Source organism: Phyllostomus discolor, chromosome 14, assembly GCF_004126475.2.
Source record: "Phyllostomus discolor isolate MPI-MPIP mPhyDis1 chromosome 14, mPhyDis1.pri.v3, whole genome shotgun sequence".
NCBI classification, from domain to species: Eukaryota; Metazoa; Chordata; class Mammalia; order Chiroptera; family Phyllostomidae; genus Phyllostomus; species Phyllostomus discolor.
Window position 1 is genome coordinate 41200987 of NC_040916.2, and position 285418 is coordinate 41486404.

The following is a 285418-nucleotide window of genomic DNA, read 5'->3' on the forward strand; positions in this document are numbered from 1 at the left end:
TCATTTATTAGGCTGAGACTTCTTAGAAGAGTGTCGCGCTGGCGTTTCTTCCCCCTAAAAGGGGGAAATGATTCTAGAATTTAACAGTAACCATCAAAATAGCTCATCGGGTAAATCAAGTGACCTTTCAACATCTTTTTTTGGCTCCATAGCTGGATCTGGGAAGGCTAACCACGTGTCCCTGTTGGATCAGCTGCCATCACCTTTATGGGCAAAATCTTCATTGATATGGGCAGATTCCATAGTGCGCCTTCTATCGAGATTTACACAGGTCCCTCAAAACCCCTTCCTGGAACCAGTCAACACCCCATAAGGGAAGAAGCCATTCAAGACACAAAGTCCACAACAGAGTAGGACTCAGGGCCCCGTTGTCCCTTGCGCTCACCCCAGTGACGCTCCTGTCCAGGACCCCCCAGCAATAATCAGTGGTGCTACCCCGTGGCGCCCGGCTGCTCCCAGCCCTCTCACACTGCTAGCATCCCTCCCCACTGAGAGCGCGCTATTTACTGTGATTGGCGTGTGCAGTGCATTCTTTAGCAGTCCCGCTGATGAAGCTAATCAATATGTTTTTGCCTTTACTTCCGAAGGAAAACAATTCATCTAGACAGTAACGCCTCGGGGTTTTACTGAGAACCCTTCCTACTTCTCACAAATCTGAAGGGTGATCTGGATGATGCAATGTCCCACAGGGGTCCGACTTTGTTACATGTGGAAGACTTGCTTTTTTTTTACTGTTCCTCCCACATCTCCTCACAAGAACACAGGACCCACTTGCTAAAGCTTTCAGCCTTAAGGGATATAAAATCACCCCAGAAAAACTGTGGTTTGTGCAACCCCCAAGTTCAATATTTAAGGCAACTGATATCAGAACAAGGTCTGCACCTGGGTTCAGATAGGGTTTATACAGTGTCCTAAGTTTCTCCCAACTCAAAACTAAGTACCAACTGTGAGATTTTCAGGGGCCAATTGGTCACTGACAAAATTGGCTTCCAAATCTCTCCCTTATGGCCAAACCTCTGTGTGTTTTACTAAAGAACAATAACTCTGACCCAATTTCATGGGAAGAACTTTGCTTTTTAAAGCCTTAAAGGAGACTTCCATAAGCCCACCCGTCCCCAGGTATCCCAATGACCAGGTTCTTGTTTTGTACATGAAAAGGGACAGCAGGTCCTTGGGGTGCTCACCCAAAAACTTGGGGGCCACCACCGACCCTTAGGGTATTATAGCCAGCCACTGAACTCCATGGCACGGAGTGTCCCCTTTGCCTTGGAGCCATCACTGCCGCTGCCCCTCTGGCTAAGGCTGCTGAGGACATCGTTTGGGGTCCCCTTTAACTGTCACTGTGCCATGCGCAGTAGGAGCCTCCTGAATTCTCATCACTCCGGACATTTTCTGGTTGGCTGCCGCACATCTACGAAACCCTTCTGTGGCTGCTCATCACATAACTCTTTCACAGTGTGATAACGTGAGCCCTGCCCCTCTTCTGTCCTGTTCCTGACGACGCCCCGTAGGACGGGTGACACGGACAGATTGCCTCCTGCCCCCGCCCCACGATCTGCCAGAAACTCCTCTGAGGAACAACACTGCTCACGGTTTGTGGATGGCTCTTACGTAAAGGGTGACAATGATAGGGATGGGGCTGCATCTGCAATACCAACACCCTCGGGGGTAACCGAAGTGGTCCTTCTGCCATTGGGCCTGCCCCTTCGCCAGGGCCAAGCTGCTGACATTTATCCTGATGGTGGAGGTGCTTTTGCAGCGGCTCAGGGTTTCAGAACGTGGTGGAAACACCGTGGCTTCTCCTACCTCCGGTGGAAATAACATTTAAAATGGTCAGTGTGTACAGGAATTATTGGATACTATATTTTTACCTGCTGCTTGAACCCTCTGGAAACTAAGGGAGCTCACCTTCCTGACACTTCCGCAGGGAAGGCCACCCTCGGAGGAGCCAACGGCAGCCACACCTTTGTCACGGTCAAAGGGATCGTTCCCAAATGATAACTTAGAAAAACTGTCACAATTGGCCTCAGAAAAGGAAAAACAAGATGGGAAATCCGATAATTATTGGTTTGATAAAAACAAGAAAGCTTTGGTTCAGGCCAAATAACAACTCAGTCTTACTGAAGACCCTAAAAACATCGCTGCTAACTGCTAAACGTGCACTCAACCATTGGTCCCTGGACAGAAGGGCGGCGTCTGTGAGTCCGTGTCTGTGGGGAAGTGTTAACGAGGCTGCCGGAAGCACCCACCTCACTCATCCCACTCGTCCAAAGCACAACCCAGGGGAACGTGTTCACGCTGCTCCAGACCCTTCAAACTGCCGAAGGGACCATTCGAGCTTTAGCGAATGGGTTTCATACAGTTTCCCCCAACTTGGGGATGTAAATCTGCTTTAGTCCTGGTCTATATGCGTTCTCACTGGACTGAAACTTTCCCTTGTGGACAGGCCGCTGTCTCTTCTGTGGCTGAAGTCCTTTCGGAAAAGATTATCCCTTCCTCGAGAACACCTCTCAAACTGGACCGTGACCGGGGAACCCATTCTGCCACTCAGGTGTTCTGACAGGTCTATGCGGTTTGGCCGGTTTTACACTTTCATTGCACTTACCGTCCTTAATCCTCAGGGTTAGCCAAAGGCACTGAAGGCATTACTAAGACTCAGCTGGGAAATTCCGTAGAAATCCAACATATACCTGGGCCACAAACACTGCCACGGGTCCTTCTAAATCTCACGTCCACGCCCTCTGGCACTCATAAACTCTCCCCTTGTGGACAGTCACGGGGCCCCAGACGCACCTGGCCCTGCGTCCTGATCCGCAGCTCATTAAAGATGTACTTCAGTATCGCAAAGGCCTCCTTGTTTCTGTCAAAATTAACCACATTCTGGTAGAGCAATCTTTTCACAGTGTACTACTCCATGAAGGTGAAGACCTTAAGCAAAACACTTTGCAACCTGGAGACTTCATCTTCTGGAAAGTACAGCTCCTGAAAGACCCCTCAACCTCGCCAGAAAGGCCCTATCGCATGCTGCTAACCAACCCTCACCGCCAGACTCCAGGGGACAGGCTCCTGGACTCACACGACACGAGGGAAGAAAGCAGCTCACCCTGACTGGGCCTGCACACCATCTGGTGACCCGTGAAGACTCCCGTAAACTAAAGCAGATGACACTTAGTGAGACACCTTTCCCCAGATGTTCAGACCAGGCCCATCAGAAGGTTTAAAATCCACAGAAGTCTCTCTTTCTCCTACACTGTAACTGACTAGGTTCTCATCCAAATTCATAGTCTCGGAATTTGCAAACTGTGGGCTATGTTCTTGGGGCAACAACACTTTTGATTTGCTTCATGTTTTATTCCTGCATTGTCTTCCCAAATCAGGTACTCCTTTCAGACCTGAGTGTACCTTTGCTAAGGTACATGCTCTACATGGGAAACGCCCCGCAGAGCTCCCGCCCACCCCTCTTGTTACTCGAATGCGACCACAATAGACTTCCAACCTGAGCACTTTCCCTTCAGAGAGGCACGCAACACCCAGAAAAGGTCCTTCCTGGTGGCAGGGAGGGACAAAAGGTCACTGAACCCAGAAACACCAGACTCTTGATCATCAGTGCGTTTGGAGAAAGATCTTGATCAAAAGGGGGAAACGTAAAATAAATAAACAGAAACCTCATTTTAAAAGGAGCTGAGAGGCTGGAAGGGAGAACTCGTATGCATATGTCACTCAACACACACTACTGACCCCGCCAGGAAAAGACTAGCTTGCACCTGCAACAAGGGGTGATACCGCCTGACTACCTCAGCAGGAGGAAGAAATAATTCCTCCTTGCCATGAACAGCTCAGCCAATGGGAGACTGCCATGACTCAGCCAATGAGAAGCCTCTATACTTCAAACTTTTGGTTTCTTCCAAAGAGTTCTTGGTTTACGTCAGCCCCTCCAAAGTCCATAAAAGAGCATTCCTTTCCTTTGTTTCTCTGGTTTTGGGTGTGGTTTGGCGTGAGATGACAGGTCCCAAATTGCAGTCCTTTGTTCTTCTTGAATAAACCCATTTTGCTGGAGAACTACCTGGCTGTCTATTTGTTTAAGGTCAACACACTCTGTTTAATTTTAAATTTAAGAACTTTAATTAAGTAGCACAGGAGATAAGAAAGCCTCTAGTTTTTCCTGGCTGGAAAACGTGACTGACCGTCATATTGGGGGATTTACAAACTGGGTTAGTCTCGCTAAACCTCCCTACCACACGCTGTGAAGGTGCAGCCGGAAGGTGGGCTGTAAGTCACATCATTTTACCCAGGCTGGACGGTCCACTTGCCCAGGAGACTGCCAGGCCTTTGTATTCTTGACCAACCAGTCCAGGCCTTCCAGGCAGTCTCTCTGCCCACCTTGAAGCTTCAGAAAAGAGAGATGGCCGAGGTCAGTGCCGCATGGCTTCCTCACATGGGAGAGCCTGGGGAAAGCGAAGCCAGCAAAGCTCCTTATGCCATAGGCAAGATGGTTTCTGCAACTGGTGACACTGGCAGTAACGTTTTCCAGGAAGCCGATCTAAGTCGGTGGTGGCCAAAGCTTGGGGAGCGCTGGCTGCCCAGAAGCAGAGCGCTCCGAGGGCGTGGCCAAGGCTACTGCCTGGAGGTGCCGGTCTGGCAGCTGGAGGCTATTAAAACGTGGCACGGGCCCGAACGAGCCCCTCGGGCGGGGAGTTCGGTTCCAGGAACAGGGACTCAAGACTGTTCAGAGGAATCCTGACTCAGACGCAGGAAGCCATTTTTAAAAACTTATTTATTGAAGTAACAGACTTCTTAAAATGCATCCACAATTCCACCCTCCCCCTCAAGCCAATTCACTGTTTTCATTTTTCCATGTTCTCCTCCATAGCTAATGCAATTTTTATTGCCCTTTTAGTCATGCCTAGATTTCTCTTGTCTCCTCCCCACTTCTAAAGGCAGCACTACTTAAATTATTGTCATTTTCAGTTTTCTGGGATTAGTGGGAGAAGGGCAAGTTTCCTTCATTCTCTGTGTCTCTTGGCTCACCACACCCCCAAACACGCCCCCCCCCCCATAATTGCCTCCCTCCCTCCAAGTGCCCTCCTTTCTGTTGGTGCATTTCACTAACTCACTCGAGGTTATTGCCCACGTTGATGGGGAAGACCCTAGCGAGGAACAGAAATGTGCTCTTTTAGCCTCATGCCCATTTTCACCTGCGTTCTGCCTATAGCATCACCTGTTGCAGAGGGATGGATGGAGGCAGCTGAGCTCCCAGATCCCAGCGTGGGCCATGCTGTCCTGTGGTCAGCATCGCCCTCTTGCTTTCCCTGCTCCCGAGTTCTCCTCCTCTCCACTGAAAACTGCTCTCAGAAACATCACTTACATTAAGTGACTCGAGAAAGGGTTCCCTAAAGGATTTCTAGTGCGTGTGTGCCATCATGATGCATTCCATTTTTTATGACATTCAAAGTCTTAAAATTGTGACTCTGGCATTCCCAGCAGGGACAGGGTAAGAGTCAGGGACTTCAGTCCTTTCCTACACCTCTCAGCTCGCACCATGAGGGTTCTTGCACAAACAGGACCGTGACGCAGGACTCGGGGCTTTCCCCAGAAACTTCTGTTTCCCATCTCCCGTCTCACGGACTCTGATCTGAAAACACCCTTCAGCCCAGGTGGCTCTCAGGATCCTCTGGCTGCCTGTTTCAGCCTTGCTGCACACCCGGGCCTCTTGCACATCTGAACCTAACTCTAATTCCCGGGTGCTCGCTCGCTCCGGTTTTCTGTTCAGGTGTTCCTTCCTATGAGTAGGTCAGCTGGCATGAGTTAGCAGGAAATACGCAAACCTTTCCCCCAGAAGTGGGCGGTGAGGATGCCGGTCACAGGCTGGAACCTACTCTCCAGCCACTAAGTCTGGGCTTGCGTTTGGTGTTGTGGGTCTCTGTCTGGAAAGGTACGTTTATTAATTGCTAGGTTTTCTCCTTTTTAGTGGATGTGACTATGGCCTAAATAAGTTCAGGGGCTTGAAAACTGGTATTAGGAAGATGAAAATAATAGTGCATCTTGAAGTCAGAGAGGCCTGTGATTGCATCCTGACAGTGCCACACATTAAACTTTATAAAGTTGAAAAATGTGCTGTTTTTTCAGCCTCAAGTTCTGTATCTGTAAAGGGTTTACTCTAACCACCTCCTAGGTTTGCTCTGACGTTAAGTGAGATAATACATGTACAACTCTTAGCACACTGCTTAGGTCACACACAGTCCTTTACAATTTTATTTTGAAAGTTACTCATTAACGACAACCGAGAATGTACTATTTTATTAGTATACTGATTTGTGTTCACTGGTATAAATTAGTATACACTTGATGCCAAATAACAAAAACCCCAACCTAAATGGCTTAAAAATTAAGAAAAAAATTTTTTACATAACAATTAGTCTCCAAGGAGGGGAGGGGCGCCCAAGGCTGATAATTTCCGTGGATCAACAATGTCACCAAGGACCTTGTGATTGTCATTGTCCAGCCCCACCGTTCCTGTCACATTGGCCTTGTCTGCCGGCCAGCCCTCTTCCTATCTATAACTTGGCTCCCACACAGCCATCATCACGACCAAGGACAACGGCATCCAAGAAAGAAGACACCATGTGGGCATGTGGGCTAAAATTTTTTTTAAGATAAAAGAGACTTTTCCATTTCTGGCTATGAAACTGTAATTTATATTGGAATTGCCTTCCTGCCAATAAAGAACTACAGAACTGAACAAAATACATATATTTTAAAAAACCTGTTTTCCACTATGTAGACAGGCGGTGCAGAGAAGGGGGGCAGGGAGATAACCCCGACAATTGTCCCAGCTGTCTCCCTGGAGACATTTCTGGATCCCGGAGCAGGAGGGGACCAAAGCGGAGCAGGGCAGCTCCCTGAGCTCCCGAGACAGAGAGCGGAGCCTGAGGATGTGGACATCGGGAGCGGGAAGTACAGGAGAGACAAAAGCTACACAGAGAAAGATCACCAGCAATCTGTTCAAGAGGAACCTTTGAGCCTTCGGTTGAACATTAAGCTGCAGGCAGTGAGGGTGGCACCGCACAAGGCCGGGCGGTCAAACAGCTCTGGACGCTGCGCAATCCCCAGTGTCCGCACAGGAGCCACGGCTGTTTGTGTCGGAGCCAGCTGGGGTGGAGCGCCTTCTCGGGACACCTGGGCAGTATTCAGTAGGGACGCCCAGGGTCATGCCTTAGTGGAAAGGCTAAACTAACCCAAGAGTAAAGGCTACTGCTTTAACACATGTCTTTAAAAAATCATCAGAAGAATCAAGCTGCTTTTATTATTTATATAAATATGTCTCATGCAGTATTTAGACATGCTTATACTGAAAAACTGCTCATTGTTTGAGGTTCAAAATTGACTGTGTGTTCTGCACTTTTATTAGCTAAGTGTGGCCGCCCCAGAGAAAAGCACCGTAGTTACAGGAGAGACCAATACAAGGGGAAGCCGGCAAAGGGGACACGGAAACTCCAGGGCGCCTCTGCACTCTTCTGGAGGTCTCAGATCACTTCAAAATAGGCTTAGGCGTAGTTTAAAAAAGATTTTTAATGACAAGAGAACATTAAATGGGGAAGAAGCAGAAAACAGAGCAGTGTATTCATTGTGATATCATCTATGTATCTTTCAACAATGAAATGTATCCTGAAAGGGTAAAAAACAGTAAAAGGAAATAAATAAATGTTAAGGGTGGTTATTGGTAGATAATTACATTTTATGTTGTTTTTTTCTTTGTTATACTTTTCAGATTCCCAAGTTTTATTTAATAAGCACACACCGCCTCTAACAATAAACAATTTTAAAATAGTTTTTAAAAAATGAAGCTGATCTGTAGGTAAGCTAACTGCCTGACCGTACCAAGCCTACCACCTGTTAAAGGAAGACAACGAACATAAATAAATAAGTCAAATAGAGGAAGACAAAAAATCCGGGTACTCAGCAATGTAATCACCCCAGTGCCTCACATCCAATAGTTAGTGAATACATGGGGAAAGCAGAGAAACACGACTCTTAACCAGAAGAAAATTCAGTGACCAGAAACAGACTTAACAGTGTCACTCGTGGTGAAATTTTAAAAGAGGAATTCAAACAGCTATTATAAATATACCCAAGAATTCAAACAAAACATGGAGACAATGAAAACTACCAAAATAATGGAATGGAACTTCTAGAACTGAGAATACAGTATCTGACATGACAAATCCACTGGCTGGGCTGACCAGCATAATCAACACAGCAGAGGAAAAAACCAATAAACTTGAAGACAGCAATGAAAGTATCCAAACTGAAGCACAAACAGAAAAATAATTTTCAAACAACGGGCAGAGCCACAGTGACCTATGGAATCGTGCCAAGTGATTAACATATGTATAATTGGAATTCAGAAAGACAAAAAGGGTAGTGGGGCAAAAACTATATTTGAAGAAATAGTGGCCAAAATATTTTTAAATTCATTGAAAACTAAAAACTATGGATCTTAAAATTTCAATAAACCCCAGATAAGATAGACACAAAGTAAATCACAGCAAAACACATAATAAAATTGCTGAAACCAGTGATAAAGTTGAAATCTGAAAAGTAATCAGAAAAAGAGATACATTATACACAAGAAAACAAAGAAAAGAGTAATAACTGCCTTCTTGTCAAAAACCCTGCAAGCCAGGAGACAATGAAAATGACATTTTTAAAGTACTGGAAGAAAAAGAAACGTTAACACCCTAGAATTCCATATCCAGGGGAAATAGTACCCTTCAAAAATGAAGGGTACAAAATAAATACATTTTTAGGCAAACAAAAGCAGAAGTATGTTACAAGAAATGTTAAGTAAGTTTTTTAAGTGGAAGGAAAATAATACCAGATGGAAATTGGGAACCACACATAAAAATGAAAAGCTCCAAAACTGTAGAATAAGAAAAAAAGAGAAATTTTTTCTTATTCTAAAATTTCTTGAAAAGGTAATTATTTCAAGAAAAAAGAACTCTAACGTAATGTGAGATTTGTGGTGCACACAGAAGAAAAGTAACGAAAACAACAGCACCGAGAAGAAGAAGGGGACATAGGAGTAAAGTGTTTCGGGCTCCGAAGCTCACACGGAGTAACCACGACAAGTTAGAGACACGGACTGTAAACGCAGAAACCACCTTTAAAAATAGCAGCAAACAGAGCTAAAAGTCAAGAGAAGAGATAAAACGGAATGCTAAAAAACAAAACTCAGTCCAGATAAAGGTAGAAAAGGAAAAGAACTGACGAGACAAACCAAACCAATGGCAGAACCATAGCCTCTCAGTCACAAGGCAGAGATTCTTGGGATAAGGAAGCAAAACCCAGCTATGTACATACTGTCTGTCTACTACCATTGCCCTTTAAATATACAGTCACAGACAGGTAAAGGTTAAAAATGAAGAGAGGTGTACCATGGAAAAATGAACCTGGAAAAAATATCTGCAAAACATATATCTGGTAAAGGGTTGGTATTCAAAAAATACAATGAACTTATAACTCATTAACAAGAAGAAAAACAACTCGAAAACGAGCAAAATAGAGGTGACCCTTGGACAACATAGGTTTGAATTGCATGGGTCCATATGCAGGCTTTTGCCAATAAACACTGTAAGCGTATTTTAATTTCCTTATGATTTTCTTAATAACACTTTCTTTTCTCTAGCTTTATTTTAAGGACACAGTATATAGCATGCAAACTATTGTTAGGCCATTGTTTATGTAATCAGTGAGGCATGCAGTCAACGGGAGGCTATCAGTAGTTGAGTTTCTGAGGAGTCAAAAGTTATAGGTGGATTTTTAACTGCAGGTGAGTTGGCACCCCTAACCCCGCGCTGTTCAACAGTCAACTGTATCTGAATGACACTTCACCAAAGAAGATATACAGACAGCGAGTAAGCACATAAGCATGCACTCCACATACATGGTCACTAGGAAAATGCAAATTAAAACCACAGGGAGAGTCTACTACAGACCCGCAGAAGAGCTTACACTAAAAACGTCTGAGAAGACCAAGTGTTGACACAGGCGTAGAGGAACTGAAACTGTCACGTGCCAAGTAATGTATTCCAAGACGTTCCTTTGGAATACAGGGTTGGCGGTGTCCTATAAACTAAGGCATAACCCCAACGTATGACCCCACTAATAGACTTCCAGGTAAGAGAAATGAAAACGTGCCCACATGAACACTTTCTTGAAAATGTGCATGTACCTTTATTCATAACAGACAAAAACTGGAATGAACCCAAATGTGTACCAGCCGGGGAACAGGTAAATAAATTGTGTTGTATCTGTGTAACGGAATACCGGTCAGCGATAACAGGAACGAACTGCTGATACGTGCAAGAACATGCAGGCCCCTCGACACACAGTGCTGTGTGACAGAAGCCAGACATACGAAACCATGTTTGTATGAATCAGTTTATACGGAATTTTAGGAAAGACCAAAACTCTAGTGACAGACAGTGCAGATCAGTGGTTGCCAAGGACTGGGGTGGAGGGAGGTCCCCACCCTGCAAAGGTGCTCAGGGACCTTTGGGTGAAACGGAATGTCCTTTATCCTGATTGTGGTGATGATTGTATGATGGTCAAGATTTGCAAAAACACATCAAACTGTATACTTCAATGGGCGAATTGTCTTTTATATGTAAATGATACCTCAGTAAAGCTTAAAAACAAAAAATAAGAAGAAACAAAAACAGGAAAAAGGTAATCATAAGAAAGCTGGAGTGGTTATAGTAATATAAGAAAGAGAAGATCTTTCCAAGAACCTCTCCCAGAAGACTTCCCCTCACATCTCATTGGCCAGAATTCCTCACATGCTCATGCTGGAACCAATCACTGACAGGGAATATTTGAGTCCAGAGTTTTAGAGAGCTCCCACTGCAGAGCAGTCAGGTACTACTCATTGCAGGGCGGGGGCAGGATGGAACCAGCTCCCCACCCCACTTGCGAGGCACATGGCTCAGGAGAGGTGGTGGCGTCCTCACCAGCAGTGAGGGTCTGTTGTGAGGGTGGCTGTAGCAGCTGTCCAAGGACGGACCCACATTTCGGTGACCTGACACCATCAAAGCTCACTTTGCCCCAGCACAACAGACCAGTGCAGGCATGCCTGGTTGGAGGCAGCTTTCCTCCTGGCTGAGATTGGGGACTACTGTCTCTTCCTCATCTCAGGGCTCTGTCATCTTAGGCCTCTGCTTCCACCTAGCAGACAGGGGAAGAGAGTCTGAAGAAGTCACAGAACTGCATCCTAACCTGCTCCCCTCGGAATTATACATGTCATTTCTGCTTGCACTCCCTGGCCTGACCTTGTCATGCAGCCGCATCTAGATGGAACTCCACACCGTGGAGCGGGACACACTGTGGGAGGCTGCTGGCCCGCCTCTCTCAACACCCACATTTTGCCTGCTGCAGTAGACGGGTGGACACTCGCGGTTGAGTGACAAACCAGTGGCTTCTGCCACAGAAATGTGTTATTTACCCTTTCTCAGTTACTCCTGAAACAGCGCTTTGCCGTCAGTATTATTATTGTCCCCCTTTTACAAACGTGGACAGTGAGACCCAGAGAGGTGAACTGACATGCACCGGCCAGGTCAGATGGCTTTTGTTAAGTGGCAGAGCATGACTGTTTGTTTACACGCCGTGACTAGTGACTAATATGAGTTTTCAAACCTTTATTCTAAATGGCCTGAAGACAAATGTCACCACTTCTTTCCTCCTCATCTGACTTTCGGAGCTTCTGGCTCAAGGGAGTGTCAGAAGGGAAACTGAGAGAGGGCCACACGGATGAGGAGCCCCGCCTGCCTTCCACTCACCCACCCAGTTCTCTGCTGTCACGGGGCCGTGGGCCATGGAAACCCTCCCCCAGCCCTCCTTTCGGGAGTGATGTTGACCCACGTCTGGGCAAATACGAAAAGTTTGGTATGAGTATGTCTGTTCAAATAAGCCCTAAGCCTCTCGTTTTGCAGGAGTGAGCAGTTCCCATGACTCACATGACACCTTCCCCCCAAAACAGATAGTTTCCCTGGGTTTTTCTATGTTATGTTGCCATGCAGTGAGGAGTGGCGATTTTTTTTTCTTCTTGGTTTCACCACAATCTTTGGCCATCCCTGGCATTCTGTTACCACACAGGTGCCCGAGGCTGCGGCAGGAGGGCAGTCTAGAGCGAGGGAGGGTGCCGAGCACAAGGGTGGGCCCAACGAGGGTGTTTCCACTTTATTAAGATGATAGCACCACCCATACCTTGTGTTTTAGTTAAAAACACCTCCCCCCAACACACATACACTTTCCCTATAGCTGCCACTGTCAGATGAATAGGTCGGACACGAGAATGCTCAGTTCATTTGGATTCAAAACCCCTGGTATGTTGCCAGAAGATGTGTTTATGGGGGTGAATTTCTTCTCCTAGAAGAGAGAGTCTCATTCAAGCCATTCACCCCTTTAATCAGAGCTCAGGAACTTTCCAAGTTAATTTTTTAAAGCAATTTTCGGCTGGAAATTCAGCTCGGAGGTGGTCATACCCTCCATTTGCAGTGCGAATAATTCACATTATAACTCCAGCTGGCTCCCTTGTCTGCACTTTACATACTTTGTGAAATCATTTTAATATTCTACAATCACTTTAATATACTGGGTAATCTTTGACAAGTTACTGAGGCTTTCTGGTCCTTAGATGCCTCGTTTGTAAAATGAAGGGGTTGGACAAGGTAAGTGGCTTTAAATTATTTTTTCCCAAATAAAATTTTACATGGTGTTCCATTAGATAAGAGAGATGAAGCTACACTAGTTGAACCTGGAGCATTCATTGAACAGACCTACTTGTCAAGTGCTGCACTGGATGCTGGGACACGCAGCGGAGTGGACCGCAGCCTCTACTATCGCTCTGGTTGGGGTACAGTCATAGCTAGAGACACACCAGGGCATTTGGGGGACACCAGCCTGAGGCAAGAGGGAGGGCTCTCAGAGGAGCAGCTATAGCAGGCGGCTACATGCTACATGCGTCTCCCTGAAGCTATGGAGGACAGTCCCATGCAGGCGGCCAGTGGCCCGCCTCACACACCCACCTGCCTGCATCAGAACTCTAGACTAGGACAGGTGCACCCCAGAGGTTTGGAGCGCCTTCCACACAGGGGGCCCAGGTGGTGCCCACTTGGTAACACATGCTCTATCTACTTTCTCCTGTTTCCTGACTTGCTCCCCTTACCCGCTCTATACTGCTCTCTCAGATCACTTTCCAAATCACGACTCACACCCAAGTCAGTGTGTCGGGTCTGCTTTTAGGGCAACCTAACCCAGAGGAGTGGCCACCGGAAGAAACATGAGAGGCATTGCAGAGGAGGGCCACGGCAGCAGTAAACGCTCAGATGTGAGAAACAGCAGAGTACAGGGAACGCTCTTTTCAGGGCTGGCTGGACCACCATCCCATCTGAGCCACTGACTGACTACACAGCTTCCGGGGTAGATTGTCATCCACGCGCCCAGGATGCTCTCAGACCACTGCGACCCTCCAGCCACCGTGAGCTCAGAGAAAGCACGTGGAGTCTGATGTTTGCTCACCGGTGCAGACAGAGGACAAGTACACTGGGGGGAGGGGAGGTGGAGGCCTGCCGCTCTAGGAAACAATGTCCTTCCTCAGGAGCTCCTGTGACTGACAGGTCTCAGTGCCCTCTGTCATCGGACAGGGCCTTGAGTTCAAGGGCAGCTGACACAGCCTAATCACATTCTAGCCTTTCCCTGGAAGCAGGCTTCCTTGTGATTATTACCTCATTGTATTTAATCTGCAAATGAGGAGTTAGAATTTAAATGTCTCTTGAAGGGCAGGAGGTGTGGGATAGAGTTTTACAGCAGGGAGGAGAGGAAACCGGCTCCTACATTGTGCAGCTGCGTGAACGCAATAAAAGAAATGAAAATGAAAAGAGTGAAATGAGCGAAAGGGAAATTAATAGTGGCAAGGTGAGGAGGAGCTGGCGTGAGGTTATTCAAAATCCCTGCTTTAAGTCCTACTCATTTGCTGGAGGGCGAGCCGCAGATTGGACCATAAGCTCTCTAATCACTGTCATGAAAAGAAGGACCCTGGCAGTTATGACATTCACGGAGTCCAGAGGTAAAAAAGAAATGAGTCGCTGAGGAAAAGAGCAACTATCTGTAGTACTGAGACCAGAGTGTAACTTCTCCGTGAGTCCTGAGTAGGGAGGCTGCTGCCTGACGTAACGAGGCCATAAACCTGTCCTCCCGGGAAACACCGTGACAAAGTGCGTGGAGCTGCTTCTGCAGACACCCCTCAGTGCAGACTGATGGCATCACGGCAAAACGCAATTTCGTAAAAGCAACTATATGGGGTGCCGACACGATATAGCCAGATATCGAGCTTACTGATGGCCTACTTAATTCATAATTCTGGGGTAGATCTTAGGGCATCCAGGAGAGAGTACAGACTGCATTTGCCTCAGGCCATCTTCCACGAATATGGTTTCTCTTAGCTGAGCTTTTAAGAATATTGAGAAGCAATAACTTTGAAGTCATCACCTGAATGGTGTCTGTTCCCAGTGGCTGATTAAGCACAAAACCACCTGCTCTGTCCGTCAACCGGCCCACCTGGGGCAGGGCAGACATCCCCCTGTGACTATGCAGGGGCCACGGCTGGACAGATCACAGTGGCTCAGAAGTGGAACTGCAGGGCGTTGGTGGCAGGGAGCCCAAGACTCTTGCAGAAAGTAACTTTGCCCTCTCCCTAACTCAGAGCAATGAGAGGGTGATCTAGCCCCTTCAAGTTTTAAGCCATAAAGTGTGGACACAACAATTTTAGCAAAAAAAAAAAAAAAAGCATTAAAGCAGGGGGCACAAACCTGCTTTCTCCATGAGGGAGGAAAGCCACCCAGTAAAGCACAGCAGTCCCCGCTATCCGCAGGGAAGACGGCCCGAGACGACCAGTGGAAGACTGAAACCGCGTATAGTACCAAACTCTATGCATACTGTTTTTTTCCTGTATACACACACAATGATAAAGCTTAATTTATAAGTTAGGCGCAGTAATACACAGCAAAAACTAATAAAATGGAACAATCATAACAACGTACGGAAATAAAAGTTGTGTGAATGTGGTCTCTCTCCCAAAATGTCTTACTCTACGGTACTCACCCCTCTTGGGCTGCTGCGAGATGCTACCACGTTGAGGCGATGAGATCCAACGAAGCGATGACGAGGGGCTGCGAGGTGGCGTTAGGCTACTATAAAAGGTTACGTGGACACAAGCACCGGATTTGGCAAGTCCGATGACCGACGTGGCTACTAAGTAACAGACGCGCGGGGAGCGTCTGCAGAGTGAAGACAATTCACATCTCGCAGGACGGAGCGGACATCGCGAGATTTCATCGTGCTACTCAGAACCGCGCTCGATTTCAAATTTATGACTTGTTTATTTCTGGAATTTTCAGTTGATATTTTCAGACTGTGGTCGATCATGGGTAACTGAGACCTCGAGATGTGGAACCCTGGATAGGGGGCACTACTGTACCCATGACGGGGCTGGCTGGCAAAATGCCACTCCCCAAGCACCTCCCAGGATTGACGAATTCCACACTGTATCCCCTGTGCTCTATGATTTGCTAATGGGGATATGAGCTACAAAGTGGATAAAAAGGAGTGATGTCCACCAAAAATGATGGCTTGTTTTAGAATAATGAATCTGAGTCTTCTCCAGTAGAGAGTATGTAGGTAGCAGGAGTAATCCTAGTTTTTCAAAGTAAAGCTGGAGTCATGCGAGCTTGCTCTGTTCTCTAACACTGTGAGACACACATCCAGCCCAGCCCGAAGGGGTGCAAATTCAATAAGAAGGAGGAGCCGAAGAAACAAAGATTTAACTTCAGAAGAGAGACTAGAAAAGAGTTGCTGGACTTAGATAAATCGTCTTGAGCCTGGGAAGGACTTCCTACAGGTCACCTGGTGTAGGGCCCACCCAATGCAGGGATTCCCCTCCAGCTGTCCAGCTGTGCAGGCATTTAATCTCTGGCTGAATGCTCTTCAGAGGCCAGAGGACGCCACTATCATTGAGCGAACTCCACTCAGAAAAACTAGGCCGAATCTGTCTCCTGGCAATTTTTACCCAGCAACACAAAACAACACCTGAAGCAAGTCCATCCTGAAGATCACCGCTCAGAGGCCCCTGTTATCTTCTCTGAGTCATGAATAACCTATTTCCATGTAAGGTTAACTCCTCCCTGAATAATCAGATAGCTTTAGCGAGGAAAAACATGGGATGCCCTAGTTCAATTTGAGTTTCAGATCAACAAAGAGTCCTTTTTTAGTAGAAGTATGCTCCATGTAATATTTGGGACATATTTATGCTAACAAAGGATACCTTGCTTATCTGAAATTCAAATTTGACTGGGCATCTTGTATTTCTAGCAATTCTCCCTTGGATGCATTTTAGTTTGCTTTTTAAAAATATACATATATTTTATTGATTATGCTATTATAGTTATCCCATTTCCCCCTATTATTCCCCTCCACCCTGCAAACCACCTCCTACCCACATGCCCCCCTTAGTTCATGTCCATGGGTCATACACATAAGTTCTTTGGCTTCTACATTTCCTATGGTATTCTTAACCTCCCCCTGTCTATCTTCCACCTACCATCTGTGCTACTTATTCTCTGTACCTTTTCCCCCTCTCTCTCCCTTCCACTCCCCCGCTGATAACCCTCCATGTGATCTCCATTTCTGTGGTTCTGTTCCTGTTCTAGTTGTTTGCTTAGTTTGCTTTTGTTTTAGGTGTGGTTGTTAATAACTGTGAGTTTCCTGTCATTTTACTGTTCATATTTTTCTTCTTTTTTTAGATAAGTCCCTTTAACATTTCACATAATAAGGGGTTGGTGATGATAAACTCCTTCAACTTGACCTTATCTGAGAAGCACTGTATCTGCCCTTCCATTCTAAATGAAAGCTTTGCTGGATAGAGTCATCTTGGATGTAGGTCCTTGCCTTTCATGACTTGGAATACTTCTTTCCAGCCTCTTCTTGCCTGCAATATTTCTTTTGAGAAATCAGCTGACAGTCTTATGGGAACTCCTTTGTAGGTAACTGTCTCCTTTTCTCTTGCTGTTTCTAGGATTCTCTCCTTCTCTTTACTCTTAGCTAATGTAATTATGATGTGCTTGGTGTGTTCCTCCTTGGACCCAACTTCTTTGGGGCTCTCTGAGCTTCCTGGACTTCCTGGAAGTCTATTTCCTTTACCAGATTGGGGAAGTTCTTCATTACTTGTTCAAATAAGTTTTCAATTTCTTGCTTCCTCTCCTTCTTCTAGCACCCCTGTGATTTGGATGTTGGAATGTTTAAAGATGTCCTGGAGGTTCCTAAGCCTCTCCTCATTTTTTTGAATTCTTGTTTCTTCATTCAGTTGTGGTTGAATCTTTTTCTTCCTTCTGCTCCATATCGTTGATTTGAATTCTGGTTTCCTTTCCATCACTGTTGGTTCCTTGTACATTTTCCTTTATTTCACTTAGCCTAGCCTTCATTTTTCCCTCTAATTTGAGGCTATATTCAACCAATTCTGGGAGCATCCTGATTACTGGTGTTTTGAACTATGTATCAGATAGGTTGGCTATCTCTTAGTCACTTTGTTGTATTTTTTTTCTGGAGCTTTGATTGTTCGTTCATTTGGGTCATTTTTTTTTTTTTTGTCTTGGTGCGCCTGTTATGTAGTGAGGGGTGGAGCCTTAGCTGTTCACCAGGGCGAGGCAACCACATCACTGCATTGTGATGCTGTATGTGGGGAAGGGGTCTGAGAGGTAACAATGTCACCTGCCCTGCTGTCTGCCAGTTTTCAGTCACTTCCCCTGCCACTCACAATCAAATTGGGCCCTTCTGGTGCTGATTCCTGGGTGGGTGGGCTTGCGTATGTTCTAGGACCCTGTGGGTCTCTCCAGTGAACTCTCCTGTGAGGCTGGGAGTTTCTCCTGCTGCCTCAACCCCCACAGGTGTTTTCAGTCAGAGGTTTGAGGCTTTATTCCCTGTGCTGGAGCCCTGGGTTTTGTGGTCTGTCCTGCTTCCCAGTTGTTCCTCCTGGTTTATCTGCACGCGAATGTGGGACCACTGGGTCCACCTGCCACCACCTCACCGAGTCTGCCAGCCACCACCTTGCCGTGAGTCCTCTCTGCCTGGCTGCCTGTCTCCGCCCCTCGTACCGGTCTGGATGAATGTTTCTTCTTTAACTCCTTGGTTGTCAGGCTTCCATACAGTTCAATTTTATGTCAGTTCTGGTTGTTTTATTTTTAAATTTGTTGTTGTCCTTCTTTTGGTTGTGCGAGGAGGCACAGTGTGTCTACCTATGCTTCCATCTTGGCTGGAAGTCTTTTTTTTTTTTTTTGAGAGAAACATCACATGTACCCCAATCAGGAATCGAACCCACAAACTTTTGGTGTAAAGGATGACACTCCCACCAACTGAACACCTGGCCATGACACACATGTTTTTAAATGCAGTGCCTAGAACTTAAGACAATATTTCAGTTGAGCCCAGAAGTAGAGTTTAAGTGGGTGAAAAAGGCTACAAGGGGAATGAAGGACATTGCCCACACCTTCCCCATCCCCACCCCTGCTTCTGTCTGAAGACTAGGATAAAATGCCTTCACAGAGGCCATAAAGCCCCCTCCCCAGCTCGGTGTCAAGGCACAAGGTCAGTCCAGGTTGGGCACCTTTGGGTACCACCAAGGTTAGCAGCTCTGGTCTTAGTAAAGAATCTCCTCCGACATCTCAAAGTCCCTCGGGCTGTTTCTAACTTGCTGTGGCAACACTTCTTTTCATAATCAACTCTGCAGTCTCTATTCATTGTGGGAGGTTATTTTCAGCCCAGTGGATAGCATATTTGCAAAATATTATGCACACAATGGCCTGTGCCTCTCCTGTCTACTTACCTCCCTTTGAATTTCCTTCTCTCCTCTGGCATCGGTGTTTTGGATTCCTTCGCAGCATTCCAGCTCTTCTGCTACATAAAGCGAGAATGTAAGCCTGTACACTGTTAACACAGTAACACCTCACTTTTGGCTTTTACCATCCCATTCCAATTTCTTAGTTTCTCCTCACACTCTTCCACGCCGCCATCCCTGCAGGAGTAATCGCTGGGGGTGGATGCTCAGGGACACGTCTGGCCTGGCTAAGGTGGAAGCGGGCACAGTCATAGTCATCTACAGACACTTTCTCCACTATTCTCTCATTTCAGCCTTTTAAGGCCAGAGGTCACAGAGCACAGCCCAAGCTTAACCCATTCCAAACAGATGAGACCCCTTGCTGCCAGCCGAGCATTCCACAACTTCCCCCAAGGCCTCAGCAGCACTGAATGGCTCTTACTCATCAGGAAACGAAGGCTTCCTCTCCCCACCCCTCCCTTTTTAACTCTTAATTCCGTGCTCCAATTCTATGATTACATCTTAAACTTCTGATAAGTAATCCTTTGCTTAACTTCAGTAGGGGAAACGTACACCTGGAAACAGAAGGAGAACTATTTTAATGAAAATAAGTGGTGGAATGAAGTATTGCCAGGAAACACCCCCCCCCCCCCCTTCCCTGCCACTCGCTGAAGCAGGGTCAGTCAGGGTTGTCTGGAGACCATGGGTGGCGGGTGGGGGTGGGGGAGTAGCGAGGACTCCGAATCTGGGTGAGTCCCTGCAGCCATTCATTCAGTGGGGCCTTTTCCATTTCCATTCTCTACTTTAAATAATAAGGTGATTCCACTGATCTCAGCAGGGAGACCTGTTAGGAGTGTGAGGGTGAGGACCTTTGCGCGCTTTTCAGCAGCAGTGCCTACAGACACACATGCCCGAGAGAGACAGTGATGGCTGGCTGCTGTGGCCAGACCTGAGAGTCACAGTGAGGTGGCGGAGGAAGCCCCTGGCCCGTCTGGCCTCCTCAGGGACAGGCGTGGGCAGGAATTGCTGGCGAATGAGTCTTCCTGCCCTAGGCAAGCCCGTCCACTAGGCAAGGCAAGGACAACTGATGGGGACAAAAGCCTTACCTGTAAAGGAGGTTACTCATTCTAGCTTATAAATATCTTTCATAATAAAAGCATCATCAGATTACAGAGCCATGAACCAACACATTGTGCTGGGCTGCTGAGGGTGCTGTTTCTCTAGCTGGAAATGCACTTCATCCTTTGGTGGTCGGGGCTGTCCACAGGGTGTGGAGTTATGACCCACTGTCTGCAATTACTAATTTATGCTCATTCTCTGCTACAAAAACGGCTGTCTTGGGCCAACTCTCGTGACACAGGTGACTGCCCACCACCAGCGGGCTACCCACTTCAGGCCTCCTTCTACTTACCCTGCCTCAACAGCCTCATTTACTCTTTCTATCTCGACCATTAGCAACCGGCATTTCCATGACTGTAAGATGCACCATCAGTTTAACAATATCCAGGGATGGGAAGGGGAGGGGAGAATCGCTCTCATACTGCATATACGACATCTATTGTCAGCTCACAGCTCCGCCTCACAGCCAAAGACCTCCTGATCCTCTGAGATTCACCTTACAGTCCTTCCCTGTTCACATCTTTTCCCAGCACTGGCCACTCCCTTGTGTCACAACTTGCACATGCCGTCACCTAGTACAGTCATGATGTCCAGGCTGTAAGCACCTCAAGGGCAGAAACTGTCGTATTTGTCTCTGTTCCCAGGGTCTAGCCCAGTGTCCGCCATTCATTCACTCTATAAAGGTTGACTGGAGACCTACCATGTGCCAGGCACACTCCCAGACTTGCACTTGTTTGTTAAATGGAAGAGTTTTTAGCAAACACCAGCTCCGCAGTGACATGGGATACAGAACAAGAGCGTGTGACCGTCCCTTCAGCCCTCCCCTGATTAGGCGGGGACAGGAGCGGTGTGCACGCTGTGCCGCCTCAGTGAGCTCAGGCCGCTGGAACAAACACCAGAGACCAAGCAGCTCAGGCGACAGACACTTAGTTCTCACAGCTCTGGAGGCTGGGAAGTCCAAGATCAAGGTGCCAGCAGATCCTGTTCCTGGTGAGGGCCCTCTGCCTTGCTGTGTCCTACAGGGCAGAGGAGAGATCACCTCTCTCTGTCTCTCTTTACAACGGCACCAATCCGGGTCCTGAGGGCTCCATCCTCAGGACCGAATCACAGCCAGCCCCCCCCCCCCCATGCCCAGGTCCCCATCTCCAAACACCACTGGGGATTCAGGCTTTGGTATACGAATTTGGGGAGGGACACAAACACTCACTTCACAGCACGTCCTGAGAGAAATGTGATTAAGCCCCGAAGTGTGTGGCTCAGACATTCAGTGCTGTGGGTCGTTAAGAAAAGAAAAGATCTGAGGGGCCCGGCCTTACTCTTCTTTGCAGCTCCAGCATCTCCCAAGGACAAACATGAGGCATGAATTTAGGGTTGATTGAATTAAACTTCCCAAAGAGATTCTAGAGGATTCTGTGGGGCGGGAAGTGGCAAAGAATGGCCGGGTGAGCGCACAGCACGAAGAAAGGCTTGGTGTCAGGAATGAATTAAAAATTTGTATTACGTTGGGATATAGATAACACAGAATCTACCATTTTAACCAGTTTAAGTGTCCCGTCCAGTGGCACAAAGTACAGCCCCATTGTTTTGCCACGGGCACTGACTTTCTAAGGATCTGTCTCATACACGCGTCGCACACACCTGGCTGACCACACACGTTAGTGGGAGAAATGGTGCGTCCGGGGGAAAGCAGGGCTCTCCTCCCCACCTGGGCAGTCCCCCCACTGAAGTCCATGCTTTGCTTTGCGTGCATTAACCAGAGGCTGTGGTGTGGAAGGGTGGGGCTCCAGGGCTGCCCCCTGTGTCTTTGAATCACCCTTGTGAAGTTTTAAACAATGGACACTAATCCCCCCCCACCACCACTGAGCCTTTTGTATTCAAATCAACAGCAGAAAGCCCTATTGTGGGGGAAGAAAGAATCTTGACTGGCAACCAGTCGTGTCTACTTAAAGCACCAAATGTAGTCTCAGGAGGACATCCCCTATGACGTACTGCCGCTATGAATACACTTGGATGTTGTCTTGCTTTGTTTTAGTTTTTCGATGAGTGTGTTTGTGGCAAGTATTCTACTTAGTGCCAAGGCACCCCAGAGAGGGAAGGGGGTGGGCCAGGGAAGGCGAGGCCCACCCAGAGGCAGGGCAGTCAGTACAGCCTGTGATACCTGGGGCCTGGCCTTGTCAACTTCGCTGCCAGCCCTGGGGCAAGTCACCTGAACATGTAAGCCCTCGGGACCCTGCAGAGGTTGGAATCCACGGCTCTTAAAGTCCTTCCACCTCCGTCCTATCTGAATAATTTTTAACAAGGGTCTATCTGCTCATCAGTGGGGAGCTCACCGTGGGACCAGCGGGTGAACGTGCGGGCAGTTTGCTGAAGGAACAGTGGACAGGCGTGGGTGACTCCACAGTGGTGGAACGCAGGGTGTCCCGGAAAGGAGCTCAAGTGATGGGATTTCCAGACAAGTCTTCCCACGGCCAACTTTTAAAGGTCGGAGGAAAGTTTGTCGTGGGGCAGGGGCCGGAGAGGAGTGCCTGGTGGGCTCCGCCGTCTCCTCCCCTTTAAGCGGGGCGGCCCGGGCTCCCTCCGTTACCTGGAGCAGGGAGGGGCTTGGGAAAGTTTGTGTTTGTTGCTGGCAAAACGCCCGATGGGAGGCGCGGGCGGGCAGGCAGGCGCTGCGGTTCTTCCCTTTTGCTTTCGGGAAGCGGCTGGGGCTGCACGCTCAGCACGGCGGGGCGGCTCTGGCGCCCAGCTCCCGGTGCCCGGAGGGCCGGAGGAGGGCGGGAAGGAGGTAGGCGGGGGGCGGGAGTGAGGGGCGCACGTACGCCCAGCGCCTGGATAGCTCGGCTGGCGGGGAGAGCGGAGCAGGCGCGAGGCCCAGGCGGAGGAGCGCTGACTCCGGAGCAGCCCGAGCAGCCGGAGCTGGAGGAGGAGGAGGAGGCGAGGCGGCGGGGAAGGAGGAGGAGGCGGAGAGTCGCTCCCGCCCAGCGAGCATGGGGTGCCTGGCGCCCAAGCCACTGCTGCTGGCGCTACTGTCGCTGGGTGAGTGTGCGCAGGGCTCGGCGGGGCACGGCAGGACCGGCGGGGCCCGGGGGCGCTCGGCGGGGCCCGGGGGCGCTCGGCGGGGCGCGGCTGTGGCGCGCGGCCTGGGGCTCCGAGGGGGCCGGAGCCGCTCCTGGGAGATCCGGTGGGGTAGGCGGGCTGCGTACCCTGGCAGAGAGCGGTCGGGGGCCACCGGGAGCCAGGCGCGAACCCGGCCCGGCCGCACGCGGGGCGTCAATCCCCCGCTCCACTAGGCCGAGCCTCGCCCCCCACACGTGCGAGGGGAGTGGCTCAGGACCGGTTGCCCCCAGCCCTCCCTACCTGTTGGCCCCCGGTAGCTCAGCTCACCTTGAACTCCTGGCTCGGAAGGTGCCAGCGGTCCCTGGCCAGTGTCCTCAGCTTGGCGGCGGCGGTAATAGGTGCCTTTGATCTGCCCAGCCCTGGCTGAGACCGGCTGACTCGCTCCTCACACACAACCCGGGCTAAGTCGCCTTTCTAGGGAAGCGGGAGAATGCACCAACTTCCTTCCATGAAGGTCTCGGGGTGGCCCAGAGCGCGAGAGCACGAATCCGTGTGCGAGTCCTCTGTCCTGTTCGCTGTGGCTAGAGCTGCTGCCTCCGGCTTATGCTTTATTTCTTCTTGAAGGTGCCTCCCTCCATATTTACACAAAGACCTAGGAGCCTTGGCTCCTCCAACTTTTCCTACCTGTTACTTTTCCTTCCTTCAGTGTGTCCCTGCCTTCCCCCCTCCCCGGACCCTGGTGCATCGGGATAATTTGGCCCAGCACCCTCCCCCCAGCCGAAGGAATCTTTGGTGGGTTTTTTCTTCTCCGTGTTCCTTTTATTCCACACACACAGACACCGTCTTCACATACACATACGGTTATATTAAGTGGTAATATAACCACAGGAACCATGGTGCCTGGGGCTGACCCTTAAACGCTGTGGGATTCTTGGACCCTTTCGGTCTCTGTCAACCAGAACAGAAGGAATCCTCGGACCCCGCCGTGGGTTTCCTTCCAAGCCCCTTGAGAAGACACATCAGAGCCTTCTGTGGAGCGCGGGGAGTGTGGTGTCTGTCCCCGCCAGGCCCCAGCTGCACACAGGGTAAATGACTGCTTTGCACTTACGGTCAGAGGGTCCCAGTGGAGGCCTCCACAGCCACTCCCGCCCCGCTGGCACCGGGGCTCACTGGGCCCGTCCCCCCCCTCCCCCAACTCCTGCTGCGGGGCCAGCCTTTCTAGCTGCTACTGTTTTCTTCCTTCATCCCCCAGGGGGTTTCTTTGGAACTCACTCCCCAGGAGAGCTTATCCGGCCACATTGCTTCAGCTGCAACCACGTGCAGGAAGCTGCCAGCTCTTTCACTTAGTTCTGTGGCGTTTCTTCTGTGTCCTGGGGTCCTAGCGCCTTTATTCTTTCCCTTTCCTCTGGGACCCGTGTAAGATCGATGTGCGTCCCCAACTGCTGGCGGCCAGTGTTTGCGTAGGTCGTGCACTGCGCAACTCCAGAGTAGCTGTTCACTTTACAGTCCGTGTGAGAACGACGCCCCCTAGAGTTGTGCAGGTTGCAACCTGCGGACCAGTTCAGGTGTTGGGAGCAGGTGCAAGTCTCAAAAACGAATGTCCTTGAGCAACTCTGACAAGGGAGACAAAGGGAGAGGAGAGGGGCGGAAGACAGGCTGGCGAAAGCAAGAACAGAAGTGGGGAAGGGAAGGGAAGGGAACTCTCGGTCGTGTACCAGTGGACCCTGCGGCCCTGACTGGGCATCTCATGTTAACTACCCACAGGGAATGTCTGTGGTGTCACCAGCCAGTGCCTCTCCTCCTAACGGTTTCTTGAACTTGAACATGGATAACTCTGCCCCTCACTCGGTGTGGCTTTAATCTGACCTCTGGGATGCCCTCCCCGTAACACTCTAGCACTGTCCTGATTCCCGAAACTCAATATGTTGATAAGCAAGCTCATCTTCCCTCTTGTATTGCAACTTGGGCATAATCTCACTGTCACTGTCTTTGACCTCCGCGTCCACCCTGTCCCTCAATTCTGTGGCTCCTTCTACAGGGCAGACTCCAGCTTCTTGCTGCTCTTCCTCTCCCTCTAGCTAGTCCTCCGGCCCAGGTTCTGACGCTTCTTCACGCGGTTAGCTTGGTCAACGTTTCCTTCAGCTCCCGTTCTAAGTTTATTATTTTCCTGCAGGGTGAGTTTGGGGAGGAGCATTCTTCGCGTGTTGGTTCTTTATGATTTTCTTACAAGGACACACAGCCCGTGTGTTCCCTCCCCTCCCGTCTTCCCTTGGATTTAGACACTTCGTTCTAAATAGCCTGTTTGCTCTCCTCTGCCTAGAATATTTGTGAACTTTCTGGCGCTATTATTTCTCTTGGCCTTGGAATGCCCCTCCTGCTTCTCTGTTGTTGCCCATGTTTTTCCTTTTCCCCAGAACTCACTGCCTCCGGGAAGCAGGAGGCAGTGAGTTTTGCCTAACTCACTGCCAGTTAGGCAAACTGGGTCTAACTGTCACCATCGCATCGGAGTCCACTCAGCCTCACTCACAGGGCGAGTGTGTGCTCTCAGTGCCTGAGTCTGACTTACCTCGCTTACCCATTCAGTACAGTCAGCCCAGCACTTCTCGAGTGTGCAGCAGACTCCGCGAGAGCGTCCAGACAGATGCCGCACGCAGTGGTTGGTGGAGGTGGGCACACGGGGAGTAAGACGGCTAACTAACTGAGGGGCGGAATGGAAGACCTACAGAGAAACTGAGTGCTGGCAGGAAGCAAGGAAGAGCGTGATTCATTTTGACCTGGGATGGGGGTCGGTGTTGCTACAGAGGTAGAATTTGGGCTGAGCCTTGAGGACAATAAGAATTGTGAAAGAAGGGATGGAGGGGCATTCCAGGCTCCGGGGAAAGGCATCAAGTGTGGATGAGTGGCTCCTTCAGAAGGGGCATGGAAGGCCCGCGTGACAGGAGGCAGGAGGGGGGTGGGTAATGGCAGAGCAAGCTGGGAAAGAGGGCTTGGGGTGGATGCGGAAGGCTTCTGGTGCTGCGTTGAGGAGTCTGGACCACGAGGGGCGGGTTTGTTGGCCTTGTGGGCGCTGCCAGGCAGCCTGTGCACTTCCCATCATCACACTTCCTTAGGTCACTCTGTGTCGTTGTCTGTTCTTGGCCGAAATCCCTGCTCTGATTGTAGCACCCACGTCAGGGACCGTGCTGGTCTTGTTCACTGTGGTATCCCTGTTACTAATGGGGTGCCTGGTGTACAGTCAGTGTGCAATAAAAGTATACTCTGAACACGTGTGTATATCCCTTTATCTGTGGGTAATGGGCAGCCATTGAAAGTGCGCACAATGTGGCACTTGGAGGAGGCAAGTCCTCGCTAGTATGAAGCATGAATTAGAGAGTGGAAGGTATGGAGATTGTGGAGAGAGATTAAGATATTTTTCATTTGCCCTGGCTGTTGTGGGTCAGTGGATTGAGTGCCGGCCTGTGAACTGAAAGGTCGCCGGTTCAACTCCCAGTCAGGGCACATGCCGGGGTTGTGGGCCAGGTCCCCAGTAGGGGGCGTGTGGGAGGCAACCGATTAATGCTTTCTCTTACACAATGGTGTTTCTCTCCCTCTCTTTCTCCCTCTCTTCCCCTCTCTCTAAAAGTAAATAAATAAAATCTTTTTTAAAAGATATTTTTAATGTGTCTTTTAAAAAGTATTTGCAAATCCACTGAAGTAGTTTTTTTAATTTTTAATCCTGACCTGAGGACATGCTAGTTGATTTTAGAGAGAGGGGAAGGAAGGGAGAGAGAGAAAGAAACATCTATCTGTTGCGTCTCATATGTGCCCTGACCAGGAATTGAACCTGTGACCTTTAGGTTTATGGGACACTTCTCCAATGGACTGAGCCACACCAGCCAGGGCTGAAGTAGTTTTTAAATGACAAAAGTATTCCATCTATATTTTAAAATTCCTGTGCCAGAAAAGACTATTCCATTTACCAGGCAGGCCCTACTGCTCTGACAAACAGACTGAAAGCACAGGGGTTCCGACCGTAGGGTGTCTTTCCCGACACTCCCAGGGGATGTTTCAGATGAAAAGTGTGGGTGGGACCCCCTGCCTCCCACAGCTGTTCTGACTCCCAGGCCGATGGCAGCTCCGTTGTCTTCAGCCCATGGTGTTTCTAAGGTCACTTTGGTTGTCACTGTCGCCTTTCCAGCCCCGTAAAGGGTGAAGGAGCACGTATGGAGGCTTCGCGGCCAAGCCTGGAGGTGGCACACATCATGTCTGCACACTTTCCATCCCCCGGAATGCGGTCCGTGCCACGCTAGCTGCAAGGGAAGCTGAGAAATGCAGAGAACCCCGGCAGCCGAGTGCCAGCCGCCATAGAAGATGAGACTAGCAGGTCTGGAGGGCAGCTAGCAGTCTCTGAGTCAGTTATAAAGGACATAAGGGGGAAAACAAAGGGCCCGCCCCCCCACCACCCAAGCACCGCACTTATGTTTAGCGTATGTGTGTCTGTCTGCTGGGTATTTGGCTTGTTCTTTCTCGGAGCTCCTGTGCAGGGCTCTGCACCTAGAAGGCACAGAATGAAAATAGCAGCTATTCCACAGGGCGTGCAGATCGAGTGCCAGGCTTTCACACGTCCTATCTTACTTAATCCTCACAACAAGGCTTGGAGGAAGGTACCGTTATCTTCTCCCTGTTACAGGTGAGGAAACTGACGCCCAGAGCAGTCCAGGAACTTGCTCGGTGTCACCCCAGAACTCCATACTGCCTCTTCTGCTAGGGAAAAGTTGGCTTGTGGTCGCTGTAACCTGATGCTGTGTATTACTTGAGGTTCATTTAGTCGAAAAAGCAAAAGTGGTTTGAAAGCAAAAGTGTGGTTAAAAATAAGAGGGTTTGGGGTGAGCGCAGTTCAAGCACGATTCCTGCAGCCTCTTGGCAGGTCATCACACCTTCTCTGAGAACAGGGACTGAAATGCAGCTTCCTCCAGAGAGCCCTGAGGAAGCAGGGAGCCCGGCAGGAGGAGCCCCCCGCGAATTCACCCAGCCTGAGAGCCTTTGGAGTGCTGTGGCCTTCAGAGATTCCCTGGCACTCATTTGAGCCTTGTTAACAGAAGTGCTGTATCTGCCAAGCTGATTAATGCCTGCCCTGGCTATAATTATTCTTATTAGCCTGCTGAATAGGAACTCTCGTTGTCAGTGCTCATTCCTTACCAGGCAGTTGGGCTGGTCGGCATTTATATGGCTATTTTGTTTTAGTGACGGGTGCTGAGCGAGTTTTAACCCGGGAGACCGAACGTGCATTTTCATCTTGGCACTGCGTCTGGCAGTTAAATAAGGTGTGTGCTTGTCTGTCAGTGTGTGACTGCATCTCACTTTATCAAATGAAGTTGGGAGGGAGCTGTCAGGGCTGTTCACAGCCATTCGGTTTAATTGCATCGGTTTCTTAAAGGCAGGATAGCAAGGCCGTTGGACTGTCTGCTTTGGGAAAATAACTTGAACTGGCAAAAATTCTTCATAATTTATCTTCTGGAAAAGGCCAAGTGCTGCAGTTGGCACAGTCGGTGGCTCTTTAGATCTTGGAAGATCTCCCCCCGCTGTGGTCTTCGCGAAGCAACAGAACGAGGCCCGGTAGTGACGGCTGCCCGGGACCGGCGGTGCGAGTTCCAGTAGACTGGAGATAATGGCGCCGTGTGCGCATTTGAGTTCTTCAAAGGCTGATTTTGCCAATATTCCCTAAGTGTTTTGTGCGAGATTATGGAGTCACTAAGCAGCCTGATTCAAGTTTAAGCATGATGTGCTGGGACCTTAATTGCGTCCTGCCTCGCACCTTTATAGGCAGCTGGAATGCGAAAGCATTTGCATCACTCGGGGTGTTTCAGAGGAATGCAGAAACGCTCTTTGGTGAGTGTCGCTCAGGCTGGGATGCGTCTGGCTCAGAGCGGTGCTTAAGGGTTCAGGGCACATTTCAGAACGGAGGCAGATGGGTTACCTCTCAGGCCTTAAAAGGGACACCAGACCAAGAAAGAACATCCTGATAGCGGCCCTTCCTTTTGTTATTTAGAGCTGGACTGCTCCAGAACTTGCCGGCTTTTGCACCTTGGTAAGGGACCCACGTGGGTTTCAGGTGGCTTGTGTTTGTGTTGTGCCACCCATTGCCCTCAGCCCTCAGCCCCCAGAACCGACAGGTCAGCATCACCCCTAAGCCAGAAGCTGTGTTTACCCTGAGAGCCATACAGACGGGATCACTTCCTGTGTGGGCTGTGATTTGATGGAGGTTGGCAGTTAGCTCCCCTACCTGGCAAACCGTGGCCCTTTAGCCCCAACCTGGCCTTGACATGAGCTGTTGGAGGATGCACATTGAGAAGCGTGGGGACGTGAAGAGGGGCGCATTTACTCGTTCAGCAAACACTGAGAGAGCTCCTGCTGACCCAGGCCCGGCATTGCTCTGAGAGCTGGGGATTCTGCTGTGAACAGAGCTGACTTAGATCTGCCCTCTAAGGATGGGGCAGGATTCACCAGACCTGTGGTTGATGTTACCAGAAAATGTAGCCACCTGGGTGATTGAGGTGAGGGTCAAGGGCAAGTTCTTGAGAATGCCTGTTGAGGGACAGGAAATGGAAGGAAGGGTTGCCAGAAGGAATGGTCAGAGGATGGCAAAAGAACCAGGACTGCCCCATCACCTCTAGCCAGGCAGAGATGAGTGGATTGGTCAAGTGCAGCTGAAAAGCCACAGAGGTAAAGACAAAGGGTAGCCTTGGACTTGGCGACCCTTAAGAGCCGGGAAGTGGGAGGTGGAGGGAGAACGTGCTGTCTCAGGGCTCGCAGCCTTTGCAGCCCTATGAGTGGCCGCAGAATCCCCAGATGTGCCAGTTAGAGGTTGTTTATAAGTTCCCTTTTATTCTCTGCACAAATAGAATGTTTCCCTGTGTTCCAAAGGATGTCTACTTCCGTGCCGACTGGTGGAGTTAACCTCCCGGATAGCTCTTTCAGGCCTTCAGTTGTTAATTGGAATTTCTAGCACAGGGACTTTGTGGCATTTTAATAGCACATGTTTCTCCCATCTTCATCAGCTAAGAAGATTTTGATAGTTTGTATTACAAATAAACCGTTACATGTTGTGTATCTAAACTGTTTTTGCTCTTGAAAACCACTCATGCAGAGGAAGAACAGTGCTAAGGCTCCGGAGTCAGCCCTCTGTTTGAGTCCTGCCCTCTCTCAGAGGAACTGGATTCTTAACCTCTCTGCACCTTGGTTCCTTCATCTGTAAAGTGGGACTAATACCTCTCCTGCAGGTTTGTAATGAAGATTAAAAAATAATACAGCATCCTGGCCTGGTAGCTCAATTGGTTAGAGCATCACCCTCATATGCCAAAGTTGCGGGTTTAATCCCTGACCAGGGCAGGTACAACCTTTATTTATGCAACCAATGAATGCATAAATAAATGGAACAACAAATTGATGTCTCTCTCTCTATAGCCATAAAAATGCAAACATTAAACTCTATGTTTGTAAATCCCTAGAACATCGTTACTCACAGTGAGGTTAGGGACCAGCAGTAGCAGCAGCAGCTGGGGGAACCCCGGGGCCCAGTCCAATCTGGTGACTCAGAATCGGCGCTGTAAGCGGATCCCCAGTGGACTCCTGGTCTGGGAGAGTGCTTGACACACAGGTTGTTTGGTGGCCTGGGTGAACGCTGAGGCCACGGTCAGAGTCAGCGAGAGGAGTGTGGGGTGGGCTCCGTGGGAATGTGGCAGGTGCTCCATTAGCCATCAGGATGGGTCAGCGTCGGTCTGGAGTGGAGGCAGTCAGCCTGGTTTCCTGAGTTTACCCCGTTTGGCAGCCCAGTGGCACACGGCACGATCTCTCCGTGCACCGTGAGGGGAAGATGCAGGATGCAGGATGCAGGAATCGGCGGGAGCTCCACCACAGGGACAGCTGGCCAGGGAGTCCACATGGGGCAGGCGGATGAGTGAGGCTGGAAGGGCTGGTAAACGGCAGCAAGTTTGAGGGACCAGAGGATGGGGGTGAAAAAGCAGATTCAGAGGCACAAGGGTGTGGGTGGGCCTGGAGGGGAGGAGGTGGGTGCTGAAAGAAGTACCTGCTTCCAGAGCCTCGGAAGTGGACACTGGAGGGGCAGTAGGCTGAGCGCGCAGTCGCCAAAATAACGTGTACCCATAGTTTTCACCTCTCATGTAATTTCGGCCAGTTTATCGCGAATATCCAACTGGGTTGGGCCTGGATGGATTAGGAGACAGTGGTGTGACTTTTTAGAAGCGTTAGTCCCAGGTGGTGTTGGGGGAAAAGTGTGACTAAGGTAAGCTGCGGTTTGGGGACAGGTGTGCTGAGGGGGAACCAGTGTGAGGATTCTATCCTGAGAAACTCCTTCCTCCCTTTAGCACTTATGGTACGCCATGCACTGCACTTTTCATCCATTTACTTCTTTGGTAGGTGCCATTGTCCCCATTTGGTAGATGTGGAGACTGAGTCACAGAGAGGTGAAGGGACCTGCCCAAGGTCATACAGTCAGTGGCAGAGGGATTTAAACCCAGATGGCGGGGTCCAGCATCCGGGCTCATAACCACCGTGCCCTGTTCCACCTCTGTTCTCGTCTAGCTATTCAGAGTCAAACATATGTTTGAAAACACAGAAAGGAATTGATACAATTAGCCAAAATGTGAGAACATTTGTTTCCTTGTCTTCGAAAACACGAGACTTGGATTCTGGCCCTGGGGCTTCTACTCACTAGTTCTGCGACCTTGGACAAGTTGCAGAATGCCTTTTAGCCTCTGTAACGTCAGGGGCTGGGGCTAGCTGATCCCGAAGGCCCCCCTTCCGTCTCCGGAACTCTTTGAGTCCACGCTGACCCCTGCTGTTGGCCATATGGGCTGCTGGGTCCAGCCCTGGCTCCCCGCCCACCTTCCCCAGCCTGCCTCCGGTCTGCAGCCTGTGCTGCTTATCTCTCTCACCTGCCTGGCACCTCTCCACAACAGGGTGGCGGGGGCCTCGCAAGGCTCTGGGAATTGTTTGTCATTCTGTCACTGTGTCAGCAACTGCTTCCTCCTTCCAGCCCATTCCCTGCGCTGTGAAACTGGCATCTGCCTTTCCCCATGTTCTCTAGGTTATGGGGGTGCCACTGTCAGAGAGAATTCTGGGAAAGGTCACAGAAATGATGGAACCATTAAGATGTTTCTACAAGACAGACGGTTTCTAATTCCTGATTTTTTTTGTGGCAGGTTTTTGTAAGCTGGGGTTGAGTAATCAAGGCTGAGCCCTCTGGAACGTGACTTGTGCTTTCTTCCACACGGGGCCCTCAGGTCTGGGGCAGAGCCTGGCAGAGGTTACACCCCACAAGCTCTCGCTTTCCTGATACCCGCCCCTCCCACCCCCCACCCCCCGCCCCCCCACCAGACTACAGGGAGACCGCACAGACAGCTTCACATGCATCCAAACGGCTCCTGAAGGTAGGAGAGCTGGAATTCAGACATCTCCCATCAGGAGTCCTGATTGGCTAAGAACTGTGCTCCTAGGGTTTGGGGACTTCCTTCATTTTCATTCTCTTAGTCTGAGCGGGGAAGTTTCAAAATGACGTTGGAGGCAATGCCAGCTGAAAGGATCCAACCCGGGAAACTGCAGTCCTGCCAGGAGCCTGTGTTTCTGACCTCAGCCTTCTTTGCACCCTGGCCACTTGGAGGGGCGGCCGCTCCGCTCACCCAGTCTTGGGGCTGTGGCTGCTTTCTGGGCTTAGCTGGGAACCCTCTAGCAGTGAGTTCCCGGCTGCCTTTGAAGTGGCTTGCTGTCGCTTGCCATCCCGGAGGTGAAGGGGCTGCCAGTGCTTCCTGAATGCAACTGCCCCTCTCGGCTCCTAGGACAAGAACCAAGTGCGAGCCCGATTGGTGTCTGTCCAACATTGTGCTGCTTTGCTTGTGCTGCAAAGACGAGTCAAAAAAAACAAAACAAAACAAAACAGCTTTGGCATAGCTATTCATTTTCCCATTTTCTGAAGCCTGGCACGTCCAGGGTTTTCTTATTTATTAGAAGGCATTGTAGTCCGTCATCTTGGAGAAACCCACACAGACAGTTTCGAGCGAAGGCCGCGGAGCCTGGCGCGGAGCCTGGCGCATGGTGGGCGGGGTCACGGTGGGCGGGGTCACGGTGGGCGGGGTCACGTTGCTCCAAGTCGCCAACTCTTGCCCAGCTATTACCCTGGGCTGCAGTACAAGACACTCCTATTTTTCCTTGTGCCCCTTTTTTTTTTCTTTTTATTTGTTTACTTTTGAAAATAGTTATTTATTGATCTTTAGGAAGAGAGAGGGAGAGAAACATCGATTTGTTGTTCTGCTGGTACGTTCATTGCTGGTTCCCGTGTGTGCCCAGACGGGGGATCGGACCTGCGACCTTGGCGCATCGCAGCGATGCTCTAACCCACTGAGTTACCCCCCCCCCCCCAGGGCTGGTGGTTGTATTTTTTAGAACTCGAGCATCATTTGAGGGGTATTTGCCATGTCCCCGACACTGTGGGAGACTACAGAGGAGTTAGGAGACGGAATCCAGCATGGAAGCTGAACCAGTCACACTGAACAGCAGAGAGGATCGCTGGTGCTTTTTAAGCATCTGAGCGGATGCATTTTTAGATCGCTGTGCATATGGGACTGTCAGCGTCACGTGGGTACACCGGAGGCCTGGAGCTGTTGCTACGGGAAGCCTTCCTGGAGCAGGTGGGACTGGGAAGTGGTTTGCGCCGGGAGCAGGAAAAGCATTTCAGGTATGAAAGTGACCGGCACCATTTCTCAGAGGTTGGAGCCGGCCGCTGTGCGGGGGTTGGCGTCCCCTGTGGGGATTAGCCGACCTGAGCTGGAGCAGTCTGACCTCAGGAGCGGTGGATGTTACGCCCACGGGGAGAGGCTGGCAGGAGGGAGCATGAGAGCAAAGCCGCCCTGGAAGGTGCCGCCGGGCCCACGGAGCAGCTGAGAGCCCTCGCGCGCCGGGCTGCCGAGGGCTGCCGGGGCTGACAGGAAGCGCGCCTGCTAAATTAAGGCGATACGTCAGGCCATAATCCTATTTTTGGTTGTTTCTTACAAGGAAAATGGCTCCTACAACAATTACTAATATTCCCCTTAGGTCGTTTATCAGAACATTTTGTCTGAGGACTATCACCTGGTAAGAGACACAGATGAATTTTAGAGGGGGAATGGGGGCTTTTAGATGGTTTTCTATGGAAACAAGCTTTCTGCAATTATGTGGTCTATTCATCAGAGTCCCACTTTAATAACAATTTATCCCACAAACAAGTTTCCTCTGAAGCAACGGGACGAGTCCCGGAAAGCTCCGTGCGGTGCCTGGCTGGCGAGTGTCTGTTCCCGCACCTCACGGTGTTAAGCTGCCCAGTTGCCTCTCAGGGTTAGTGTGCAACAGAGTCAGTGTGCAGCGGGGTGTGAGCGGGCCCTAAGGAAGCGGCAAGCCTGCTGATCCGTCCAGAGTGGGGGGCCCAGGAAAGGCATGCGGACCTCAGAGCAAGAGCTGCGAAAACCGAGCACAGACACAACTCCTGATGACTCTGCAGGCTTTCCCGAGTAGCCCTCACCACGCAGCCGTAGAAACGATCGGACGGTCCATGCCCAGGTTGCCCCTCTTTTGTTTGTATATTTTCTCTGAACGATTTCCATCTGGAACTCAGTCAAGCCTCACTTCCTGGGAGAGCGGGGGACACGTTTTGGCCCCGGGGCTACTGCCTGTAGCCTGGACCAGCCTGTGTTGGCTCCTCTGTCGTGGGTCTCAGCAAGCCACCTGTCTTCAGAGAACAGCTGCTGTTGGTCTTTCTCACCCCTCAGGGCTGAGAAAGCAGGGCCATGTCTGTTTTTATCTCTGTGCCTAGGGAATCAAGTCTTTGAATGACTGAACTAATCTATTTTTTAGAAAACACCTGTATAGCCCTGGCTGGTGTGGCTCAGTGGATTGAGCACTGGCCTATGAACCAAAGGATCGCTGGTTCAATTCCTAGTCAGGGCACATGACTGGGTTGCTGGCCAGGTCCCCAGTAGGTACAATGTGTGTGAGAGGCAACCACACATTGATGTTTCTCTCCGTCTCTTTTTCCTTCCCTTTCCCTGTCTAAAAATAAATAAATAAAATAGTTAAAAGAAAGAAAACACCTGTATATATATCTCATATGTACACATATAACGTATATAATATATGACATACATGAAATCCACATATAGTCTGTTTGTGGACCTTGAGTCATCCAGGGGGCAGAGGTCAATGGTGTGTCCTCACTATCTTTGGTATGTGTGCCTACCATCTGTCCTTAGTATTTCTCAAAGAGTTGCTTGTGACTTCATTGCCAAGGCCAAGATTTGCGGGGTAGGTAGGTGAAAATGGAGTCTGCCATGAAAAGGGGGGTGAGACGGTCTCCATTCTTCCTCAGCCTCTTCCTCGGCAGCTTGTGTGGAACATAAACGACTCGTGGTTCTCTTCATTGTCTCTGCTCTCCCTCCACCCCTTCCTCCCTTTGTGCAGTTGACTCGGCCCCTCCCACCCCAGACTGGCATCTGCTCCCCTGCTGGGCCTCGCTGGGCTGTCCACAGGGTGGAGAAGCAGACTCCTTCAGTGCCAGTGTGAGCTCCGAAGGCCTCGTGGCTGGGGTCGTCCAGACCTCAGCCCGCTTGCTTGTCCTCACCGTTGCAGCAGCTGCCACTGTGGCGGCGTCTGGGGCCCCTGTGCCTCCTCTTCCTGCCTACCTATTTCACAGCCACTGTTCATGTTCTGTGCTGTGCCAGACATTATTCCGGAGCTCTGGGCCCCCATGGACAGTCCCTCGACTGCCGTGGATGCCACTTGCAATGCGGAGATGGGACATATACACAGGAGGAGAGGTGGCGTTGCAGAAGTCTCCAAGGACTGTTGGAAGAAAGTGCTGGAAGTTTAGAGAACAGGGAGGACGTTCTGGGCTAGTTAGGGGGAGGGGCTCTTGCAGAAGAGGCGGGACAACTGGCATAACCCTCTGTGCCTATGTGTGTCACCACCCAGATGCCCTCTCCACCTGTGTATCCATTGTAGGTTTTAGTGGCCTGTCTGGATTGGGAAGCTTTTGGAAGGATCCAAAGCACCCAGGTCGTTGGCTGCTCCAGCCCCAAAGAAGAGTGATAATAAGGTAATGAAACTGATGGGGCAAAATCTGGGGCTTGGAGTGTTGAGTTTGCGTCACTCCCTGGGTACCGAGAACAGGTCTCTGTCTGATGCGTGTTTTTCTCGCCGTGTGCTTGTTCTTCGTTTCCTGTGATGAGCTGAGCAAAGAGGTTGTTTGTTTTTTTTTTTTTTGAGAAATCATTGATGAGGGGCCATTTCTGATATAAACAAGATTAATTACGCCTGTTATAACCCACCGAGATGGTGATCCGGAGATCAGTTCCGGCTCTAAAGCTCCAGTCTGCAGAAGCTCACGCAGTCATGACATCACCAGACAGGTCGCTGGGCTGGGAGTGTGATCATGAGCAGGGAGCCATCAGCCCCTTCACGGGGCTCACAGTCCAAGAGGGTGGGGCTTATAGTCCAGGAGGGCGGCAGCCAAGCTCAGGGGGCGGGGCAGCCAGGCCCAGCTGACCCTCAGCAGGCTCGTGGTGAACCAGGCCTGGGGCTGGAGACTGAGCCTGGCAGAGGATGGGGAAAGGCTTCTGCAAGGAGGATCCATGTGAGCTCATTAGTCTTTTATTTTCTAAATTCTCACCCAAGGATATATTTATTGATCTTAGAGAGAGAGGGAGAGGGAGAGAGAGAAACATCGATGTGAGAGAAGCATTGATTGGTTGCCTCTCATAAGCACTTCAATTGGGGATCGAACCCACAACCTAGGTATGTGTCCTGACTGGGGATCGAACCCACAGGTGTTTAGTGTACAAGATGATGTTTCAACCAACTGATGATGGTCCAACCAACTGAGCCACCTGCCAGGGCATGAGCTCATTAAGCCTTGATGATCAGTAGGTGTTTGTCTGGCAGAGACAGGTGGATTATTTGTTCCAGGCAAGGGAAGAGCTTAGGCAAAGAAACACACCTGTTTATACGAGTGTGCTGCTCTTGCATAAAGAAAACTTTCTTTCTTACGGCTGGAGTAGGGGGTGGAGTTGTAGGGTCCTCAGAGGGAAAGGGGGGACTGGAGAGAAAGTCCTGAGACTGTGAAGAGCCTTGAATGTCACCTGAAGGAACCTAAGCCTGATGTTCTAGATGAACTCGTCTGTTTTTTCTGGTTCGGGCATCCCTAGAGTGCTCTAAGTTCCTCGTGCCCTTTATTTACTTGACACTTTGAAAGGTTTTCATTGTTGGAGGACTCCTCTCCTCCCAGCTTTTCTGGGAGGCTGCCACACGGTCCCATCCTCCTCGACTCTGATGCTTGGCTGGGAGTTGGCTCATCGACTCACCTGCTGATGCGGTTCTGCACACAGTAGGTGTGCCATAAAGAACTGCTGAGTGAAGGAATGCAGTCTCAGGCTGATGGAGTTAAAGTCTTTTTCTGTTCAAGCCAAACCACCACATTGCGCCCCTTACGGAACCGCAGCATTGAAGCTGGGCGTCGACCTGTACCCCACTTGTGGGCCCTAGCAGCGGGTCTGTGAATGTCAAGGGCAGGCTTAAGGGGTTGTTGCGGGGGAGGGATGAGCAAGGCAAAGGAAGTGGACATGAGAAACAGTAAAATAGGGGAGACCAAGTAGGGAGTGTAGGAGAATTTCACCAACAGTTATCTCAGGTGCCTTTCCTGCAAGTTTAAACCCTCCATAAACCCCCCATTCTCTTTAAAATAGAGGCTAAAAGAGAGGACCAGGTGTTCGCAGAGAACTTGGCAGACTGTGTTGGCCAGTTCCAACGTGGAGAGGATTGCAAGTGGCTGAGGAGCGAGGAATGCTGGGCAGTGCTTGGGCCTCCAGCAGCTGTTAACGTTGTCGAATGCTCTAAAATAATCCTTGTGGATGGATCTTGCCTCAGCCTTTTCTGTCTCTGATCCCTACACAGAGTTGTTTAAATCATTTCATGTTTATTGAGTGATTGGGTTACTCTTCAGTACGGAATATCTCGAAGTGTTTTTGCATCTTTTTGTTGTTCGTGGGTCACCTGACTTCTCGGAACCTCAGTTTCCTTATTTAAACCCTTTGGGTTGAGTAGTTATTCATGTGAGCAGTGTTTGCAAACTGTAGAGCAGTGCTATAAATAAATGTAAGGTGGTTTTTGTCAATTACTGAGCCTTGAAGGGCAAGGCTGCCTGTTCAATACTTGGCTTATGGTGTCGGTTCGGGCTCCATCGGGGAAGCAGAGCCATGATGAATATCGTGGAGTGGGCGTTTATTAGAGGCATTAGACTTCACACAGTTGTGGGAGGAGCTGGGGAAGTGAAGGCCTGAACAGGAGGGGAGGGTCGGGGATCCGACCGGCAGCCAGCCCTCGTAAGGCAACCGGGCGGGGTGGACGCATTGGAGCTGGTGGAGGAATCTGGGACCGAGGCGGAGTGGTACTGCTGCAAAGGAAGAAGGCGAGCACAGGAGCAGGTGGGAGGACCATCGTCCCTCTTCACAGCTACCACTTCGCCAGCCCAGCATCTGGTGGTCTCGGGGCATGCTGGTCAGTGAGGTCAGCAGTTGGGAGAAAGGGCAGAAAGAATGAGGACCAACTAGTGCCCACTAACACCTGTGCATCTGCCTCACCACCTTTCACTGTGACAGCACCCAGAGCGTGATAGATGCCGCTTTCTTTCCACTTCCCAAATCTCAGACGCGCTTCAATTCTGTCCGACTGTAACCCAGTGCTGCACAGGGAAGAGGATTCTGGGAAATGTAGTTCCAATGTAGTGAAGTGGGCACGTGCCAAACTCTACCCTTTCCTAGTGTAGAGTTAAAGATTTTGCGTGGCTTGGTCTCCCAGGGTCTCTCAAAGGCCCGAGAACTGAAGGCGATGTCGTGGTTATAGGATCTAGAGCTTCACTGCTTGGAAGTCTGGTTAGCTGATGATCCACTCTTGAAGTGACTTGCCCTGTGTGCCTCAGTTGCTGGTGGCATCTGATCTCCTGGCTTCCTTCCCTGTCTGTAATGCCAGAGGGGACGGCTGTCTCAGCAGCTAAAGCTGAGGAAAGTCACATTGACCATAAAGAGTCTGTCGCTTTGCGGGGCTACAAAGTCTCCTGTCCCAAATTCTTGTTTGACCAGGGAGACATCAATACTTACTCCTCCTCACCCGGTGTGCAGGCTAAAAGATTTCCGGATGCGAATGACAGCCGACTAGAGCCAGGACTGTCATGCGAAAGTTAAGTGAGAACAAGGTTCATCCCTCTGCTCCCCCCGTGGTCTGTAAGTCCCAGCCGCCCCTGGGCTCATGTTTCTGCAGCCAGCTGGGGCCAGCAAGGACCTAGGCCACCTTCTGTGGTCACCTTGGGCCTTGGGAAAATAGTACACCTGGACCTGGTCATGCCTGAGTTCTGTCACCTTTTTGACTGTCACCTCTGGTATCTCCCTCTGCGACCACACTCTCTTCCCTTTACGACTTCCAGTTCCCTTGCGTCTGTGGAAGCTACTCCCCATCCTCACTGTGATGCCCTGATCTTTTTTTATTTGCCTTTTATTTTATTAAAAAATAATTGTTATTTTAAAATTACAGTTCATATTTAATGTTATTTTGTATGAGTGTCAGGTGTACAGCATGGTGGTTAGACAGTCAAATATTTTGCGATGTGTTCCCCCCCCATATTTCCAGCGCCCACCTGGCACCGACATGGTTATCACAGTGTTACTGACTGTGTCGCCTATGCTGTACCCTGCGTCCCCATGACTGTTCTGTAGCTGCCAATCTGTACTTCTCGATCCCTCCTCCTTTTCACCCAGCCGCCAGCCCCTCTCCCTCTGGCAACCAGCAGACTGTTAATGTCCTTGATCTTGAACATTCCTTTTCTCCAGTTCACTAGGCCACTCCCCTGGCTCTTATCCAGGGCAGACGCTGGTGGTCGGCAGTTCAGCAGTGAGCTTGTTAACATCCTTGGACCCCCTGCCGTATTTCTTCGCCAGTCTTCCTGCTGTGGTTGAGTAGTGCACACCAAGCACAGTCTCTGAGCTCAAGCCTTGTCATTTTGCGGGGGAAAAAGTCTCAAAACCCGCTCACTCGCGTGTCCCACAAAGTCAGGGTGTCCGTGCTGCACCCGACCCCTCCTGTGAGTCCAGACAGCGCTCGTTTCCTGTTGTGGTCATTGTAACGCCTGTTCTGCGCCGTCCCCAGCGTCTCCAGGACCTGGACCCCTCTCTGCTCCTTTACTGAGGCAAGGGAGACCAGGCTAAGGCTTCTCAAGCCTTTTTGTCTCGAAACTTCTATATTTTTACCCACCCTTTTCTCCTAAATTCTGGGAAAGGTAAGGCCTCTATCTTTGGCTCTTTTCCTCTGTTTGTGTGCATTACTCCCTGCTTATGTGAGCCCGTGCAGCCTGTGGCTCTAATACCATCCACGTGCTGATGATGACCTTCAGTGAATGTCTTTGCTCGGATCTCCCCTGTGCTCCACACACAGGTGTCTGCTGCTTCCCCCACCGCACCCCGCGCTCTTGTCTAACTGGCATCTCACTCTCAGAGCCTTCAGAAGCAAACTCGAGCTTTGCCCAACACAAATTCGCTTCCTCACCTCAGTGAATGGCTTCTCCGTGCACCCGGGTGCTCCTGCCAGAGCCTCGATCATCCCAATTCTTCTCTCCCTCGCTCTCCGCATTCAAATGGCATTCTGCCTTTTCATTTTATAATCGAGATGTGTCTGGAATCCAGCCACTCCTGAGTCTCACTGCCACCACAGTCCGGGCTGGTGTTCATCATCTTTTACTCGGTCTACTGTAGCGTTCGCCATACTGGTGTCCTTGCTTTCTGACTGGCCCTGCGTGGTTCATCTTTCACACAGCAGCCAGGGCGAACCGACACAGGTAAAGCAGCCCCTATCATCGTCCAGGTCATGAGCTTTCCCGGTCCACCAGAATCCAAGGCCCCGCCCCTCCTTTATTATAGTCCAGTCACACTGATGTCTGTCTGTCCACCGAACATACCAAGCTGTCTGTCCGGAGCATTCTTGCCCCAGAGTCAGCCCCTGCCTCCTCCTGTTCTGGTCCGAATTCAAACGTGACCTTGCCAGAGTGATCCTTCTCTTCACTGTGGTCTTTCCTGACCACCCGGGCTAAAGGCAGCCCAACCCCCCACCAGGTCACTACATATTAGCGTATATTACCTTGAGAGCCGTTGTCAGCCCTCTGGGTTTGTCTCCTCGCCCTCCTTTCTGGAACACACGCTTCCTGTGAGCGGGGACTCCTACTTGCACGTGCCCAGAGCTTCGCAGGAACTGACTGGCTGACTCTCCAGGACAAACTTCCCGCCGGTGCCCTTCCTCTCCTCTTGTCTGCTTTGGGGTCTTTTTCACGGTGCTGCCCTCTCCTCCTTGCATCTTTGATGGTTGCCGGTCTCCTGGCTCTTTCTCTCCAAATTCCACGCCACAGCACTTCTCTGAGTCACCGGTTCAGTCGTCTTTCCTCAGCACCATCCACCTTGACTCTCTTGCAGGGTTGACGCTGTTCACTTTCTCTTCGTGAAACCGTGTGCTAGGAGTCCGCTCTAGCTATTGCGCAGGATGCAGGCCTGGGTCCTGCCTTAGGAGCTTGCAGCCTGCCAGGAGCAAGTGGAGGGCGTGTCTTCAAGTAAACCAGCTGGTGTGCATGTGCAACCCTCCCTCCTCAAAACGCTTTCATCCCTTGGCTGCCGGGACGGAAGACTTTTCTGGTGATCTTTCTGAGTGGCCAGTATTTCTTTTTTCTTTGCTAATGTCCTTTTCTTCTGCCCGTGTCTTAAATATAGGTAATCACTATGGTCTTTGTCCCTTTCCTGCTTCTCTGGACTCAGTCCCTCTGAGACTGCACCGACCTCTACATCTTTACCTGTAGACAGATCTCCTCTTCACCCCCGTCCCTCCAGGCACACGGTTGCACCTTCATCTCAGGGTCAGGTATCTTCTGGGGGCTGCCCTTCCCACTGCCCCATGGACCCTTCACCTTGGCTGACTCACGGACTGCCTTTCCCCGCTGTTTCCTGCCATCTCTCAGCTGCCCTTTGACCGTCTGTCAGCTGCCCCTGCCAGCGTGCCTGTCGGGGCTGCTGCCTTTCTGCTCCCGGCGTTGCCCTCAGCACGGCTCCGTTGTCCCCTTGTAGGGGACTCCGGACCGAGCTGTCCTGTGTCTGCTGCAGCCTCCCTACCACTCCCCACAGCCCCCTCCGAGGTCCTTGCTTCTGTTCTGCCTTTTAACTCCAGTCACCTTCCTCCTCAGTGACCCCGTCCAGCCTCTCCCCCGCACCCACACCATTTTTCAGAGGCCGAGTTCAAGTGCTGACAATGCTTCGACCTCTTCACTGGCCTTTTTGGATGGACACACCCTCACCGTTGAACTCTGTGGCACTTGTTAGTACCTCTCTTTGGTTATTTATGTCCTGCCTCCTATTACAACCTTTATGTATACCCTCTGATCCTGAACACATCACACATGAAGTCCCCTGAAAGAAGATCCAGAGGCTGACTTACCTTTCTCCTCTGAGGGGGTGGCATTGTGTCTGTCGAGCGTATCAGTGAGGTCTTAGCTGAACCTCTCTGAAAAGCGAGGAGGAGGCCTGCTCCAGTAGAGCCCCTTTGCGTTCAGATGGGGCTTTGAAGCACGGCCACGTGCGGCTTCATGGCACACCCCCTGCTGGCTGTGACTCGCTCGGTGCACGCTGCTGCGTGTTCACCACTCGGGCCGTCTCGGTGAAAAGCCGCACATTCCCCTCCTGCCGGGCCTCTCAGCCGCAGGCATGAAGAGACAAAGGTTTTGCATTTGTTGGTTCAGGTATGCCAGCAAAGGCTCCATAAAAATTTACAAGTTCGACCTCTGTGTTCACTTCCAGCTCACGTGTGGGCTGGGAACTCCCTGTGGCAATCCACAGGTCTCCGGTCTCTCTCAAAGGCACTTTGTAAGGTCTCAGGAAGGGGGACTTCGGTGCGCGTCCTTTTGTAAAGCAAACTAAAACACCATATTTTAGTGCGCGTCTTGTTTCGGTATTTCGGCTCTACTTGTGCCCTGGGTTCAAAAGTGCCAAGACTTCCAAATGGCTCCGATTGGGAAGTCAGGCTGTTTGCTTCTAGGCAGCTCAGCGAGATGATAAAATCTGAGCAGTAATTGAAACGATCGCAAAAATCCTTTGCTGTACTCTGCGGGTCTTGATTTAGAATAATGCTGATGATAACCCAAGAAATAAAATCTGTTTCCCTTGGATATCATGAGGGCAGGAGAGGGAAGAGAAATTCAGTTTAGTTTTGTTAATATTTTTAGACAGAGGGGAAGGGAGGGTTTAGAAAGAGAGGGAGAGAAACATCAATGTGTGGTTGCCTGTCATGTGCCCCCCCACTGGGGACCTGGCCCATAACCGAGGCTTGTGCCCTGACTGGGAATCAAACACGTGACCCTTTGGTTCTCAGGCTGATGCTCAATCCACTGAGCCACACCAGCCGGGGCTGGTTTAGTCTTTATTAGCTGGTCTCTCTTAATGAGTCCTAACAGTTGCCAATCCCTGAACTAAACATTGCAGGGATACATTACCTTGAAAGACCAGGCCTGACTTTTCCTGCCCACACCCATCCATTCTGCTTGACAAAGGTGAAGGCATTTAATTATTTTCTTAAGTGTTTCAGAGGTGGGCCACTGTTAATCTGGAAACAGTGCCCTCGTGATTACTAATTGCCCAAGATGCTGTGATTACTAATTACCTGAGCTGCTGAAAAGTCAGAGCAATGGGCTCCCAAAAGCCCTTCCTACAGGATTTTGCAAGTTCCCTTCATCTTTTTTGAATTTGAAAGTGTGAGATGTTAGAGTTGCTATCACTTAAAATAACAGAGGTAGCGTGTCAGAAAAACTGTTGAAGAACCTGGGAGATATTTTTAACAATCCCATTTCTCTGTTTCTCTCATCTGTCTATTTCATCTTGAGAATATGTATTGCTCCTCTTAGTGAAGCATGTCTTTTACTTTCCCGCCTACCTGGTTGACATTGCCCTTGGAGAATTTGAAGTATTTTATAGGGAATTTCAAGCTTTCTCCCTCCTACTCAGAACAAAGACAAAATCAATGGAAGGTGGGAATATCAACAGCACAGCTGGAGGCGAACCAGCCGCCTAGCTGGCTGGCCTTGCGGGTGGAGACCGCCAGGTGGAGATGGCCAGATAAACCCAGGTTTGAGGCCCTCCCCCAGGAGCTGTTAGGACCCATCAGCAAATTCATTGACTTCTCTGAGTATCAGTTTCCTCGGGTTCAGTCCTCTGTCTCCTCAGTTCTGTGATAGGATGGCAGTGTCCACCTTATGGTTCTGTTCTGCATATTAATTAAGATGATTTATGAATAGTTTCTACCTCAGTGCATGGCATATAACGTAGATGCAGTATATTATTAGTTCAGTCTTAATTGGTGAGAGATACTCAGTGATGAATCCAAGTGAACTCATGACAAAATCAAATACTTGAGAACTGCTTATATGATTTGAGCTGAAATTTGATTAATCAAGTGTTTTTTTATTATTCCCCTCTGCCCTCCATTGGTTTATTTGTTATGCATTCTTTCACCGTTGTGGTTATTCAAGAGATTAGAACATACATTGTGGACTTTTACTGTCTACCAGTGGCCCTCTTATCACTGCAGGACAATGCAAAGCCCCCAAACAATTAAGCCCTATTTACTCCCCTCTTTCCCTCACTGTTTGTGCTGTTGATGTCGTACATTTTAATTGTGCATATATTTTAAATTCCAGAAGACATCGCTGACACTGTAGTAGAGTGTCAGTGTTTGGCAGACTAACCCCGTAGTCACCCTTTCCTTTGCTCTCGATGCCTGTCTGCCTTCCTGTGATTCCGTCTGGCATCAGCTTCTTTCTAGTTGAAGAACCTCCTTTAATATTTACCTTCATTATTTCCGTAGTATTTCTTTTCATTGTTGAAAGATGGTTGAAAGCATCTTTATTTTACCTTTTTTTTTCCAAGGATTCTTTTCAGTGTAGACTTTTAGGTTGGCTGTTTCCATTCATTGCTTTCAAGATGCCATCCCATTGCCTTATGAGCTTCCCTTCTGTTGGAAGTCCGCTGTCGGTGTTCCGCCGCTTCTTTCCCCACCCGCAGCGGTTCTGCTGTGAGGTGCCTGGGTGTGGTTTGCTCTGAGTTTATACTGCTTAGGGTGCACAGTGCTCCTCAAATCTTGGGCATGCCATCTCTTGTTGGTTTAAGAAATCCCTTAGCCAGTATGTCTTTAAAAATTAACTCTGCCTAATTCTACCACAGTCTTTCTCCTCCTGGGACTCTGTAATGCATGTTTGAGCTCTTTTACTGTCTCTCGTGTCTTTTAGCTTCTTTTCTGTATTTTTCATCCTTTTTTACACACTGGGCTTCAGTTGGGATAAGTTATACTGTCTTCCTTTCTGATGCACCTAATCTGCTATCAAATCCATTTATTGAGCTCTTAATTTCAGATATTATATCTTTTAGTTTTAGAATTTCAGTTTGATTATCCCAATAGATTTTAGGTAAGAGGTGAAATCCCGCTGTCTATTTCTCTAGTAACTAATTGTGGTTGAAGTTCGTGTATGACAGCACCAGTGTCCGGATCACTGTGGATCTGTTTGTGTTGTCTGGTTTTTCCTCCAGTTTTCAGTCCCTTGGTCCTGTCATTTGGAATGTCTGCTAAGTTATGACTGAACACTGAAAAGTTATGGAGGCTCCGTAAGCTATTTTCTTCTTCCCGAGATCTACTTTTTTTAGTTTTGCTGGCAGGCGTGGAGAGTAAGAGAGGTGAGACTATAATCCAACGAGGAATTGAGATGCTTTGAGACTGGATTTTGGTATTGATGAGAGCTAGTTGTCTTTGGACTTTGCTCTTACTCCAAGGGCATTGCCCTTGCAGGGTTGTAATGGAAAGTCTGGGGTGTTTACTATGTACAGCCTACCTTCCTTGGTGAACTTTACTGTATATAATCTACCTTCCTCTGTGTCCTCAGTACTGTGAGATTGCTGAAAACTTTGCTTAACCTTTTAGCTTCTTTGTAGTTACTTTGTGCTGAGTTTCTCAGCACTCACAGCCCCCCTCCCCAGCACACCCAAGCAGCCTTCATGACGTCAGTCTCCTTGACAGGAAAAGCAACGTGGAATGTCGGCTGCTACTCTGCTGCCGCCTTCTCTCCTAGGATCTTGGCTCTTCAAATTACGACTTTCTAATGGACCTGAACTTCAGTCGCTGCCTTCCTGGCCAGGAGCTCTGAGCCACTAACTTTACTGAGTCTCTGCTTTGCGCCTGCTAAAGTCGGCAAATGCCCCAAGAGAAAGGGCAGTGGGCGTTGCCAGGTCCGCCCTGGGGTCTTTCTGGGATCTCAGCCCCTCGACCCTGGATTGCTCGGTGGTGTGTTCAGTGCTCTGTCTCTTGTCATCTGTCCGTCTTTTGTGGCTGTTCTCCGGGCAGAACCTGATCTGACATGAGCTGCTCTGTCCTGGCAGAAAGTGACAACCCCCTAGAAGGGGCAATCTCGGTTCTTGGTCTTTTGAAATGTGTACCCTACTGACCCTCTTCCTCCACAAAAAGTATTTGAGGTAATTTATAGTGAAATACACATATACATGCAATAAAAACCTTAAAATAAGGGTTAAAAAAATCAAAAGCACAAGAACGGCAGAGAAGGAAGAGGAAGGTGTAGAGACAGGCAGGACATTGAAAGGAAACTTAAACTGCGGTGGTTTCCATGGCTGACCGTGATACTTAGTACAGGGCTTCCCTGATGCTGAGGTACAAGAGGACACGTGAATTTCATGTGTGTTCGGGAAAACAGGACTTGGCAGTTGGGATAGAGCAAAGATGAAATTAGCAGTAGCACCTGTATTCGTTTTTTTTGTTTTGTTTTGTTTCGTCTTTTGGCTGTTTTGGTTTTGTTTTTGTAGACTGAGACAAAAACTTTTTCAACCGACGTTTTGGAGGCAATGGAGGGTTCTGAGAGGGTCCGGTCTAATCAGGGCGTTACACGCGCTGGGCCGCTTAGTGACTGGGATCGCTGATGGTCTGGCATCGAAGCCTTAATACCGCCGCACAGTCAGATATTAAAATGCCCGTATTGCCCTGGCCGGGTAGTTCAGTTGGTTAGAGTGTCGTCCGGCTATGTCAAGGTTGTGGGTTCAATCCCAATCAGGGCACATACAAGACTCGACCAATGAATGCATAAATAAGTGGAACAAATTGACATTTCCTTCTCTCCTCCTCTCTCCTTTCTTTCCTCTCTGAAATCAATAAAAATTTTTTAATGCCCTTATTTTGTCTTGAGTATCGAAGGTACTCTGGGGGCTCTGGGGCTCTGGTTTAAGTGGTAAGAGATGCTTATATATTGCTTGTCCTTTGGTCCATCAACAGATATTTTTTATGGCACTTAATTCTAAGGGAATTTTGTCATATGGATTTTTGTGTCGTTGAACAACACAGTGGTGTCCTCAGTATTACTTTTAAAGGTGATGAAAAATTGCTTTTCATATGATGGTTCCTCATGTTGACACTTGAAAACAAATTAAACCATCATTTTAAATCAATATCAGTAAAGACTCTTAATTTGAAATGCTGGTGGAGTTTAGAAAACCAGAGGAAATTTTTATTTTTCCCCCTCAGTTATCAACTGTTACAAGAGATTTTGACAAAAACTGGCAATATGTGGCTGTGCAGATATGTTTTCGGTTTGAAAGGAGCCATATGCTTTATTTTTTATCATTTATATTTATTTTAAAATATTATTAGCTGTTATTTAACACTATTAAAGGAACTCTGTGCTAAATACCAGATTGCTTGTGGTAAGTTGAAGTTCTCTCACCAAAATGTAAAATCTTGATTTGCATGACTGAGGGGACAGCTCAGTTCTGCATGCGAGACGCAGCCTGGGTTTGCATCTTTTCAGATTAGAACCCGATCTTTCAGGCATCGGCTCCCATCTGCTCTGCTCTCCCAGCGGCACTGTGACACAGCCAGTTGGAGGTACTCCGCGGGTCCGGTTGGACCATGGCGGCAGGAGTGCCTAAGTGACCCAGGGAGAGGGGCAGGCTTTACAGAGGAAGCGGTGCTGGCGCTGCTTCTTGCACGAGGCTGAGAGATGGCCGGGAGGGCATTCCGGCCGCAGGAGGCACAGAGGCAGAGGTGGTGGGCCACGAGAGAGTATGGTGTCTACAGAAAATGAAGGGTCCTGGCTTCTCCACAGTTCACATCCCACACGGCTCCCTGTGACCCCCGCACAGGGGCCTGGGCTAGGGGCTCCCCAGCATGGACTTCCAGAATGAGATCCGTACCTCCTTCTCATCCTGGGACTCGGAAGCCTTGGACTGCCCTCCACCACTTTGGCCATCACCGTGTCTTCTCTGGGGTCTCCAGGGTCATCACTGGTTTTCTTGGAGTGTAAGCATTCCGAGGTGAAGGGGTGGTCGGAGAGGAAGCAGGAGTGCTAGCCATGGGCCAGCCACTCGTGATCTGGTGTGTCTCTTATCCAGTGGCTCAGCCAGCAAACATTTATTGAACAACTACCATGTACCAGGCTGTGTGTGTGTGTGTGTGTGTGTGTGTTGTGTGTACATGAACAAAACAGCCCCAAAATCACCACTCATATGGAACTTACACTCTAGTGGGAGGAGACAGACAATAAATAGCAGTGAAAACATACAAATGTACATGAAGTGTGTTAGTGGTAAGTGAGAAGAAGAAACTGGGCAGGACTGAGAACGGGGGTGGGGGTGACTGTATGGGGGTTAGGAAAGGCCTCGCTACGAAGGTGACGTTGGGAGAAAGGTCTGAAGCCGGTGAAGGAGCCGGGGTGAGCGCGAGGGCTCCGGACGGAGGAGATGTGCAGACGCCCCGAGGCTGCAGCAGGCCTGGCCTGTTCTAGGAACCGTAGGAAGAAAGCATAGGTGACATATGGTGGACAGAGCCAGAGGGAGAGGAGAGGGAGGCTCGAGGAAGGCCAGGTGTTGTGAGTGAGGTCTTGATGGCCTCCCAGAGGACTTCTGGCTTTTCTCTGAGGGAAGTGGGGAACGATTGGAGGGTGTTGAGCAGAATAACAACATCATACAACTGAAGCTATGAAAAGGTCGATTTTTAAGACCAGAGGTCGAGAGTAGAAACCAGGATGCCAGTCGGGAGGTGGTTGCTGTAATCCGGGTGGAGGGGACGGTGGCTTGAAGCAGGGTGATCACAGGGGGGCCCCTGGAAGACAGACTGTGTCCCGTGGGGGATAAGGAGCCAGGAAGGACTTTGGGCCAGGAAATGAACATGAGGTGTGTGTTAAAGAGATGATATTCGCGATCCTGTGGGAGCAGGATCGGAGCGACAAGGAGCTGGATCAGTTTCTGAAAACTATAATCGCAAGAATAAAGATGGAGACCCTAGCTGGGGCCCCTGTGGGCAATTGTCAACCCTTCTTTTTTTTTAAAGATTTTATTTATTTATGTTTAGAGAGACGGGGAGAGAGGGAGGGAAACATCACTGTGTGAGAGAAACGTCAGTCTGTTGCTTCCTGACGTTCACACCCCAACTGGGACCGAATCCACAACTCAGGCATGTGCCCTGACAGGGAATGGAACCGGTGACTTTTCGCTTTGGGGGACGATACCCAACCAACCCAGACACACCAGGGCAACCCTGGTCAACTTCTTACATGGGATAGGAATGGACAAGATTTGTACATTTGGAAACTCGTGTGCAAACCTTGGCAAGGAAGCAAAGTCAGCAGCAGTGATCAGGTTTATTCTAGAGGCGGCCTGCAAAGCCCACAGCCGCCCAAACTCACCAGGCGCCAGGCGCGGTCACAGGCGCTCCGTAGCTCTGACCTTCGTGGGCAGCGCGGTGGCTGTCATCTCAGTTTCTCAGGTGGGGAAACGTGGGCGCGAGGAAGTTAGGCTCGAGGCTCTGCTGCCTCTTAAAGATCGTCACTCTGGCAGTTCCTTCTGAAAGGTTTCTTAGGGAGATTCTGAATCGTCTGGTCGTCTCTGACATTGCGTTGGAAAAGAGACCTTCCCTTTCCTTTGTGAGCTGTGGTGGTGATGGCTTCGCTGCTGGGTAGGCATGAGTTCAAGGCTCTGAGTTGCCAGTGACAGAAATTAGGTTAAGGAACATAAGTGAGAGTGAAAGGAACTGCAAGAAATGGAAATGTCCAGAGGAAGAGAGGTGTGTGTGTGTGTGTGTGTGTGTGCGCGCGCACACATGTGCGTGCCTGTGTGGGTCTGGGGAGGGTGCAATGATTTAGAACACGTGGCCATGTCCAGTGATGCAGACGACGTCGTCAGGTCACTAGGCACGTGCTGTCTCCTCGCTGGTTGCTGGCCGGGGTCACTCCTACGGTAGGTGGTGCCCCACCTTGTCAGGAGGGCCGCCCACTTGCAGCTTCAGCTCAGGTCATCTTTGTGGGACCCTGTTCCTGGAGGAGGTGACAGTGTCCCCCTGAGGAGCTTCAACAAAGAGGAGGCAGGAGAATTCTGACTCACCTGGCCTCAGCTCCATGGTCCTTCCTGGGGGCGGCCGGAACAGGGCCAGCCCCATCTGAGGGACACATAAGGCATGCCGGGCAGCAGCCGTGGAGAAGCGTTTGCAGGAAGTTCCTGGTGCAAGGCCACAGGCATCACCGTCTAGGCACACCCTTGGGGGGAGGGAGCAGCGTGCTCCCGCCTTCTCCAGGGTTGGCGGCACTATTCTCCATGGGAAGAGATGTGACCCTTGAGTTGCCAGCCCCGGTCACTTTATTTTTAGGGAGCCCCCCATCTCAGAGGGCCACTAACCCCATTGCTCTTCCTCAGATGTGAATGTTTCCTTTTTTCCAGCTCAAAGTAAATGATAAGGGGTGGAAAAAAACAAGAGATGACTTTAAAAAAGAATTTCTCAACTTTTTTTGTTTACCTTGACACAAATTAAGATAAAAGGTGACTTCATACTGTGGGATGCACACCCCTTTGTTTACCTAACACAACGTAATGAAACACGAGTTATTTCTTACTTAGTGTAAGAGACTCTAATATTTTCTGTCCTGCTTAATTTCATTAAAACGCACATGCGTGCTCATCACAGCCATTATAAATTCCTTTTACAGCCCACTGAACAGTGGCAACTAGAGTTGGGAAAACACAAATTGATCCATTGAAAAACAAGAAGAATTGTGTATCAGATTTGCCAGGGCAGCTGTAACAAAGCCGCACAACCTGGGTGGCTGGAACCACAGGAGTTTGTTGCTCTGCAGACGAGCGGTCGGTCGAGGCGTTGTCAGGCTCGGTGCCTCCTGGGGGCTGTGAGTGAGGATCTGCTCCATGCCTGTCCCGGGCTGCTGGGGGGCTGGCTGGCAATCTTGGGTGTTCCTTGGCTTGTGGATGTATCCCCTTCTCTCTGCCTTTATCTTCACACATGTCTCTGTGCATACATGGCTTTGTCCAAATTTCCCCTTTTTAAGGGCGCCAGTCATTAGATTAGGGCCCCACTCAACTCGAGCAGGACCTCGTCACGACAATGAATTACGTCTGCAGCGACCCTGTTTTGAAATAAGGTCCCCTTCTGAGGTACTGGGAGCTGGGACTTCAACATAGGAATTTCAGGAGGAAAAAGAGACATGATTCAACCCATAACAAATGATAAAAATACAAAATTGGAAATAAATAATGGAAGTTCTTATTATGTGGCGGACTCTCAGCTACATGTTTAATTTCATGAGCTCACTGAACCCTTCTTGCCCCATTTAATAGTTGGAAGGCAAGGCTGAGAGGTCTCTCAGACTTGAACTTGGGCCTCCTTGATTTCAGAGCCCATGCTTTTTCCTGTGTACCTTATGCATAGACCATCAAGAAGGAGCCATGCAAGTGCAAGTTCACTTGGTCTGGGTTGCGATGCTAAACACAGGTGGTAAACGCACTATGGAATTGTGCCAGAGTTCATTGCAATGAAGATGTCTTTGGGGTCACACAGGAATGCCAGCGAACTCTTGGCTTTGTGCACGGTCTTGTCCCCGTGAGTGGCTGCATTCCTAGCAACGCCCAGCCCAGCAACCGGCCGGACCACGCACTCTCTCCCTTTGCATTTTCCTACCCTCGCTCTGAATTTTGATCAGGGTGAAGAGTAGGGAGAAGGAAATGAGCCAGAAAATAGAAAATTAATACTTGGTAGAGTCATCACATTTTAAAATTTGTAGACAATGTGGGATAATCGGAGTTAAATCATGTTATCAGCAGGCTGCTGTGGGATTGAAAACTTGGCGTCCATCAATGTAAATCAGGTCCCAGGAGCCCCCGGGAGTGGTGGTCTCTGGGGACGAGGGCTGGTGCAGAGCGGGCAGAAGTGTAAATACTTGATTAGCTGTGTCCTTTTCTTTCCCACAATAGCTAAACTGCTTCTCCATCCCATAGACTGGTAATGGTATGTCAAATAGTAACGGGAGGGAAGAAGCAATTCGGGTTTATGGTTAGCCCACTTTAAATACTTACCTTCCTCCCCGTCAATCCTAGGAAACTGTTGAGTGAGAGGTGCTCATTTCAGGGGTGTCCTGGACGGGTCTGGAGACGACCCCCTTCTGCACAGACACGGATGGGGCACCATCTCCCCCAGCTGTTCAGATGTCACATTTCCGCCACATGCCTGCACACGGGAGCACCCACGGGTTTGCTGCGTTTACACGGGGAACACTGGGCCTGATTCAAGAGCCGCCTTTCCTCTCTTGTCATTGCAGCTCTTTGTCAAGGGCGCGTGGTGAGAGTGCCCGCCGGGAGCCTGGTGCGGGTGGTGGGCACCGAGCTGGTCATCCCCTGCAACGTCAGCGACTACGACGGCCCCAGCGAGCAAAACTTTGACTGGAGCTTCTCGGCTTCGGGGAGCAGCTATGTGGAGCTGGCCAGCACCTGGGAGGTGGGCTTCCCAGCCCAGCTGTACCGGGAGCGCCTTCAGCGGGGCGAGATCCTCTTGAGGCGGACCGCCAACGACGCCGTGGAGCTCCACATAAAGAACGTCCAGGCCTCGGACCAAGGCCAGTACAAGTGTTCCACCCCCAGCACGGACGCCACCGTCCAGGGCAACTATGAGGATACAGTGCAGGTGAAAGGTACATCCTCATGGGGCGGGCGGGTCGCCATGCCAGGGGCCAGACTTCCTTGTGCCACTTGGCTGTGGGTGACTTTGTCAGGAAACGACACTTGCTGAGATCTCGCTTCCCCCTCTAATGGAGTAACAGCGTCTTACCTGATTATAGGCAGAGGGCGGGCCAGGCGGCCTCCGAGGGGCCTTTCTCTGCACCACAGTCCCGAGCCGTCCCCGGGCTGGTGAGCTGGAGGCAGCAGGGGGCGGTGGTGGGGAGCCCAGCTCCGAGGAGGCAGGTGGCCTGCACTCCGTGAGCGCAGTTCCTGGCTCTCCCACGGGTCAGCTGTGTGGCCGTGGGCACGTGGCATCAGCCTCTGCCGCTGTAACAGTGCCTTTCTTGGAGCCGGGGAGTGAGGACGAGGGAGACAGCCTCAGGATGGTGCCAGAGTCAGCGGTCAGTGGAGGTCATGAGGGTAACGTTTGGCTCTGTGGGAATAGCACACAGTTCGAGCTCATATCCTTCCGTGTGCCCTTCATCACTGGAGCACCTGTTAGAGCGATGGGGTCCCTGCCAGCTGGTGATGGGCGCCACAGGCTCATCGGCCTGGCCGTGCAAGTCGTCACACCCTGGAGAGTGGCACGGTTTTGGTTTTGGTTTTCTCTCACTTTCCAAGTCCTGTCGGATTTACTTGCACATTCAGTTCTCCGAATTCAGCGAAGAAGACAGGGCAGGATATCTCCTTAATTTACACATGAGGAAATGGGAGAGTAGAGGTTAATTACTTTCTGAAAATCACATAGCTACTTTAGTAAATGAGCAAGAACAAACCATTTTAATTTGGGGCTAGCCAAATAGAAACATTATTGTTGTTATTTTTTTTTATAATTAGTTATATACCCTGCCTTGTTTCCAGAAGAATGGACGTCAGGGCAGTGTGTTTAATAATCCAGAAAGTAGAAGATGCACAAGGTGACATAAAGGTGGGGTTGATTCCCGTGTAGCACCTACCACCTCTCAGACGCTGTTCCCCATCTGACTCGGGGGGCACATGCCAGTCCTGTCCGTTTATGTAGGTATTAAAACATCAAGTCCACCTCTTCCATTACCTCTTCTTATTCCTACAGAACATCCTCAATATGTTTCTTAGGAGGAAGGGTCCCATAAGACATCCTTGCATCGCAGTCACCTAACACGTTGCTTTTATAATCAGCACACACGGGCTACACCTCCGTTAGGTCAGGTGCCCCTGGTTTCCCCTTGTAAGTGAGAGCAGGTGGGTGGCCCACAGGAGAGGCTGGCAGGCAGCCCAGGTGGGGGAAGCCTCTGGCGGCTGCCATACACGGCCCAGAATCTGTCTGGCCCTCAGCTTCGTGGGTCCTGAACCTGGTTATTCGTGCCCTGAGGCATGACTGGCCCTGAGTCGTGCTGGCTGGAATCTCACATGATACGGATACTAGCAGGTCATCATATTCGTTTTGTAGTAGAGATGGGTCTTTCTAGATGTGTAAGTTTTCCCCCGTTTTCCTAAGCAGTCCCCTTTTCAAAGAGACCAGAGTAGTTTCTGAGTGTGGGATGGTGGGAGAAATCAAAGAGGTGACGAATCGGGCCGTTCTGGCATTCTCTTAGCCAGCTCAGGGGCAAGCCTGAGTGATCGTCCCGCCCCTGGGAAGACACCCCCCCTCTGGCTGCCTGCCTATCACTTCCCTTCCAAAATAGCACTCACAGCCCCGCTAGTGTAGCTCAGTGGCTTGAGTGTTGAACTGTGAAGCAAAAGGTCGTCAGTTCAATTCCCAGTCAGAGTGCATGCCTGGGTTGCAGGCCAGGTCCCCAGTTGGGGGCGTGACAGAGGCAACCACACATGGATGTTTCTCTCCCTTTATTCCTCCCTCCCTTTCTCTCTCTCTCTCTAAAAATAAATAAAATCTTTAAAAAAATAGCACTCCCCAAAGTTCCTTTATCTCTGGCCCTGTTTTTCTAGATTCTGTAGAAGAGCCCAGCCCTCCCCAGATGGCAGGGAGAGAACAGAGGGCTGAGGCTCCCAATTCCCCTGACGGGTTCTCCACGCTGCTCACTGCAGCCAGTTTGGGCGGTTCCCGGGCTGCAAGGCTCAGGCAGCTCGAGCCGAGCTTCTCTCTGGGTACCACACCGTGATAACTCCCGGAAGGTCCTGCAGGTCCCCTGCTCCCACCCTGGGTCCTGATGGAGGGGTGCCTGACCGCCAGAGCCGGTAGTTGTGTCGTGTTCACTGAGTGCCAACCGTCCTGAGCACGTCCCTGTGTAACTCGTTGAATCTGCCAGCTCCCTGAGACGGGTCCACTCGTGATCCCTTTCCTGAGATGAGGAAACTGAGGCACAGTGGGGAGAGGGCGGCTTCAGGGCGGCAGACGCAGATCCCCAAGGCCCGACTCCCCAAAGGGAGTTTTCACCCCAGTTCTACCAGGGGGTCTTATTAGGCCCTCTTTCTTTTTTATTTTTTTTTTAATTTTCAAGTCAGAAAGTCCATTGAGATTATAGATGAATCGAAATGGGGAAAAGTACCCATCTGTGCTTGAGAACAGGGGAGGGGAGGAGGAAGTTGCCCTCGGTCGTAGCCTGGCGCGTGGCTTAGGGCCAGAGAGGGCGCTGGTGCTTGCTGGGGCGGGGGCTCAGGTGCCCCGCTGAGGGTCTGTCTCCCCTGCAGTGTTGTCCGACGCCCTGCACGTGGCCGCCAGCTCGCCGTCCTCCCCGGGCCAGGGCCCGAGTCTGCACCTGGGCGAGCCCTTCGAGCTGCGCTGCACAGCCACCACCGCGTCCCCGCTGCACACCCACCTGGCGCTGCTGTGGGAGCTGCGGCACGGCCCCACCTGGCAGAGTGTCCTCGGCCTGACCCACGAGGGTCGGCTGCGTCCGGGCCCCAGCTACGAGCAGCGCTACCACGGCGGGGACGTGCGCCTGGACACCGTGGGCAGCGACGGCTTCCGCCTCTCCGTGTCCCGGGCCCTGGCCACCGACCAGGGCACCTACAGGTGCGTCGTCAGCGAGTGGATCGAAGAGCAGGGCAACTGGCAAGAAATCCAAGAAAAAGCCGTGGACGTGGCCACCGTGCTGATCCAGCCGACAGGTGAGCTTCTGGAAACCGGATATTTTAGATTTTATCTTGTTTTCTGACCAGGGTGGTGTAAGAACTGGGTGGGAGGCCCAGCCCTTTCTGAGAAGATTTCTGCTTCTCTCATGAGGCCTGGTGTTGGGGGTGGGGAGGGAGGAAGGTGGCTGGTAGCTGGGGAAGGTAGATCGTTTCGTGCTTTACGCCTGTGGTTTTGCTTCTCAGCCACTGCTCATCTGGGTTCGTGCCCCCTGGGAACCTGCAGGTTACCTGTGATACTAAGACAATGTTTTGACTGAAAGACAAGTCCCTTTGAGTGCCAGAGTGAGGCCTGGCCTGGTGTCCAGAGGGGCTTTGGGGTGGAGCCACCCCAGCCAGCTCCCTGGCTTGGCTTTACCCTGTTTGGTGTTTCCTGAATCTCCGGATCCACCATTCCCCTCCTCTACTGGGGATGTGTGGCTCACCCAGCTCAGCCTCTAGTCCAACTTGACCCTCTGGGCCTCCCCCTGGGGTCCCCTCAGATGCTCTATCTCCTTCCAGGTGAGTTCTCCAGGGCGGGGCCTCTTCTTGTTTCCTCTGCGACCACCCCAGAGAGCACCCATCCAGCCCTGAGGGCGCCAGGCCAGCTGTCCTTTGTCCTGTCTGCTAGGAGCCAGCTCCAAAAACAAAGCAGGGAACAAAAACCCCAAAACACATCTTTCTAATCCAATTAGAGAAGTACTTAAGATAATACAAAATGCATTTTAGAAAACCCATAAAAATAAGAAAAACAAATAAGAAAGAAAAGCACTCCGGTACTGATTCCATGTCCCACAGCTTCAACAAAGAACCTGCCAGATGACCAGCTGTGTCCTGGGCCCTGGGGTCGGGGTTGCTGGGAGCATTCCCAGGGCCCACGGCCCCACGGCACATGGGCTTTGGCAGAGACAAAGTGTGAGGAGACCACCCCAGCCTGATGTGGTTGCAGTGGATGGGTGGATGGATGTGCTTGGTTTTCTGGGAGTCCAACATCTTCAGGTCTCAGAGTTCTTTACTGCCGGAGCAGCTGCCCGCCGGCTGTGAACTGGGAAGACCTTGGCCAGACTCACTTCCTGAGCATAAACACAAGTGTGTGGTCATTCCGTCGCTCAGATGGGAAGGAAAGCGGCAAACGGTCCACACGGGAGTGTGTGTCCTCTGCAGGCTGCAGCGTCCTGAGCGTCACACCCTGCGTGTCCACCACCGCACGGGAGCTGGGTTTGGTAAAAGCAGGACGGAGGTTCTCAGCGACCGTGGCCGTCACTGTGGTGGGAGGTGCACTTGCCAAGGAGGGGCCGCCCATCGTGGTCAGCCCTGGTTCCACTGGCCGCAGGAATCGCGTCCTAGATGGACTCGGGCCACCTTCCTGTTCAGAAGTGACCTGCCTGGGATCTGTCTTAAGAAACCTCGGCTATTCAGCCTGCATCAAACAACTGTTTTCACAGGCAGAAGGGTTAAGATTTGCAGCAGGTTTTCTTGTCATGCAGGAATTTCAGTGGCAAAGGTGTTTTTTATTTCAAACAAGCCACAGAACCCGTGATACCTCGTTACAGGACTTGCGCCCTCTGAACTGTTGGGCAGGTCCTAGCATTTGGCTCTCACCTGGGCCTGGGCGTTGATAACCTTTTTGCGTCGAGAGCTTCTTTGACGGTCCCTCGAAGCCCACAGACCCTCCCCAGAATTAACATGTGTTAAAGCATAAAAGACATTCATAGGGTGGTAAAGAAAATCAAATGTATCGAAGTAGTTATCAAAACATTTTTAGGACAAATTTGTTACAGAACCACGTTGTGCTTCTTCGGTGCTTTTTTAAATAATGGGATATAGTGCCGGGCCGAACAACGACTGGGGTTTCCGCGGGGCGACGACGAATGTGAGTGATACTGGAACGTGTCTGCAACAATTGCAATGCGATGTAAAAACATCCATGACTTCTCTTGTGGCAAAATCCCAGGGACAGATAATACTACACTGGTTTGTTGCTTAAGCCTCATGATGAGAGGAGATGTGGTATTTCAGGTTGAGATTAGTAAAAATAAAGACAATTTTTTTTTCATCCATCCTGGATTCTCCTCGTGGAGCTCAGGTTGCTCCTCCTCTTGTCGACCCCTGTGTCACTCTCCACAGCTGGTCCCTGGATAGTCTTAGTGCCTTGTTGGGACAAACAGCGCAAAGCCACTGAAACCATGGGGCTGTGTTACCCGTGTGACGGTATTCACACACCGCCCCACCCCTTACGAGTGGTCTGGTAGATGCAGATTTCGGCGTCTGTTACGGATTTGATTAAGTGTAGTAGGAGAAAGCCTGACCGTGCCGTAGGCTCGGCCTGAGGTCCTTGCTTGCATTACGAGGGTTTAGAACTTCTTTTGTTCCTTAGCCGGCTCTTTCCGGTTTCCCACATGTGACTCCCCCAGTCCAGTGATGTGGCAATGCGGTTAGTGGTGTGACAAGATACTCAGCCGCTTGCTGAGATCATTACAAAGAGAACTCTCCAGTTGAAAGACATTTCTGCCACTGACCCCTACACCTAAGAAGACTCCGTTCACTCCTCACGGACAGTCTGCAGTTGTGTGTGGACCATGTCTTCACTCACCTGGCTCCCTCCTGAGCCACCTCTGCCTCTGGCAGCTGGTGACCAGCACACAGGCCTATGGCAGTCGTCCGGGGTCTCCGGCCACGGTCGTGGCACGTGGGACGGTTTCACCTGCAGCACGGGCTCAGGGCAACGGTTTCCATCCTGACCCCTCTCAAAAGACACCCTCAGGTGACTTTTCACCCCTTTAAAGGGTCACCCTCAGGAGGAGGGTACTTTGGAGGGCAGGCGGAGGTGAGAAATTAAAAAATTTAAGTTCCTTTTTCTAATGACTACGCCCACCTCATTTTCTGTCTTCCTCAAGGTGCGTCTCGAACTTGACCGGAGACACTTGTTTGAAGTGTCATCAGGCTTTAGAAATATTCACGAGAAAGCGGTTTACTGCAGGGGTCCGGGCTTTGGAGCTAGTCTTCTCTGAGTCAGGCGCCGGCCTCTGTCCCTGAGCCTCCCCCAACACCACGGTCCAGGCTGGACGCCGGGCTCTGTCCTGGAGCCTCCCCCACACCGCGGTCCAGGCTGGGCGGCTCTTGCCAGGACAGCAGGACGGCGTCATCTGAGCAGCTTTTCCCACAGCATCACCACGAGCTGACTGTTTTTCTACTCTGATTACAGATGTTCGGCTTCTTTTTAAAAGCCCCCTAAATAAAGTAAAAGGTCTCCATGTAAAACGCTGTGACAGGGGAATGCTGAAACCAGATCTGCCTCGAGACGGTGGCACCAAGTCCCTGGCGCTTCCTCTAAATATAGTCTCCTTCTAACCGTCCACATAATGAGGGAGGCTGCGGCGTGGACAACCCCACAGTCATCGTTTTGGTTTGAAACTACGTGCTTCGCGCTTGACACTAGGGTGGTGTGCGTAATGGAGTGAATGATGCTCTATGTACACCGCATTTTGAAGATTTGACTCATAAGGTGTATGGTCTGGTTTCAATTTCTCGGTCCTTCTGTTAGGATTTCCCCCTTTTTTAACCCAAAAGATGGTTTCACCCTCACCTCCTACCCTCCATCCTCCAACCCCCACGCCCAGGCCCCATCTCATGATTTGTACCAGTCAGAACTGAACTGTGCTTTCTCTGTAAAGTCACCCCTGTCTGGTCATGCTCGTGGAGAAAGCCCTGATTTTCTTTATGAACGTATGAAACGGACGTTCAGCAGACTTCTCTTCAAACAGCAGTGTATCAGTTAGAAGCAGAGTTCCCGGAGGCAGGCAGCCTGGATTTGAACTCCAGCTCCCTGTGGCCTGGGGCAGGTTACGTAAGTTCTCGGTGCTTCGGTTTCCTCATCAGGAACGTGGAGGTAATAATAGTGCCTGCCTCCTAGGGTTGTTTTGTACATTACTGTTTATAAAACACTCAGAACAGTGCCTGGCATATAGTAAGTATATACAAGTTTATATGAGTTCAAAGGAAATGCGGTATGGTTCACGAATTTATTTAATAAATATTCCTCAGGCATTTACAACTATACAAAGCCTTCTTTTTTTATTTTATTTATTTACTTTTAGAGACAGGGGAAGGGAAGGAGAGAGAAGGAGAGAAACATCAATGTGTGGTTGCCTCTCATGTGCCTCCCCACTGGGGACCTGGCCTGCAACCTAGGTGTGTGCCCTGACTGGGAATCGAACCAGTGACCCTATGGTTCACAGCCCACACTCAATCCACTGAGCTATACCAGCCAGGGCTGTACAAAACCTTCTAACTTTAATGCCATAAATGAGAATGGAAAAGGAGGTGATCTGGAGGCAGGAGGAAGGGACAAACGCTATCCGGATCATCAAGGTGTATTTGTTTTTTATTTTCAAGTTCTGCGAGTGGTCGTGGGCAGGAACGTGTCTGTGGCCGAAGGGAAGGAGCTGGACCTGACCTGCAACATCACAACCGACCGAGCGGATGACGTCCGGCCTGAGGTGACGTGGTACTTCAGCAGGACGCCTGGCAGCACGGTGCCCGGCCCCCACGTGCTGGCCCGGCTGGACCGAGATTCCCTGGTGCACGGCTCTCCTCACGTCGCTCTGAGTCACGTGGATGCACGCTCCTACCGTTTACTGGTTCGAGATGTGAGCAAAGAGAACTCTGGCTACTACTTCTGCCACGTGGCGCTCTGGGCACCAGGACACAACAGGAGCTGGCACAAGGTGGCGGAAGCCATGTCTTCCCCGGCTGGCGTGGATGTGACCTGGCTGGGTGAGTGGTTCGGAGGGCGGCTCTCAGGTCCTCGGGCGCAGCCCTTCCTCGGGGCAGTCAGGGGTCATCAGGGCATGGCGCAGTGCACGCTATTTTGGCGTTCTTGGTGTTGGGACGAGCATACTTTAGCCTGGATGGGTCCCAGGCTGGGGGTGAAAGCAAAACTGGCCAAACAGAATCTGGCAGGCGAGGGCAATGCTTAGATAATGTGGCCTCAGTTGTCTCAATACCCTCATTTACGGGGATAGAGTTTCCTTTTGTTGTCGAGATTTGCAGGGTCCAGCCCTGCTGAATGGCTCTTTGAGACACACGGCTGTGCTGGGGTCCGCCGTCATTCCTCCTTCCCTTTCCAGACTCCTAGGTGCTCTCCGGCGGGAGCTGCTGCTTCCAGAGCCCAGTGCGGGGAGAGAGAATTCCTGCAGTCGCTGGAACACGCTGTTTGCACCGAAAGCTCTAGAATCCTCAAATGACTTTATTTGCAGATACCAGTTAAATGGAAGGGCCCTCCTGCTTGTCCAGCTGGCCTGGTGGGCTCTCGCCCAGGTGTGATTCACGCTGGAGGAACCGTGTGGCTGTCAGCTGTCAGTCACCTTGCCACTCGTTTATAACAACTTGTCACAGAAGTGACGATCATTGCCGTGTCTTTTCTTTTCACCGTTGCTGCCTCCCCCACCTCTAATTGTCCCAAATGCATGTCCTGCGAGACTGACTGGTTTCCTGGTTTCCGTTACTGTCTTGTAATTCATTACAAGTACACCCAGGCAGGATGGAGTCAAGGGGTGTGTGCTGTGCTTCCCACCTCCGTTATCACAGGGATGGAGACAGGCCTGCCGGTCAAACTCTGCCCTGGCCTGAGCGTGAGCTCTCTGCTGCCCCGAGGCTGTCCTGAGCCCCGCTGGAGGCATTCAGCATGGCTCTGACGATTGGGGGTTAGACATCTTTAAAGGCCAGGAAATCATTTCCTCCCTCATCTGATGCTAAACACCCTCCTGCCGTGACCCCCAGCTCACACTTGGCCCTTCCTTCTCTCTGCGTTGACATCCTCTCATGGGTCAGTGGGTCTGTGTCTCCCTGAGAAGCCTTTGTTTGGCAAAGATGCGGCGTTCACAGGCGGGGACAGAGGGGCCAGGGCGAAGATGAGCAGTAAGAGAGGGAGCGGAGGGTGCATCCAGTTCAGAGGGAAGCCAGGCAGGGCGTTCGTCATCCCTGGTAGCAAAGTGCGTCTTTGATGTCGGAAAAGTGAAAGGAACGGGGCTTATCTGGCTTTTATTCTTGCCGTCTGAACCCCGAGCAAGAGGCTCGCTCTGAAGTACTGAACTGGAACAATGTTGGCCCAGCCAGAACTCTCCTTAGCAACCTGCAAAATAAAACAGATGTTGTCAGCACTGAGAGATGTTTCATCTCTGGAGCTGAATTTGTCTCTCAGTGCTGATGCTCGGAGCGTTGGGTGGTGCTGTCAGATCTCTCGCTGCCACTCCCGCCCCTCCCCCTCCAGCTCCGGATCACAGCTCCAGAGGCTTTTTCAGAAAGTGCGGCCTTCTCTCCAATTTGAGAGCCTCTTTTATAAGTACTCTTGTGTTGGTTCAGGCACGGGGGGCGGGGTGTGCAGGGACTGGCAGAGAACTGGAGGGGAGCCGTGGGAGGGAATGGACTCTCTTAAGCGGAAGGGATTTGTTGGTGTCTGTGTTCTCCAAAGTGGGAAGGAATAAAGAGACTGAGCCGTGGGAAAAGGTTCGGTGACCACCCTAAGGATCCAGTTTGTTGTTCTGCAAAGTGCCGGCACCACTGTTGCAAAAGTCACCCGTGTGCGTTTCCCTGGCTGGGGCCGAGGTGCACAGGACCCCACACCTTGCCTGATGCTTCATATGTAACGGGCACTCAGTACACGTTGGCTGGCTGGGTAGGTAAACCGGCACCAGACACGTGGGCAGTGCTGCAATGGGTGCACAGGAAACCAGGAATTGCGGAGAAAGCATAGAGGTCCGAGTCAGACTATTCAGGGGCAGTGGCACCGGAGGAAACCTAAGTGGGTGAAAGTGGTGTAAACCGACGGCATCCTACTCCTCTCTCCCTCGGAAATCTCCTCCTCCCCGCGCCGGTGACTCACCCCTGACAGGTGCTCGGACGCTCGCCCGGAGGCAAGTCCGGCGTGAGGTCAGCAGCGGGCTTTCTTTCTCCGGCCTCCCCAGCTGGACCGTCTGCCCAGAAACCCGTGGGCCCGGCCTGACGTGTGGTTCTCTCTAGACATGCACCGTGTCCGTCCGTGTACGGATGCGGGCGCCACACCATGTGCCGCTGGGGGCCTGGCAGGGGTGACTGACTGAGAGGCGCCCCCAAGGGACAGGGAGACGTGGCCTGCGAAGTGCTCTCTTGAACGTGGGTCACCTTATGTTGTGTGACTATGGGATGTTGTCACAGAGAGTTCTTAAGAAAGTTGGTTTCCTCTTCAGGTGTTACACAAAACTCCCAATTTTGCTAATTAACATATTAAAAATAATAATAACGAGTATTTATTGAACACTTGCAGTGTGCCAGGCACCAGGCTAAGGGCTTTACATGCATTAAACAGTTAATCCCCACGGCCAGCCTTGTTAGCGAGGCGCTGCCCTCCCGCCACCTGGAATCCACTGGGTTTTACTGGGCTTACGATTTTGAGGGTCAGGAATTAGGAAGGACTCAAGGGCTTCACCTCTGATGCACATGGGACGCCGGGGTGGCTCGGTCTGGGGAGCCCCTTCCAGACGGCTTTCTCATGCACGTGTCACCATGCTGTCTGTCCTCACGCGGTGTCTCATCCTCTGAGAAACCCAAGCCATGTGGGTTTCTCAGAGCACACACAGTCTTCTCAGGGGGTCCCCTGCTTATAGGGTGGCTGGCTTCCCGGAGGCAGGAAGTGGGAGTGCCCAGCCAGTGAAAAGCTGTCCCCAGGACTGACACAGTGTTGCCTCCACTGTTTCCTGTTGGTCAAAGTGACCACAGAGGAGGCTCGAGTTCAAGGAGGTAGAGAGAGACACCCCGTCTCTTAATGGGAGAGTGGCAAGGTCCCACCGTAAAAGGGCATGTGGCATGTAAATATTGCTGCAGTCATCTTTGGGAAATAGAATCTGTAACAGTGGTTAAGGCCTGGTTTATTTCAGAAGAAACGTCTAAGACGGCTTAGACTGATGGCCCGGGGCACGTCTATTCCAAGGGTTGTCACCTTAAGTGGAGTCTGTCTCAAATATTGTTACCTTACGTGGAAACCTCTTCCGCTTTGGAAATCAGCTTCACTCCGGACGTGCAGGGGTATCCAACCGTGGCCTGCGAGCCACAGGCAGCCCAGGATGGCTGTGAGTGTGACCCAACACAAAATCATAAATTTACTTTAAACCCTTTTTTTTTGCTTGTTTTTGTTAGTGTTTGTATGTTGAATGTGTGGCCCAAGACAACAATTCTTCTTCCAGTGTGGCCTGGAGACGCCCAAAGGTTGGACACCCCTGCAGAGCATAGAGCCCTCTAACAGCTGGGCCATTCCTGTCCTTATTCGTCTGGGGTTGGTGCTCGGGGAGGATGGGGCATGAAGTGGACTGGGACCCTCTTACGTTCTACTGTGCGGACCAGACAGAGATCCAGGCATTGGCGTGAGTGGCTCTGGCAAGTCCAAGAGCACTGGTAGCAGCTGGGAGGACCACGATGGTTGTTTTTAGAGGGTAAGAAAAAGCCTCTTTTCCTTAGGGCTTATGTCCTACTTTTGAAGGGGAAAAATAAGATTTAAGTTGGCTTGCAAAATGAATCGCAGTCCAAAGCAGGAGACATAAAAATAAAATCAAAATCAAGGGATAGATAGTACAAGCTGGGCTACTGTGTTCGAACACTGGATTTGCCTCTGAAGTTTTAAAGGGTTAGGCAAAAAGAAACGTGATTATACAGTTCTCTGGTGAAGGAAAACAAACTCAGAGAGACAAACTTTTTCTTGGCACGGGATTTATCGTGTGCTTTTTTATTTAAGGGGCCTTGGATAACATAATGGATAGTGCTTTCAGCTGTTCTTTTACAGAAGAACAGGGATTGTTTAAATGGATGTTTCTTATATCCACTCTCTGTAAGAGCTGAGGGCATAAATCTAAAGTGTGTGAAGGAGTTTCTGTAAGGAGCTGAGTTACTGTGGAGGACAAGCATTGCTTTGTGTCCATCCAATTCCGTATATGACTGAAACTATAGAGGACCTGGAGGAATAGCGGGTTGATCTGCATGGCACACCATCTCTCGCTGCTGTCAGATGTCTTCAATGAGCCTTTGGCACGAGCTGGGTACTAATCAGTTCGTGGCTGAGCTCTCTGCCCGAAGTACCAGACTTCCGTGGTGTTAATTGGAGAGGCTTCCACGGGCTTCGGATATAAGAGCAGGAGGAAGCGGAGTCGAGTTCTGCTGTTGGGGCTTAAGCACCTGATTTGCATTCTTCCCCACCAGAGGACCGTCCCCTCTTCCAGCAGTGTGCCAGCGAGGAAGGTAATTATTTTTCTTTAAAAGGAGCTGTTAATCTGCTAAGTACTTGGTAGAGACTGCAAAGCTCTGTGCCATCTAGAGGAGACGAGAGTTAGAGCTGCAGACTTTTACGGGCACCTATTATTTATTAGCTGTCTGTCCAGGATTGCCTCTGACGGCCGAAGAACAGGAGGGTGAGCGTTGGCATCCTGCTTCCCCACCTGCTGGGCGGGCTATCGTGGGCGTGTCACTGAAGGTGTCTAAGCTTTGGTTCTCTTGGTTTCTGTGTGGCCACCCTTCGAGACCAGGCAGGTCCATGGTATTTGCACGGACGGAAAAATATTCACGGAGCCGTTGGGATGTCTGGCATGCCTTTATTCACGGGTGGGCGAGCCACGCACGCTGCAAGCTGCGTGTCTATCTGCATGTCTCATGTCGTGGCCCCTGCGCCCCAGCGTGGCACCCAGTGTGACACCGGTCCCCTTGTGTGTCTCTCTCTTATCATCATCACTCCCAGCAGGGAGTCCCTACCTGTTTTAAGTACTAGAGGGGAACAAAGCCGGAAAACTGCCAAGCCCTTACATAGCATACCAGTTCTGCACATGCAAGCCCACTTCATGTTATGGGGACAGTTTATTGGACCCAGTCTCAAGGCTGTGAGAACACTGGTTATCAGGCCCCTCCAGGGCTATGGGAACCCTGCTCCCCTTAGTTACCCAGACACCTGGGCGAGGAAGCCAGGCTGCCTCCACTTACCCTACAGTTTCCTTCGCTAATGCGTGACAAAGTGCTAAGCACAGTGCCTGGAACTTAAGTGCTCAATACATATTCATGGTGGTGGTGATGATTTATTGGGGTTTGGGGGACACAATGTGTCACATACTTTTCCCCACCAAGGTCTTAACCAAGTAAGACATAGGGACCTGTCTCGGGGCATGGAGGAACCGGGAATGTGTGTGTTGGGGAAGCACCCCTCCCAAGAAGAGGGGGTTGAGCTGACCACACCCAGCCCCGTTCCTGCCTCCACCCCCAAATCGGGTAGCTCACTCTCCCCTCTCTGGGCAGAGAGGCCTGAGGATGAACAGAGGAAAACTGCATGAGCGTTACTTTGTGTGGGGGCATTAACTGTCCCTTTCAAGTGATACTACCCCTATTGCTCTGACGTGGCTAAATCCAAGGACAACCTCATCATAACAGTTCTACTCCACTGGGGTCCAGCCCCCTCCCCCGCAAAACTTGGGTTCCTCATTTATAGCCTCAGTTGAAATGTTAGAGAACGTTCCATTGTCCTACACAAACGTGATAGTGACAACTGGAACCATTAGCCAAGCCGCTCAGCTGCCTCTGAGGGCCCTGCCCCGCTGGGGATGAAACAACCTCGCCAGCAGAGACGAGGACACGCGCCCTGGTTCCTCTCACGCGAGCCTGCAGCCTGTTCATCTCATTGGCTGCGCCAAGTTCACTGAGCTTCAAAGGGGTATTAGAACGCAGCCCTGTTGTCCATAGCTCAGGACCCATGCCGGGGCCACCCCGCCTCTCTTGTCCTCTGGGATGCAGCTGGCTTGGAGGAAGTGTGGACAGCTGGGTGTGGAACGGGGTTGTGCAGTGTGGTCCTGGCGCCACAGCCTTGCCGGGAATCCTGCTCACACACACTGTGCAAGACCGTAGTCTTCGAACTTCGCACCTCTGGGCTTTGGTGTTTGTTTTGGTTTTCCTTTTAGGAAATGCACCTGAAAATCTGTCGCCTCAGGTTGTTAGGAGCATTAAGCAAGAATGTGAGGAAAGTATGTGTCATGGTTGGTACCTGGCCGTTAGAAAGCCCTGGACAGATGCCTGTGGTTGTCATTGTCACTGTCAGATGGGGATAATGACTCCTTCCTTACAGAACTGTGGAGCCAGCAGTTAGGTCGTTGCATACAGCAGGCACAGAATATCTGTGTTTACAAACTAGCCCATGATTCTGATAGCTTTTTATTGCTTTGAAAGTTGTAACAAGGGAGTTTCATGACCCCGATGCAAACACTGTCACCTTTCATTGGAGGGGACATTCACACTGTCGGAGGTGATGGCTTCCCAGGCGGTCGGTGTGCACGTGAGCAGAGGCCACCCAGGGAAGCACGCAGGGGAGCGGACCCTTGCTGCTCAGAATGTCAGTGACGTCATCCTCAGACAGGCCACAGCACTCCATGAGGGGGCTTGCTCACATGTGGCTGCAGCTGGAATAGAATTTACCAACAAATTTACACAGAAGTAGAAAGAACCACCAGCTTCAATAATTATCAATAGCTTGTTGGTCTTATTTCATCTCCCTTCCTTCCCCCAGACTCTCTCTCTCTCTCTTATTTTCTTTTCTTCAGGAAGAATGTAAAGCACATCCCAGCCTTCATGTCATTTTACCATGAGACACTTCAGTATGCATCTTCAACTGATAAGCATTTTTAAAACATGAGCACCATGGCATTCTTAGCTGATTTCTTGATGAGATCAAGCAGAATGGAGCGATAATCAGTCGTGGAATGCTTCTGCCAAAAATGAGCATTTTTATGCAAAAATATTAAATTTAGTTCAATTCAGCAAGTGTGGTAATATCTTTTCTGTACCAGGCCCCGCGTGCACAGCACGCATGGATGAGTTGGGCAGGTAGTGCCTGACCCCGTGAAGAAGGTCCCCAAGACACACAACCAGAGTTCAAGGCTGTGTTCAGATAAGCTTCTCAGGGAGCTGGGAGCCTGGCGAGGGGCAGGGGGGTCTCTGAACGTTTGCTGAATATGAAGGAGAGGTGTGAGGCAGACCAGGCGAGTGCAGGGGCGCATTTGCTATGAAGCAGGAGAAGCTACGCAGGCCAGGTGTGTGCGTGATGGGCCGTGAAGAGCAGGCACCATCTCTGCACGCAAAACAGAGAAGGAAAACTTGCATCCGTGGGCCCAGACGGGAGAGAAGTGAGAGCCCGTCTCTGCTGCTGTCCTGACGCAGTGGCCTCGTACCTTCTCTAGGGGTGAGTGCAGGTCTCATTTGACCTATGAGGCTGGCGAACAGTTCAAATGACCTTGGAACAGCCTCTAAGTCCCTAGGATCTGCCCCTTTGTAAGCTCAGAAGCCAAGAGTCCGCTTGCTTTTTGTTGGTCTGTGCATTAGGCCCCCTTTGGGGGGCCTGAGACTGGGTTTCAGCAGAGAGCCAGGAGACCAGCAGCCCGCAAAGCGCTCTCTCTCCTGGAACTGAGTGCGTCGCCCTGCACTCCCTGTCTCCGCACCTGGGCACAGAGGGGTGGAGCAGATCCCTTTGGGGTGGGGGGTGGAGGAGAATGGAAGGAATGGCTCCATCATTCATTCAGCTCCTTGCTGGGCAGGTGTCCCAGGGGCTGGGCGGGGGAGTGGGAAGGGAGGCAGGAAACCTGGAAGCAGAAGAGGTGACTAGGGAATGCTGAGAGTGTCGCTGAACAGAGTCTAGAACTTAGCGAGAAGGCAGTGGACCGTGGGGCTGGACCAGCGGGTGAGGCTCGCACTGCGGAGGGCCTCGCTTGCCAGGCCGGGCGGTGCTCCTCCTCCCGAGGGGAGGGGAAGAGCCACCCACGGGAGGTTCGCCAGAGGATGACCCCGAGCCGGCCCACAGGGCAGTGCGTTGGGAGGTTATCACCATAGTCCTGGCTGGAGGCAGAGGGCCTGGATGAGGCTGGGGTTCATGCGGTTTTCACCTTTATTCCCAAATACAGGGTCCGGCAGAAGTAACACCTGTGTGGGTGTGGTTGGTAGGGTAATAGTGTGGGTGTGATAATTCATAGTTTTAATTTGAACATTTCACCTAAAACGTCACATGGTGTGCTTGAGTGTGATACTGTTGTTACGTTACAGAACTGCATGCTTGTGATTTTGTATTAAAGGGGGGCGTTATTTGTGCCAGACCCCATATGTATAGAGCACCTACTGTGTGTGAGGCCTGAGGAGGTGGAACACGTGAGGCTTTGGATCTCCAAGTGGATTCGGAGCTGGGACGCGTTTCCCCAGAGCTGACCGGGACAGTGCGTGTGGGAGCTCGGTCCCAGGAACCACGATCGGAACTTAGGAGGAGGAGCTGGGTGTGTGTCTGGAGTGGGGCTTAGCTGTGTGTGTATGAATGTGTATATGCACATGTGCATGAATGTGTAGGTGTGTGAATGTGTATGCCTGTGTGTGGATGTGGTTTGTGTGTGTGAATGTGTGTGTGTCGGCAGAGGCAGGCGGGGAGCGACGTGAACTAGGTAGTGAACGTGAGATGTTTGAACGCCCTGGAGACACCAGCTCGGGAGGCCCAGGCCCAGCTCTGTGCCTGGTCTGCGTCTGGGGCCTGAGGAAGAGGGGGGCCGAGCAGGGCAGCAGCCGGGTTCCAGTCCTGGGGGCTGAGCCTTGGCGTGTGGCTGGGCAGGGCGAGGGGGCGAGGCCGGGAGCCGCTGGCCGGTTGGTGCTGGGACCAGTTGGACCACCTTTGCCGTGTGTCCTGCGGTCGGACCGCTCACAGACCTGCCGGGTCACTGCTGTCTGCCATCTTTCACGGCGCCTTTAACAGCCTTCATTTTCAAGATGCCACTTTGGAAGGAGATGCTCCGGGGCTGGGAGTGAACCCTGAAGGTCTGAGGGTTTATTATGGACGAGCCGGTCATCCAGAAGGGGGCAGAGGGAAGTCCCCACAGGTTGCCTCGTAGAGTTTGGGGTTGCGCTGGTCAGCTGGGCCGCGGTGGGGGCTTGGCAGCGCCGCGCCGGCCGTGGCGTTCAGTGCCTCTCAGAGTCGTTGTGCCAGTCAGTGGTACTTGGGACGTTCAGAGTTTAGGGGACAGGAAGTGTGAGTCATCTGAGAGATGCTCTGGGAAGGCGGTGGGGAGGACGCAGCCCTGGGTTCAAATCTGTGGCTTCCGAGCTGGATGGGCACGTGATCAACCTCTTTAAAGCTCCTCCTTCTCCTCGGGTGTGAAATGGGAAGTGTGAATGGCAGTTCACAAATACATACGTGTGTGTATGTGTGTGTGTGTGTATGTGTGCCCATCCTTCAGATGCACATACACCCCAGGCACCAGTCTGTGCATTGTATGTGTATTTTATCCCAGTCCTCACAGACACACCGTGAGGTAGTTTTGTTATCATCTCATTTTTACAGGTGAGAGACCAGAGAGGTGAGGTAACTTCCCCGAAGCTACACAGCAAGCAAATGGCAGAGCCAGGATTTGAACAGTCTGGCCCCGGAGCCTTGGCTCTTGACCACAGTTCTTTGCTGCCTCCCAGTTTGTGGTTCAGGTTGACGTGGTAACGCATGGGACAGGTCTTCACCTCGTGCGTGGAGTGGAGCTGGGGCCCTGTAAGTGACAGTGGCTGCTGCTGCTTCGGAAGGACTCTTGGTGTGGCGGCAGTCCCAGTCAGTCCTGACAGGACCAAGGGGTGCGGCCTTGCTCTGTGCCAGCCGGTTCAAGTCTGTCCTTTCCACACCGAATGGACCTTGTCGCCCCCTCTGTGCCCCAGCTGCTCTGCCCGAAGCTGACGAGCTGAGAAAAGGGTCCGCACCCTGGGATGTACAGCGATTTGGGACTAGGTGCCTTGGCTCATGCATGTGGCAGCGTCAGTGCATTTCGGGGATGTTTGTTCCACAGTCGGTTGTTGCTAGGGAGGCGGTGTGGTGTGTCAGCACTCTGCCGGGAGGCAGGAACCCCCAGCTGGGCGGCTTGCCTGTGAGGTCAGGGGGCGGGCGGGTGCCGGTCCCGGAGCCCTTGCTGTTTCTCTGCAGCAGCCACGTCGTGGCAGGGCGTGCTCCCGTGGGTGGGCAGGGCCGCGCTGGCTTCACTTTGTATGGCCCAGCGTCCAGCCTCCCTTGCAACCAAGTGCTTGCGAAGACGGCGTTTGAGGGAATTAGGATTTTGAGTTCTTTCCATTTCCTGGCCCAGTGAATCACTCTGGGAGAAGTCACGACATTACACATTTCATTAGAGGCGTAAATCAGAAAAGAACAGTTCCTTGACCTCAGCAGTTTATAACCTAAATGAGTCATAAATAAAAAAACAACATTAAATAAAACTACACTCTTGGACTGAGGCAACGGGAATAAAGGTGGAGCTGGCAGGTGGAGAGTTCTGTTCGGGGAGAGGGGAGAGGCAAAGTGCAGTGAGAGGAAAATGTGGCCGTTTCTAGAAGCCTCGCCGGTGAAGCGGCAGACATTTACTGAGCGCCTACTGTATACGGGGCTGTGCAAGGCGACAACAGCGGGGTCCCTGCTCCCCAAGATTATGTGCCCATCTCATGGAAACACAGGGAAAGACTGTGGCGCTCTGGGGACCCCGGGAAGGGGGCCCAGAGGAGGTGACACCAAAGAGTGAGAAGCAACCGGAGGTCAGGGCCACCGCAGGCACAGTGCGAGACCGTGGTGGCTGGAGAACTAACTCGAGGTAGGTAGGTGTGACAGGCAGAGGGTGGGGATGGAGGGAGGGAAGCGAGGAGAAGGTTCTAATGCCACGTCCTCGGCAAGTCTAAGTGGAGGAAGGCCGCGGGGTGAGTGTGGAGTTGAGGGACGGAGTAGATTAAAGTCGTGAACCTCAGAAGGAGAGGGTTTTGTACCAGCAAAAAATAACAGGACCGTCACAGAGGCCACACAGGGGAATGCTGGGAGAGTGCTGGCTTTCCTCCCACCCCATCAGATGTCGGGGGGTCATAAGTGAGAAGTCAGGGGACCCCGGGTGAGCCAGGAACTATGGGGTTGACAATCACATGGGCAAGCCCCATGTGGCAGTGAAAAGAATGTGGTTTGGGGAGTCTGAGGATGGGGATGTTTGTGGACTGTGGAACAGAGTGGTTAGACGTGACCCGAGGGGACGATGACCCGAGGGCCTTGCATTCGGGGCGTAGGCGAGGGTGGCAGGAACCCAAGCCACGGTGGGCTTGGCTGGCCTCAGGCGCTGGAACGCCCTCTGGGGTAGGGTTTCCTGGTGCCCCTTCGGGGGGGTTTGTGGCACTGCTTGGCACCCCGGGGAAAATCTTGGTGGAGCGTGGACACCAAGCTTCTTAGATCTTTCTCAGAAGAGTCTAATCTCCTGGGGAAACGGACCGCAGGCCCCAGCCCCATGGAAAGATCAAGGCTCTGACTGGGGACATTTGGCTTCTGGCTTCTGGCTTTGGAAGTGTCCTTGGGGGCAGGCTTGCACCAGTTTGGCGGTAGCGGCTCCCAAAGGACCCTTCCCATCCCACAGGCGGACTCGCAGCTCTGCCCTGTAGGTGGTGGGATAAGCACTTCATGGTCAGGACACGCGGAGAGCCCGTCTTGCTCCTTCCGTCCGTTTTTGCTGTGTTGCCGCTGTCTGATTTTTAACCCTGCCCCTCTCTCTGTGGTTTAGAGCCAGACTATCAGGTGTACCTGAATGCCTCGAAGGTCCCCGAGTTTTCGGACGACCTCACGGAGCTGCAGTGCCGGGTCGTGGACATGAAGAGCGCCGAGCCGAGCGTCCGGGTCACGGTGTCCTGGTACTACAGGATGAACCGGCGCAGCGACGACGTGGTGACCAGCGAGCTCCTGGCGGTCATGGACGGGGACTGGACGCTGAGGTACGGGGACAGGAGCAAGCAGCGGGCGCAGGACGGAGACTTCATCTTCTCGAAGGAGCGCTCAGACACCTTCAGCTTCCGAATCCAGAGGACGACAGAGGAAGACAGAGGCAGCTACTACTGCGCGGTGTCCGCCTGGACCCGGCGGCGGAACGACAGCTGGGTGAAGAGCAAGGACGTCTTCTCCAAGCCCGTCCACATATTTTGGGCATCCGAAGGTGGGAGCTTTGTTCTTGTTCCTTTTTCCTGTGTTGTCCCGGCCTCAGCCATTGCACTGCGTGTCGGCAGGTCGTAGTCACCCTGCAGGTGGCCGTGGGTACCAGGACCCCAAGAGACGCGTGCCCAGGCGACTGCTGCTTGTACCTGCAGCACGCTGCCCTTTGAGACGGGGGTGCTGGGCAAGGGCGAGTCCTGGTGAGAGAGCTGGGGCGTGGTCGGTGGCAGGTCCTTGTCTTGCAGGGGCCCACGCTGTGCCTGGGCCAGCCATTGACACTGTTGCACCACTGGGTGGGTTTAGGCCAGACCTCGCACAGGCCCCTGGGAGTGTGTCTGTGTCCACGTGTTCCCGCTGGACACGGGCACATTGAGGTACCGGAGAGTGGGTGGAATCCACAGGCCGTTGCGTTTGCCCCTGAGCTGCCCGTCTTCCATGCAGAGAGGTGGCTGCCAGGGAGAGGCGGCCAGGAAACCAGGGAAAAAAAATTTTTGATGCATCTTCCACGTGTTCCAGCCATGGGATGTCAGGTTCAAGTCCTCCTTCCTGTTCCTGTCTGTCCCCAGAGGCTCCCCAGGTCCTCCTCCACTCGTTGGTGACAAGCACCACACGGCCCGTGCAAGCCTCTGTTGATGCACTGACACCCCTTCTCTCGTCCGGGACCCCAGACAGGGCCCCTGGGAACTCGGCAACGTCTCCTGCTTCCCAAACCTCATCACCAAAGGTTCCTTTCTCTTCCTCATTGAACATCACCGACCTCGCTTTCCGCTGAGGACCCTGTGCCCCCGGAGTCCTCCTGAGCGGTGGTGTTTTCTTCCCACACCGCTCGTGCGGCCTGGCTGGGGGCAGCGCCTGCCTTGTTCCTCACTGCAGCTTCCGGGCCATTGTCCCTCCTTCCCGAGGACGTCAGCTCCAACCTCCTGTCCTCAGGTTGTCCCCTCCTCTTGCTGCCCTCACCCGTGGACTCCCGCATCCATTCTCGGAAGACGTTAACTCTTGTCTCACCACTGCTCTGGCTCTGCCCAGAGCCTCCAGTCCTGCTGGCTTCACTCTCCCAGCAGGGTGCTGGGTCGCACTGTGCCCACCCGTAGGAGTCACCCAAAGAGATTTTTAAGGAAAACCGAAGTTTGAGTCCCACAGGAGAGCCTGTGTTAATGGGCCAAGGGTCTGCGCAGTCAGGGTGCTGGAATTGTAAATGCTCCTAAGGTGGGTCTGCTGGATGGCCGAGGCTGAGGGCCCCAGTGCAGGCAGGGCCTGTCCCTGTCAGCCCCTGTCCTTCTCTCCGGTCACTGCGCCCTCCATCCCCTTGCTGCTGTTCCTGCCCCCGCTCACGGCCTGCCCTAGCCCATCTCACTTCTGATCATCGAAAGACCCCCGTGCTCTTCAATTCAAACATTCCACTCTCTGCACACACTCCTGTCTTTCTAGACCATTCTCTCAAGTACTCCCACATCAACTCCTCCACTCACCGCCGGGGTGGACCGCGCCTTAATCTGCTGCCCCGCCCTGCCCTTCCCCCCACCGTCTTCACCTCTGTTTTGCAGAGGACGGCCATTTGCCCAGGGTGGTCCAATCTGTACCTGCTGTCCCGCGGCATTTTCAATAGCATCTTCTTCATTCTTAGGTGCGTTGGGGGTGGGAGGTCGAATAAGTTAGGGGTCGCACGGCTGTTCCCTAGCCCGAGTTCCCAGGCACAATCATCCCCTGCCCATACCCTTAGCTCCGGGCCTTGCTAAATCCCGGCTGAACCACAGCCCAGTTAAAAGCCGCCCTCTGCCGCCCGCTCACCCCGCTCGCTGCATCTGCAGAGCTGAGTGAGTATGGCTGGGGAAAAGCCTGTGAGATATTGACTGGCCTCCTTTCCGATGAGATCTGCGATCGTTGGCGTCAGGAGGGCTGTCAGCACTCCCTGGGCATCGGGCTGCATTTCCTTAATCTGTTTGCTTCCCTGGTCTCTAACACGGTTACTGCATGGCACCTTATCCGAGAAGCTCCTCCCCCACCCCTAAACAAACAGAAACGGTGAGGGGGGGATTCCCATACACCCTTCCCACAGCTGAGTCCAGTTACGTGGCCTCGTGTCCTGACAAACACCAGCGCCTCTCACTGCTTGGCCACGTGGCTTCCCTCTCATGTCTTCAGTATTTCTCTCTTTTCTGGACCTTTCCCTTTGGCTCCAAAACAGTCTGTTGGATCTTCTGTCTTGGGTATTTTTTTTTAAAGCTAAACTAATGTTGACCTCCCGTCCCTTCCGTCTTTCTGTCCCCCACATGCCCTTGCCCACCTGTTGCTTTGTTTTTTATTTCACAGTTGTCCCTGCTCCCCCACGGTTTTACTTTATGTGATATCAGTTCCCTGTGGTCAGCTGCGGTCCAACACTATCACATGGGAAATTCCAGAAATTAGCAATGCACATGTCTTACGTGGCACACCAGTCTGAGCAGCGTGATGAAACCCCACTCCTTCCGTCTGTCCCCCGCCTGGGACTCGACTCATCCCTCTGTCCAGCATCTCCACTCCGAGCATGCCCCCCACCCATCGGTACCTAGTAGCCTGCCCGATGACCGGATCAGTTGTCTATCGCTGTCCTGGTGTGCAAGGCGCCCTCACTTTACTTCATAACGGCCCCAGCACACAACAGTGTAGTGGTGCTGGCCGTCTGGATGTGCTGGAGAGAGGCCATAACGCGCTTTCTTTACATGGAAAGGTGGAAGTTCTTGACTTAATAAGGAAAGGACAAAAATCATGTGCCAAGGTTGCTAAGATCTACGATACAAACAAATCTACCCATAAAATTGCCTAATTTATAAATTAAACTTTGCCCTGGGTATGAATGTACAGTAAAAACATAGTATGTGCAGGGTTCGGTACTATCCGTGGTCTCAGGCATCCAGTGGGGGTCTTAGAGTGCATCCCCCACAGATAACGGGGTGGGGGGGCTACTGTGTAACCAAAGGGTCTGATTTGTCTTTACTTGATGTCTCCAGTTTCTCTCGTCCCATTCTCTCTGGGACCCAGTCTAACTGCTTTCGCCCTCTCTGCCTGTGGTAGTGAGGCTACTAGTGCTCCACCTAGTGCAAAACCGATTGTTCGTCACCTGACTTGACTTCGCAGGCGCTCAATCCCTCGTCCTGGAAGTACTTGGGTTTTCCTCGGCTGTGGCGCACCTCCGTCTCCCGGCCTTCTTCCAACCTCCTAGCTCCTCCTCTGGGCCCCCAGCTGGTTCCCCTTCATTTTCCTGACCCTGAGCCTCAGCCATCAGACTGCCTCAGCCCGTAGGCCTTGGGCCTTTTGTCTGTTAAACTTCACCCCCTTGGTGGTCTCCTCTACGCTCATTGAAATACCACCTACACTGTAACGACTCCAACTTTACAGTCCTACCCTGGACCTCCTCCCAGAGCCCTGGACTCAGCATAGTGTGTGTTGGCTTCCTGACTCTTGGTCTTCTCTCACCTTCTCCAGCACCACTGTTCCGGCTGTTCGGACAGAACCTGCATCCTTAACTCCTCATTCTTCACAGTTGGTCTCTAATCCCCCCCACTGCTCACACCCTGCCGTCACCAGGCCCCCCTCGTCTCCTTGCCTGGGTAACATCACTGGCCTCCCAACTGGTCTCCTTGCTCCTGCCCTTGCACATGGCAGCTAGGGCAGTCCCTATGACACGTAAGTCAGGGCCCGAAACTCCTGCTCCGAACCTTCAAAGGCTCCCTGTCTCCCTCAAAGAAAAACCCAGAGTCCTTTCTGCAGCCTTGGATGCCCCGTACCAGCCGGCCCCATTCCCTTCTGACCTCACCTACAGCTCTCCGCACACCTGCCCCGCCTCAGCCGGTCTGCCTTTCCCGCGGTTCCTGAGGTCACCCATCGAGCCTCTGCCCTCGCTTTCCACAGGCTGTGCCGCTGCCCAGAACACTGTTCCCCAGGTGGACACAGGCCTCGTTCCCTCGCCTCCTCAGGACCCCGTTCCCTCGCCTCCTCGGGGCCCCATTCAGATGATTCCTTCTCAGCGCTGCCAACTGCGACCCTCCCCCCACCCCCGCCCACATTGTTTTCTTCTTCCCCTGCTTTGTTTTCTCTGGAACACGTGTCAGCGTCTCACCCCATATGTTTTACTTATTTACTTTGTGCCCCTTCCTCCACAAGCACGGAGAGGAAAGCTCTTGTGTGTGTTTTGTTTACGGTCACGTTCCCAGTGCCAAGAGTACGGGAGGCTCTCAGCAAGCACTTGTGTAACCAGGGAGGGGCTGGCCAGAGTCACCCCAGAGTCGGGACAGAACCGGGGTGGCTCCGTGGGGCCTCAGGAGCCAGAGATCCTGGAGAGACACCATAACCTACATGTTCTCCTGGCAGGTTTGGTGCAACAGCTATCCCCCCAAAAAACCCAATGTAACAATTTCATTGTGTAACGGGACAGATTATAGAATGAACCATCTCCCGAAAGGATAAAAAAATGTTTCATTCCTTTGTTCATCTAATCAACACATATTTAAGTACCGTCCATGTGCCTGACACTGAGCTGTTCTAACATGGATGACTTCTAACATGCTTAGGGATTATTATTTCTTTTGACAGAGATGCGGGGAGTAGCACCCTGAAGACCTAAAGTTAGTGCACACACAGACGCATGCTCAAATCCTCCAACAGCGTCTCAGTGGAAATGGCTAGATCTCCACGTGCATGCTCCCATCACTTTAGGAAAAATCTGTTCTGTAGGGCCACCGTCGTGTGACTGAACCGGGAGAGCATGTTTCCCTCTTCCCTGCAGGCTGGTTAAGCTAAGAGTTCTCCCCTGCACCCAGCGGGCCCTCGGGGGCGGAGAGAGGCACGTGCCGCCGCCTGCAGCCCGTCTGGCCCGGATCACTCAGTGACTCTCCCGCACATCCTAGGAGCGGGGTGGGAACCAGAGGCTTCCCAGAGCCTTTTTTTAACTCACAATTTTTACTTCTAGATTTTATTTATTTATTTTTAGTGAGGGGGAAGGGAGAGAGAAAGAGATGGAGGGAACAGCGGTGTGAGAGAGGAACATCCATCAGTTGCCTCTTGTGCGTGCCCGGACTGGGGACTAGAGCCGCAACCCAGGCATGTGCCCTGACCGGGAATCGAACCGGGGACTTTTTGCTGTGTGGGATGGCACGCCCACCAAGTGAGCCACACTGGCCAGGGCCCAAATGCTCGCTCTGAGTAAAACGTCTCAAGGAGCTGAAAAGCCAAATCTTCACCCATCAATTCCCTGTTCCCTCCCACCCAATAAATCACTTTAGGCTGCTCTCCCTCATCCAGTGGTGATCTTCTCTCTGAGTTTCCAGATCGTCTGAAGTGCTGTTGTGTGACAATTTTCAAATAAATTCCTATTTGCTTGACTTTGTTCTTTCAGATACGTATCCATTGTAAGTGATCCCATTGGAAATCACCTGTTTCTGCTGCTTCGTTGCAGACTCCGTGCTGGTGGTGAAGGCGAGGCAGCCAAAGCCTTTCTTCGCTGCAGGAAACACGTTTGAGATGACTTGCAAAGTGTCTTCGAAGAATATTAAGTCACCGCGCTACTCCGTCCTCATCACGGCCGAGAAGCCTGTTGGGGACCTCTCCAGTCCCAACGAAACCAAGTACATCATCTCGCTGGACCAGGATTCTGTGGTGAAGCTGGAGAACTGGACAGATGCCTCCCGGGTGGATGGCGTCGTGTTGGAAAAAGTGCAGGAGGACGAGTTCCGCTATCGAATGTACCAGACTCAGGTGTCGGACGCGGGGCTGTACCGCTGCGTGGTGACAGCCTGGTCCCCTGTCCGGGGCAGCCTGTGGCGAGAGGCAGCCACCAGCCTCTCCAACCCTATCGAGATAGACTTCCAAACCTCAGGTGAGCCGAGAACCCTGTGCAGTCATAGGTGGAGCTAGGAGAGACCCTAGGGCTTTGATCCAATGGCTTTATTTTTTTAACAGCTCTATTGAGATATGATTCGTATGCCATACAGTGTACCCATTTAAAGTATGTAGTTCGAGCCTACACCCCCTGCTCGCTCCTGCTCACAGAGGTATGCAGCCTTTTTCTCCCCAGGGTGGTGGTTCTCCAACCTGCGTCGTCAGTAACCAACTGCAGCTTTACCTGGGAGCCTGAAGGAAATGCACGTGCTGGGCCCGCCCCAGACCCGCCGAACCGTGCTCCCCCGGGGGCGGGCCTGCACCTACAGCCTGAGTCCCACTGCCCTCCCAGTGACTGTGGTGTAAACCGGGGTCCAGACCTCTACTCTGTGCGGGGTTCTCCACCTGCACACTCGGAAAGTTTTGACCTGGATACTGGTTGTAGTGGCCTGTTCTGGGCTTTGAAGGTCGGGTCGCCAGGTTAAATACAGGGTGCCCAGTTCAACTTGGATTTTAGATGGACCGCACTGTTAATCTGATTTAAATGTAATGGGGAGCCCAGAACTTGATTTGGCCACCCTACCCAACTGTAATTTTTATTTGCTAAAGCGGGCAGCCCTGGTTGTAGGATATTAAGCATTCCTGGCCTCTACCTTAGTAGCACCTCACAGCTCCATCCCTCAGTAATGACGCTTAAAAATGTCTCCAGTGTCTCCCTCCGCCCCAGCCCAGCCCTGGCTGGTGAGGCTCAGTGGACTGAATGTAGGCTGGTGAACCAAAGGGTCACCGGTTCGATTCCCAGTCAGAGCACATGCCTGGGTTGCAGGCCCAGGTCCCCAGTAGGGGGCAGGTGAGAGGCATCACACATTGACATTTCTCTCCCTGTCTTTCTCCCTCTCACCCCTCTCTCTAAAGATAAATAAATAAAATACTTTTTAAAAAATATTTTTAAAAAGTATATAATGCAGTGGCTTTCAGTATATTCACAGTGTAGTGCAGCCATCACAACAATCCATTACAGAACCCTTTCCTTATACCCCAGAGACACCCGCACCCCTTAGCGGACATCCTTCAGTTCCCACCCCCGACCCCACAACCTGCTGCCCCTGCAACCACTGATTGAGCCTGGTCTCTATGAACTCGCCCAGTCTGGATATTTCACACAAATGGAGTATAATGCGTGGACTTCCTGCCTGGCTGCTTTCGCCGTAGCACAGTGTTTCCATGGGCCCTCCGTGGGGCCTCCTGTAGCAGGTCCTGACTATCCCTGTCGTGACTGAGTGGTATTTCATCTTGTGGCTGTACCACGCTTTGTTCATCCACTCGTTAGCTAGTGGCCATTTGAGTGTCTCCAGGTTTTGACTATTCTGACTAATGCTGCATAAACATTCGTGTACAGTTTTTTTGCATGAACATACTACCCTCATTTTAAAAAACAGATAAAGAGCTATTTCAGCCCTGGCTGGGTGGCTCAGCTGGTTGGAGCACTGTCCCCTAGACCGAAAGGTGGTGGGTTCAAGGCCAGGTCAGGACCGACATGGGCAACAGCAGATTGGTGCTTCTCTCTCACACCGATGTTTCTCTCTGTCTATCTCTTTGTCTTTCTCTCCTCCCCGCTTCCTCTCTAAAAAGAAGCATATCCTTGGGGGTGGGTTTTTTAGAAAGCAGCTATTTCAGCATCTTTAGGAAACAGGGGCAGAGTGTAAACAAAGGCAGGGGGCAGAGCCTCCAGGGAGGTTGAATGACTGGCCGAAGGTGGAAGGTGCAGAGATAAGGCCCCAGTGGAATCCGGCCCCTGGGCTTCCCCTCCGGCAGGTCCCTAGGACTGACAGTGAGGGGCACTAGTCTAGGCCCAGCAGATCAGGCAGTATTTCCGCACAGGGACTGCGTGTCCAGCCTCGTGGCCGACCTCACTTTTGGACTGGAAGGAGATGTCCCGTTAGTCCGTCGAGCCACCAGAGCTGCAGCGGTGTGGACGGATATGTCTGTTAACCCAGTTTGTTAGGAGTAGTTATTAACCGTGTTCCTCTTTGCAAATGTTAATGACAACAAGGGCGCTTTTGTGTCTATTGTGACTTGATTCTATCTTTGGTAAGTAAAGTGTTCTTATCCTGTAAGGTAGAAAGCTTCACCTTTTTTTTTTTTTATGACATGCATACGTATTTTCCGATGGAAATATTTCTTGTTCATCTATGTAATTCATTAAGCTTCCCTAACCAATCTGTGTATGGTTGTGTGTTAGCAGGTAAATGACATGAAAGTATTTGATCCCCAACATTATTTAGAATATCAACATAAAGGATCATTATTTGTGGGTTTCAGTATACAGTGTTTTCACTAAATCTGCCTTCGGTTCCAGTTAGAAATTTCTGAATGTATAAATTCATACTCAGCTATAAAAATTCAGGTGTGTACAGTGAGATAATCTTCAGCCACTTTTTAAATTCTTAGCTTTAGATTAATAAAGAGTAAATACTGATTTAAGTCTTTAGATTTGGAAAGAACAGTGGAAGGACACTCCTCTTTTATTGTGTATCTGCTTGTTTGTTTTTTTAATATTGATTTTATTGAGCTATAGTTAACATACCTTAACATCTACCCATTTACAGAATACAACCCAGTGGTTTTAGTATATTTATGGAATTGTATCTGGTTCCAGAACTTACTCATTACTCTAAAAGAACCTCTGTGCCCACTGGCCATCACTCCCCTCGCCCCACCCCCAGCCCCTGACAACCCCTAACTTCCCTGGCTCTGGAGCTCTGCCTCTTCTGGGCATGTCATCTGCAGGGAATCATGTATGTGGACTTCCACTTTGGGGTACTTCACTTGGCACACAGTCTTTTTAAGCTTCAGCCACGTTAGAGCATGTATCAGTGCTTCCTCCCCTGGTGTAGGTAGATAATACTCCACTGCACAGATACATCACATCCTGTTTACCATTTATCCGCTGGTGGGCATTTAGGTTGTTTCTGCCTCGAATAACGCTGCCATAAGCTAGCCCTCAAGCTTTGTGTAGACATAAGTGTTCATTTCTTAGGAGTGATCCTGGGTCACATGGCAATGCGGTTGAACTCTCTGACGAACTGCCAAACTGTTTTCCAAAGCAGCTGCATTCCCACCAGCAAAGTATGAAAACTCTGATTTCTCCATGTTTCTGATTATCGCCAGCGTGGTGGGCGTGAAGTAGTATTTCACTGTAGTTTTAACTTGTATTTCCCTAATGACTGTTGATATTGAGCATCTTTTCATGCAGTTATTGGTCGTAACTCTAGAGAAATATCTATTCAAGTCATTTGCTCATTTTTAAATTGTTATTTTTATTGTTGACTAGTACAGTTTTTCATAGTTTAGATACAAGTTTCTTAACAGACTACTCTGGGTAGTCTTTTTACTTTCTTAATGGTGTCCCATGAAGCACCCAAGTTTTTAATTTTGACAAAGTCTAATTTTTTATAAGATTTTATTTATGTTTAGAGAGAGGAGAAGGGAAGGACAGAAATGTCAATGTGTGGTTGCCTCTCATGCAGGTCCCCTATAGGGGACCTGGCCTGCAACCCTGGCGTGTGCCCTAGACTCTGAATCGACCGGTGACCCTTTGGTTTGCAGTCCAGCTCTCAGTACACCGAGCTGCACCAGCCATGGCTCAATTTACTTTTCGAGTTAATTTTTTGTGTGTGGTATGAGGAAGGGATTCAGCTTTATTCTTTTGCCTGTGAATACCCAGCTGTCCTAGCACCACTTGCTGATCAGTCTGTTCTTTCTCCCACCGACTTGTCTTGGCACTCTTGTCAGAAATGATGTAACCATAACTGTGAGGGTTTGTTTCTGGACTCTCTGTTCTCACATTGATTTATGTGTCTGTTTCTATGCTAGTAACACATTGTTTGATTACCATAGCTTGTGGTAAGTGTTTTTAAAAATTGAGAGAGAGAGAGATCAATTTGTTGTTCCACTTACTGTGTGTTCATTGGTTGCTTCTTGTATGTGTCCTGAGCAGGGATTGAAACCTTGGCATATCGTGACGATGCTCTAACCAACTGAACTACCTGGCCAAGGCCCGTGAGTTCTGAAATTAAGTGTAAGCCTTCCAACTTTGTTTGTTTGTTTTTTTAGTTGCTTTGGCAATTCTGGGTCTCTTTCATTTCCATATGTAGTTTAGGACAGCTGGGACTTTGGTAGGGTTTGTATTAAATCTGTAGATCAAATTGAAGAGTATTGCCATTTAACACTATTGTCTTCCATTCCATATGGGAGGTCTTTCCATTTATTTGGGTCTCCTTTAATTTCTGTCACTGGTCTTTTGTAGTGTTCAGTGTACAAATCTCAAACTTCTTTCTTTACATTTATCCTAAATATTTTCTGATACTCTTATAAATGGAATCACATTCTTCATTTCCTTTTCGGTCTGTTTGTCGCAAGTCTGTAGGAGCACAACTGAGTTTTGTATATTTTTCTTGTATTCTGCAACCTTGCTGAACTTATTTTAATAGTCTTTTAGCTGATTCCTTGGACTTTTAAAATTTTATTTATTTAAATTAAAAAAATTTTTTTAAAGCCCTGGCTGGCGTAGCTCAGTGGATTGAGCGCTGGCTGCGAACCAAAGTGTTGCAGGTTTGATTCCCAGTCAGGGTACATGCCTGGGTTGCAGGCCATGACCCCCAGCAACTGCACATTGATGTGTGTGTGTGTGTGTGTGTGTGTGTGTGTGTCTCTCTCTTTCTCCCTCCCTTCCCTCTCTAAAAATAAATAAAATCTTTAAATTTTTTTTTATTTGAGAGGGAGTGAGAGAGGAAGGGAGAAAAACATTGATTTGTTGTTCCACTTATTTATGCATCCGTGAGTTGGTTCTTGTGCGTGCCCTGCAAATAAAGACAGTTTTACTTCTTCCTCTCCAGATTGAATACCTTGTATGTCTTTCTCCTGCCTAGTTTCCCTGGCTAGAACCTCCAGTACGGTGTGTGAGAGTGGTGGCTCCCATGGACATCTCTGTCTTGTCCCTGACCTCGGGTGGGAGGGGGGTGGCGTGCTCGGTCTCTCACCCTCGAGTGCCAGGGAGGCTGTGCGTGCCCCGTGGATGCCCTGTTTTCAGTTGCCGAAGTTTCCTTTCATCCCCGCTTTGCTGAGTGTTTTTGTCAGAGAGAGGAGTTGGTGGTTTTGAAAGGCTCTTCCTGTGTCCGTGAAGATTCAGATGATTATGTGTTTTTTCTCTTTTATTTGAGTATCTGTTTTATTGTCTGCAGGTGTTTATTCCATCTTAGGCTTCTTTTTGATGTTTCTTTAAAAACTGTTATGAGGAAGAGGGGAGACATAAAATCTTTTGTATCTCTGGGTAAGGAATGGATATTGAATATATTTCTCAACTCTTTAAGGGTCAGCATAAGAGAAGAAAAATCACTGTAGCTTCCAGGATGAATAGGCTGCCTAAGGTTTTTATTGAAATCCCTGGAGCCGTCACGGCCAGTTCACAGTTGAAGAGGTGTTGTCATCAAAACCAGCAGCCGGCAGAGCGCCGTAGCCCCAAATAGCTCCCAGCAGATACTGACTTGGTGCTGAAGAGCCGTCACTTGAAAATCAGCAGCACACTGTCACACACACACACACACACACACACACACACGGCAAAGGGGCCCTCCCTGGTGTCCCCCGTCCTGTGCCGGGTCCCAGGGCATTTGCCTCTTGGTGGAAGGACAGTGTTAAAGGTTCTGGTCTGTTAAAAGAATAAAAATTAAGTTTTTCTCCTTAATAGAGAAATGGAAAAATATAGCAAAGTAGAAAGCAGGAGGAGAGAATCAGCTATACATTAATTTGCAGTCTCCGTCCTCCTATAATTTTTCTCTGGTATGCTGTCTTCATAACTTTGAGATCAGACTGTATATACAGTTTTATGACCTGCTTTTCCCCCACTGAACATGATGAGATAAACATTTTCCATGTTATAGCAAATTCTAGATAAACACCAACTGGAATGACTAAACCTGCTAGAATTTGGTTAACCATCACGCTATTGGTGGACACCCAGATGGTCTGCAATCTTGGCTTTCACAGAAATATTGCTGTTAACAGCCTTCTTTTATGGGCTGGAGTTGGGAGATGGTTCGTGTCAGTGTTTGTGTTTAAAAGCCAAGCGGTGCATGTACTCTCTGCAGACTTGGAATCTGGGGACCCCTAGTGACTCTGGGTGTTCGCTTAAATTCTCTGTGCCTTAGTCTGTCATCTTGAAGTTAACCAGACGAACCCCTGCACAAAAACAGCATTCCCTCAGAAATCGGCCATAATAAAAATATTTCTAAGCCCGGGATAATGACCCCCGTGAGCAGTGAGGGAGCTGGTCGCATAGCAGGAAGCCCGCCGCTGTGCGGAGCTCACAATGGAGGCCTTTTCCCGTCCTCGCCTGCACGGTGGGCCGCGGCACAAGCGCTCTGTTGTTCCCGCAGCCGGGGCCGCTGGGGAAAACGGGGGCTGCAGCTCGTCACCCACGAGGCGTTTGGGGTTTTCTTTGGTAACATAAAGAAAAGAAAGGGAAATTTGTCCAAGTGAGGTAAGCCTCCCCTTGCTGGTTCAAATTAAGTAAATAAAAACCTGAATCCATTATTAGGATCTCTTTATGTTTTGTCACGTTGTGTTCTCCTAGAAGGAGCTTGGACACTTGAAGAAAGCCCCCCGATATAGCCCTGTTTTATTACCATGAAACTTCTAGTTGGAGAAAGCACCGTGGTCCCCACTGCTCCCCTAGACCCACGGATGGCCACGTGTGGCACGCAGTCCCCCGGTCATGACCTCTGTCCGAGCCAGCTCCAAACAACTGGCTCCATCCTTTCCCGCCTCGCTGCCATGAGCAGAGCACGTGCAGGGTGAGGAGGGCCTGCGGCGCCCTGGCTGAGAGCCGAGTTCACTGAGGGTCGCAATGCCCAGCAGTAGGTGACACTTCCTTATCTTCTGTGCTTTCATCCCGTCCCACTTCCTGGGGTGCCTGTGCAGTCCTGTTCTCCATCCCTCGAGCTAAATTCCCCCGTGGTTAATCTGGACTCAGCCACACCCGCCCTGGGCTGTCTCACCTCCCTAGGTTTCCACATCCTCCAACCGCCCTTCAGCTTTCTCTCAGCAAAACAGATTCCTCGGGGACTTGGTGTTAGGAAAGCAGTCTGACCAAGTCATGCTGCTGGTCATGCAGGGACGAAAACACAGCTTTTTCCATTCTTTGCCTGATCGGGTTGCACGACCTTTTACTCTCATCATCATTTCTTTTAGACGTTGAAAAAAAGAACTGTTTTATTTCTGGTCACCTGATTTAAAAGGTGGTAACACCTATATTCTTAGCTTCTAATGAGTTTCAGAATCAGTGTCCAGGGCCATCTGTCTTTGCTTCCCAGGAAGCTCAACGGAAATCCCATAGTGTTCATATTCTAGAACCTTCTTTAGGTTTGCCTGTTCCTAGGAATTATGCATTAGGATGCAGTAAATGCTGGGCTGTTTGGGATCAGGCTGGCTCAACACTGTGGAATGCTGTCCCCGAAAAGTGAGCCATGAAGGGGTTAAAATGCGAGTGTAGTCCCTGGCCCCTGTCTGCCTGAGCAGGAGACAGGAGCCATGGATACTTCTCTGGATGTGCTCCGTCTTTACCCTTGTTGTTTTGTTGCTCACACGTGTGCCCATTGCCTTGCAGCTGGAAAGCTGGGAGACAGCACTTCTGCCGCTCGCGGTGGGAGACGGTGCTGGGAGGAGTCAGCGTGGCGTGGGTAGAACCAGCTCCTGGCCTTTGGAGGAAGGAGAGGGCCCTTTTCTAAAAGTGGACTGGGTAGCAAGGGAGTGTTCTCAGGAGGACATGCAAGGCAAATCCTGTCTGGGTAGTTTTTTTTTTTTAAAGGCATATCCACACCACCCACTTCCCCCAGCAGATCAGCACCTTGCCCAGGACACGTGCTGGAAATGTCACCATCGTTGGCATGTGCATCTCCTTCCTGGATTTTGGCCTCTTAGCCGCACCAGCACAAGGAGGCTGCTCGCTCCAGGGCCCAGCACGTCCCTGATTCAGTCCCCATCCCCCTAATCTCTAAGCCACTAGGCCTGGAAGTGAATCACCAGGAACCAAAAACAACCCCGGCTGCACCTGGGTGGGAGGCTGGGGCGGCCTCCACGTGACAACGGGCTGTCATCAGAAAAGCTGTGAAGGAAGAGCCAAAAGCAGAGTAGTTCTTAAGGAAGAGCTCTGTTCTGGTCGTGATCTTACAGTGGAGCTCATGCAGATGTGCCTGGGCTCGGCCTGTCTCCGAGGAAGAAACTTGGACTCAGTGCACCTTTTTTTTGGTGTTTCTGGTCCCGTCCTGACCCGAGGGAAGGGAGACTCACTGAGATGGCCTCGGTATCAAGGGACCTGACAGTGTGAGACCTGACAGTGTGAGAGAGAATAACGAGGGTCGCTCTCTTCCAGGGCCCGTGTTCAATGCCTCCGTGTACTCCGACACGCCGTCCGTCACCCGGGGAGATCTGATCAAACTGTTCTGCATCGTCACTGTCGAAGGCGCAGCCCTGGATCCAGGTACTTCTCCCCACCTGTTCTCCCTCCCCCCGTGGCTTTCTGGAAGTGTTTCTGGCATCGTCCCTGCCGTGTTTTGCAGGTGTGCGAGTCAGGGGTTGGGCTGTCTGTTTATCCCCAAACTGCTTGACGCAGGACTTTGTTCTCAGTAGGGGCTCAATAAGTATCTGTTGACTGGATGCATCTGTCTGTTAGATGAATTGGAAACGCATCCAGATATTTAATCTGGCTGTCAGGGCGATCAGCGGGCCGCTTCGAGGGCTGATGCTGATGCGAGCAGCTTGGAGATGCAGCGGCAGACCAGGCTCCTCCCCTTTGTCTTGCACTCACCTAACCATTCAGATTCCTCCTGAGCTCCTCTGTGCGCCGGTGCCCTTCGAGATGCTGGGCGTGGAGGAGCGAGCAAAATGTTCCGAGTCTGCCCTCACGGCACTTGCAGCCCAGTTAAGGAGACAGACAAGAAAGAAGTGCCCACATCATATCAGGTAGTGATTGACGCTGTGAAGAAATACCGAAGGGAACGGACAAGTAGCAAGTGACCAAGGGTTGCTAGTGTAGATTAAATTAGAAAATCTTCGTAAATTTTCTGTTGCAGAAAATATTGGCATTGCTAGCAGGATGCCAAAGACTTGTGGACCATTAATTAGTCTTACGCCCTTTCTGCTGGTCCCCCTTCATGACAGGCAATGTCCCTCTCTCACTTGTATTTAAAGGAACGGCAAATGCAAACGCACTTAGATGTCCATGTTGCCGGGCAGGACCATACCCTGCTCTACCTTCTGAAGAGCTCAGAAAGCAGCTGTCTCTCTGCCTGGGGGCCGCCCATCTCCTCTGCATGCTTTGACCTTGGATATCTTTGCACCGCCCACCCCATCACAAGCAGAGCCACGGCCTCTCCCAGGCCATTTTTGTACCTTAAAAGGGCTAGATCTGTGCAGGTTTTGTAGAGTTCTGTGCAGAGACCACTGGACATGTGGCCCTGGGATGGACGCTGGAAGCAAGAGTTCATTCTGTATCAAAGCCGGGTTGTAAGCAAAGGGAGGGTAGCCTGCAGGGAAACCAGTGTGAACACCATGGGGGGCCTGGGCAGAGGTGGTGTTGCGGAGCAGAGGCCTGGGCGGCTGCCCCTTGAGGTCTGACCTCTGCGGGACCACCAGTGAAGGTGCAGGTAGCAGCCTGTTCAGAGCTGGCAAATAGTTTCTGTAAAGGACCCAGGTGGGAAGCACTTCCGACTCAGTGGGCCAGATGGTCTGTGCAGCGACTGCTCCGCTGTGGTGTGTGCAAGCAGAGGCGTGCAGACCGGGGCACAGCTGCAGCCCCGGGAAACTGTACGCAGAACATCAGGGGGCCAGATTTGCCCGGCCGGAATTTGTGACCCCTGGACTGGCTGATGGATGCCAGAATTGTCACTCTGAGGGAACCCAAACATGGCTGAGCTTTAGAGACAGGAAGAGGAAGAGTTTGTAGAAAATGTAAGAAAAGGAGAAGACAGAAACCACCCCAAACGACAGAGGTGGCCAGCGCTGCAGTGGGGGGAAAGGAGCGAGGAGCCAAGGTCCCGAACGCAGTTTCATCACTGCACGAACGTCGTGGTGTGTGGTGTGCGTGGTCTGGCGTGCTGCTGGAGTTGTGCACATGCACTTCTGTGCAGCTGGCAGCCCAGTGGGTGTGTTCACACCAGCATCACCACACAAGTGTGAGTCACGCTTGTGATGTCACTGTGACATCACTACGTGATAGGAGGTTTTGAGCTCCATGATAACCGCATGGGACCACCGCCGAGTGTGGTCGTCACGCTGCATGTGACTGTGTCCTGCCGAGGACCTGAGGATGGAGGACACACAGGAGAATTTATGAGTGAAAACGAAGGTGGGGGTAGAAGACGATGCCAAGGGAAGGAGAGGGCAGGACTTTCCAAAAGTTGGACTGAGATAATGCCGTTTTTACCCTTAAAGCTCATCTATGATACATGCAAAAATAAATCATTTAAGTGTTCTTTCTCAGTAAATTAATGGGTCGCCACTGGTGCCCTTAATCTAACAAGTCTTTTCCTCCGGAGTAATTGCAAAAGCGATAGGTTACTGTTATCGAGCAGATCGCAATTTTCCAGGACTTTGCCCTCTTGGACTGTATGGATGGAAGATTCTGAATAATTAAACACACGTTGTAATTTAGTTTTTCCTCACACATCCCATGGGCTATGAAGGAATTCTCTTTTCGGAAAGGACAGGTTTCATAAGTGGGCCAAGTGCCACGCCACACCTGTGCCAGGTGGGGGGATGGGCAAGGGCAGGTGGCGGCCGTGTAGAGGTGGCATGTCAGGTCAGGTTTTCCAGAAGCAAAACCTGAGACAAGCATGCGAGTGATTCACTGGAGGTATGCTCTCCGGAGAAAACCATGAGGGAGCGAGGGACTCAGCACAGAGCAGGAGAGAAGCCAGGCTAAGAGGTGAATTCAAAGCAAGTCCAGCTCCCTGCGGGAGCTCCGGAGAGTGGGTGGCACCACAGAGTGCCACCTGCTCGAGGGAAGGGAAAGGGCTGGGCTCTCATGTCCCCGTGTTAGTCATTGTCCACCGGCTGAATGGCTGGGGCAGAAGGGCGTTCCTTACCCCCCAGGAGGCGGCTTCTGTCAGCTAACACCAGTCCTCTGGAGGACACTCCAGGTGTGAGAGCGTAAGCAGCCAACACCTGCAGCAGCTGGGGGCTCAGCGCACCAGCTGGTCGGGACAGGGCCCAGGAGCCGCTGCTCCAGGCAGTGATGCCTCTCCTGTCAGCAGCAGCTATTGGTAGAGCTGTGTGTCAAACTGTGGAGATGAGGATGTTGTTCATGGCAACCAACTTTTATTGAGCACTTACTACATTCCAGGTGCTGTTCTAAGCATTTTACAAAGATAAGTATCTTAACCATGGTGATGTTGCTATTTTCATCTTACAGATGCGGAAAACTAAGTCACCATGAATTTCAGTGACTCACCAGGTCATGAGGCTAATAAGTGCCAGTGCTGGGAGTCTAGTCCACTGAGCCGGGCCCTGCGGCCTGGCCACAGCCACCCTGGAAGGCACAGCAGGGCTGGGCTCAGAGTCTGGGCTCAGAGTCTGGGCACAAGTCACAGGGACACAGTGTGACTTTGCCGTCACTCACCCCCAGCACCTGCGGGTGACAGCAGCTCTGAGCTAGAATTTTCCCACAGAACAGTGCTGCAGGTGCCCCCCCGCCATGGCACCACCAGGGTGCAAGGGCGTGGACAGCATGCCCTCTGCCCCCGGGAGCCGGTCTGCTGGGCGAGAGATGGCCTGCACTGTGGGAACAATCGGATTGTGTGCCCAGGTGCCGCAGTGGCCGATGGGGAGAAAAAGAAAGTATTTTGAGGATCAGAGTAGAGAGTGGTCGTTACCCTGGTGGCAGAGCTGAGGTTTTCTGAGGCCCTCAACATTTTTAGAGTGAGTTGAAAAGGAACAATCATTTGGGTAGTTTTGTAGAAATTCTTGCAGGCATCTGAATAGAGTAATTTATTTGCCTTAGGATGTGCTTTTTGAGGTTACAATGTGTATTTTCACTACACGAGTGTTCCTTAGTTTAACCAAAACTGTGTTAGTTAACCTTTCTATAGAAAGCCTTGTCACGTGGATTTAAGATAAAACAGCGTTGGTGGCATTGCAGGCCTTCCTTGCCCGCCGGATGAGTCTCAGGCCCGACTCGCTCGAAACCAGTTGGTACCAGTCAGAAGCAGAGGTCGGGGCCCCTGGTAGACGCGCTCTCTCCGCAGTCTTTGAGAACGACCACTTGTGCCCAAGTCTTCTTTCTCGAATGCCCGTATTAATTTATGTGAGGCTGTTAGAACCTTAATTTCGCAGCATACTTTACGATTCAGCAGCATTACTCTCCGGGACTGTTAAACTGTGTTCAATTTTCTCAGCTTGACATTTTTTCCTCTGGTTCTGAACGTATGCACCTCTGCGGGGTTGGGGACAACCGCAGCAAACAGTGAAATCAGAACTGTTTACGACTCGAATTGCTGTGTGACTCCCTTGACGTACCTTTTGTTTCTTAGGACTGTCATGTCCTTCCAGTCTTGGGTGCTTCTGCCCCAGATGCCCCAGGACCCTGCTTTCTTTGGGAGACCCAGTGTGTGACGTCACCACATCCCAGCTTTACATCCTGTGTTCTTCGTAGGGGACAGTTGGGGTCTCACTCCTCTTCCTGTGCTCCTTAGGCTGAGTGGTGGCAGCAGTGAGATTACGGGGGTGGGGGGGACCCTGGGGCTGGATTCCCTGGGTCAAGACGCATGCTTTGCCGCCTGCTGGCTGTGTGACTTCACGGGTATTTGGTCCTGCACAGGGTGCAGAGTGTTGAAAGTGCCTGCACCACAGGGTTGGTGTGAGGCCTCGGTGGGGCCTAAGCAGGCAGAGCAGCGCCGGCCCGGCGTCGAGTGGCCTGCGTGTTAGCCACACGTGGTGTTTCTGCCCATGGCACTGACCCCAGGGTGTTGGCTTGGTGATCCGTAGATGACATGGCCTTCGATGTGTCCTGGTTTGCGGTGCACTCCTTCGGCCTGGACAAGGCCCCCATCCTCCTGTCATCCCTGGACCGGAAGGGCATTGTGAGCATGGCCCGCAGGGACTGGAAGAGCGACCTCAGCCTGGAGCGCGTGAGCGTGCTGGAGTTCCTGCTGCGGGTACACGGCGCTGAGGACCAGGACTTCGGCAACTACTACTGTTCCGTGACTCCCTGGGTGAGGTCGCCCACGGGTTCCTGGCAGAGGGAGGCAGAGATCTACTCCAAGCCCGTCTTTCTGACTGTGAAGATGGATGGTAAGAGCGACGTGCAAATGGTGCTCGGGACGGCAGCTGACAGAAGGAAGCCGGGTCTCCCCCGGCTTGAGGAATGTGCCGGAACTCGGCCTGGCTTCCTCTGTGCCTAACTGGGGCCGAAACCAGAAAGGGCACAGGCAGCCCTTGCTGTTGACCCCGGCTTGGGTGTCAGGTGCTGGGGGCACCACGGAGAAGTGATTTTTAAGACCCACTGGAAAGATTTGGTGCTTCCTATAGAGTCTATACAAACTCACTGTGCCAGGCAGAGGCAGAGAACGGATTGAGAGGGCAGGTTCAGGGCTCCGGGTGAGGCGGTAAATGGGTTCCTGCGACTTTGTCTTCTGGATTCTGCCCCTCAGAAAAGAAGGATCCTCCTGATGATGTCACCAGCATGGGACCCTAGAGTGGGGGTGAGGGGGGGACCCTCCCAGCCTTTCTGGCCCCCACTGACCACTAGGGCAGCCTAAGGAGGTGGTCTGAGGGCCCCCCCACCCTGTTCCCTGAACATTCCAGAGTGGGGACAGTGGTTCCTTGATTAACGAGAAATGTCTTCTGTGCGAAAAGTTTCAGAGCTAACATTAATTGAAGAAAACTCCACGGAGAGAATTAAAGTCCAGGTGCCTCTGAGCATTAAGAGGCGCTTTGAGTTTGTTGCCCTGGTGATGTTATCATTTGGGGGCGACCGGGAGGGGCCTCAGCTCTTCCGCAGATGACTTAGCCCTTCGGATCCTTTACTCCCCCTCTCGTAAAGTGGGGTGTCAGCCTCTCCTCCGGCGGCTGTGACAGCGTCAGCACCATAGGGCGCGTCAGGCACCTCCGCAGCGCCAGCATCCGCCCAGGGAGAGTCGGTGCTTCTGGGGAGGGGCACATGGGGTGGGGGCGGGGGACCTGAGCAGTGCCTGTGCGTCCCTGACACCGGCACCCTGTTTGCACCTTAGAAATTCTTCCCTCGAAGTGGCTCCACGTGAAACCCAGATTTACCAGACAGGTGTGGGGGTGGTTATTCACTGTGCCCAACAATTTACTAGGGCTACTTAAAATAGCCCCCAGCACACGTCAGTCATCCGATGCATACAGTGGGCTTACATACAGTTTTGTTTTGTTTTTTTAAGGAGGCATCTGCTGCGGAGTGTGCGGTGCCCTTATACTGACTTTTAAAAATCAGTCCCCTGCCAAAACCCTAAAAAGCAAATTGACATTCAAAGACATTGAGAAATCACTTTTCTGTTTTCTCCCTGCTCCACCCCCACCCAGAACTGCCGGAGAGAGACGCTTGCTCGCTTCTGGACAAACAGGGCGGAGGGCTCGCGTCAAAACTGCCATGCGCGAGGCCAGGCGCCGGAGACGGGTTGGGGAGGAGGCGTGGTCTCGCCTGCAGCCTCCGCCCTGGTGTCGCTCACCATCCTCCCTCTGCTCTCCCCTTCCCAGTGCTGAACGCCTTCAAGTACCCGCTGCTGATCGGCGTCGGCCTGTCCACCGTTGTCGGGCTCCTGTCCTGCCTCATCGGGTACTGCAGCTCCCACTGGTGTTGCAAGAAGGAGGTCCAGGAGACCCGGCGCGAGCGCCGCCGGCTCATGTCCATGGAGATGGACTAGGCCGGCGCCGGCCGAGGCAACGACGGGGACGGCCCAGGAGCGATTTGGGCGAGAAGAGGACGGTGGTACTGGAACGTGACGTGCGTTACACTAAAACCCAGTCCTCTCGAATCTCAGGTGGGACTCGGCGCTCCCTCCTCTGCATGTCAAGCCCGGAGCGCGGACACGTTTACCAGCACACAGCTTCTCTTCCCACGGCACTTTCTGAGGACAATCGAGTGTGTCTTTCCCAACCGCGGCTTTTTAATGGTTAACCTCTGTCTAATTTTTTTCTCCTACTGGTTTATAAATCTCTGACGTGTGTGTGTGTTTATAGCTCTTGTGCGGAGGGACTGTGGTGAGGACGGGGTGATGGAGTTCGTTGGGAGTTCTCTGTCCTGGGTGAGAGCCGGCCTCGGGGCTGGAGGCAGGCGTTGGGGGAGCGGCTAGGCGCCCCACTCTGCTGTGCTACCCCAGAGACAGCAAGGACCTGCGCCAGAGGCGAACCTGCAGCTTTCACTGCCCTGCCCCACCCCCTGTTTCCAGGGGTTCGGACCACATTTGAAATCTAAATTTGCAGTATGGAACTTCCTATCTAGCCCAAATGCATATTTTGGTTTTGCTTCCCTGCCCTTTTCCATTTGTTCGCTCTTTGCTTTCCATGAGTGTGCTGGAACGGCAGCCCTGGAATCAAGAATTTGGCTCTCCACCGAGCACCTTACCTTGCCACCTTAGCCTTAAGAATGAATATGAAGAAAACTACACAGCCACCTCCGTCCAGGGCAGTAAGAAGGTCTGCAAGGAAGAGGAGGTTGGGGACATGGGAAGGAACAGACACTCGGAAAGTGCGGAGGCCCCTGGGGCCCAAGGGGCCCCGGGGAGAGTGGAAGGCGCATCCTGAGAGCTGGGCTTCTGCATCTTGAGCCGGGAGGGTCCGTGGTGCCAGGGGTGTGTCAGGCGGAAGGAGCCACCTCCATTCCCCAGTCCTGCCCTTATGCAGGAGGCAAAGGCCTTGGACACCAAGGGACGGCCGGGGGACCCACAGAAACCCCCCATCCTTCACGGGCCGCGTGGTCCCCTTCACGTGAAGGACAGCTGCTGCCGGTGAGACTGACCGAGTCACGGAATCCGAAATTGCCTGGGGGAGCCGTGCATTTGCTCTGACCTTTTTGGTCCTTCAGGTTCTCTGTAAGATCCCCTGCAAGGGCTCGGTGAGAAGGGGTAGGCTTTGTAGGCTTTGCTTTCCTGTTAGGAACGTAAAGGAAACCCAGCAATTTATTGCCACGTGAACAGCCTACAAAGTAGCTCTGGGAGCAGCCTGCTTGGCCTGACTGCTCAGACCGGGAGGAGGACACGGACCGGAAGAGCTCTTCCACTCCCTGCAGCGTCCTGCCCCCGGCGCAGCGCCGGCCTGCCGAGGGCATCCATCCCGGTGGGGTGCTCTGAGGCTCGCAGGCGACTCCTGCCCTACTTTGCACTCCTCTGTGCTGCTATTGTGGCTCTGAAGGATCTAACACTCCTGTGTCTTCCGAAGAGGAAAAAAAGACGCGTTTGTTTTGAGCAATAAAGTTATACAAAATGATGGCCATTCATGTACAGCTTTGTCGCAGGGGGCTAGACGAGCCGGACACCCCCTCCCACCCCGCTCCCCCTCCCCCTCCCCCCTCCCCCACTCTGCTGCCACGATTCCCTCTGCACTTGTCGCCGAGCCCCCCCCAGAGGCAGATTCCCACTCAGTGTCTTCTTTTCGTTTTGCTCACCGAGTGGACCACGCGTGGGATAGGAACGAGGTTCTGCACGGACAGTGGTGCCCAGATGAGAGCTCCAGGCACAAATGACACCCAGGAAGACAGGCAGCAGGTGTGCCCCGGCAGAGCACGAGTGGCCGGTGGGGAGCAGGAGGCCTCGGTAGCTCTAGAGCCGGGTGTTTTCCACGTGTCGTTACCTAACTCCTCTTTCAGAGGAGGCGGGTCCCAGGTGATCGTACGAACCAGAACTGGAGAGAGCGCGCACACACACACACACACACACACACAGGCGCTGTGTTGGGGGCGGCCAGCGCCCTGGAGCCCTGGCACTGACCACACCAACTAGAAGACGCAGCATTGTTGTAGCACAGGCCTCGCTTGGTAGGAGGAAGGGGTGCTTAGCTTGGGACGTGCCCGGGTGGCCCCAGGTGTATGTGAGACCATGGATGGGTCACAGCAGACACAGTAGTAGTAAAGGTGACAGGTGCTCACACACTGTACCTTATCCTTTCCAACTGCTGTTGTAGTTCAAGGCTGGGGGTGTGAAAGCATTGACCCCGCCCTCTGCCCACTGGGCTGGCCAAACTGCCAGTCGCCAGCAGGGCTAGCCAAAGGGGGAAATCCCAGGGGGGTGTACCAGGGACCTCCTTCCTTCCAAGGACTTCAGCTTGCCTGGAGTGTGTGTCCTTTCAGAAGTGTGAGCTACACTCTTACGATGTACCAAATGGAGCCCCCACTAAGTGAGTGCTCCCCCGGGAGAGGCTCCCGCCAGAAGCAGCAGGGCAGGCGGAGGGAGGACCCAGCCAGGATTCACACAGAGGATGTACTCTGAACAAAAACTTCACAAAATATTACAGTTTTTCCCTACCCATAAAAGTATCCCCAGAAAGAGCCTAATCTATGTTCAGATAGGAGCCTCAAAATTCCTTTCAATTGTTTACTTTTATAATGTTTACATACACATTACACTTAAAAAGAAAAAGAAAAAAATGCAAACTCTGACTTTTTATCAACTTTTCAGATTTTTCATGGGACAGTGGAACTTTGACTCACCAACTGGATTTCAATCTTACTTTAGAAATGTATTTATTTGTGTCTTTTCTCCCCTCCCGTCCACGTGGCTTCCCCCGAGACCCTGGTGAAAGAGGCCCCTCCTACGCAGACCCTTGTCCATCCCCCCTCCCCCCAACCCGTGGCTCTTGCTTCTTGCTTTGCAGATGGCCTGCAGCCATGAACTTGTCACTGGCATCTGTGAGCCAAAGACTGAGCCTTTGTGGCAGGAATAATAAGCAATACTACACAACTTGCTACTTTCAGAAAACTTTTTTTAGCTTCACCGATGACAACAGAGGAAGAAGGGAACTGGGATTTAGGTAAGTTCTCTTCCGCTGTTTGACCAAATTCTCAGTGATACGTGTTGGGTGCAGATCACTAGGAGAAAAAAAGTCGACTTTTTCTTTTGTAGCGGGGCACATAGGATCTGCCGAATTTTATGTAGACAAAGGAAGGGTCTTGTGTATTTTTGTCCATATCCAATGTTATATGAACTAATTGTATTGTTTTATACTGTGACCACAGATATTATGCAATGCACCATTTGTTTTTTATTTCATTAAAGGAAGTTTAATTTAAATTGACATTGTGTGAGGAATGTGATATTGGCCTCGCTCACCCTCTCATCTCCTCTGCATGAGGGATTGTGGCTAAATTCCAGTTGCCACTTTAGCGCCTTCTGGTCTCGTTGAACCCTATGATAGCATTGCAGATTTTCACTAAAGATGAAAGAAGAAGTGGACTTTGCAGGATTGGTGCTGAGATTCCCACCAAGCAGGAAGGCGAGGGCCAGACCTGATGGAAGGGAGGGAGGTCCCTTGGTCTTTCGGTGAATTCTTCTGACCTCCGAGGCCTCCGTGTCAGGAACGAGAAGCTCGCTGTTGTTCCTCTCTGCAGATCAGGAAACCAACACCGACATTCTGTGGCCGTATCGTGACTGGAAGGAACAGTGTGGCTTTTCTGACTCATGACCCAGTCTGAGCCAAACCAGCCCAGAAGGCGCTGGCCCCTTGTAGTACTGCTCCCCCGGCCGGTGCCTTCAGGGGCCTGGACAGGAGGGAGCATGTGGATCCCGCCATCCTGCTGGCATGCCCTGTGGACTCCCCCACGGGCCTCATTTGTGTTCTGGGCAGGGGACACCTCAGGTCGTGAGGTCTGAGTCCTGGTTGCTACCCTTGTTCGGGGTTGGGCTCCTTTCCAGGCATGGCAAAGGTCCTGGCAGTTTATAAATGCACGGTGACCGCTCTGCTGCGGGGAAGGGCCCGGCACTGTGCGCTGCGAGGGAGGAGGAGTCTGCTTGAGTCAGAATGGCGGCACTGTCGGAGGTGGTCTTCAGGCACTGTCGGAGCTGGTCTTCAGCAGTCCCCTACCCGCCACTGAACCTGTCCTGCCTCAGTATAAACTGAAAACCCAAACTTGCTTGTGTGCCCACTGTGTCCCCAGGCGCTGTGCTAAGGTCAGGGAACCAGCCACTTCCTTGCCCTTAGGGCTTGACACACCGTTTGCCTAAATCTCTTTCCATCTGACTCACCCTTCCCCTCCAGGCCCCCGGAAGCCTGTTCTGCTCCTCTAGGTGTAAGCGAGGACCCCTCTGACCCATGCTCTGGCAGTCTGAAACGTGTCGTGAGGAGAGGGACCATTCACCGCTGTGGCCCTGGCGCCCAGCGGTGACCACAGTCAATACTGGGGTTTGAACGTTGTGCTCCACACTTGGACGGGTGCAAGTCACCTCTAGGTGGCAGCAGCAGAAGCTCTCCTGCGCTCTCCACGTAACCGGGTCTTCCAGCTCCCAGCCCCTCCACGTCCTCTGGCCCACGGACTGCTGTGCACAGCACACTGTTTTAAAATACAGGTTTTACTATTCTTCAGGCAGAGCAGGGCCATCAGATCAGCAGGTGGCTGCCATTGAAAAGACAGTTCAATATGCGCACAGATCCCAAGAGGAGGGCCACCCGGGGAAGCGCCAGGGTCTGTCCGGGCACCAATGGCCTTGACTGTGGTCTTTACCGGAAGGAACAAGCGCAGGGAAGCAGACTCAGGACTGACTAGTTTGGAGAATTCCAGCTGGCTCCGGGGTCCCTCGTTATCTGGTTCCTGTCCCTGGGATGGTTTGCGCAGGCACAGTAGTCCTGAGTGTGCACACGTAGCGGAGGAGGAGAAGGAGGTGTGGGCTCCGGGTTGGTTGGTCTGCGCAGGAAGGCGAGCTCGCAGGTGAATCATGTTCTTTCTCCAGGAACTGGCTGGCCTGGGAGGGGCAGTCTCTCCCGAGTCAGCAAACCCCTAGATGTCAAAGAAACAAAAAAAAAAAAAACAGAAAATACATGGACATGATGAGTACACTCTCAGCTTGGGGTCTGTATACCGCCCAGGTACACCTGAGCGGCTCAGCTCCATCTAGGGAGGGGGCGCTCACCTGAGTCTTCGCTGTCCCCTTTGTTCTCTGACCTATTTGTCAACAGTGCCGGTTACTGTGGTTACATAAACTCATCGAATAGCAGATACACCAATGAGATATGAGTGCCAGCGAACGGGGTGCTGATAAAAGTACACTGAATTCTCGGGAAAGACGCAATAAAGACAAATTGCTTTTTAAAAAATGCTGTCAATTTAGGTCCAGACAAAACAACTCTAAAAAGTCAGGGGGATGATTACAGAAACATGGAAGGATTCTGTCCTCCGCTGGCTTCACAAATGCTTTTTTTTTAAAAAGTCTTACTCCATTCTAAAGAAATCAAGCCTGAGAGTTGTAGAAAAGACATTACAGGTTTGGTTTATGCAAAAACGGGACAGGAAACCCCAGACAACAGCCCCGCACTCAGGAAAACCTGGGCTTGTGTGGAGATTGGTGAGTGAGTTTGTTATGTATGTGGTTGAGGTGAAGGTAAAACGTTAGGATACTCAGGAGTATTTTTGTATTTCCCAGCTCACTGGACGTTTTCTGTTCATGGTTCAACCAACAGCTCCTAACTGTGTCAGACAGTGGACATCTGCCGTCACTGTCCCCATGCTTCTAGTTGAGGAAATTGAGGTTTAGAGAAATTAAATAAGTTGCTCACAGTGTGAACCCAGATCTGATCCCAAAGTCTGTACATGTTCTAAATCTCTCCACCAGTGGCAGGGACAGAGTATGTTAGGCATTCAGTATTTCTTAATAAGATAGATGAGTAAGAACAGGGCCCTGCCCTCATGAAATTTATGATCTTATAGGAGAGGGAGGCAGGTACATAAATCATTTTATAACATATAATAAGTAAAATTATAGAAGTTCACTGTCATAGCACAGAGAAGGGAGTGGGGAGCCCTACCTAAGGCTCACCTTCCAGAAGGTTCTGGCTCCACGTGGTGCCTGCTTGAAAGCCGGAAACTGAGATGGAGAAGAGACCATTGCTTTGGCAGTGGCGGGGGACCCTGAGACCACTCAGGAGATGGCTGGAAGGAGGTCCGGCCAGCAGCTTCCAGGATCTCATGGGAGGCATCAAGAAAGGTCTCACATGGGAGATGCAAACCGAGATTTTAAAATCTTTGAAAGAACGGGCATTTCCCAGGTAGGAATGGGGCGAGGTTCTGAGCAAAAGGCATAGCATTTGCAAAGTTGAAGAGGGAAATGATGGTAAGACATATTCAGAGAAATACAGTGGTTTTGTGTCTGCAGGGTGAGGTGGTGGGGGAGTCCCCTCGGACCAGTGTGTCAAGGCCAAGTCTAAGAGTTTGGACTTGATCCTCTGGAAATATCTGGGGAGCCATTGAAAAACTAATCAGGAGTGTGCATGGCTATGTGTGCATTTGAGATTATGCTGGCAGCTGGGGAGGTGGGGACAGGCAAGGCTGCAAGATGAATCCAACTGCGCTAGTCCAGGTGAAAAACTATACTCAACTGTGACAGCAATGGGTAGAAGGAATTCCTAACAGGCATATCTCGGAGATAAGGCGGGTTCAGCTCCAGGCCCTGCAACAAAGCAAGTGATGCCATAAAGTGGTTCCTCATCTTTTTGCTGGTAGAGGGTTTTGCTTTCAATACATAAAGAATGCAATGTCTGTGAGGTACAATAAAGCAAAGCACCATAAGACGAGGTGTGCCTGCAAATACTGTAGGAAGAACTGATAGAATTTGATAACTGGATGTGAAGCGTGGAGCCAGCCGCGGGGCTGGGTGGTATCGGTGCCTTCAACCACAGTGGACAGTGCAGTGAAAGAGAAGTAGCAGTTTCAGCTGGAGACTCAAGCCTGAGTTTCCTGCGGCGCCTTCCAGTGGAGATGTTCCACCCTAGCTAGGTAAATGGTCCCGAGCTTTAGGGGGAGGCTGGGGGCGGAGAAACTGATATATCTGTGATGGTGTGCAGATGAGGGACCTCAGAGGAGCCAAGGGCTGACGACAGAGCCCTGGAGAAGACGACGTCAGGGCTGGGCTGCCAACGAGGGCCCGGCGGGAAGGAGACTCAGAAGGGGGTTCTGACGGGGTGAGGGAAAACCCTGGGGAAAGAGTGGAATCAGAGGAGGAAGCAAAGAGTTCTAAGCAAGTTTGTCAATGGCGGGCGATGCCTGGTGTCACAGAAAGACCAAGTTTAGACAGAGCCAAACCGTGTCCACTGTTGTGACCCTGGACACCTGGATGGGACCAAGCCAGACTGCAGGGGGTTGAAGTGCCAGAGTTAGGAAACCCAACGGTATGGAACACTGGGAGACGGAAGTTGGGAGACAGAAGGGGCATGGAGGGAGTTTAAAATCAGGGTAAGGGGGTGTCTGTTTAGCAGGGTGGGAAGCCCCTGAGCCACTGCGTGGGCCCAGGAAGCCATGAATGGGCACGGTATCTAAGGGGGTAGGAGGACCTAGAGCCCAGGTAAAGGGCGCTTCCTCTCTTCAAGGCCTATTCGGAGCCCCCCATCTTTTTTTTTTGTTCTTAACCAGGTCTGGTTGTCCCTTAATCCCTGATAGGAAATTGAAGGAAGAGCCCTTCCCCAGGGAACATTCAGAAACAGCAATTGGCCTAGGGATCCCGTGTGTGGCTCGCTCCTCTGCCACGATCCCCATTCCCCACCTCCTGCTCCCCACCCCATCCCTGGGCCCCCTCCCCCTTTGCCTCTCTCTGCCTGTAGGATTCAAGTTCAGGCTCTTCCCCCAGAGGCAGGAAGAGTTGCCACCCACCTGGAGAAACTGTTCAGCCTTGGTTAAGTAATCATCAGCTCCTGATGAAGCTGGGTCAGTGGGAAGTGAGGGACCTGGGCATTCTTCTCTATCATGGGGCCCAAGTCACACCTGGGTGCACCTGAGGCCTCAGTTTCTCCCTCTGTTCTTTGAGGCAGTTGACAAAGGTCATTTGATCCCTTCCTGTGGCATCACTGCTTGGTGTCCCATACGTGTAGACACAAGGCTCAGCCCATACACTTTGGCAAGTCCCAAGCCTGCAGGGCAGCCATGACCCTGGCCTGAATGATAAGAGCTCAAGTAGGGAAAGGTGCAAAATCATGGTCAGCTTCCTGCTGACACACATTCTGCCTTCAGAGAGTCACGAATGGCAAGCTGGAAGGTAGCATAGAAAACACGGACTCCAAGTAAGAAGCAGCCTTAGAATGCAGCTGTGTCCTAGCCACACACTCTTGGCTAGGTGAGTTGATTCTTCTGAGCCTCAGTTTTCTCATCTGCAGAATGGGGTGAGCAATGCCTATCACATAGTGATCTGGGGAATCCTGTAAAACTGCACATGTGAAAGCTCCCTGCTTAAATATCGGTAGTTCTCGGGCCTAAATTCTCAGGGTAGGAACGCACAATGGGTGCAATTTCCGATTCTGCAGAGTTAATATTCGAGCACATCACATCAGAAAAAAACTGAAAACATCTCTTTTCATTAATCTTCCAGGACCTGAAATAGGGTTTTTCTTTTTCTGTAGTACATTCCTGTGTTGCTTTGTCTAGAATGGGCCCCCTTCCGCCATCCGAGGCAAGAACTACATTCCTTTCAGCTGATACAATGGCAGTGCACCGATTCCCAAGGTAGTAGAATAACGCTCTCTCTTGCCGGCTCTATTTTTTCTTTCTCTTTTTTTTTAACCACAGAAAGCTGCTTTCGCCCCTAGGAAAAAAGTGCCCTCACTCTGTGCATGTTAAATTCTGGCAGAAATGGAGCCACGAACACGGAAACAAACAACAAGGGGCGGCAGCCGGGAGTGAGACGTCGCGTGCTGTTTACTTGGTTGCGTGCAGTTCAGGAATGCAGGGTGCTCTGTGTTATGGGGAATGGTTATCTCTGCAGTCAGTGCTGGTTTCTGAAAGAATTCCCCTTTCAGCGCACTTGGCAGACTATTTATCACTCCTTTTACAGTTTCCGTCACTAAAGAGAGAGAGTCTGTGAAGCCATCTCTTGCATTGGGACTTTGCCATATGACTTGCTTTGATCTGTGAGACGTTAGCAGTCGTGATGCAAGAGGAAGCTTTAAAAAGTACTGATGTGTTTCCCCTAATTCTTGTGGACCCCTAACACCATGAAAACGTGCCCAGGCTACCGTCCTAGAGGGATGTGAGGGGGACCGAAGTCAAGGTCATCCTAGACCATCAGGCTCTTGCCAGCAGATGCATAGGCTTGTGAACAAAAATAAGTGTTTGCTGCTCCACGCCACCAAAGTTTGTGTGGTTGTTTGTTACACAGCAATAACTAACTGAGGCAGTGTGTTTGCCTGAAGTTTTGGTGCCTGGGGGCAACCCATGACTTGAACTGAAATGGTGAACAAATTCTTGTACTTCGGGCCACGGTGATATTATATAGTTAGCCATCTGGAGAGGTAGTTCGAGATCTCCATTCTAGGTAAACTGCCCTTTAATTGTTCCCTACATACAACCTTCACACCCCTGTCTCTGTATCTCCGTACATAATTTCCTTTCTCCCTCCTGCAGCGTCCTTCCCTCTCTCCTCTGCCTGTGTAAATTACAAGAGATCTCCGAGGACCTACTTAAAACCAGCCTTTTCTGAATGACTGTGGCTGCCCTCTGCCTGCAGTGATCCCTCCAGCTATTAATTCATAGGGTATTTCTCATCAGAACCATAGTTTGGACACCCAACACATGCTCCTCATATGGCTACTGTTTCTTATCTACAGTTGTTCACTAAACTAGATTCCAAGCTCCTGGTGGGCAGGGCCCATCTTCCCATTTTTTTTTAACCCCCCAGCTCCTTTTCCCATGGTCCTTAGATATTCTCTTTCCCTCCTTCAAATATCCGTATCTCTTTAGTTGCATGTAGTATCTTTTAGGGGACCTCACCTAATTTTCCCTGTGTGATAGCCGGTCATGTTCTTTTTTTTCTGCTCACCTCCACCATGCTGCACTGTCACAAATGGGGGTTCCTAGACCAGAGGCCCCACTTTAATTCCACGTGCATCTCTAGCACCTGGTAAGGTGCTGCTCCTTCAGCAGGTGCTCCAGTATTCGGTTACTTCTTCGTCTGTCTCCCCTCTGTGCATTTATGTTAAATGCCCTGATTCAGGCCCTCATCATCGCTCATACAGAAAACTGTGAAAGGCTTGCAAGTGGCCCTGTCTCCCTTCCTTCCTCATCTTTCAGCCACGCAGCAACACGCAATATGGAATTCATTTTTTTAGGAAAATCTAGCCAGACCATTCTCCTGCTACAAAACAACACAGAACATAACAAAACAAACAAAAACCCCTTTTAACAGCACCCCCTTTCTGTGGGGTGAAAGCCAAGCTCTTAGCATGCGTGGCCCACTAAGATCTGCCCAGCCTACCTCTCCAGGCCCTTCTCCCTTCACACCAGCCTCCACCTTTACCCCAACAGGGGGGGCACGGCCGGTGTGACCTTCTTCGTGCTGCACCGTTGCTGCCCAACTGTACCTGACCCCTTCCTCCCGAATGTTTCATTTGACCAGCCCAGCCCTCCTACCCAGCCCTTCTGCCCACCAACTTCCCCCCGTTCCCTTTCAGTTTCAGATTGATCGCGATGGTTTCAAGGTGGCATTCTGGTTGTCTGACCAAGTGGCAGTTTGCCGAGAAGCAAGGCTGAGTTGCTAACACCTTTGTAGGAGCACAGCCTCGCACCGCACCCAGAGCACAGAAGCACTGAAACAGCGTTGGAAGACTGGATGTGTCCAGGGATCTGCCTGAAGCAGACCGGTTCTCCCTTGGCCTGTCTGAATGTAGGCTCGACCGAGGGAACTGGCGTCCTCAGTGAGCTCGCCCCTTGTCTTCTAGGACTAGAATGGGATTAAGTTGGCCAGAGTTCCGCGCCAGCTTCTAGACACGCCCCCACCATCCTTGGTGCCCAGGCCCACACTGGGCAAAAGAAGTTTCCTTAAATGTCAAATGATGGTAGCTTATATATATTGAGCACTTAAACTAGGTACCAGATATTGTATATTGTTCTAAGTGTTTTAAGTAAATTGGTTCATTCGATTCTCACAGCGATCTTACAGGGTACATGAACTATTTTACAAATGAGGGTTAGAAAAGGTTAATAAACTTTTCTAAGGTCGCACGGCTATTAAACAGAATCTGCGTGCAAAGCCGGGCAGCCTGTCCCAAGGGCCTGCCATCGTCACTGTCGCCGTACGTCTCCCCAGGTTCGTGTTCTGCCACTTCTCAGTCCTTCCTTCTCCCACGCTGGGAGGAGAGGTGGGGGCTAAATATATATATATATATATATATATATATATATATATATATATATTTGTTTGATTTTTAAAAAATTTATTGTTTGCTTAAATTCCCATTTGAATACCTGCTGATGCCTATGTGGCCCGGACGAGGCCTATATTTTCTCATTTTTATCTGTGTAAACATATACTTACCCATGAAGATGACTTATATACCCAAATTGGAGCAATTAGCAAAGAACCATGATGCAAGCAGTTGGCTTTTTGCAAGCCCTCTCTGTTTCTCAGCGGGCTGGAAACCACTGCTTCCTCTCTGCCTTCGCAGCGAGACCAGAGCGTTTGTCACTCGGCTTCTGAGCGGCTCCACCGACGCCACCCGGAAAGGCCTGTGCTGGTCCGAATGGCACGCATCTCGTGTGTGGCATCTTTCTTTCTCTTTCTGAGTAAGTGTCATTATTCTGCATGTTCCTCTTGTCACTGGGGCTGTTGGGTGATGGAACAGGGCAATTTGGTCTCGACATGAAAAACCTGGCCACACGTCTCTGGTGCTGGCAGTGATTCCTGACTTCTGTCTGCGATGCCAGATGTGTGCTGGCTCTGCCTTTCCCCTGCCTTGCCGGGCTAGCCCATCCCCGGAGGTAGTAAGGAGCTTAGCTCCCCAGGCTGAGACGTGATCTTAAGGTTTGCCTGATGTCAGAGCTTGACAAGGGAAGTGTGCCCTGGGGATGGAAGGAAGAAAGGTCAGGGAAGCACTTAGTAGTTTGAGGCTAAGCTAAAAGGAGGTTCTGGGCTTCACCTGGGCTGAAGTGGGAGTTGACTAGCGAGAGACTGAGAAGGGGCAGGGAGAGTCACTTGGCTTTGCTGAGAAGCATATGCAGGGGCCTCAGCTAGTGCAGGGGTGTTTGTGCATGCCGGAACATGGAGGTACGGGGTGGGGGAGGGCGAAATTTGAAGGTAAACGGGAGAACGGATGAACTGGGTGGGGAATGGCATGGTTCCAGAGCAGCTAAAGCAGGGAGCAGGTACTGTTTTGTGCTGGGGGCACCTTTGCCATCTGGTAAAGCCTGCAGACCCATCTCAGAATAATATCTTAAGTGCATAAAATAAAATACAAAGGATTATGGGGGAATCAGTCATATTGAAATGCAGGCATCAAGATATTTTTAAGTGGTTGGTGATGTAGTCATTTGTTTCTTTACACATTCCATAACAACCTACAGATGGTCTGTTAACCACCAAATTCAAAGCGGTAATGAATAGGAACAACATTTCAAGATACCTGCAGCAAGTGTGATGTGATGTGAAAATATTTACGGTGTGTTTCTACATTCATGACTGAAGGAAATACTAAATTTCCAGGAAGATCAGTGAAAATATAAGAGTAGGGTTCCCCACCCCCACCCGCCCCCGCCACCCAGGTTTATGGCCCCTTTAATCCCATGTGTGGCCCAGGCTGAGGGCTGCTTTACAGAGACAGGACTGGGTGAGCACAGGGGTTTGAATGACTGGAGGGAGCCCCAGCGGAACTAGAGCAAATTATAGCCGGCGTGACCAGGGCTGCGGCTAAGCACAAAAAGCGTGCAGCATTCAGCCAAGGAGGTACCTAGTAGACATTGGTTTGAGTTCAACTGGGCTTGTGATGCAAGGGACATTGGAGAGTGTGAGGCGAGGGTCAGATCGGGGCTGGACCGGGTGAGAGGTGGCCTGTAGGAAAATCACTAGGACTACATGCTGGGTGATCGGTGTCCACTGAACTGGCCTGGGAGGTGTTGATGGCTAGTGGGGGAGGGCTTGCAGGGGAGGGCTCTTGTTTGTGCTGTTCAGTTGTTTGAGTGTGATGCTCTAGTTGCAGGGGTGCCCAACTTTTTACATCTCTGGGCCACGCTAGAAGAAGAGTTGTCTTGAGCACACATTAAGTACACCAACACTAATGAAAACTAAGGAGCAAAAAAAAGGTTTTAAGTAAATTTACGATTTTGTGTTGGGCTGCATTAATAGCCATCCTGGGCTGCATGCGGCCTGCAGGTTGCAGGTTGGACACCCCTGCGAGTGTATGCACTTTGTCGGTTTGGGGCGTGTGTTTGGCTTGTGCGTAGGGGAAGCTGGGCTTATATTGGGCAAGTCAGACAATTGCAAATTCTGTCTCTGTCTGTCTGTCTGTCTGTCTCTCTCTCTCTCGGAGCATGCTGGAAGTTCTGGGGAAAGAAAGTGGTAACCACAGTTCAGAAAGTTCAGAAATACTGGCATCTTTTCTTTAATCCACTTAAACAATGGCCTACTCTGGGTTATATACAGGGTCTGGCAGAAATAATGCCTGCTTGAGTGTGGGTGGTAGGGTAATAATACAAGTGTAATAATTTATAGTTTTAATTTGAACATTTCACCTACAATGTCCTATGGTGTGTTTGAGTGTGATACGGTCCTGTTACAGAAGCACACGCTTATGATTTTGTAATAAAAACTTTATAATAAAAAAGGGGCATTATTTTGGTGCTGGACTGTATATTTCTTTCTTCTAAATTCTGACTCATCCTCACGGCCAATTTTGTACAGAACCACAGTTTTTATGTGAAGAACACATAAATCAGGAAGTAACTTGAAAAAACTTCAGAAGCCTGCTATTGGTCATCACAGATATTGAGGGGGGAATGAAAGGAATTAGGCGATGACAAATTGATGGATTGCATTGTTTAGCAAAGATGTGCTTTGTCCTCATTTATTTATATTTTTAGTAAACATGAAGACCCATGAATCCTGTTGTATTGTGCTAGATGAGGTCAGTGTCACGGATGAATGAGCTCCTGGATCTAGCCCATAGTTTTGCATACTTGGTCCGTCACCCCTCCCCCTAACTAGATGCCCTACAAATAAAAGCCATTAACATGGGAGGGTCCTGGGGTGGGGATATTGGTTGTTTTACTGAAACTGTATTCAGTAAAAAAAATCCACAGAATTATGGGTGGAAGTTCTTCCAGCCTCCGCGCGTATAGGTTTTTGTATGTGTAAAGAAAAGAAGGGTATGTTCTCTAGGCAGGGTTGCTATTAGGTGGAATCATTCGAAGCTGCTGTTTTTGTTTATCAGAAATGGTCAGATATGAGCCACTTTATGTGGTTCAACCTAAAGGCTTCCATTCTGGAAAGGCTTTGCCCTACTGGAATGGCAAATTTGGCCGTTCCAGTGATTGTTTTGAAAAAGCCAATACTGTTGAGGAATTCTTCGTGTTTCAAATGCATGAGTCCGATATGGTGTGTCGGCACCACGCTGTGTGCCCACCGGTCAGTGAGACCCGCAGCTGCTGTGCAAGGGAATCTAACTGCTCCATCAAAAGAGGAAGCAATGGGACAGCCCTCCGAGGTATTTTGCTTGTTAGGAGGAGGAGGAACATGTACTGCACACCCCACAGAGAATATGTTTGTAATCAAGTGCTTCCGCGTATGATTGCAACGCGTAGACATTTCAATTGGTCTCTTTATTCCTTCCGACTTCAAAAATACCTGTGAAACCTCTACGTGATGTCTTCTGCTTTTCTGAGAAAGCGGTACCATCCCAGTCGTGGTCTTGACCTCACACCTCTACAGGAACTTACTTCATCCTTTCTCGGTTGTCATCTGTCTCTCAGCGGTCCCTGCGTCCAGCCCGACCCTCCGTGCTGCTCCCTACCCAGCAACTCTCCAGCTGCCATCTTATTCCTCTTCTTCCCTTCTCCATGAACCTTCTTGAAGGACTGTATTTTTCTGTGTATAATGCGCACCTTTTGCCCAAATTTTTGAGGGAAAAGTAAGGATGCACATTATACCCAGGAATTAGTACTGAAACGTGGGTGTGCATTATACATAGCAAAATACGGTAGTTTACACTTCCTCTGTTGGCTTCTGACCCTTGAAATCTGCTGCTTCTGCTTGACAGAAATCTCTTCTACAAAGGTCTCCACGGACACCCTCATCATTACACTGAAATGCTTTGCTTTCCCTTTAGACTCCTCAGCCTCAGCGGCAGTCCGCAGGGCTGACGAGCCCTTCCTTATTGGAGCGTTTTGCCTCCTTTGGTTTCCACGTCACTGTCCTGGCTGCCCTTTCATCTCCCTAACTCCCTTCAATAGGCCTCGTTCCTCATCTAACCCCCTAAATAAAGAGATTTCCTAGTAGTCCCTCTTTAGCCCTCTTCCTTATATTCCCTAACACTTCCCAATATTACTGTATAACCGGCTTAATTTGCATCCCTAGCCTAGAGCTCTCCCTAGCTACAAACAAGCATTTACACGAAGGCATGCGAAACCACGGAGACAGCCAGAGATTTGGCTTTTGCAAGTCTAGCTTCAACTGTGGCTTGAATATTTACAAGTTTTGACATTGCTAAATATGGAACTATCATAGAGTTCTTGAAAGGATGAAAATATACATATTTTCAAAGGGTTGAAGACTTTAAAGCACCGATATACATATTTAAATGTTTCCAAATATTTGCTAGATATCTTTCCTGTTTAGTCCATGAATGATCAAATTTAGTATTTCTGAGACTAATTGCATTATCTTCTTCCTCACCTTTGAACACACAACAGTAACTCTTCCTGATGTCCTTATTTCTGTTACACAGTGCCATTTTCCTCCCCATCACCCTCACAAAACCTGGGCATTATCTTGTATTTCCTCCTGCCTTCCACCCCTCCCCTCACTCTACCACCTCCAAGCACCCAAGACCCTGAAAAAGTAGATTTTTATCACCACAGTGACTTCTATTGTGTTGGTCAAAAAGTTTGTTGTTTTTTTTCTGTAAGATGGCTCTAGTACTGCTTCGTTGTCTTTAACTTCATTTGAAACCATTTTGTTAGATTGTGTTGTGACAGCTGTCATATCAGAGTGCACTTTTACAAAAAACATCACAATTGGTGAGTTTTTGTGTAGCCATTTTAATACTGAAGATTGAAGAAACTATGTAACATTTTCGGGGTATTATGCTTTATTATTTCAAGAAAGGTAAAAACACAACTGAAACATAAAACAGGATTTGTGCAATGTATGGAGAAGGTGCTGTGACTGATCGAATATGTCGAAAATGGTTTGTGAAGTTCCGTGCTAGAGATTCCTCGCTGGATGATGCTCTACACTCAGGTAGACCAGCTGAAGTTGATAATGATCAAATCGAGACATTAATTGAGAACAATCAATGTTATGCCATGCAGGAGATAGTTGACATACTCAAAATATCGAAATTAATAAAGTTATTGGTGAAAGTGAAAAGTGTGTCTTTCATTTTACAGAAAAAAATTAAACCAACTTTTTGGCCAATTCAATAAATTGTCGTCCCTTTCTTGCCATTCCTATTGCCTTTGTCACTTCTCTCCTGGGCTACAATAATGAGCTCATATCTGTTTCCAGTTTCCATCATCCTACACACAGCCGTCAGGTTAATTTCCCTAAGACCTTTCAGACACTTCCAGTGGATTTCCCATGGCCTAATCAATCAAGTTCAGACATTTAATCATGAAAGCCAAGTCCTTCGTGTTCTGGACTCAAATGTCCTACGTAGTCTTACCTTCTTCTGTTAATTAATCTTCATGTGGCCCGTCCCCTAATCTAACTGATTACTCCCTATTTCCTTTAACAAGTCTTTTGATTCCCACTTGTTCAGTCTCTTCGTGAAGTCGGGTTACCTAAGAGACCCTGTCTCCCCACTTAAATTGTCACAGTCTTTTCAATTCCCTAAAGTCCATTTCTAACACTGTCTCTTTTATAAACCTGACCTATTTCCCTCCTCAAAAAATATAATCTCTTCTTGCTTCAAATTCCTAAAAGCATTTTTATCGTATCTCTCTATGAGGACTATTACCCTACTTGACCAAAATATAAAATTTATAAGTCAGAGATGATCTCAAACTCATCTTTGTATCTTGGTTCCTGAAGCATCAGAAATACTGTTAGTGGTTGAATAAATACTTACTGAATTGACAAATAAAGCCGGAGAAAAGGAAATGCTAGTTTTCACAATAAAATGTTCTAAATGCGGTTCTAAATGCGGTATACCCATCTCTCTGAAAAGCCATGCAAAATGGTGGTGTTTCCTAGCTACCAAAAATAATGTGGTGGAAACATGCCCTGATATAAACAGGTTAGTGGTACCTCAGAAACCATATTTTTTAAAGACATTTTTATTGTGAAGTATGACACAAAAGATAAGTTAGTGGAACATAAACGTGCAGTTGAACAAATAAGTGAGGAGTAAAGTCTGTGTAATGACTGCCCAGGTCAAGAAACGGGTAGAACGTTGCCAGGTCTCTGCAGCACCCACCACCCTGCCATGCGCCCCCCTAGATCAAGGCTCCCCACCCCACGCACCGTCACTTTTCTGCCTCACGGTAACCACTTCCTAGCTTTTCTTTCTCTCTTTAATTTTTTTTTTTGCCCTGTATGTTTGCATCACTGAACAATACAGCATAGTTTTACCTGTTTTAAAACTTTATAAAGAGTAGAATCACTCTCTGTATGGTCGAAAAGATTCAAAAGTATTTTGCATCTTTTATTAAACATGGTTATTCATATTATTGCAACTAGTTGCATTTATCCACTTTAGCTTCTGTTTTTAATCCTCACTCAAGGATATGTTTATTGATTTTAGAGAGAGAAGAAGGGGGAGAGAGAAAGCGAAACATCCATCAGTTGCCTCCTGTACCCGCAACCTAGATATATGCTCTGACCGGGAATTGAACCTGCCACCTTTTGTTGTACAGGGTGATGCTCCAACCAGCTGAGCCACCTGGCAAGGGCCATCCACTTTCATCCCTGTATGATATTCCAGTTCATGCATGCACTGAGTTCACCTGTTCTACTGTTGATGGACACATGGAGGTCTCTAGTTTGCGGCTGTAATGAACAGGACAGCGGTGAATGTTCTTTCATGGGCAGCCTGGCGCATAGGGCACAGGGTTCTCTAAGATACAGGTGTAGGGCTGGCTGGCTTTGACGAAGGTGTTCCCAAATCCCTCTCCAGTGGAACTTTTTTTGGTAAGCAGTAATTTAAAATTTTCTCAGCTGGTCTAACTTCTTTTTCTAGGCATAATACGAATATAAAATAAATAGAAAATTGGAATTTATTAATAAATTAGTGTATTTTAAATTATTACCGGAAATGTGTACGTTGGCTGATTGGTCGGTTGGATGTTTGCGTGAGTTTTGCATTGAGCATATACATGTGCGGTTTGTGGGTGACTGTATCAGGTGACCACTTACCCTCTCTGCCCACTTTTTGAGGCTCCTTCTCTCAGAATTGTTTTCATTCCAGAATTTCTATCCTCGGCCTTAACATGGTCCCTGTAATGCTCTCTCACTTTCTTCCCCTTCAGTCTCCTTCACTCTTTGTCCTGTAGAGTCATAAGATTCAACAGACGCTCTGCTTCTTTCATATCTTCCTATAAACCCCCATTCTGTTCATTCCTTCAGACCAGCTCTCCCAACCTGTGACCTCTCCTGCTGTCTCTCCACCTTCCCCTCCCACTGGCCCTCAGCCCTGGGGAAGGATCTAGCTCACCCTGTGGCATCTCTGTCATCTGGTCTTTGTTCATTCTGTAATACAAACTAGCCCTTAAAATGACCATAATAAATAAACATTTTAATTTCTGCAGAATGCTTGGTTTTGAAAATATGTATATCAGAGAACATGTTTCCATTGGCAGTGAAACAGCGCCAGAACATAATGTTCGATTAAGCCTCGGTTCAGAAACCTCGGTGGTTGAGTACTGGTTAAGAAAGAATTCAAAGGCAAGACTCAAACTATAAGAGAAAGTTTATTTAGAAAGTCACAGAGGTAGAAGAAATGAGCTGTGGGAGAAATGGGCTCAGGAAGCAAGTCACAGAGGCAAAAGAAGGGCCCTCGGAGCTTGGGGGTGGTGTAGGGGTCAGTGAGGGGAAAAGGGAGGGAGAGAGAGAGAGAGAAAGAGCCAGAGAGCCGCTGGGTCCTCCATCCTAAGGGCTTTTAGAGATGGGGATCTTAGGAGAGGTCCCAGAGGAGGTCCTCAATAGAATATTCATCAGCTTCCCAGGTGTGTCCTTTCAGGGTCATGGTCTCCACTGATAGGTCAGCACCAGGGCAGGGGTTCATTAGTCAATGTAGCTGGTCCTGATGTCAGCCATGGTGTTGCCCTGCCTAGCCTTGATGCTTTTCTGGCCCTGGAGCTAAAACATGGCCAAGGTCTAGATGTTATCTCTAGGGTTTAATGCTTGAGGAAGTGGTCATGCAAGGGCTTTTATATGAGGCTATTTTTTGGCCCTCTTTGTCTTTGGTCTAAGGGGGTCTACCATTTGACTGTTGACACGAAAATTCAGCTGATATGACAGATCAGCCCCAAGACTAGCAATACAATAAGGGAGGAAAGGTTACCCCGGGGGCAAGGTCCCACCCTACAGTTGTCCGTTGCTAGGCACCCAGGGCTTTCCACCCTGGTGACCTTTCAGTACCTGGCCCATCATTCCTACTGGACTCATACCTGTCATTATCTTGTCTAACTTCCCACCACATTATCATTTAATAATGGTTTCTCCTTTAAATCTAATACATGAGGTTTGTCCCAAAAGGAAACATTCCACAGTGGTCCCAACTAAAAATTAGGGGTAAGGGAAGAACTAAAATAAATTCTGATTCCAGATCCTGCTAGACTTGACAGTCATCTTTATGAAGCTTTTCAATAAAGCTGTAGTGGCTCTTTTAAAAATTACAAAACAAAAATCACTCCTTAGTATAGAAAGGAAGTACCACTGTCTCTTCAGATGCTAATTTTAGCTGACATTACATCAGATGTGGCCAAGAGCTGCAAATAGTTCCAACCAACCCACAGGCGAAAGCGTAGTCCCCTGGGCAGCACTGGAGACTTTGATCTCTTCTATGAGAAAAGCTACCTAAGACTTTGAGGCTTAAAGAAGTGCCCGCTGAGTTTTCCCAAAAACTAATGGAAAGGTGAATCATCATACATATCATACATCATATTTACTTTAAAATAAGTGCACTTGGATAAGCAGATGTGTGTCGTGGTAGAGACCATGTTACATGGATGAAGCTAGACTTGTTTTTAAGAGACTAGAGATTACAATGGAAGTTAAAGTTATAAAAGAACAATTACCTCATCAAGCCTTTCTTCTGCTCCTTGGCCTGCAGAAGGTGTTGAACATTTGGGTTGATTATAGCTAATAACCCATGATCTCATTTACTAGAATTGTAATATAGGGAGCTGCAGAAGGTGGCACATTGGGAACTGGGACACTAATCTATTTTTATTCCCCTTTCTTTCTCCTACTTGCAAGCTAAGGTCAGCATTGGCCAGAGACAAGTAACAGTTCAGAAAGGACCGCTGTTTAGAGCTGAAGGCTACCCCATCAGCATTGGCTGCAATGTCACTGGCCACCAGGGACCTTCCGAGCAGCATTTCCAGTGGTCTATTTACCTGCCAACAGCTCCAGACCAAGAAATCCAGATCATTAGCACCAAAGATGCTGCCTTCTCTTATGCAAAGTATGCAGGACGCGTGCGAAGCAGGGAAATCTACGTGGAGAGGATCCGAGGCAACTCAGTCTTGTTGCACATCTCAAAGCTCCAGGAGAAGGATTCCGGAGAATATGAGTGTTACACTCCAAACACCGATCAAAAATACTACGGGAGTTACAGTGCGAAGACTACTCTCAATGGTAAGCCATTTGCCCTCCTCTGCTAGCCCACCCGAGAGGGAGACCCCCCATCCTCACAATACCTGGCGCTGTGACATGGCTTTATATTGTGCTGTTTGCTTTGGCATAAGATCCCACGTTTCCCTCTGGGTAGTTTGGAGATTTGTCACAAGGAGGTATTTCTTGTTTTCTAACATTCTCAATTTTTCCAATCAACATTGCCATGAAGATTGAGATAGGGTGTGGTCTTCCCAAAGCCATGTCTTCCGCTACCCATAGATGGATAATAACAACAGCATCGGTCAAAGCTTTGAGAATTCTCACCATGTTGTGTCTCCTCTTGGAGGCAGAACTTTCACTGGATAAGAGCTGGTATTGATATGACAGGTGGTAGGTCATTAACTTGGAAATGCTTCTTTTCAAATTACCGTTCTCTAGCATATTTACCTGAAGGGAGAGGGTAACAGTTCTTCAGTTACCATCTTGTCCCTTTGCCTGTAATATCTTACCACTCCCTTTTCAACCTAGCAAACTCCTACGTATACATCAGAACCCAGTATAGATGTTACCTCTGCTGTGGAACCTGTCCTGACTGCCTTGGGCACTTTGCCAATCTTTGTTTCCTCTTGATGCTCTACTCACACCACTAATACTAGCACTCACCCATTTATGTGGTGATTCATGTGGTAAATGAGCCTCTCATACCTCACTCTGAGCTCCAGGAGAAGGGAATGTTTATCTCAGCTCTTTGCACAGGGGCTAGCCCTGAGTAGATGCTCAGTCAATATTCCCTGATTGAATCTAAACGTTGCCTTCCCCCAAGCTCAGGCTGTGTGACTTCTTGCAGAGAATGATAAGGTTGTAGGACAGTTATCAAAACTTTTGGCCCTGGCTGGTGTAGCTCAGTGGATTGAGCATGGGCCTGTGAACCAAAGGGTCTCTAGTTCAAGTCCCAGTCAGGGCACATGCCTGGGTTGTAGGCCAGATCCCTACTATGGGGTGTGTGAGAGGCAACCACACACTTATGTTTCTCTCCCTTTCTTTCTCCTTCCCTTCCTCTCTTTTTAAAAATAAATAAATAAAATATTTTTTAAAAAACTTTTGTAAGGTTGCATTTTGGCTCTGAATGGCAGATAATGACAGATTGCCTCAGAATTTTATTTTATAAAGGCCCAAGGAAGTGGCGTGACTTGCTCCAGTTCATATAGTCAAATAGAGACAGATTTAGGGTCAGAATGTAGGTCGTCTAGCTCCCAGGGCTTTTCCCCTTTAAAAGTTCTGTGTCCAAGTAACAAAATTGGCCACAGCTCATGCTAAACATGTAAAGTTGGGGTCAGCACATCAGTGAGCCATCGGCTTTGCTGCGTTCCATCGGCTGCATGTGCACGGATGCTGACGCTTGTGTCGGCAATAGGGACTCGGGGCTACTAGAAAAGAAACTCGAAGCGTGTATTTAGAGCTGAAGGGTCAGGGCACCATCTTTGTCTAAGGAGGCCAGTCTGATGGATGTGGGGCCAACCAAGTCTTGTCATTTCTTCTCTCCCAGTGATTCCAGACACCCTCTCTGCCACCATGAGTCCCCAGACCCTCAGGAAGGAGGAAGGTGAGCCGTTGGAACTTACCTGCGAGGCAGCCAAAGCCACCGCTCAGCACACCCACCTCTCTGTCACCTGGTACCTGATGCGGGATGGACAAAGTCCAGCTACCGAGATTATTTCCCTCTCCAGAGATTTCATGGTGATACCCGGCCCCTCGTACACAGAGAGGTTCAAGGTCAGTGATGTGCGGCTGGACAAGCTCGGGGCCGCCACCTTCCGGCTGTCCATGGGGAGCCTTCGGCCCTCAGACCAGGGCCAGCTGTTCTGTGAGGCGACTGAATGGATTCAGGACCCGGACGAGGCCTGGACTGCCATCACGAAAAAGCAGACAGAGCAAACCACGCTGAGGGTCCAGCCAACAGGTAATGATCTCAGAAAATTCATTGATTTTGCCGGTAGTGGTTACTTACGGGGTAACTTGTTTTTGTCCAATCTTTTCTTGAATCTGAAAAAACTTGTTTAGGGAGCTTGAGTAAATTTTCCTTTTGACACCTGGGAAGTGTAAGTAAAAGGGAGACATTAAGGTTTTTTAAAAAATTGTTTATGCTATTACAATGGTCCTGATTTTCCCCCTTGTGCCCCCCTCCCCCAGGCCCCCCCCCCCACAGTCAACCCCACACCGTTGTCCATGTCCATGGGTGGTACATGCAAGACATTCAGTTTTCGGCTCCGTCCACAGGAGGGATTGTGGGGGCTGAGATCTCTGGAATGGTTCAGTAAATCCTACAAAACAGGCTGTATGCTCTGCCTAAGGTCACCCAGCCGCTGAGGGGTGGAGCTGGCCTTTGAGGACAGCTGTGTCCCGCAGACACCTGGGCCTCAGAATAACTGTAGTGTCCAGTGTGAAGTCTCGTCTCAGTCAGTGGTGGGATCTCCTTTCACCCGACCCCTTTTCAACTTGCAGTGGCGTCACTCTTCATGATCCATTGGCATTGCCATCAAAATTCGGCTGCAATTCCAGGTCTCTCTACACAGGCTTTGGTGCAGTAAGAGCAGCTCACTAAAGCCATTTATATTCATGCTGACAGCAGCGATCCAATGGATGGCCACTGAAGTCTGTCTTCCTTCTTCCCTCCCTCCCTCTCCCTCCCTTCCTTCCTTCCTTCCTTCCTTCCTTCCTTCCTTCCTTCCTTCCTTCCTTCCTTCCTTTTCTTTCTAGCAAGAGTGTTATTCTATTCCATTAACAATCATCCTGTTGGTGCCCTGGCCAGTGTGGCTTGGTTGGTTAGAGCATCATCCCATAACTGAAAGGTTGTGGGTTCAATTTCTGGTCTGATCATATATTTATGTTGCAGGTTTGACCGCCCCCAGCCTCCCACCCCCATCCAGGGGAGGACCATCCCCTTTTCAGGCATGTATGAGAGGCAACCAGTCAGTGCATCTCTTGCACATTGATGTTTCTCTCTGCCCCTCCCTCTTTCTCTAAAACACAATGAAAAACTGTCCTCGGATGAGAATTAAAAAAAATTGTCCTATTGGACTTAAGTGTGCAATTTATAATCAGTGAGCCCTATGGGGACATATCAGATGTGCTTTTATTTCTCTCTCTTTGGAAACAATTGTTTTAAATGTAAAACAGTCTGTATTTTTTCTTTAATTATTTTGAGTAAAAATTATATGTGTATATTTAAGAGGTACAACATGATGTCTTAACATATGTGTGCATTGTGAAGTGATTACTGCAATCAAGCTAATTAACATACTCACCCCCTCACAGAATTACTTTGTGTTTGTGTGTGAGTGTGTGTGCATGTGGTGAGAACGCTTAAAATCAGCTCCTTCAGCAGACTTCTTTTTTTAAATATATTTATTGACTATGCTATTACAGTTCACCTAGTATTTTCCCCTTTGCTCCCCTTTACGTGGTACCCCCATTCCCTCCAGCAATCCTCCCCTCAATTCATATCCATGGGTTGTACATATAAGTTCTTTGGCATCTCCATTTCCTATACTATTCTTTACCTCCCCCTGTCTATTTTGTACCTACCATTTATGCTTCTTATTCCATGTACCTTTTGCGACATTCTCCCTCTTCGCCCTCCCAACTGATAACCTTCCATGATCTCCTACCTATTATTCTGTTCCTGTTCTGGTTGTTTGCATGTTTTGTTTTGTTTTGTTTTGTTTTAGATTCAGTTGTTGATAGTTGTAAATTTTTTCCCATTTTAATGTTCATAGTTCTGATTTTCTTTTTCTTAAATAAGTCCCTTTAACATTTCATATAATAATGGCTTGGTGATGATGAACTCCTTTTGCTTTACCTTATCTGGGAAGCACTTTATCTGCCCTTCCATTCTAAATGATTGCTTTGCTGGGTAGAGTCATCTTAAGTTACAGACCCTTGCTTTTCATCACTTTGAATACTTCTTGCCAGTTCCTTCTTGCCTGCAAGGTTTCTTCTGAGAAATCAGCTGACAGTCGTATGGGAACTCCTTTGTAGGTAACTGTCTCCTTTTCTCTTGCCACTTTTAAGATTCTCTTTTTATCTTTAACATTTGGTATTTTAATTATGATGTGTCTTGGTGTGGTTCTCTTTGCAGTCAACTTGTTTGGGGCTCCCTGTGCTTCCATGTCTATTTCCTTCACAAAATTAGGGAAGTTTTCTTTCATTATTTTTTCAAATAAATTCCCAGTTTCTTGCTCTTTCTCTTTTCCTTCTGGCCCCCTATGATTCAGATATTGATACATTTGGAGATGTCTCAGAGGCTTCTTATTCTATCCTCATTTTTAAAAATTATTTTTTCTTCTTGCTGTTCTGATTAAATGCTTTGTTTCTTCCTTATGTTCCAAATTGTTGATTTGACTCTCAGTGTCATCCCCTCCATTGTTGGTTCCCTATAGATTTTTCTTTATTTCATTTCATGTAACCTTCATTTCTGCCTGGGTCTTTCTTATACTGTTGCCATACTCAATGAGTTTTTTGAGCATCCTGATAACCAATGTTTTCAACTCTGCATCTGATAGGTTGGTTATCTCCATGTTGTTTAATTCTTTTGTTTTTTTGGGGGGGGTTGTTCTGCCCTTCAATTAGGCCATATTTCTTTGTCTCCTCAATGTGGCAGACTCCCTGTGTTTGTCTCTGTGCATTAGGCAGAGCTGCTTTGAGTCCCTGTCTCAGTAGTGTGGCCTATTGTAGAAGGCACCTGTAAATTGTGTGGCACAAAGCCGTAGGTGATCGCTAGGGCAGGGCAACCCGTTTCACCACTTTGTGGTTCTGTTGAGGGGCAGGGGAGCTCCAAGAGGAGACAGTGCTGCTGCCTAGCTTCTGGAGTTGTGCCCAGGAGAAAGCTGTCTCCTGGCATTCGCCCCGTTTCCAGTCATTTCACTTTCTCCCTGTATGCCACTTGTGCTCTTCCGGCTGTTGCCCTGTGCTGATCCCAGAGGGGGTGGATCTGCATAAGTCCTAAGTCAATGTGAGTGCTTTAAGAGGAATCCCTGATAATCCTGCAGTCTCTTCCTTTGCCCCAGTCCCCACTAGCTTTTACAGCCAGAAGTTATAGGGGTTTATCTTCCTCGAACTGGAACTCTAGGCTGCTGGGTGGTCTGTTAGGGGGCTTGGCTCCCTTGCTCCTGAGGTATCCCTCCCAATTTTTATCCACCACACATGAATATGGGACCACCCATTCTGCCACCTTTCTGCACCACTCCTGGGGCCCCAGGCTTCTCCGTGTCTCTACTCCTCCTACCCATTTAGATGAATGTGGCTTCTTTATATCTTTGGTTGTCAGACTTCCATACAGCTCAATTTTCTGACAGTCCAGGGATCACCTCTTTGTTTTGTAGTCTAGTTGTCATTTTTTCTGTAGTTGTGCAAGGTGCAAAGATGTGTTTGCTTATGCCTCCATCTGGACCAGAAGTCCTTTAGCAAATTTCAAGTGTACAATATAGTATAAATAATTGTAGTCACCGTGCTGTACATTAGATCTCCAGAATTTATTCATCCTGCGTAACAGAAGCTTTGTACCCTTAGACCAACATCTCCCCATTTTTCCCCTCCCCCACACCCCTGGCAGCCACCATTCTACGCTCTGCTCCTATGAGTGCAATGTTTTTAGAATCCATGTATAAGGACCTGTGAGGTCCTGCAGAATCTGTCTTTCTGTGTCTGGCTTATGTCACTTAGCATAGTGTCCTCTAGGTTGATTCATGTTGAAAATGGTAGAATATCCTTTTTTCCTTGCTGAATAACACTCCATTGTGAATATATGCTACATGTTCTTCATCTGTTCATCTATAAATAGACACTTAGGTTGTTAACATACCTTGTCTGTTATGAATAGTGAACATGGGGGTGTAGATATCTCTTCCAGACACTGATTTTGTTTTCTTTGGCTATATACCCAGATGTGATACTCTCCAATTTTTAATTTTTAATTTTTTAGGAACTTCCATACTGTTTTCTATAATGGCCATGCCAATTTACATTCCCACCAACAGTGAACAAGGGTTCCCTTTTCTCCACATTCTCACCAGCACTTGTTATCTTTGTCAGCCATTATCATAGATGTGAGGTGCTTTCTCACAGTTTTAATTTGCATTTCCCTAATGACTAGTGATGTTGTGATCTTTTCATGTACATGTTGGACACTAGTATGGAATGTCAATTGAGGTCCTTTGCCCATTTTTAAAAATCAAATAATTTGCTTTCTTACTTATATGTCTGGGGTATTAACTCCTTATCAGATATATAGTTTGCAAATATTTTCTTCCATTTTGGAGACTGTCTTTTCACTCTGTTGATTATTTCTTTTGTTATGCACAAGTGTTTTAGTGTGATGCAGTCTCACTTGTCTATTTTTTGCATTTTGCTGTCTGTGCATTTAGGGCTCAAAAATTATTGCCCAAAATTAATGTTGGGAAATTTTTCCCTTCATTTTCTTCTAGTAGTTTTATAGTTTTAGGTCTTATGTTTAAATCTTTACTACATTTTGAGTTGACACTTAAATATGGTGCAAGATAAGGGTCCAACGTCATTCTTCTGCATGTAGATATCCAGTTTTCTCAACACCTGTTATTAAAGAAACTGTCTTTTCCCCACTTTATGTTCTTGGAACTCTTATCAGAGATCCATTGATGTAAATGTGTAGATTTATTTCGGGGCTCTGTTCTCTGTTCCATTTGTGTATATGTCTATTTTTACAGCAGGACCATCCTATTTTGATTACTGTAGCTTTGTAATATTTTTTAAAATTGGTAAGTGTGATATCTCCAGCTTTGTTCTTGCTTAAAATTGCTTTGGCTAGTCAAGGTCTTTTGTGGTTCTCTGTGAATTTTATGACCATTTTTTCTATTTCTGTTTAAAAAAGAAGCCATTAGAATTTTGATAGGGATTGCATTGATTGTTGTATTGCTTTGGGTCATATGGACATGACATTTTGACATTATTAATTCTCCCAACACAGGCTATCTTTCCATTTATTTGTGTCTTCTTCTATTTCTTTCATCAATATTTATAGTTTTCAGTATACAGATTGTTTACCTCCTTGTTTAAATTCCTAGGTATTTTCTTCTTCGGATGCTATTGTAAATAGGATTGTTTCTTAGTTTCTTTTTCTGATAGTTCATTGTTAGTATGTAGAAATGTAAGTGGGTTTCTTTTTCAATATTGATTTCGTACCCTGCAACTTTACTGAAATCTTTTATTATAATACTTTTAACAGTTTTTGGTGGAGTCTTTTGGGGTTTCTACATTTAAGATCATGTCATCTGCAAACTGACAATTTTACTTCTTCTTTCTAATTTGGATGCCTTTATTTCTTTTTCTGACTAGTTGTTCTGGTTAGGACTTCCAGTACTGTACTGAATAGAGGTGGCAAGAATGGGCATCTTTGTTCCTGATCTTACAGGAAAAACTTTTCACTGTTCAGAGTGATGTTAGCTGTGGACTTGTCTTACATCCATGAGCTTTCAGCTTAGGAAAATGCCACTTGATATTTTCAGCCAAAACATAGAGTGAGAAGTCACAATTTACAGCAATTCAACATAGTATAAAAATCACATTACTGTATGCTTTATACATGTATGTATATATCCTGCTTAATAGGATTGCATTCAGAAAACAGGTATATTGTTCTTTTGTGTGAATTAGGAAAGAGTCAAGGGCGTTTTTAATCCCGGGCATTTCTTTGGCTAACCTGTTCCTCAGACCTGAGCACCCACATGACATCCAACGCCTGCACCATCTTTATGGGCTAACCCCTCTCTCTGCTGCTGCTGGGGCAGATGCAGTGGCCTCTCTAAACACCTGCCTTGCTTTTGTTTCCTAGTGAGGGATTTTCAAGTCAGCATTACAGCCACCAGCACGTTTGCTGAAGGGAAACCCTTAGAACTGACGTGCCTGGTAGTGGGCAGTGGCCAGGACCCACAGCTTCAGGGCGTTTGGCTCTTCAATGGTGTTGAAATGGCCAGCATTGATGCCGGCGGAGTTCTGCATCTGAAGACAGACTACAAAGACAGAGCGAGTCAAGGACAACTCCAGATTGCAAAACTAAGCCCCAAGGCTTTCTCTCTCAAGATCTTCGCTGCAGGGCCGGAGGACGAAGGTGCCTACAGGTGTGCCGTGGCGGAGATGGCAAGAGCTCAGTGGGGCTCCTGGCAGGTGCTCCAGAGAAAGCAGTCACCAGACAGTCGCGTGCACCTCAGGAAGCCAGCAGGTAGGTGAAGTCGGGACCAGACACAGTGGGGCTGCTCTCAGACCCTCATCTTCTTTCGCCCAGGATGCCTGGTGGACAGGATGCCTGGTGGACACAGTGGAGGTCCCCTGAAGAGTGAGGTGTCAGTCGGGTCACTTTGAGGGGGAATAAAGGAAAGCACCCAAACTAGCCCAAGGCCTGAGTCCTACTCTTGAGCCATTAAATGGGTCATGGCTGTGGATACACCACCGTATTCTCCAAACCTCAGCTTCCTCAAATGTAACATAATGACATACAATTAGACTGTCCTTAAGTCCTTTCTTGCTATCTTAGATTCTTTTATTGTATTTGCCATCAGCTCTCAGTTTTATACACTGGGTTTTTCTTCACGCAGAGCACACCTGTATGAATGAAGTCCTCAGTCTTCTTTAGTTGTGTGTGTGACGTGAGTAAGTTAAAAGGGAAAAGCTCTATTTTGCCTTCTGCCTGGGGTGTAGACACCCACATTACTGCCCCACGCTCTTCTGACATCTCTCAGGTGCCCTTTATCAACCATCTCTTATCTTCACCTGACATGGGGGCTGGCCCTGAGTCTTAGTTCGGCATCAAAGCATGGCTCAGAGCGAGGAATGAGGAGGGAAATGAGAGTGGGCAGGCTCTGTTCCCTGCATTTTGCTGTGATGGAGCGAGATGCCCATCCAATGGGTCCTAGTATCTGTAGGCATGACACTGGACAGGCCGCTCAGCCGTCGTTTAGTTTATGAAGGTTGGGTGACCTTAAACATGTTGGAATAGTCAGAGTTTTCTGTGTGGAGAGAAAACAGACCCATACACAGCCAATGCAGTGGTCTCTCGGTGTCTGCAGGCAGGTGGGTCCAGGGCCCCCACGGACACCACAGCCCATGGCTGCTCAAGCCCCTTATATAAGATGGCATAGCGTTTACATGTAACCTATGCACATCCTCCTGTCTACTTTAGCTCACCTCTAGATTGCTTAGGATACCTGCCACAATGTAAGTGCCATGTAAGTGGTTGTTATACTGTATTGTTTAGGGAATAATGACAAGGGAAAAAGTCTGTACATTTTCAGGACAGATGCAGCTGTCTTGGGCCTAACTGCATAGTACGGGTCAGCAGCAACGTGACCTTGAGTGCGTGATGTTTCTGACGCCCGGCTGGCTGAGTCCGCAGATGCAGACCCAGTGGCGATGGAGGGTTGGCTGTGTGAGGTCTCTGGGCTGAGTGTTAAATTCAAAGTCTAGAAAGATTAATTTGTCCAAAAGCAAAAACAAAAACAAACTAAAAATAAAGATACCCGTGTTGTACTTGCTCCCCGGAGGCATCTCCACAGATAGATACATGTCCCTTTCATGCTTTTCTTCGCCTCCCCATTTGCTAAGAGTGGAGACACAGAAGTCTTGGCCTGGACTGCACAGCGGGAAGTGCGTGGGTGTTGGTTTTCACACCCCACATTTGGTCTAACTGTCTAGGAATCGCGGAAAACTGTGTAGGCGGTTTAGATATTGACACAGAACGAAATCTCTGTTTTGCGTAACCCAGTCTCCCTGAACACACCTGCGACCCTTCCTAAACCCACTACATGGGTTTGCGCCAAAGGGTCCTGCAGGTGTGCTTCCTGGCGCACAGACCCCAAGCCGGCGGTAGGGTGCCATTATGGGTGACAGATTTATTCAGGGTCTTGTTGAGCATTCAGTTTTGAAAGTCAAACCATTATTTGAAATATGAGCAGTTTTATCATCCTGTGGACATTTTAAACATAAGGGGGACTCACTGGCCCTGTGAATGTAACCTGCCCACACTTAGTACTCACCAAGAGGCAGTAAGGACCACAGTGAACTAAGAAAACCTCATTTTTAAAAATTGACATTAGCCCTGGCTGCTGTGGCTCAGTGGATTGAGTGCTGGCCTGTGAATCAAAGGGTTGCTGGTTCAATTCCCAGTCTAGGGCACACGCCTGGGTTGCAGGCAGGGTCCCTAGTTCCCCAGTGAGGGGGTGTGTGAGAGGCAACCACACATTGATATTTCTCTCCCTCTCTTTTTCCCTCCCCCTCTCTAAAAATAAATAAATAAAAATCTTTAAAAAAGTAAAATAAAAATTTAAAAAATTAATGTTTGTCGAAACTAATTATTATGGTTATATTAGAGTAGTGAAATTATAACAATTTCCCCCCAATTTCTAAACTTTAGTTATGAATTTATTTTTAACTTGAAAAAATTTAAGTATATTCATGCCTCTAATACCCCCAATTTGGAAATGTATATGTAGTATATTTGTAGACATTAAACTTCATTCTGCCTCTGTAACTTATACACATCCATAATTAAAGCAGTAGAAGACTGAACTCCTGCCACGACAGGGAAGAACCATTTGCAAATTCAATTAGATCCTACTCAGGTTTCCAACACCAGTTCTATTTTCTATTTCTCTCTTGGCTTTGAACTACCACTGTTTTCTCTAAGTGCCTATTCTAACATATAACGCTAATGCTAAGAGCTAACCTTTACAGGCAATTCCCCTTGCCAGCCAGCCTAAGCCCTCTGAATGCGTGCGCATTCACTTAGTTCTCTCAACACTGCGGTGAGTTGTGGGTGGGTGCTGTTATTACCCCTAGATTTCCAGGAAAGAACACGGAGGCTCACAGAGATCAACTGTGTTGCCCAAGGTCATTCTGACTCCAGGGACCCTGGCCTTAAGCGTGAGGCTGGGCTGCCTGCCATGCGAGAGCTCCTGAGGTGTCTTCGCGTTGCCCAAAAGGCACCCAGGGCCAGGCCTTGCAGAGGAAGTGCTTGCTGAATGAGTGTCTGCCTTTCCACACGGCTTGAATTTCCCATCTGGGAACCAAATTCACACTTATAGTTTAGATCAAAGAAGGATCTCCCTTCCAACTGTTTATATAATTTGAAAGATAACTACATATACATATACATAGGCACATACGTATTTTCCCCCAAGTGCTTGTTTTTAATGGCCGTGCTGTGAACAGAAATCCTATTAACAATGCTCCTTCGCTGTGGAAAACACGTGCTCGTTAGGGAAGGATAAGCAGGGAGAGGAGGGTCATTTTGAACTGTGAAAGTCTGAATCCCAAAAAAGTAAAACTTTAAATAAACACGGCTTCATTACTTTCAGGGTCGCACACCCACCCTAATTAATCTCACACAGTACTACCAGATGTTTTCCCAACCAGAGGTCCTCCAGGAAGGGAGGATCTAACACACTGCTAAAAATAAGACAAGTAATAAATTGTTTAAGTATAAATAGGCTCTCTGGATATTCTTCCTGCTGTCTGGTTCCCACTATTCCAGCGTTTCGCATGTCCTTTTGCTGGGGTGCTACGGGAGTAAACAGCCTGATCGGATTTGTCACTAACCGGTCAGGTCCTCGTTAATGAGAAATCATTGCACTTTAGAAAATTTTTCATTGACTTGAAATACTTTGTTCTTCTAACCTGTAATCCCCAGCAAGAAGCGTGGTCTTGTCCACCCAGAGCGAGCAGCAAACGGTGTGGGAAGGAGAGGCGCTGACGCTGGTCTGCAAGGCAGACGGAGCCGAAAGCCTCCTGTCTGCGAGCTGGTGGCACTTCCCGCGGAACCAGACGCAGCCGGAGTTCGTGGCTGGCATGGATCAGGCTGGCACCGTGCAACGGGGTGCCTCCTATGGCGAACCCAGCAACCACGGCCGCACGAGGCTGGAGAAAATGGACTGGGCCACCTTCCAGCTGGAGATCTCCTCCACCAGCGTCAGCGACAGCGGCACCTACGAGTGCAGAGTGTCTGAGAGGACCCGGGCCCAAGGCGGAGGTCTGAGCTGGGCTCAGAAGATGTCCGTCACTGTGAAATCCCTAGGTAAGTGCCACAGAAATCCTTTTCTGAACTTACGTACCGTCAGTGCCTTCCTTCTGCAGTGGGGCGCAGTGGAATTTGATGGTGTCTCATCCTGAATCCCCTAGTTAATGGTGTATGTACCCCAGGACACAGAGCACAGTCTCTGGATACCATGTCTGCCAATTATCTCTGAAGTAAAACTCATCTTTATAAAGATCATTGTTATAGGGTGCAACTTGTAAGTTGTCATTCAAGGTTAAAAAAAAAGAGATACACAGAGTGGAGCTGAGCCCCACACACTCAGGCTTTTGACAGCAGCAGCCCTGGGAGGAGTCTCTCAGCCCCCAGCAAAAGAATGTACAGACCCCAAAGGGGCGGGGTCATGGAGGGAGGGGCCTGTGGAGCGCTCCACCCTCTCAGTCACAGCTGTCTGGACAGCAGACTGGACAAACACTGCCTGTTTGTTGCCGCTGCTGAGAACGCTCTGAGAAGAGGGTCAGCTTAGGAAAACTGAGGTCAGAATCCAGGGCAGACTGCACTGTGAATCCACTTCTACCCCCAAATACTTGACACTCGCAATGGCTGAATGACGGCCCGATGCCTAGTTTTCTAGGCAGCGCCTTACTTTGATTTGATCGACATCTTACAAATTGCGTTTCACATTTCTGCTCACAGCGTCAAGTTTACAAGTTAATCTGATGAGCCGTCAACCACAAGTGAAACTAACCAGCACCTTGAACCTGTCCTGCATAGTGGGAGTTGGCTACCCTGACCTCCAGGTGCCACTCAGCGTGACGTGGCAGTTCCGGCCAGCTGGGGCTCAGGCCTTCCACCAGCTGGTCCGAGTCACGCAACCAGGCACTGTCGAGTGGAGAGACTTCCCCTCTCAGTTCCAAAAAAAGATGAAGGTTTCGCAGTCTCCACTTCATTCTCAACTCCTGATCTACGACGCCACCAAGGAAGAGGAGGGGGTGTATCAGTGCAAAGTGGATGTTTACGACAGAAATTCCCTGCGCTCCAACGGCCCCGCCCGGGGTTCTGCTCTGTCTCACCCACTCAGCATAGTCATCACTTTACCAGGTAAACGCCACTCGAAATTAATGCCTGCTCTTTAAAAAAATACTACTCCCATTTTGGGTAAGTTATAAAACTGAGGCGTGAAATGCCTTCTCCTTGTGTTTGTGCTGCACAAGTCAGCACCATAGACGTGTATAAGTGATATCCAGGCTAACACTGTGTTGCTATGCACAGAATGACCGTACTGGTTGTTAAAACATTAAAATAGCTCCACACCAGCTAGTAAAACTGTTACTTGATCCCCGTTCCCCATCCTCCCACAAGGCCCACCAGCCAGCAATGCAAGGGACACCCCTGGAGCAGCAGGGCCCCCCCGGGCTGGCTGCAGGGTGAGGCGTTGTTTCAGACCGGCCACTGCCCCTGCTTACCAGTCATGAAACGTCTGGGCTGTCTCCGCTAGTGCTGTGGATAATGTCCGTTTCACCGGAATATATTCATCCACTCGTTTTAATGTGTTAATGTGTGAGAGAGAATATATGATTGTAGGAAATGTAATCTATCTTGTCGATCGGTAATAGCGCGTAGAGGTTAGAAGTAAGACAACCTGGGCAGTTTTGCTGAGTCAAATATCTTCTCCCAAGACTTTCGTTCTCTTAGGACAGAATGTTCAAGAGCCTTTGAAGTCATTTGTAATAGATCTGACAAGCAGCGTGGCTTCGGATAAGTCACTTAATCTGTCCAGGCCTAGCTACCTCACCTGTAAACTGCTCGTGTGCGGTTTAAAGGTGGTGACGTCCACAGGGTGCCTAGCGCAGGGCCCGCCACACCCAGCAGATGCGCTCACGTGGTGGCCGTCATTATTCTGTCTGCTGCTGAGCAACGTTTCCGTAGCAGTGACAATCCCCTTATTGATTAACTTGTGCCTGAGTTGACTTGTCCTTTCTTTGGACTTTGAAATTGTTTGGCCCACTCTTTTCTTCTGGAAACTTCATTTTTCCTTGACCTCGTGATACAAGCCTTTCTTGGTTTCCGCCCTGACACTCCGACTGCTCTTTCTCTTTCTGTTTTGCAGAATTCCCCTCCTCCACTGATTCGTTCCTTTGAGTTTCATCCTCAACTTCCCCTCTTCTTATTCTGTGCATCTGCTGAAGTGGGCTTATCCCCACCCACGGGTCCAACCTGTGTGCTGACAACTCCCAAGCCCATTATCCTGAAAGACTTTTCTTCCGATCTCCAGACACATCTATGAAGCTGCCCCCAAGATATGTCCACACTCAACATGTCAAAACATAAATGTGCCATTGTTATCCCCCCCAAAGCTGCTCTTACCTTGTTCCCAATGTCCCCAGCACCCACCGGTGACCCAGGTGCGGAACCGGAGTCATCTGCAACTCCCCATGTCTACCTCATACCCAAACTCCCGCAGCACCACCTGCAAAGTCTGTCATAATTCGGTACATTTGTGTCTTTCCAGCATCATCTCCTTCCACGTTTCATCTTGAATTTGACCTCCAGCCACACCGAATTACTTGCAGTTCCTCAAACCCTCTGTGTTCTCTTTCACTTTCAAAGTCTTTGTTCAAGTTCCTTCTTTTGTGTGGAATCTCTTCAACCCTTCTCTAGCAGAGTGATTTCTATTAACCCTTAAGACTTAGCTTAGAGATATCTCCTCCAGGAAGCCCTCCTCACTCTCCCGTATTTGGTTTAGGTGGTCCTGGTGTACGTTTTCATAGTCACTTCTGCCTACCTCTGTCCCACTTGGGTGACACAATCCTGTCATCTCTGAGCCTTTGTCCCTGTACTTAGTCTGTTCTTCTAGACCGTGAACCGGAAGAGGGGAGGTATCTACAGAGCCTGTAGCCTAGCACATAACATTGTACGTGCTTAATAAACGCTTACTGAAGGAAGATCAACGGTGATAAGCAGTTATAAAAGTGGAATCAGCGATGTCAACAAGAAGTTGGAATAAGCTTTGGGAGCAATGCTTGGTCCTTCTTCTTTCTGACAAAGCAGAGCAGCTTTGGGGTTAAAGGAGAGTTGACTCCATGTGGATATAATATCCCCACAGTCGAGTGACTGCAAAGAGACATACAGGTGTTTTTTTGGTCACTGAATGGGTTTAGTTATTGAGACACACAAGTTTAATAGCCCGCATACAACTTCCTCTTGTTCGCCCATGTTTAAAGGCGCATGCAACTGGGCTGGCAAGTTGACAACCCAGTACTCTGATGAGAGAACACATGGGCAAAGAACCTTCTCTCCCTCTGAGGTATAAAATGCTGAGAAGAGAAGGTGTCTGCGCTTAAGTGGTTCCAAGGCAGGAGGAGCAGTCGGGGGTGGGGGGTGGGGGTGCTGCTGGAGCAGGAATTCGCACGTCTGCTGGATGTGGGAGGTGTCGCTCTGCTTGACCTCTAGTGACCGTTCTGCCTTGAAATTCTGTTTTCTCACGAAAGTGCCTGTCTCTATCCCTTTAATGTAGAGAGCAAGCTAAAAGTGAACTCAAGCAGTCAAGTCCAAGAGCTCTCCATCAACTCCAACACCGCCATAGAATGCAGGATCTTGTCCCAGACCCCTGGAAACCTTCCGTTAGCCGTCACTTGGTACTTCTCTCCCCTCTCCCCTAATGCGTCCTGGCTGACGATCCTGGAAATGGACCAAGCCAATGTCGTAAAATACGGGGATGAAATTCACAGCCCACAGAGGAAACAAAAATTCCACACCGAGAAAGTTTCCCATGACGTGTTTCGGCTGCACATTCTGAACGTGGAAGACGGCGATCAGGGCGCATACCGCTGCGCTGTGCAGGAGTGGCTCCTGTCCGCGAACGGCGTGGGGTACAGGCTTGGAGAAGGGACGTCGGGTCTGACAGAACTGAAACTCAGGCCCACAGGTAAACTGCACGCGTCTTTCTGCAGGACTGCCATCCTCCCTGGGGCGGCTGTTCTTTACAGTGATTACGTGAAGGTAAAAATATGACCTGGAGTCCTAGGAATAGTGTCCCCTTCACAATGACTGTCGGGCCTGGAAGCCCACCAGAGGTAGGGGCGGGTCATTTGAGGTGAATCCATCTAAGGTTTCAAGCAGCTGGGAGGGGAACACGATTCCTTTGCGTGTTTGCTGATCAGCTTGGCAGCCGGGTCCGTGCAGGTACCCAGGGCATCGTATCCTCAGATCTCCATAACAAGCTGTGTCATTCCGGTGGGGCTCTATTGTAATTTGGCAGAGAAAGAGTAATACGAAGCATATTTCTCCCACTGTGAACAGAAACTGTACGGCTCAACAGGGATGTGTGCAGAAATTGCTTTTCAACATTTGGCTGCCTAAACAGAAGGCAAATAAGAGTGGTTAACCATTGGAATGGCTGACTGAGGGAACCTCCTCTTCCTCGGGAGACCTTTAAAAATGTAATAGACCTTCCACCCTCTTGCATTGGTCTAAGCGTGCTGCGCTCTAACAGTGGGCAGGGTTAAGTAGATCAGGGTTAAGGCAGATCTCCCAGCCTTAGTTAGGTCACCTCTACTGTTGATTAAAATTAGATGAATGTCACCCTGGCTGGTGTGGCTCAGTGGACTGAGTGCCGGCCTATGAAACAAAGGGTCACCGGTTCCATTCCCAGTCAGGGCACACGCCTGTGTTGTGGGCCAGGGAATGTGAGAGGCAACCAGCCATGGATGTCACTTGCCCTCTCTTTCTCCCTCCCTTCCCCTCTCTCTAAAAATAAATAAATAAAATCTTTAGAAAAACTTCAGATGAATGTCATGGCTAAGGTTCGGGAACTGGATGAGATCCAACGGCACAATGCAAATAAGTTCATCTAGTTTGGCACTTAAAATTCTATTTTCAATGTAACATCAAAAAGAAGATTATAATGAGCACTGCTGCACGGCAGGCCGCTGGGAATACGGATGGAAGGCACAGCTCTTGCCTGAAGGAGCTCACAGTCTGCTGGGCAGCAGCGAGCCCCCGGGTTCCCCTTCTCTGTGTTCCTCAGGCCCCTCTTCCCCTCCCCGCTAACTGTGGGTGTTCCTCGGGGACAGGTCCGGGGCCCCGTGTTCTTCTTCCTCTCTGCTCTCTGTGGAACTTCCCACACACTGCCTGGATTTCAGCCGCCACCTTCGACAAAACGGCTGCAGGTCCTCATCCTCAGCCCCTACCCCAACTGCCTGTCAGGCGTTCCTGCTGGGATGCCTGGGCGTCCCTCGCACTCAGTGTGTCCCCAGTTGCATCGGGCCGGTCTGCCATCCCACGAGACGCGTGCACACTTCTGTGTCCTCCGTCTGTGTGGCTGGCATTCCTTCCTCCCAGTTGTCTCAGCCACATCGCGACGGTGTGTGCCCACCCCTTTAAGGAGGCAGCCGCTTCTGAGCCCAAGCCAGAGCTTCCCTTTCAAAGTTATGGGCTCAGTGTTTTCCAGCCTTTTAGTATCTCAAGAAGTGCCTAAAACATGTTTTTTTTTTTATTTTGGGGTTTTTTTTTTGGTGACATTGCTTATTTTGAGAATGTTCACAACAAATTCAAATTCTTCTAAAATCCGGAGGTGTCAAATAAAACATATTTGGGTGTGGCTGCTGGAGGGGGCCCTCGGTAGGGAGTGAGTTAAGGGTCTAGAGGCCCCAGGGTAAGATGCGGAGAAGTGTTGGTCAGAATTGTAGGAGGGCTGTTGTCTCTGAAATCAAAAGAGAAGACATCAAGAAGAAAACAACTTCAGTGACCAAAACACCACAGAGAGGACAAAACACAGCGGAGGGTTCCTTGGGCCAGGAAATTGTGCCCTTACTGTGGACCTCGGCCAGAGTGTGGCAGTGGGATTGGAAGGTCGATTGCAGTGACACAGGGAGAAACTCGAGGGGAGGAAGTAGGTAAATAGTAGTTTATCATGTAAGTTGATGTTCACATGCTTTGCCATCAAGGGAAGGAGAGAGCAAAGATGGTAACTGAAAAAAAAAATCCAGGATCAAAGTTGTTCTTTTAATGATAGATTATCAATGTTTTTGTAGTAGAGTTGGAAATTCAGTGCACACTGTAATTTCTTTATTTTGTAACTACTCTGGCTTTCATTCCAAGTCCTTACCTGCTGGTTAGCAGAGAAAAAAAATGTTTTTAAGTAAATGTCAAAATCTGTTTAAAACATAGTCTAATTCAATGATTTAAATGGTCTTGTTGAGTGGTAGCCTAACACTTGCATTAAAATGTTCAGTCTCTCGGGTAGCCTCCTATTTCCCTGTGTCTACAGCTGAGACGACACCCAGGTAATTTGCTGAGAATGAGGGTATGGTAGAATACGTGACGTGAGGGATGGTGGGGGCAGGGCGTTCAGGGACGCAGAAGAGAGGGGCGGCCAGGGAGAGGTGAAAGAGGCCGGCAGAGCACCCACCAAAGCTGGGTAGCTTCCAATGGCAGGTCCAGAGACAAGGGGCAGGGCTAAAGGACAGAAATGGCTGGTTGGATTCATAGCTGAGAATGTTCTAGCAAATATGAAGAAGGACAGGGGTCAAAGAAAAGTGTTAAAGAGGAAGGACCTGATATCTAAAGATTATAAGATAGCATCTCCTCAATGAGAACTAGGTTTTCCAGAGGAGGTGTCTAGTCGAGAAGTCTGGGTTCTTCTCTGACTCCGTGCCATTTTGCTTCCCAGGAAGTAAGGTCCGGGTCTCTAAAGTGCACCGGACAGAAAATGCGACCGAGCATGCAGAGGTGGCCATCCACTGCAGCCTGGAGAGCTCAGGCGACTCAACCTCCCTGTTCTCCGTGATGTGGTACCGGACCAGAGAACATTCTGGAAGCAAACTGCTGGTGCACCTGCAGCACGACGGCTTGCTGGAGTACGGCGATGAGGGGCTCAGGAGCCACCTGCAGTGCTACCGTTCATCCCCGACAGACTTTGTCCTGAAGTTTCACCAGGTGGAGATGGAGGATGCGGGAACGTACTGGTGCAGGGTGGCGGAGTGGCAGCTCCTCGGCACCCCCAGCAAGTGGGTCACCCAAGCATCAGATGAGTCGCAGCCTGTGGTGCTCACAGTGCTGCCTTCAGGTAACCAGGGGTTCATCTCCCACGGCTCATGGCTGGGAGAATCTTTGTCTCCCCTCTTATGCTTCCCCTCCCAGCTGTGGTTTGCTCCTTCTGCAGGCAGAAACCACTGTCAGGCTCCCTAACAGGGTGACTTTGCCTTTTCTCCCGATGGTAATGTACTTGGACAGACGAGGGCTGGATGAGGTTTTAACATAGACATTGAAATGTTGGAGGACTCCGCCTCCAGTTCCAAACAAAAAAGCCCTCCATGTTATATCCCTTTAAGTAACCGAAGAGTGTTTGAAGCAGACATCCTTGGGTCTTGGCTGACCTTGAATCTCAGGGTGCTGATGTGCAGTGGCAGTAGGAATGAGAGAGGGACAGGGTGACCTTGTGTTTGATCAGGTTGAACCAATGTCAGCTACATCTCAATGCTCCCTGAGTCAAAAACAAAACAAAACAAACAGGAAAAACCTTTCTCAGTGGACGAGGGCCAGGCTCCTTATCTCTCTGTGTGGACAACCAGCTACCGCACTTTCATAATGATGCTCATTTGGTGTGCCTCTCCTAATTGCACCTTGAAAGGCATCAGCAGAGGAAGTGCGCCTGGTAGAACTTGTTGACAGAAGACCATTGGCCGAAGGTAACCTTTCCCCGTGTGGGAAGGTCATCGGTTCAGCTGAGCACGCAGATTCGGGAGGGATGTGGAATGAGGTTTTGGAGAAGAAGAGGGCACCCTTCCAGCCAGAGCAGTGCCAAGCATATCGTAGGCATTTATTAAACATTTGTTAATGAAAGCAAAAATGTCTCCAGCCAGACCAGTAAATCTTCCCTGGCGGTCGATGAGCTGGCACAGGTTGCAGCCAGCTCATTCCCCGAGCCACTTCTGCCCGCTGGGGTTTAAGGAGAAGGTGAGAGGTGAGCAGCCAGCGAAACTTATGGTGGGAAGGGGTCACCCGAGAGGCGGTGGTGTGGTCCTGGTTCCCTCCACCAGAGAAGGCACAAAGGATCAGTAACGATAGTGCTCCTAGGACAGCAGCTAGCTTTGGTGACACTCCTTAGGAGGGAGTGAGGACTGTGGAGAACATCTGGAAGCTTCCCAACTATCCGAGCAAGGCTCCCAGAGTGGAAGTCAACATGATCTGGTTTGCTCTCTGGGGGCGCCGTCATCTTCTTCCCCTGTCCACTCTTCAGTGAATCTTCCTCCCAAGTCTCCAAGCAGAATTTTCCTTCCGATCAGCTCTTCTTCCATCCCAGGAATTATGGGAAGTCCTAGACCTCCGAGCTGGTTCCATGTACCTTTTCCCACTGGAATTCCTGGGCTCTGCAGAACCAGCACTTTTTGCAATAGACCAAATAGATAATAACTCTAAAAAGTATATATTCTGTATTTAAAAAGCACATCTCTTTGTGGGATCCTTATAGAAGCAAGTGTGAACATTTAAACAGATGGACCCTCAAAAGAAATTGGATTCTTCACAATTGAAGAAGTTTGCAAGCCTGTGTCGTGGTTTTCTTTGCAAGTACAGTTAGAGGTTCCCCAACCCATCTTTGCAGCCCAGCATCTTGCTTCCTGTGCCTGGATGGTTCTTTCTGGGAGTGGGGAGGCGGTGTGGGGAGGAGAAACAGGCCAGGGTGAGGAATCGGGCAAACCTAGGCTCAAATCGTAGCTCTACCACCTGCCTACTCGCTGTGAAATCAAAGCATCTAGCACAGTCCCTGGATATTGTAAGTGCTCCAGACAAATGTTACCTCTTCTCTCCTGTGCCTCCAAACATGCCCCACACACCCACACACACACAGAAATGCACATGCCCACGTATATGTCCATCTACGTAACAAATACGGTAATTTGTTTAATAATGAAGTATATGAGGTTCTAAGGACATGAAAACATGTGTTGCAGAGCCTGTCCCCACAGAGCTCAGAGTCTGGTGGGGGAAACAAAGTCCAACCTAAGTGTTGAAATATCATCAAAGAAATAGACTCAGTACACTATGACAGGAGCAGAGGCAGGGCTGGGGAGAAGGACTGGGTGAGGAGGAGTCTGGGAAGGTTCCCCGGACTATAGGGCCTGAAAAAAGGAAGAAGTCCATTTTATAAAAGGGAGAGGGTATGCAAGATGATCATAGAAACTACGGTAGGACGGCAAGAGGTGAGGTTAGCGAGGTGGGGAGGTCCCGATCTCAGGCGTGTCTTGCGTATGAAACTGAAGATAGTCCGCTTTCTCAGAGAGGTTATGGAGTGCCATTGAATGCACTCAAACAGGCGAGGGACATCCTCAGACTTGCTCTTTAGAAAGCTCCCCTCTAGGAGCAGAGTTAACAGTCAGTGGGAAGGGAGGCAGACACAGAGCAGGGAAAACCATTTCGAAGTGACTGCAGAACCCAGGTAAGATAAGATGAAGGCCCGAATGAAGGCAGTGCCCGTGAGGACTGAGTAGGACGGGCATTTGGGATTAGGAGGTGTACCCTTAAAGATTTAAGACACTGATTAGATGTATGTGGGTGGGGGGTGGGGGGCAGAAGGGGAGACTCAAGGGTGAATGTCAAGTTTCTGGCAAAGGGAGATAGTGGAACCTTCACTACACAAGAGAAAAGTCTGAAGGGGAAGATGAGTTCAAGTTTGGATAAGTTAGGCTGGACTTGAGTTTGGAGGACCTGTGAGTTACCCAGGGAGACCTCTCCAGTAGACACCAGAACTTCCAAATGAGAGCTTTGCCAGAGCTGTAGATTCAAAGTCAACAGTTTATAGCCAGTAATGATGCCCAGAGAGGGGCCTCTGAGGTACCTCACTGTTTGTTGGTTAGAGAAGTGCAGAAGAAGGGCCCGTGAAGGTGGATGGGGAGGAGAAGAGAGGTAAGAGGAGAATGAAGGTTTTGTGACAGCACAGAAACCAAAGGCACAGAGTGGTCAAGAGGCAGGGGAGAGCCAGCAGACCGTAGCTGTTGCGAAGAGGTCAATGAAAATAAGAATGGAGCAACAGCCACTGGATTTAGCAATATGGAGAAATAGCAGAAGCAGAGAGGAGTCAGGCTGCATGAGATAGCGGGCACAGCACACACAGGTTATGCTTGCAAGACTCTTGATGTAAAGGGAAATAGGAACCACCGTAACGAATGGCAAGAGGTGCCGGTGAAGTGTGCTTTGTTGTTTTCGTCTGGAGACCGTGGGAACTTGAACACGTGTACGTTCTAGAGGGGAAGAGCCCACGGAGAGCAGAGGAAGAATAGAAGACAACAGACACGAGTGACAGGCCAGCATCCTGCACGAACGCACGCCACCTCTCGACTGGAGTGCCCCTCAGGCCTGTCTTTCCCTGGCCAGCACGTGCTAATAATCCTTTCCCCGCCAACTTGACTGTCACTTTCTGAGTTGCCCTGCCTCACTGTCTTGGTCGTCACACCTGCTTAGCATCCGCCAGCACCATAGATGCTGAGAAGGAGGAGACTTGGAGCATCTCATCCCCGGATTAGCATGGTGCCTGGAACACAGACGCTCAAACACCCTCTGGATCACAGGGCAATTGTGCTCCTGATAAGGACCCGCTCCGAGCATTAATAAAGGGCAGATCCAATATGATGTACCACCAATTCTCCCCTCTCAAATGGTTTTCCACCGCCCCTACTTGGCAACTCCACGTTCAGTGAGTTTGGGACCACGTAACAAAACTGTGAGGCCTGTGGTTTAAATGCAGGTAGGGAAGTTCAGAGGCACGTCCCTGGGGAATGGACCTTGCATTTTCTTCTCCGTCTTACTTCCTCAGCTCTGGCTAGGCCAAGGCAGGGGCTCCAGCCACCTGAGTCTTTTAACCTCACCCTCAGACCCCAGACATAAATGTCTTCTTCTAGAAAATTCTCTGTGATTGATAGGCAAGGCTATAGAACTTAGCAGGGGCTGGATTATTTGTTGTAGTATGGCATTTGTTACTATTTCCCAGCTTCTGTTTGGATAAGGCTACACTCGAAGAGCAGATCCCCAAGGGAGATGTGTGCCCTGCCACACCGAAGGTTCTGGAGAGCCCATGACATCTGTCCACGTTCCCCCAGGGTCCCCAGGGAGGCCTGACATGGAGCGCTCAGCAAGTGCTTGCTGGAAGAATGAGCCAGCCTTTCTCCTGTTGGGCTGAAACAGGATGCTGCCAGGGATTCACTTATTTGAGGATGCACTTGTATCAGCTTACCTAACCCTACTTTTATTTTTTTTGGCCAGAGTCAACTCTCCCACAGGGCCAAAGTCAGTTGCCCAGGTTTTGGTTGGGGTGGGGAAAGAGCCGGCAGCCCCCTTTCTTCTTCCGAGGTCACATCAATAAGAAACATTCCTTGTGATGCGTTTGGCTGTGGGTGGCAGCGTGTCATGGGCTAGACCTCATGATGAAGTGTTCTCATTGCGTTTTTGGCTCAGTCTTGCAGGCCTTGCACTTTGAGCCTTGGGCACTTACTCGGATTAATTCAGAATGCCAAGCCTTAATGGTTTTGAATGTGCTAATTCTAATCCAGATATGGGCGAGAGGCAGACGGTGGGAGAGGGTGGTTGTGGGGTCCAGAGCGGATGCCGTCCTTCCAGGAGAGGCCAAACCAGGTGGTGGAGCCGATGGTTGCCGGCTGTGGGCCAGTTCAGCAGCATCGTGAGGAATGTCCTTTGATGGCAGACCCCTCTAAGTGGCGCAGCCTCCTCCCCACTGAGGTAGTCAAGGGCCCCTGGCAGTCCCTTCCCGCTGAAGGTTAGCATCCCAGTGGCAGAAAAGCAAGTACTAGAGTTCTTTTCACCTTCTATGTGCCGGTCCCGCCTCCCCATCAGCACACCTCCATCCTAGCAATGGTGATACGTGGGTTCTGTGGACCCCACCGCCCAATTCTCTGCCTCCCATGAGTAGGAAAAGGAAGCCAGAGGCTCCTGAGAAATCATGTGACTCTCAGCTGAATGTCCCCCAGTCTTGGGGACAGAGGGCTCAGAGGTTTAAAAAAGAGGCGTGGCCTGCAGAAGAACGCGACCCAGCCTGGGACCCCTGAGAGGAACCAGCAGGCTCAGCCCTGTTTTCTCTCTGGTCCCTCAGGGGAAAGTTGCCCGTGATTTTCCTGACTTTCTCAGTAGCATTCTAGCTACTATTTATTCTCTGCTGACTCAACAAATGCACCAGACACTATATTAAGTGCTTTATTATGCATTATCTCATTGCGGCTTTAGAAATTATTATCCCCACTTGATTGATGAGGAAACTAATGATTAGAGTGGTTAAGTAACTTGTCCAATGTCAGACATGGTCGGTGGAAGAGGCAGGATTTGAACCCAGCTTTCCAGGGTGGAGGAGGTACTCAGTAACTAGCCCGCACGTGAATGGCGTGAAGTACCAAGGCCAGCACCCTTAGCCTCTTGTTCTTCAGTTCCATTCTCTTTGAGCATCTCTGTGTACACCTCCGGCTTCAATACATGCCTTCAAATGTATTCAGATAAGACGTGGCAAAATTACTATCGCCAAGCAGGGCCTTAGAGGGGTTAGATAGGATGTAGAGAAGGGATAAAAAAGGACTCAAAATCTAGCTTTCTCATTGCCCACCCTTTCAAAATCAAACACCCAATTTAAGATGGAGCTTATGAATGAGACCAGAGGAAATCCCAACAACGAAGCCCGGCAGCTCCTCGCCAGCCTGTTCAGAGGCGCCGTGTTCAGTGAATGAGGGTTTCGCTCTGTGCAGAAGATGGTGGCTGCACCCCTGGGTTCCTGGGCACGGAATTCACTCTCGTGACCCGTTCATCTGTCCGTCCCCATTGATGACCTGTGGGCAAAGTGCTGCACAAAAGAAAAAGATGCACAAGACGTGGGCCCTGTCCCCCAGGAGCTCCCAATGCAGGAACTGGACCAGTGTCTAGTTACTTGAGTTCCAATAAAGACATTCTTCGGGGTGCAAAATGTATCAGCAATGCCAAAAATGGAATCCTTGAAGCATGTGTTTGATCAAAATGACCTCGGAACCTGTTGTTTTCATCTCAAAGGGTCTGCCATCCCAAGAATCCTGTGGCTTAGCCTCTGAAAAAGGAATTGCTTATGTTATGACAATTTTCCAACGAAAGCACAGCCACTGTTAGCATCAGACTTTCAGAGCAGCCTCATTTGGAATACCCTGTCGTAAGTGAATGTAGCTGGAAGGCTGCATTTTGTAGTTGGTGTCTCATGAAGCATGTGTCTTTTTGTATCGAGAGACTGTGAGGCTGGTCTTTTACTAGTAACTCGAGGGTCTGTGTCCTGGAGCCTGTGTGGATGCGGTCCTCTTGTCCGTGTCCCTGCTGTGTGGCCGGGACCCACTCCGAGGCTGCATGCGTGTGTTCCTTGTGTCTGGTGCTGACAACGCTCGCCCAGGGACCGCAGCTGCGGATGGGGCATCTTCAGCCAGCCTTTACGTGGTAACTTCTGCCCCATTCAGTCCAGTCTCACTCAGCTCAGCAAAAGTGATCAAGCACATGTGCCAGGCACTGCAGGGGCCGTGGAAACAAGTGGCCCCGTCACCCATGCACGCACCTGTGGTAAAACAGCAGAGAGGGCTAGAAGGGGACCGGGAGAGGTCTGAACAGATCTGAGTGTGAGGGGATATGGGAGAACTGTATCTGAGGTGAGGTAGGACCCCCTGGGGGAGGAAGTGTGCTCCAAGCTGGGCCAGGGGACCCAGGGGACCCAGAGGATTAGGGTGCAGAGAGCATGCTGGGGTGGGGGGCAGCAGGAAGAACAGCATAGACATGGGGCTGAATGGAGGGGGCCTGGAGAGGGGGGTGAATTTGGAGTCAGGAAGGGATGCTGAGTCTCACTGTAGGTGCTGTTTTATGAGGACCATGCATATGAGAGAGAGAGAGAGAGAGAGAGAGGGAGGCAGGGAGGGAGGCTGATTAAGAAGCAACAGCAGTGGGAATAATTCAGTTAAAATTTCAGGCCCGGCAGCAGAGTTGACAAGGGTTGAATTATACATACCTTTTCTGAGGAAAGAAGATTAAAGGAGAGGTTTTCTTTTTTGTTTTGGCTTTCTTTCTGGCTGTTAGTTTTAAGTAGGTCATTGGAGCCTCCAGTGGTTGGAAATTGCTAGGCCAGGCAGGGTAGGTTGGGAGAGTTCTTGGCTCCTCACACTCTCTCCTTTGCTCCTCAGGGTGATTTAAGGGGCTGGTTCTATTAGGGCCCCTTATTGTTACAGGTATTTGCCTGTAACAATGAATCCTAGAAGTGTTTATAATTGAATTAGTACAAATAAATCAAAGACTAATTATTTTCTTTCTCCCTTTCTTTCTTTCTTTCTTTCTTTCTTTCTTTCTTTCTTTCTTTCTTTCCTTCTTCTTTATAGAGCCCACGTTTCCTTCTAGGATCTGCTCTTCAACATCTTTTATCTATTTTTTACTTGTCTGCCCCTTCATTCTTCTCATTCTTCTGCTCGCTTCCGCCCTCTGCTTATACTGGAAGACCAGGAAGCTGTCAGCACTGAGACTAGCGTCCCAGAAACAAAAGGCCCTCTGGGTGAACATGAACGGGGCTGGAGACAGTCCCGCCAGCAGGTGGGGAGAGGAAGAGGAAGACCATTGACTCCCGAGAGGCGCCTGCAGTCCCGTGGGAACAGCGTGGACTTCGCAGTTGGACGGATCACACCAGTGTGCGCATGAATTGTGGCTCTGCCTTTCTCTTGTCTGTGGCCTTGGGTACGTCCCCCAGGAATCTGAGGAGATGTTCATTGAGTGTGTATGTGGTGCCAGGCACTGTTAAGTGTTTCTTTGTGTGTGACCTCATCTACTCCTTGCATGCCCCTCCCCCCAGGAACTGGATGGCATCATGACTCTGATTTCACTCACCTCATGGAGGTTCAGGTTCCCCATCTGGGAGGAGAGAAGTCCCGCCCTCTCACAGCCTCTGGGGCTCAGTGAGATCCTGTGGCCAAGCCCAGTGCGGGGTGGGGGGCTCTCTCAGCTCTCCTGGGCTCTCAGTCACTGATTGCCTGCAAAACACCCTGAGCTGCCCTCACCTTGGCTCTCGGTAATTCTCTACCTCCAGGGAAGAGGTGTAGGGAGGGGCCTGACGTAGCAAGGTGGGAGGAACTGGGAATATGCCCCTCTTTCCCATTACATCTGCCTCCCACTGCAATGCAGCTCCCTTCGAGGCAGAAATCCCACTTTCCCTTCGTCCCATCGGCAAGAGCCACGCAAAAGCTCTGCATAGTAGGTGCTTAGTCAATGTTGTTTTTTTATTAAATAATAAAGCATTTTGTGGCCTGAGTTTTTCCCCCCTGTAAGACTAAGTCATCGCTAAGGAAAACTTTTTTTTAAACCTAGCAACAGTGCTCCGGTCAGCCCCCCAAGACTCATATCTTCCCTTGCTCCCCGCACCACAAGGCCTGCCTGGCTCCCGGCTCTTAGCCAATGCCCTGTCTTCTCAGAGCGGACAGCACTCTGGGGCTGTGGTGGTTATGTGGGGGATGGGCGGTCCACAGTGCCACGTCCCCTCCCATGGCAGCGGGCTAGGGGTTCAGGGGGCCCATGGGTCAGGTCTGGCTCCTCCAGATCCCCTATTCTCAGCCAGGTAAAAGCAAGAGGATGGTGGTGAAGTTGGGGTTCATGGCTTAAGGCTTTCAACGCTGTCCCCCCCAGGAGTAGACAAGTGTCCCCACTGGACCTGAGGTCCCTTCCCTTTGTTTCAAAAGCTACTCAGGCCCCGTTGTAGCCGGAATGGAAAACCAATCAGTGTCACCTCACAGACTTGAGAAAACACATCTGTTTATCGTCTGTGTGACCAACAGCACTGCTTTCACACTCGGTAATTTGCATTTCCAAGGAGAGCGATTTATTTTTAATTATTGTATCAGGCACAGACGTCCTCTCCAAACATAATTAGTTTTTTTGCAAGGGAATTATCAGTGGCTGCGAGAACTCCCACAGTAGACCCACCGGCTCCAAGCACTCATCTCCCTTCATGGCCTCGTTTGAAATCCTCCAAATGTTTCCTTCCACACTTCGACACGTTTGTTTTTCTCAGGTAAGGAAGCATAGTTTTCAGAGAACAAAGCTCAAGGTAAAGACCTTTGAGAAAATATGATTGATGTCTCCCCCTCCAGTTTTCCCAGAAACCTGTATTTTCTTTGGGATCCTGAAGGGGAGGAGCAGACCTGAGCCCAGCAGAGGCCAGAGTGGATTCCGGTGCCTCCCCTCCCCCCACCGCCCCTCCCCTCGCCCGGTCGCAGCCTTTCCACGCTGAGCTCACACACACCACTTTCTCTCTCTCGAAGGCAGCACAGACGTTGTCAGAGCAGACCCTAGAATGTCTAGCTGCTCCCCCCTCAGCGGGCTCTGGGAATGGTCGTCTCCCGATGAGCCTGCTGTGTCTGGCGTGGGAGGGTGCGAGGGACCCAGTGGTAATGCAAGCGCATGGAGCCGGAGCCTCATTATCTCACTGGGCTGGTCGCTTGCCTGGTCTGGACCCTCTGCTTCCATTAATGGGATCTGGCACAGGTTCGAATTTCAAGGAAGCCAATTTGCACTTTTGGCTCATTGTGAGTGTTCAGGTAACTAAAACCCCAGTCTGACTTTTTTCCCTTTTGAATGTGTAGAATAAAATTTGTTTTCATAATAGACATTTTACATGAAACCTATATGTACTTGTTCATTTTAGTTCTTAAAACTTAATGGAGAACGTCACTTTTCCTCATTGATTTCAACCTTTCCATTCTGTGTCACCTCCAGCTTTTCCCTTACTTTCTTGTGTTGTAAATTCTCCTTGGCAACAGGACAAACCTCTGTGTTAGGAGTTGGCTGCCTCGGGCCCGTGGGCAAAATACAGCCCAGCACCTGTATTTTAAAATATAATTTGTTGGAATCCAGCCCTTTCCATTTACCTAGGTATTTGCTGCAGCCAGTGTTCTGACAAAATGGCAGAGCTGAGCAGTTGCCATGGAGACAGCATGACCCTCAAAGCCTGAAATATTTGCTATCTGGCTCTTGATGGAAAATGTTTGCCAACCCTGCTCTCTTAAAGTAGCTAATGTTCTGTGTGTCTTCTCTGTGTATTATGTTCCTGGGAAACTTGATTCGACTTATTGTATCTCTCGTGGCTATGTATCTGAATTAATTTAATAAACAGTCTCGGACTCTCTGTATTGGTGTGCAGTCCAGCAGTTCTGAAGGCTGGGTTCTCTCTACCACACTCCTACGGGAGATGGAGACTCCACGTCACCCTGCTGAGTGCTCACTCTGTAAGACGAGATGACCCCGGGATGACTAAGGCATGAGCAGGCTTACTTTCATTATCTTTAGTCTGCCCAGACGTTTATGGGAACTACTGATCTGTGGCAGCAGATACGCGCAATGGCAGAAAGTCACGATGATGTCTCACAATCCTACGGGAAGGGTTCGTCATCTCGGAGTTTCATGGCCTCCCGTGCAAAAGGGATTGTTATTCCCATCCCGCAGGCAAGAGACTGAAGTTCAGAGAGGCTGGGGTTTATCTAGGATCGCCCAGCTTGTGCAGAAGATGGAGAGTTCAAACTGGGGTCAGCTGACAAATCTGGGCCTCTCGCCACGGCAAGCGCTCGGCTCAAGTCCAGTGGGACGGGGGAAGTCTGGTGATAATCATGTCCACCTCACGTGGTTTTTATGAGGATCCGATTAGATACTTACATGGAGATAAGTTTTAAAGCACTTCAGATCATAAATGAATTGTTGGCATAACCCACGTTTTTCCAGGCCTTACTAGTCTGTGCACATAAATAAAATTACGTCAACAATAATGATCCAAGTTCTGTAGACTTTTGTCCCCAGGCTGCTTACACAGAGTCCTGGCCCCATAGAAAGTGTTCTTCAAGGATTTCGGGGGGTCCCCTCGGATTCTGGGAATTCAGACGAGCGTAGCAACAAGCCCACTTGCACGTCATCTGCTGTGGCTCTGCTCAGCTCAGCACCAACTGCAGCTGGGCTGCTGGTGCCCAGTGGTAAGCAGGGAACAGCGCCTACCTCTCATTGTGTCTGCATTGCCCACTGTTTGAATTGTAGATGAATGCAAGTTTGCTTGTGCCCCAGGTCACTAAAGATTCCCTTGTGGAAACAGCCTATTCTCTCCTTCTCTTGGTGGGGTCCAGACACCAGCCAGCCTAGGACCAGTCTGGGAGACAGACTGCATGCTGGGCTCTTGGTTCCCCATTCTCGGATCCCAGGAACCTCTGTATTAACCCCTTCAGCATAGGCCCCCCATCCCTCCAGCAGGTGGGACATGCAAACGAGGAGGCTCCGCACATATCGGACAGGTCCAGAGCAGGTTGAAGTCCCTGGAGGTTCAGCTGGGACTTCTGTTACGCTGGTTATTTATTTTTACCCCTAATGCAATAAAGTGCCGTGGTCACTGAGAAACCCGAGACAACTCCGCAAAGGAGATGTCATTTGAAATGGGTTTTAAAAGTCAGAAATAATTGATAGGAGAAGTTGGAATAAACAGTAGTCTGGGGCAAAGGTAGCCGCATGAAACACTAGTGCATAGAATAGCTTTGGTTTGCGTTAAATGTCAAGTTTATGGAGGAAAGTAATAGGAGATAAATGTGGAAAGGTTGTGGAAAATTCTGAGGGTGGGGAGGGGTAGGAGAATGAATCTTAAACATGTGTAAGAACTTGGACTTTATTTGGTGGACCATAGTGAGCCACTGAGTGTGATTTAGGAGGGAAGGAGCAGCCATGCTTTAGCATGAGAACAGCAGCAGCAGCGTAGATGACGGATGGGGGGTTGGGGTGAGGGCTGTGGTAGTGCCGAGGCAAAGCAGGGCAGACAACCCTACCAACACACCAACAGCATGACCGTCTGTGTGCATGTCACAACATGTGTTCTGCAAGAAGCTAGGAACAGAGTATGCACTGTATGAGTCCATTCGTTTGAAGTCCAAGAACCAGCAGAAGAAATTTAGGTGGTGATTTCATGGGTATATACATAAATTCCCTGAGCTGTCATTCCAAGACATGAGTACTTTACTATATGTAACTAAATACATAATACATATATATGCTGTACAATAAATAATGTATAACTATATTATATTATAATAACATAATAATAAATAGCTTACATGTAAATAACTTAAACCTGAGGTTTTTTTTTTTTAAAAAGTATCTTTCTTTCAAAAAGTATTTGAGAATGAACTAGATGACCAACATGGAGTGAGGAATTTTAATGTGTAAAAGAAACGATAAGATTAATTTATTCCACAAGCACCTTCTAATATTTAGCATGAGCCAGGACACCCCCTAGGAGGTAGGCATGCGGAAGTAACTGACACTGCCCGTCCTCCCAAAGAGGAACAGAACGGAGTTGACAAGTCGAGACTGCTAACTACTTGCTTTTCGGGTCTTCCACCTCGACTTTTGCTCCTTCCAGACGACAGGCCTGGTGAAGACTTCAGTGACCTCGCAGTCAGGAATGTGAGCTCCGGGTTCAGACTGCCTACATTCAGACCCTGACAATGTCACGCGCTGGCTGGGTAGTCTGTCAGTTCATCATCTCTCTTGGCCTGAATTCCCTCATCCCTAAGATGAGACCAATACCCATTACTCCACAGGGTTGGCTGTGAGGATTACATGAGACATTCATGTGAAGGAGTTAGAAGTCTTAAATGTTAGATATCATCATCATTTGATTGACATCAGCGACAAGCTGGCCATTTGAATACTTCTATTTATGAAAAGGAAACCAGAAAGCTGCATTTTACTACCTAATTTTTTTTTAAAAAATCCTCACACAAGGACTTTTTTTTTCATTGCTTTTAGAGAGAGAGGAAGAGGCAGAGAGAACTATCGAAGGGAGACAGAAGCATTAGTCAGTTGCTTCCCATATGCACCTGGACAGGAGATTGGCACCTGGACCAGAACTGAACACCTGCAGACCCAGACAGGGGATCGAACCTGCAACCTAGACTGTGCTCTGACTGGGAATCAAACCTGCAACCTTTTGATGACAGGCAACACTCCAACCAACGGAGCCACACTGGCCAGGGCTTATTACCTAATTCGCAACATAATAGTGAAGAGAACAGGGCAAGGGGATGAGATATAACCCTGGGCTTGGCCACGAAATGGAGTCATGGCTTGGTTCCTCAGCCCCAAAGGCTAACCTAGAGAAAAAGAAGTGCAACATTTCAGAAAGAGTCAGGGCAATGTGGACAGAAGAACATTTGCATAAAATTGTCTGAGTGCTTTAGAGTTAGATGAGAAGCCAGGGTAGTTTAACCCAGGAGTTCCAAATGGAGGTATATAAATATATGGGAATTAGTGGGAAATGAAGTCCCTAGAGACTGCTACCCTGAGCTACTTTATACCTGTATTAATTAGCTAATTCAATTTGCATGTAGACTTGAATGCAAATAATTAGCCTGAAAATTTGTACTAGTTTGCTCAGACTGCCTGCCATAACAGCAGACCATAGACTGGGTGGCTGAAACAACAGGAATTTGCTTTCACCCAGATCAAGGTGTCAGCTGACCGGCAAGGGCCCTCCTCCTCACACACTGCCAATTCTTTGGTACCTCCTCACGGGACGGAGAGAAATGTGTCTCCTCTGGTAAGGGCACTAGTCCCAGCAGAGGGCCCCACCCTCATGCCCTCGCCGAAACCCAATTTGCTGCCAAAGGCCCCGACTCCAAACGCCAACCCATTGGGAAGTGGAGCTCCAACATCCAGATCTGGGGGGACAAAATTCAGCTCATCGCACTGGAGAGGGTACACAACTTAAAAGCAAAACCAGTCAGGCGAGCAGAATCTCCCCCCTGGCACTTAGCCGTGCGCCAGCTCTTCCATCAGAAATGGGCGATTACTAAAGCAGCAGGAATGGTGTCATCTTGAAACAAGTTTAAGGGTGAGAAAGGATTGCTTAAACATTCAGGCAGAGCTCTGGGTAGGGACACAAAGAACTGGGCAATACCTCTTCCACAGCCACCGTTAATGCTGCTGTTGTCTCCCCGGGACCAAAGAGGTATTGAGGGTTGGAGGGCGGGGCTAGAGGGAAAGCAGGAGAAAAAGAGGAATGAGGGAGGAGAAATGGGCAGTTAGCACTCTAGACTGAGAAAGCAGAAATAGACGCCAACAAACCACAGAAAGGAGAACCTCACAGCCCTGGCGCTACCCACGCGCTGCTCTTAGGCACAGGTGGGTCTTTGATGCCCCAGCCCAGACAGCTTCTGAAGGAAGCCGCTGACTGACAGGGAGGAAGCCTGCCAGCCCGCTGGAGGAGCCCTCAGACACCAGCAGAGGCAGCGAGCTCCATAGCACGGAGGTGAGGCTTCGCTGCCTCTCTGGTGCAGAAGCAGAAAGTAGGTTCTGTCCACTGTGTGTGGGAACGGGGTTGTCAGCTTCTGCTTAGAGTAAGGTGGAAGTTCAGTCCAGGAAAGGGAGGGTGAGAAAGTACTAAAGAGGAACTGAAGAACTAGGAAGAGCTAGACCTTTTGAAAGGGATGCTCTGGGCTGCCCAGGAAGGCTGCCTCAGATCTTCATCAAAAGAGTTATTAACTCTGCCCTGGCTGGGGCAGCTCAGTGGATTGAGAGCCAGCCTGCAAACCAAAGGGTCGCAAGTTCAATTCCCAGCCGCCCACATGCCTGGGCTGTGTGCCAGGTCCCCAGTAGGGGGCGTGCAAGAGGCAACCACACACTGATGCTTCTCTGCCTCTCTTTCTCCCACCCTTCCCATCTCTAAAAGTAAAAACAATCTTTAACAAAAAAGAGTTATTAACTCATATTCTTCTCATTGTTGGACTGTAGCAAATCCCTCACTCAGCCTTCATCCAAATGCGCGTAAGTCTTGAGAGACGGCCAAGAGGGAGAGAAAGGAGGTGGAAGATTAAAGACGTGAGATGAGACAGTTGCTGTGAGGCAAATGGAAGAGACAGGGGATGTTGTGACTGAATGAACCAGTAGCCTAGTACAAGGTGACAGACAGCCTTTGTCCTGAACTGCCACATCCCGCTGTGGCTTCTAGCCTGCTTCCTGTGCTGTTCACCAAGAAAAAAAAAAACAACAAAACACCTAGATTAACCTCACTTCCTTTTCTGCTATGCTTCGCAGGCCGGTAAATCAAGGGACAGCTATACAGAGCATGCAGGAGCTGCCGGGAGGCACTAGAACAGTAAGGGACAACATGGCAATTATGTGACTCTGGGCCTGACTAAGTGACCATACATACCCAAAGCATGATGACTGAGGCGGTCTCTCCAGCTTGTGCTCGAGTGCCTGGTTCAGCATTCCCACTGGCAACTTGAAGTCAAAGGGAACAGGCTTGTCAAGTGCTCCACTGACACAGAGTCAGGAGATAGCACTAATAAGTCAGCTGATGGGAACCAGATTCAAAGAGATCTAGACAGGTTAGAATGATGGATCAAAACTAACGATATGAGAGATAGAATCCACAGTTAAGTGGAAGCAATTAGATGCACCAGGTGAGGGAGACTTGAGTTCATGTGTGAGAAATGAAAGCAGTGGTTTGGGTTGATTGCACACCTGATAAGAATTACTGGCATGATGTGTTAGAAAAGAGAAAATGTTTGCAGCTTTATATTGCTTCTATAGAGTCATATTGAAATACAGGCGATAGCACTGGCTGGTGTGGCTCCGTGGACGGAGCGCCAGCCTGCGAACCGAAGGGTCACCAGTTTGACTCCCAGTCAGGGCACATGCCGGGGTTGTGGGCCAGGTCCCCAGTGGGGGGTGAACAAGAGGTACCCACACACTGATGTTTCTCTCCCTCCCTCCCCCTCTCTAAAAATAAATAAAATATTAAAAATGCCTTTCTTTAAAAAAATAAAATAAGGGCGATAATTGATCCCACAAGATTCTTCTTATTGAATTCGATTTGAGATGCCTCCAGTTAGGTAACATTCATCGAGAAGGGCTGGGGAGATACATAATGGAAGCGGTGGAAGAGGAGCGTGGGGAGGGTGGGATGACCACATTTGCATATTTGAAAATGACTCTGAAAAGAATGAAGTATATTATGTTTAACTCCAGATGACAAGTAGGTGGAAGTTTCAAGCAGAAAGACAGATTTCCACTCAATATACATTACAATTAACAGACATTTCAAGATACCCAAGTAGAGAATTTGCTACGACCAGAAGGTTCTGTGCTGAACCCATTAGGCATGGTGTGGAAAAGATGAGGAGGGCATACTAGGTGACCTTAGGGCCCCTTCCACTCTGTGGTTGACTTTGTTTCACCTAACCGATACGTATTGAATTGCTATGTGCTGTGTATACACAGTGAGTGGTGAGCAAAGCAGAAATAAGTCCCTGCTCTTTTGGCACCTACACGTATGCTCTGTAGAAGAGACAGACAACAAGTAGACAGACGTAACTACAAAGTAAAAGTTACACAGAAAGCAAACAGGATGCCGAGAGAGAGCGCAACAAGGAAGGGCCTGCGTAGATGAAATAGCCAGGGAAGGTCTCGCTGAGGTGATACTTAGCTGAGACCTCGTGGATGAGGGGCTCAGCTTTTAAATACCTTGGAAAAGCATTCTAGCCAGGAAGCATGACATGCGCAAAGGCCCTAAGGCCAGAAAAACCTGGGCACAGTGAGGGACTGGGCACAGGCTACAATGGATGAGAAGCAGAAAGTGAGAGAGAGGGAGAAGCAAGCAGGACAAGATCACAGGGGGGTCCACAGGACTCCAAAGGAGGACTTGAACTTGTTTCTTAGATTAATAGAAAGCCATTGAAGAGTTTTAAGCAAAGAGCAACAGATTCCAATTCATGTGATTAAGAAGCGGAGTTGTTTAAGGCCATTTTAGTACTGAAAACCAGCAGACAACTGAGGCTGTCCCATTGGGCCCCTAGGCGAACTCAGACAGGAAGTGTAGGGAGAATGAGCTGGAACTCCTGCGGGCCCCTCCCCAGCCTCCAGCATCCCAGCCTCAGGGAGGCTCTAGAGCAAAGGCTCTAGAGCCCTGGGCAGTGTATTGGTCCTCAGCATGAGGACCAGAATCTACTCCAGTGCCATGTGTCACCTCCCAGCACAAACACCCCTCAGGGTGTCTGCCAGAGAACAAATGCATGACCACAGAGGCCTGGAGACTCCAGGTCACCTGGAATTTCCAAAGAGGCAAAGTTTTAGGGAACAAGCGAGAGAAGGGTGGCATTGCTCACTAGTAATATTTGGAACTGTGGTTGAGGATAAAATTAAAATTCAGCACAATAACTAGTATAGAGTTAAAGCGAAAGAGAAAGATATGTTGCTATAAAATTTGAAATCTGATACCCAGAGGGGGTGAGGGGAATGGAGACAATAAGAGAAAGGTTAATTATAGGGTGGTCCAGACGGGCATGAGTGACAACCAAAGGAGCTTAACAGGTGCTGCGGTGCAGGTGTGCAGGTGTGGTCCCACAGTCGCGTTGCTGCCCACGGCAGTGTACTCCTGCACGCTGTGCGGAAAAATGGGCAGGAAGATCAAAGACGCCCATAATCCTATCATCTTAAATAAGCATTATTATTATTTTAGTATATGTGCTCTCTTATTTTTCCTATCCGTCTGCTTTTAATGTCTTTGTTGGACTTTTAAAAACCACAAGAGCAATATTTCTGAATTTTAGAAATTAAAACTACATCCATCTTCCAACCCAACCTCTCAGAGGTATATAAATATATATAAATATATAGTCTTCAAAGGAAATGGTTGGCTGTGGTTAAAGTATTTTTCACATGACTATAATTATAATAAGGATGCAATTTTGTTCACTTTATACAAACCATTATTACTTCTTTGATCTCCTTGGATTAATAACAATTAATGTCATTTTTTAAATCCTCACCCAAGGATATGTTTATTGATTTTAGAGAGGAAGGGGGAGAGAGAGAAACATCGATCAGCTGACTCCTGTGCACGCCCCAGCTGGGGATCGAACCCACAACCTAGGTGTGTGCCCTGACCAGGGACTGAACTCACAAAATTTGTTGTATGGGATGACCCTCTGATCAACTGAGCCACCCAGCCATGGCAACAATTAATGTCATTTTAACTTAGGTTTTAGTTTAATTTCCCTACAAACCTTTAAAGGAAAAAGCCTTTCAAGACCATTTAAAAAGAGGAAGATGATGGCTAATAAGCACATGAAAAGGGGCTCAACATCAGCAGTCATTAGGAAATATGAATTAAAACCACCGGAGATACCCACTAGAATGACTATAATAAAAAAAATAGGCAATAATAGGTGTTGCTGAGGAGGTGGAGATCCAGGGAACTTCACACATTAGTGGTGGGAATATAAAATGGTACAGCCACTTTGAGAAACAGTTTGGAATTCCTAAAATAGTTAAACATAAACCAACCATATGGCCAGCAATACCCACAGGTGTCTGTGGCGGATCCTGGCCGGCAGGATCCGTGTATGTTGTGGCTGCTCATGAACAAATGCACACGGACTACAGAAGTCCTGTGGAGAAAAAGGGACGGCATGGCCGCTCTCTGAGAGAGAGCCGGTGAGAGGGCCAGAGAGAGCTCAGTCCCTGCCTGGACAGGCTTTTGTTCCTTCTCTGGGTGCATTACATGGAGGGTAGTCCTCATTTACTCCGCACAGGTTCACTGCAGGGGGCTGCCTGCCTTTTACAGATAACAAAGGAAAGAATGCTGCTAATTACTTCAAAGAGAAGGATGTTGCAGATCAAGGGGAAAGGTGGTTGAACTGGTCACACTCCATACTTGGGAGGTTTAGCTCAGATTTTAGGAAGTTGCAGTAAGCCCTTGCTGCCTCAGTTCAGCGTAAGGGAGTTTAGGCAAAAGCAAGTCTCATAGCAGTCTAGGTACAATGCAGCCCTGATTCCCCATGAGAAAACCTCTCTGTGAACGTGGTCCTGCATGCCACTCGCTCCCCACGGGTTTTCCACATGAGGGCTGAGCTACATGTCCACGCCATGCACAGCAGGTCCCTACAGGTATCTACCGAGGAGGAATGAAAACAAATGCCCATATAAAGATGTGTACATTAATGTTCATAACAACATTATTCCTAATAACCTCATAGGGAAAACAACCCAAATATTTGTCTCTGGTGAATGAATACAATGGAATACTAGTTATCGACAAAAAGGAGCGGAATACGGATACATCCTATAAAACATGAATGAACCTCAAAGGCACGATGCTCAGTGAAAGAAAACCGAGGCAACAGACTACGAATTGTATGACTCCATTCATACGAAATGTTCAGAAAAGGCAAATTTCCAAAGACAGAAAGGAGATCCGTGGTTGCCTTGCGCTGAGACTGTTATTAGGGATACAATTTTAACACCACTGAAATTTGGAACCTAATACTACTACAAAGTATTGGTACAACAAAACAAGTTTAAAATTTCTTGTGTTTTCAAATTATAACCTGATTTGTTCTTACTATAATATTATCCTGACGGTGCCTGTGTTAGAGGACAAGTTTAAAATGGTCTTTTTTTTTGAAAGGTACACAATGACATGAAATTGAATTACCATTACACACTGTTAGGCAAAAAATAAAAAATAAAAATAAAACCACAGAAAGGGAAGGCCTTCAGTTGGTTTTTATGTTAATATGCTGCCACCTACTGGTCCCTTATAAAATGGCAGGACTTTGTTTTGTCTCCTTGGATTTGGTAAGCCACGTCTGTGTACCACAAGGATCTGAATGCTTGGCCATGAAATATCTGAGGGAATCGCTGAATAACTTACACATCGTAAAACTACTCTAGTGGCAAGAATTGGATTGGGAGTCTTGAAGTATGGCTTCCAGTCTCCAGTGGGAGCTCTGTGACTTTGAGCCGGGAAAGACTGATCTGTCTGATTCCAAAGTCCAAGAGAGGCTCCAGAAGGTGGGGATCAGGAGCAGGGGCCCAAGGACTCTAAGCTCTGGAATTTTGGACTCTAAACTTTATGCTTTAAAATGGGGACCAAAGAATACCCACTTCCTGGTAGTTGTGAGAGCTGAGAATGCATGTAAAAGCACTTAGAATACACCTCAGAAAAAGACTATAATGATGTTTCCCTGCAGTAACAATATGCCTCACGAGAAAAAAACTCTTTGTTACTTAAAGCTAGTTACCCACAAGTCCTGGTCAACATGGCAGCATAGGTAAACACTGCTCACCTCCTCCCACAACCACATAAAATTACAACTACACTCACTATAGCACAACCATCACTCACAACCATTAGTAACTGAGTTGAACAGAAGTCTGACAACTACAGAATTAAAGAAACCACATCCATCCAGACTGACTGGCAGGAGGAGATGTCGAACGCGCCGGTCCCACATCCATGTGTGGTGGATAAAAATTCGGGATGCATACCTTGAAACTGAGGAGTCCCAGCCCCACACCAGAGCCCCATCCCAGTGTTTCAGGGCCAAGAAGATAAGTCCCCATAACTTCTGGCTGCAAAAACCAGCAGCAATTGAATCAGCGGAAGAAGCTTCTGGAGTCCCAAGCAGTTCCTCTTAAAGAACCCACACACTTACTCACTCAGACTCACTCCCTCTGAGCTCCAGCATCAGGGTAGCAGCTTGAAAGGCACCAGTGGCGTACAGGGAGGAACTGAAGTACCTGGCATCAAGGGGAGAGCTGGGGGACAGCTTTCTCCTAGACAGAAAGGCAGAGGCCACTGTCCCTTTTCTGAACCCTCCCTGACACCACAGAGCCACAAAGCTGGCGAGCAGGTGCCATATCTGAGACTCCATCAACTTGGCTAACACTGTTCGTCCCACCCTGGAGATGCCCTGAGACTCTGTCCCACCCAATTTACAGGCCCACCCACACTGTTAACAGAGACTTTTCCATAAGAATGGCTGGCCTTGGCTCATGCTTCACAACTTCCTAAATCCTCTCAAACAAGCAAAGCTGGCCTCAGTGAACACCCAGCCCTCATACCTCTTGCTAAGTGACCCCAGGCCTGGCACTAGAGGCAACCAGTCTAGGTTTACAGCTTGGCTTTGCCTGGGAATCTCCAAGCCCAGCACAAGTAGCAGCCATCTCAGATTGCTTTATAGTTCAGGCAGGGTGGCCCTGGGAAAAACACAGGTGGAGGCTGACCTTGGCCTGTACCACCTGGGAAACCCCAGAGCCTGTGTACTCAATGGACAGCTACAGACCATGTTGGAGCACCACCACCCTGTCCCTGTACAGCTGACCCTCCACGGAGGGTGGAGATTGGTGTTAAGTGGTTACAGCCAATCCTTGCAGCTGACTGGCCTGGGTAAATCTCCCATTGAACTGCCAACAGCGACCAAGGCTCAACTACAAGAGGAGAGGTACTCAGACTACACAAAGGATGTACCTCGAGTACCCAGCTTGGGTGATAGGGGAGGCTGGGCCACTGGACTCTATAGGACACCTACTACATTAGGCCATGCTACCAAAACAGGGAGTCAAAGCAGCTCTACCTAATGCATAGAAACAAACACTGGGAGTCTGTAAAAATGAGAGACAAAGAAACATGGCCCAAATGAAAAAACAGGTCAAAACTCCAGAAAAAGAATTAAACAAAATGATAAACAATCTATCAAATGCAGAGTTCAAAACACTGGTTATAAGGATGCTCCAGGAACTTAGTGAGGACCTCAGCAGCATAAAAAAGATCTAGTCAGAAATGAAGGATACACTAATTGAAATAGAGAACAATTTAGAGGAAAACAACAGTAAAGTGGATGAAGCCAAGAATCAGATCAATGGTATTGAACATAAGGAAGCAAAAAAACAACCAATCAGAACAACAAGAAGAGTCCTGGCTGGTGTGGCTCAGTGGATAGAGTGCCAGCCTGCAAACCAAAGGATTGCTGGTTCAATTCCCAGTCAGGGAACATGTCTGGGTTGCATGCCAGGTCCCCAGTTGGGGGTGTACAAGAGGCAACCACACATTGATGTTTCCCTCTCTTTCTCCCTCCCTTCCCCTCTCCCTAGTAATAAATAAATATCTTTATATATTTATTTATTTATTACATAGTAGAATGTAGTAGAATGGCAAGAAGAAAAAAGAATCCAAGAAAACAAGGATAGTGTAAGCAGCTTGTGGGACAACTTCAAGGGTTCCAACATTTGAATCACAGGAATACCAGAAGGAGAAGTGAAAGGGCAAGCAATTGGAAATCTATTTCAAAAAGTAGTGAAAGAAAACTTCCCTAATTTGGTGAAGGAAAGAGACATGCAAATCCAGGAAGCACAGAGAGTTCCAAACAAGATGGGTACAAAGAGTCCCACTCCACAACAGAATTAAAATGCCAAAGGCTAAGGATAAAGAGAGAATCTTAAAAGCAGCAAGAGAAAAGAAGTTAGTTACCTACAGGGAAGTTCCCATGACTGTCAGCTGATTTCTCAGAATAAACTTTGCAGGCTAGAAGGGACTGGCAAGAAGTATTCAAAGTCATGAAAAGCAGAGACCTACAGTCAAGATTTCTCTACCCAGCAAAGACATCATTTAGAATTGAAGGGCAGATAAAGAGCTTCCCAGACAAGAAAAAACTAAAGGAGTTCATCATTACCAAGCCATTATTATATGAAATGTTAAATGTAAGAAAAAGATCTAAGCTATGAACAATAAAATGGCAATAAATACATATCTATCAACAATTGAATCTAAAAAACAAACTAACAAACAAAGAACAGAGACAGAATCATGGATATGGAGAGCATTTTGATGGTTGCCAGATGGGAGGGGGTTGTGAGAGAATGGGTGAAGAGGTGAGGGGTTTAAGAAGTAGAAATAGGTAGTTACAGAATAAACTTGGGATATAAAGTACAGCATAGGAAGTGGAGTAGCCCCAAAATTTATACACGTGACCCACGGACGTGAACAATGGTGGGGAGATTGCCTGAGGGAGTGGGGGTGCTGGGTGGAGGAGGGCAAAGGGGGAAAAATTTGGACAACTGCAATAGCATAAGCAATAAAACATAATTAAAAAAATAAAATTAATTACCCTTCTCCTCCTCATCCCAAAGCAATGAGCAAAACTGAGAAGGATATAAATTCAGAAAATACTTAGGTTAGCAACTAATTGGATAAACACACTTGAATAATTCAATCTGTAAAATAATGAGTAAGGCTAAAGGTTACATAAAAGTTGGAATTTTACAAAAAACTTGAAACTTGGCATTGCTGATTGTTTTAAAATAATATGGATAATGATGGGGACGTCAAGGGGTGACTGTTCTGGCTGAGCCTCTCACCATTGCTGTCTTCTGGATGTCTGGCATGTTTATACAAGGTCTGTCCAGAAGGTATCCAGCCACATGCAATGCAAAATAGAGGTATTTATTGAAGAAGATGCAAGATACAAGAAACATTGTACATAGGACAATGATGCCTCTGTCCCCTTCAAAGTAGGCACATTGGGACCTCACACAGTTCTAACCGCCATCAGCTGCCCCGTTGTAGTTTCCTGAATTGCATCTATAGCTTGAAATCTCTTCCCTTTTGAAGGTGATTTTATTTATTTTTTTTTTTTTTTAAGATTTTATTTATTTATTTTTAGGAAGGGAAGGGAGGGAGATAGAGAGAGAGAGAGAGAAACATCAATGTGCGGTTGCTGGGGGTTATGGCCTGCAACCCAGGAATGTACCGTGGCTGGGAATCTAACCTGGGACACTTTGGTTCCCAGCCCGCGCTCAATCCACTGAGCTACGCCAGCCAGGTTGAAGGTGATTTTATTTTTTTTAGTTAATTTATTTTTTAAAAAAATATTTTATTGTTGTTCAACTACAGTTGTCTGTATTTTCTCCCCACCGCTCTCCCCCACCCCCTCCAAACCCACCTCCCTCCCTTGTGAAGGTGATTTTAGTTTTGGAAAAAGCTAGATGTTGCAGGGCACCAAATCTGGGCTGTAGGGGGACCAAGTCACCTGGATGATTTGATGTTTCACAAAAAAACTCTGCACAAGACGTGATGCATGAGCGGGTGTGTTGTCTTGATGAAGCTGCCAGTCACCAGTTGCCCTTGGCTACGGCCTCCGAATCATCTGAATAGTTTCCACAGAGGAATGTTCAAGCTTAATGCAAAATCTGATGCAGGTTCATTGCTCTCCTGGCTGAGTCATTTTGAATGTGACGGCCACACAGTACACATGCTCACTCAATGGCAGCTACTGCCCCCACTGACTAGTACAGTGAAGTCATCATTGTTGACACATGAGCATTCCAATCTACTCTCTTGGCTGCCAGGTTACATTGATATTGTGCAAACCATTCTCATATATTAGCAATGGCTTGACTTTTTCTGGGCAGAACTTGTATATGCCAACCAGCACAATGCTGACCATAGGAAATATGTTTCTTTCATTTTCCCAAGAGTTAAAATGAGTATATTTGGCCGTGGCTGGTGTGGCTCAGTGGATTGAGTGTGGGCCTGCAAACCAAAGGGTCACCTGTTTGATTCCCAGTCAGGGCACATGCCTGGGATGCAGGCCAGGCCCCCAGTAGGAGGCACGTGAGAGGCAACCACACACTGACGTTTCTCTCCCTCTTTCTCCCTCCCTTCCCCTCTGTCTAAAAATAAATGAATAAAATGTTTAAAAATAAAATGAGTGTATTTGAACCACCCTGGATTTCATTTTACAGGATGGAGAACCAATCTACTTAAGGAGCTACATTGTCCGAAATGGGCGAGTTTCTACTATTTTACTTCTTCACTGTTTTCTTTCCTTAGGATGTCAAGATAGTTTAGATAATCAGTCTTAGCTGTTATTTTCCACAAAGACATTTTGACATTGCTTGTATATTGTATCTTTTGTTTCTTTGTTTTGTTTTGTACATCTTTTATTGTGGGATCATTTAGAAACCATAGAATTTACTTGTCTAAAGTGTACAGTTCTGAGTCTTAGTAAATTTATACAGTTGTGCCGCCATTACCACAGCCCAGTTTTAGAACAAACCCATCACATACTTTGCATTTGACCAGCTCCATATGGAAGGAATTTATTGTATCATTAACCTGTGTATTTAAACCATGTAGCTCTAGGACCTAGCCTAGGCATTTGTTTTGAATAAACCAAGCTCTAAAGTAAAACCAATACAGACTCTGAATTTGACTCATAATGGAGGTCCATAAAGCACATTCTCCAACGGTCTCTCCACAGGTCTGCAGGCCATTAGAAGATAGAAGCTAAAAATATGAACAAAGAATAAAAGTTAATACATATACCCTGGTTTACGTGTATATTGTATAATTCATTATAGTTCATGCTGATATTCCGGCCACCTTTCACCCAGACGAACTTGTTTGTTCACGCTTATGACTGTGATTAGGTGAGACAAGCTGTCCAGAGCCTAAACACTCTGATCTAGCATGTCACAGGTTTATGAAAGAAATATCGCCCCTTTCTGTGATCCGGCTGCGCCCATTTTCATGGGGTTAGACCTGAGATGCTGGCTGGGATTCTTGCAGAGGAAGAGCTTCTTCCTGAATGGGATGTGTAAAGAGGCCCTGAGTTTGTCTTGTTTCAAAGAGATTATTCAAGAAGTCATTAAATGACCATCCCTCTCTTCCTGCAAATCCAGTATTCATGGTCTGCTTCTCCCAATATAATATCTATTAAGTATGTACTTAATAATCTCTCAGTGCAAGAATTATAATCTGGGAATAATGAAAATGCTTCTATTTATGTATTTGTTGTTTTTTGCTCCTGTCTTATCTCTAAGTTTATCTATAGGTGTTTCAGAGCAGTAGTTATATATAAACTACCTCCACTTTGGTTTCAGGTACATCTTTATCTAGCCCCAGAGACTTTACTGTTAATTCCACTATTTTATATTGATATTTGTGTTCGGTCTCTACCAAATATTGAGTAAGCTCTTCATGTTTAGAATAGTTATTACAAACTTTGTGTGTGTGTGTGTGTGTGTGTGTGTGTGTGAATAAATAAATGCTACATTTCTCAAGCACCCAGTCCTCACTGGGCACACAAAAAAGCTATTTAATACGTACTTGTTTAATTAATAAATGACACCTCAGATTTTCCTTCCCTCTCCCAGACCCCCATGACATTTACATTTATCATAGAGCCCAGGTTTCCTAGACATGACAGATTTTGTCCCACTGACCCCACTCAGTACAGTAGCACGTGCCACACCGTATGTGTAACCATATAGTCCTCAATAGCCACCTCTATTGCAATGTCTGATTTCTATTCCTCCCTTTTTATTAATAGGTTTGATTACGATTTCAAATACAGTCTCCTTTTATTTAATTTCACTCTTGATTTTTTTATATTACCAAAGCATTACTAACAGGAAAAATTTGACAAGAAGTACAAAGTAAAATTTCCCTTCATCAAAGATAATCTCAGGGCTCCTACACTACAAGCGTCTAGAAACATTCCCTACACGCAGGAGGCAGCCGCGCGGGGCATCTGTCGGAAGATCGCCCATTCACTGACTCTAGGGCCTCGCGTGAGGCACTGGAACCTGTATGAGTCACGGGGTTCCTCCATAAAATGCTGCCCACCTCACCAGGTTGTCGAGTCTAGAGACGTGCATTTAAGCGCTATGCAAATTTAAAGGATTGTTGTGGGGTCCTTTATGCCTGCTCTGTGACAGACTGACTTGTCAATTCACCAGGTAACTTTAAAGGGCGCCCGCATCACCTCTCTCTCGCACCCCATGTTGCCCCCGCCTCTTCTGCACCAGCAAATGCTGCGGCTTCTCCTGCGATGGCCGCTTCTCCAGGCTTCTCCTCCGCGGTGAACGACTGAGCACAGCGTCAGAGAGCCCACGAGCGCCGGACCCTGGAGCGGGAATGACTGGGAAGCTCGAAGAGTTCTCGGCTACTCTCGGCTACGGGGAGGAGCGAGCCTTCTTTGTTGCGCTCCTCGCTGCAGCCTGTAAACCCGTGTTTCCTCTAGGGCCGCCACCGGGTCTTTAATGGGACTGGGACTCATCCAAGCCCTACTCCTACCCGCACCTTTCTCATAGGAGCCCCAGCCAGCCACTAAGGCTCCCACCGCCTTCAGCCACGCCCCACTACCCAAACCCCTGTACGCCACGCTTCCTAGCGTATTTAACTTCGGCGCGCGCTAAGCCTGAGAATGGCTATGATTGGTTGGAGGTGAGCAAACCTCCCGCACGATTGGCTGATAATAGCTAGAGGGTGGGATTAAGGATATTGATTGGTCCTGCAAGGCGGAAGCAAGTGTTGGCAAAGGAAGTCAGGACAGAGGCAAGAAAGAACGCGATGGAACCAGTTAGGTGTCCCCGGCACGGTGAGGGGCCAGGGTCCTAGGGTCTGTTGGGGTCTGTCCATCTGTCGCGGCATAATTGTGGTCCACCTTCTCTCCTCAGGGACCTTCTGCTTTTTGAAGACTGGCGTACGCGATGGCCCGAATAAAGGAGAAAGCTTCTACGTGTGCCGGGCGGAGCCTTGCAACTTCGTGCGGGCCGCTAAGTAGGTCTCAAGCTGGGCGCGAGTCCCTGCGACTGCGCGGGCGTCCATGGAGGAGCCGCCGGCTCTCCACGCCCGGCTTCACTGGGCCTAGGAGCGGTGGGGCTTTTGGTCTGGGGATCCAGGGCCCTTCAAGTAGTCGGTAGTCCTAGGACTGCATCGCGTTTTCTGGAGACCCTTTGCTCCTGCTTGCTGTGTGACCCGAGGCTGGTCACTTACCGTCTCTGGGCCGCCGAGAGCTGTGTAGTGGGGGATGGGATACATCTGGGAATCTTCTGCTTGGACATTTCCCTGCTTCCGCCCATCCCACCCCATTTAAGCGAGGACCTCCTTATGGGCGTAGTAGAAAATACTTGGTCCTCGCTTTGCACTAGGTTTAGGCCCAGCTGGGTTTTTAATGTTTAAGGTTAAAACACTCCGATGGCTCCATCTAAAAATAGGATTTAAGTGGTGAGAATGAAAATTCAAAGAAACAGACTACTCTAGGGATTAACGCTGAAAGAAAATCAGATACTTGATTTTACAAAATTGAAAGCTGAGACCCAGAAATAGAGCATCTTTAAAACGAGAAAGTTAATACTGTTATCAAAGGGTTAATGTGTTCTCAGTGCCAGCACAGTCTCTAATGAACTTGAAAACGCTCACAACATTAAACATTCTTTCCTGCTCTTTGCTGAACTTGGTAGAGAAAAATAACTTTCCTCCACATCATGTAAAGCACACAGTACTGGATATCAACTAGAAAATAAACTTTTTTCAAACATGTATATTAACTTTTCCTAACACTTTTTTTTATTTGAAGAAGATTATGGGGATCCACTTTAATTAAGACAAAATGATCTTGACTAAAACTGTCAAATCTTAAGATAGAGGGATCAACCAAAAATAAGCTATCAGCAGCCTATTATGTTAGAGTTTACTATTTATTGCTAGTTTCTATACTGTGCTTCTTAGGTTCTGTATCTAGTTTTGTGAAACACAAAAGCATGTTCATATTAGTAGGAAAGAAGCATTAACAGTAGCACAGGACCCCGTTTTACATTCAAGGAACAAACCCTTATGTAGAGTGCCATTTATACAAACGTTCTGCTATACACACTAGTGCAATAACATTTGACTTCAAGACAGTAATTTAAACTTGCTCAGTTTGAGATATGTCTGGTAACTAGAATATAAGCAAAGTACCATAGGTCATGGGAGAGTAAAGTATAACAATACTTAAAACTATTTCCTCTCAAATGTTAAATCAGCTCTGTCATAATGAATAAGAAGCTGGAGGAGAGGAGTTCGACTTATGCCAAGCGTGAACAAACTGGTGTGTGGCTAGAGTAGGCAGCATGTGAACACACTCAGTGACAGCAGGCAGGTCATTAAAGGAAACGGGGATGGAAGAAAAACTGATGAAGCTTAGCAGCCAGTCTTCCATGCTGCAGGCCTCCCTGGAGTCTCAATGTAAAGGTCTGTCCCACAGTGCAGTTTTAAACTTTTGAGTCATCAGGAAAAAGTTCTTTGTGGTCAGTCATGATTTGGGGGAGTGGGGAAACATGTGAGCTGTGGACCACGGAGACCTAAACGTGTATGGGATTGACAAACTCCCTGGGGGTCATGCGTGGGCTCTGACGTTTAAAACCCCTAGTCTGGATTTCCTTTTAAGGTGTTGATTCTTTTTCACCTAAAACAAAATTTCAATTTTTTCCCCTCTAGCATTCCCGTTTCTCACTGTTTATTGCATGAGGACTTTGTGGTGGATCTTCAGGCCCTACATGTATCAAAGGACACAAAAGACTATAGGTAAGTATCCAAAGTGAGTGTGTTGGCTTTTTTTTTTTTCCCTTGCCTGGAAGAATTAGAGCCAAGTATGTTTTCCTATGGTGGGCAATACTTTATTGATCATTCATTATAAAAAAACCCAACAGTATTTCTGTATTTATTGAATATCTTCTGAGCTGCACTTTCTCTCTGCTGAGCAAAATTTCAGGATTAAACTGTTCCGCCTTTGTCTTCTTCAGCTCTCATGTAGACAGGAACACCAGCCATTATGGTCACTAACTTGCAGTAACTTGTCAACACTCGCATTCTGGTAGTCGGATGAGGTAATGTGTGAAAATGTCTAACATATTTTAAGTACTCAATAAGGGTTTGTTGCCTTTTCTATGGAACTCAGAGGAAGGGCAGGAAAGTCTATAAAGATGACGTATTTCTCATGAGTATTGAAAGATAAGTAGGAGTTCACAAGGAAGGGATCATATTTAGCTGGTTAATACCCTGCATTAGGGTACTGAGGCATGAAGTAACAGGGAGTTACCAGCATTTGGTTCAGGGATAGTTTAGCTTTCTGTTGAGTAGAGATTTCAGGAGGCTGGCCAGGAAGGCAGGGGCCAGTGTGATAGTCTTTATAGGATGTTCTATGCAGTTTGGAATTCATATATTCTAGCTTGACCCCTCCTGCACACCCCCAAAATAAGGCATTCAAATGGCATCGTCACCACTTTTACATAACTAAATACTGCCTGTTTTACCCTTTTTCGTGATTGAGCTATGTGCACAGCGAGAGGAAGCACAGAGCTTAAGTGCTCGGCTGGTTGAGTTTTGACAGATGAATGTACCCATATGCACGACCAGGCCCCAGTCAAAATACAGACTATTTCTTAATGTTACCCCATTAAGTGCTGTTGGACCCCCTTCTGGTTAATCCCCTTCTCCACCACAGGCTGCTGTTTTGATTCATACTGTATGTATTCTTTTTTTGTCTGACTTCTTTTATGTAACAGTATCTGTGAAATTCTCCATCTGGTTGTGTGTATCAGGAATTCATTCGCTGTTGCTGAGTTGAATTCTATTTCGGAATTCCAGTTTGTTTCATGTGCTCATTTGGCATCTGTGTATCTTCTTTGGTAAGGTGTTTAAATCTTTTACCCATTTTTTAATTGAAGTTTTTATTGAGGTAATTGTAGGTTCACATGCAGTTGTAAGAAATAATACAGAGAGATCCTCTGTAGACTTTACCTAATGGTAACATTTTGAAAAATTAAATATAATATCACAACTAGAATACTGATACAGATACAATTCACTGATCTTTTTTGTAAAGATAGTTTTACTTATACTAAATGTATATACACTTAGTTATATACAATTTTATCACATGTAGTTTCATGTTTTCACCACCACAATTAAAATATTGAACAGTTTGGTTACCATAGTAACCTGTTACACTCGTATAACTGTACCTACCTCCCTCCTGCTGCCCCTTACTCCTGGCAACCATGAATCTGATCTCCATTTCAAAAGTGTTACATAAGTGCAATCAGACAGTATGACTTCTGGGGATTTTTGCCTATTTTAAAAATTGTAGTTCTTTTTGTTGTTACTGAGTTGGAGAAATTGTTTTATACGTTCTCTGTACAAGTCCTTCGGCAGATACATGTATTATGAATATTTTCTCCTGTTTGTGGTTTTCATTTTCTTAACTGTCTTTTGAAAAGCAGGAGTTTTAAAATCTTTATAAAGTTCAGTTTATTATATTTTAATGGTTTCTGCTTTTTTTTTCTTCTCTTGAGAAATCTTTGCCTACCCAAGATCACAGATTTCTCCAGTGGTTTCTTATAGAAGTTTTATAGTTGTTTATTTGTTTGTTTAGTCTATATATGGCCGGCCTCAAATTAACTTTGGGTAGGTATCTCATGAGATAAAAGTAGAACTCTATTTATTATTTCATGTAATATAAGATGACTGTTATTTAATGGTTTCTGCTCTGTTTTTTGAAGACATTTCTTTCTCCATGGAAAGGCTTGTAAAAAAAAAAAATTAGTTGATCACCGTGTGTGGGTCTGTTTCTGGACTTGCTAATCATACAATCAGATAAGATAGTGTGCCTCTTCCAACAATATTTTCCAAGACTGGCTCTTCTAGGTCCTTTGCATTTCCATATATAACACAGAATCAACTTTTCAATTGCCTCAGGAAGCTCTGTTGGGATTACACTGAATCTATATAGATCATTTTGGGAAGAACTGACTTTAATATTGATCTTCTAGTTCCTGAGCATGGTATATTTATTTATATTTATATTTATATTTATCACTTTAAAATTTTCTCTTAGTGCTGTTGAATAGTTTTCATTATGTAGTTCTGGGCTTTTTTTGTTAATTTAGTCCTCATGTTTGTGGTTTTCGATGCTGTTATAAATGGAATTTTTTTAAAATTTCACTTTCCTATTGTTTTCTGCTGGTGGAGTAGGGCTAGTAACCTTCTAGTACATGGAATCAGGGTGGCCGCCTGACACCTGAAGCTCCTGGCACACTGCTGGGGGCCCTCTGCTGTGCAGAAACACTGTCCTAGGGGTAGGAAACCACTGAAGAATGTTTGATTCAATTTGCATTTGAATAACAAGGGAGAGTAAATTAAGAGTGAAGACAGTGGAGGGAGGGGGACCACTGAAGTAACAGCCACCACGAATGCGGACTACGTAGCTCACCCTCTCTAATGGCCGCAGTCTCTGCCGTGACAGGGTTCAGTATTCCTGTTTTTACAGACTGCCACGGAAACCTTCAGAGCGGTTAGGAAAGGAACCTGAGCTCCCGTGGCTGTGAAGTGGCCATGGGTGGGATTCAAACTTCCTGAGAGATGGGCCTGGATTAAGGCAGGGGCCGTGGTGTTGGGCGTATTGTCTGCTCTGTACGTGGTTGCCGAGTCGGGGTTTCTGGGTGATGAGCATATCCTTACGCGAGACAGGAAGGAGGGGGAACAGCAGGAGAGGACTGGGGCGTGCCTCGCGGAGAGAGCTTGGGACTGACCAAGTCGTGGGTGTGTGTGAGACCCGCTGGAAGGGTGTGTGCGCAGCTCTGAAGGGAGGTCTAGGCAAAGTGTAGACTTTGAGGACTTATCATTAATATTTTTCTCACGAGGTAGATGTAGCTGAGAGGTGATCATTATTTTAAAATAGAAAAAAATATGCTTAGCCCAAATCTAGGACGCCATTACTCCGAGCTTTAAAAGGGTTGTTTAGGACAAATAAAATACAGTTCTATAACACAACAAATTAAAAACCAAACAACAACAACAAAAATGACTTAGACAGGGATGCAGGCTGGAACTGGAAACCGAAATAGACACCCCTGTGGGTGTTGACTTCCTTTGCCAGAACTCCTGTGCTCTGGAGAGCGACCTCAGTGAATGCAGCCTTTCTTTCCCCAGCACTGGTTTTGTTTTCAAGAACTTAAGGTATTTCACATATCCTTGAATTAATTGATGCCATTATGTTTAAAGCTTAACCTGAATAGGAGGCAGGCGCAGCTGAGTAACGGAGGTAGCTGCACTGGCGTGCAGTTCTCCAACTGAACACAGGTGCACCCCTCACCAGCATTGGGCCGGCACTCTATGTGGGCTACGAAGGAAGCTGTGATAGTGGCTCCATAGAACCAGAGGGAAGAGCTCGCACCTTGACACGAGTGATTTACCACATAAAAGTGGCACACCTTGATTCGCAATGCGGAGCGTTGTCATGAGCTCCTGAGTGCATGTTTTTCTCTTTGTTTTCTCTCCCCAACCCCAGTTTTTTTTTTACTTTTTATTCTCAAGGATATGGGTCAGAATGAGTGGAAATACACTTTTACCTATAAATAGTTAAAATAAGTTTTAGTTCTTTAAGTTGTTATAGTGGCATGCTCAAAATATTTTCATAACACTTGTGTGGTTAGTGTTGGGTGTAAAACTGGCATGCAGTTATCTAGCCCAGTTATGATTACCTAGGCGGGTTGACAGAGAGGCATTACAGTGTGGGTCAGAAGGACCTTAGACTCCACCCACCCTGGAAGAAGCCCCATCGGTGAGCCACGCGCCCAGTAGGTGCTGTAGAGTGTCATTCATGCACTGTGCCCTACAATGGGAGTAATTCATATGTGAAGGCCATTAGCCCTTTGTAATATGTGTAGCAATTACTTTTCCCACTTTGCTTTTTATCTTCGAATTTGCTTATAGTAGTTTCACCATATGGAAGTTTAAAACTTAGGTAGCCAAAATTACTGAATTATTATTCTCAGCTGCAGGATTTTATGTCTCTTGCTAAGAGAAGCCTTCACTTTAGAGTTACAAAGATAGTCATCTGTTTTTTCCCTAGGATATTTACAGTGACATCTGTTACATTTCCATTTTTGTTCCATCTTGGATTTTAGTGTAAAAGCAGTGAGCCCACATTCCTAGGGCCCCAGGACGAGAATCAGGTGTAGGAAGGCACTAAGCAGGCCAGCTCTCTCTGCACATGCTGGGGTGCTGATGTAGCTGCGTTCAAATGCCAGATGCTCCTGTGATTGTAAACCTGCAGTGAGGGACTCTGGCTAATGAAGGTCACTGAGAAAGTGGAGGAATTCAGACTCGAACTGGGCCTTGAATGATCTTTATATTCAGACAGAGAAAAGGACAAGGAAGTATGTGTTCCTGGCCGTACCCAGAAGCGTGATTATAGGAATAAGCCCTTATGGCAACAGCAGGGACTAATGGTTGCTGTTACTTATTAAGATCTTGCTATACATGTGTTAATGCATTTGATCTTCACAGTGACCCAAATGAGGTAGGTAGGGGTTTTCTTTCTTTCTTTCTTTCTTTCTTCTTCTTTCTTTTTTTTTTTTTACCATTTTACAGAAAAGTAAGCTGCCACAGGGGCCAGTTAAATAAGGTGTCTTAGTTTTGGAGCTAATTATGTGATAGGGCTGGATTTGAACCAACAGAGTATGGTTGTGGAATCTGAAAGAATCCCAGCCTGGATCGTAATGCTGGGTTGGACAGTCAGCCTCTAGTAAGAAGGGAGGATTTGCCTTCTGACGGAGAAGACAGAATCGAAGAGGTCCAGCTTCCTCTAGCTGGTTTCTTCATCATTGTGGTTTGTAACCTGGTGTCTTGGAAAATAATTAATATACTGCAGAAATTACATTGCTCTTCTTAATAGAATCAGTATTGCTTTCTCTGTGAGAATGTAGTTCCTCTGCTTTCTTTGTTAATGTACAGTTTAATGCACATAGCAAGCTTTTTAACCTAAATAAAAACAAGCCACCACAGATCTATTTTAATAACAATGTGAGATAAAGCATTTCTAGCACTGTGCCTAGCACATAGTAGATGCTCAGTATGCGGTGTTTTCTTTTTTCTCCAATCTTCCCCATCTCTTGAAAGTCTATGTGGCTTGGGCTTTAAAATAGATACTATTTACAAAATATTCTTTCACTAGAGATTTCAAGTGCTAAATGCGCTTTAACAACAGCAGCAATTTGTTCTTGATTTATTTTGATAAGTCATAGTACTCCCTAATAGTAGCCAGTGTTTTGAATTTTTATGCATTCAAAGCATTTCAGAAATTTTATAAACATGGTCAGTGTAGCCCTGGCTGGCGTAGCTCAGTGGGTTGAGCGTGGCTGCAAACCAAAGTGTTGCAGATTTGATTCCCAGTCAGGGCACATGCCTGGGTTGCAGGCCACAGCCCCCAGCAACTGCACATTGATGTTTCTCTCTCTCTATCTTTCTCCTTTCCCTCTCTAAATAAATAAATAAATAAATAAATAAAATCTTGGGGGAAAAAAAACATGGTCAATGTTATATCCTGTTGGAGTGAGGAAAAGAGACCAATGCACTTTTCTTTAAGCTGTGGACTTGGATGGGAAAACTGTGAGTTTGTACAGGAGGGGCTGGACCTATTTCTTTTCTTTTTAGTTTCATTTTTGTGGAACACTTGTCTTTGGGCTTTTGTTGCTTTCATCTTTGCTTACCTGTCCAGGTAAAGTAAAGGCCTCGCAGGATCGAGACCTGCTCAGGATTCGTTTTCAATTAGGACTCAGACTGCTAAGATTCATTTAAGAAATTAGAAGAACAAGAAATTTAAAGAGAAGGAATTTATGTAGGTAAAAATTGAATTTAATGAGTTAGAAAACAGTAAAAAGAGAATAAAATCAGAAGCTAAATGATCAAGAAAAACAGAAAGCACTAATCCACAGTATGAGCAGCAGGGTTCCCCTCCGAGTGCAATTAAAACACATGTGAAATGACATGTGCGTGAGGTGATTTGTTGTGACACTGCTTTTAATAGTAGGGGACCGGAAATAATCAGTGTCCATCCAGAGGGGTCTGGTTAAATAAATAATGAAACATCCACATAGTAGCCGTGTGTGAAGCTGGGCGGCTGTAAAAATATACATGAGGGGGACCTTAAAAAAAAACGGAATTATCTTCCGGAGGTCAGCCCTGTGTAGTGCGGGCTTCCCCTGATAGGTCAGCGCCAGTTTTTGACAAAAAAAACTGCACAACCCCTGTGCCCCCACCTTCCCCTGTTCCCCCAGTCTCACTCCGGAGTGACTTTCTTTTTGTTTCCCTGGATGAAAAAAGTCCTCAAAGGGAAACGTTTTGCCACTGTGGAAGAGTGAAACAAAAAAAAAGACAGAAACACTAAAAGGCATTCAAAATCGTGTGTTCAAAAACTGTTTTGAACAGTGGAAAAAAGTCTTGAAAGTGTATTGCATCAAATGAAGAGGTGCTTTGAATGTGACTGAAGTTTTAAACATGTAAGAGTAATACACAATTTTTTATAAATAAATTCTGGTTTTTATGGGTCACCCCTTGTATGTAAAATATGGTATAGGGTATGGTGAGGGGTGCTTCTCACTACCATTGTATAGTTTTGTGATAGAATACATTACCTACAGCTAATACAGTTCAACAACTAAATAAAATATATATGTTTGAAGCTTTTATTTAACTGATTAAAAATCTTTGGGAGTTATTTTAGTTAACAAAAAAATCGGATTGATTCCATTTTTTTCCCAGCAATACTTAATACTATAAGGCAGGGCATTGTTAGAAATAAAGAGATCTATGTGGTTGTTGCCTTTCAGTTGTTAAAAATGTAGTCAGGGAGACAACCAAGCACAACAAAAATGCAAAAGCAGTGCAGTGGTCTGAAGAAGGAAGGGACTGAGAAAACCCTGCAAAGGAGGAATGAATTGAATGGGACGTGGAGGGACCTGAAGGACCTTAATAGCCGGTGATGTGGGGCTGAGGGGGCAAACAGGGACGAAGGCGTCCTTTGGGCAGAGGGGATGCACCCACGGAGTCTGGGAGGCCGGAGAGAGCACGGCTGGATCTGAGGGAGGACGGGGCGGTGCAGCCATTGCTGGGTAGCTGGAGTGCAGGCTGTTCGCATGCGCAGGGACCAGCTGGCCCTGGGAAGGAAGACGCAGATACGTGTGTGCGAAAGGGACAGGATGGGGCAGTGCGGCCAGGAGCTTCCCCAGCGACCGGCCCCTGGCTCGTCTTGTCGCATCCACACCTGTTCCCACCATATTTGGAAACGGATCCCAGATAACGTGATTTCCTCTATAATTATTTTATATCTCTAAAATATGGGCTCTTTTTTGTTTTTAAACAACTTTGAGGATAAGTTTCTATTAGATTCATGAATATCAAATAGTTTATTTTTTAGTAGTTTGGCTTTGTTTATATCAAGGTCCACATAAGGTCTACACATTGCAACTGGTTGATATTTCCTTTAAGTCTCTTAACTTTCCTCTCCATGATTTTTCTTGTGTGATTTATCTGCTGAAGGGACCAAGTTGTTTGTCACAGAGCAGTTGCCACTTGCAGGGTTTTGCAGATTACATCTGCGTGGTCTGGTTTTACATGTTTCTCTGCCGTTTGAACGTCTCGTAAATTGGTCGTTGGATCTAGGGGTTTGACCAGATCAGGTTAGTTTTTGTTTCTTTCTGTTTGGCTTAGTATTCTGTCTGTCTGTCTTGTCTGTTTTTAGCTTTTGTAGGTAGTATTGCCGCTGCCCATCAGGGACACATAAGGTCTGGGTATCACTCTTTCTCCCTAGCAGCTGCTGCTGGTCAGTGTCTTCTCTCTCAGTCACTCTTCACTGAGCAAAAAGAGTGGATCGGTTGCAGGCGCACCTGGTGACCGTGACACCCCCCGTTTCACTCTGCAGCCCCTGTGAGTGTCCTGGGCAGTACAGGATTCTTAAACGTACACAAAAGAGTAATTGGTTTCAACTGACCTTTCAAAACCAATATCAAGTAGTTGGTAAGATGTTTTCTTGGATTAAAAACAGGTTTATCTCTGGTCTTAATGGGTTTTCACAGCCTCGATTATTTGTGTTTTGCGCTTCATTAGATTGTTCTTCCGGTGCCAGCAGAAGGAGGGCCGAGAGGAAAGCAGTGGTGTGGGTGTATCCCCTGGCAGGTAGGAGTTATTCACCTGTTTTCAAACGTGCTGTGTTTAAGACTGTTTAATCTGTGCCATCGCCTGTTTAATACAATATAAATGACATGGTCTTCATCATACTGTCTCTGAAAGGCAGTTCTTTTCTTTAAGGAAGGTAGAACCCCATTGGGACTTGTAATCAAAAGACTACTTCATTATATTCAAGATTTAATTATCTGTCTCCTATTTCATTTACCTAAATATTTCCTGGGGCCATTAAATGGAGTCAGCATTCTCCTAATTAGGGAAAATTTAATTTACTTGACTAACTTCAGCATCCTTTTATAGTCTGCCTATCTCCTTGATATTAGGCAAATCAAGCCAAGTATAATTATAAACTTATACCTGGAATATGAAACTCAGAGACATCTTACAAATACCCACTATGTGGGAAACCAGGCTGAGCGAGGGCGGGGGGGGGGGCGGTGACGAGACTTGTTTCACTGCAGAGCATAGCCTGAACTGGCGATTCTAGACCCCTGCAGTGAACGCTTCCTAAAGCCAAATCAAGTAAGTAAGCACAGGGCCTTACTTCGGCTTGGGGAAAAGTTCATCTTGAGAGAATAGATTTTCATGAAAAGGATCCACTGCGGCTCTTGCCATCAGAAAGGCCCTCTGACTCCAGCATTACGTGTCACCGAGGCCTGGAAAGGCAGGGCCCGTGGCCAGAAGGAACCAAGCATTGAAGTCACTGTTGAGAAACAAATACTTCATGAGTTTGGCTTGTGGTCTTTTCTAGAGGCAGATGGTCCCAGGCATGTTCAGAATTATTATACTGTTTCCATTTCCTCTGAAAAAAAGACACTGTGATAGGGAGTTCGCATTAATACATTAACATTATGTTCTTCGTCCTGTAGGATCCCAATTCCAAAGAGCATTCTGTAACCAGTGAGTCCCAGCGTGCATCTGAGCCGTTTCGTTATCCTTCCGTCCAGCAGAGAAACCCGTTCAAGGTACTTGACAAGAACCAAGCACCATCTCTCTGGGAACAGTTCGCCAAAGGTGAAGACAAGGGAAAGGTGGCTGATACGAAGCAAAGGGAAAAGGGAGACCCGCTCCGGGATCAAAAGGAGGAACAGGGGCCTGAGTCTAACTGCCGGGTGGAGCAGGACCTCTCCCCTGGCCTGGTGGTAGAGGAAAAGCCTGCAGGTCAAGGGCAGCAGCCACAAGGGAAGACAACAGAGCTCTGGTGTGAAGCAAAGCAGACTGAAGGGAGGCACAAAGGGAACCTTTCTGAAATTAAATCCACACAGTGCCATGGTAATGAGCCGAGAAAACCCTGTGCTTCTGCTCAGGAGAAACCAAAGGCGAGAATCATTATGTCCAAAAAGAATCAGAACCTCCAGAGAAAAGGAAACCAAGCCTTTACCTCGAATTGTTCGCAGCACAACCCACTACACAAGCCCCCGGAAGGGGAACACCTCAGCAAGGAGCGGCCCCAGAGCTGGGAGGCCGGAGAAGCAAAGGAAGGACGACCGGAGCGCGCCGGCCGCCCAGAAGACCCTGCTGCAGGGCCATTTCCAGGCTCAGTCGCAGGCCCCCCGTGCACCTGCTCCAGAAGGACCAGCTGCCCAGTCCACGCGGCCGGCTGCGGGGCCTTCCCTGGTGAGCGCGAGAAGCAGACATGGGCAGTGGTGACGTGAGGAAGATGATGTGGTTTATGTTTCCTGTCAGCCGGGGAGCCCCTTACTCTTCGACCTGCTCCGGACCCACAGCAGAAGGAGAAACCTTCAACTCCCTGGTCAAACTGTGCAAAGAAAAACGTCTCTGTCTCAGGGAGTTTCCAAGAAGGTGGAGCCTTGGGGCCCAGCAGCCCCAAACGCGTGCACCTCATGACCCAGCTGAAGCAGAAGAAGGTAACTGCTGGCTGGTGCTCTGGTCTGCAGGTCGGAGCTCTGCTTGCTGTGGGCGGCTGGGGACTGCATCACACGAGTTAGGGATGTTAATGTGAGCAGAGTTTTATCAGTGGGTGTTATTTCTGCCTCTTCCTATGTTTATGTTTTCAGGATTGGTAAGTCAGCTAGGTTTTGTTGTTTTTCTATTTTTAAGTTTTGGTTTTCACACACAGTTAAAAGACCATCATTTCAAGCCCTGGCTGGCGTAGCTCAGTGGATTGAGCACAGGCTGGGAACCAGAATGTCCCAGGTTCGATTCCCAGCCAGGGTACATTCCCTGGGTTGCAGGCCATGGACGCCCAGCAACCGCACATTGATGTGTCTCTGTCTCCCTCCCTTCCCTCTCTAAAAATAAATAAGTAAAATCTTTAAAAAAAAAAAGACCATCATTTCAGAGTTTTAGCATTTGGGGTAATTTAATCTGAAGCACTGCATGTCTAACAGCTTGAAAGGAGTGATCCTCATTGGACCTGTTTTTCAGAGCACACTGGCATCGGTGAACGTTCAGGCTCTCCCGGACAAGGTCAGAAGTTGTTCAAGCAGATCCGGGAGCTGGAGGACGCGCTCGGCGTGCTCGCCCTCTCCCCAGAGCAAGGTGAATGGGTTGTGCCCTGGAACCTGAGGTTTGCATGAAGCTTCGCAAGAGACATTCCCGAAGCCATCGTGATAAAGAGTGTCGATTCATTCACCTTCCCGTTTTGTCATCTACTTCTGAGCTTCCTTTTAAATTACACATGTAGTTTAGAAAAGCGTTCTCCTATTTCCTGTGCCCCAACTGCCTTTCCCGTTCGTTGTGTGCACCTGTTTAAGTGCTACACTCTGTAGGAGGCCTTCCCCAGCTCGTTGGAAGGGCGGTCATCCCACTCTCCCTTGCCCTCACCTTAAACATATAATTCCTTTACTTGTCTGAACTTAACTCTGTTCTTCCCATGTTTTTTGAACAGGTACCGATGAGAAGAGTAACACTCAAGTACCACAACAGAGTAACTTCGCCAAAACGACCTCTGACCCGCCCCACTTGGTGGCAGCCAGACCCCTGCCGGGTCAGGATCCCGCCACGTCTGGGTTCATCTGGACTGCAGGCTCCCCGCCAGGCAGCTGCCGGGCAGCCCAGTAAGTGCTGTGGAGGTAAGATCCAGGGGCCTGGCCCTGGCGGGAGCGGCTGCACCTATGGGGTCAGATTCTGACCCCGTGGATGTCTTTGTGCGCACATGAAGGCAAAAGCCGCCCCTGAGTTGTAAGAAAGATCGTGATGCTCAGCTGAGCTTTGCGCGGTGTTATTTAGATCTGTTCGAGGGCAGGCATTGTGTCTGCCTTGTTCACCGACCTTGGTCACTTGGCCCAGTGGCTGGCCCAGTGGCTGGCCCATAGGAGTCATCTAGTAAATGTCAATGGAAACTTGAACTCATGTCATGTTGAAATGGTTAGGTCAGCAGATACTCATGTCTTCCTTCTGTGTGTGTGTTAAGGCAGAGCAGACGGATGACCTAATGAAAGATCGATAGCCGGTAGACCCCCAAGAGCAGTGACACCCCGTGTAGCTGAGCGTTCCCGTCCTGAGCTTTCCAGAAAACAATGAATTCAGCAGTAACTACAGAACGAAGATCCCAAGTAGAGCGTCAGGCATGTAACAGGATGGGTTGGAGTGCTCATCCTGAGGTAGGAGGAGCTCAGGTTGGCAGGCAGCGGCCAGCAAAGCGAACGCCAGTTTTCCCCCAAATGAGAACTGCCCGAGGTGAAGGAAGGGACCGGAGAGAAGACAGCTAACAGGGAGAAAAGGAAGATGGGGAGAAAGTTGGAGAGCGGCAGCTCACAAGGCGGCGTAGACTCCAAGGCAGACGAAGCCAGGGTCAGTCAAAAGGGGACAGAGACCACGTGCCTGCACGGGACTGCTCCGATGAGAGTCGCTGTGTCACAGCATCATCTGTCCCCGCAGTGGTGGCCGAGTGGCCTCGAGGGCAATTAAATTACGTTAGATTATTAAGGTCAGAAAGTATGGAATGTGTTTGGGAAAAATTTTATTAAAATAGCTTCCCTTTTGAAAACATTCTAACATTTAAAGCGTTTCATGTTAATTGGTGTAGAAACCTCTTATTTGAATATTTCATTCCTAAAATTGCAGCCAGCTGAGGTGCCGGCATTTGCTAAGTAACTTCCCTGGAAGCTCTGGAGACTGCGTGGGCTGCCAGCACGAAGCGTGTCCCAGTGAAGGGCAGTCGGCTGGCGCCGGGCCCTCCAGGGTGGTCTCTCCGTCCGCCTAGACCCCGCCGGGCCGGGCCTTTTCTGTCGCCGACTCCTCTTTGTGCCCAGCCCGAGGGACCTTTTCTTTCTAAAACACTGATGTCACTCCTTTTCCTCTGCCACATCTTCAAAGCTGGGGAAAAAATCTACTAAAAACATGATAGGTTATTTTATTGTTTCATTTTACCTTCTATTATTTTACCCCTTATTATGTGATTTGAAAAAAGAAACAGGCAGAAAATGAGGATAGAGGAGCCCGTGGGCTAGGGGAAATCCGGAAGCAAGAATTTTTAGCCCCAAATTGTGTGTCAGCTCTAATGAAAAATGAATTTTAAGTCCATTCAGCTCCATCGTTTGGCAAATAAGGACTTGCCCGCTTGCAGCGATAGCCAGGACGTGGCACTCGTGCACCGCGGGTGACACCTGTCTGTCCGCAGGCCCTGTGAACCAACATCGCCCTCACTCTGTGTGGAAAGCCACAAGTGACGCCATCGATGCCCTGCATCGGTCACTCGAGTCGTGTCCTGGCGAGACGGCTGTGGCAGAGGACCCAGCTGGGTTGAAGGTGAGCCGGATCGTGTCCCGTGACAGTGCCCCAGTGCCCATGAAGAGGGCGGCCGCTGCGAGACGGCTCAGTATAGCGCCCTTCTCGTGCGTTTCCTGCAGATAATGCTTCAGTGGCTCCCCTGGCACTGTTTTCTCCTTTTCGGTTTAACAGTGAGAAATAAAAAGCATTTTTTCTTATAGTTGTCAAGTTATACAGTTGCCCTTCAATAGTGTGGTTTGGACTGCGTGGATCCACTTACACTTAAAGTGTGCATTTCAAGGCACCCACGCTGCTCAGAGCTGCGTTGGTTAAGGGCCAGCTGTGTTTTCGATGTGGTTGGGAATTCCTGTGTGGAGGGCTCGTTATAAGTTACATGTGGGTTTTGACTGCATGGGCATTGGCGTACCCAACCCCCCTCATTGTTCAAGGGCCAGCCCTCCGTGTCTGTAGCAGCCATGGCTCTGCTAATAGCCTTCAGTAGGAGCCAAAAGGATACAAAGGAATTGCTGCTCTTAAAGAACTAGTGGGGGTGAAAGTACAGGTACAACACACATGAAACAATTAGAAAGTGACTTTAAGACAGAGATAAAATGTGCATTGTAAGGTACCACAGGCTGCATACCAAGTGCAAAAGGGATTCGAAATAAAGGAAAGTCACTCTAGGTCAGTAATTTCTTGTTGCCTGCCCACCTTGTGCCTTGAAGCTGCAGGCCTACAGGCAGCTGGGAGGACTCCCCAGTTAGAGGCAGTGCTGGTTCGAGGGAGGAGACAGATTGGTATGAGTAAGTGTGGCAGGTGCCATCGGAACCCGAGCTGGGAGCGGCAGATGAGCTACTGAACAGGAAGGCTCCCTGGTATTGGTGAAGGATCTCGCATCACACTGGCTCAAGAGACAGGGAATCCCTGTAGAATCTGGAGCAGGGGTGTTTGATGAGGATTATTTTTGTCTCTGAGCACAAGATAAATCCGAGTAAGAAAAGACTAGAGAGAGGGGGGCCAGTTAAAGGGCTGTTGAAAATTATGGCTAGTGATGCAGACTGGGACGCTGGCTACGGAGAGGAGAGTGCAGTGGAACAGATCATAAGAGAAAACCGACAGAATGGCTGGCGAAAGCAGGCTGAGCAGTCGCAGGCATTGGCTGCAGCAGTAGAAGCCGACTTTGGCTGATTAGGCAGACAAACCAGGACTCTCACTTGAGGGTGAGAGAGGGGGCTCTTGATGGACATGCTGGACAACTGGCATCAGTCACGCTGTTTTGGGCAGAACAGGCCATATGGATACCACAGGTGACAGGGTGGAGTCAAGGACTTCATAATGAAAACGGCTGCTTATATGACATCTAGAATATTAGGAGGATTGCTTATAGAAAAGAAAAGAGGAGAATGTGGCATCCAAGTAGGCAGGATACAGGATAGCTACTCAGGAGGAATTTATACTTTCGGTCATTTCCTTTTGTCAGGTCCCTTTGCTACTGCACCAGAAGCAGGCGTTGGCCTGGTTACTGTGGCGAGAAAGTCAGAAGCCACATGGAGGAATTCTGGGTAAGTCTGGGATTATGGAAAGAGCCAACATGAACATTGTTGTATTGTTTCATTTGATCCTCTCAAAAATGCTGTGGGGTTGTTGCCCCCTTTTACAGCTGAGGAAACTGAGACTAAGCATGCTTGAGCAACACGCTCAGGATCCTGAGCTGGAGGATCAGTCAGGTCTTGGTTGCAGGCGGTGGACGCCGACTCTGGCCCACTGAGTGGAGGCAGAGTTCATTCTTTGTGGCCTCCAGCATCTCTGGGAGGTGCGGAGTGGCAGGCTGGAGACCAGACTTCTAGGAGCAATGGCCAGAGCCAAGTAATAGCCAGTGCCTTGTGGAAACCGTCACAGCTGCTTTGCTCCATCAGGCACTGCCACCCCAAGATCAGACCCTTCTGTGTCCGCCCCCTTCCTGCAGAAAAGGTTTCTCAGGGAGACTCTTTCCTCAAGTTGCTTACACCCGAATCCCAGTTCACGCGAGCATGTGGTCTGTGGAGCCAGGTCGTGTTGCCGGTGCCTCAGCCGCAGGGAGCCTGGGAAGCACGTGTTTCAGCTCCTCATCGGGGACTCGTCAAACTAAGGTTTTCCAAGTTGCTCAGTTTCTGGAAGCCATGACAGATGCCCACCGAGGGCACACAGCATGGAGTCATGCTCATGGCTGTAATGTATTACAGAATAAAAATAATAAAACAGTAGTTTCGATTGGATACAAATCAAAGTGAGCGAAGGGGGAAGGCATGTGGATGAAGGCCGGGGGAAGCATGGGTTTCCAGAGGCCTTCCCCAGGGCAGACACACAGGACACAGTAAATTCCCAGCCGTGAGAAGCACACAGACAGCACATGTGAAATGTTGCCAGCCAGCGAGGTTTGCTGGACATTCAGTGCCCGAGGTTTTTCCTGAGGGCTTGTCGCATAGGCAGCTGCAGCCTGGGATATGCATGAATTCCATACTCCCAGGAGGAAGGCAGGTGTTCGGCATAAACCACGTTGTTGGTACAAACAGGTGAAGCACAGCGAGCCACTCCTGTGGGGTCGCGTTCCCAGACGCCGGCCAAGGGCCAGCCTCGGAAGCAGGGATTCCGTGGAGAGCTGTGTCCCTCTTCTGCCGCACCGCGGCAGAGCCCGCATTTGACCAGAATTCCCGCTGAGGCATTGTACTTGAGTGATCTTTTAAACTGTTGGAATTGGCCTAGTACTTTACAGGGCATTAATAATAAATTAGATAAGTTCAGTGACCGGCACACTGGGAGTTCTAAAGGACGGTTAACATAGGCCTCTGTCCGAGGAATAAACTAAGGGCACGGAGGGCTGTTCTGAGTTAAGCGCAACTCCAGACGTGCGGAAGCACCAGTAGAATAGGCAGCGGGACGTTTCTTTCCTCAAAACTGAGTTGATTCCTTGCCCTATGTCGTCGCCTCTCCTGTTGTTGTTTTTCTCTTCCAGCGGATGACATGGGACTAGGAAAAACCCTGACAATGATCGCACTCATCCTGACCCAGAAGAGCCGAGAGGAAAACGAAGGAGAGGACACAAACATGGCCTTGACTCGGCTTCCCAGAGACGGTATGCACGTGCCTCCGTGGCCTGCCATCTCCTTCGTCGTTTGGGCCGGTGGGGAGTGGGAACTCTTAAGCTACAAAAGCACAGCTTCGGCTGTATTTAATCAATCTATGGGAAATGTAGTATTAGACTGCTTCCCTGTGGCATCATTTCTGATGCCAAGTATGCTTTTCAAGCGATCGCTTTTCTTTTTTAATATCAACTTAGCTTGACCTGTCAGTAGGAAAATTTTATGGAGAAAGCTAAGGCTCTAGAAAACGTAGTCTAAATATAATGATTATTTTTATTAACGTTGCAGAAATAACTACAGGATAGATCCCAATTAGTTCACGTATTATTTTTTTAAGGGGGATCTGTCACTAATTCAGACTTCAGCCACAAGAGCAGACGCTGTTTTCCATGTTTCTGAAATTCCAGAAGTTTCCAGATGCTAGACAATTTCTTTTTTATTCCAACCTCTGTTTTTAAAATATAAGGACTATAGAAGTACTTTAAAAGTCCTGTGTGTTATTTAGAGACACCGCCGCATGCAGGTGGCCATGCATCCAAGTACATATCTCGGTTGGCTAGGTAGTTAAAAAGCTGGCTGTGGCTGCCAGCTCTCAGGGCCTCCGATGACCACTGTCGCCGCTGGATCCAGTGTTCCTGTGTGGGGTGGCAGCATCTGTGTGCATGCACACACACTTGTGCACACACAGATGTGCACATACACAAACACAGGGATGAGGGGCAGTGGTACAGACACTCCACTGGCTCCAAAGTAACGTTTGCTCATCTGAGAGGGTTTTGTATTTTTATTTTACTTGTATACATCTATTTTTTAAAATTTCATTTATTTATTTTTAGAGACAGGGGAAGGGAAGGAGGAAGAGAGGGAGAGAAACATGAATGTGTGGTTGCCTCTCGCCCACCCACTACCAGTGACCTAGCCCACAACCCAGACATGTGCCCTGACTGGGAATCGAACTGGTGATCTTTTGGTTCATGGTCTGGTGCTCAATCCACTGAGCCACACCAGCCAGGGCTGTACTTATGTATGTATATGTAGATGTGATTAAGTTATGCTTTTCAGAAAAAAATAATACTCTCCTATAAAGCCCAGGACGAGTTAGGATATGATCTAACTTCTACCTTCTGGCCACTGAAAGTGCACTGTTCTTTTTAGACTGAGGTCGTGTCCTGCCCACTTTCATCTCCCTTTTTAGACTCTTCCTGTCTGACAACTTTATGGGGGGAATATGAAGTCATTAAGTGTTTGGAGTTAAAAGGCCATATCTTCCATTTCCTTCTACTATGAGCTATGTGTAGAAATCAGAGTAGCAGTTGTTAAAATGTCGATTGAAGGAATATTCAGTTGAGTGAAAGGCGATGCTTCTAAGAAGTTAAACGCTATTTCATGGGTGTAACTAGGTGTTGACTTCTTCCCCCCCTCAAGACACCACTGAGTTTATTTCCCGTGGAACACTTATCATCTGTCCTGCTTCCCTGATCCATCACTGGAAGAAGGAGGTGGAGAAACGTGTGAGCAGCAACAGACTAAGGGTCTGCCTCTATCATGGGCCGAATCGGGATCAGCGTGCGAAAGTGTAAGTGCAGAAGCACTGTCGTCACTGGGAGGTGCTCAGCGCCTTGGCTTAAGAGGCCGCGTTGACCGCACCTGCTTTCCCTGAGGTTTCATTTGATTGGCACTCTCATCACCGTACCTTGGCCTTCACCTGTACCAAGAGAGGCCTCCTGCGAGGAAATGGAGTTCTTTTGCTACATGCTTGTCGCTGTCCACAACAAAAAGCTGCCACCCGAGCAGGCCTGAGACGCCTGGGTTGTCCGCCCGGTAGCCACAGCGTTCCCTGGTAGACGAGGCCGTGTCACGATTATTTGATGATTGTGAATTTCTGACTCCAAATTCCCATTCCTGTTAGTGTGACCGGAAGTGGCCCAGTCTCAAGAACACCTTGATACAATACTAATGATGAGTTGATATAGGTTGATTATACTTTTATGACTATTTTTCATATAGGAATTGTCTAAGAAGTTTAAGTTTCAAGAGTTTAGGGTTAGATGGTATGAATTCTTGAGGAGGAATGATCAGGAAGGAGGAAAGAAAATGTTTCCTCAGCTGTTAATTGCAGTCCTAGTCTTTGCCTTTTGGATTTAAAGAAATTTTTTGTTCCTAATTGTGATGTGAGAGTCTGGGTTGAATACTTGCTGAGCTAGTGAAGGACAGAGTCGTTTCTGCTTCTCTCCCCCACCTCTGATCGTGGGTATTTCGTCTCCTAAAGAATGGGAAGCAACTTCTCGGGGCCAATTACTGGATTGGTGGCCCTCACAACACCCACTCCCCTGACTGAGAGTCCCTTCAGCAGACTGAGGGCGTCAGGGAGGCCCACATGCTTCTCCAGGAGAAATGGCATGCCTTTGTCTTAGATTTTTTATTTAAAAATAAATTATATCTCACTGGATTTGCACTTTGATACCTGGTTTGGTATTCAGAGTGTACTGGTTGGCCGGTTGGACTCGTTCTGAGCTATACTTTATATGGTCCTAAGGCCGCAGGTAGTTACTGCTGCCTCTCTGAATCAGTCATTGTTTCTATCAAAGGTGTAGCTGGAAGAGCTCTCAGGTGCATGGTATTAAGCTTATTTGGAAAAGATTTCTTCCTTTTATTAAGAATCTTTGCCTGTAGAGAGTGTAGGCAAGGTAAACTGAAAGTTTACAGCTTGATTCTACCCAAATATCAATGCTAGATCGTGGGTTTTTACAAATCCATTAGAACAGAGAGGAGGAAGCGTCAGCGATGAACAGCAGATTGCTCTCAGAGAGTCTCTTACTTAGGCATCCCTGGGACTTCAGCATCATCTGTGTCAAATCATTACTAGATGTTAGTTCCCCTCCCTGCGTCCTGTACCTGCCAGATATTATCAAGGTGAATTCGAGCTCAGCTGGTTTCCATTAAGACTCATTGGGAGGGAAGAGGGAGGCTGTCCTAATCATAGTCAGTAGACTGTGAAAATGATCAGCAATAAGAGACAAGGAAGCCAAGTGAGCCGGGTTTACCCTCCAGAGTCACATATGTGGGTGAAGGAATACATGAATGAACTCTGCCATCTGTCCTTCAGCCACAGGCATCTTTATATAAAGAGATCAGCTCTGCCTCCTGCTGTCAGTCACAGAGGGATCGCTTGCCATTTGCTTTGTGTTATATCTCCGCAGCCTCTCTGCATATGACATCGTCATCACCACCTATAGCCTTGTGGCCAAGGAGATCCCCACAAAGAAGCCAGAGGGAGACGTCCCGGGCACAAACCTCAGTACGGAGGTGAGGCTGGGGCTGCTGGGGAGGGGGAGCTGGTGCCCTGCCTCCCTTAACTCGAGCCTTGTCGCAGCATTGGGGGCAGCAGGGGCACCGCCTCTGAGGTCAGGAATGTCCTGGTTGGTCCACCTGTGGAAACAAAGAGCTCTCTGTCCCTCTTTTATTCTAAATGACCTCCTTACTGATAAAGAGTGAGGTTTGGCACAGTATTTAGCTGTTTTATTTTTAAAGATTTTATTTACTTTTAGAGAGAGGGGAAGAGAGGGAGAGAAACATCAATGTATGAGAGATACGTTGATTGGTTGCCTCTCACATGCCCCCAGTTGGCATGTGCCCTGACTGGGAATTGAACCAGCGACCTTTTCAGTTTGCAGGTGGGCGCTCAATCCACTGAGCCACACCAGCCAGGGCTTGCTTTTTTTTTTTTTAATAACTAATGATAACTACATTGCAGTTGTGGTGGTCATCACATGATTATAAGAAGGCCTCACTTGCTGCGATTTTTATTTTGGGGCCTATGGGGTATACTCTCAGTATGTGTTTTATATTTATGTAAAAATACTAGTCTTTTAGTACTAGTATTTTGGTATTAGGCCTCTCTCAACCTCTGAGGAGAAGGGGCTGAAATAATAAGGGGCTAATAATAACAATAAGGCTACAAGGAAAAACCAAGGAAAAACCCCAAATGTTTGCCTGTGCGCCCAGGAGCGTCTCAGTTGTCTAGGGCAGAGGCTGTATTGCAGAAGTGACTGGGCTTTTTTGTTCTCCTGAAAATGCAGTGTTGTTCCAGGTTAACATATGTTTTCCTAATAGAATATTCGCAGATTTCTGTATTTGGGGAGATCTCTAAAATAGAGACATGACCAGCTCTGACTTTTTGCAGATGATTAACTTCATGGATCCCTCAGTGGCTCCTCATTGCTTTCAGGATAAAATTTTTATGTGATATATTAGGCTTGTTATGACTTGACCTACCTGCCTGTCCCTCTTCACCTGCACCCAGCCCTCCCTGTGGCACCTCTGGCTCCGCCATACCGAGGGTGTGCCCTGCTCCGCCAGGTGCCGCACGGCTGTGCCTTTGTCCTCCCTCTAAACGGAACGCTTCGCCTACTCGCAGGGTTAAACGCGTCTCCTGGGCTTGCTTACATCACAGCACTCCATTCGTTCAGCAGATGTGGAGCTGCTGGTTCAGGGGTTAGGGGCACAGCAGTGCACAAGGTGGGGTTCCTGTAGTCTGTGCCAAATTATGCGATGGGACTCCCTGTGTGTACCTGGATGCTCGCCTTCCCCCCTCCTAGACTGTGAGGGTGGGAGCTGTCCTTTTGTCTGGCCTAGCCTCTTACATATACAAGTAGACTTCCAGTACGTTTTTAGTGAATTTTTTGTAAACTTTGTAAATATTTTATTGAATGAGTGAATTTGCAGGCTGCAGTCCCAACCCATAACTGTTGCTCAAAAGTGGGTTGAAAGAATACATAAGTCAAATTAGAAAGCATTTCATTGTTAAGCATCTTAAGCTCAAGGATTGGGGCTCCCGAGGGACTGACTTGTGCCTGTTGGGGCTCCCACTCTTGGTTCCTCCGCCTCGGTGCTTTTCCAGCGCCCTCAGACCTGAGGGTGAGAGCGGGTCCTCCATGCTTGTTTGTTGTTCCCCCTCGTCTTCTTGGAGGCGTGTGCCTTTTCCCACAGCGTGGCTGGGTTTCGCTGGTGTTTCTTCCAGGGTAGCTCCACACCTTTGCTGCGCATCGTCTGGGCGCGGATCATCCTGGACGAGGCGCACAACGTGAAGAACCCCCGAGTGCAGACCTCCGTAGCCGTGTGCAAGCTGCAGGCCCGTGCCCGGTGGGCCGTCACCGGGACCCCCATCCAGAACAACCTGTTGGACATGTACTCCCTGCTGAAGTGAGCAGACTGGGGGGCTGGGTACATGTGCGCCCTGTCGGTGACCCTTCGTAATTATTGCATGTCTCACGAGAACGCTACGGTGCGCGCCAGGTTATCTCCTGCCGCAGATGGTGAGCCTGTTGACCTTTAAAGGGCAAGAGAATTCATATTTATGAGAAAAATAATCTGTTGATTGGCTGGCTGATTACAGGACTTTGATTACATTCAGCCACTGTGGATGGAAAAAACGTAGGACAGCTTAAATTAAAGGAAACAATTAAATTGAAGTTATCTTTCTTCAGTTCAGTGAATGTTTTTTGGCTATTTCTTCTTTAAAGGATGTGACCAAGGGTCAGGACTACAATTTATTTGAAGCAAACAGAAAAGAATTCTGATTTAAAAATACTTTCTTTTATTAAAGTCAGCCTGTAAGAGGATATGGAATTTCTTTGCTAGCCTTTGAAGCTTCGGGAATAAATTCTAGCTCTTGGTTATATGTCCTGTTGTGATGACACGGACATTGTTAATGGGGAAATTCACATTTTTATAATGTAGTTTTCGTTATTGACCTGGATCCTTTTGATCTGGTTAGCAGAGCTTTGCTATGAAATTCACTTTTTGAAATGATGGGATGACAGATGTAAGAGAAATCTGATTTGTTTTTCATCTGATGTCTCTCTCTGAACCTTTTACTCCATCCTCCCGGACCTCTCCTTTCCTACTCTCTGTCCTCCTTCCCCAACAACAAAAAAAGATTTCTCCGTTGTTCTCCATTTGATGATTTCAACCTGTGGAAGAGCCAGGTTGACAACGGTTCAAAGAAAGGAGGTGAGCGGCTAAGTATTTTAACCAAGAGCCTCCTGCTGCGGAGAACAAAGGACCAGCTGGACTCCGCCGGCAAGCCCTTGGTAATCACGTTTCTGTGTGTCCGTGGGGGAGGCGGGGCGGGTGGCGGCCCTGTCCTTGTCTCGGGTTGAACAACCATCTGCTCTGGTTCAGGAGCCTCTGGGCCTCCCGTTTTCCTCTGCGGAGGCCCTGGGGTTGCCGTCCTGCCCCTCATGTCACCGCAGTCCTGCGTTCAGGGGACGGTGGGAGCTGCCCTCCAGGCTTGGCTAGATGTCCGATGTCAACTCCGGGACTTACTCTGTCACATTCACTTAATGTGTGTAACTTCATCCCGGCCGCTGCTTTTCCTTTTCCTCTTCCAAGGTGCTGCTGCCCCAGCGCAGATTCCGGTTGCACCGTTTACAGCTTTCTGAAGATGAAGAGACTGTCTACAGTGTCCTTTTTGCAAGGTCAAGGTGTGTGCCATGAGGAAGCGCCTCTTCACATGCACTGTTGCTTTTCTGTCCTTGCTTGGCAATGAGTCTGGTTTTTCCGGTGTTCATGGTGTCATCGATCAGGTGGATATCTGCGCTCCTGGTTTTCTACTCTCCTTCCTTGCCCTTTCCCCCCGCCCGGCTCACCTTTGTTTCGTTAGCACGTTGAAGGCTTTTGAGCCTGCCCCTCAGGGGCTTCCTGGCACAGGAATGCCAGGCGCGGCCGCTGTGTGCCCGCCACCTGGTCCTCTCCGGCCCATTGGGAAACTACACTTCTCTGACCTTCTCATTGGGACTTTAAAAAAAACTGCTGCATAATCTTTCTTGTCATCTGGGCTTTGTACTTTCTGTAAAACTCTTCTTCCCTGAATTCCAGATTTATTCTCCCACTACCTCTCACTTCCAGCATAAATATGTTTTTTCTCTTTATATACCTTATATTTATTAATATTCATCAACATAAGTAATATTATTGTGTTATACTAATTAATATCAACATACCAGTACATTGCATATTAATAAACATCATTTTGTATTAATATATCCATTACTTATTAGTAATGTTTAAATGATTTGTTTTTTATAGTTATTTTTTGTAACCTTTGGCCAATGCTTGTTATAAGCCTAAGTCGTTTAGCAAGTTAATGTTTATCATTTTTCAAGGTCCTGCTGCCAGCACAGTCAAGCAGTGGCCATTGTAAACCCATTTGTTTGTGGCGAACATTATATGTGCGTTTTCTGTTTTGATCTGAGGCAGGTCTGCTCTCCACTCCTATCTAAGAAGACAGGAAAGTGGGGGCAACCAGGCTGGACGGAGCCTGGATAACCCGTTCAGTAGAGGTAAGCGATGGACACTCACAAACACATACAACTAATGAAAGTGTGCGTTCGATTCATAACATTACCACCATGGGAGGCTGTGAGTTCTTGGTACCAGAGACTTGACCTCAGCTAGGAACCTCAGACTGAAAGACAACACACAGATCCGTAAGCATCAGTCCTGGTGATCTAAGCTGCTCTTTAAATCACTTGCACAATCTGCTCAATTAAATACAAGTGGGCTTACAAAGAACACCAGCCTTTCCTTTGGCTTGTTCGGAATAGGAGGGAGTATGTCGTTGGAACCTCAGACCAAAGTATTTGAAAAGAGCGTCATTTAGTTCTCAGTTCATCCCCCTATTTCTCTTCTGTAAACCCTCACTGTTTCCCGTGGTTCGTTTTCCTTCCTGAAGTGGCGCAGGAGTTTGGGCCCAGCGGGCCCGGCGGCGGTGCGGCCGCAGACCCCCAGCAAGCCAGCACTGTCCACATCCTGTCCCAGCTGCTGAGGCTCCGCCAGTGCTGCTGCCACCTGTCTTTGCTGAAGTCGGTAAGAGCGGCCTTCAGCTTGGCACTCAGAGGCGCTGCCGGGGACTCCGTTTCGGGCTCTGCCCGTGGGGTCCCGTCTGCTGGGTCACGGGAACTGGGGTTTGGGTGGGTGTTTGGCTGCGGTTCTCGGAGGGGCAGGAAAGCGGGTGCCTGCTTATTTTACTTTGTTTTACATTAATCTTTATTGATCTTGGTAGTTCCCATGGTGTTGAGAATAGTTCCTATTGTTTGTTTTGTTTTAACTAAGCTTTTTTTTTAAAGAATGGAAAATGGCATTGTGTTCAAAACAAAACCATTTATGAATACTTTGGCATTTTAAGCTGTTATAAAGCTAATTTAGTTACTATTTTTTTCTACTCTCAGGTGGTATTAGGGCTTTTAAGACTAATGTATGAAAACCCAAGTATCTGTACAATTGGAAAAGTTGCTTTACATTGGAGAGGGGCACATCCATTATTAAGAGGAGTTTTGAGGCGTTGTAGTAGTGTATCTTGATTATCAATAGCTTAATGGACTGTACTGTCCCAGCTGGGGGAAAAGAATGCTCAGGCAGTCTGTCTGGCATGTCACTAGAAGGTTCCATCATTTGATTTATCTTTAATCTGGTGAAAAAACTTGCAAGATCACATGTTCACCAGAGTTTCTCTGAGGAGACACTGGTGATAAACCAGAAGGCACTGCGCTGTGTGGCGTGTTCACCGTCAGCTTTTCACTGGCATTGTCAGATGGCTTGCTGCCTCAGGTGTCCACCTGTCCCCGTCCCCTGTCTGTCCCCCGCGCAGGCCCTGGACCCGACAGAACTGAAGGGCGAAGGCCTGCTCCTTTCCCTGGAGGAGCAGCTCAGCTCGTTGACCTTGTCCGAACTCCAGAGCTCAGAGCCGTCTTCCACTGTCTCCCTCAATGGCGAGTGCTTCAGCACGGAGCTTTTCGAAGACACGAGAAAGAGCACCAAGGTACTCCAGCGCCGCTGTCTAGCGGTAGAGACTGGGGCTCCTTGCACGTTTGTCCAAGCGGGCACAGCCATCGGGTGGCAGAGCTGGGGCTGTCCGACTGTGGCTGGTCCCGCTGTCCCTTCACTCTTAAATTCGAATTTTGTTTCACCCATTACACTCACGTTACACAGTGGCCTTTCAGGGAGTGGTTTGGGCCGGCCCGGGCACGAAGGCAGATTTTCCCTCCTGGGTCACTGGGAAGGGAGCCTATCGGGTTTCTGCCGGCCATGGGGCGGGGCCGAAGCGAGCAGGGATCTGGGTCCGGGAGGCTTTGAAGGAACACAGCGGAGGCCGGATCCTGGAGCTGGCTGAGTGCACCTGGGTGCCAACTGCCTGCTCCTGTTGAAAGGCTTCCGTCTGCAGTTGTGTTTCCTGCGCGGCCTTCTGCCCTCATTGGTCACCCTGTTCTGCCCTCACTGAGGCCGGTTCAGGCTGCAGAGCCCCGCGGACGAGGGCTGAGACACTGCTGTAGCTCGAGTCCCGCCTTTCCTCTCAAACCCCTTCTCAGCCTCCACCTCTTGCTCCCAAGGCTCCGTTTAAGGAAGGAACCAGAAAGGAGGTCCCTGCCAAGGGAATGGTGTTACTTCAGAATGCTTTTCATTACATTTTAAAACTATTTCTATCTAGTGTCTACCACTAACAACAGAGAGAAACACAAGAAGAGCACCATATGTGGCCAGACTTTCTGTCCTGGCGCCTTCAAATTAGCTGTTGGGCTAAAACGTACATTCCTAGTAATGCGTGTGCCTTGTCTAATACTCGGGTAACGTATTCGCAGGGCTTTTTAGCATGAGCCCATTAATGGTAGCTCACACCACTTGGGGTTGTTTTATGAAGGGAAGGGAGTTTTCTGTGGTAACGTAGACCTAAGCTCAGGCAGGATGTTACTGGAATTTGACCCCAGCACGTGGGCCACGGATCCTGCTTTCCCGCGACAGTGTACTCCAGACACCCATCACCCTCTTGTTCTTGTGGCAGTCAGAGCACTTTCCAGAACCTTGAGTTGTCACGATGTCACACGCTTCACGTACCTGCTCTTTTTCTTCCTGCTAATTCAAAGTGGGACAGTCCTGTGCCTCACCTGCTGCCCGGGCGTCCGCCCGGTTGTTCCGACTGGGAAGCAGCGGCGTGCGTGGGGCCCCTGCAGGGGACCGCCGTGACAGCAGGGCGCACTGTCGGGGCTGAGGGCGCCTCCGAGTTCAGCTGGCCCAGCCCCGCTTTCCCGCTGAGGAGTCTGACCTCTTCAGTGGGAACCCTGAAGTGACCCAGTCCGGTGCTGGCAGAGTAAGAACTTGCTTCACCTTCGGATTCCCGGTCCAGTTTTCTCCCTCCGCCACTGTTCTGGGGGTGAGCTCTAGGGCCCTTCAGAGGCTTTTGAAAGGTCCCACACGTTAGCATTCGGGAGCAGCGAACTCAGCCGCTGTCCAGTGTCACGCCCACGTGTTCCTGCTGACTGACCCCTGTGGACTCGAGTGTACCCGAGGGTTTTATTGACCTCCAGAGAGCAGTTTGGGAGCTTTCGCAAGTGTCCCTCAGCCTAGACACGTCCTCTTCTTCAACAACATTTGGAGCAGGCCTTCAACTGGGCAAATCTTTCATCTTCTCCTTCCACAATGTTAGGGTAGTGCCTTCTGTGGTCTGGTAATGTGCTGGGTGCCAGGTACACAGACATGAACCAGATTCTACCACGTTGGAGCATCCCGAGTCATGAGAGCAAGAGGTGATTAAATAAGCAACTAATACACAGCATGAACAAGACCATGGTAATGGAAGCAAAACGTGCTGCAGTGGCATGTAGGCAGTGGGCAGCTAGTCCGTACTTGGGGGCCAGGGAGGACCTCCAAGAAGAAGTGACATTAAGTTGACATGTAAGGGTGTCCTAGGCAGGGGGCACAGAATGTGCAAAGATGAGACAAAGCGTGGTTTGGTGGAGGAGGAGTTTTGGTGTGACTGCAGTGTCGTTTGAGGAGGGCGTAGTGAGAGACGAAGCTGGAGGCGTATGCAGAGGCCGGAGTGGCCAGGATCGTTGGAAGGAGCTTGGCTCTTGCTCAGTGGGAAGCCCCTCCAGGGGCTCTGGCCAGCGGAGGAGAGTGACAGGCGGACCCTTCAGAAGTAGTTCTCTGGCTGCAGAGAGGGTGCAGACCGGACACAGAGAGGATCTTACCATCCAGGATTCGGCTTCGGTGATCAGGTGGGGGGGGAGTGGAGAAAAGTGCTTAAACCTGCGTATGTTAATACAACCTTTTCCAGATCTCATCCCTGTTGGCGGAACTGGAGGCGATCCGAAGAGATTCGGGGTCCCAAAAGAGGTAAACGTGTTGCTTCGGTCTCCAAGTATTGCGTCCTTGTATTGCTTGATATAACTAAGAAGGAAAGCCTGCTGTTGCTGATAGTTATACCTCTTAGCTTTTTCTACCAAGGACGCCCTGCAGAAAGCACCGAGGTCACAGCACCACTTCCCTGTGATTTCTCACTAAAGTGTGTGTGGCGCTGACTGGAAGGAAATCCCCAGAGGGTCAGAGTAGGCTAAGCCTCTGAGATGGGTGTGGAAGTAGAGAAGCACCCGCAGGGAGCAAGGGAGTGACAGAGCAGAAGGTGGGAGAGCTGTGGGCAGACAGGGGCCTGCCGAGCTGGGGATATTCTTCAGGGGGGAGGGGGGAGGGTCAGGAGGTCCCTTTGTTGTTTGTTACCACTTCCATGTATGTTACAAATCTGCGTTTGCATATGGGAAATAGTTTACTCCAAAATCTTAAAACCCTAATGGAACAGCATGGAGGGGCTGGATAAGGGGAGTTGAGAAGTCCTGGTCGCTTGTTCGCATGACTAGCAAAAGGTGGAGGCCTGTGTCCTTTCTCTGTGGGACCAAGGGCGGCTTTGTGTGAACACGGGACCCCCAGGTAGCCGGAGGCTTTTGTGCTGAATGTAGTCCAGTCCCCACTGGATCCTGACTGCCGTTAGCGCCAGGCACGTCACAGGCTGGATCTGGAAACAACTGAGAGCATTATCATCTTTTTTAAAATGTCACAATTTATTTATCTCCATTACAATCTTAAAACGTGCCTTTCCCCCTTAGGCAACAAAAGGCCTTTCCTCCTCCACATTTGACAACTGAATGTTAAGAATTATAGGGGCATTCACGCCTTGCAGATGAGTTTAATCTCTTTTGGAGGGGGGTGGTAATCTGTTTATTCTTGTTCCCAGTGTCGTTGTGTCTCAGTGGACCAGCATGCTGAAGGTCGTAGCGTGGCACCTGAAGAGGCACAGCCTGACTTACGCCACCATCGATGGCTCTGTCAGCCCCAAGCAGAGAATGGACTTGGTAGAGGCGTTTAACAACTCCAGGGGCCCTCAGGTATGAGCTGGTCGCATCGGAGTTACATAATTAGGAGCTAATTCTTCTCAGTTGTACAGAGAATTCTAATGTAGCGGCTCAGGTGAAATATATTCATAGCTTTGATCCCTCCAGGTCTTTTTGATGTATTAGCCACTTATGGGGTACATATCAAGGTGTGCAGATACTCTAAAGAGAATAAAATATGAGGGCTAAAAGGAGAGTGAGAGCCAACCTGGCCTGGCTCAAGAGCATCTTTGTGGAGGAGGCAAGCCTTGGAGAACGGGCGGGGTGTAGAAATGTGGGAATGGCGGGGGAGGCGGAGGAACGAAGGCATCTGAGGATGGATGGTAAGACTTTGGAAAGCATTAGTAAGTGCTGGGCAGGAGGAGCGGTGGGGGTGGGGGTGGGGTGCAGCGACTGATGGGGTGGACAGCATCTGGGCAGAGGAAAGCTCGCTGAGCTAACCACGCCCGGTCCTCTGGAGCGCGAAGGATTTGTGTATTTGGCAGGCGCACAGTGTCATGAGATTCACTCACCCAAAAGATGTGAAGTGAGAATTTTTTCAGAGGTGAGGCATCTCACAGTTTCAAGTCACTGCCTTCACGACAGCAGAAGGAGAGTTGGTAGGAACACAGTCCTTATCTACACTGATCTGGGGCTTAACCTGAGACCGAAGGAAAGGTGTATCATGAGACCAAATTCTGTGAAGTTAATGGTGCATTTTCTTTGGAAGGTTATGCTAATCTCTCTTCTGGCTGGAGGTGTTGGTTTAAATCTGACTGGAGGAAACCACCTTTTTCTGCTGGATATGCACTGGTAAGCACTCGGGACTTTTCCCGAGTCGTCCTTGCAGAGCAGGGAGGGAAGTGGCCAGCTAGAGCAGCAGCAGGGCTCCCTGTGCGGACTGACCCTCCGTGCTCCCTCCGGGTGAGGGGGATGCCTCTCTGCACACACTCGGCAGGCGCCGATCTGAGCAGGGCATTGGGCGGCCCTGAGTTCCAGAGCTGCGAGGCTTCCAGTGTTGCTGAAAACAGTCCATTCACCCTATTGTTATTCTACATCTGTTTCCATGGAAACTGGGAGCAGGGCTTTTCCTCACAGTTAAGAGCTACATCCCTCAGCCCTACCTCTTCAAAGCCCCACATTTAAGACACAGTTGTTGATGTCCAGGGAACTCTCAGCCCCGGAAAAGAGGGAGCAGCTACTCTAAAGGAAAAGGGGAGGGATTTTCTAATTCTGTTAGGGACACAGCCAACACGTTGCCCTTGGCCTCCCAGGTGACAGCACCTTTCCTGGAAGGCAGATGAATGAGTTCACGGTTGGTAAGAGAAAGTGTCATAATTAGACCCAGCTTCTGGTTTTCCAGTCGTGCCGGTCAGGGGTTGCCGCACATCGGCCGACTCTCCGGCAGCCCCGATGGGCACACACAGGCCGGCCTGTTAGCACCATCCTGGAAGAAGTGTTCGGGTCTCACCTGGGACTCCCCTACGCCTGGGAGTGACGAAGGCACACTGGGAATTAGGCTGTTTTCCAAAATGGAGAAATGTTATCTAAGATTTTAAAGCGGTAAGGAGAGAGGCTAGTTGGGAGGCCACAGTGGGACTCTATAAAGAAGGAAACACGTTGTCTTCCCAGTTGAATCACAGAGTATGGAAGCTGAGAAAGGCATTCGAGATCGTTAGGCAGCTCTCATGTTTCCAGGAGCATCTGAAATGTAGGGGTGGCCGGGTGGTTTGCCCAGATCGCCCAGCTCCTTAGTGGCCCAGTTTGAACACTGGGTTCACCTCCGTTACCTACACTTGTGAACCGGCGACAGTGCTGAGTTACTGTTCGCAGTGACCCGGTCTCTCATCAGAGGCAGGAAGATATCCGACACTTACGTTTCTGAGTTCAGTGTGGCCTAGGACTGGGATCTGAAAACTTTTTCTCTGGCTGTTTCAGGCTTTGTAGGCTACGTAGGTCTCTGTTGCGTATTCTTCATTGTAGGATTCTGTTTGTTTATTTCTACAATCTTTTGAAAACATAACGACCATTTCTAGCTAGAGTCATGCCAGAGACAGGCTGTAGGCTGGGTTTGCCCCTGGGGTTGGCTGCCCCTGGCCTCGGCTGTCAGCGCCTTTGAGCTTTGCCTCTCGTCCGCCAGGAATCCCTCACTTGAAGATCAAGCTTGTGACCGGATTTACCGAGTAGGGCAGCAGAAGGATGTTGTCATACACAAGTGAGTAAAGGTCGCCCGGGCCCTAGGACCCTCCCCAAATCCTGCTTTTGTGCAAGTCTTTCTTGGGGGGTGTTTCAATAGAATGTGAAGTATTTGGTGATCATTTGACTAATGATGCTCCTGAGGCACATCCTCTTGGCACTTGCAGTCAGGAAGGGGACACGGGCAGTTTGGGGACGACCTTAGAGGTGGCCTCTGCAAAAGAAGAGCAAGCTTGTCTGTAATGGTGAGCCTGTCTCGGTCTAGGCAGCCCCTGAAAGGACCCTCTCCCTTTCTCTCTTGCTCTCTTGCTTGACTTTTATTTTGACATAATTCCAGACATACAAAAAGAATGTAAGAACAAGAATAATACAAAAAATGTCTGTATGTGTGTATTAACTTTTTTCTGGGCCATTTGAGAATAAGTTCCAGGCATGATGCTTATTTACCTGTTAATAGTTGAGTGTGCATTTCCTAAAAATAAGGACATTTTCTTATGTAACCACAGTGAAAGTACCGAAGTCAGGATGCTAGCAATGATACATTACTACTGCCTGAGCTATTTTGCCACTGATCTCAATGATGTCCTTCTCGGCCAAAGAAAACCCGAGATCCTGCATAGCTTTCTGTTGTCATGACTCACGAGTTTTTTGTCTCCTTTCATCTGGAACAACAGCTCCGTCTTTTTTTGTGTTTTATGACACTGACATTTTCGAAGAGCACAAACCAGTAGTTTTGTAAATGATTCCTCTCTTCGGGCTCCTCTTCTCTTTAAAAACAACAAAACCTGCCTTTAGCACTAATGTTTCAGTCCTCTCTCTAGCTGTGGACCTCTTTTTCTCCTCTCTTTTTGGGGCCGTGTTCCCTGAAGAATTAGAAATCACCGTCTTTGTTTGCTTACCTCCCATTCATTCCTCAGCCTTGACCAGCTGACTTTCACCGGTGTTGTTCCACTCAAATTGCTCTCCTTAAGGAGACCAGTGGATTTGAAAAGTTGCCAAACCTAGCCAGCCAATGTTACTTTCCCTGTCTTGAGCTCTCCTCTTGCCTTGGTGCGCCTTCCTTAAGAATCCTGTCTACTCCTTTAACTCCAAAATCTGTATCTTCAGTTCCAAGACCCCCTGAACTGCAGACCCAGACATCCAATCCAGTCTCTGCTCAGTGTCTGGATCTGACTGCGCACACACTCACCCGTCACTCAGTCACTCATGCGCGCATCTCTCAACTCCGAAAGCTCATCCCATTGAGAACTCACTGTGTAGTAACTGCTGTTACACCAGGGATTCAACATGTCGCAAATGAAATTGTTTCTTCCCACCACCTCATAGCTATTTACTCTTCCGAATTCCTTGTTTGTGTGAAGACCATCACTGTGTAATCATAGTGCCAGAAACTAGATTCCTCCCTCTTTCTCGCTTTCCACCACCAAGTCCGTAATTTTATTTCCTTCCTTCCCAGCCTCCCTGTCCCTTCCTTCATTCACATCTGCATTTCTTAGCTTGACATGCAAAGCAACTTGGGATCTGGCCCACCAACCTCTCCAGCTTCTGCCATGATAGTGCAGAGTGGTGGAATCCTTTCGACTTCTGCCCTGGCCAGACGGGGTGACTTGGTCTCCGTGCCACACACCAAGCATTAAACAGCCCAGGCATGGTTCTGCATACACTCCCATCCCACAGGATGCGCCCCCACTCTTCCGTCTGGCAAACCCGCTCACCCTCCAGCTTGCACATGGACAGTTACCTCTTCAGCGGAGCCTCCCCGGTGCTCCGGACAGAGTTCCCCTTGCTCCTCTTGCACACCGGACGTATTTCCATTATTGCACTTTCTGGGCGTTATTATTATTGTCTATTTTTCTCTCTTGTGTTCTCTTTGAGAGCAACACTGTATGACTCTCTCCATACCTACACTTAGCATAGCATGTGGCATACAGTGAATTTTTAATCAACAATGGACGAGTGAGTGAGTGACAGCAGGGGCATTTCCTCAGTTTGGAAAACTTGTTTTCAGTGTGAATAAGCCCAGAACTAAGACACTCTATTTTGAAACCAGCACACATACCCAGCAGAAACTTGGCAAGCTTTAGGGCCCTAGAGCCTTCTGATCTTCTCAAGCTGGAGCTTTTTGTGGGAAAGCTGGATCTCTACATTTTTTTTGGATAGGGGTATCTTTTGCTTATTCCGGCATTTCTCAGTTACCTGAACTTGAGAAAGAAAAAAAGTTGGTTTGAGTCACATCATTTGTAATGGACAGGCACTTAGTCAGCATTGTTTGGGATCTCCTAAACGCAGAGTTCCGAACCAAACCTAAGAAAGCGTACATGAAGGAAGAAACTTCATGTAAAAACGGGAGCACAGCAGAAGTTGGAACGTGTTGCATTAGATGGGCGCCTCGGGTCCCTGACTGTTCACGTCTCCGTTTTCAGATTTGTCTGTGAGGGAACAGTAGAAGAGAAGATCTTGCAGCTCCAAGAAACGAAGAAGAATCTGGCCAAACAGGTCCTGTCGGGATCTGGAGAGTCCGTCACCAAGCTCACCTTGGCCGACCTCAAAGTCCTTTTTGGCATCTGAGCTCCCCGTGGTGTCCCTGTTCACCAGCAGGCCTTACGCCCTCCTCACAGGAAGCCGTGTTCTCGTTTCCAGAACTGAGGATCAGTTACATTAACCAGTTGCTCAGTGAGTCATGTTATTCAGCTTATTTAATGAGTGGCATACGCACCAATAAATGACTTCGGATAAAAAAATTGTTTTAGTGTCAGATAATTGTGGAGAACACTCTGGAAGAGTTGTGCGTACGCTTCAGTAAAAGCTTTGTTGCCACCCTGGCCAGGTGGCTCAGTTGGTTGGAGCATCATCCCATACACCTAAAGGCTGCAGGTTCAATTCCCAGTCAGGGCACAAGCCTAGGTAGTGGGTTGAATCCCTGGTCAGAGTGCGTGGGGAGGCAACTGATCATTCTCTCACATCGATGTTTCTCTTCATTGCTTTTTCCTCTCAGCTGATGGGGGACCGAGGGCTGTTACCTTTTCTGACACGGGCTCCATCCAGTCTCTTTCTCTCTCGCCAGTGAGGCTGCAGCCATCTCTTTGTGGGCTGGGCAGAGAGTGGACCCCTTCGGCCATTGCTCTGCAGTGTTCCCACTTCCGGGCACTCCTCCCCGTCAGGGTTAAGACCGAGGAGGCGCTTTGTACATAAAGAGATGTTTAGCGTTTGCATCCTCGTATCATTTAGTAGCTGGTGTCTTATCATTGAGTGTTACATCATTCCGTACTGCTATCATATCATGTACTATTTGTATCAAGTTAATATTTCTATTGTTTTTATAATATTTGTATTTTTACATTTACAGCATTTGTAACATCTAGTATTAATGCTTCATTTAGCATTGTTGTGTCATGTAGTCTTTGTCCTGTTGTGTCGTCTGGCATTGGTATTGCCGTTGGTGTAATCTCATGTGTGTGACAGTTTTCACTGAACCGCATGTCCTGCTCCTGCTGGGCGCCCAGAGAGAGCACAGTGCCCGTCTCACTGCAGTTACCGGGGTCCTGTTACCGAGTTCTCACCGAGGAAATGACAGAAGTGATGTAGTCGTTCTTTTATCTTTCCTCTAAAACTTTGCAAATGATTCTTCAGGCCCGTTCTTCTCTCGTGGGCCCACTGGACGCAAAGGACCTGATGGACGACTCCGAGGCCCTGGAGAACTCTGAAGCCTCTGGATGAGGGTTCTTACTTGTTTTTTGGCCATGGACCCTTTTGGTTCCGGAATGGAACAAGCCCTCCCCATATGTGCCCCCTTCTCACCCCAGCTTACCCACATTGGACTGTGACATGGTCAAGAGATCATATTTTTTTTAGTCACTGAGATTTTGGGGTTGTTAATGTAGCAGTTAGTACCCTCATACAAACTCTTGAGACTTGCACATTTTGGGAAACTATTCAGATTTCCTTCTTCCCATTAGCAGTTGTTTCCAGGATGCTTACTCTGCTGACTTATGGTAGAAAGAACTGTAGTTCTTCCTAGATAGAGCTGTCACCCTCCTTTGAGTTAGGGAATGAAATCCTGTGTTAGCCCCGTTGTGGGACAGACTGGTGCACCGGAACCTGTTTGAGCAGAGATGCCTTCCAAGGACAAGGTCTGAAGGCCGGCGTGGTCAGAGGCAGTGTGCCCGGCAGGAAGGGTTTGGCATAGAACTTAGACTTCACTCCAGTTCCACGTTCACCTTAGCTGGGGTTAACCTGGAAAAAATCCTTAACTTTTCCACACTTTGGTTTCCACATTTTTTTTTCAATCCCTACCTGAGGATATATTTATTGAATTTCTTTCTTTCTTTTTGGAGAGAGAGAGAGAAACACATCGATGTCAGAGAGAAACATTGATCATTGATTGGTTGCCTCCCATACACACCCCAATGGGGGATTAAACCTGCAACCTATGTTTGTGCCCTAACCAGGGATTGAACCCGCAACCTTTTGGTGTATGGGGCAATGCTCTGCTCCAACCAACTGAGCCACTCTGTCAGGGCAGGTTTTCACATTTTTAAGGGCTTTGCTTTCAGCCCTCGGCAGCTGCAGTGAGGTCCCTGATAAGATCAGGCAATGAAAGGCATGTGACTGACTACCCTCCAGGAGTCCTGCTGTAAGATCAGCACAGCGGGCAGAGGGCAGTGTCACCTGAGAAGCAGCGCCTCCCAGGTCGGCGTGAATGTACCAACCCCGCCTCTGCCATTTACTGATCGTCTGGTACGAGGCCAGTCACAGATGCCTTGCGCATCTCCATTCTTTAGTCTCTGAGATGTGTGGATCAGCACACACCTCCCTGTGCTCCACTGGGAATGCAGTAACAAACACACATGCCGCAACCCGTTTGACTAGACAGACGGCAGGTCATCAGGCAGAAGGTGCGTTAGATGAGCACTGGTGGCATCTGTTCCAAGCACTGGAGGGAGGGGAGATGTTAACCTTGAAGTTCAAGTATTCTTGCTTTCAGTTTGGAGGTGGACGAGGGAATGATAGCCTACAGTATTCAGAGTCCAGGGACAAATGTAAGCCACAGTGAGACTCCTTCTGGTGTCATGGACGGTCTCTAGTGTTCCTTGTTCTGAGGCTAAGCTAGCAAAGCCACCTGTGGGTAAGCCCCCTGACTTCCCAGTGGCTTGGGTAAGTGTTCCTCCAGCAGTGAGGTGCTGTTGGTTTGAGATGGGTGCAACAAAATTTGGAAGCACTGCCCTGACAGCATGAGATATACTCAACATGCATCCTTAAATCCTAGCCCGGGGGTGAAAATTCCTCGTGGGTTAAAGAATGTAAGTGGCATGCTGGCGACTGTCTCAGGCTCACGGTCATTTCGGTTTTGTAGGGTCAGGGCATGACCAGGTGGGTGTGTGCACCCTGCCCTCCAGCAGCGGGCTGGTCCCCCAGTGCGGTGGCCTGACGGCAGTGCTGCCCAGTGAGTCCTGCCGGTGCCAGTCGGCCCGCTCTGTGACACGGCTGCAGGTGTTCTGTTCCATCCGCCAGCCCCCTTCATTCACCAGACGTGCGCGAAGACGGAATGGGGCAGTAAGTGCTTTGGAAAGTGTGACATGCCTTACAGACAGCGCCGCTGCTGTGGGCCAGGCCTGGGAACCAGAGAATCAAAGAGCAGTGTGGGTGTGGCTGAAAGCCAGGTGGTGAACCTCTGCCACCCAAGCGCATCATTGCTGAGAACCCAGTTCACAGGGGGTTTCTGATGGGACAGAATCGCCTTCATGGAGGTTTACAGTTGGACTTGGCTCCAGCAGAGCTGATCAAACACGGGCATTCATTGTGCCACCGTGGCTGAATGGGACCCGGGGCCCTTTACCTGCGCCCCCCAACTCCTGTCGTCATGCGGTCACTGTGAACACCAGTAGGCAGGACAGTGTCTTTGTGGGACACGACCCGCTTCTCTAGCAGTTGGGTTTTGGAAGGGCTACACCGGAACCTGGGTGGTTTTCTCTCTCTGCTGCCCAACGAAGTGGCTTCCAGCAAGGCTCATGGGTGACACCAGGCTCTCCTGCACTGACGGGAGGACCCTGGGGGCGCCAGCGCTCAGTGTGGCCTTTCTGGTTGTCTGAAACCGTGCTGCCTACCACAATGCCTTGAGAGAACTGGGCTTACTGCTGTTTGCTGAGGAGCCGCTAGCCCTAGGACAAGACAATTGAGAAGTATACCTGCAGTCATAAAGTAGGAATTCAGAATTCCTAGGTGTATAACCTAGATTTAAATGTTTTAATAAACAGAAATGAAGCTGGGGTCGGTGACAGTGCAAAGCGCCACAGGATTCCGTAGGGGACAAAGCCCAACCCCTCGGGAGGGACGCAGACTCGCTGCTGCACAATGTCCTGTCTTTGCTGGCTTGAGCCATTTTTTCCCAAACCCTTAGCTGAAGCTGAGTGTAGCAGGAGATTCCGTATGAAAGAAAAGATGGGGAGAACACTTTTACTGCTTAATTATTTATACATTAACTCAAAAATATACAGTAAGTGCGCCAGGCACTGCTGGGCATTGAAAATGTAAAACCCAAACCGATCCCTGTCCTCCCGAGGCTCGCAGTCGGGGGGCAGACAGGCACCACTCAACCCCTCCTGTGTGGCTGCGAAGGGGCAGTGGTGACACGCCACACGGAGAGGTCCATGTTGCTGGGGGGGCAGGGCTTCGAGCTGGCCGGGGAAGACTTCTCGGAGGAAGTGATGAAGGAGTTAGAATCAATAGGCAGAAAGTAACAAGACCAAAGAAGAAATGCCTCTTCCTATATTCTGCGTTCAATTTGCATTCACTTCACCCAACCACCTCTCACCTGAGGCAGACCTAACATACAGGTACACGTGCTCCGGCGTGAAGCTGAGCAGCTGCTGCATTTTAGAGATTAGAGAGTGAGTGCGGGCTGGCGCTATGTGTGTGCGCCTGTGTATCCAAGACGGCCGAGGTGTGTGTCCCGTTACCACATCCCAGAGGACGGAGACTAATTATGGCCCTTTTTTCTTCCCCGTTAACACCAGAGGTGTAACTTACACCATAACACCGCATCGTGTTGATGCTTCAGCGCTCACAACTCCAAGGTGATTTCTGGAACACTCCGCGACACTGGGGACGATTCCTCAACCCTCGGACTCCTTTCCTCCTCTTGGGCTCTGCAGACACTCTCGGCCAGGCCCTGCAGCTGGCAGGGCAGTTGAATCAAACCGAGTTTATATTCTGCCGTAGCGTAGGCCGAGGAAGGACCCCCAACCCACCACCTGCACAAACTTTCTTAGTGTCTGTAAGGGAACTGTTGCCACTGATACTGCTTAAAGGCTAGCGTGTTTGCCAAAACCTGGATATCTTATAGAGGTGTTATCTACAGTAGAGTTATCCAATTCCTGAAATCTTTTTCCAGCTGAAACAAATGATAAGCTTTCTATCCTCATTTCTGAAATCTGACTCACTAAAAAAAAAACGTGGGGAGAATGATGTGAATACAATAAGCTTCTTCGTGGCAAGCAATTCCCTAGATGTCTGAGGTCATTAGAAAATCCATGGCTGGTCCCTAAGGTGCATGTAATTTATCCAGCAGGTTTGAGAGAAGGCCCAGATTTTTTTCTAAGTGGGATTTTGTTGAATGGCAAATATTGGGGTTTGGAGGAAGGGAAGTCCGGCTTGTAGGAAGATACCAAGGAGATCCAAACTAAAAATTCTACCGATTAGATCTTTATTCACTTGGCAAGATATCAAGCCTCAACTATGCACCAAGGACAATGTAGTGTAGCAGTTAATAAATGCCACGTTTCTGCCTTCATGGAGCTTCCAGTCTCGGAAAAGGACAGACAATAAACAGAGAATATATATGGTAGATGATGATGAAGCCAAGTAAGGGCACTTGGAGCCCTGGTGGGGGGAGGGTTGCTACTCTACACAGGGCACTTAGGGACCTCTCCAGTAGGGTCTTCACGGAACAGAAACCTGAGGAAAATGAGTGAATCACGTGGGTATCTGTAAGACCATTCCAGGTGAGGAGTGGTAAGGCTGCAAGACAGACAATAGGTGGGGAGTTTGAGGAGCACCAGGCAGGCCAGTTTGGCTGGAAAGGAGTGATGGGCAGGGGAGGGGATAGTAAATGAGAGAAGAGCAGGTCATGCAGGGTCTTACATGCTGACACAAGGACTGACTTGGTTCTGAGTACAGTGGGAGGCGTTGGAAGGTGTTTTAAAGGGACCTTTCTGACTGCAGAGAATAGATCGTAGGAGGTTAAGGGTGGAAGCAGAGACAAGTTAGCAAACTCCAGGCGAGGTATCTGGGTACCTCAGGAGGGCAGCAGACGGAGCTCGGTGCTCAGCATGTGCATGTTGAAGGGATGGCTGGTCGGAGTCACCCACTGGTGGGCTCTGGTGCATGAGAGGGGAGTCAAGGCTGCTGATTCCACAGCCTGCAAGAGTGGATGTGGCCTTGCTTCTGAAGGGACAGAGAGGACCGCAGGAGAAACCGCTGGGTGGTTCAGGCGGGTGGGCAGAGAGAACTGGAAACTGGGAGTTCTGTTTTGGACACTTTAAATGTGAGTTGCCTGTGACATATCCAAGTGGAGATACTAAGTAAGGTATCAGATATAATTCTTTGGAATTTGAAGCTGGAGGTAAATTTGGGAGTTGCCAGTGTATAAATGGTATTTTAAGTCATGAGGGAATGAGATCATCTAGGGAGTGGGAAGGAATAGAAACGCAAGCACTCATCCTGCCCTGGCTGGGTAGCTAAGTTGGATGGCGCATCATCCCAATAGGCCAAGGTTGCAGGTTTGATCCCTGGTCAGGGCACATACAAGAAACCACCAGTGGCCCTGGCTGGTGTGGCTCAGTGGACTGAGAGCTGGCTTGTGAAACAAAGGGCCACCAGCTGGTTCCCAGTCAGGGCACCTGCCTGGGTTGCGGGCCGGGTCCCCAGTAGGGGGTGTGCGAGAGGCAACCACACATTGAATTTGTCCCCATCTCTCCTTCCCTTCCCCTCTCTAAAAAGAAATAAAATCTAAAACAAATTTTGTAAAACTAAAAAAAAAAGTGAGTGCTTGAATAAGTGGAACGACAAATTGATGTTTCTCTCTCTTCCTTTCTTTCTCTAAAATCAATAAATAAAAAGAACTGATCCTTAGGGCTTTCCAGGGCATAGAGACGAGACGAAAGGAGGAGGCAGCAAAGAAGACCAAGAAGGAAAAGTCAATGAGGTAGGAGAAGTACAAAGAAAGGTGCCACAGAAACCAAAGAAGAAAATGTTTCTGTAGGGGACACCCGTCAGATGTGTGCTTCCTGGGCCAAGAATTCTCTTTCGACTCAAAGAGCTAAGCAGGCACACTCTTAGGAGTCAGCGCTTCTGGTTAGGTTCCTAGGTATGCAGGCAAAAGTGAAGACTACTCTAAAAAACCCAGCACCGCCAGATGTGAGGATGGTGAGGGCCCCTGATCCCCTGGGAGGAGCAGAACTGCAGTAAACGTATGAGGTTCCATGTCAGTGTCATTTCCCTTTATTTACTTACTACTGCTTGTGTGTTCCTTACCAAGTAGTATCTTCCGGGCTCTGGGGGTACGAGATGAACTTGGCACAGAGGGGGAAGAGGGATAATTCCACCTAAACAGCAAGATCACATTCTAATCCATTAAAACTGTGCTAGTGAAAAGTGGATATGATAAAAGGAGGTTTTTATTTCTGAGGCAAATACCTATATAAAATGTAGCTCAGGGAGCAACAAAAAAAGTTAATTATCAAAAAGTAAGGATGCAAACTATCCCCATGATCTCCAAGTTTAATGGCACAGAGACCTCCATTCCTGCACAAAAGGAAGGCAGCTGCTTTGGTGCAGAAAGAACTGCTGAGAGAAACAGTGATGGCCTCCTGTGCTCAACCATCGCACATGCAATCAGTGAGGAACTCGAGAGTACAGATAAGGCACTTTGTTTTTAATTCTTTCCGTTTCTTCAGAATTAGTCAAGGCCCGGGTCCTCCGGTGCTGTGGAGTCGTGCGGCTTGGGCAGCCCGGCCCCGGCAGCCGTCAGAGCGCCACGGTCCTGAGCAGACTCCTTGCTGCGTTCTGCCCGCCTGCCCACGTGCACTCTGACTTCTCCGTGAACTTCCCACAGCATGACCAGTGCGGACGGCCCGGGTGGCCTTTGTGCCCGTGGCCACAGCCCAGGTACCCACCTGCGTGGTACAGAGGAGAGGGGAAAACACCATCAGAGGGAAGTCAGCAGTTATTGCAGAAATTAAAGCTCCTGGCCACATGCAAGACTCCTGGGTGTGGGGACATCTAACACACACCCGGTGCGAGGAACAAGCTGCCGGACGCCTGCCTCTGCGGTCGGGGACGCCCGGGACTGGTGACAGCAAACCAGCTAAGGTCAGCCGAAGCTCTGAGACAAGGGCTCTCAACACTGCTACTCAAGGAGATGAACTGGTGTGGATTTTAACTCCGAAATAATCAAAATAAAAGAGGAGGTAGAGTAGTGGAAATAAAAAAGAAGGTAGATTCTGAAGTGTTTATACCGAAGGGTCAAAAGTTTCACTTAAGGATTCATTAGAGTAAGGACACAACAGAATAAAAAACAAAACCAAACAGAACCTAGATCTTGTGCCTGAGCTCACCCACCTCCCCCCAAGAGGAGAGCCAGACCTGGTGCACTGGGTTTAATCGTCCACGTACCGATCCCTGCCTTGTTGGGAACTGCTTTAACCTTTTTAAAGGAACAGGATGGGTTAACAATATTTACATTGCCAGGATGCTGGGAAAGGTGGAAACAGGAAACCGAGCATCCAGGGAGAAGCACAGGGCTCCTGGGGTTGGTGAACTGTATCAAAACTAAAAGAGCTCAGATCTTGTAAGCCTGCTGTTTCAAAGTTCAGAACAAAGAAGCTTTAAACGGAAGTTTTAGAACAGTTGTATTTATATCCACAGTCTATATTCTTTTTTTTTAATGTTCAACCAAGGATATGATTATTGCTTTTAGAGAAGCATCAATCAGTTGCCTCTCGTATGTGCTCTCATATGTCTTGCAACCCAAGCATGTGCCCTGATCCCAAGCACTGTGGGATCAAACCCACAATCTTTGGTGCACAGGACACTCCAACCAACTGAGCCACCCGGCCACAGCCAGGCTAGATTCTTACAAACAAGCCTAAGTCATATTCCAAACCTAGTGTCCGCGCAGTAGCTGACTCCCACTGCTGGAGAAGGTCCCAGCAGGGAAGGACTTTCGAGAGCGACTGGCCCCCCTTACCTGGCATGGTGCCCCCACAGGCACAGCGAGCGGTTTTCTGGCCTCCACTGGAGCAGAATGTGCAGCAGTGAAACACGCCTGGGTGTGAGCGGTGCCTTTTCTTCACGGTCATGGTGAACGGTGAGCCCTTCGGTGTTCAGACCAAGAGCAAAGAACAGCACCTTACGTGTGAGTCAACAGGGACGTGCTGAGCATCACATATGCTAACGGAGTGCAGGGCACGGGGCCTGCCCTTGGGCAAGCACAGCGGGAGGGAAACACTAGGGGACGGCAACTAGCTGGGTGCCCCGCTGGATGGGCCCAGATCCAAATGCAGCGGAAGGGTCTGTGCTGCCCTCCCAGCACCCAGACCACCTGACACCCTAGTAACCCTAGTGGTTTCTTGTCACCAACTTTGGTCTTGATCTTCTCCATTCTTTTTTATTTTTTGATCCTCCCTCTCACTGGAGAATATGTACATTGACTTTAGAGAGAGAGGAGGGGGCGGGAGAGACATCGATCCGTTGCCTGCTGCACATGCCCCAACCAGGGACTGAGCCCACAACCTAGGTGTGTGCCCCGACTGGGGGTCACACCACAGCCTCTGGTGTACAGGATGGTGATGCTCCAACCGAGTCACCCAGCCAGGGCTGCCTTCTCCATTCCCGGGGACTCTCAGGGGTAATGAGCAGGCGCCACGGCCACAGACCGTGACATCCTGTGGTCCTTCCTCCAGTTTCTCAGCCACACACCCCCCCGCCCCCCCCCACTGAGCTGCCTGCTTCCCTTCTACCCTTCCCTCTGGGAGTCTCTGTTTGCCCATCCACTTATTCTGGGGCAGTGAAGAGAGTTGCAAGCGAGAGAGTTTATGAGTGTGGCTAATAATTCTCGAATTAGAAACTCTCCTACCTGCCCCCCTCTCCTTCAAGGATAAGCTCCACTCTCCAATTTCTAGCCTGTGTTGAACAACAGATACTCAGTGAGTGCTGATGCAGCCCGTCCCTGTGTGCCGTGCCCGCGAGAGCACAAGGTCAAGAGCCTGGCGCCTTAGAAGCCTTTCAGATGTTAAATCTCTCTGCCTTTAAAGAGTTTATGAACTATTTTTAAAACCACTTGGAGTTCAAAAAATGGGGTCATGTTCTGATTTCACTGTGCAGGTACTGTGCATCTTGGCAAGTCTGGTTTCTCAGTCTAACTGGACGGTGACCTCTGTGCCTGAGTGGTCTGGGAGAAAAATGAAGTGACGTGTGCAGAAACACCTGAGCTGCATAGGCACACTAGGCAGGCGGGCAGTGAGTGGCTAGTGACCACCGGGCCTCCCGGTGCGCAGGCCACCATGTCATGGCTCCGGGTGGTATTTTACTATTCCTGTCGGTGCTGATTTCTGTCTGCGGGGACCTCTGACCACTCAAATGTCAGCAGAGAGATTCTGCCAGATGTGCTGAGTATGGCCCCAATTTTTAAAAATGCATCGTCTCTAACCACAAAGTGTAACACTCGTCTGTGGAGGTGGTACAGTAACCATGGTAACAGATAAGCACACGTGTAAACAGAGTAGAGAACTGCATGGGCAGTGGATGGTCAGACAGACAGAGGACCAGGCAGTGAGAGGAGAGGGTGCGAGTCTCCCAATCGTGTTCCAGGAAGTCCACCTCTGGCCGTAGCCTGAGCAAAGCTGAGCATCCCGAGCTAGACCATATTTCTCGACTGCGCATTCCTGCCTGCTGGTAGACTGTCCCCTGTGATCAAGGCCTCTTTCCCAAATTAAGAGTTCCAACAAGCCAACTGGGAGAAGGGTAAAATATAAGCATAACTGCCAGGAGGTGAAACAGGACTAGAGTTTTCAGAGTCTCCGGCATCCCCTAGTAAGAATGAGTCACGAAATCTGGGCCATTTTTAACGGGAAGGGAAGTAAGGCCTCCTGTCCGGTCCCCCTATACAGCTGATCCTGTGGGAAAGGCCTCCACGTGCTAAGGCGACAGAACCCACGGGCCAGGGTGAACCGAGCTCAGGGAAGCACATGCACAGGTCTCACCCACCTGCACGTGCTGCTCCTTGACGCAGACCAACACAGTATAGACGCCGGGTTCCTTGGGGGTGAAGGAAACGCAGTACGTCCCATCCTTGTTGTCTTGCACCATCGTTCTGACGGGGCTGGACGGAGATAAGAGTTCCAAAACGCCGCTCACTCTCACAGCCTGCCTCAGCTGCCCACTATTTCAGGATGTGAGCTATGCCATTAAATTCAATCTTAATCTTAAATGTCCCCCGAGCAGGATGCCACTTCTACTTGTCTCAGAAACTAATTTCACCACAGAGGGGAGGCGACATAAATGCTAACTTAGTGCGCTGTGTACGGATGAATCCCTTGAAAAATTTATGTCCTCTTTGACTGGCTTCTGCCGTGCCCTCCTGCGCTTGGTCCGCCCCTTTCCCTCCTCTAATTACAGAGCCTCATAGCTCAGCTCCCAAGACCATTGTGGAGCTCAATTTTCTTTTTAAACTTTATTTTTAGAAAGAGGGAAAGGGAGGGGGAGAAAGAGGGAGAGAGACATCGATGCGAGGGACAAACATCGATCGGGTTGCCTTTCCTGTGCAGCCCACAGGGACCGAACCCGCCACCCGGGCATGTGCCCTGTCTGCGAATCAAACCGACGACCTTTTGCTTTGCGGGATGACGCCCACCCAACGGGGCCACACCGGTCAGGGCAAGGGGGGCTGAATTTTGAGAAGGGCACCATTCAGTCTGATACAGAATATTTTCAGTCTATTCAAAGCTTGGGATGAAGACAGCAGGGGGCAGATCAGACCTTGGGAAGATAACTGAATACAGACCGAAAACCCGCACAAGAAAACACACCTTTCAGTAGCACCACGAGGATGCAGACAGTAATGACCGCAGTGACAAGTCCACCATTGTTAAGGACCTCAGGTTTCCAGTTCCATCGCCGCTTAGGACCCACAACACAACCGGGCAGTACCTACCTGTCCTTCTTATCTTTCGGAACAACGGCGACTTGAATGTTGTCTCCTCCCCTGCCCATGCTCTCGCCCGCCGCATCCTTGCAGAGCAGGGTGAAAGAGGTGGTCTGCTTCTCCCGGGCTCTGTGGAGATCTGCAGGAGACAAACAGGCAGTCCTCACCTCCAGGCCACCTGCAGTGACCACCTCCCCAGATCACACACCATCTTGCTTTTTCTCTTCAGAGCAAAAGCCTGTGCTTCCTGTTCGCGGGGCTCACCCTGTCCCCTTCCTTCTCTCTTCCCATCCTGCCTCCCAGAGCGTTCCTCCTGGGAGTCTCTCCTGGTGAGTCTGGTCCTCAGCCAGCAGCGGCTTTGGGATCACAGGATCCTGGCCCTGAACTTCAGCCCTAAAGAAGCTTTGAAAATACTCAGGATTGGCCTAAGTATTTAGAGAAGAAAACCTCTGGACCCTGTGAGGGTGGCTGGTAACCCCAAAACTACCCTCCCTCAGCTATACATTACTGCTGGAACAGACTTGGGCCCATGCTGTGGTAGCTCACGCCAAGGCCAAGGGGATATTCAATAGTAGGGACACAACAGAATACTTAAAAAAATAATGAGATCTCTTGCTTGAGCTGAGTCCCCTCCCAAGCAAAGAGCCGGACCTGGCTCAGTGAGTGCGGCCATCCACCCTCCTATCCCGACAGCCCCTAGTCCAGCAGTCAGACGAGACAGGGCTTCTTAAGGTTAAGCGCCTGCCCAGGGGCTCGTGAACTGCTGTGAGGTCCATGGAGAGGCTCATGAAGGGTCTAAGAATCTCCTGAAACTGTACGCCCAAGGAGTAGGTGTTTCTTGGGGAATGATCATTTCTCAAAGGGATCTGTGACCTCCAAACAGCCACCAGTTCCCGGGCCAGAGTCGGCAGGGCTCTGGCATACAGCCCTCCTGTCAGGACTGACTACATGTGTTCAAATAACACGCTTCCTTTGGAACAGGACTCCGTGGTCACAGGATGCTGTTTCCCCCGCTGGGTGAAGTGCCTGCCATCTTCTTTTCACTGCCAGTGGTATGTGGCTTATGTGAACGGAAAAGGGCACAGAGGAAAGTAAGCCATCACGTCTTTCTCACTCCTCTGAAACTCTCCAGAACTCGACCCAAGCGGTCTGGGGCCTGGCAGGCTCCTCCCCGAGCACTCGGGATTCTGCCCTGCCCTGAAGTCCGTGCTGTTACCTCCCGTGGGCACCGTCTCTGCTCCATCTCCTGACAGAAACGGCATGGCCCTTGAGTTCTTGGCAGACACTACATTTCCCAGCTGGAAAGGGATCAAGCCTCCTGCTAGGGATATTAACTGCACCCTGACCAGGACTAATCACGAAGGGCAAGGGAGGGGGTCACTGTCCTTTAGTAAGGAGCCGTGCCTAGCTGGAGGAAGGCCTGGCTGAAAAAGCCACACATCTTTAAATACCATGTCCCTGTGCACCACCCTCTTGATGCCAGTGGGCATTCCTACCTTCTCCTTGAAGGACACATTTGGCGGGGTCGACCTCTTTGGTATTGATGACCCCGTAAACTTCATAGCCCCGGCACCGGCCTGCTTTCTCCTGGGGAGAGAAGCAGATCTTATCGTTTACTCTGGGGTGGGCACTGTACTCAACTTGGTTCAGCTTCATGAGCCGCTCCACCACCACCCCCTTGGTGATGAGGATCTCCAGGTCAGAGCCGCAGGTCAGCAAGTGCTCGGTGAACTCCACTCCAGTGCGCATGTCTGCCAGCAGCTGCTCCAGCTGTGCCTTCTGCAGCTGTAGGGAGTTCTCCTTCTGGGCCCGTATGTCTTCCAGCTGCTTCAGCAGCTTGTCCCGATGCTCCTCGATGGCCTTGACGTAGCCCTCAGTGAATGTTCGGATGTCAGCTGCCACGGCCTCCACCCGCTGCTGGAGGGCACTGCTTGTCCCTTTGATCTGTGCCAGGGCGTCCTCCAGGGCCTCCACGTGGGGCTGGGTGTCTTTGAGGAGCTCCCGCACGGAGTCCCCATGCTTGTGGATAACGTTGCTGGTGAAGTCACAGGGGTGCTCCCGGTGGTCACCCACCACACAGTCGCGGCACACGGGCCGATCACACAGCTCACAGAACAGCCTCAGTTCCTCCGCAGGGTGAGCGGGACACAGAATGGCTTTCCCAATCCGGCTGTAGCCTTTCAAGTCTTCCAGGTCCACCATGGTGTGGTAAGTCGTCTTCTTCTGCCGCCTAGGGGCAAGCAGAGTCGGGAACAGGAAATCAGGGAACCATTCCAGTTGGGAACCGGTCCAGCAATGCTGAGAGCATGGGCTCTGAAGTCACACAAACCTGAGTTGAGCTCCTCGCTCTAACCTCTTACTAACTATATGACCCTCCCCGATTCCCGTTCCTCACCTGTGCAGTGGGGGGAGTACAACAGCTGCAGCCTGACCTCTGCCAGCAAGGGAGAGGTGAGAGCAAGATGAAAACCCAGTACCAAGAAACCAACTGGGCCATACAGCATAGCAGTAAACCCCAGGCGATTGAAAAACAGCTGGCTAGCCCTGACAGAAAGCCTCCCTCAGCTTTTATCTAAGATTCTGGGAGAGCATTTCCTTTGGCCAGTGCCTGTTACCCAAAGCATCAAGCTAGAATTTTCCTCAACAGGGTTATCACATCAGAAAGAGTGAAATCAATGGCCAGAATCAAAGCTCTTTTAATTCCCCTTTCCTGTAGCTCTCTAGAGATTCAGGGGCATCCCTAGGAACCACGGGGACCGTTCCAGCCACTTGAAGCTTCCACGCCTGTCCTGGCACCAGAGGAGAGGCTGGGGGAAAAACAGGGTCAGCTGTTTAGCTGGCAGCAGGGCGGTCACAATTCAATGACCAGTTAAAAATAGAAAGACTGAAGACCACAAACTGGTTCTGTGGGTGAGGCTAGAGAATAAATGGAAGGCCGACCTTACAATCTACTTGAGGCTAATCCTAAAACCTTGGCTATTTTGTAGTCTGACGTCCTGGAGTGGGGGAGGGGATCAAAAAGGGGCAAAGATTCACATGACAAACTGTTCACCAAAATGCCATAAAAGACACAACTGGCACCCCAGAGAGCACCTTCCAGCCCACCTCACCAAGCTTGAGCCTCTAGGGTACAAGGCAAAGGCTGAGGTGGGGCCCTGTCAATCAGCACCTTACACTGGGAAGGCAGCATGGATTCGTAGAAAGTAGAGAATGCAGGCAGATCTGGATTTAAAATTCATTTGTTACATACTACTTACCAGCTGTGGGGCCTTGGCAAATCACATATTGCTGAGCTTGTTTCCTCAATAAATAGGAGTGGAAACAGTGCCTACTTTTCTATAAGAGGTGCAAGGATCAGATGAGATCGAGGCAGCAGCTATGCTATTCTATTCATTCTCCTGTTTCTGCAATACCCAGTACAATTACCCAATTTACAAAAGACTGATGATTCAAGGACACAATGTGCTTTGCAAACTGAAAAGGACTGTGCAAGCCTTTGACACTGTTATTACTATGTTATTACTATATACAAGGCTGCAGGGGTTACCAACCATTCTGGAGTATTTGCTACCACATCGTAGATTGCTCTCTGACCTTCCATGGCATTTGAGAAAGCTTTCCTTTCCATCTGCTCACCAAGGAGGGATTTCTCTGTCTCAACACCCCTTTGCACTCTGCTTTTAAGCCAAACCGGGTTGAAGTATCCCATCTTTACCTATGCGCCTGGCAGCAGAAATGGCAGAGATTGGCTTTGCAGGTCTGACACCTCTTCTCCACTTCCCTGTCGCTGCACAGGTCACACACCAGGCCCTGGCCTTCCCCACGCAGACTCTCCAGCATCACATCATTCATGGCCAGGTGGTCTATGGTTAGAGCCTTCACGCCTCCCACTGGCAGGTCCACCTGAGCATCACATACTGGGCAGAGGATGCCGATCTGCGGCTGCAGGCCGCGTGGCTTGAGTTCCTGGAATATTGACCCCTCAGAGCTTGTGTCAGAGTCTCCCCCTCTGATGTCCACTACTGAGAAGGGCTCCAGCTGCTCCAGACACTTGGTGCAAACTGTGTGCAAACAAGGCAAGAGCCTGGGAGTTTTGAAAAGCCCCATGCACGAAGGGCAGTGAGTCTTGCCTAGGTTCCCAAGGGCAGTCCCACTGGGGAGTTTGCCCATGAAGCCCAGCAGCGGCTTCCTCTTTTCTGACATATTCCCCACGTTTATGCCCAGTATCAGAAATGGCGCTGGACAGTTCTGTAATGAAGTAGGAGATTAAGCCCACCGGAAAAGAAAGTTTCCAAAACTTGAACAGAGACCATGGGGACTCGCTCTTTAGCAAATGAAAGGGCAAAAGGGAAGAGGATTCCTCAAAGGAACCACTCACAGATCTGCTCAGGAGGGTCCCCTCCTTTCCACTGCATCCCATACCAGACACGCCCACGCCCTCCTCCGCCCCACCAAGTCCGCCCCCTGAAGCGCTTCCAGGTTTAGGTCTCGAGTTAGCCTTGCTGCCTCCTTCCGGGACCCCTGCAGCCTTCAAGCCCTCCACTGCTACCCCCCCTTCCTGCCCCCCCTCCCCACTGAACCCACGCCCGACACGCGACAAGCGCCACCCTCGCCCCCCGTGATGAGGTAGGGCGCCTCCCTCTCCTTCCCCCGACCCAGCCCTTCGGAGTTGGGGGTCGTGGCGGGGGAGAAGGCTGCGAGCCGCACCGGCTCCTCGGTGGCCACCGCCTTCCCAGGTGTCGACCCAAGGTGCTGGAAGGCTCTGGTCCCTCTTCGCACCAATCCCAGCCCTCTTCTCAGGCAACTCCAATCACCGTCGGAGAGGGGCGGCCTTCGCGGCTGGGGGCCCCGGCCGCCTTCCAGAGTGACACCACCAGCACCCAATAAACTTTGGAAATCCCACATCCTCGCTCGTCCACTCAGGCCAGAGGGGAGAACCAAACTGAGAGCTGGAGGCGGGGCGGCGGGAGGGCTCCGGGCTCAGGGGCGGAACAAAGCCAGGAGGGGATTGAGCAGCATAGTACAGCCAGCGTCACCACTTTACAGGGATTGTCCTTCTCTTTATAACTGTGTTGACCAGAGAGGCCAGAGAACCACAAATAAAGTCGCGCCGACAAGCTTCAGGGATGGCCGCCTTTGCGCCCCCGGATTGGGCCCACGAACCCACACTGGGCTCTCCCACTGGTGGGTGAGGCTGTCAGTCATCGCAGAGTATTCTGGGAGTTGTAGGATGGAAAGTTTTCCTGTTTCCGGAGGCCTCGGATCCGAAGACGGAAGTTCCTGCTCCATGAGGGCGTGTTCCTACTCCTCGAGGGTGTGTCCCTACTCCGCGAGGGTGTGTCCCTGCGAGTTTCCTCTCAGGGGTAGTGTGCCCCCTGCGAAGGCCTCGGCAGCTCGCTATCCCCTGGCGTTTTCCGGGACTAAGGCCCCCTCAGGCCCGCCCTCGTTCTGAGATCCGATGAACCCAGGGCCGGCCAGGAGGCCTTCATGAGGCGAGCGCCGGGACTCCCGGAGCTCCCGACTCCCCGGGACTGGAGAAACCGCTGTTTCACCCACCTGGGCCAGGGGTGCCAATGACCCAAGGGGTGAAGCATTTGTCACCCAGAATTCTAGAGTAATGCATAATAGAAACGGAGCAGGTTTGTCCCGACGTTTTTAGCGGTCAACCCACGGGGGCCCGTGACTGGTCATAATGAGATAGTGGAGGGTGTCAAGGAGGGATAAGCCCTTTGTGGGCTCACTAACTAATTGGGAAGATGAACTCGCTGAGCACCCTTCATTTCTCCGTCTCCTCCTTCAAGTGTTCTTGCTGTAGTCTCGTGGTTCGGCGGTGTGGGGACTTTGCTACACCTGGAGTCTGGAGCCTGTATCTCCCAAGATTCTGGAAATGGTAGCCCTAGCGCCTCACGCTCCACGGTTCTCGTTATCTCCAGCCGCTGAAGCCTGCCTAGTAGGTTCCCTTTTCTCTCTGCTTGCTTTGTTCATGACCTTCCGTATTTGATTGGTTTCACTGATGTCTTCGTTTTCCATTTCTACTATAGGCGCAATGCCTAGCCTAAGCTTTAAAAAATATGGAAATCTGAAAAAATGAAACCCAACCTTGTCAGCTCCAAAATATGGAAAAAAAAAAAACAAACCTATTTACAAAAATCGAAATGTTTAGCTATTTCCAAAATACGTACAACATGTCAGTGAGTCCGGGGCCACTTACACAGGGTGGGGCAAAAATAGGTTTACAGCTTGTATGAAAATAATACAATAATAAATAATAATATAAAAATGAACTTTCTCACATTGACAACTGTAAACCTATGTCTGCCTCCACCCTGTATATAAAAAGTACACGTGATTCCCAAAAGTAAGCCTGCCTACCCATGTCTTAAATAGTCCTTACCTGGATTTCTTCAGCTGCTCGTCCTCTCCACACCCGCCCTGACTCAGAGCCTGCTTGCCCCAGCCAGTGTGCTGCAGGAGGTCACACAGACCGTGCCGACTCGCGTCTGCTATATATTCTCGCTCCAGACTTCACCTCAGCCTCCCTGATGGCGGCGATGCTGCTCTTCATCTCTTGTTCATGCACTATCCCATTTCCCACGTAGGTGTTCCAAGCTTCTCTTGTTTAAGAAGTGCTTTGTAATTTATATGTGCGTTATCTTGTTTAATCTTTTAACAAACTCGAGAGCAGTCTGGTGGCCAGCCCAAGGTAATAGGCCTGATGACCTGAACTCAGTCTTAGGGGCCCATGGTCCAGATTCCACCCCAACCACCTCTACCCTTCCTTTCCCAGCTTTTTAAGCATCTCAGCAGGTTATGTAAAAAAATAAAATAAAAATAAAATTTTTTTTTAGGTAAAGCATCTTAGCCTTTCATTGAAAAAAGCGAAGCTATTTGGAAAACTTCCTTGCTTTCTTCTTAAAAATCTGATCACCTCTCCTCTCATACCTCTCCTGCCTGCCTTCCTTCTATTCCAAGGGCGGAACAGAAGACCTTTGCCTTTTAATTCCAGCCTCCCCTGCCTCCTCAAGACCTTGCTGCTTCTACATTTTCAATCAATTATTTTTTTTTAATGTTTAAATTACAGTTTATATTCAACATTAATTTGTATTGGTAGTTTCAGGTGTACAGCATAGTGGTTAGACAGTCATGCTTTACAAAGTGTTCCTCCTGATATTTCTAGTGCCAAACTGGCACCATACATGTTTATTACAGTATTAGTAACTATATTTCCTATTTTGTACTTTACATTCTCATGATTCAATCAGTCCTTCACTAACATGTTCTTCTACTAAGAACTACAATCAAGTCTTAAAGGGGGATGCAAATTCCCCCTTGACCGCACAGCCTTTCCACTTTGTGACTATCAGCACTAGTTTCTCAGAGTAGCCTCACTCTCTGCTTTCCTCATCATCTTCCCATTGTCATCATCACCACCGCCACCCACGTAAACTAACTTTTGACTCCTTTTCCACTTGGAACGTCGCTCGTGTAGGTCACAAGTGCCTTTTCTCAAAATGCAGTCTCTTTGGTATTCACCATTGTTATGTACTTCCTCATCCTTAAAACGTGCTTCCTCCTTGACTTCTGAAATGCTCTACTTTCCTGGCATTCTTACCTCTTGGGCTGCTTCTCACACTCTCCTTCCTCACTGGTTCTCCTTTGTCCAGTTTATCCCCTACCTTTTCTCTCTACGATCTCTCTTAGCACAGGTGACTCCCAGGTCCCCACGTTTAGTACTCACCTCTCTTCTAAGCTTTGGTCACAACCATTTATTATAAAGCTGCACCCAAGTGTGTCCCCATCTCCTGAGTCCCACATGTCTTAAACTTCATTGACCTTTTTTGCTCATTAAACTGCTGTCTGGATTCTATTCTCTCGAAGATACCATTACTCTCCCTTTCTCCAGCTTGAAACCTTATAGTGTTCCTGGCCTCCTCCCTCTTTTTCCATATCCAGGCAGGTACCAATTTCTTTCCATCCTCACTGCCAACACCTTACCATGTAGAATTTTAGGATGATACAGAACTTGATCATCCTCACCTCAAGTATTACAATAGTCTCTGAAGTATCCTTCCCCATTTTTTTTCAATCGATCCTACACAGTTTTTCCAAATTAATTGTAAAACACATATAAAAACATGGTACAAGTCAGTCTCCATTCTACAAGCATCAGTAGCTCCTTATCTCCATAGCATAAAACCTGGATTCCTTAAAAGATCCACAAAACTGGCCTGTTAGTTATTCCCTAAGCGTTACTAAGCTGCCTTCTTGGTCTTTGCCAATTTCGTCTGCAGTATTTGTTCATCTTTATTTAAACCTGCCCTTCCTCCTGTGTCAAGTCTGTTTGAAACTTTCCCTGTTACTCCGAGGCTTCAGATTTGAGCTCCAATAGCTCTTTGCCTATACCTTTCACTTTTAAGTTTGTGCTACATTGTAGTGGTAGCAAGTGTTTTTATTTATAATGTATGTATATGTATACATGTAGACATGTGTGTCTATACATATATAATGATACATGTATATATACACACCATACACACATATATTCTTCATTTTTCTGTTAATATGAAACACTCTTGGCTACCAACCTAGGGCCTTCACGTAGACAGCTAATACAGACTGTTACTGATGAGGCAGGGAGTGATGGTCTCAGATGAAGGAAAACAAGCAGAACTACATGCAACCAAGGGTTTTGTGGCTCATGCAGAGCAGGAGTGACATGGCACGAGATCATGGGCAAGGATTAGTTAAGGATTCTCCTTCCTCAGAACAAGTTCAGGTTTTTATTCCATTCTCCCATACTTTAAATAGTTATAAGAAGTACTAAAGCTGTGGAATCAGAGGAACAGGACTGTTGAAAATGATCAGGTCCATTAAAATGTCTGAAGACTTTCAGCCCACTTCTGCAGCCCCAAAGGAGCTGAGTACCAAAGGCAAGAAGGCCAGGAAGGCGGAATGACCATGAGGAAGTCAGGCAAACTGAGTGAATATATAGAAAGTGAGCCCGAGAGCAAAGTCAGATTTATCTTTGACCATTACTCCATCACTATCCGTCCTTCCTCCTTTCTTATTTCATTTTTTTTAGTATTTTGAATGTGCTTTTAGAAGATAAGTGAATACTTAAAAAAATTTTTTTTAAATTTATTTTTAGAAAGAGGGGAAGGGAAGGAGAAAGAGGAAGAGAAACATCATGTGTTGGGTTGCCTCTCACATGGCCCCCACCAGGGACCCAACCCGCAACCCAGGCATGTGCCCTGACTGGGAATCGAACTGGCAACCCTTTGGTTCACAACCCATGCTCAGTCCACTGAGCTACACCAGCCAGGGCCCTCCTTGCTTATTTCAAAGGTAGGAGAATCCTTTCTCCTAAGATCTGTGCTCTGAAGCCCAGCTCATCTGCATGCTCCTTCTCTGTCTTCATCCTCTTCCCCTCTGGTGGATCTTTTCTTATAGCTGATAACATGCTTCGGTCTCTCCTTCTACCCTACGGCCCTCTCTAGCTCCTGATTTCTCTCTGCCTCTTAATAATAGTTTTCACTTGCTTCTCTAACTCCCCTCACATTTTACTGCCAAACACAGTACAATCTGGCCTTTGCTCTCGCCATTCCTCTGAAATCACTTTTGTCAAAGTTCCCAGTAACTTCCTTCTTGCTAACTCCAGCGGATACTTTTCAGTTACCATATTTTGCCATGTATAATGCATGCCCATGCTTTTGGCTCAAACTTTCAGGGAAAAAATTTTTTATTTTAATTCTTTAATTTATTTATTTATTTATTTAATTTTAGATCTTTTTTTGTATTATAAAGGGATTTTAGCATTTATTTTTGAACATATGGTACAAGAAATTTAATGTGACAAATAATCACAAAACACAAGAACAGATACAAGGTGTTTCAGGTAGTACCCATCTATAATTCACATCCTTGTTTTCCCTCAAAAATTTGGGCAAAAAGTGCACACTATACATGGCAAATACGATATTATCTAACAGAATTTGCTATAGCTTTGACATTGACAAGATTCTCCTCCTTAAAGCCCTATCCTCCCGTGGTTGACATAACACGGTTCTTGTTCTCTCCCCTTCCTGCCCCTCTAACCTCTCCTTTGCTTCTCCTCTACTTCTTCCACCTGGCTCTTAAATGTTGCTAGTTCCCAGAGTTCTTAGCTCTTTTTTTAAAAAAATAAAACAAACAAACAAAAAAAAACCTTCATCTTTCCTTGATTGTTATGGGATTTGGCAGTAATGTATTTAAAACATGAGCCCACTTTTTATCTGGGGTCCCTTTTCATTGTTACCATTACTACCGCATCATATCTGAATTGACTTCCCTTTCCTCCACACTATTCCTGCATTAGTTCAAGTTCTTTTACTTTGTTTGGGTTACTAATTAGGGTCATGATTTCCAATCCATTCTCTCTAATCCTGCTAGATACCTTTCTGAAGTTCCAATTTGATTTTGATCTTCAGTGTCTATTCAGTACCTTCTTTTCTCCATTAACTACCCTTTAAGCACCTGGAATATGTTTTTTTTTAATGTCTTCATGGCTTGCTCCTCACTAGAATAGTAAGTTCCATGAGGCCAGGGACTTTTGACTATGTGCCAGGGTCTGTCATTTTGTAGAACAAGCAAAACTTCCTGCTCTCATGGAAATTATCTTCCAGGAGGGGCTTCCCTTGACTCTCCCTCTGCCACCTCGGCCAACCTCATTGCTTACATTGCCCCACCCTGATCCCAGCATGCACCCTGAGCTTCAGCCTCTTTTATGATTGTCCCAGTCACTTGTTCTGCTTAGGACACCCTGCCTGCACTTCTTTGCATAATTAATCTCTACTCATTCTTCAAAGATGTTTTCAGGCATCAACTTCTCTAGGAATGCTCCATCAACCAAGTGTGTATTGGGTGTCCCTCTGTATGGTACTGATGGTACTCCGTGATATCCTCTATTAAGTCTTTAATATTCTACATTTCAATTTAATGCTTGCTTATCTGATTTTCCCCCCTGCCCTCACTGTACCCCCTCCCCTTCCACACTGAGAACTCATAAGGACAAGGAACGTTTTGTTTCTGCATCCCTAATATTTGGCACAGTGGCTGAAACATAGTATAGGTTAATAAATGAGTGAGTAAACTGACATTCATATTAATCTTTAAGAAATCAGTCGTGACCTGGCTGGCATAGCTCAGTGGCTTGAGCGCGGGCTGGGAACCAAAGTGTCCCAGGTTCGATTCCCAGCCAGGGTACATTCCTGGGTTGCAGGCCATAAACCCCAGCAACCGCATATTAATGTTTCTCTCCCTCCCTCTCTCTCTCTCTCTCTCTCTCTCTTTCTCCCTCCCTCCCTTCCCTCTCTAAAAATAAAAATAAATAAAATCTAAAAAAAAAAAAAAAAAGAAAGAAATCAGTCGTAATAGCAGGACAGATGACCAGGGAATTTGTTGTTTATTTCAGATCATTTTAGGCTTCTGATTTGGAGTCTGATTCCTAAAACACAGAGTCTTTAGTGCCATCTAGTGGCAATAGCTGCAATAAAAAGCTACTGTAACTTAACAAAGCCTGGCCAGTGCACACTTCCATTTTGTTAATTTTGAACCAGGACAGAGAAGGGAGAACTTGTTTGCATTGAATTATGGTAGTTTGATTTTTATCTAGATATTCACAGGGCCCTGAGATAATTCTAGTTGTGATATTTAACAAGCATAAAAAAGTCCCTCGTAACTGATATTTTGTGATAAATGGGCAACTCTTCTATTTTGAGAAGGTGTAGGGTGAAATGGCTAGAATGACCCGAAGTTTGGAGCTCTCCTTGTGTAGCTGCTTTTAGGTCAGGCTGGAACTAGACGAGACATAAGTTTCCGTTATTACGCACCCTTTCAGAAGAAATTCTTTGCTGCTACCCGAGGTCTTCTAACACCTTGTCTCTGCTCATCTGACTCCTGGTGGTCCGACCGGATACTGTGCCGTGACCCCAGACATTCTGTAGCTGATGCAGTCAGGGAGCTGCGCCCAGTCTTCATGGGTTTAGCGTGAAGATGTTCTTAGGCTGTTTACACTTCACTGTCCACTCTATTCATCTCTTTCTGTGAACTCCTTTTTCTAATAAAGCTCATTATTAATCTTTTTGAAATACATGTTTTCAGAAGCAACTGATAAACTATATTAATGTGTTTATTTAAAAAATTAATTTGGATAAATGCTTTGTGACTACATTATCTTTTATATAAATTTATCTTCCATATAAAATATACACTGGGTAATAATATAAAGAAAATGGGTAATAATGGGTAATGGGTAAATGGGTAATAATATAAAGAAAATGGCACATTTAGAGACTAGATTTTGTGTTGCATATGGTGATGATTCTCGTGATTAAAATTAACAGCAGTTTGGAGTACTCACACTGTTGTGTTGAAGAATGGATCATAAAATACTGCATTGTAATTTAACATACAGTTTTTTTCCTCTTAGGATTCTTCCATTTTTATATTTAATGAACATATCAACTTGCAAGATTAATCATGAGCATTTTGATATGTCTGGAATATGTTTGCCCCAGGTATCTTCATGGCTTGCTCTTTATCAGGATGGTAAGTCTATTGAATTCTCTGTGTAGCCATAGTTTCTAGATACATGCCTAGCCCGTAATTGGAGCCCAATGAGTATTTGTTAAATGGATGTATGAGAGCACTGAGGCACCGCTAGGTTAAGAGAGTGGCCTAAGGTCACACGTGAAGTTACTGGCAGAACTGGGGCAAGAATCCACGTCTTTTGACTCCTACTCTGTTGAGAGGTTTCACATAATACCTTGTCTCTAATCAGTATTGCTTTTTGTCCAGGCACCTGAGTCTCCTGACCTGTGCCCTGTGTTTCGAATGGACCCAGTCTGGCCCATTCCTAGTCACATTTTTTCCTAGGGCCTATGGAATTTTAATAGTACCCTTCCCCACTCCTTCCCTCCCCCCTCCCCCCACAAGCAAACACATTCCAGAGAGGTTCTAGCTAGTCAGGTATGCTTGAAACTCCCTGACAAACAGCAGGGAGCCTATTCCCTGGGGCTGTGCAGCTGGCTCTTCAGGTACAGACAGGAAAAGCCTGTGCATACCTAGGTCTCAGGAGTGGTCAAAGGGCCGTTGTTGGTGGTGGAGGAGCTTGGTCAAGTTTGTCAGGGCATCTGCACACATGTGTGGGCGGCCCCTCCACTTGGAAAGAAGAGCAGACCATGGGCTGGATGTCTGTTTCTCCTCTTGCTCATGGCCCATAAAAATGTGAGGGGGAGCCTACCTGCTTAAAAAATCTGGTTCTCGCCACGTATTGTGTTACTTTATCCAACACTAAATGAATAGCTGTATTGTGCCAGGCACTGTGCTAGGTGTTTTCAAATGTATTTGCTCATTTAAATGTTATCCTGACTTAAGAAGCCTCAGAAGTAACTTGCCTCAGGACCCACAAATAATAAGGCACAGAACTAGATGCGGTCACCAGCATCTAGGGAGTGTTAAGCACTCTGCACTTACCAACACACCAGTACCTACCTATGTGGGTGTGTGTCTGTGTATACATACATGTTTAGAAATATTTTTAATTGAGAAAATAATGTTTGATAAAAACATGTGAATAATTTAAAGAGTGTAAATAAATAATACATTTCCTAAACCAGACTCCGAGTCAGAAACAACCAGTTAATTTTTTTTGTTAAAGATACAACTTACTACCAACAATTTTTAAACTTTTTTATTTGTAAAACTTTGGATATCAGCTATAAACGTGTGGAGAGAAAAGTATAGTGAACCCCCAAATACCTATCACTCAAACTTCCCCAGTTAACAGAATTCTGTCATCCTCGTTTTATATATTTCTCTTTTACTTGTATAATCATTTTGTTGGTATATTTTAAATCAAATCCAAGATATCATGCCATTTTATTAATTATATGAAGATTATATTAAGACACTTACTTGAAAAGGCTTAGATGTAGAGATGGAAAATATTTTTACTTTTCATGTAGACTTAGTTTTTGAAATGCCAATAGCAGCAAATCCCAATTTTATTTTTTAATTTCCTTCTTCATTTCAAAGAGGATTCAGCTGGGAGTTAGGCATTTAATAATGACCTCAGTGACTATAAATAAAACTGACATGTCTGTATTCTGCTTTATGTCATGCTGTTTGTAGGATTCTGTGGGACTGTTTTTTTGTGTGTGTACGTGTGGGGTTTGTTTTGTTTGTTTGTTTTTGCTATAGCCAGTCCACTTTCTATTCTTTTCATCTTCCTTCTTTTGGAAGAGCTGTTAGACATGGTAAGCAAATTAATGCCTTTTTTCCTTACTTTTCTAAGTGACAGAACCTGAAAATGATGAATATAAGTGGCAGACTGTGATTCATCATAGTGCCTTTTCTACTTCAAAAGACAGCTAACTTTCCTGAGCTAAAGTACACCCACATCTTGGTAATAGCATTTAGAGCATGAGTAGATTATCATATATTATGGCATATGGAGAAGTCTATACATTAGATCCAGGATTGTTGCTAGGAAATATAAATAAATAATGTTCCTAGTTGTAAGGAAATATAAATAATCTCCACCAACTGAGGGAAAGCCTAATTATTTATTTCTATATTGACAGCAACTATGTTTTCCTCAGTACCTATTTTCTAGGTAGCATTTTCATCTGTACTGCATTTTAATAAATTCTTCACTTCTTTTTGCACAGTGTGCAGGATCTAAAAGCATAGTTTCCTCCTGTTATTAATGAGGAGTATACACAGTGCTTTCAGGAAACTGGTGTTACAAATCCCTTCCGTTCTTCAGTGGTCCATGGCTCTCTTTTAGACAGAATCCTATCTAGAAAATCTTTGGAGCCAAACCGCGGGGAGGGCGGGACAGGGGGCGGGGCTCAGAGGGAGGAGGCTCTGGAATGCCTACAGGAGAGGAGCTGGGGCAGCAGGGCGCGTGGAAAGGAGATTCAGAAACGGGTTTGGAAGCTGCTCTTGCACAGCAACAGCACCACCTCCTCAAACACGTGTCCAGTGTGGTTTGATGCCGCACTGCTGTAGACTCGCCCTGTCCTTTGCTTGGGCCATCAGCCATAGGTGGCTTTTGAGCCCTTGAAATGTGGGTATTCCGAGTTAGCAAGGGTGTACTTGTAAAATATACTCTGGTTTCGAAGCTTTATACTGATTGCATACTGAAATGATATATTATAAACATATATAATTTTTAAAAGTATAGACTTTTTCCCCAGCAGCTTCAGATTCACAGTGAAACTGAACAGAATTTTGAAGGGTTCTCGAAGCAATATACCCTCTCTTCCCACACAGGCACAGCCTCCCCCGCCATCAACAGTCTGCACTGGGGAGTTAACATTTGTTTTAATCGATGAACTAACGTTGGCATCTAAGTATTACCCAAAGTCCATAGTTTACATTAGCATTTACTTTTGGTGGTGTGCATTCTGTAGGGTTGACAAATGTGTAATGGCATTAGTGCATCAAGCAGAATAGTTCCGTTGCCCTAAAAGTCCCTTGTGCTCTGCCTATCATCTCTCCCCCACCTCAAACCCTGTGCAACCCCTGATCCTTTTTCTGTCTGGAGCCTTTCCAAAATGTCACATAATTGGAATCATAAAGTATGTGGCCTTTTCAGATTGGCTTCTTCACTTATTAATATGCATTTAAGTTTCCTCCATGTCTTCTCATGGCTTGATAGCTCATTTCTTTTTAGTAGTGAATGATATTCCAGTATATGAATGTACTACAGTTTATCTAAAAGTGATACATTTTTTTAAAGATTTTATTTATTTTTATTTATTTTTAGAGAGGGAAGGAAGGGAGAAAGAGAGAGAGAGAGAAACATCAATGTGCGGCTGCTGGGGGCCGTGGCCTGCAACCCAGGCATGTGCCCTGACTGGGAATCGAACCTGCGACACTTTGGTTCGCAGCCCACGCTCAATCCACTGAGCTACCCCAGCCAGGGCTTTAAAAGTGATACATTTTTGATAAAAATCTATTAAATAAAATCTGTTGATAAAGATATTTATTATATTCCTTTTTACTTTTTTAATGTGGCTTCTAAATTAAAATTATATAGACTGCTCCTGTTGAATTTCTGCTGGACAGCACTGCTCTAGCCCAGCGAGGCAGTCTCCACTAACGCCTTTTCATCCAGCACCTGCCAGAGCTTTGCTGCCTTCTGCAAAGGGCATTCTCTTCTCTGGGACTTTACTGCCTTAGTTTGGTCCCTTCCTGTTGCCCCCAACTACTTGGTCTTGCCATTCTCCTTCCCCGCCCAACAGAAACTCATGTTATTAGATTGATTTTGTTAGGACCAGCAGATAATTAACTAATTAGGTCCTTTACCACTATACTACGTTCTCTGGAGCATACAAACATGGTGTCTGCAGTTAAGTGGCTTACAATAAAAATGTTTTTCTTAGAAGAACCAAAACAAAGCATTAGGAGGTAAAAACATTTCTTGTTAGAAATCTTAGAATTTATCTTACTTTACATTTATATAAGTGAATAATATGTTAATATTGTTCCTAAAATTCAATTGGAATGTGTTTATTTTTAAAATATTTTTAAAAGATTTTTATTTATTTATTTTTAGAGAGAGGGGAAAGGAGGGAGAAAGTAAAGAGAGAAACATCAATGTGTGGCCACCTCTCACACACACCCCTCTGTGGACCTGGCCCTCAACCCAGGCACGTGCCCCGACTGGGAATTGAACCAGCAACCCTTTGGGTTGCAGGCCAGCACTTAATCCCCTGAGACTCACCAGCTGGGGCCATTTTATTTTAATCCAATTTATGTTTCTTTTGTGTTAGATCTGTTTACCTCATGCATTCTCAGTGGGAGTGATATTATCCATAAGGGAACAAAAATTGATTTTTGGCGTATGGTCATGAAAAACAGGTTGAGAAACATTGGTTTATCTGGACTAGATCTCCCTAGAGTGTGCACGTATCAACAGAATGTCTTTATGACCAATTAATCTCCAAGTGTCCCAGGGAGGGAAAGGAGGAAAAAAATAGAGAAAAGATATAGAAAGATTTCCGTTTACAGTTTGGGGGAGAGGGAGCATCTGAAGAGTGTTAAAAATCTCTACCACCAATGGATCACCTATTGTTAACGTTTTGCTGAATTCATTCATTCATATTCTTTCTCCCTCTCTCCCTCCCTTCCTCTCTCCTTTCTTCTCCTTCCCCCCATAATCTACGTGAAGAGTGTATAGATATTCATTGCACTATTTTCTCAAGTGTTTTCTAGGTGTGAAAATTTGCAAAGTCACAGGTGGAGTAAAATGCCATTCTTCTCCGTACCCTATTTCTACCCACTCCTGTATCCCAATTCTACATGGGGACTCTATGGAACCACAGTTTCTCGGTGACATGTTTTCTCTCACCTTGGGCTTTTTGCATTTATTGCTGCCTCTGCCTGGACATATCATCTGGCCTCCCCTTCTTCCTTCATGAACAACCTTTGCCTGGGTAACTCCCAGAAGTCTTTTAAGGTTTCACTTCCTTCAGGACCGCCCAACCCCACTCAAGTCTAGGTTAAGGGTCCTGCATATATTCCCTTTATTGTGATTGTCCTTATTATGACCTTTGTCATATAACATTATACTTGCACACTAAACTTATCTGTGTTCTCTGGGCTGTGAGTTCCTTAAAGGCAAGAATGATGATTTGTTGTTTTTTATAATTTGTTTGTCCTCTGCGGTTACCACAGGGCCTCACACAATATTTATTGAATAAAGCAACCATAAATTTCTCTATGAGATGCATATGTGTTTTGTATAATTCCATTTAAAAAGAAAAACAAAAATAAAACCTTGATTTTATTTAGCTTGTAAAGCTTTACTGCTGATAACAGTATCATTTCAGGTTAGACTTTTTTAAATGTTAAAAATAACTCCCAGAATCCTTGTTTTTACCAAACTCTTGGTGAATTGTCCCTGACAATCCCAGAAAAAAATGGGTTGGTATTTCTTTCAGCTCCAACAGAGGTGTTGCTGCCTGTGTTGTAGAGCATTCTTGGGGGTGGAGGGTGGGGTTTCGGAGTGGGGCGATACAAAGACAGGAAGTAAGGGTGTTGTTTTCCAGGAGCTCAGAGTTCATTGAGACACACAGGCTCGTGAATGACATGAATGACACTAATAGTTTTCCCTTACATTTGTATCATTTTTAATGCAATTTCACATAACTTATTTCTCACAAAAGCCCTGTGAAGTAGATATTATTAACCCCATTTAAAGGATGCTGCTAACAAAAGCCATGTACTAAGAAGGTAAAAGGGTCTCTTTTTTGTTTCCTAGGCATTTCCTTTAGGCATTTCCTTTTTTATTTCCTTTAGGCATTTTCCTCACATCTGGGGTCCACCAATCTGAAATCTATGGCACCTTACCAAATTTCACACCTTTCCTTTGTATCACGTTGTGTAGGGACAGCCCAGGCTGCAGCATCGTCTGTCACCAGCAGGGACGACTCTTGCACGACTGAGGTCCTTCAGCCTGAAAATTCCTCCGGTGAAATGCGTGAGATGAGGTAAGGTCAGTTGCTTTTCTGACTTAGCAGACCTGTGGGGATTATCTGTGTATTTGCCCAGAACAAAGGCTGTGACTGCAGCTACATGAAATGCGTGAGGTGGACAAAGGTGGGGAGGGCATGCACAGGCACGATGCTTATCCTTAGAGAGGTGGAGTTAGGAGCAATTTTCCCCTCTAAATTAAAAACTGTCTGTAATGTTTAGAGTATGTACACACCCGGATTCTTCTGCACATTAATTAAGGAAAGCCATGGGCTGAGTAGCCATTTTCCTTCTGTCTTCCCATCTGCCATCAAGAACACATCTCTCCCATCTCCTCTCAGAAACACGCACGAAACCCTGCCAGTGTCATGGCATCAAACCACAGCATCACGCCACATTGTCCGGGAAACACTTGTTCCTCTCTTTCTTAACTTTGTCAGTCCTCTTTTATGAATCAGGCGTAATGAGTCTGTGCTTTCATCCTACTGAAACAAATTACTTTGTTCAGGAGAGGTTACATTTATATTCCCACCATGCCTCAAAGGAGTGGTTCTTGGATCAAAAATCAAAAAGCAAAAATGAAATTGGAAGCAGAGAGATTAGTTTAAAGGCTGGGCAATTGTTCGCTTGAGAGCAGATGCTGAATTCAGGCAGAACAGTAGGGTGAAGAGGAGTGGGTAGATCATAGAGCCATTTTTGCAGGGTAATTGACAAGAATTGATGACCAATTCATTAGGACTTTTTAGAGGTCAACGAGGACCCTGAGAGTCCTAGCTGGGATGACTTCAGTGACACCACAACTCACAAACATGAGCTCGTTTGGTCTGGTTTAAAACGCAGTAGCGGGGCAGAGGTGGGAATGTGCTGTGAGAGGAGTGATGAAAGCTGGAGATAAAAATTTGATAATCATCAGATTTTTTTTTAACTACTAAAAATGTATGTGATCTTTTGGTTACAGTAACCCCTTTCTTTGGCATGAATTACATCTGCTCCACAATATACTTTTGAGACATTTTTACCGTTTATACTGTTAATGATAGGTTCTGGACTGCCGTTGGGCCAGGGAGCAGCTGGGTAACTGAAATAGAGAGGCCAAAGGAAAAGGTTTGGTCATTCCGTGAGTTTGGAAACTCTCTGTGCTTGGGAATGAGAGACCGTGTGGTCTTTAAATGACAAAAAGAACTTAGGCATCCACTGTAGAGCCCTTTCTGGCAGTGGAACTCCAGAGGGTTTTGGTTTGTTTGTTTGTTTTAAAACTACAGCTTGGGCCCCAGTGCGCCTCTGAGCAGCGTCCTGCAGGCCTCTTCCTTCCTCACCTGGCAGGGTGCTGGCGCTGCGTGACCACAGGCAGGTGGAGGCTCTCAGAGGAAGTCAGTCACCCTTGGCGCTGCCATTTCAACGGATAGTCTGATGCCATTTGCATGTAGTGAGGCTTGCCTGACCCTTACCACAATGGTTGGTAGACAGGTAATGTGATCATTCCTTTTCCTGCACCAAGCAGATGCACATCTGGGGGGCCCGGGAGGGCCTTGGTGGGAGAATAACCAGCCTAATACTAGGTCTGGAATCTCCTTTCTAACAAGGTCATTTCCTCAACTGAGGGCTTTCATAGCCTTGTGGTTGGCTTCTCTTCTTTTCCTACAAATATACAGAGCATTGCTGTGGGAAGGGGCCAGTCTCGATGGGGCAGCTGACCCCTCTGGCTGAACGGTGGCCCCGGGGAGCCCAGTGCGGCTGTGAGTGTCCTAAACATGCCGCTCTAACAGGGGCCTGGAGGCTGCCCTGCCTTCGGCTCTGCTCGGAAGCTCTCCCCAGACAAGCCTCTTGCACATGTACGTTACTGAGCACCAGGGGTGTGTCCGTGTCCCTTCAGCATGACTTTGGTCAGCTGCAGATGTGTGCTGTCTTCCCGAGCTGTGGAAAGGATTTTAGTGAGAAGGAAAAAAAAAGTTGTTTTCTATTCTGGGAGTCCCAGGACAGAGAAGACAGTAATCTTCCTGTAGCCCAGGGACGACCTCAGCACTCGGCCATCCAGCTTAGTCACACAGGGCAGCCACAACTGCCCCATCACTGATTCTCCTCCTTTAAAGACGACCCACACTGGTTTTTTTTTTCATCTTCCCCTGCTCTATGGTGTTTCATAACATTGAAAATAACAACCTGCCGTTTGGGAGGCCATTAGCCAATTCACTTCCCTTGACAGCATCGACCTGCTGAGCCGCTGTGCTCTAGTTTTCAAGTGTCCTCTGGCCTGGCTTCAATGAGTAGCGCTCCGGACAAAGCTTTCACTGTGTGCCAGCTGTTGAAACCTTAAACACTCTGGGTCAAAGGGGGGTGAAAAAGCAAAGCTGTTCCTCTTCTCTGTCTGGTGGCCTTGATGTTCATTTGCCCTGCCCAGCACATGTACTTAATAATAGCTCATTTTTATTAGTTTCTTCGTACATGCCCGTGTTATCCTAACCTACAGTGTCCCTCAGAATGTGACTGCATTTGGACACAGGGTCCTTAAAGAGCTTATGAAGGTGAAATGGAGTAATATGGGCGGACACCCTTTTGAGAAGGGGGATGCCAGAGATGCAGGTGCACAAAGAAACACAACAAGCAGGTGGCCGATGGGAGTGGCCTCAGAAGAAACCAAACCTACTAATGCTTCGATCTTGGGTTTCCATCCCAGAACTGTCCTGTTGTTTAAGCCAACCAATCTACGGTATTTCATTGTGGCAGTCCTAGCAGACTATTAAGCCAGGCTCTGTGATAACTGCTTTTTATGAATAATCTCTTTAATCATCATAGTTACCAGATAAGGCAGGTGCTACTGGACAGGAACTCTGAATAACGTTCTGGCACACAGCAGGACTCTCTTTAGCGTGCTCCGAACTGTCCCCGAAAGTGGGCAAGCAGACGGCTCTGGCTCGTAAGTGGGCAAGGTGGGGAGAGACCTAAATGGAGCCAAGTGTTTTCTTGACGTGCACACCTCTATCCGGACTGTGTTTGTGCTACTCTTTGTTCATTAAGTTAAGGGAGAATAGTAATACCCTAATTTATATCAATACAAATTCTTATAAGCATTTATTGATTGAACTGATAAGCCCCTCCTGATTATTCGCTATTCATTTCTAATTTTTTTCCTCTGTTTTGGTCTCTCTTGCTAGGAATCACTGGCCAGTACCTCGATACCCCAAGTAGCTCTCACTGGATTGATGTTTTTGTTTGATATTTTCACTTATAGCTCTTTTCAGTGAAATAAGGATTTGCCTCCGTGGGAGAGCAATACATTAATCTATTGAAAAGGTAGTCAATAAACTGCCTTCCCAGGTGGAGCTAGATGCCAGGGAGCACTTTTTACAGGGCAGAGCTTGTCGGGATGGTAGAAACACTGAGAATAATCAGGGCCTAGAGGAGGGTTGTATAGGCCACATGGGAGAAAACGGGTAAAAGGAAAGTTGAGAGGAACTGAAGACAATAGTCACTTAGCAGGATGTGACGTGGCTTCTTCTGGGGGCACCTGCTGCCTCTCCCTAGAAACTACTCTCTGTTTCTTGTCACCCTGGGGCCCTTCTAGCCTCACCTACCCAGGTGTGAGACCGGGACCTGCCACTTGAGTCATGGGTGGCTACCTGAACCATCTCATCAAAGTCACACCAGGTACCCTAGTCCTGGAATTGTATCCGTCAAAACCTAAATAGTTCCCCTACAATAATAACACATGAATGGTTGCAAATGAAGCTTGAGAACTGCACATGTGGAAGGCAAAGAGAAAGAAAGCGCTCTCAGTCTGCTACCGCTCACGTTCTGGGTTAACTGAGCATCACTTTTGTCTTGTTCTAAAGAAGGAATATGGGACCCAGTTAGCCATAAAGTTCTTATCTGAAGTATTGTTTAGAGTTTCGGGTAAGGGACTTTACAGTTGAAAATGCTAAAAATACCTCTTAGGCCAGGCAGTTTGATTTAAACGGAAGAGATAACGTAAGGCTGAGGGTCAAGTTATGACTTTGAGAAGACACAGGTATTCACTCTGTCGGGAGCCGTGATTTTCAGTAGACTCAGGGCTCCTGCGGTGCTAACTACAGACCCCTTTTCTAGGCTGTGACTTACCCGCTGTGGCCCGGCAGACAACATCAGTAAACAAGGCTTCCTTGGAATACCTGCCTGACCCTTTCTTAAGAACAAACTTCCAAGGACTGCCTCAGCTCCCATACTTACTGTGTCATCATCTTCGAGGGAGTCCAAGTGCACAGTGGTGAAGATCTGTCTGTAAGGAAGTGCATGATTCTGGGCTAACTGGCACGTATTGATGAAAGAACAGTGAAACCGTGGTGAACAGGACTGCTCAGAGATGGCTTCATGGGGAAAGATGGATTTTTGCTTAAGGATAGGTAGAAAAGAGAGGGTGCAGCTAAGGTTCTGTTTTTGTGCCTGCTAATTTTCACTAACGGCTGCCATATACTGAAAACCCTGAAGATGACTGATGTGAAAGAGGGAAAAAACAAGGTTAAAAGGAGCAAGGAGCTCAGACACATAGAAGTCTGAATTAGCCCTGGCTGGATTAGCTCAGTGGATTGAGCACGGGCCTGCAAACCGAAGTGTCATGGCTCAATTCCCAGTCAGGTTGCAGGCCAGATCCCCAGTAGAGGGTGTGCGAGAGGCAACCACACATTGAGCTTTCTCTCCCTCTCTTTCTCCTTCCCTTCCTCTCTCTCTATAAAATAAATAAAATCCTTAAAAAAAAAAGAAGTCTGAATTAGAGCAGCCAGTTGGATGTGTGGAGACTTCACCAGCTGGAAGGAGGTTGGGAATTATGTGTTTCAGCAATGGAACCAAAACATATCACATATGTCATTGGGCAGAAGCCTTATTATGCAATAATACCCCCTGTCCACATCCTCCCCCGATTAACAATGCACAGATTGAGGTCACTGTGCCATTAAAACAAATGTTCATACACCCTGGATATAGCTGGTAGTCGATTCTTTGATTCTTCACCTTGAAATTTGAATTGTTTGTTCCTTCAAGTGTGTTAATACTTCTGAAATGTTTTAGCCTTTGGCATCTAAGTTTGAGCTTCCCCAGATATTTGTGGTGTACATGATATTCTGGTCCTGGCACTGTAGCTGATATGATGCATCTGCTCTGTGCTCACGGACAAGGCCGAAAAATGAACCTGGCTTGGGAGTGTCGATGCTTTCAGTTTGCTTTCTTGATTGGGTTCTGCACTGTTTTCTTCTCCCAGAAGGCCAATTGGGAACAAGCTGAGAACACAGCAGGGAAGAGTTGTTTCAAAAGTCCTCTGGGAATTAAAAAATTAAATTTTCTATAGATTGTATTCCTCTAGCAATTACCAGTATGATTTGGGCAAGTTATATAACCTGAAGATAGCCAATTACCCATACTTTACCTCTGGGTCTTCATCTGAAAAGTAGAGGCCTAGGAATGATGATTTTGAAGTTTTTCTTCGGAGACTTGAGAACTTTATAATCCCTGAGTAGTGAAAGTTAGGCTTTTTGACACTGGAGCAATGGTTTGTCCACCCGGATGTGTTGCCCCACATTTATCGGCCTTGAGCCCACTGTCACCACTTACATCCCCAGATGGGGACATGCCAGGTTGGTAAAGCCTAGCAGAGTTTCTCTAAGAAACCAGACCCAGCCACCTGGCCCACACTCAGTCTCCTCTCATGTCCTCCCATTCATTTATCCATTCATTCAACAGACATTCGTCAAAGGCCTGCCACATGCTGGGTACTGGTCTTTAGAACCTGACCTAAGGCTTTTTATCCATCTTCCCTCACACTCATTTCTTTGACAAGCCAGGCAGAAAACAGTGTAGGAAATGTGCATTTAATCATTCTCTTGAGTAATCAGAACTATAAAATCAAGTTTTCTATATCAAAATGTAATACAGTCGTGGTGGGTCCAGAGTGCCAGGGAAGCAGTGGTCAACACGTGAAAGGTGTGGGAGGGGGCTGGAAGGAAAACACTCTTTCCTATCACAGCTGCGTTCCTCAGGGCCTCGTTCCGAAGGTTTATTGTCCCTGCCTTCAGGTTCCCCTGTGTGCTTCAAGGAAGGTATCGCCTTAATTTGAATTTTGACTAGGCGAGGTTCTGAGGTCTAACTTCAGAGTGAGAGGACTTGAGGTGGAACCCAAGCAGCTCTCTCACGTAACCCTATTTGCAGAGAAAACTTAAGGGAAGGGAACTCAGAAGTGCAGCCACTGCAGATAACCCCGTCAGAAACTCCCGGTTGCCCCACACTGAGTTCTGTCTCTCAGGGCTGAGACAGCAGCCGAAGAGACGGAGGCTAAGGCGTGTGTTAAAGCTCCTTTCTAGTCTGCCTCAGGGTCTCCTGGCCTCAGCATGGCTCACGTGTTGGGCTGGATAGTTCTTTGTTGTGGGTGGACGTCCTGTCCATTGTGGGGTGTTGAGCTGTGTCCCTGGGTTCTATTCCCTAAATGCCAGTAGCACCCTTCCCCTACAAACTAGGGCAACTAAAGTTGCCTTCAAATACTTCTAAACATCCCTGCGGGTTTGCAGAGTTGCCCTCGCTGAGTGAGTCTCCCAGCTCCAGACGCTGTCGAAAGCTAAGGCCATCACAGTCCCTGAGGGCTAGAGAGGAGAGGCCTCAGCCCTCATGACGACTTGACAAATGCCACATGCAGTCAGGAGGAGGGGCCTTTCTGAGACCACTCAAGGATAAACGTCTTCTGACAAATAAATGGCCTTTGTTTTTAAAAAGAAGGTACTCAGATAATTTAGGAAATGTGCCACCCCACTACATTTTTTTATGTTAAAATGACAATCATATCCCACATTTCTTTAGTATTTGTTAGGTGGAGGAGATGCCGAGACACTTGGAAACAGCATGATGAAAAGTGAGTCACTGGACCCGTGGCTGAGGTGCAGCCACCTCTGAACTGTGAAGGGGCAGCTCATTCCCAGCTGCTTCCTGTTTCCACAGAAGTTTAGATGTGGGTATATTGCAACAGAGACTTTCCGGGAACTTCCTCAGAGCAACGGCACAGCAGGATAGCTACAGAGTCCGAGGCGAGGGGCTGCACTCTCCCGCCCTCTCACTCCCCGCAGGGGGATGGGTAAGGGGCGGTCCCTGAGATATGGGTGGGTGGGCGGGGGAACACTTGTCTCCACGTGCACTTTATTAATACTCAGAAGTCTTAACACACACACTTCTCCAGTTCAGATGAACTGTTTTCCCCATTTTTAATATGTGTCTTTGAGGATAGATTTATCTTGCTCATATTGAGTCTTCTGTGGTTTGCTTTTGGCTTCTTCTTGCTTCTTGATCTTTTATGTTCACTCCAGCCTTTTAGACATGAATTCATTTCCCCCAAGAAATATCAAACTAGGTCATATCTTGTGGTGAAATAGTTGTGCAGGGTCCTGGGATTCTGGAAATAAGAGCAATAAGACACAATTACAACCACTCAGCGAACATTTACGGAGAACTGCAAGTCTGCCTGCCACTGCGTGAGTGTATTTCTTATTCAGGAATGGCCTCGTTCTCTGTGCTTTGATGGTGTTTATCAAGGCCACATGGTACCACATGATGCTAAGGGAAAGGAGGTGGGACTTGAGTGTCCCCTTCAGAGCGGGGGTCATCCTCAGAGCTGACGCTGGGCTCTGCCTGGCGCTCGTGAGGAACACAGGCTCGCACAGAGCTGATCCCCCACCACCATCCATGATTCTTACTCACCTGTGGCGCCAGTGCCATCGCGTGTCCCTGTGGGGCCAAGGCACGTTATTTTAGGTACAAGGAGAGAGACAGGAGTGCCCAGCTGACAGCAAAGGAAGAAGAGACACCCAGGGAAGCCTTTGAGTCCAGCAGCTCTAGGTGACTCCGCCTTTTAATCTCAGAGTCTGCAAAGGGAGAGAGAAGGTCAGGGTTGTAGACGAGAGGCCAGATGTCTTCAGCTGTATCCAAGTTGGGGGCAGTTTTGTACCACAGTGTCTACTTTTCTGTCACTGGTGTAAAAGCCAAGCTTCCCCCTTTTTTCAAAGGCAATTCTATTCTGTGGTCCAGTCCCGTTAGCACTCAGCCAAATGAAAAACTGTACCAATGAAGAGATCATTATTGGCTTCCAAACAAAGAATAGGCTGAACACATAGCTGCAGCCAGTCCTTGGTTTCAGACGCTTTTTTCCTCTAGGCAGTGACCTTTACAGGTTCTGTGTTATTGACTTTTTTGACATCACTACGCAGTGATGAGAAAGTATTGTTCTCATTTTGAAGTAGAGAAAAGAAGTGAAGAAATTAAATTACTCTTTACTCTATTTTCTCCCTAGACAGTCCAATCTCATTTAGCTCATTTTGTCTCTGACACTCCCTCGCTGTGTGACTTTAGTTGCTCAATCTATACGTGTTTCAGCTTCTTTATCTGTAAAGTAGGACTAAAATAGTAATCAGCCCTGGCTGGTGTGGCTCAGTGGATTGAGTGCTGGCCTGCAAACTGGAAGGTCACCGCGATCAGGGAGGTGCCTGGGTTGCTGGCCCAGTCCCCAGTTGGGGGCATGCAAGAGGCAACCAACCCAAATATCTCTTACACATCGATGTTTTTCTCCCTCGCTTTCTCCCTTCCTTCCCCCCTCTCTAAAAATAAATAAATAAAATCTTATTTAAAAAGGAGTTTTTTTAAAAAAAATAATCTACACCCCAGGATTCTTATGAGGATTAATGAGTTAATACAAGTAAAGCACTTCGGGTATGTCTGGCACATAGTAAGTGCTCAATAAGTGTTAGCTGTGAAAACAACAGTAACAGTGACCCTACTCAGGTCTAATAAGCGTTGCTTCCATTAGGCTAATCATTTCCAAATCACCTCCTTATTGTGAACCCAGAGTTCCACATCTGGGTTTACAGTTGCTACAGTTGCCACTGTATGTGTCAGTTAAAAAATGTAATTATTCAGTAAATATTTTTGAACATCTATTATTGGGGTTCAAAGGAGTTTAACCCCATTTTCTGGCTGAGTTCTAAATCAATGAAAGAGTAGGACAAAAACAGTGAGGCAACTGGGAGACTAGAATATCACCTTTACTACCAATAAACCTGGTAAAGGGTGCAGCTTTGCGTGCAGGGACGCGAGCTGCAGCCCAGTGTCTCCAGGGACCGGCAGCACCGGACTGGGGCAGGCTGCCTCCTGCGGGGCCCATGCTGCCCCTGAAACATGGATGGCTTGGAGGAGCAGAGGGGAAATTATACTTCCTGAGGGTAGTTAGAAAGACAAGAAAAACAGGGAGCTGAGCCTCTTATGTCTGGCTTCTTCTAATAAACTCACCAGTCAGATAAATTAGTAATTCCTCCTTCTCTGGTGAGGCATAAAAGAGGGGAGATCAGAGAGGCTAGAAGGGTTACATTGGTGGGAGTCTCTTCTCATGGACGGGAGTAGGTAGAACAGGGACAGAGCATTCTCCCCAAAGCCTGTCACATGCTGGGTAATGTCTAACCATTGCACAGCTCTACCTAGGTAAGCAGCACCTACTTTCAGACACTTCTAAAACCCTCATCTGTTTTCTAAACACGTTGCTCCTGATTTTGATTATTTGTTGGTAGCGTTACCAACCTCCTAAGCAACTGATATTTCTACTGATAAGTAGAAATATCACACCTATTTGACCTACTCTTTCTCGTGTCCTTTACCTTTGTGTCACTAAGTCCTGTAGATTCTTTTCTTTTTGATTTTATGTATTGATGTGAGAAAGAGGGGGTGAGAGGAAGGGGTGGGAAGGGAGAGAGAGAGAGAGAGAGAGAGAGAGAGAGAGAGAGAGAGAGAGAGAGAGAGAGTGAGCTCTTGATTTGCTGTTCCATTCATTTATGCATTCATTGGTTGTTTCTTTGGTTCTTGTACGTGCCCCAACCAGGGATCAAACTTGCAAACTTGCCATAGTGAGGATGACACCAACCAGCTGAGCTGCGAGGCCAGGGCTTGTAGATTATTTTCTCCATCAACTTTGGATTCTTCCCCCTTTCTGTCCCATGGCCACCGCCCCCACTAAGGCCCTCATAATTCCTCCTCTGGACATTGACCAATAAGCTCCTGACTACATGCCTTCTTATTCCGTCAAAACCATTCTTCTGCTGTGAACCCAGGCCTGAATGCTGCCTCATCTTCTGAGCCACTGGAGTCATAATGAACAACACTTTCCCCCAGGCACCATAGCTACACTGTGATTAACTTCTCTTATGACAGCGGTGCTATTTATCTCAGTATTTATTGGGACTTAAATGTTGCTTTTTATATATTTGGCACACAGATACTTGTTGAATGGATGACCTGAATTACCCATATAGTCAAAGAACACAGGATGTAAACCCTATGGCTGCATTTACTTGTTTAAAAACATGTTTGTTGATACCAATGATATGATTATACATTGGATATCATAGTAGAATATTACATTAATTTCCTCATTTAAAAAAGAATTAAAAACATGTTTGGAGCCCTGGCCTGTGTGGCTAACTTGGCTGGAGCATTGTCCCTTGCACCAAAAAGGTGGAGGGTTCAATGCATAGTCAGGGCACATGCCGGAGTTGAGGGTTCAGTCCCCAGTTGGGGGGTGTAGGAGAGGTCCCTGGTGAGGTTGCATATGAGAGGCAACCAGTTGATGTTTCTCTCTCACATCAATGTTTCTCTCCCTCTCTAAAATCAATAAGCATGCCCTTGGGTGAGGATGAAAAATAACAAATAAAAACATGTATGGAGTATGTACTTTGTGCGTGGCAAGAAGGAATTATGTTATTTATTCTTAAACTTTGGCTATGTCATGCTACCAAAAGTTGTATTTAGTCTTAGTGCTGATACACGGAACACTCGTTCTGATGTATCCAATAAACACGTATGGACAAATAATCTTCTCACTGAGTAAAAGTTGTGCTCTGTTCCTGTGGTTTATTCAGTTCTTGCCTTTTCTATCAAAGGCATTAGTTATAGAGTGTGGAGCCTTTCATTGAGGTCTAAATTGAGATACTGTGGTTAACACCCATTATTTCAAATGCCCAGTGCTTCTTTCCCTCCTTCTCTACTGGGAAGGCCTTTCATCAGGTACCGAATGCCTCATTGGGCTAGGTGTGGGCCGCTGAGCCCAGGTGAGTCTCTCTGGAGATGTAGAATAGGACTGAGGGGCTGAGGTTCCGCCTGGTTACTCTCTTGAGGGAAAAAGACTTTTGAAGCTAGGAGCTGTCGGCAACTACAACAAGATAGAGTAAATTAGAGAGTAAAGAGAGAATAAAATCGAAACGAATAAAATGTACCTTGGTTCCATGAGACATCCTAATACGCTTTTAATAACTTACCCTTTTAGCTTAGGTTTGAGTTGGTTTTCTGTTATAGGCAGCTAACAGCATTCTAACCAGTACAGTCACCCATATGTTCCACAGGATAGTGGAAGAGCTCTCTAATTTTGTTTTAAAGATTTTATTTGTTTACTTTTAGAGAAAGGGGGAGGGAGGGAGAAGGAAAAGGAGAGAAACATCAATGTGTGAGAGATACATGGATCTGTTGCCTCTCACATGCCCCCAACCAGGGAACTGGCCCACAACCCAGGCGTATGCCCTGATTGGGGATCAAACTGGTGACCTTTCAGTCTGTAGGCCCGTGCTCAATCCACTGAGCCACACCAGCTGGGGCTCTACTTTTTTAATTAAATATTTTTATTGCGGTAAAAAACCCATAATATAAAATTTGCGATCTTGACTATTTTTAGGTCTACCATTTAGTAATGTTAAGTATACTCATATTGTGAAACTGATCTCCTAAACTTTTTCATCTTGCAAATCTGAGACTCTGTATCTATTAAGTGACAATCCCCCTTCCTTTTCTGTTTCCCCCAGCTCCCGGTAACCATCATTCCACTTCTGTCTCTATGAACTTGACTACTCTAGGCACCTCACGTAAGTGGAACCACACAGTATTTGTTCTTCTGTGACTGGCTTTTAGCATAATGTCCTGAAAATGTATCCATGTTGTAGCATATGAACGGGCTTCCTTCCTTCCTAAGACTGAATAATATTCCATTTTATGCACACACCACATTTTGTGTAGTTGTTCACCTGCTGATGGACATCTGGGGCTGCTTCCTCCTCTCGGCTGTTGCGAATAATGCTGCTGTGAACGTGGGTGTGCGAGTATCCCTTGGAGACCCTGCTTTCAGTCTTGTGAATATATACATAGAAGTGGGACTGTTAGATCATGTGGCAACTCTATTTTTAGTTTTTTTTGAGGAACCTTTATACTGTTTTCTAGTGGCCACATCATTTTAGAATCTCATCTGACACGTACAACGGTTCTAATTTCCCCTCGCCCTCACCAACACCTGGGGCTTCCATTTGCATTTCTCTGATGATTAGTGGTGGTGAGCATCTTTTCATCTGCCTACTGGCCATTCGTATATCTTTGTTGGAGAAATGTCTATTCAAGTCCTTTGCTTGTTTTTTAATTAAATTATTTGATTTTTGTTGTTGTTGAGTTGTAGGAGTTCTTATGTATTCTGCATATTATCCATTTATCAGATGTATGATTTACAGATATTTTCTCTCGTTCCATAGGTTTTCATGTATATAACTTTAAATAAAATATAACCTGATGAAAATATGGTTTACTTAGTTAAACCAGCAAACATTTATAGGGAACTTACGATGTGCAAGGTGTTCTGTATGGTACTGTGCTTGATACAAGACGGCAGTTCCCCTGACCTACTCCTTCTACTACAGTCTGAATTCAATGTAGCCCCAGATGGGTGGTTTTAAAAGTCATAATTCAGTCTATGCACTTCCTGGGCGCTAGCTCAGCCCTAGGTTTTGTATGCACTAGAGCACTGAAGGGACACTGGAGGGCTGGGCCTCCCCGGGTCCCGGTCTCCTCAGCCTGGGAGGCCAGTTCAAACTAGAGCGTTCAGGTGAACCCTGGGCTGATATCAGTGGGAGCGTGAGCCAGTCCTAGAAGTGCTGAAGAGGACTAAGGCAGACCCTAAGACCTTTTGTCTTCAGACTGAAAGCCTTCTCAAAGGCAGGCTAGAACCAAACCAGTGTTGGAGGATTTTTCATGTAGATACTAACTGAATATATCAGAGATGTCAAATAATCATCGCTTACACACTGCTTCACCAAGCCAGTCCTACTGGGTGAGGCAGGCCTCAGAATCCTAAACAAACACTGCTCTCCAGGCAGTAAGAGGCATATACAATGAAGTGTAATTGCCATCTTTGAACTATTATGCCACAAATATTGTTTTGTATTAGTCTTCTTCTTGTGTAGTGTAATCCCAACTGGAACTGTGATCAGGGTTTCTGTGAAGAAAATTCTAGAGCTTTCTGTGCCCTACTACATAATATATCTGTTATAGAAATTAGATTTTAATTGGGGTTTGATTCTCACCCCAATACACCCATACAAAAAGCACGAAGGAACCCACCTGTCACCTTAATATCCCCTGTGGCTTTGGCAATGCTGTTCTCGATCATACAGGAGTATGTGTGGTTGACTGTGACGTTGTAGAGAACAGATACAACCTTCATGGTCACGTTCTCGGAGTTCAGCTCGAAGCTAGTGTTGGAGACTCCCGAGAAGTTGGTTCTTGGGTCAACCTGGGATGTCCAGACCACAGTGGGCTGCGGGAACCACCGGGGAGCCTCACACCGAAAGCTCTCAGAGCTGGCATTATAGTCCACGTTGATCTCTGGGATGCTGAAGGCTGCAGGGTTGAAGGTCAGAAAGAGCAGATGTTAAAGGTCAGAGAGATAAGGCAATACAGGCTTTGAAGTGCTGGGTTTTAAAAACACAGCAATTTCTATCATTGAAGTTGCGCAGTAGTTCACTTCCCCAGCGGATTCTCTGTGTATGGCCTACTGTACTCGAGGTGCAAATAATGATTTGCTCACAGTATTACTGCGCATCACAACCCTTTGGCCAATATCACAACTTCAGAGACTGAAGTTCTAGGTATAACTGTCACAACAGATAAATTCCTCCAAGCAAGAGGAGTTCCAGGGATCACAAAAAATAAGTTCATTCACTAGGGAAATTGGGTATTTTCCCAGGCACCTGTGAAGCTTCCTGGACTTTATGTATTGTTCTGCCTGGAGAAAATAGTTAGGGCGGGAGGGAGGGGGAGAAGGAAGAAACAAACAGCATTCGCCCGTCAGCCCGGGCAATCCCACATGCAGGCCATGTCCTCGCAGGGGTCTGGAGCTTGCCTGGGCCGAGCCTGTCCTGCTGTGGGATCCAGAGTGAGAGGCAGGTGTTTGTTTTCTTCCAAGACAAAGTGCTCCTCACTGGGGAGGTTACTGCATTTTGAAATTAAGACTAGCTTCCCCGTCTATCTGGGCAGACACACACTTGTAGAAAATGTTAAGGCCTGGATTTTTGGCTCCAAACTGGCAAGATACAGTGTATGAACTTCTTTAGCATCTTCCTTTGCCCAGGACTGTGCTGGTGCTGAGTTGTGAAAGGAACGCCCTTGTGTTGCCCTTAAAGAGCCTGCTGTCTGCGAAGGGGAGGAGACTCACGGGCAGGGAACACGCTCGCAGGAGGCGATACGGGAGCCTGAATGTTCCGGGCAATGAACGAAATTTATTGAGGGTGTGCCCTGTGCTGGGTGCCAAATTCCAGACATTATTTCATTTGATCCTCATAACAGTCCTAGGGATATTTATTATTGTCCCCATTAAAAAAACCCAAGCTTTTAACTTTGGAATAATTTTAGATTTATAGAAAAGTTGCAATGATGATGCAGTGTTATTATGACTTCTCATCCAGTTTCCCTAGTGCTAGCATCTGAAATAGCTATGGTGCATTTGTCAAAACTGAGACACCGTTGCTGGTACTTTACATTAATTAAGCTCCGGGCTTTATTTGGATTTTACCAGTTTTTCCACTGATGTCCTTTTTCTGCCCCAGGATTCCAGCCAGAATACCACACTGCATTTATTTGTCATTTGCTCTTAGGTTCCTCTGGCCTATGGTAGTTTCTCAGTCTTTCCATGTTCCCCATGATTGTGACAGCTTTGAGCACTGTTGAGATACTTTGTAGGATAACCCTCTATTGTAATTTGCCTGGTGTTTTCCTCGTGATCAGACTGAGGTCATGGGCTCTGGAAAGGAGACTGTAGGAGGTGAAGCGCCCTCCTCATCATTTCACCTCAGAGGGCACGTGCCGTCAGCACGTCTTATCATTGGTGACGTCACCTTCGATTGCCTGGCTGAGACAGCGCTTGCCAGGTTTCTTTGGAAGCGGGACCTCACTAAGCCTCAGGAGGAGGGAGAGGGGGAGGGAAAAGTACTATAAGCTCCACTTTCTGAAAGGGGAGAGATCGAAACACATTGTTTGGAATTCATCTGTAAAGATTTGTTTCATCTGTCTTGTATTTATATGTAAGTATGGGCTCATCTGTATGTTATAGTTACAATTCAATACCATGTTGTTTATTTTGTTGCTCAAGTTGTTCCAGTTTTGCCACTGAAAGTCCTTTCAGTCAGCTCCACTGTCCCTTTGACATGACCATGCTGGTCCCCAATTCAAAATGAAGACACTGAGGCCCAGGGAGGTTGCCTTGCCCAGGCCACCGTGTTTGCCCAACTCTGGCTCTAGATCGATGCTTCACACCATTACACGCACATGTCAGGAGGCGTCCGAAAAGGCCTGTGCAGGCTAGCTTAGGCAAGGAAGCCTCAGGATACTATCTACCTGTCCTTCAAGATGCCTCCCAAATTCTCTCCATGGGGGCTTTCCGATCCCTTCCATCCCTGTGTGTTGGGTATGATTTCTTTCTTCTTCTGAATCCTCAAATCACTTTATTTATACTTCTCCTAAAGCATTTTATACGTTCTACCAAACATTACAGGTATTTGCATATTTTCCTCATCTCTGCCCCCATGCTCAACTCTATAAGGCCCACACTGTGAGCTCTGCAAGAGGAAGGGCAAACCATCTTTTTACTCCTTATCTGAGTATCGCTCTGAGTCCCCTATACATACATTCAGAAAACATGTGTTAAATGTGGTTGGTGAAAAGGGTGGATTTCATTGAGGGAAGGGCTCATGAGTTTATAGGACAACATCTATAAACTCACTAATTACTGCTGGACTTCTCAGTAATGAGTTCCACTGTCGTGTGTCGCTGGCGGCACTGATCCCAGCCTTGGACTAGGGCCTGCTCAGCACAGAAAAGTCCCAGCCCAGGCAAGAGGCTTCTCTTCCTCGTAATAGTGGAGGCTATAATTAAAGAGACTATATTTATTTTGGCAAAATATTTTAGGGAATATATGAGAAAATTCAGAAGAAGGTGGAGTCTGGAACAGAAGCTGTGAAGACCTGACATTCTAGCAGGCTACTTCTGGAGTCGGTGTGGGTCCTGGACAGCAAGGACAGCTGCTAACAGACTCGGAGGGAGGGTCTTGTCTGCCATCAGTCGCTCCTGAGCACAGGAGCGTGATATTTCTCGGCTCACCGTGCTCTCTAGACTCAAATGCCTTTTGGCACTTTCTTTCCCTCTGTCTAAAAATAACTTACCTCCAGTTTTGTACTCAAGGTTAGCGTTCCCCTTGCCTTTAGAAGTGATGATGTAACATTTATAGGTGCCAGCATCTGTGAGTTGCACATTTTTCAGCCTCAGAGAGGCATTGCCCACTCTCACTTGATCAGCAAACACTGCCGTCCGGCCTCTGAACACTTTGTTCTGCTCCGACAGGTCATCCTTGCCGTCTTTGAACTCGTGGACCAAGCCCATAACACCTTCCTTTAGCCACTGTATCACGATATCAGAAAGTTTGATGTCAGGTTCAAAAGTGCAGCTCAGGATTCCATCCTCCCCGATGTTCCCGGTTGAGGTGAAAGTCGTCACTGTGATGGAGTGTGTCCCTGCAATTCAGGAAGCAAGGATCAATGCCAAGGGAAACTTCAGAATGCCTATGACTGAACCCTTCATTACTAAAAGCCAAACAGAGACTCCTGTAATAAATTCAAAATATAGAAGAACAGGAGAGGCATAGTAAAGAAGACATAAGAAAAATGAAAAGGGCAGGAAGACAATGGTTTTGATAGGGACAGCGGATCTGCCACAACAGCTTTTTGAGACCAATCAACCCAATCCTTGAGAGGTAACAAGAGGGGAATGTGTTGGACTTGGGGTTTGAAGATGAATTTAAGTCCTAACTTTGCCACTTAGTATCTGTGTGACCTTGAATGAATCATGTAACCTCTCTGGATCTCGGAAAAATGGAGGCATTATCTATCTTACCTAACTCTATGGTTCCTGAGAGGATCAAATCAAATGATTATGAACTTGATTTGTAAACTGTAATTACACAGATAAGGTATTGTTCTTAGTTAACAAAATGTGAAACCGAGTGTTAACTAAATATGACTAGGAATTCTAAAGAATGTTAAATTCTAAAGTGCTGTTACGTTTTTTTAAAGACTTATTTATTTATTTTTAGAGAGGGGAAGGGAAGGAGAAAGAGAGAAACATCAATGTGTGGTTGCCTCTTGTGCACCCCCTACTGGAGACCTGGCCCACAACCCAGGAATGTGTCTTGACTGCGAATCAAACCAGCAACACTTTGATTTGCAGGCTGGCATTCAATCCACTGAGCCACAGCAGCCAGGGCTAAAGTAGAGTTACTTTTATCTCTATTTAAATGATGAAAAAACTAAGGCATAGAGGAGATAAGTGACTCAGTCAAGGTTATAGTGCTAGCCAAGGCATAATAAAGAATAGTACTTAAATTGTGTTTTTGGCCTAAGATAGAAGACATGCCCCCCTCTGCCAACATACCACCAGTAGAATATTATCACGGTGCCAGCCATGTCCACTGCCTCTGCCCCACTTGCCCAGCCAACAGTCCACTCAGTCTTTGAAGGACTGACCAGCTGTTCTTTCTGTAACTGAGGGCTGTTGACTGGGGACACCTCTAAGACTGATTTAATTAGCTGAACCTTCTTGAGAGGCTCCTTCTGGGGCTGGATGTGAAGCCAAGGAGAGGATGAGTCTTTGAGCTCAAGAGGAGAGTGGGCCAGACACACAAAAATTGTGTGTGTGTGTGCTGGGGGAGTCTGTGAAAGAAAGGCGAAGAGAGCCCCCACATCCCAGGGCTGCCTTAGATCCCGAGGGTTTTCAGGTCTAGTTCTCATCCCAATCTCTGAGAATCCTTTAAGAAATACCTTGTATTAAAAAGGTCTCCACTAACCTGTCTTCCTTACCACCAAACAGATGGGTGCTGAGCACTTCTTAGCTTCCTTATTGGCATTCCTTCCTCTCATCTTTGCCTCCATCCAGTATATTTCACATGCATTATAATTATAGGTAGAGCTTAAAGAACAATCTGAACATTTTACTTTTCTAATCTTTAGTCTTCTGTGGCTCCCAAGTGCTGTGGAGTAAAGTTCCTTCCCACTACCCCGCATGGCCTTCAGACCTGAATACTGCATGGCACACAGGAAATGCCCATGTATTGCTCCCCTTACAGCCTCATTTCCTACTATGTTCTTTCATAGTCTTACTGTCTATTCATATCAAGTGATTTATTGATTTTCTGCTTTCAATGGAAAAGTACATACACAGAGCATACTTGGTGTTTTTCAAATATTAGAGGTAAACATTATGAACATGAGGATATTATCACTCGCCTCTTGTAGCCCGTAGGGGGTTGGAATGGTCTAATTGGGTCCTAGGCCTTTGTAAAGTAGACGAAGGTGATGGATGATGGACAGACCTACAGGAGCTAAGCCAGAGGGGGTTTATAGTGGGAAGAACAGAGAGCTTCTAGTGGAAGAAGAATTGTAAGTGAAAAGGCAGAGGAAACGCGTGTGCACAGGCGGGGTTGGGAGGATGTTCAGAAGCTTTAGCATGCGGAGCAGCTGCCATGCGTGGCCCTTCACGTGGGAGGTTTGGGGAGAAGTTATGCGAGGATGGTATGAAGTTTTGGGGTGTGAAGTAAATGCAGTGCACCCCATACCCTGCCTCGGCATTTTCTTGAACACTGCATTAAAGGTTTAATTTGTTTTCAGTTGTTCTTTACTTGACAGACTGATACCCAAGACATCCCAGGCTACTACTGGCTATACAATCATACTATTATTTTCACAACCCTGTTTATCTTGCACTTGCAATTTATAGTTCCCTTCTCTCCTTTATATCACCAGCTATCCAAGTTCTTCTTATGTTCAAGGCTATCTAGATGGCAGCCCCCTCCTGAAACCCCCATTTGACCTACCAAGACAAAATGAATAGATTCTCTCTTTACTCTCCCTGGCCACCTTCCTTTGCCTTTACTACGGCAGCTGCCTCCCTCTACCTTGTCTCCAGTCCGTCTCCGGCACTAAACTGTAAGCTTCTCAAGGGCAGGATCTGTTGTGATCATATTTGTAACTCCTACAATGCCATGGCGGTTATTTTATGTGTTGACTACACTGGGTGCTGAAACGTATTGGCAGGTATTTTGGGTGTCTCTGTGAGAATGCTTCTGGATGAGATTATATTTGAATGAGTAAATGGACTCAAGCAGATTGATCACCCTCCTTCTCATGGAAGCCTTAGAGATGGGGCCGCCTGGGTCTGAGGGGCCTTCCCAGCCTCTAGAGCTGTGAGAGGACACATTTCTGTCATTTAAACCCCCAGGACTAGGGGATCTTGTTATGACAGCCTGAGAGAACTCAGACAAGTGCCTAGTGCTGTGTTTCTACAGAGGAAAATAGTATTTGTTGAGCAAATGAATAAATGAATGAATGAATGGAAGTCAGTAGAAATCAAAGGACTGTATATTGGTTCTATCCAGAAATGACCATAGGAGTGAGGAACACTTGGCAGGATTTCCACATCTAAATTTGGGGGAAATGTGAGCCAGTGAAAAAGAAGACAAAACACACGGAGATTCTCAGTAAAATCACAGAGCAAATATAACTACATTAGAGCGAGGGTATATTTGATTGTGGTTTATAAAGCGCCATTAAAGTTGATTTGAAAGATCACTTTTTAGGAAAAATGCATAATTAGTATAGTTTATGGAGAGAATGAAATAGTAACGGCATATCTTAGTTTGGTAATTGTGCTACCGAATTAATTGTAATGTGTTGGCCTGGAGCCCACAGGTGGAGGATTTGTTGAAATACCTCTTAGAGAACATAATGAGTGAAAGTAGGCAGCTGTGGAGTGCCTCAGGGACCCACTGCAGGCGCTATTCTAGGCCGTTTCAGGTCACATTAAAGATGTGGCAGATGGAATGCATGTAACGTTGATTAAACCCCACCCTCCCTGTATCAAATCAAGAGGAAGAATAAAGGCCACTGAGATCTAACAAAGCCCAAGGACCATGCCATTGCTTTGTGCCCAGAAAGCAGTCAATAAGTACTTATTAGGTGAATAGATGATGATTAAAAGTGATAAAATAAAATTTAATTGTGCAAGTAACAGCATGTATGTAAATATTGCTTCTCTTGAAAAGAAATCTGCATACAAACTTGCAAGCAAATAGTGGCTCGAGGAGCTAGGAAGCACAGACTGGTCTGGGGCGGCCCTCCAGGCCTCTTAACCATCAGGGGCTCTTGTGTGACTCAGGGAGCCAAAGGGCCCTAGGAGATGAGTTAAAGCAGCTATCTATTAATAGAGAATTCTGTCCCTTTAAATGAGCAGAGATGTTAAGGATGCCGTTGGCCTCTAAGATTCCATCAAACACCTTTAAAGCTGGAAGACCCAATCACTTACTGAAAATGAATTCTCTAGCTTGTGAGAGCTATTCCCATCACAGCTCTGGTCTGTGGGGGAAAGAGGAGCTGGCAAAGGAGAGCAGGTAAAATCGGAGCCGTTCTCTGTTCGCCCAGGGCAAGCCCATTCAGTTGCCCTCTGAATGGATCTCTTAAAAAGTGAGGTTGCAGGTAACACAGGGCAAGGATTCTTTACAGAAATTATGATTCTGGGTTGCCCAACACCACGGATAAATCTGGAAAATTAACTTTTCTTTGAAACGACTCGGTAAGACAAGTTCTATAGATTCAGGAGCACAGAGAGCATACTGGAAGCCTTCAGCAGACAGCCACTCAGCATCTGCGGGAACCAGCTGTCCAGCTGGGCACCAGAGCACATGGCTCAAAGGCGGAAACACACAGGTGGAAGCCTGCCCCAGTGCAGCCTGGGGTGGCCCCTGTGAGTGCCATCTTGCCAGAGAAGAGGGCAGGGTTGGGGGTAGTAGCTGCGTCGGTGAGAAGAAATTAGAAAGGATGCTGGGCCAGGCTAGATAAAGGAACAAGGTCGGGGAGGAGCAGCAGAGCACAGTGTTTGAGAACAAGGCACAGGTGTCAGGCTGTCTGGGTTCAAGTCCCAGCTCTGCTACTAACTGGATATGTGACCTTGGGGAACTTTTTCAACTTCTTCATTCCGTAGCCTTTTCATCTACAAAATGGGGATATTTAATAATAGTAGTTCCCTCAGAGGGTCCCTGAATGGTCTGTAGGATGCAACACAGGTAAAGGGCTTAATATAGTACCTGACTTGCCACATGTCAAACCTTCAGTCAATAGTATTGGTAACCATTACTAACTAGAATCATGTGGAAAGACTGCAGATCAGAGCACCTGGCGGAAAGAAACAATTTATAACTGCTTTACTTATAGTGACTCATTTTAAACCCGATAAGAACCCTGGGAGATAGGAATTATCGTCTTACCTTTTGTGAATGAGGATAAAGAGGCTCCACGGGATTAAATGGCTTTCCTAAAGCCCTTTATCTAGTAACTGGTGGAGCAGTAAACTCACTCCTATCTGGCACTAATCCTGTACTCTCTATCCTGTTTTGCTGATATCCGGGGCCTGACTGAGATATGCAGAAAGCCTACCCGCTAAAACAGTATCCCCACCTCATGTGAAAATGAAAGCAATTAAAAACTGTAAAGTAAGTATAAGAAAGGCCCATAGCTGTTTTTTTCTCAGATGACTACAATTTTTAAAAATATTATTTTTTTCCAAACAATTTGCACAGTGCTCCTGTTTTGGTGCCATAAACACATGCCTGCTTGGCTTTCTGAGGGGACTGTGACCTTTACCCAGTGTCCAGAGATGGAGAATTTCTTAGGAGGCTATGTCCTGTGGTTTCCTGCTCTGGCCTCCATAACTTCCGAGGAGGCCTGCCCTGGTGTGGCCAGGAAAGTGTACAAGTTCTAGGAGGTGCTGTATGAATGCATTAATAACAGCAAATTATTAATAGCACTGATGGCATCAATATAAATGTGAGTGGTGGCCATTTAGTACACACACATGTCAGGCACTTTACAAACACTTTGTCATTTAATCCCCACAGCTCCTCTGGCCGCTTTACGCGTGAGGGCACTGTTTCTGGGAAGTTAAGTTATACCCCAGTGGGCACATCCAGCTAGTATCAGACCGGAGAGGAGAACAGCTCTGTCTGATCCCTTCACTCTCCCACTGCACAGAGCTGTTCAAAGCCATCCAGTGGGTGACTGACAGCACCGGGACCAGATAGAGTCTGGGCCTTCCCACTGCGTCTCCCTCCTCTTCAAGGGTCATCCAGAATGTCAGCACACCCGCACCGGAGGAGCGTGGCAGAGGAAAGGCAGCTGAAACTATAAAACTAAAGTTATGAAGTGACAGCTTTGGCCACAGACTAGGTTAAAATAAATGTGTTGGCCTGTGGCAGGCAGCTCAAGGGAAGGAGAGCAAAGCACTTGCCCCGCAGAAGACGGCAGCTGGCTCAGCTCACTCGGTGTCTTCATTAACGTGCCATCCGGAACAGATGCTTTTGGGACAGAAGAGGAACGAGAAGACTGTTCCTCGCAACTGCCATCAGTTAGCTGACACCTGCACCACAGTGGCCTCTGTTTCCCACCTGGAACAACAGCCACAGCCAGCGTTCTCTGTGTCTAAGGCTGCTGCGCACAAAGACTCGCTCTTCTGTAGCACTTCTGCTGAAGCCTCATCGCAGAGGGGTCGTCTGCCCAGGCCAACCACTGATGGAGCGGCTCGGCCACGGCACGTTACCTGTGACCCCAGGATTTCTGCAGCACTCGGGACACTCTGATCAGCATCCCGTTTGATTCTCTCAGCTCCCTGGTGATACAGTGTCTCCTCCCCTCCGTGAATGAGGAGACTGAGGCCCGCAGAGTGGAGTGATTAATGAGAGGAGAGCGCAGTCCATAAGCAGGAGAACCAGCGCTCTGCTCTGAGGCTTTCTGGATCCGCTGCCCGTGCGCCTTTGCTCCTGCCGCACCGAGGGACCGGGGGCTCACGGGTGAGAGGGGGTGGATTGGGATAATGCAAGGAGTCACACACCTGAAATGCCAAAACCGATGATGAGTACAATTGCTCCAGCCAAAATAATGATGACGCTAATAATGCTGTGGAGAGACAGAGAAACAGGAAATTACTTCATTCCATCGGGCAGGGTGATTTCCAGCCCGGGCTCATATGTGTCATTGGTAAGAGGTGCCACATGAAGCACCTCGACTTTGTCTTCAATGTAGGCCATTTCCTGGAATCAGCCTCCTCAGAAGGGAATCAACAGTTCCACCCCTACCCCCTGGGGGAGGAGTGGCCCTTTTATTTACTGTGTGTGTTGTTTTCCTTTCCTGCCTCCAGACCAGGCAGGACCACACACACAGAGGCTGTTGGGGCAAAACGAATGAGATTCCTGTACCTCCAGGGTGCCCCTTGAGGGGCACTGGCTGCATACTCAGCCCACCCTGAGCATTACTGCCCACCCCTCGTACATCATTAACCTACCTGTTCGGTCTCCTCACATAGACTCCAAACTCCACGAAGGACAGCGGTCGTGTTTGCCTTGTACCCACTCATCCCCCGTCCACTGCACCCCACAGGTCCTCAACAGGAGTTTATTTTTTCTTATTAGAAAGGTAATATGCATTTATTGCATAAAGTTTAGACAATACAAATAAGCAAGTATTCCATCCACCAGACATAACCACTGTCAACATCTTAATGTGTATCCTGCTAGTTTTCAATGGGCAGATTAACTAATGACATTAGGGAAATAAACAAGGAAGTGTCACTTACATTTCCCGAGTGCTAGAATTATGTGGCAGATGTGTCTGAGGCACCGTCTACGGACCATATCGTTTATCCAGGCGATGACCTTGTGAGGCAAACAAAGCTACAGTCTCCATTTTCCAGATGAGAACATGACAGGGAGGTTAAGCTCCTTCCCTGAACTCACTCAGTCGGTAGGGGGCAGAGCTGGGGTTGGAATCTGTCTCTGGAATCTGCACTTGACTACTTCTGCTGCTGCCTCCCAAGGGAGGGGTGCTCACTAGTGGGGTGCATCTCTCCCCTCTGTCCAGGGGAGCCCGGGGATGCCGGCTTGAGCTTGTGAGAGTGGCTAAGGCAGAGCAGAAGGGGCAGGTCCAAGCTGGTGTGCTGGCAGAGCAGCTCCCGGGAAGCTCGCCCCCTGCCGCCTGCCCCGGTGCACAAGTCATCAGGCCGGTGTCCTCGGCCGCCCTGTCTCGTTGTTGGCAAGCCACACACTGCCCACACCCACACCGATGTTACTCAATAGGCAGGACAAAAGAAAGGCACAGGGAGCAAAGAACGATGCTATAGAGAGAAAGGGAAGCGTGAGCATGTTACTTTCTGCCTTGAATAGGTTCTTTGTGCCCGGCTCCCGTGGGACTCACAGGGAGCAGTTTGAGTCAACGGTTCCCCTGGAGGCCACACCTCAGGAGGTGCAGCCACAGGGCCAGCAGCTGAATAGCAGAATGAATCTTTTAATAATAGGGCAGCCGCAGTTGATTCCACGAGACCACATGACCACTTCTCTATTTACCCACCTCACTGCAGCCTCAGTTCTTCCTGATCCAAGTGTGTGGGAACAGCTAGACAAATTCCCAGCAAGAGGCACTGTGCGGCTCTCTCAGAGCACTGAGTCAGACCGCAGGTTTGCCTTTGTGACCCAGGGATTCGCTCACCTGGGGGAGATCGCTTCGACTCTCTGAGACTCAGTGTCTTTGTCTTTGAAATGGGAGTGAGAATAATTCCTGCTTTATCTGCAATAAAGGGTTGAAGTTTGTCCCCTCAAAATTCATATTTTGATGTCCTAACATTCAGTACCTCAAAAAGTGACTTTAGGTTTGCTGCCAAAGATTGTCGGCAAGCCCCCAGCAGGCAGGGGACAGGCATGGAACAGATTCTCCCTCATGGCCCTGAGATGGAGCCACGCCTGCTGATCCCTGGACCCTCCTGTCGACCCCTGGAATGCTCGTCTCCAGACTTCTGTGGCTCCAGCCACCCAGGCTGTGCTGCTTTGTTATGGCAGCCTCAGCAAATCTGATACAAAAGGGCTGTTTTAAGATCAAGTGAATTATTTCACAATGAATATTGCATAATCCATAAAGGGCTATTTATATATTGCTTTTCACTCTAAAAAAGCTTAGTTGCAGCTATGTGCTGTAAAATTTATTAGTAAAAGCTAATGACTTAAACCTGAAGAATAATCCAACTGGCAATAAAAATATCACAGTGTTTTGATCATTGGAATACCGTGTACCAGCCTTGATGCTAAGCGTTCCATGTGCATGTGCACATTTGTTGGAACTATCAAGTCCCGTTACCCGCTTAGCTCTCTCGCATCCTTCCACTGCTCCTGGTTACCAGCATTATGACAACACTCTCCTCTCAGTCCCCCTGCTTCCAGTCTGGACCTCCAGCCCACTGCTGTTCACACTGCCAGATTCAGTGGTGGCTTCAGAATTTCTACGTAAGAGTGGCTTAGGGGAGACAACATAGTTGGGGGATGAGGTGATCACCGAGGCAGTGCAATGCTGTGATCACGAGCATGCTTTCAGGACCCAGCCTGCATAGGTGCAAGCCCCAGCACCAGCGCTTACTAACTGTGCGACCTCAACTTTCCATCTTGTGAAGAATGAGTTAACACATTTTCAAAAATCACTTAGAATAGTGCATAACACGTAGGAAGCTTCAATGATTATTAGCTCTTCTCACTCTTGTTTTTCTGCTATGCTTACATAACAAGCACATGCTTCCAACTTGGAGTGTGTGTTTCCTTGGTGGTACTGATAGGTATTGTTGTGGCTACTGAGCTTTAGGCAAGAATGGTTACAAAGCTGATCATAGCCATCCTCATAGTAGCCCAAAAACTTCCAGTGCCTTTCTGTCGTCCTCACGATAAGAATCTACTCTGCGACGCAGCATACAGGGCCTTTCAAGGGGTTCTCGTCCTCTCTCCAGCCTTGTCTCTCCCACAGTTCCCCTGGGACCCTGCACTCCAGCCACATAAAATCATTATAGACCCCACTCCAACCACAGATATGCCGCCCCTACCCCCTCTCAGTAGGGAGCTGGACAGCAAAGACTGGGAACAGATGCCCACACACTCACCGACAGGACCTAGACGATGGACAGTGGGTGTTTCAGCCAGAGCAGCGAGCCCATCTCCCTCACCTCCCAGCCCACGTGTTCCCTTTCACAGGCAAGGGCCCTGTCTAAGCCGGAGTCACCTTGAGGCTTGTTCTGAGCTGGTATTCCCTCAGGAAACAGCTCAACTTCCAGAGCCTTGGACAGCGAAGCAGGAACTTTCAGAGCAGCCAAATTAAATAATTCCTGTCTGCTGCATATTAATTATTTAAAAAGATGAATAAAATATTCCACATAAGATGTTCTTACATTGCTTTTTGGTTTTTACTTCCCCAGCATAATTTACAATAACTATGCTACAGCAAAATTTTAATGCAAAACTATGTCTTGTAACCACTGCATTGGAATTCACAGTGCACAGTTGTTACTCCTTACAGAAGGGCCTGGATACAAGCCAGTGCTTTTGGAGGATTTGTTCATTTAGCAAATGTTTATTAAGTACTTACTATGAGAAAGACACTGTGCTGGGCAAAATGGAGGAAATACAGAGAAGAAGTGAGCACAGCACCTGCCCTCAAGCATGACAGTGTCATTGAGGTCACACACACACACACATGCACAGAGCACACGCAGACATGCATGTGCATGCACACACATGCCAGTCGAACACACAAGACAGAATGTGGTCAGGGCTTCAGTAAGGAGAGGAGCGAATTCGCACAGGAATTCTAGGTTGGCAGCAAGAATTTAGACCTGAGAGAATTAAGGAGACTCAAAGTGCATTTCCGTGAAGAAGTTTCAAAGAAAGTAAAGCAAAAGGAATATATTCAGGAATATATTTAGTTAATTCATGCTGCTACACACACTCTCTCCAGAGCCGAAACAGAGAAAAGTGGCTGTTTCTGCTGCACTGGACGGGGCCGGGACTCAAGCATCACACGTTAGTGCCCTGGGCTGGGAAAGCTGCTCTCAGGGCCACAGGACTCCAAGCCGTCCAGGGAGGGGCCGGCCCGCAGCCTGGGACTCGGCCAAACCCTTCCAAACTACCCACACGCGGCCTTGCTTTCTTCCTTACATGTCTGCGCTTTTGCTGTGGCTGCTTTCTGCAGCACTTGACAGAAATCAGGCATTTCTGTTAGGAAATGATATGTTGTGCTCCTGCAAAACATCAGGTAATGGGACTTATGAGGAAAAGGAAGGTTAAGAGCGGACCACTTTGTCTTGAGTCTCTAACAGAAACAAGGTTTGGCACCTGGGGAGATAATTGGACGGCCAAAGCAGGCAGCTCAGAGGGCCAGAAGCTGCTTCATGGGATGTTGTAAATGCGCAGAAATGGGGGAGCAGCACCTGCATCGTGAGGGCGCTGCGAGCTGGCGAGGCTGCCGGGAAGGTGGGTGCAGAAAGCAGCACAGCCTGGGATGTGCCAGGCCAGGATGCGCTGCTCTGCGGAGAGCTCTCCAAATGCAGGTGTTCACTTAAAATGTAAAAGCAAAAAAGAACTGAAAGCCACGGTGAACCCTTCCCACTGAAGCTGTCGCCCTCCTCCGCTGTTTCAGCTCTGCTAGTCCTGGGAAGGTGCGTGTGAGTGCGCACCACTTCCACGGCAGAGCCGTCAGCATTCCCCTCCTTCCCAGCCGTGAGCGCGCTGATCGGTGCTGCGGGAGCACATACTGCCGCAGACAGACTGCGTCACTGAGTTCCGGAAGTAAACTCGGGCAGAGACTCCTAGCTTTCACAGACACACTTTCAATGTATCGGAGGGCCAGGAGGGTGATAAAACAAAGAACGCTAATGCTTATCGGGCACGTTCTGTGTGCCCACGCTATACACAGAGTGCCTCGTCCATCCCTTACGACAATGCTGAGAGGTAAGAAGTGTCGCTGTCACTGTCTGTTTACAGGTGAGGAAACTGCGACTTTGCTTAAGGGACTGACCAGGCTCTCACAGCTGAAAAGTGGGAGAGCCAGTCTTGAACCAGCAGTCCGATTCACCAGCCCGTGCTCCTAAGATCCATCCTTCTAGAAGTCCCGCATGGCAGGCAGGAGGCGATAAATTCAGAAGGCTCCCCTCATGGCCACCCCTGTGTGTGTCCTGTGGCTGCACTTCAGAAAACGAGGGCTTTCTGGGCCTGCTCCAGGATGAAGCACCCTCATTCTGGAGGACTCAAGGCTCTCGTTTCACTCAAACATTAATGGTTTCTGTGTCCCCTAGTTTCTGCCTCCATCTCAAACACACGCAGGACTGAGAGAGGCCACATTCCTTGCAGGTTGTCAGCTGACTTCCACTTGCGTGACAGGCAAATGCATGAAGCTCTGAAAACTGGATTGAGTCAGTGAACGTGTGATTAATCCGAATGAATTCTACTTTTAAAGTAAATATATATACCTTGCAGAATATTTGAGCAAATCAAGTCAATGTTTGAATAAATCAAACATGTTCCTTTGTTCATAAACTAACAAAGCGACCAGGTTTGTAAAGGAATGCTGAAACTGAAGCCATTCATTTAAGCCTATCCAAAATGTTTCTCTCTCTCTATCTTTCCCCATACAAGGAGAAAAAGAAGTATTTTTAAACACTATGTGGAAGACAGCGTGTGTTCTGTAACCACTTTTTTAGATATTGATTAGTATGGGTTTTAGATTTGTGAGAAGCTTAGATTGTTGTCTACTCATTTTTTTCCTTGAAGAATCCACGGTGTAGAGGGTGTTTTGCCATCTCTGCATTCCTCTCCTTTGCATCTCTGTGTTGGTAAGATCAAGGCCAGCTTTGGCCGGGGGAACAGAGAGCATCAAAACTAGTGACTGGAGGGTCAGGAGGAAGCTGACAAGGAGTGGGGCTGCTGCATGGAGCTGAGGCGTGTGTGCGGGAGAGGGGGCCTCCTTCCTGTGCGGCCCTGCCCTGCCCCCACTGCTTTAATGACAGGGGACCCCAAGGCTTTGTGTGCGGGAAAGGGAGTGCCTCTGAGTGCCGGGCTGAGGCATCCTCTCTTCTTTCAAGCTGCCACTGAGGACGGTGACCCAGTATTGTGGGGGTCCTTCCGGGAGACATGCCCAGCAAATAGAGTTTATCTTGCATGACAATTTCTTTTGAATGATTGAGGGCGGAAGTCCAGAGTACTGTGTCAGAAAGGTTGCAAGCCTGCCTCCAGCTCAGCAGGAGACAGTGCCAGCCCTGAGCAGTGATTTCTAAGTGAACGTGCAGGCCCTGTGCGTGCTGTCCCTGGGCTGGCAGCAACACGTGAAAGGGGCTTTCACTGACCACCAGCTACGAACTGCTGGAGTTGTAGGCTAATTTAGTAGCAAAGTACTGACAGTGCGATGGTGGGTGAGCTGGCACTCCTCTATGCACGTTTCTGGCCCATACTTTAAGAACAGCACTGGTTAACATGTATATTTCCAAGGGGGTCTCAAGCTCAGCACTGTTGAGTATGTGGGTCAGATCATTCTTTGCTGTTGGGGGCATTCCTGTGTGTTGTAGGATGTTCGGCAGCACCCTGGCCTCTATCTTCTAGGTACCACTAGCACCTGCCCCTCTTGTGACAATCTATAATGTCCCTAGACATGTCACCCGATTGAGCAGCATTGATGTAAGAGAAGTAGAACTAGGGTGGCAATGTGATGGCAAGATATGTCTTTTGAAGAACAGTTGAAGAAACTGGGGTAGTTTATGATTCAGAGACGTCTAAATGTAGCAATGGTTATTTCAGAATCTGAAAGGTGCCCCAGAGGCCTCTTGTCCATCACTCCAGAAGAAAGGAGGCCAGTCGGTGAAAGTCCTTGGAGGTGCAGTGCACAGCAAAGCTTCCCAGCAGAGCTCCTGGTGCTTGCCTGAGACCACGGAGTGTCCTTCCCTGACGGGGTGTGTGTGTGCAAACAAGGGCTGAGGAACCACGTAGGGAGAGACGTGGGCAGGGGAGAGGTTCTGGCACCAGCTAAGGGTTGGGGTGATTTTGAGAGTTCCTTTCAAATACATTCTGTAATTTGATTTTCCCTGGGAATCCCTGGCCTTGCCCTTGCCACAGTCAGGCATTCGGATTTGCCTCCTGAAACCTCGGTTAATAACCTAACGGCAGCTGACACCGACTGGCCGCACGACCTCGTTTACCTCACTGAATCCGCACAACAACCCTGCGTGGTGGGTGCCGCTATCTCTGCTTTATGGACGGGGAACCGAGGCCTAATGTCCAGTCACTTACCCAGGGGCCCACCCCCAGAGAAAGGAGAGCAGCACGAGACTCGGGCCCGAGACTCCCTCGTCCGTGGCTTTAATTATTATCCTGTATTTTCTACGAATCCAAAGTTCTGTAGCTCCAGGATTCAGGTCAGTTTCCAGGCTCATGCCCTGTGCAGGTGTAACCTATGGCAGGACAACCCGCCCGGTTTGACATTGATTGGAGAAGTCCACCTGTCAGGAGGTGTCCCTGTCTGAGACTGGAGGGAAAATTGGAAGGGGAATCTCAGCTGAGAAAAAACAGAATGTTAATAAATAGATACCTTTCCCTAAACAATATCCGAGTTTGCGGCAAAGCCATCCTATTTTGTTCTCGAGCCTGCTCTATTTATAACCACCCCCGATTGCCCCTGAAACACGCATGCGTGTTCATCAGCCTCGTGCACCCGTTTTCCAGGGGCGCAAGCAAAGCGGGACAAACATCAATACAAGGTTGGTTACCAGTCCTTTTCTTAATCGTACCTGTATTTCCCCTTCCTCCGTATTCTCACTGAAGAGAAAAGGCATTTCCAGAAGATTCCTTCTGTGGTATAACATCCCACTGTATTTAATAACAAACACACATTTAGACCCCTTACGAACCTCCCATGAAGTGTCTGTACCAGAAGGGCCCGGTATCCCCTAAGCTGTCTGTGTGGTCTGAACTGAAACAGCCTAATTGTCAGTCTCTCGAACCGGAGCTTAGGAGAGATTTCCAGGGGTGCTCACAGCACCTGGAGGGGGGTTCGGCTGCTAATAAGCACTTCCTTTTTGTGACTGGCTGCTGTTGTTTGGGATGCTGTCTCACAGCCCCCTTCCACCTGTCCCAGCACCTGGTCCCTCACCCTTCACCCCCTCCTCCTCTGGCCAGCAGGAGCACTGCTCAGTGGCAGCCTGGTCATTTCTGGAATGGATGGTACAAAGAGAAGTCACTGCTATCCCCACCCCCACCCGCCGACCTGACATTCTGTGAAGCCTCCTAATGAAGCCTCAGTGGGAGCAGGGGCTTGCAAGATTAAGGAAAGTGCAATTGGCCCTGGACCTGTGTCCAGATCAAACCCTCCTGCCTCCACAGGACTGTGCTGAGGGTCCAGAGAAACAAACTATGCTTTGTAAAGTGTAATAATAGCTATTATTTTGACTTATAAAGGTTCATCCTTATTTTTACCCCTTCTAGCTATCCCAAATTTAAATGACTTCTTGCTGTGTATAGATTAAAATTCAAACTAAGCCTAGAATTTGAGACCATTCCCAGACATTGCCAGCTATCTACCTAATGCTCCTGCAGCCCTGTGTTCTGGTCAAATTGGCCTGTGTTGTCCCCTCTTGCTCTCTGCCTAGAATGTCCTTCCACCTCCTGTTTGGCCATCAAAAGGGGGCCCCATTCGAAGCCTACCTCGGCTCTGACTTGCCCCTGATACTTCTCCTGAAGCCCCGTTCTAGATCATGCTCCCTTTGTCATTCATTAATGGGTTCGAGGGAGTGGGGGAGGAAGGTGACTCTCTGGAGGCTGGGCTCCACTGAGGGAGGAGGAGAGCCAGGCGCTGGGATCTGGGGTGGGAGCTGGGAGGCGGGAGCTGGAACTAGAAGCTCTGATGGGGAAAGACAGGCAGGCCCCCTCTGGGGAGAGTGCGCTTCCGCTAACCCTTCCTCCCCATCAGTCACCGAGATCTGGGCCTCAGGCAGAAGAATGGCCCAGGGAGCTCCAGTGATCTATAATCTAGATTACCTGTGCAACGCCCTCAAGCCACAGCGACTCACTTTTCATCCTTTCCGTGCCTACGGAAGACAAGCACTGTCACTGAAGACATTCACAGATGTGCTCGAGCTGCCTCCTCTCAGAAGGCCTAGCCCTGGGTTCAGTTCCTTGTTTATTCATTAATAAAGCTGGAAACAAGTGCATCTGTCACCCTCAGAGCTTTTTCCAACCAAAGCACACATAGCTGTCTCAGGCAGCCTGATGCCTGTGTGTTCTGAAACGGGATGCAGTGACTGTCTGTATGCTCCCAGGCCCCTGCCATTCACTCTCTTCACTTCAGTAACACCGGCAAATCGCTCCGGTGAAAAGCAGACCACTGCATCTCGAAACCAATAGGGACGTGTTTGCAGCCCTCCAAAGTCCTACCAGGAGTTCCATGGCACATGCTCCTCTGCTGGGACCCACATTCTCGTCTTTGAGAAGCGGGCACCATTCTGCAGGTGTGGCCAAGTACAACTTGTGAGGACAGAGGTCTGGAAGTCAGGCTGCCAGCCCATCCCTCCAGGGCCCTCATCCACTGACCCTGGGGCCATCCCGTGTACGTGACATGCCTTGGCTCCCCACACCAAGAAGGGTTCTGACACCCAAGACAGGGGAGATAGCCCCTGGCCTAAGATCCACAGTGGTTCTAGAGTTGAACTCTGTGGACCTGTCCATCTGTAACTGACACAGAGAAGTTCCCCTGGCCTTTCTAGAATCTGCAGCCTGCTCTGCCCTGGAGTGAGCTTGAACCTGGGGCCTTCTTGTGATTTCACCCTCTGCTGCTTGGCCTTTTCCCTCTGGCCCCGCCTGAGTTCCAGAGCCCTGGTCTCAACTTTCTCCTGCAGACTCAGGGTTCCCGCATTCTCCCTCAGAGGGACCCCCAGCCTGCCACCATATGCAAAAAGGTCCTGCTGTGATCTTCTGCACCTACCCCAACTCCTGGACGCCGGACCCTGTCCTGGACCCTGCGGGCCACCCTAACCCACTGTGGCCTGGAGCCGGGCAGTACATAGGGACTGGTTACGGAGCTGCTGTAAATCACGGAAGCCTGTTGTTCTGATGAACATTTCTGTACCTTCAGACACCACGTGTTAGTAAAAGCTCAAGATTTAAATCTAAAGGCTTGATTTGAGCAAAAAAATTGAAGAATGAATACTAATTCTAAAAGTTTAAAGAGTTTGAACACAAATATAAGGAGTTTACATAAATTTATAATTGCTTTATCCCACTTCTAGCCCAATTTCTGGCCCCCTCCCTCCACGCTCCATCTATGTGAAACTACTTTGGGCTCCTGCAGATGTCAGGCTGTTTCTTGCCTCTATGCTCTTTGTGTGTGCTGTTTTCCCAGTTTTCATAACATGGTAGTGTTACAGGGTGCAGCCAAGAGGGGGGACCCCAAATAGGCATTTGAAATGGGGTCCAGAACTCAAGGTGTCCAGGAGATTTTAAGGTGTCTTCACCCCTTCCCCCACAGGTATGAGTTGGGGGAAGGGGCACACAGAGCAAGAACATGCAGGGCAGCTTTGCAGCTAATCCACGGCATGGTCATTTAGCATACCTATAGCCTTTGGCTGGTCACTTAGATATGCTAAATAGTTATGGCCATGCTCAAGGCCAGGGGGATGGAAAGGGACCTTCCCCCCAAAATGGGACCTGGGAGGTAGGTCCCCTGAGTTACAGTGCCTGCGTGGGAGCTGGGAGAAGATTGGCTCCATGACATGGGGTGACACCTGCCCAGACCCACGATGGCGACCAGAAAAGCTGGAGAAGACAGCAGATTGAGGGCAAGTGTGCCCAAGTGTAGGAGGAGTCGGAAATGGGGCTGCAGAAGAAGATTGGCGCGGGGGATTTAAACCCAGACATGGCAGCCATTGGGGAAGAAACCACGCGGCCTTGACGGAGTGGAGACTCCTGCAGCCCTGAGAGAGGGAGAACCACGTGGCAGCCCTGGAGGAGAGAACCATGCAGCTTTGGCAGAGTGGGGACTCTCCCTTCCTGCAGCCCTGAGAGAGAGGACCACGTGCCTGGCAGAGTGGGGACCCCTGCAGCTTTAGAAGGGGGAACTACCACCTGGTTTTAGCAGAGATCCTGGCGACTCAGAGAAGGGTGCCGGGAACCCAGGGAGGTCTCCCAGTCGAGAGGGAGTACTAACTGGGAAGAACCAGAGGACTGCCTGAGCCATGGACTTCTATTTCCTTTCCTGAGATACGGTACTCTGGACTGGGCAAAGGGGGAAGGAAGGAAGGACTGTGTGTTTGTGGGTGTTTTTAGGGACTTTAGGATTTTTTGATAAAGACATTAGGTCACTACTTTAAGTTAGTATAGCATTAAATAAACATTTTCTTTCCTTTTCACGAATCTCTGGCATTGAGAGACGTCTTTCCTAGGGCGGCGGACATAATGGACCCGGGGCCTTCTTTCAATAATAGTATATTGTCCCAGGCCCCCCTTGTGTGTTCTGTAACAGTAGGGACTTAATAAATGTTTGTTGAATAAATGTTCCACCCTAGAGAATGCTTCCCTCAGAATGTCTAATAGATAGTATTTAAAACTTGTAAAATTAATGAATAAATTAAATATCCATATTGTGTCACTAAGGGAAACTAACGCATTCTTAACTTTTGAGCAGCCATTTATGGAGAAACTCGCATTTATCTTTCTCCCTAAAGGAAAATCATCTTTTATGAAGTTGTGGCATATAACATCTTGCTGACACTATGAATTATTACAAATGCCCCGAAGTGCTGGGAATGGGAGAGGGCCCGGTTGGCGGGGGTCAGGAAGGAAACCTGGAGGAGGAATGAATCGATAACAGCTGTGCTTGAGTTCTCGCTCAACTTCGGTCATTTCAGTCATTTCTCTCCACACATGACTCTCTTAGAGCCATCCCTCTAAGTTAAGAAAAAAGGAGCTCTGCAGGGAATGAACATTTAAATTTTTAGCAATCGTGCCTAGAAATATCCTTAAAAGAAATAATAATCTTACTAAAAATGCTTGAAATATTGAATAAAGAAAACAAAACCACACACACATTTTTGAACACTTGACTTTGCTAGCAAGAACATTAGGGAGATTGGCAGAGGCTCAAAAATTAAACAAAAATGTGACTAGAGACAGGTAAGAGAGTGCTGAACACAGGGGCTTTCTGTGACTTCCAGTGACAAAAGCTTCCATCTTAAGAGACATACAGATGATCAGAGATAAAGCTCAGGGGCCACACAAGGCGGAGAATCTGGTTGGAGACTCACAGAGGCTAGAGCCCCCTAGCCCCTGAAAGAAAGGACAACAACTTCATTTTGTCTTAGTTCTGGGTGAAGAGAAAACCACTCCCTGAGGTTTGAGGTCTGAATGTACAATACCTCCAGTCCTGAAGAACCCCAAGCCAAGAATTAAATTTAAAGGGTTCCTAATTGGTAAAGTTCAAATACTTTCTGAAGAAATGCACTCTCCACCCAGGCCTCAAAGAATTTCACCAGATAAAACTCCCCCAAATAGCCCTGGCTGGTGTAGCACAGGGGACTGAGCGCAGGCCTGCAAACCAAAGGGTCGTTGGTTCGATTCCCAGTCTAGGGCACATGCCTGGGTTGTGTGGGCCAGGCCCCCAGTAGGGGGCGTGCAAGAGACAACCACACAATGATGTTTCTCTCCTCTCCTTCCCTTTCCCTCTCTCTAAAAATAAATAAATAAATAAAATTTAAAAAATTCCAATTAAAAAATAACTTCCTAAAATATAAGCTCATAATAAAGAAAACAACTAAGTACACAGGGAAAAACATACCACGAACACAAGAAACAAGCAGTAGATTTGAAATGAAAGGTTTCAGATACTGAAGCCATCAGATACAGATTATAAATTAAGCCTTTTTAATGTGTCAAAGTAAATGAATAAGGGAATGGAAAGCTCAAGTAAGGAATAAAAGACTAAAAAAACTGACCAGATAAAGATCTGAAAAAGAACCAACAGAACATCTAAGGAATGAAAAATAAATAATTGAAATGTAAAATGCACTGGACACATTAAGTACTAGATTGGACACAGCTGAAAGAAAGCATTAATTAAGCCAAGAGTTGAAATATTAAAGAGAGGGTAAGACACACAAAGACCAAAATGAGAACTGTTAATATTTATATCTAATCAGTAGTCCAGAAAGACAGAATACAGAGTGAGAGTGAAGCAATACATGAAAAGAAAAAGACTGGGTATTTTTTTAGTATTAATGAAAGATCCCCAGTCTTCAGATTCAGGTATCTCAATGAATCGTAAGTAGGGTAAATAAAAAGAAAACTACAAGACACTTCGCAATGAAACTGAAGAAGAACAAAGCAAAAATCTTAAAAGCAGTGAGAGGAAAAGACAGATTGCCTAGAAAGGACCGGCAATTAGACTAATAGCTTACTTTTCACAGCAATGAGGAAAGCCAGAAAATGATGGAATTATATTTTCAAAGTGCTAAGAGAAGAGGAAATGGGGGAGAGAGAGTGCACCTGCAGAACCCAGCAGGTGTCACAGACCCTGACGTGATGCGTGGAGTGAACACAGCCCCCACCGTGAAGGCTTCGTGCCCAGTAGACTACTGCCTGATGCTATAAAAACCTAAAAGGGATGCCCCAGCTGGTGTGGCTCAGCGGATTGAGCACTGGCCTGCACACCAAAGGGCCACCAGTTCAGTTCCCTGTCAGGGCATGTGCCTGGTGTGCAGGCCAGGTCCCCAGCAGGGGGTGCGAGAGTGGCAACCACACACTGATGTTTCCCTCTCTTTCTGCCTCCCTTCCCCTCTCTCTAAAAATAAATAAATAAAATATTAAAAAATATTATTTCAGAATTCTGGAAGAAACAAGAGTGCAGCGTGATCATGGGGAAGCAAAAGAAAACAAGGAAATATGCGACCATGAAGCAAATGCCTAGTCTGAGAGATCAGGGGCTTAAAGGAAAGGATAGATTAAAACCTAAAAAGAAAGAAAAGAAAGATCCTAGTGCACTCAAGAAAAAAAGGGAAGTCCCCCAATACTCTTCCTGCTTATTCTTCCAATATAACACACTGCTGGGCCCACCTTACCGCATCCTGGTTGATACCAACTTTTCCATCAAGGCTGAATTGGACTTAGTGAAGTCAATGAGGGACTGTCTCTATGCCAAGTGTAACCCTTGACTGTGTAGTGGCTGAAACTAAGAAATTAGGGTAGAAATATCGAGTGGCTCTAAGGATCACCAAGGATCCAAGATTTGAACGATTTCCACACACACACAAAGGAACCTATGCAGACGACTGCTTAGCACAGAGAGAAACTCAGCACAAGTATTACATTGTGGCCACAGGTGTCCGGGACCTTAAACGAAGTGTCAGGAAGATCCCTGGAGTTCCCATCATGTGCATTTCTAACCATAGGTACAACACTGAGCGGATGCCAGATGATTAAGGAGCCCCTCGGTTCTCATGCATAAAGGATGAAGTTCCCCTGCTTTCCTTCAACCAACTTTCTCCATTGTCAGTTGGTTAAACATGCTACAGAGTGAGTTGTCATTGCTGCACCCACTTGCTCTGTTATGGGCTAAGTATGGTTGAATACACTCACTTTTTGATGTTGCTTTGAAAATGATATTTTCTATCATTTTAATATTTGTTACATCTTTTTATAAATCAGATGACTGCTCACAGCTTTAAAAAACAATAGTATTTTAAAAAAGTTAAAAGTGAGATGTATAATTCCACCGTAGGGGAAAATCATCCAGAGAATTTGTTCTGGGCATGTTAAACAACTTGGAGAAACAAGTCACAGATAAGACTTTGCTGTCCATGGGTCCAAGCTCTCAGGAACTTTTAAGAGATGAACAAGGAAAGCTTCCCTGGGCCAACACAGGGCGACCTGAAGCCCAGGCAGCACCCTATGGCCTTAAAAAAGCAGGGGTGGCAACCTGTCGCTCCCACCCCCGATCAACAGAGATCAAAGTTAAGGTTCAATGAACTTAATCCGATGTTTACAATCAGGATAACTAGAAAGGTTTTCTATTTTCACTTGTGTCTACCTTTTTGTTCTGTTTTATGGCTTTGTATTCTTTCTACTTTGGATTACATGCTCACTGCCAGGGACATTGCTGGGCACCACTATCATCTTTTTACCGCTCAGGGCATTGTTTCTGAGCCCAAGCTCAGAAATATTTGAGGGCGGGGAACAGAACTGCCCTCTTCACTTGGTGCCTTTCTTCATGATATGTGTTTAATATCTGTTAGATATGCCTGGCAAATGCACTAAAAATGTTAGTTCCTGTTCCTGTTACCACCTGGCCCTCATCAGGAGCCAGGGGGAGTGGGGGTACAAAGTGGGATTCATGTCAAGGCCAAAGGGATGGAGGGTGGAGTGAGGGGAAGGTCTCCTCCAGGGACACCGAGAGGCGGGTGGTGGTAGGGACTGAGGTCCTTACTAGGCCTGGGAGCAGGGCCTCCCCAGTTTTCTGTTGTTGTGGAAACCGACCAGCTCCGCCTCTCCTTGCCAAGGCAGAGATGAGAAAAGGAACCAAAGCCGGTGCCCTCCCAGCCGCACCAGCCAAGTCAGATCCTGGCTTAGATGTAAGAAGTTAGGGTAAGAAACTTTGTTAGTCTGGCATACACGATGTTTCTTAGCATCCTCCCCCTTCCTAGGTGTATTTTACTCAAAACCAAGTCAGAAACAATGTTTCACATTTCAGTCAAATACAATAGTTCCAGTGGCCCCTGGGGCTGAGAGACCCAGGAAAGACCGCGAGGTTGTGGTGCACAGACCGGAGGCTGGAAGAAAGAGGCAAGAATGATGGGATGTTGTCCTTTTCCATCCGGGCCATTTTCCCGCTACCCAGTGAAAGTGGCACATTATCCCAGATGGGGTTTCTGAGGGCTGCCATCGGAGCTGGCAGGAGAAACCCTGGGCAGGGCCGACGTGGCATTTCCCACAGAAACACTGCTGCATTGCTCTGGAATGGTCTCTGGTTACGGGGTGCTATTCCCAAACGTGGGAAGCGTGGCCTGACAGTGGTCACGTGTGTAACTCCCAGGCGTGAGGGGCCTGATGGGCATACTTTGGGTTCTAACTATTTGAACTCCTGGGCTATTTCAATGGCTTGGTGGGGCAATAGGTAAAATTATTGAAATTACAATGGTCCTGTGGACTCTGAGGCATGCAGCCGTGGTATGGCTCTCTCAGTGTGTGCAGTGGTTGCACCTCTCCGGCCGGCAGACGGGACATCTCTAGGGTTCTGGGGCTCAGCAGCATAAACTGGGGTCGAGGACTTCACTGGCCACAGCTCCATTCTTCTCTACCCGAGCAGCATTAGAGGAGCAAGTCCTCCACTGGTCTTTTTCAGTGTTTTCCTTGCAATTTTATAATGCCATGTTTCGTGCTGGCATTGGGGGCTGGGAGAGTGCGAAGTATTTATTGCAAAGGAGAAGAAAGACTTGGGTAGGAGACAGAATACAGAGAATGAGAAGGGCCCCTTCCTCTCCTCCACGTCTAGCATCCAGGTCTGTGTCTGTCCACACGTCCTCTGTACCTCACTGGTGCCATCGTGGGCCGAGAGCACAGTAATGAGACGACAGGGCTGAGTGGCCCAGGCCCCAGGACAGCCCTGTTTCGACGATGCCTCAAGGCGGATTCAGAGAGGATTACCACTTTCCCATCTGGCTGCCAGGATTTCTGGGCCTCCTTTCAAATCCTTAGAAAAGGATTCTTTTCCTACTTACTTGAACCAGTTATAGTGTATTACCAAGACTTACGATTTAATTATCCCTCTAGCCACTGGAGTCACTGGGAGACAGGCACTAGCATTTGTTCCAAAGCACAAAGTTCCCAAGAAGCTATCGCGTGCTTTCCACTCCCTTTGTCACTTTGTAAGCCACGCGGATGCTTTGTTCTTTCAGGTGTGGCCTTGCTCTAGGTAATTTCCGAGGGAGCACAGCGGCAGTCTGTGTCAGGAGCTGTCTCCCAGTCCTCGTTGTCCCCTGCGCATTCCTCTGTCACAGCTCTTGTCACATCCTATTGAAATGATCTGTTTACACTTTGCATCTCCTTTCGTCTGCTCTAAAGTTCTCAGGAACACGGTCTTGTATTTTTTTTTTATTTTTGTGTAATGGGATATGAAGTTTAAGCTTTAACTGAAGTTCTAGTCTACAATAGTTGCTGTCTACTAAAGCAAGATACCACAGCACTGGGTAGACTTTCAAAAGGGAATCTCTGACATCCAGTTCCATGACTCTTAGCCGCCTCCACCAGATGAAGGATACAAAACAGGGCTCCAAGTAGGGAGAGAAGATTTGTGAGGCTATTTCTTTGGAGAAAACTATTTCTTCTCTGTGTTATCGGGACATATTCCTCCCCCTCCCCAATGCACAAATACAAAGCACAAAGTCGGGGTGCAGTGGGGACACCCTGGGGCAGCGCCTAAGTCGTGCTTGAGGAATTCAGTGTGGTCTAGAACAGGTGAGGGAGGGGCGCACAGAACCCCACTCGGAGGTCACTCCTCTTGCAGCCGGGAAGGCATATGGGAGCTTGCCCAACAGGCCAGGTATCCCAGACCTGTGGCGAGGCCTAACCACAGGGCTGCCTGGGAGAGGGGCCTGAGTGTTGGGAGTCATGCGTGCAGTGCCCCTTCCAGGAACCAGGGGCCGAGGGGACATCCATCAGCTGAAGGAGAGGCCCGGTTTTCATCGGAGGCTTCAGAAGTGTCACCATGAATTTCCCTACTGGGTGCCCTTTAAAAGGTTAGAGGAAGATGAGAATAAAATTTCACTATTGGTCATGCTGGATCAATATATCTGTCACATTTACTCCCCTAGGTGTCAGACATATTGCCTGGCTCATCCTAGACATTTGATATATGCCGAACCAGGTTCATCTGATTCTGGAACATCTTCTACTAAACCAAAATATACTTATGAGGCAGCCCATGTTTTTATTTCAGGGTTATGCCTCCTTAAATTACTCTTGGGGAAGATTTTATGTGAACAACTAAAATTAGCAACTAAATATAATACATGTTTAGAAATTAGCTCATAATTGTTATACATAAGTCATGTCTAGCTTCAGAGACATGATCTTATAACCTGTATAAAGCCAAAACATCTTGTGGTCCAGTTTTTGACAATGTCATGGTCAAAGAAATATCAATCCAACTTCCAGCCAAGATGGAAGCATAGGATAGAAACACTTTGCCTCCTCGCACAACCAAAAGAAGGACAACAACAAAATAAACCAGAAATGCCAGAAAATTGAACTGTATGGAAATCCAACAACCAACGAGTTAAAGAAGAAATATTCATCCAGACTGGTAGGAGGGGTGGAGATGGGCAACCAGGCTAGGGCAGAGAGGATGCATAGCATGGCAGCAGCTGGAGGACCAGTTGGAGGACCAGACAGCCCCACATTTTCATACAGATAAACCAGGAGGAACAACTAGGGAGCAAGACTGACCACACAACCCAGGGTTCCAGCATGGGAAACTAAAGCCTCAAAATCTCTGGTTATAAAAATCTGTGGGAGTTGTGGTGGTGGGAGAAACTTTGTCCCACAGGAGAGTCTGTTGGTAGGGCCCATGGGGTCCTAGAATGTACACAAACCCACCCACCCAGGAATCAGCACCAGAAGGACCCAATTCACTTGTGGTAGCAGGGGAAGTGGCTGAAAGTGGGGTGAAAGCCAAGAAAGTGGCATTGTTCCTTCTCCGACTCCTCCCCTACATACAGTGCCACAACAACAATGTGGGTTGCCCTGCCCTGGAGAACACCTAAGGCTCAGCCCCCTACAATGTAACAGGTGCACCGAGACAAAGAAATATGGCCCAAATGAAAGAACAGATGGAAACTTCAGAAAAACTACTAAGTGACAAAGAGATAGCCAACCTATCAGATGTAGAGTTCAAACCACTGGTAATCAGGATGCTCACAGAAATGATTGAGTATGGTTGCAAACTAGAGGAAAAACCAAAGGCTATGTAAAGTGAAATAAAGAAAAATATACAGGGAACCAACAGTGAAGGGAAGGAAACCAGGACTCAAATCAACAATTTGAAGCAGAAGGAAGAAATAAACATTCAACCAGAACAGAATGAAGAAACAAGAATTTAAAACAATCAGGAGAGGCTTAGGAAGCTCTAGGACAACTTTAAACATTTCAACATCCAAATCATAGGAGTGCCAGAAGGAGAAGAGGAAGTGCAAGACATTGAAAACTTATTTGAAAAATAATGGAGAGCTTCCTCAACCTGGCAAAGGAAACAGATTTCCAGGAAGTTCAGGAAGCTCAGAGAGTCCCAAGGAAGCACATACCAAGGCACATCATAATTACATTACCCAAGGTTAAAGATAAGGAGAGAATCTTAAAAACAGCAAAAGGAGTCAGTTACCTACAAAAGAGTTTCCATAGGACCATCAGCTGATTTCTCAAAAGAAACCTTGCAGGCAAGAAGGGACTGGAAAGAAGTATTCCAAGTCATGAAAGAAGGACCTACATCCAAGATTACCCTATCCAGCAAAGCTATCATGTAGAATGGAAGGGCAGATAAAGTGCTTCCCAGATAAGGTCAAGTTAAAGGACTTCATCATCACCAAGCCATTATTATATGAAATGTTAAAGGGACTTATCTAAGAAAAAGATGATCAAAACTGTGAACAGTAAAATGACAACAAACTCACAATGATCAACAACTGAACTTAAAAAAAAAAACAAAAAAAATCCTAAAACAAAAACAAACTAAGCAAACAACTAGAACAGGAACAGAATCACAGAAATGGAGATCACATGGAGGGTTATCAGCAGGGAGGGGGTTGGGGGAGAATGGGGTTAAAGGTACATGGAATAAAAAGCATAAATCATAGATACAAAATAGACAGGGGGAGGTTAAGAACAGTATAGGAAATGGAGAGGCCAAAGAACTTCTATGGACATGAACTAAGGGGGGGTTGGGAATGCAGGTGGGAGGGGGGGTGCAAGGTGGAGGGGAATAAAGAGGAGAAAAAAATGGGACAACTGTAATAGCATAATCAATAAAATATACTTAAAAAAAGAAATATCAATCCAACAGAAAATTTTAACTAAAACCAATGGATATCTAGGAAGATTTCAAAAGACATTACATGGATAGTGTACAACAAAACTTTTTTCTTTAAAAATCCTCTTTCCCAACTTCTATACTTCTTATTAGCTCCCCAGACCTTTTCCTTCTTGCGATTTCCTCAAAACTCTCCCAGAAACCCACTCCCAGGCTCTTCTCCCCCAAACCCGGAAATCTGCTGTCAGCTGCCCTCTCTTCTCTCTCTTCCATCCTTTCGGTCTTGTCTGCATCGTTTACTCCACTGAACTCGTAATTGTGAGTGGGGGGGTGGAGAGACTGAGCAGAAGCCACGAAGACTTTCCTGAGAAGTTGGGTGGAGGAAGGAGAGGGTGTGACTGCCTCGCTGTTTCTCCCTGTCACTCCAGAAAGGGGAGCCTTGGCGAAAGGCAGCTCTAGGCGCAGGAGGAAAGACTGGCCTCTGTTTTACCACCTCTGAGGCTTCCTCCACGCCAGGTACCCTCACCTTTAGCTTGACAGTAAGCGAAACTCCGTAAATAAGAACTGTATTCCTTTGATTTTGTCCCCACTTAAAATGGATAGTATAATATTCTATGTTGTTAGTCATTGATACCTGGTATAAATGAGCCCATTAGTTACTTTACTGAGGGTAGTGTTGGACAGTCAAGTAATAAGAAGGAGGCTAAAACAGTAGAAAGAAAACCTCAAAAATGGGAAAAAGTGGGAGGATTAGATGCAAAATATGCCATCCCCCCACCCACATCTCGGCAGGAGCTGGTGCGGGTCCTGGAAACAGGCGTGCACAGACGCGAGTACTGCGGGGAGCTTAGATGGCCGGGAGGGGAGGGAGCTGGTGCAGCTCCGGGGTGGGGAGAGGGGAACTGTCCAGAGGCGGCACCCCGAGTGCCGCGCTGTGCTTGTGCGTTCACTGGGCCGTCTCCCCTTCTAGCCCACACTGCGAGTGACCGTAGGCCCAGTGACTTGTGTGGGACTCTAACCCTAAGATCTGTGGTGTCAGGGACACAGTAGGTGTTTGATAAATATTTGTTAAGTGAACAAGAACTTGCAGAAGTATAATGGCACATGGGAGGAGCCCAGCCCCGGGGACCACGGTTATGCTGTTGAGGGACTGGTGAGGCGATCCCACAAGGAGGCCAACCCCAGCACTGACAAAAGATGTTGGCTGAGAGAGCCAGAACGTCAGCCGACACCAATGATGTATGAGACTCTGGAAGCGGCACCCAAGGGAAATGAGCAATGGGCACATAAGACCGTGACTTTCAATACTTCTGTTTTAAAGTCCGGGGTGTGTGGGGCTTGGTGCATTTTTAAACCTGCCTTACTCCAGCGCGCAGGGCAGCTGCTCTGTGAGAGATGTAGACACGGCAGCTAGTGCACGAGAGCTCTGGTGCCGTCAGTGTCCCTGGCATGGTCATCTTTTGCACCTTGTCAGTCACCATGGTCCTCGAGGCAGTGCTGGGAGGTCCCTTCATTGTCCTTGCTTAATGTGACTGGCATGGGGTTGCACACAGATGTGGAGAGGAAAGTCAAGGGTGCTGCTGAAAAGAAGTAGCGGCCAGTGTCCAAGTCCCTTCCCTTTCCACTGCTCTTGGGTGGGCAACAGCAGGTTTCCAGATGTGCGTGTGCAAAATAGAGTTAATAAAGCTACTGTAATAATCACAACCTGCAGTCTTTTCCCACATGAACAACTGTACACCTACGTCTGCCCACCCCTGTATTTCTAAGATAAATATTTGACTTTCATGGATAGAGGACAAATGAGACGGGACGACCTGAAAGATGGCATGGCCTGTTTAAGCCTTATCAATGTTTACTCTCTCAGCAAGCCTGAGCGAAAGGCTTTATTTCCACTGATATCAAGAGAAATCAAAAAGGGCTTGTCCTTACCCTTCCTGGTAACTGCATGTGTGTAGTGATGCATCTGAGAGGTCAAGGGTATCTTTTGTCAGCACGCTCACCCTGGACACTGCCTTCTGCCGCAGGGCGCAACACTGCCAGGGTCCCACTTAGGGTCATTTAAACTCCACCCAGTTTTAACGAACAACTTTAATTAAGTCAGCTCTGTGCCGTCCTAGGAAGCAAGACTCTACCTTTCAACTCCAATCTTCCACTTCCCCAGAGTGTTGGATAATTCCTGCCTACACCTAAGACCTGCTAGAACGATGGGAGGTGCTGAGTCATGTTGAAATGCCTAGTCACTCCACAGAGAGTCAGTTACACTGGTGGCCATTACATGGCATGTGGGTGACAGACACCCCTGTGCCAGGCTCTTACGTGGGAAGGATCCCAGAGAGCGGAGGGCAGTGTGTGTGCGGTAGGGCAGGGTCGAGGAGGGGAAGCACTGAGGATGTAGTCCTGGTCCAGACACTGTCTCGCCGTACTCCACCCCAATCTACCCTGTCTAACAATTCCGGTGTCGGTCTTGGACACTTGGCTCTGGTGCCTGGAGAACAACAGATTTGGACCTGGCTCTGTGTCCATGTTCTTTACGGAGCACGTGAGACACTCCCTCAGGCACCAGCAGCCGGGGCGAGTCTCCCCCCTGCATCCAGACTCGCTTAACTCGCCTCGCAGTTATAAGCAAATTAGATGAACACCTATGAACTAGGATGATGATAATACCCTGAAAAGATGAACTAATTAATAATTATAATAGTGAGAGGGCAGGGGTAATAATACCCATGTTATTTGGTACCTGTCATTTGAGGAATATCGGGTTAGCTGTTGATGTCACCTCGTGAACCCTCCTGACACTTTTCTAAGAGAGAGAAGGGCAGAGGTCAGTTACAGAAAGGCCTGTTTGCAGGCAGGTCGATCGTGGAGGAATTACCGCAGAAGGGGAAACTGAAACGTATGACCCCTTTGGGTATCAAAGGTGAGCGGGCATTGCCGAGAGGGAAAGGGCCAGCCTGGTTTTCTCTGCCGGGCCTCCGCTCAGCCCCACGTGCTGCTCTGGGCTCCCACATGGGTGCGCCTTTTTCCGGTTCACGACTTCTGTTCTTTCGTAGTTACTCCAGCCCCTAGTTTTCAAAAGCGTGTCCTGACATATATTAATTTTCATAACACCGGGGCAATCACAACCACATAGATCTCTTTAATTTTAGGACTTTGCTCATTGCATAGTGAATGTCCCATAGGAGCACAGACTAGGTCGAACCATGTGAAACAGTCATTTTTGTAGGTTAGAATCAACTGAATGTCAGAAGTTTCATATGGTCCCATTTAGTACTGTTCAGGACTGCCAGCCTTGCCTGACGACAGAACTCTGCAGCAGGAAACGCTGTTGCGGTGGCAGTGTCTGCCAAGCTCACCATCTTAGATGCTTACACACAAACTGTTGGGTGCTTGAATCATGCATGCAGCTTGGAGCCCATGATATTCAGAGAAACGGGATAACAGGAGGCAGGCAGGTGGAGGAGCTCTGCCAGGCCGTGGGGCTTAGATTCCAGGTGGCATGGCCCAGCATGGAGTAAAAGACCGGAGAGGCACATTTAGTATTAACGGAACTGCAGTATTAAGATACAAGGATTTTTTTAGCTGTAAAATTACTTTCAAACATTTAGTTTAGTACACCTAAGTTCAATGACAAAAGCAAAATATGAAAGGATACACACTCTATTAGTAACTATATAAAAATTATTTGCAGTTGGCTTTGAAAAGGGCACAAATAAAAAGAAAATAGTCATTTGCTTGTTTCAAAATTTCCTTAGGTGTTCTTATATTGTCTCACAGTGAAAAAAAATATCTGCTTCCCCTTAAGCTTTGAGTCCATACCAGAATATCCTCTGGGAAAATCCAGTATACCCCTGCTAATTCTTTGCAGGTAGGATGATAGTGTCAAGGAGCAGATGACCTCCGAGCCAGGACTTTGGTAAATTATGTTGCTCTGGCCACCTTGTTGAGCTGGGCGGGGTCAAATACCTAAGAGATGCGTAAAGCATTACCTCTTGCATGGTCCCTCTACCTGCCCTTTCAGATGAAGGACCAGTCACCTATTTAGATCCCCAAATTTACAGGCATTTCCAGTCCCTGGTGGATATTTTCTAAAGCCTGCATTTAAGTTGGTTATGTGAAGAGGATCCTACAGCAATGCTATTTATACATGATGACTTGATTTTCAGCAAGGCCTCAAAAACCTGTTCAACCCCAATGTTGGAGAAATAGTGTACATCTATGATGGGAAAGGAATGCAGCAGAAAACATTGCTATTATAAGCACGCCATAACTGCTGAGAATGAACTACATAGACTTCTGTGGGCTAACCTGGGAAGCTAGCTCTCACTAATACAGCTGTGTCCGTGGGAGAATGTCTCGCTAGTCTCGCTGAAGATGTTGCCCCCATAGCCCCTCAGCAGCGAGAGGGAGAGGGTCAGGCTGTCATCTTCAGGGAGTTCCTCAGGTGGAACCTGGCCAGCAGGAGAGACTCCCAGGCCAGCAGATTTGCGGAGCTGCTACCGCTCCCCCCAGGGCTTGCTGGGGAGTCCCTCTGAAGTCCTGCTGCTTCCTTACCGAGGAGTAGGGAGGGGAAAATCGGGACAGTGTTGTGTCATGGCAACCAAGAGAAGACAGTGTTTCAAGAAGGAGGTAGTGGGACATCTGTGTTGAATGCTATTTTGAAAATAAGAACGGAGAATTTGACATTGACAGGAGCAATATCTCAGTATAGTGGGGACAACATCCAACTAGAGTAAATGGAGGAGGGAATCACAGCAGAAGAATACAGGGCTTACAATAAGTGTCGGATCAAGTCCCTTATATGTATTAACCCACATAATTCTTGTACTCTTTCGACGGAAATGCTAAGGTCATCCCCACTGTACAGGTGAGAAACACTGGATAGAAAGTGGCAGAGCTGAGCCTGCACCCAGGCAGTGGGGCCCCAATCTGTGCCAGGAACCCCATCACCTTCCCTCTACCATGCCCCACAAGGTCAGGACTCCAGACAGCTGTCAACAAGTTTGCTGAGAAAGGAAAGAAGTGATGGGGAGGGGGCTGGAGAGCTTGTGGGGCTGAGAGAGGGTTTTTCTTTGAAGACAGAAAACATTGATGTGTGGGCTGCACGCTGCCCAGCATCACGGGGCAGCAGAGAGAGACCGAGGATGCTGGCTGCTGGGGGAGGTGAGCTGGGGTGGACCCAGGGCACAGAGGGGTGCCCTGTGATAGGAGCAAGGCTCATCCTCTGGTACCGGGATGGGGGTGGGGGGCAGAGAAAAAGGGCGCTGATGACAGTAGCAGGTAGTTTTGGGAAAAGATGGGGGAGCCCCTGTCTGCAGGCTCCCGTTTTCTCAGCGAAGGGCAAAGCAAGATAATCATCTGAGAATGAAGAGAAGAGAGGTGTGCCACGGCTCACAGGAAGCCCAAAGAGACAATTCAAGTCCCCTGAATTTTATGGATCCTGTCTCTGTGTCTGAAATATTTCATGGTTCTTTTCTCCGAAATTTTTCACTCTAAATCTGCAGAAGAAGAAAGAGGGGGAGGGCCTGCCGTTTCTCCTGTGCTGGGAGCAGGAGGGAGGCGTTTGGAAGGGACATGCAAGTAAATCTGAAACATTCGCCGGGCAGATGGTCGGGACTGGGGAAAGCTACTGTAAAGAGAAACACAACCTGGATTCCTTACCTGCAGGAACCCCATGTTTTTCCCTTTGTTTCCATCAAGGCCCATCTGTTCCCTCTTTAGCACGTTCCGTGAGAAATGCGGAATGATAAATGATCCCGGGTGAAACTTTCCTCTGTGAGGATTAAATCCTTGTGATTCCCCTGAGAAGTCAAGGAGCCTGGAGAGATGACCCCGCGCCCCCAGTTTCCGGTTCAGTGGGTCTGGAGGGTGGGCCTGGGAATTTGCATTTCTAACAGGCTCAGATGGTGCTCCTGCTGCTGGTCAGGAGACTACACTTTGAGCTTGTTTGTTTGTTTGTTTGTTTGTTTTTCCGGTTTCAACTCACTTGGTTTGCAGGAACACAAAGCACTTGGAGTTTTGAGTGAGCATTGCCACCTCAGTCAGCCAAGGATCTTCCCATCTCTCACAGAACAAGGATAGAAAAGTCCACTGGAACCCCTGAATTTGGACACCCAGGTCCCTTAAACCCAGCTGACCCTGTTGGGCTTGCCATTCCTCCCCCTCCCACTGAGTCACTTTGTTATTCAGTCAGCATAGGGGAAGGGAACGACTGGATGAGAATAACTAACATGTAAAGGCAGACGATGTATGTGTGCGGTGCTGCTCTGAACTCCTTACGTGTATTAACTCCTTTAGACATCACGACAACTCGGTGAGGTGGGCACTGTCACTAACCACAGCTGACCGTGGAGGAAATGAGGACACGGAGAGGTTAAGTGACCTCCCCAAGGCTGGGCCGCTGGGAAGGGAGGGCTGGGATGTGAACACAGGTCACTCTAACTCCAGCATCCATGTCATTCCCCTTCTTCCTATGTCAAAGGTGAATGTGGATGAAGCTTTGGTCTCCCAGATTTAGGGATCCTTCATGTCTGGGTAATTCATGGCCAGCTGGGGCCCAGCACAGTTTTCTGCTGGGATCATGGGCAACGTAAGATCATTGAAAGGGCTCTGTTCTACCCACTTTTAACGTATGGCCCTTGAGCAAGTTGTACAACTTATTATTTATTATCCCAGTGATGAGTAGGTGTACTGACTTTCTGAATTTTTAAGCTCTGAAAACATATAATTTTCACTGAGTTTCAGTGACCTCTTACTCCTACACTCACTCATCTGGAGCAGCTGCCTGAAACAGCGGACGGGCTGGTAACTCAGGGGCTCAGCCCCTGCTTGGCCCTGGCAGCCAGTGGTCCCGGAGGAAGGGAGTTTTGCCAGTGATGAGATGGGTCCTGCTTTAAGGGGCAGGAAGTGAAGCAGAGCTGATTGGAAAGATAATGTTCTCACACAAGTCAGTTCGAGACCTAGGTAGGGACCTGTTGGTGCCTGCCTTTGGCTGGCTGCTCAACCTTTGCATCTGTGAAATGGGGATAATTAGGGGCATGAGGCAGTTTAGCTGATTAACTATTACCCAGTGCTTGGTCATAGCTGCACAGCTCTTGCTGCCCCTGAAGACTGTGGCTCTTGATGTCGGCGAGGCCCCATCAGGAAGATGTGGACTCTGAGCTCGTATACGCAAGGACCTGGCAGGCTCACTCGCCAGGCTTAATGCGCCAAGCTGGCAGAGCCAGACCTTTGTTCTGGCCCCAGCCATCGGCAGGTTTAGAGGAGTGTCTGAGACACATACACAACAAAAGGTGAGGTGGGCTTGATTTTGTTTCAAAACAAGAATCTGGAGAGCTCTATGAATATTCTACAGGGAGCTGTTAAGGGTTCACTCCCTTGAAGGGACCCAGGTGGCACTTTATCCAGACCATGTCCTTACTAAAACATCTGTCTCAGGGGCAGCACAGTCCATGGAGTCATGGAGTTGAAGTCAACACATTCCTATGGAGAACCAGCCATAAATCAGGCCTTGTTGAGGGAGTTGCAAATAAAGACTCTAGCAATAGCTCTAAGGGCGTGCCAAGCGCATAATCGCCACAGCTCATTCACAAGACCCTAGGATCAGGTTCTGTTATGAGACTCATCTTATTGGCAGGGAAATTGAGGCTCACAGAGGTTGAGTGTTCAAGGTGACAGGAGGATCTGAACCTCTGATGCAGTCTGGTTCCAGGTCCCAGATACACAGTACTGGTGCTACACTGTTTCCCTACAACAAGGAACACGACAGAGGCCCGACCCTCCCAACCCCCCTGAGGGAAAAGGCACCAGGCACAGACCGATATCCATCAACCTGGCCAACTGCAAACACAAAAGGAGCAATTAATGGCAACTAGAAAGATCTGGGAAGACTTCCAAGTGGAAGTGGCATTTGGGCGAATGGCGAAAGAAATGAGTAGAAGTGCAACAGGTGAAAATGGGGAAAGGGAACCATGCTCGGAAGACAGTATACTCCTGATGGGACAGGGACACAGTGCCAACTGTTTAAGTGTTGCTTCCAATGTGCAGTTTATCTCATTGTCCATCTTTCTGTCCTATTCATGGGAACGGGCTCCAAAGGCCCTGAAGCCTCAGATTTTCTAGGTTTAGAGAGTGAAAGCCAGGCCGGACTTCTTATATCTCAATGGGGTTTCAAGTGTCAACATGGCCTGTGCTGAGATCTCCCTTTGGAGATAAGATTTTCTCACCAGTGAACTTTTACTGGGTTGCCAAGCACCCTTGTCTCTGGCCACCAAGGTCTGGTATGACTGGTCCAGGCACCAGCTTGAAAGCTTGGGGCAACGGGACACCAAGATTCCCAAGTGAGCAAAGCTCCCTGAGCCTCCCTTGTTCCAGCCTTCCTCATTCTCTTCCATCCACCTTTCTCTGGCAGCAGGATTCCTGCTCATTCTCCACCCTGTGGCTTTCTTCCTTTGACATGTCTTCATCAATCCCGTTGTCATGGGTCGTTTCCCCCAATTTTAAATGCTCCAAAGAGCTCTCTTCAGACAGAAGAGCCAGCGTGGGACAGAGGAAGAATCCAGGGAAAAGGGAGGGAGGAAATAAGGCAGGGGGAGATGGGAGGAAGGAAGGATGGCAGAATAGCAATTTGAAATCCGTGCCGACTGGGCCTCACTTCTGCTTTAACTTGTAGCTCTGCTTCCTGGAAGGAGACCTACCAGATGTTACAGCTACCTGGTATTCTCTGCAACTGTGTGTGCTCAATGTAACCATGAGCCCTCCGTCAGCCTAGACTTAGAGGACCTTTGCTCCTTCTAGGCCTCATTTGGGTGCAGGGACTACTGGGTAGCATGTCTTACTCCCTCTGTGGGCAAAGCCACATGAGTTCTGCTTAAATGCTGCCTAGGCCATAGTTTTGTCTGGATTGGATCTCCCCATCCGTGCCAGGATGGACTGGGCCTGTATTACACTCCCACCAGCTTTGTGAGCTCCATGAAACTCTGCTCTATTGACATCCATGAGACTTTTCTTGATCTCTTCTTACCTCTCCCACCATTTACTCCCAGCTCTTTCTTTGGCCCTTCTTCATCTGCCCACCATTAAATGTTAGTGTTCCTTAGTTTCCCATCCCAGGCCCCTCTCCTTTCCTTAGGAGACACCCCAGGCCATCGACTCTCAGACTGGTATCTCCAGGCCTGACCTCTCCTTGTTTCATCCTCAAACCTTCCCATGCCTACTGAGCATCTCCTCCAGGAAGTCCCGGGGGAACCTCAAAGTCAGCATGTGCCAAAGTTAACTCTCATCTCTCTTCTTCCCCACCTCACTCTGTCTGATCCAGAAACATGGGGGTCTTCCAGGTTCCACCCTATGCCTCATTCTCTGCTACCTGCCACTCCATTCATGTATCAGATATCACTGATATCACCTCCATTCATTTGATCAAATATCAACATTTATCTTAAATGTTTCTTAAATAGGTTGTCTCCCCCTGGATCCCTGCTAGCATTCTCAACCTCGGGTCCTTCTCATTCCTTCTGTTTGTGACTGTAGCTGTTTTCCTGCTGTTCTCCATGCTCCCTGGCTCCCTGTCCTCACAGCCGTCCTCCATGCCGCCTCTGGGCTGGCCCACCAAAGAGGAAAACCGGAAGGATTCCCCTACTTGAGAGCCTTCAGTTGTTCCTCGTCACCCATAAGTCTGGTCGGTAAGGACCAGCACCACCTGGCTCATTTCAGTGGCCCCAGCCTGAAACTTCATGCTCTGATGATGACAGAGCAGCTCATGAGTTTTATTCTATTGTCCCAGCCTACCCTATTCTACCCTATTCTATTCAGTGCTACCCTATTCTACCCAATTCCTTTGCCTAGAGTGTCCTTCCCACCCTTCTTTACCTGGCTCATGCCAACTCAATCTTCAGGACTTAGTACCTTCCCCCTGCCCCAAAGACTTAGTCCAGCTATCACCTGGCTCAGGAAACTTTCCCCAAAGCCTCCAGTTAGGGAAATGCATCCTGCTCTGATTGTCTCATGGTTTATGAATGGCTCTGGAATTATTGTTCCATAGCCTACCATTTGGTAGCCTTTCTCCCTGTTGGTCTATAATCTTGTCAGTGTCTGAGTCATCTTTGCCACAGTACCTGGTGCAATGCCCAGCACATAGTAAGTGCCCAGTTAATGTTGTTGACCAGAAAATAACCGTTACAGAGCAGGGATCCTGACTTTTCCATCCTTGGACTCCTAGCAGACACTCCACCAATGTTCCATGGGTGAGGGCTGTGCCCACTGACTGCCATGGTGGGAAAGGGGAGTGGAGTTTTGACCACGCAGCCTGTAAATGTCCCACAAGGGCCAGGCACAGTGAACCTGCACTCCAGCCTTCTCTCCCTTTGGGGCATGCATTTGAGCATGAGATTTGAAGGTTGTAAGCTCTCTGGTACTTATTTAGGAGAATAATCCACTGGGTCCACAGAGCACGGCAGGCCCTCCCACGAGCTCTCCTACTCCACTGATGGCCACGATCACTTCAACTACAGTACTGTTATTGAATTAAGGAACTATGGCAAAGACAGTGGGGGCCCTAACCATGGTTCCCCCAGGCTCCCCCAGGATACCAGGTTCCCCCAGGTGGCTCCACCTGCTTCCCTGGGGCACACTTGGAGAGACCCTGCTTCCCGGCAAGCCTGCCCATCAACCCTCTTCCTGGTGGCCCCTCTGCACAAAGGATCTGCTGCCCCTGTGGATTATCACTGTGTTGGCAACTGTAGGGCATGAGGGGCTAATCTGAGGCTGAGAACAGGAGCCTCTGTGAACTCCAATGGATCTCTGAAGCATAGGGGATCCACATTTTGAACACCCACCTCCTTCTAATCCTCCTGCAAAACCAGCCAGGCTGGTTGTAATGTATCGTCAGAAGCCCACATATCGGCCCTTAGGACAACAGAGCCACTTGTTACACGGGGTCTGTTTCACACCTGTGGGACCCAGGTATGGAGGAGTGGGCTGCAGGAGCTGGGGTGGGCAGGGAGTGGGGCGAGTCAGCGTGCCAGGGAGAGAGTCAGGCAGAGTGTTTGTGAATGCTGCCCTGCTTCTTTCCGGCTGCGTGGCCTTGAGCACTTGACCTCGCTTCTCCGAGGTGATAATGAACCCTTGCAGGCAGCTGGGAGGATTAAAGGAGGCCACTGTAAAGCACCTAGCCCTGGGCAGGGAGATGGAAGGTACTGGCAAAGCACCAGTCCCCCTGACGTAGGCGTTTTTGGGGACATTCTTGCAGGGTGGAAGAGTCCAAATGAAAGCCACCCCCCACCCCCCTCACCCCCACACACCTGCTGCCTTTCTAGTGGCAGAGCGTCCTGCGGGCGCAGGAGGCAGAGCGCCGCCGGCCAGCCCTGAGCGTCCTGCAGCACCGCTCCCACTGCCCACCCAGGTGCCTGCTGCAGGCCAGGCCATTGCAGGCGGACACAGGGAGGGGGCTGACGTTTTGTTTTAGGAAGAGAATTTCCTAGGCTGTTGCTGGGGAATAATGTTCCCCCAGTCTCTTCACAGACGTTTCCCTGTTAAGCTGAGGTTTTCTCTCCTCTCTCTTTTTTTTCTTCCTTTCACTGGAAGAAACACAAACCACTCAGTCTTCCTACACCCTGTCAGGGGTTGTGACGACATCAGATCACCAACCATCCCTTCACTTTCCATCTCTTTGCTTCCAGAAAGGTGAGTGATGTCCTGAGGGAAGAGAGGCGACTAGAGGGGGCTCAGTGAGAGGCGCAGTGGGCGGGGTGGGGCTTCCTTGTTCTCTGTCTCTGGGGAGTCCGGCTGGTCCCAGCAACGCTCCTCCTGTCAGCGGAGCTCCCCATCTCTCAGCTCTGCCGATCCGCCCGCTCGACAGCATTGCACGCAGCCCCTCCTGTTGTTTCTTCATCCGTCTCCCCCTAACCCCGTCCAGCCCCAGGGTGGGCTGCCCCTGGCCTCCTACAAAGGCCTGCTTTCTCAGCTGCAGCAGCAGCAGCAGCAGCAGCAGCAGCAAGAGTCTCCTCTCCAAGGAGCCCCAGGAAGACTCGAGACCCCATCCTGGGGCTGGGGGTGGGGCGGGGGTTAGAGTGAATTACCCAGCAGTGCAGAGACATGGCACCCACAGAGAAGCGTCAGAGCAAACATAGCCCCCTCCCTCCTCCTGGGGCTATGTACAGTGCTGCCCTGCATCCTACCCGTCCTCAGTTGCTGATGCCCTTCCCCCTACCAAGCATCCATGCCACCCTGCATGGTGCCCCCACAGGAGCCTTGGTGTCTAAGTGCAGCCCCCAAGGAGTCAAGAACCCTTACCCCCTGGTCCAGAGCTGTCCCAGCCGGTGTCAGCCCTCCACAACAGAAAGCCAGCCTAACCCTGAACAGGTGCCCCAAGTGACTGGGGTGTGATGTTAAGGGAAGTTCAGTTAGGTTCTTGTCGGGCCAGGCTCCTGCCAGCCCAATGCTGGATCAAATTAGAGTCTAGGTGGGGAGCGATGAGCCAGCCCAGCAGTCTCGGCACCCCCAAGACCCACCCCTGTGCCCTTCACCTGCAAGGAGAGAGAAGTGTGCACTACCTCCAGAAGATGATCTGCCCCAGGGACGCCATGGCGAGGGGAGGGGTCCCTTCCCACGTGCGCGGGGAGCCGGGTGAGCGGCGCTGCCTCTGCCCTGCCAGTGCCGGTGCCGTGACTCACAGCCAGCTCCTCCAGTGTGCTGGTCTTAAGTAATGAGCCCGGCCGGGAGTGGTGCGTGCGGCTGTGGACGGCTCAGGTATGAGGAAACGCACGGCTGTGCAGACGTCCCTGCAGGCACAGGGGAGGCCTGCTCCCAGCCAGCCAGGGACCGGGGCACGCAGAGCTGCCTTTCCAAGCCTTGACCCGGTGAGAGAGTGACACCAAGAAGCTTCCCAGGCCCCTGCTTCAGGGCTGGTATTCAGTACCCCTCTGGCCCCCCCGATCCTGTGGCAGGGGCATCAGGGTGCAGATCTCATGTCCAAATAAGAAGGGACTGGGACAGCTCAAAGTGTCAGGGCTGTGCCAAGAAGCGGGAGGCTGGGAGTGCCCTTGCCTGCCAGCTGCTGGTGCTCAGAGGCCGGCTCAGCACTAGTGGTGTCTCCCATGGTGGGGAGTCGTGCTGAGGGACCGCAGAAAGGCTGAGGGAGTCTCAGAAGCTCTGAGAGTGCCGAGCCTGTCACTCAAGACGGCCCTCGCCTCAGGCGCTGAGACTGCCCAGCTGGGTGGGCGCATCTCTTCTGTTTCATTTCAGTGACGGGGGAGAGGGCCTGCCCTGACCACCTCACAGTTATTTTGAGATTCCAAAAAGACACTGAGTGTGCATTCCATAGGCTGTTGCTGTCCGGTGAGTGGGTTAGAGAGAAAAGCTCGTCTGTGACATTTCGCCCAGGGCTCAGGTTCCCAACAGGACAGGGAGTTCTTAAGGCATAAAGCTCTCTCTCTTCGCAGTTTCTGGCATTCCCTCCATAGCCTGGAGGAGAGGACCCCAGATAGTGAACCCCCACTGATGTGCTAACTGGTTCATGGGGTGCCGGCTGAATGACCACTTATTTCGGAGTAAAGGACTAAGGTAGGATGAGTCTAGTGTCAGTGCACGCACTGCTGGTGTCAGCATGGCGCACAGCTGGGGAAGGACAGGACGGGAGGATTGGGTGCTGGGAGAAGACAGCGGCGGAGAGGGTCACGCAACAGCGGCAGCATCTTGAGTCAGCCAGAGCCAGGTCCAAGGCCTGGGTTCTTCGTTCCTCACATGACTCTGGGGAAAGGAACTTTCTTCGAGGCATCTCTTCCTGAGTTGGACAGGAATAGATGGCAGGGGTCCGTGTGCCTTCCCTTTCCCCACAGTAAGTAAAGGGGTGGCGCCTGGAACCTACAAAGTACCCATGCTAACCAGATCCAGTCTGGGCGGCTGGGGAAGGGAGAGCAAGAGATTTCAGTAACTTCTGTACAGGGCAGCACCTCCCTACAGACACAGGGTTTCTGCCCAGCTCCTCAATGCGCCCTAACAGAGCAGCCTGTCCGTCCTCACACACCCCAGAGCGGAGTCACTGAGCCTCCTCCACTTACCCGTGGTCATCAGGGATGGGCTAAGGGGAGCCTGGGGGATAGACAAGACAATCCACCAAGGTGCCCCTGAGTGAGTGCTAAAGGGACCCACGGGCAGCTTCTATCCAGGGGATGGCTGGAGGAGCCCACCCTCCAGGAGGGCAGGCGCTATCAGGCAGGGACATGGAGCTACCTCTGGAGAAGGAAAGGGACTTTGCTCTGGTTCTAACCCCCAAATCTGAAGATTAGTGAACATGAAATAATGGGAAAACTCATTGCAAAGGACCAACCAACACTGGTATAGTAACATAAACGTGTGTGTGTGTGACAGAGAGAGAGAGAGAGAGAGAGAGAGAGAGAGAGAGAGAGACTTAGAAACATTGATCTCTCCAGGTTTTGAGAACCTCTCTTTTTGTTCTTTTCTTTTTATTTTTTATGCAATTACAGTTGTTCCTGCTTTTTTCCCCTTTCCCCACCTCCACCCAGCCCCACCCTCTCCCCTCCCTAAATCAATCCCTGAATCCTTGTCCTGGTCCAGGGGTGGTGCACAAATGTTCTTTAGTTAATCCCTTCCCCATCTTTTGTCCAGTCCCCTTCCTCCCCGGCTAGACACTTTCTTCTCTGAAAAACTCCTAATGCTTCCCACTGCGCCCTGTGCTAGGCATCTTCTTTCGCCTCTCCCACAGGTGATGGTCTTGGTTTCTTCTGAGGCCCCTCTCCTTGGCTTGCAGATGGTCATCTTCTCGCAGTGTCGTCACATGGCCTTCCTCTGCATGTCTCTGTGTCCAAGTCTTAGAAGCAAAGCAGTCCTATGGGATCAGAGCCCACCCTACTGACCTTTGCTGTAATCACCTCTTTTAAAGACTCTGTCTCCAAACGCAGTTGCATTCTGAGGCATGGGCGGTGAGGACTTGGACATAACATTTTTCCACGGGAGGATACAAGGCACTCCTTTATGCCTTCCAAGGCCATCTTCCTCTCTATCCCCAATAATATCACCTGAATTTGATCCCTCATTATTTCCCATTTGAAGAGAACTATCACACAGTCTCCAATCTCACTGTCCCGCTTCCAGTGTGCCCCTATGTGTGCCAGTCCACCCACTGCTGCTGGAATGATCTTTCTGAAATGCAGACCCGGTCAGACCACCTCCCCGGCTAGAACAACCCTGGTTCTCCAGCGCCTGCGGCCTGGCCTCTGCCTGCCGCTGCAGACTGTGCTTTCACTTGCCCGCTCACTTGTATACTAGGCATGCTGAGCTGCTTCAGGTTTCTCGAAAACGTCATGCTCTCCCAAGCCACTGTGCCTTTGTACATGTTTCTCTGTCTGCCTGAAATCATTCCTCTCCTTCCTCGTGTTTCATATACATTCTGGGGGAAGCTTCC

General features: G+C 48.6%; 5 protein-coding genes and 1 pseudogene across 7 annotated transcripts; 4 read left to right on the plus strand and 2 right to left on the minus strand.

Moving 5' to 3' along the window:
* Positions 1-22735: 22735 nt before the first annotated feature.
* Positions 22736-97438, plus strand: PTGFRN (prostaglandin F2 receptor inhibitor). Its single transcript, XM_036015804.1, has 9 exons — positions 22736-23071; positions 52830-53198; positions 55855-56274; positions 60670-61050; positions 72858-73283; positions 78711-79130; positions 87564-87671; positions 92174-92479; positions 93908-97438. Exons 1-9 carry the CDS (start codon positions 23023-23025, stop codon positions 94072-94074), a joined length of 2646 nt encoding a protein of 881 aa, XP_035871697.1. The 5' UTR covers positions 22736-23022; the 3' UTR covers positions 94075-97438.
* Positions 97439-105565: 8127 nt separating this feature from the next.
* CD101 (CD101 molecule) lies at positions 105566-146098 on the plus strand. The gene is made up of 9 exons (XM_028503143.2): positions 105566-105896; positions 114742-115122; positions 116648-117061; positions 122966-123352; positions 126815-127198; positions 127853-128257; positions 130674-131084; positions 133830-134225; positions 141529-146098. The coding sequence occupies exons 1-9, from the start codon at positions 105854-105856 to the stop codon at positions 141762-141764; spliced, it is 3057 nt and encodes a 1018-aa protein (XP_028358944.1). The 5' UTR covers positions 105566-105853; the 3' UTR covers positions 141765-146098.
* Positions 146099-161305: 15207 nt separating this feature from the next.
* Positions 161306-196557, plus strand: TTF2 (transcription termination factor 2). Its single transcript, XM_028502858.2, is given in 28 exon segments — positions 161306-161388; positions 161468-161570; positions 163272-163358; positions 171720-171750; positions 171753-171788; positions 172667-173274; positions 173276-173624; positions 173627-173665; positions 174186-174222; positions 174225-174299; positions 174649-174758; positions 174760-174832; positions 176383-176510; positions 177952-178033; positions 179464-179583; positions 181016-181166; positions 182791-182896; positions 184611-184792; positions 185529-185682; positions 185984-186075; positions 186851-186933; positions 187326-187459; positions 188241-188411; positions 190701-190759; positions 191652-191802; positions 192518-192600; positions 193928-194002; positions 196407-196557. Coding segments are annotated over 28 exon segments (3492 nt in total). The 5' UTR covers positions 161306-161360; the 3' UTR covers positions 196552-196557.
* Positions 196558-203639: 7082 nt separating this feature from the next.
* On the minus strand, positions 203640-213148 carry TRIM45 (tripartite motif containing 45). 2 transcript variants are annotated; one of them, XM_036015141.1, is made up of 6 exons: positions 211899-213148; positions 209680-210413; positions 208193-208322; positions 207247-207361; positions 205229-205389; positions 203640-204155 (listed from the first exon to the last, which is right to left on the minus strand). In XM_036015141.1, exons 1-6 carry the CDS (start codon positions 212384-212386, stop codon positions 203939-203941), a joined length of 1845 nt encoding a protein of 614 aa, XP_035871034.1. In that variant the 5' UTR covers positions 212387-213148; the 3' UTR covers positions 203640-203938. The 2 variants fall into 2 exon arrangements, with proteins under 2 accessions (XP_035871034.1, XP_028358844.1); XM_028503043.2 differs by having other exon boundaries at positions 203882-204155; positions 205229-205355; positions 211899-212731.
* A 19380-nt stretch (positions 213149-232528) lies between these two features.
* On the minus strand, positions 232529-282924 carry VTCN1 (V-set domain containing T cell activation inhibitor 1). 2 transcript variants are annotated; one of them, XM_036015143.1, is made up of 6 exons: positions 282549-282917; positions 249986-250050; positions 243220-243567; positions 240125-240403; positions 234413-234576; positions 232529-234107 (listed from the first exon to the last, which is right to left on the minus strand). In XM_036015143.1, the coding sequence occupies exons 1-5, from the start codon at positions 282578-282580 to the stop codon at positions 234458-234460; spliced, it is 843 nt and encodes a 280-aa protein (XP_035871036.1). In that variant the 5' UTR covers positions 282581-282917; the 3' UTR covers positions 232529-234107; positions 234413-234457. The 2 variants fall into 2 exon arrangements, with proteins under 2 accessions (XP_035871036.1, XP_035871037.1); XM_036015144.1 differs by lacking the exon at positions 234413-234576 and having other exon boundaries at positions 282549-282924.
* Positions 263817-264645, plus strand: LOC114489142 (annotated as a pseudogene).
* Positions 282925-285418: the final 2494 nt, after the last annotated feature.

Excerpts from the sequence above, each read along its gene's own strand:
- PTGFRN (XM_036015804.1), top strand. The coding sequence starts at position 23,023 with ATGGGGTGCCTGGCGCCCAAGCCACTGCTGCTGGCGCTACTGTCGCTG. Across the intron at positions 56,275-60,669 it reads CGTGCTGATCCAGCCGACAG|TTCTGCGAGTGGTCGTGGGC; the intron begins GTGAGCTTCTGG and ends TTTATTTTCAAG. Across the intron at positions 61,051-72,857 it reads CGTGGATGTGACCTGGCTGG|AGCCAGACTATCAGGTGTAC; the intron begins GTGAGTGGTTCG and ends TCTGTGGTTTAG.
- CD101 (XM_028503143.2), top strand. The coding sequence starts at position 105,854 with ATGGCACGCATCTCGTGTGTGGCATCTTTCTTTCTCTTTCTGA. Across the intron at positions 105,897-114,741 it reads ATCTTTCTTTCTCTTTCTGA|CTAAGGTCAGCATTGGCCAG; the intron begins GTAAGTGTCATT and ends CCTACTTGCAAG. Across the intron at positions 127,199-127,852 it reads CGTCACTGTGAAATCCCTAG|CGTCAAGTTTACAAGTTAAT; the intron begins GTAAGTGCCACA and ends TTCTGCTCACAG.
- TRIM45 (XM_036015141.1), bottom strand. The coding sequence starts at position 212,386 with ATGTCAGAAAAGAGGAAGCCGCTGCTGGGCTTCATGGGCAAACTCCCC. Across the intron at positions 208,323-209,679 it reads ATGTGTCCTTCAAGGAGAAG|ATCTCCACAGAGCCCGGGAG; the intron begins GTAGGAATGCCC and ends TGTCTCCTGCAG. Across the intron at positions 207,362-208,192 it reads CCGAAAGATAAGAAGGACAG|CCCCGTCAGAACGATGGTGC; the intron begins GTAGGTACTGCC and ends ATCTCCGTCCAG.
- VTCN1 (XM_036015143.1), bottom strand. The coding sequence starts at position 282,580 with ATGGCGTCCCTGGGGCAGATCATCTTCTGGAG. Across the intron at positions 240,404-243,219 it reads CCTTGAGTACAAAACTGGAG|CCTTCAGCATCCCAGAGATC; the intron begins GTAAGTTATTTT and ends TCAACCCTGCAG. Across the intron at positions 234,577-240,124 it reads AGGGGATATTAAGGTGACAG|ACTCTGAGATTAAAAGGCGG; the intron begins GTGGGTTCCTTC and ends CTCCCTTTGCAG.